Genomic DNA, 257,660 nt, shown 5'->3' with positions numbered 1-257,660 from the left:
TACAGTACTGGTGGGGACAGGTCTGTCACTGTATAACACTGGGGAACAGTACTGGTGGGGACAGGTCTGTCACTGTATACCACTGCGGTACAGTACTGGTGGGGCAGGTCTGTCACTGTAAAACACTGGAGTACAGTACTGGTGGGGACAGGTCTGTCACTGTCTAACACTGGGGTAAAGTACTGGTGGGGACAGGTCTGTCACTGTATAACACTGGCGTACAGTACTGGTGGGGACAAGTCTGTCATTGTATAACACTGGGGTACAGTACTGATGGGGTCACGTATGTCACTGTATAACACTGGGGTACAGTACTGGTGGTTACAGGTCTGTCACTGTATAACACTGGGGTAAAGTACCGGTGGGGACAGGTCTGTCACTGTGTATCACTGGGGTACAGTACTGGTGGGGACAGGTCTGCCACTTTATAACACTGGGGTACAGTACTGGTGGGTACAGGTCTGTCACTGTACAACACTGGGGTACAGTACTGGTGGGGACAGGTATGTCACTGTATAACACTGGGGTACAATACTGGTGGGGACAGGTCTGTCACTGTATAACACTGGGTTACAGTACTGGTGGGGACAGGTCTGTCACTGTATAACACTGGGGGACAGTACTGGTGGGGAGAGGTCTGTCACTGTATAACACTGTGGTACAGTACTGGTGGGGCAGGTCTGTCACTGTATAACGCTGGGGTACAGTACTGGTGAGGACAGGTCTGTCACTGTAGAACACTGGGGTACAGTCCTGGTGGGGACAGGTCTGTCACTGTGTAACACTGGGGTACAGTACTGGTGGGGACAGGTCTGTCACTGTATAACACTGGGGTACAGTACTGGTGGGGACAGGTCTGTCACTGAAGAACACTGGGGTACAGTACTGGTGGGGACAGGTCTGTCACTGTATAATACTGGGGAACAGTACTGGTGGGGACAGGTCTGTCACTGTATACCACTGCGGTACAGTACTGGTGGGGCAGGTCTGTCACTGTAAAACACTGGAGTACAGTACTGGTGGGGACAGGTCTGTCACTGTCTAACACTGGGGTAAAGTACTGGTGGGGACAGGTCTGTCACTGTATAACACTGGGGTACAGTACTGGTGAGGACAGGTCTGTCACTATCACACTGGGGTACAGTACTGGTGGGGACAGGTCTGTCACTGTATAACACTGGGATACAGTACTGGTGGGGACAGGTCTGTCACTGTCTAACACTGGGGTAAAGTACTGGTGGGGACAGGTCTGTCACTGTATAACACTGGGGTACAGTACTGGTGAGGACAGGTCTGTCACTATCACACTGGGGTACAGTACTGGTGGGGACAGGTCTGTCACTGTATAACACTGGGGTACAGGACTGGTAGGGACAGGTCTGTCACTGTATAACACTGGTGTACAGTACTGGTGGGGACAGGTCTGTCACTGTATAACACTGTGGTACAGTACTGGTGGGGCAGGTCTGTCACTGTGTAACGCTGGGGTACAGTGCTGGTGGGGACAGGTCTGTCACTGTAGAACACTGGGGTACGTACTGGTGGGGACAGGTCTGTCACTGTGTAACACTTGGGTACAGTACTGGTGGGGACAGGTCTGTTACTCTATAACACTGGGGTACAGTACTGGTGGGGACAGGTCTGTCACTGTATAACACTGGGGGACAGTACTGGTGGGGAGAGGTCTGTCACTGTATAACACTGTGGTACAGTACTGGTGGGGCAGGTCTGTCACTGTATAACGCTGGGGTACAGTACTGGTGAGGACAGGTCTGTCACTGTATAACACTGGGGTACAGTCCTGGTGGGGACAGGTCTGTCACTGTGCAACACTGGGGTACAGTACTGGTGGGGACAGGTCTGTCACTGAAGAACACTGGGGTAAAGTACTGGTGGGGACAGGTCTGTCACTGTATAACACTGGGGTACAGTACTGGTGGGGACAGGTCTGTCACTGTATAACACTGGGGTACAGTACTGATGGGGACAGGTCTGTCACTGTGTAACACTGGGGTACAGTACTGGTGGGGACAGGTCTGTCACTGTATAACACTAGGGTACAGTACTGGTGGGGACAGGTCTGTCACTGTATAACACTGGGGTACAGTACTGATGGGGACAGGTCTGTCACTGTGTAACACTGGGGTACAGTACTGATGGGGACAGGTCTGTCACTGTATAACACTGGGGTACAGTACTGGTGGGGACAGGTCTGTCACTGTATAACACTGGGGTACAGTACTGATGGGGACAGGTCTGTCACTGTGTCACACTGGGGTACAGTACTGGTGGGGACAGGTCTGTCACTGTATAACACTGGGGTACAGTACTGGTGGGGACAGGTCTGTCACTGTGTAACACTGGGGTACAGTACTGGTGGAGACAGGTCTGTCACTGTATAACACTGGGGTACAGTACTGGTGGGGACAGGTCTGTCACTGTGTAACACTGGGGTACAGTACTGGTGGGGACAGGTCTGTCACTGTATAACACTGGGGTACAGTACTGGTGGGGACAGGTCTGTCACTGTGTAACACTGGGGTACAGTACTGGTGGGGACAGGTCTGTCACTGTGTAACACTGGGGTACAGTACTGGTGGAGACAGGTCTGTCACTGTATAACACTGGGGTACAGTACTGGTGGGGACAGGTCTGTCACTGTGTAACACTGGGGTACAGTACTGGTGGGGACAGGTCTGTCACTGTGTAACACTGGGGTACAGTACTGGTGGGGACAGGTCTGTCACTGTATAACACTGGGGTACAGTACTGGTGGGGACAGGTCTGTCACTGTATAACACTGGGGTACAGTACTGGTGGGGACAGGTCTGTCACTGTATAACACTGAGGTACAGTACTGGTGGGGACAGGTCTGTCACTGTATAACACTAGGGTACAGTACTGGTGGGGACAGGTCTGTCACTGTGTAACACTGGGGTACAGTACTGGTGGAGACAGGTCTGTCACTGTATAACACTAGGGTACAGTACTGGTGGGGACAGGTCTGTCACTGTATAACACTGGGGTACAGTACTGGTGGGGACAGGTCTGTCACTGTATAACACTGGGGTACAGTACTGGTGGAGACAGGTCTGTCACTGTATAACACTAGGGTACAGTACTGGTGGGGACAGGTCTGTCACTGTATAACACTGGGGTACAGTACTGGTGGGGACAGGTCTGTCACTGTATAACACTGGGGTACAGTACTGGTGGAGACAGGTCTGTCACTGTATAACACTAGGGTACAGTACTGGTGGGGACAGGTCTGTCACTGAAGAACACTGGGGTACAGTACTGGTGGGGACAGGTCTGTCACTGTATAATACTGGGGAACAGTACTGGTGGGGACAGGTCTGTCACTGTATACCACTGCGGTACAGTACTGGTGGGGCAGGTCTGTCACTGTAAAACACTGGAGTACAGTACTGGTGGGGACAGGTCTGTCACTGTCTAACACTGGGGTAAAGTACTGGTGGGGACAGGTCTGTCACTGTATAACACTGGGGTACAGTACTGGTGAGGACAGGTCTGTCACTATCACACTGGGGTACAGTACTGGTGGGGACAGGTCTGTCACTGTATAACACTGGGATACAGTACTGGTGGGGACAGGTCTGTCACTGTCTAACACTGGGGTAAAGTACTGGTGGGGACAGGTCTGTCACTGTATAACACTGGGGTACAGTACTGGTGAGGACAGGTCTGTCACTATCACACTGGGGTACAGTACTGGTGGGGACAGGTCTGTCACTGTATAACACTGGGGTACAGGACTGGTAGGGACAGGTCTGTCACTGTATAACACTGGTGTACAGTACTGGTGGGGACAGGTCTGTCACTGTATAACACTGTGGTACAGTACTGGTGGGGCAGGTCTGTCACTGTGTAACGCTGGGGTACAGTGCTGGTGGGGACAGGTCTGTCACTGTAGAACACTGGGGTACGTACTGGTGGGGACAGGTCTGTCACTGTGTAACACTTGGGTACAGTACTGGTGGGGACAGGTCTGTTACTCTATAACACTGGGGTACAGTACTGGTGGGGACAGGTCTGTCACTGTATAACACTGGGGGACAGTACTGGTGGGGAGAGGTCTGTCACTGTATAACACTGTGGTACAGTACTGGTGGGGCAGGTCTGTCACTGTATAACGCTGGGGTACAGTACTGGTGAGGACAGGTCTGTCACTGTATAACACTGGGGTACAGTCCTGGTGGGGACAGGTCTGTCACTGTGCAACACTGGGGTACAGTACTGGTGGGGACAGGTCTGTCACTGAAGAACACTGGGGTAAAGTACTGGTGGGGACAGGTCTGTCACTGTATAACACTGGGGTACAGTACTGGTGGGGACAGGTCTGTCACTGTATAACACTGGGGTACAGTACTGATGGGGACAGGTCTGTCACTGTGTAACACTGGGGTACAGTACTGGTGGGGACAGGTCTGTCACTGTATAACACTAGGGTACAGTACTGGTGGGGACAGGTCTGTCACTGTATAACACTGGGGTACAGTACTGATGGGGACAGGTCTGTCACTGTGTAACACTGGGGTACAGTACTGATGGGGACAGGTCTGTCACTGTATAACACTGGGGTACAGTACTGGTGGGGACAGGTCTGTCACTGTATAACACTGGGGTACAGTACTGATGGGGACAGGTCTGTCACAGTGTCACACTGGGGTACAGTACTGGTGGGGACAGGTCTGTCACTGTATAACACTGGGGTACAGTACTGGTGGGGACAGGTCTGTCACTGTGTAACACTGGGGTACAGTACTGGTGGAGACAGGTCTGTCACTGTATAACACTGGGGTACAGTACTGGTGGGGACAGGTCTGTCACTGTGTAACACTGGGGTACAGTACTGGTGGGGACAGGTCTGTCACTGTATAACACTGGGGTACAGTACTGGTGGGGACAGGTCTGTCACTGTGTAACACTGGGGTACAGTACTGGTGGGGACAGGTCTGTCACTGTGTAACACTGGGGTACAGTACTGGTGGAGACAGGTCTGTCACTGTATAACACTGGGGTACAGTACTGGTGGGGACAGGTCTGTCACTGTGTAACACTGGGGTACAGTACTGGTGGGGACAGGTCTGTCACTGTGTAACACTGGGGTACAGTACTGGTGGGGACAGGTCTGTCACTGTATAACACTGGGGTACAGTACTGGTGGGGACAGGTCTGTCACTGTATAACACTGGGGTACAGTACTGGTGGGGACAGGTCTGTCACTGTATAACACTGAGGTACAGTACTGGTGGGGACAGGTCTGTCACTGTATAACACTAGGGTACAGTACTGGTGGGGACAGGTCTGTCACTGTATAACACTAGGGTACAGTACTGGTGGGGACAGGTCTGTCACTGTATAACACTAGGGTACAGTACTGGTGGGGACAGGTCTGTCACTGTATAACACTGGGGTACAGTACTGGTGGGGACAGGTCTGTCACTGTATAACACTGGGGTACAGTACTGGTGGAGACAGGTCTGTCACTGTATAACACTAGGGTACAGTACTGGTGGGGACAGGTCTGTCACTGTATAACACTGGGGTACAGTACTGGTGGGGACAGGTCTGTCACTGTATAACACTAGGGTACAGTACTGGTGGGGACAGGTCTGTCACTGTATAACACTAGGGTACAGTACTGGTGGGGACAGGTCTGTCATTGTATAACACTGGGGGTACAGTACTGGTGGGGACAGGACTGTCACTGTATAACACTGGGGTACAGTACTGATGGGGACAGGTCTGTCACTGTATAACACTAGGGTACAGTACTGATGGGGACAGGTCTGTCACTGTATAACACTGGGGTACAGTACTGGTGGGGACAGGTCTGTCACTGTATAACACTAGGGTACAGTACTGGTGGGGACAGGTCTGTCACTGTATAACACTAGGGTACAGTACTGGTGGGGACAGGTCTGTCATTGTATAACACTGGGGGTACAGTACTGGTGGGGACAGGACTGTCACTGTATAACACTGGGGTACAGTACTGATGGGGACAGGTCTGTCACTGTATAACACTAGGGTACAGTACTGATGGGGACAGGTCTGTCACTGTATAACACTGGGGTACAGTACTGATGGGGACAGGTCTGTCACTGTATAACACTGGGGTACAGTACTGGTGGGGACAGGTCTGTCACTGTATAACACTGGGGTACAGTACTGGTGGGGACAGGTCTGTCACTGTCTAACACTGGGGTACAGTACTGGTGGGGACAGGTCTGTCACTGTATAACACTAGGGTACAGTACTGGTGGAGACAGGTCTGTCACTGTATAACACTGGGGTACAGTACTGGTGGGGACAGGTCTGTCACTGTATAACACTAGGGTACAGTACTGGTGGGGACAGGTCTGTCACTGTATAACACTAGGGTACAGTACTGGTGGGGACAGGTCTGTCACTGTATAACACTGGGGTACAGTACTGGTGGGGACAGGTCTGTCACTGTATAACACTAGGGTACAGTACTGATGGGGACAGGTCTGTCACTGTGTAACACTGGGGTACAGTACTGGTGGGGACAGGACTGTCACTGTATAACACTGGGGTACAGTACCGGTGGGGACAGGTCTGTCACTGTATAACACTAGGGTACAGTACTGGTGGGGACAGGTCTGTCACTGTATAACACTAGGGTACAGTACTGGTGGGGACAGGACTGTCACTGTATAACACTGGGGTACAGTACTGGTGGGGACAGGTCTGTCACTGTATAACACTAGGGTACAGTACTGGTGGGGACAGGTCTGTCACTGTGTAACACTGGGGTACAGTACTGGTGGGGACAGGTCTGTCACTGTGTAACACTGGGGTACAGTACTGGTGGGGACAGGTCTGTCACTGTGTAACACTGGGGTACAGTACTGGTGGGGACAGGTCTGTCACTGTGTAACACTGGGGTACAGTACTGGTGGGGACAGGTCTGTCACTGTATAACACTAGGGTACAGTACTGGTGGGGACAGGTCTGTCACTGTATAACACTGGGGTACAGTACTGGTGGGGACAGGTCTGTCACTGTATAACACTGGGGTACAGTACTGGTGGGGACAGGTCTGTCACTGTATAACACTGGGATACAGTACTGGTGGGGACAGGTCTGTCACTGTATAACACTGGGATACAGTACTGGTGGGGACAGGTCTGTCACTGTATAACACTGGGGTACAGTACTGGTGGGGACAGGTCTGTCACTGTAACACTGGTGTACAGTACTGGTGGGGACAGGTCTGTCACTGTATAACACTAGGGTACAGTACTGGTGGGGACAGGTCTGTCACTGTATAACACTAGGGTACAGTACTGGTGGGGACAGGTCTGTCACTGTATAACACTAGGGTACAGTACTGGTGGGGACAGGTCTGTCACTGTATAACACTGGGGTACAGTAATGGTGGGGACAGGTCTGTCACTGTATAACACTGGGGTACAGTAATGGTGGGGACAGGTCTGTCACTGTATAACACTGGGGTACAGTAATGGTGGGGACAGGTCTGTCACTGTATAACACTAGGGTACAGTACTGGTGGGGACAGGTCTGTCACTGTATAACACTGGGGTACAGTACTGGTGGGGACAGGTCTGTCACTGTATAACACTGGGGTACAGTACTGGTGGGGACAGGTCTGTCACTGTATAACACTGGGGTACAGTACTGGTGGGGACAGGTCTGTCACTGTATAACACTAGGGTACAGTACTGGTGGGGACAGGTCTGTCACTGTATAACACTGGCGTACAGTACTGGTGGGGATGGGTCTGTCACTGTATAACACTGGGGTACAGTACTGGTGGGGACAGGTCTGTCACTGTATAACACTAGGGTACAGTACTGGTGGGGACAGGTCTGTCACTGTATAACACTGGCGTACAGTACTGGTGGGGATGGGTCTGTCACTGTATAACACTGGGGTACAGTACTGGTGGGGACAGGTCTGTCACTGTATAACACTAGGGTACAGTACTGGTGGGGACAGGTCTGTCACTGTATAACACTGGCGTACAGTACTGGTGGGGACAGGTCTGTCACTGTATAACACTAGGGTACAGTACTGGTGGGGACAGGTCTGTCACTGTATAACACTGGGGTACAGTACTGGGGGGGACAGGTCTGTCACTGTATAACACTAGGGTACAGTACTGGTGGGGACAGGTCTGTCACTGTATAACACTGGGGTACAGTACTGGTGGGGACAGGTCTGTCACTGTATAACACTGGGGTACAGTACTGGTGGGGACAGGTCTGTCACTGTATAACACTGGGGTACAGTACTGGTGGGGACAGGTCTGTCACTGTATAACACTGGGGTACAGTACTGGTGGGGACAGGTCTGTCACTGTATAACACTGGGGTACAGTACTGGTGGGGACAGGTCTGTCACTGTATAACACTGGGTACAGTACTGGTGGGGACAGGTCTGTCACTGTATAACACTGGGGTACAGTACTGGTGGGGACAGGTCTGTCACTGTGTAACACTGGGGTACAGTACTGGTGGGGACAGGTCTGTCACTGTATAACACTGGCGTACATTAGTGACGGGTGCTGTCCTGTGTACCCTCACCGTCCGCTGTGCTGTTTGACTGCCTATCCCTGCCTGATAATTAGAAAGTAGGGTCTCTTTTCTTCACAGGACCTTCCAACTTTTTTGAATTTGTGCTGGATTTCTGTCCAGTTATCATGAGGAGTCGTTTCCATCCCCCGCCCCCCCTGTTGATTTTGGGGTAAAGTGGTCTGTTGCGACAGTGTAGTGTAAAGTTGACATTGGTTCGTGCTCGTGGGCGATCGCTCAGTATTTGCACGTATCCCCTCGCTCTGTTGTCATCCTTTACTGATGTCCCCAGGGAGGACAGAGCTCCTAAGAGTTTCCACTGAAAATATTCACACTTCTCACGCCTGGCGTACTGTTTTCGGGTTGCTTTACTCTGCATCTCATTCAGCCTGCACCTGAAAAAAAATAGAACATGCTGAAAATACTCAGCGTCTGTGGAGAGTGGAACCCAGTTAATGTTTCAGCTTTGTGACCTTTCCTCAGAACTCCATTTTTTTTTAGATGGCCTTTTTCCCCCAGGCCCCTTTTATATTTTTCACGTCGAGGGGGCCTTTATTCCTCAGGCCCGCCTTTACATACATATTTACAGTTTTAAAAGAACTTTATTAAAACCAGATAAATAAACAAAAAACTCAAAATGCCATTCTCGGCGTCGACGATGCACTCCAGTCCCTGCGGTGCCCACCGGTCGCGGAAGGCCTCAAGCTGCTTCTCCAGGGACACCCGGGCGCGAACGTAACCGCGGAAGAGGGGCAGGCAAACGGGGAGGACGGACCCCCCGACGGCCCGCAACCTGGACCTGTGAATTGCCACCTTGGCCAGGCCCAGGAGCAGACCGACGAGGAGATCCTCTTCCCGGCCCAAGCCCCTCCGCACCGGGTGCCCAAAGATCAGGAGCGTGGGACTGAAGTGCAGCCAGAATTTGAGGAGCAGCCCCTTCAGATACTCAAATAGGGGCTGCAACCTCGCACACTCCGTATATACGTGGAACACGGACTCGTCCAGGCCGCAGAAAGTACAGGTGGCCTGGGAGTCCGTGAACCTACTTAAAAGCCTATTGCATGGGACTGCTCTGTGCAGCACCCTCCACCCCAGGTCCCTGATGTAAAGGGGGAAGACTCCCGCGTAGAGAGACCTCCATCGGGGTTTCCCCTCGCCGCCAGATGGCAACGCGGACCGCCAGGGCGTGTCCGGCCGGCTGACGAGGGCGAGGAAGTGAAGAGTGTGCAGGAGCAGCCCGTACAGGAAACCCCTCCGCGCCGATTGGAATGGCACGGAGGGCATTTCCGAGAGGCGGCTCGGGTTGTGTGGGACTGGCTCCCGAGGAGGGTTTCGCTCCGCACTCCCGAGCCCCCTCGCCACCCGCAGTGAGGGGCGTCCCGGGAGTTTTGGCTACTCCTCCGCCCGCCGGACTGTCCCTGGAGTCAGCCGCCCGGACAGCCGAGGCGCTCTCCTCCACCGGTGGGGGAGCGCCCTGACTGGAGGCGACCATGTTCCAGACTCGGAATAGATCCCGGTAAAAGACAGGCAACTTTCTCAGAGAGGCGCGGCTAACGGACTCCACCGGGAGCTGCTTGTCGTCTTGAAGGCAGTGACACTGGCGGAAAAAATACGTCGCCAGCGCACACCATCTGGGAGGACGCTCGACGTACAGGTATGTCTGCAGGGTCCGAAGGCGGAGAGTCACAGCCTGGGTGCGGACGCACACCAGCGACTGGCCGCCCTCCTTTTCGGGAGACTCAGGACCGCGGCAGAGACCCAGTGTTTCCTCTTGCCCCAGAAGAAATCGACAAGTTTCTCCTGGATCTTGGTGGCAAATACTGGGGGCGGGGCCAAAGTGACCAACCGGTACCACAGCATGGAGGCCACAGTTGGTTTATGACCAGCGCTCGGCCCCTGTAGGAAAGCACTTGGAGCAGTCCTGTCCAGCGCCCCAGCCGAGCGGTGACTTTCGCCTCCAACTCTTGCCAGTTTGCCGGCCAGGCTTCCTCAGCGGAGCTAAGGTGGACTCCCAGATAGAGGAGGTGCGTGGTGCTCCACGCAAAAGGTATCATCTCCTCCGGCAGGGAGTCCACCCGCCACTGACCCACCAGGAGTCCGGAACATTTCTCCCAATTGATCCTCGCGGAGGACGCGGCAGAAAAGGTCTGCTGGCAGTTGCGCATCCTCCGCAAGTCAACGGGATCTGTGATCGCGACGAGCACGTCGTCGGCGTAAGCCGAGAGGACGACCCGCATGGCCGGCTCGCGCAGAGCCAATCCCATCAACCTCCTGCGAAGCAGGCACAGGAAGGGCTCCACGCAGATGGTATACAATTGGCCGGACATGGGGCATCCCTGACGCACTCCTCTCCCAAAGCGAAGGGGTGCCGTCAAGGACCCGTTAACTTTGACTAGACACTCAGGGGCGGCGTATAAAAGTCGGACCCGGGCCACGAAATGCGGCTGGAGTCCGAAAGCGCGCAGAGTCCCGAAAAGGTATTCGTGATCCACCCTGTCGAACGCCTTCTCCTGATCGAGGGAGAGAAAGGCGACCGACTGACCAGTCCTCTGGGAAAGATGGATCAGGTCCCTGACCAGGTGGATGTTGTCCTGGATGGACCGGCCCGGGACTGTGTAGGACTGGTCGGGGTGGATCATGTGGGCCAGCACGGAGCCCAGGCGGGTAGACATAGCCCGGGCAAAGATCTTATAATCCGTGCTGAGGAGGGAGACCGGACGCCAGTTTTTAAGCAGGCGGAGATCGCCCCTCTTCGGCAGCAGGACGATGACCGCCCTGCGCCACGAGAGGGACATCTCCCCGGTCACCAGGCTTTCCCCCAGGACCTGTGCGTAATCGTCCCCCAGGACATCCCAGAACGCCCTGAGGAACTTCACGGTCAACCCATCCAGCCCTGGGGATTTGCCCCTTGAGAGCTGGTGGAGGGCGCCAGTCAGCTCCACCAACGTGAGCGGAGCCTCCAATCCTTCGGCGCCCTCTGGGCTGACCTGCGGCAGGTCCTCCCACAAAACTCTGCACGCATACTCGCTGGACGGATCCGGAGAGAACAACGCACTATAATAAGTTTGGACCAGGAGGCCCATTCCCTCCGGATCCGTAATGGAGGATCCGTCGTCGGCCAGCAGCTCAACGAGCTGCTTACGGACCCTCCGCCATTTTTCCAGCGAGTAGAAGAAGGGTGAGGCGCGGTCCAAATCTTCCAGGATCTGGATCCGCGACCTCACGTACGCGCCTCGGGACCCTATGAGCTGCAGGTCCCTCAGCGCGCCCTTCTTCTCTTTGTACGCCTGCCACAGGGCCGTGTCCACGACGGCATGACCGAGGCGGGACTCCAAGTCGAGCACCTCCCTCTCAAGGCGCCCGATCTCGGCTTCCCGCCTCTTGGTCGACCCCTTCGTGTACTCCTGACAGAAGACGCGGATGTGAGTCTTGCCCACATCCCACCATAGCTTCAAGGAGGGGAAGCCCCCCTGCTTCCTTCTCCAGTCGGTCCAGAATCGACAGAACGAGTCCCGAAATCGCTTGTCCTCCAGCAGCCGGTTGTTAAAGTGCCAGTACGCGGACCCCGCCCGCGTGCGGAGTGGAGTAAACTCCGCCCACACCAGGCGGTCCGAGCACAGCACCAGCCGCATGGAGGCCGCCGAGACGCGGGAGATGTACGCCTGCGAAATGTAGAGGCGGTCGATTCGGGACCCTCCTCCTCCAGACCTCCACGTGAAGGCGCTGGAGTCGGGATGGAGATTCTGCCAGATGTCCACCAAGTTAAGGGAGCTGATCAGTCCCCTCAACTTCTCCACCGACGCTTGGCCGCGCTGGGGACCGGAGCGATCCCCCACCTCGAGGGTGCAGTTAAAATCCCCCCTGAGGATGATGCACTCGCCGCTATCGATGGAGCTCAAGAGAGCAGACACTTCTTCAAAGAAGTGAGCTTGCAACGTGCCGGGCCTGGGCGCGTACACGTTCACAAAGTGGAGCGGCACGCTACCCAGGCGAACGGCGAGGTGGAGCAAGCGGCCCGGCACTAGCTCCTTGACCCCCAAGATCTCCGGTTGCAAAGGCGGGGCCAACAAGATCGCCACCCCACTAGAAATAGGGGTGAGGTGACTCATGTAGACCCCACCCTGCCACTCCAGGAGCCAGGTGGCTTCGTCTCCCGGAACGGTGTGGGTTTCCTGCAGAAAGCTCACCACGTATCTCCCTTCCCTAAGGACTGAGAAATTGTGAAATCTGCGGTGAGACCCCCTGCTGCCGTTGATGTTGAGGCTGGCTATGGTTATCTTCATGTCAAAGGTACTTAAAACCCGTCACCAACACCTCACTGTGAGGAGGGAGTGGAAGTGCACCTGGCCCTCCACTCCCCCAGCAACTCATTGAGGAACACATTAAAACGGCGCCTCTCAACCAGTTTCACGCCTGCGCGCTTGCCCGCTATCTTAAGGGCAGCACGGACGGACTGGATGATCAGCGCCAGATTCGACCAACGGTCGAGGGCCAGCTGAACCTTATTGCGGCAGCCCCTGCAAACCGCGTGGAAATCCCGGAGTTCCGCAGTGGGGATGAGAGGAGATTCGGTGGGAGGCACGAGGGACTCCACCATCTCACTGGCGATGGAATCAAGATCATCCTCCGTGCCCCGCACCGAATCCCCATCCTCCGGGTCGTCACCGCCAGTGGCCGACACATCCACCACACACTGTGGGGCGGACGTCCCGGCCGCGCCAGCTGGTTCTGCCTCCGTCACGATCCCACCCCCAGGATCGATGGCGGAGGAGTCCTCTCTGGGTTTTCCTGTGAAACTGGAGCCTGTGGGCGCCAGCAGTTCAGGACCCCCCTCCACCTCCGTCCCCAGGCCAATGAGTGGTCCAGGGGAGACAGAAGTTCCCGACTCCGGAAATCCAGCCGGAGCCGAGACCGGAGGCGGAGAGAGGAGGCCATCTCCCGCTCCGCCAGCACCCACAGGTCCAGCAGATGGGGCAGCATTCTCTGTTATAACTGGGTCGGGTGTCTCCTGGTTGGTGGTGGACTCCGGCTGGGAGGGCCGACCCTCTGGGGCCTCGCCCTCCCCTTCACTCAGGGCACCCGACCCAGTAGCAGTGGCAGAATGGGTGGCGTCCTCAGGCTCCCCCACCACAAGCAGGACCCCACTTACTCTTTCAGTAGGGGCCTCATGTACCGGGGCCTTCCCCTCCCCTCCATCCTGAGGAATAGGGAGCTCCTCCCCGGACTTTGTAGCCTTGGTGGTGGCGGTAGGGGAAACCTGGGGACCCGAAACAGGAGACAGCTCCCCTCCAACAGATGGGCCCTGCGCCTCAGGGCCCTGTGTTATTTCTGTGGAGGGGTGCCTTCTTCTCTTTCTCCCACTAGGGCGCAGAGGCTCAGAGACCTCCATGTCATCAGAGGCCTCCGCACCCTCCTTTTTAGTCACCCTGGGCCTGAGCCCAGCCCTGGGACAGGTGGATTCCATGAGAACGGGCTTTGGGCTGAGCTCAGACTCGGGTTGTTTCAATGTGTCCAGGGGACGCGCCTCTTGATGTTTCTTTTGCCTCCGTGTCTTCTTTCCACTCGGACGGACGCTCCCCTCCCCGCTGGAGGCTGTGAAAACCACAGCCTCCGGAACCGACTGAGCGGTGTCTGTTGGATGTGTGGGGGGAGTGTGAGGAGGTGCTGTGGAACGAAACAGCTGAGGTGGAGCTGGCGGCCGGGAGATTGGGGCAGTTCTTACGCCATGGGTCTAAGAGCTAAACCCACCCCAAATTGTGGGCTTGTACACCAAATATCAGCGATTCACTGAAAATATTGAATATGTATTAAAAACAAGCAAACAAACAACAGGTTAGTGGAGAGGCTGAGGTAATAGAGGAGAGGCAAAGGCAGGCTGGAAGGGATGACTTGCTTTCTGGAGGTGGTGCTCACAGTACACTTAAAACAGTCTTTGAACTTGGTCTTCTGGTTGGGGGAGTCGTCTTCACCTGGGTCAGCTGAAGCTGCCCAGGCACTATCTATCCCCTTCCGTCTGTTTAGCTGGGCAGCTTCAGCTGACCCAGGCTTGGCAATTGGGGTGGGGAGGGAGCTTTCCTGTGTGCTTGTGCAGCAGCACAGATTCCTGTTGAATTGGCAGCCCCACCCCTTGTTGTTCCAGCCACTTGTTCCTCCCCCAACAGTCCAAAGTAAATTACTGGTGTTCAGCACCCACCTCCAGACAAAGCCTTGTTTCCAAAAAATGTCTCTTTCTTCTCTTTAATGGAGATTGTTGTTGAAGTTTCACCTCTGCTTAGTTGTAGCTGCTCTCCCTTGCTCAGCGCAGCTCCTCTCTCCACCTCTGCAACCTCCAACTGTCAGCTGAGACTCGTTGCCGCAATTAGCAGTCATTCCCCAGTTTTTTGTTTTTCTTTTTTTTTCTTTCTAACCCCGTACTGTACCTGTCCTGGGGAGTGTTTGATGGGGACAGTGTAGAGGGGAGCTTTACTCTGTATCTAACACCCGTACTGTACCTGTCCTGGGGAGTGTTTGATGGGGACAGTGTAGAGGGAGCTTTACTCTGTATCTAACCCCCGTGCTGTACCTGTCCTGGGGAGTGTTTGATGGGGACAGTGTAGAGGGGAGCTTTACTCTGTATCTAACACCCGTGCTGTACCTGTCCTGGGGAGTGTTTGATGGGGACAGTGTAGAGGGAGCTTTACTCTGTATCTAACCCCCGTGCTGTACCTGTCCTGGGGAGTGTTTGATGGGGACAGTGTAGAGGGAGCTTTACTCTGTATCTAACCCCCGTGCTGTACCTGTCCTGGGGAGTGTTTGATGGGGGACAGTGTAGAGGGAGCTTTACTCTGTATCTAACCCCCGTACTGTACCTGTCCTGGGAGTGTTTGATGGGGACAGTGTAGAGGGAGCTTTACTCTGTATCTAACCCCCGTGCTGTACCTGTCCTGGGAGTGTTTGATGGGGACAGTGTAGAGGGAGCTTTACTCTGTATCTAACCCCCGTGCTGTACCTGTCCTGGGGAGTGTTTGATGGGGACAGTGTAGAGGGAGCTTTACTCTGTATCTAACCCCGTACTGTACCTGTCCTGGGGAGTGTTTGATGGGGACAGTGTAGAGGGAGCTCCCACGTGCTGAATGACCTGATTAGCGGTTGCAGTGATATTGTCCGGGGATAAATGTCGATTCCAGGACACGGGAGAGAACAGGGTCTCCGGTGTAATAAAGGCTGGGCAGTCCTGTGTCGACTTACAGGTTGGGCTGCAGTTAACGAAGCTCACTTCTCATTCCAGGAAGGCGCTGTTTTCCCCCACACACACACCACCACCCCCCCCACCCCCACCCCCCCCAACCCCCGGAGGTGCGTTCGACGTCGCTCGTCCAGGAGGAAAAGCGGGAGAAGTCGTGGCGTTTCCCGGCGAAACAGCCTGCGCTCCGCCTGACACCGCACTTCCTGCAGGTAAGGGTCCACCGCTAATTGTTACAATGTGTTTTCCACCATGTTTCTTAATGACGTGTATGAATGAATAGAGCATTGCGTGAGCAGTCTTGTGGTTGACGGATGGTTATGTGAGAAAGAATCTTGCATTTCTGCAGCGCCTTTCGCAACCTGAGGATGTCCCTCCCGAAGCGCGACCCACCCTACGAAAGCCGTTTGAGGTGTTGTCACTGCTGTAATGTAGGAGATGCAGCAGCCAGCTTGCAGAAGCAAAAATGAGGACATGACTGTTTGTTTGTGAGTGATGTTAGTTGAGAGATAAATATTGCCCCAGAGCAGTGAACTCCCCCACCGCCCTCCTGACCTGCTCACGCCCTCCCCTTCCAGTCGTGGCTGTGCGATCTTTTACATCCACTTGAGAGAGCGGTGAGTCTCGGGTTAAATATCTCATCGAAAGGAAGCACCTCCAACTTCGCAGCACTCCCTCATTAATGCCTCTCCGACAGTGCAGCACTCCCTCAGTACTGACCCTCCGACAGCGCGGCGCTCCCTCAGTACTGACCCTCCGACAGTGTGGCCCTCCCTCAGTACTGACCCTCCGTCAGTGCAGCACTCCCTCAGTACTGACCCTCCGACAGTGCGGCACTCCCTCAGTACTGACCCTCCGACAGTGCGGCACTCCCTCAGTACTGACCCTCCGACAGTGCGGCGCTCCCTCAGTACTGACCCTCCGACAGTGTGGTCCTCCCTCAGTACTGACCCTCCGTCAGTGCGGCGCTCCCTCAGTACTGACCCTCCGACAGTGTGGCACTCCCTCAGTACTGACCCTCCGACAGTGCGCCGCTCACTCAGTACTGACCCTCCGTCAGTGCGGCGCTCCCTCAGTACTGACCCTCCCACAGTGCGGCACACCCTCAGCACTGACCCTCCGTCAGTGCGGCGCTCCCTCAGTACTGACCCTCCGTCAGTGCGGCGCTCCCTCAGTACTGACCCTCCGACAGTGCGGCGCTCCCTCAGCACTGACCCTCCGTCAGTGCGGCGCTCCCTCAGTACTGACCCTCCGTCGGTGCGGCGCTCCCTCAGTACTGACCCTCCCACAGTGCGGCGCTCCCTCAGTACTGACCCTCCGACAGTGCGGCGCTCCCTCAGTACTGACCCTCTGACAGTGCGGCGCTCCCTCAGTACTGACCCTCCGACAGTGAGGCACTCCCTCAGTACTGACCCTCCGACAGTGTGGCCCTCCCTCAGTACTGACCCTCCGACAGTGTGGCCCTCCCTCAGTACTGACCCTCCGACAGTGTGGCCCTCCCTCAGTACTGACCCTCCGACTGTGTGGCCCTCCCTCAGTACTGACCCTCCGACAGTGCGGCGCTTCCTCAGTACTGACCCTCCCACAGTGCGGCACTCCCTCAGCACTGACCCTCCGTCAGTGCGGCGCTCCCTCAGTACTGACCCTCCGACAGTGTGGCACTCCCTCAGTACTGACCCTCCGACAGTGCGCCGCTCACTCAGTACTGACCCTCCGTCAGTGCGGCGCTCCCTCAGTACTGACCCTCCCACAGTGCGGCACTCCCTCAGCACTGACCCTCCGACAGTGCGGCGCTCCCTCAGTACTAACCCTCTGACAGTGCGGCTCTCCCTCAGTACTGACCCTCCGACAGTGCGGCGCTCCCTCAGTACTGACCCTCCGACAGTGCGGCGCTCCCTCAGTACTGACCCTCCGACAGTGCGGCGCTCCCTCAGTATTGACCCTCCGACAGTGCAGCACTCCCTCAGTACTGACCCTCCGACAGTGCGGCGCTCCCTCAGTACTGACCCTCCGACAGTGCGGAGCTCCCTCAGTACTGACCCTCCGACAGTGACGCGCTCCGTCAGTACTGACCCTCCGACAGTGCGGTGCTCCCTCAGTACTGACCCTCCGACAGTGCGGCACTCCCTCAGTACTGACCCTCCGACAGTGCGGTGCTCCCTCAGTACTGACCCTCCGACAGTGCGGTGCTCCCTCAGTACTGACCCTCCGACAGTGCGGCGCTCCCTTAGTACTGACCCTCCGACAGTGCGGCGCTCCCTCTGTACTGGACTTGAAGTGTCAGCTTGATTTCTATGCTCGAGTCTCAGGAGCAGGGCACCGTGAGGGGTTACTGTACTCTTCACCGTGCTGGCTGTTGTACAGGCGATGGGTTATTGTAAGTGTTGTACAAACGAGGGGTTACTGTACTGTCCGCCCTGCTGGGTGTTTTACAGGCGAGGGGTTATTGTACTGTAATGAAGATAAAAAATGCTGGAAATACTCTGCAGATCTGGCAGCATTTGTGGAGAGAGAAGCAGAGTTAACGTTTCAGGTCAGTGACCCTTCAGAACTGGCATTTTTAGAAATGTAAGAGGTTATTTTTTTATTTATTTAGAGATACAGCACTGAAACAGGCCCTTCGGCCCACCAAGTCTGTGCCGACCATCAACCACCCATTTATACTAATCCTACATTAATCTCATATTCCTACCACATCCCCACCTTCCCTCAATTCCCCTACCACCTACCTATACTAGGGGCAATTTATAATGGCCAATTTACCTGTCAACCTGCAAGTCTTTGGCATAAGCAAGTAAAGCGGGGGTGGGGCAAGAGATAACAAAGGAGAAGGTGTAGATAGGACAAGGTCACAGAATAGCTGACCAGAAGGTCATGGAGCAAAGGCAAACAATATGTCAATGGTGAGTTGAAAGACACAAAGCATTAGTACAGATAGGGTGTTAATGGACTGAAAATTGAACAGCTGCAAGTACAAACATGAAAAAAAAAACAGTGAGTAAGCAAACTGAACAAACTAAGATGAAATAAAATAAAATAAACACACAAAAATATAAAAAAAGGAAAAAGGAAAAAAACTAAAAATAAAAGTAAAATGCAGGGCCCGTCATTCTCTGAAATTATTGAATTCAATGTTCAGTCTGGCAGGCTGTAGTGTGCCTAATCGGTAAATGAGATGCTGTTCCTCGAGCTTGCGTTGATGTTCACTGGAACACTGCAGCAATCCCAGGACAGAGATGTGAGCATGAGAGCAGGGGGGAGTGTTGAAATGGCAAGCAAACGGAAGCTCGGGGCCCTGCTTGTGGACTGAGCGGAGATGTTCCGCAAAGCGGTCACCCAGTCTGCGTTTGGTCTCTCCAGTGTAGAGGAGATCACATTGTGAGCAGCGAATACAGTATACTACATTGAAAGAAGTACAAGTAAATCGCTGCTTCACCTGAAAGGAGTGTTTGGGGCCTGGGATAGTGAAGAGAGAGGAGGTAAATGGGCAGGTGTTACACCTCCTGCGATTGCAGGGGAAGGTACCATGGGAAGGGGACAAGGTGGTGGGGGTAATGGAGGAGTGGACCAGGGTGTCGCGGAGGGACCGATCCCTTCGGAATGCTGACATGGGGAAGGGAGGGGAAGATGTGTTTGGTAGTGGCATCACGCTGGAGGTGGCGGAAATGGCGGAGGATGATCCTTTGGATATGGAGGCTGATGGGGTGGAAAGCGAGGACAAGGGAAACCCTGTTGCGGTTCTGGGAGGGAGGGGAAGGGGTGAGGGTAGTGGTGCAGGAAATGGGCGGACACGGTTGAGGGCCCTGTCAACCACCGTGGGGGGGAATCCTCGGTTGAGGAAAAAGGAAGACATATCAGAAGAGCTGTTGTGGAAGGTAGCATCATCAGAGCAGATGTGTCGGAGATGGAGAAACTGGGATAATGGAATGGAGTCCTTACAGGAGGTAGGGTGTGAAGAAGTGTAGTCAAGGTAGCTGTGGGAGTCAGTGGGTTTATAATGGATATTAGTAGACATCCTATCACCAGAGATAGAGACAGTAGTCGAGGAAGGGAAGGGAAGTTTCGGAGATGGACCATGTAAAGGTGAGAGAAGGGTGGAAATTAGAAGCAAAGTTGATAAAGTTTTCCAGTTTGGGGCGGGAGCAGGAAACGACACCGATACAGTCATCAATGTACCGGAAAAAGAGTTGGGGGAGGGTCCTGAGTAGGACTGGAACAAGAAATGTTTGACATATCCAACAAAAAGACAGGCATAACTAGGGCCCATGCGGGTACCCATAGCAACACCTTTTACTTGGAGGAAGTAAGTGGAGATTGAAGGAGATGTTGTTCAATGTGAGAACAAGTTCAGCCAAGTGGAGGAGGGTGGTGGTGGATGGGGACTGGTTGGGCCTCTGCTCAAGGAAGAAGTAGAGATCCCTAAAACTGTCCTGGTGGGGGATGGAGGTGTAGAGAGATTGGACGTTCGTAGTGTACTGTACACCGTGCTGGATGCTGTACAAGCAAGGGGTTATTGTACTGTACACTGTGAAGAGTGTTGCACAGGCGAGGGGTTATTGTACTGTACACTGTGCTGGCTGTTGTACAAGCAAGGGGTTATTGTACTGTACACTGTGCTGGATGTTGTACAAGCAAGGGGTTATTGTACTGCACACCGTGCTGGATGTTGTACAGGCGAGGGGTTATTGTACTGTACACTGTGATGAGTGTTGTACAAGCAAGGGGTTATTGTACTGTACACTGTGCTGGCTGTTGTACAAGCAAGGGGTTATTGTACTGTACACTGTGCTGGATGTTGTACAAGCAAGGGGTTATTGTACTGCACACCGTGCTGGATGTTGTAGAGGCGAGGGGTTATTTTACTGTACACTGTGATGAGTGTTGTACAGGCGAGGGGTTATTGTATTGCACACCGTGCTGATTGTTGTACAGGCGAGGGGTTATTGTACTGTACACTGTGATGAGTGTTGTAGAGGTGAGGGGTTATTGTTCTGTACGTGGTGCTGAGTAGAGTACAGGCGTGGGGTTATTGTACTGTACATGGTGCAGAGTAGAGTACAGGTGAGGGGTTATTGTACTGTACATGGTGCAGAGTAGAGTATGGGGAGGGGTTATTGTACTGTACATGGTGCTGGGTAGACACAGGCGAGGGGTTGTTGTACTTTACATGGTGCTGCGCAGAGTACAGGCGAGGGGTTATTCTACTGTACATGGTGCTGAGTAGAGTACGGGTGAGGGGTTATTGTACTGTACATGGTTCTGAGTAGAGAACAGGCGAGGGGTTATTGTACTGTACATGGTGCTGAGTAGAGTACAGGCGAGGGGTTATTGTACTGCACATGGAGCTGAGAAGAGTACAGGCGAGGGGTTATTGTACTGTACATGGTGCTGAGTAGAGTACGGGGAGGGGTTATTTTAATGTACATGGTGCTGAGAAGAGTACAGGTGAGGGGTTATTGTACTGTACATGGTGCTGAGTAGAGTACAGGCGAGGGGTTATTGTACTGTACATGGTGCAGAGTAGAGTACAGGCGAGGGGTTATTGTACTGTACATGGTGCTGAGTAGATTACAGGCGAGGGGTTATTGTACTGGACATGGTGCTGGATAGAGTACGGGGAGGGGTTATTGTACTGTACATGGTGCTGGGTAAAGTACGGGGAGGGGTTATTGTACTGTACATGGTGCTGAGTAGATTACAGGCGAGGGGTTGTACTGTATATGGTGCAGGGTAGATTACAGGTGAGGGATTTTTGTACTGTGCATGGTTCTGAGTAGAGTACAGGTGAGGGGTTATTCTACTGTACATGGTGCTGAGTAGAGTACAGGCGAGGGGTTATTGTACTGCACATTGAGCTGAGAAGAGTACAGGCGAGGGGTTATTGTACTGTACATGGTGCTGAGTAGAGTATGGGGAGGGGTTATTGTAATGTACATGGTGCTGAGAAGAGTACAGGTGAGGGGTTATTGTACTGTACATGGTGCTGAGAAGAGTACAGGCGAGGGGTTATTGTACTGTACATGGTGCTGAGTAGAGTATGGGGAGGGGTTATTGTACTGTACATGGTGCTGAGAAGAGTACAGGCGAGGGGTTATTGTACTGTACATGGTGCTGAGTAGAGTATGGGGAGGGGTTATTGTACTGTACATGGTGCTGAGAAGAGTACAGGTGAGGGGTTATTGTTCTGTACATGGTGCTGAGTAGAGTCCAGGCGAGGTGTTATTGCACTGTACATGGTGCGGAGTAGAGTACAGGTGAGGGATTATTGTACTGTACATGGTGCTGAGTAGAGTCCAGGCGAGGTGTTATTGCACTGTACATGGTGCGGAGTAGAGTACAGGTGAGGGATTATTGTACTGTACATGGTGCTGAGTAGAGTCCAGGCGAGGTGTTATTGCACTGTACATGGTGCGGAGTAGAGTACAGGCGAGGGGTTATTGTACTGTACATGGTGCTGAGTAGATTACCGGTGAGGGGTTATTGTACTGTACATGGTGCTGAGTAGAGTATAGGCGAGGGGTTATTGTACAGTACATGGTGCAGAGTAGAGTACAGGCAAGGGGTTATTGTACTGTACATGGTGCAGCGTAGAGTACGGGGAGGGGTTATTGTACTGTAAATGGTGCAGAGTAGAGTACGGGGAGGGGTTATTGTACTGTACGTGGTGCAGCGTAGAGTACAGGGAGGGGTTATTGTACTGTGCATGGTGCTGGGTAGAGTACGGGGAGGGGTTATTGTACTGCACATGGTGTTGGGTAGAGTACCGGCGAGGGGTTATTGTACTGTACATGGTGCAGAGTAGAGTACAGGCGAGGGGTTATTGTACTTTACATGGTGCAGAGTAGAGTACAGGCCAGGGGTTATTGTACTGTACATGGTGCTGAGTAGATTGCAGCTAAGGGGTTATTGTACTGTACATGGTGCCGAGTAGAGTACATGCGAGGGGTTTTTGTACTGTACATGGTGCTGGGGAGAGTACGGGGAGGGGTTATTGTTCTGTACATGGTGCTGGGTAGAGTACGGGGAGGGGTTATTGAACTGTACATGGTGCTGGGTAGAGTACGGGGAGGGGTTATTGTACTGTACATGGTGCTGAGTAGAGTACAGGCGAGGGGTTTTTGTACTGTACATGGTGCAGAGTAGAGTACGGGGAGGGGTTATTGTACTGTACGTGGTGCAGCGTAGAGTACAGGGAGGGGTTATTGTACTGTAAATGGTGCTGGGTAAAGTACGGGGAGGGGTTATTGTACTGTACATGGTGCTGAGTAGATTACAGGCGAGGGGTTGTTGTACTGTACATGGTGCTGAGTAGATTACAGGCGAGGGGTTGTTGTACTGTATATGGTGCAGGGTAGATTACAGGTGAGGGATTTTTGTACTGTGCATGGTTCTGAGTAGAGTACAGGTGAGGGGTTATTCTACTGTACATGGTGCTGAGTAGAGGACAGGCGAGGGGTTATTGTACTGCACATTGAGCTGAGAAGAGTACAGGCGAGGGGTTATTGTACTGTACATGGTGCTGAGTAGAGTACGGGGAGGGGTTATTGTAATATACATGGTGCTGAGAAGAGTACAGGTGAGGGGTTATTGTACTGTACATGGTGCTGAGTAGAGTATAGGCGAGGGGTTATTGTACTGTACGTGGTGCAGCGTAGAGTACAGGGAGGGGTTATTGTACTGTACATGGTGCTGGGTAGAGTATGGGGAGGGGTTATTGTCCTGTACATGGTGCAGAGTAGAGTACAGGGAGGGGTTATTGTACTGTACATGGTGCAGAGTAGAGTACGGGGAGGGGTTATTGTACTGTACATGGTGCAGAGTAGAGTACAGGGAGGGGTTATTGTACTGTACGTGGTGCAGAGTAGAGTACGGGGAGGGGTTATTGTACTGTACGTGGTGCAGCGTAGAGTACAGGGAGGGGTTATTGTACTGTACATGGTGCAGAGTAGAGTACGGGGAGGGGTTATTGTACTGTACATGGTGCAGAGTAGAGTACAGGCGAGTGGTTATTGTACTGCACATGGTGCTGATTAGAGTACAGGCGAGGGGTTATTGTACTGTACATGGTGCTGAGTAGATTACAGGCGAGGGGTTATTGTACTGTACATGGTGCTGAGTAGAGTACAGGCGAGGGGTTTTTGTACTGTTCATGGTGCTGAGTAGAGTACAGGCGAGGGGTTATTCTACTGTATCTGGTGCAGAGTAGATTACAGGTGAGGGGTTATTATACTGTACATGGTGCTGAGTAGAGTACAGGCAAGGGGTTATTGTACTGTACATGGTGCAGAGTAGAGTACAGGCCAGGGGTTATTGTACTGTACATGGTGCTGAGTAGATTACAGGCGAGGGGTTATTGTACTGTACATGGTGCTGAGTAGAGTACAGGCGAGGGGTTTTTGTACTGTTCATGGTGCTGAGTAGAGTACAGGCGAGGGGTTATTCTACTGTATCTGGTGCAGAGTAGATTACAGGTGAGGGGTTATTATACTGTACATGGTGCTGAGTAGATTGCAGCTGAGGGGTTATTATACTGTACATGGTGCTGAGTAGATTGCAGCTGAGGGGTTATTGTACTGTACATGGTGCTGGGTAGAGTACATGCGAGGGGTTTTTGTACTGTACATGGTGCAGAGTAGAGTACATGCGAGGGGTTTTTGTACTGTACATGGTGCTGGAGAGAGTACGGGGAGGGGTTATTGTACTGTACATGGTGCTGGGTAGAGTACGGGGAGGGGTTATTGTACTGTACATGGTGCTGAGTAGAGTACAGGCGAGGGGTTTTTGTACTGTACATGGTGCAGAGTAGATTACAGGCGAGGGGTTGTTGTACTGTACATGGTGCTGAGTAGATTACAGGCGAGGGGTTGTTGTACTGTATATGGTGCAGGGTAGATTACAGGTGAGGGATTTTTGTACTGTGCATGGTTCTGAGTAGAGTACAGGTGAGGGGTTATTCTACTGTACATGGTGCTGAGTAGAGTACAGGCGAGGGGTTATTGTACTGCACATTGAGCTGAGAAGAGTACAGGCGAGGGGTTATTGTACTGTACATGGTGCTGAGTAGAGTACAGGCGAGGGGTTATTGTACTGCACATTGAGCTGAGAAGAGTACAGGCGAGGGGTTATTGTACTGTACATGGTGCTGAGTAGAGTACGGGGAGGGGATATTGTACTGTACATGGTTCTGAGTAGATTACAGGTGAGGGGTTATTGTACTGTACCTGGTGCTGAGTAGATTACAGGTGAGGGGTTATTGTACTGTACATGGTGCGGAGTAGAGTACAGGTGAGGGGTTATTGTACTGTACCTGGTGCTGAGTAGATTACAGGTGAGGGGTTATTGTACTGTACATGGTGCTGAGTAGAGTATAGGCGAGGGGTTATTGTACTGTACGTGGTGCAGCGTAGAGTACAGGGAGGGGTTATTGTACTGTACGTGGTGCTGAGTAGATTACAGGCGAGGGGTTATTGCACTGTACATGGTGCGGAGTAGAGTACAGGTGAGGGGTTATTGTACTGTACCTGGTGCTGAGTAGATTACAGGTGAGGGGTTATTGTACTGTACATGGTGCTGAGTAGAGTATAGGCGAGGGGTTATTGTACTGTACGTGGTGCAGCGTAGAGTACAGGGAGGGGTTATTGTACTGTACATGGTGCTGGGTAGAGTACGGGGAGGGGTTATTGTACTGTACATGGTGCAGAGTAGAGTACGGGGAGGGGTTATTGTACTGTACATGGTGCAGCGTAGAGTACAGGGAGGGGTTATTGTACTGTACATGGTGCTGGGTAGAGTACGGGGAGAGGTTATTGTACTGTACATGGTGCTGGGTAGATTATAGGCGAGCGGTTATTCTACTGTACATGGTGCTGAGTAGATTATAGGAGAGGGGTTATTGTACTGTGCATGGTGCTGGGTAGAGTACGGGGAGGGGTTATTGTACTGTACATGGTGTTGGGTAGAGTACGGGGAGGGGTTATTGTACTGTACATGGTGTTGGGTAGAGTACGGGGAGGGGTTATTGTACTGTACATGGTGCAGCGTAGAGTACAGGCGAGGGGTTATTGTACTGTACATGGTGCAGAGTAGAGTACAGGCCAGGGGTTATTGTACTGTCCATGGTGCTGGGTAGAGCCAGGGGAGTGGTTATTATACTGTACATGGTGCAGAGTTGAATACAGGCGAGTGGTTATTGTACTGCACATGGTGCTGAGTAGAGTATAGGCGAGGGGTTATTGTACTGTACATGGTGCAGAGTAGAGTACAGGCGAGGGGTTATTGTACTGTACATGGTGCAGTGTAGAGTACAGGCCAGGGGTTATTGTACTGTCCATGGTGCTGGGTAGAGCCAGGGGAGTGGTTATTATACTGTACATGGTGCAGAGTTGAATACAGGCGAGTGGTTATTGTACTGCACATGGTGCAGCGTAGAGTACAGGCGAGGGGTTATTGTACTGTACATGGTGCAGAGTAGAGTACAGGCCAGGGGTTATTGTACTGTCCATGGTGCTGGGTAGAGCCAGGGGAGTGGTTATTATACTGTACATGGTGCAGAGTTGAATACAGGCGAGGGGTTATTGTACTGTACATGGTGCTGAGTAGAGTATAGGCGAGGGGTTATTGTACTGTACATGGTGCAGTGTATTGTACGGGGAGGGGTTATTGTCCAGTACATGGTGCTGGCTAGAGTACAGGCGAGTGGTTATTGTACTATACATGGTGCTGAGTAGAGTACAGGCGGGGGGTTATTGTACTGTACATGGTGCTGAGTAGAGTACAGGCGAGAGGTTATTGTACTGTACGTGGTGCTGAGTAGATTACAGGCGAGGGGTTATTGTACTGTACATGGTGCTGAGTAGATTACAGGCGAGGGGTTATTGTACTGTACATGGTGCTGAGTAGAGTACAGGCGAGGGGTTATTGTACTGTACATGGTGCTGAGTAGAGTACAGGCGGGGGGTTATTGTACTGTACATGGTGCTGAGTAGAGTACAGGCGAGAGGTTATTGTACTGTACGTGGTGCTGAGTAGATTACAGGCGAGGGGTTATTGTACTGTACATGGTGCTGAGTAGATTACAGGCGAGGGGTTATTGTACTGTACATGGTGCTGAGTAGAGTACAGGCGAGGGGTTATTGTACTGTACATGGTGCTGAGTAGATTGCAGGCGAGGGGTTATTGTACTGTACATGGTGCTGAGTAGAGTACAGGCGAGGGGTTATTGTACTGTACATGGTGCTGGGTAGAGTACAGGCGAGGGGTTATTGTACTGTACATGGTGCAGAGTAGTGTACGGGGAGGGGTTATTGTCCAGTACATGGTGCTGGGTAGAGTACAGGCGAGGGGTTATTGTACTGTACCTGGTGCTGGCTAGAGTACAGGCGAGTGGTTATTGTACTGTACATGGTGCTGAGTAGAGTACAGGCGGGGGGTTATTGTACTGTACATGGTGCTGAGTAGAGTACAGGCGAGAGGTTATTGTACTGTACGTGGTGCTGAGTAGATTACAGGCGAGGGGTTATTGTACTGTACATGGTGCTGAGTAGATTACAGGCGAGGGGTTATTGTACTGTACATGGTGCTGAGTAGAGTACAGGCGAGGGGTTATTGTACTGTACATGGTGCTGAGTAGAGTACAGGCGGGGGGTTATTGTACTGTACATGGTGCTGAGTAGAGTACAGGCGAGAGGTTATTGTACTGTACGTGGTGCTGAGTAGATTACAGGCGAGGGGTTATTGTACTGTACATGGTGCTGAGTAGATTACAGGCGAGGGGTTATTGTACTGTACATGGTGCTGAGTAGAGTACAGGCGAGGGGTTTTTGTACTGTACATGGTGCTGAGTAGATTGCAGGCGAGGGGTTATTGTACTGTACATGGTGCTGAGTAGATTACAGGCGAGGGGTTATTGTACTGTACAAGGTGCAGAGTAGAGTACAGGCGAGGGGTTTTTGTACTGTTCATGGTGCTGAGTAGATTACAGGGAGGGGTTATTGTACTGTACATGGTGCAGAGTAGAGTACAGGCGAGGGGTTTTTGTACTGTTCATGGTGCTGAGTAGATTACAGGGAGGGGTTATTGTACTGTACATGGTGCTGAGTAGATTACAGGTCAGGGGTTATTGTACTGTACATGGTGCAGAGTAGAGTTCAGCTGAGGTGTTATTGTACTGTGCATGGTGCTGAGTAGAGTACGGGGAGGGGTTATTGTACTGTGCATGGTGCAGAGGAGAGTACAGGCGAGGGGTTATTGTACTGTACATGGTGCAGAGTAGAGTACGGGGAGGGGTTATCGTACTGTACATGGTGCAGAGGAGAGTACAGGCGAGGGGTTATTGTACAGTACATGGTGCTGAGTAGAGTACGGGGAGGGGTTTTTGTACTGTTCATGGTGCTGAGTAGATTACAGGCGAGGGGTTATTGTACTGTACATGGTGCAGCGTAGATTACAGGTCAGGGGTTATTGTACTGTACATGGTGCTGGGTGGAGTACAGGCGAGGGGTTATTGTACTGTACATGGTGCTGGGTAGATTACAGTGGAGGGGTTATTGTACTGTACATGGTGCAGAGGAGAGTACAGGCGAGGGGTTATTGTAGTTTACATGGTGCAGAGTAGAGTTCAGGTGAGGGGTTATTGTACTGAACATGGTGCTGTGTAGATTACAGGCGAGGGGTTATTGTACTGTACATTGTGCTGTGTAGATTACAGGTGAGGGGTGATTGTACTGTACATTGTGCTGTGTAGATTATAGGCGAGGCGTTATTGTACTGTACATGGTGCCGAGTAGAGTACATGCGAGGGGTTTTTGTACTGTACATTGTGCTGGGGAGAGTACAGGGAGGGGTTATTGTACTGTACATGGTGCAGAGTAGAGTACAGGGAGGGGTTATTGTACTGTACAAGGTGCTGGGTAGAGTACGGGGAGGGGTTATTGTACTGTACATGGTGCTGGGTCGAGTACGGGGAGGGGTTATTGTACTGTTCATGGTGCAGAGTAGAGTACAGGTCAGGGGTTATTGTACTGTACATGGTGCTGAGTAGAGTTCAGGCGAGGGGTTATTGTACTGTACATGGTGCTGAGTAGAGTACAGGTCAGGGGTTATTGTACTGTACATGGTGCTGAGTAAAGTACAGGTCAGGGGTTATTGTACTGTACATGGTGCTGAGTAGAGTTCAGGCGAGGGGTTATTGTAGTCTACATGGTGCAGAGTAGAGTACAGGTCAGGGGTTATTGTACTGTACATGGTGCTGAGTAGAGTTCAGGCGAGGGGTTATTGTACTGTACATGGTGCTGAGTAGAGTACAGGTCAGGGGTTATTGTACTGTACATGGTGCTGAGTAGAGTTCAGGTGAGGGGTTATTGTACTGTACATGGTGCAGAGTAGAGTTCAGGTGAGGGGCTTTTGTACTGTACGTGGTGCAGAGTAGAGTACAGGCGAGTGGTTATTGTACTGCACATGGTGCTGATTAGAGTACAGGCGAGGGGTTATTGTACTGTACATGGTGCAGAGTAGAGTACAGGCGAGTGGTTATTGTACTGCACATGGTGCTGATTAGAGTACAGGCGAGGGGTTATTGTACTGAACATGGTGCAGAGTAGATTACAGGCGAGGGGTTATTGTACTGTACATGGTGCAGAGTAGATTACAGGCGAGGGGTTATTGTACTGTACATGGTGCAGAGTAGAGTACAGGCGAGTGGTTATTGTACTGAACATGGTGCAGAGTAGATTACAGGCGAGGGGTTATTGTACTGTACATGGTGCAGAGTAGAGTACAGGCGAGTGGTTATTGTACTGCACATGGTGCTGATTGGAGTACAGGCGAGGGGTTATTGTACTGAACATGGTGCAGAGTAGATTACAGGCGAGGGGTTATTGTACTGTACATGGTGCAGAGTAGATTACAGGCGAGTGGTTATTGTACTGCACATGGTGCTGATTAGAGTACAGGCGAGGGGTTATTGTACTGTACATCGTGCTGGGTAGAGTACAGGCGAGGGGTTATTGTACTGTACATTGTGCTGGGTAGAGTACAGGCGAGGGGTTATTGGCCTGTATGTTGTCGAAGATTTGGTATTTCTGTTGTCATCGCCTGTCTGCCTTTAATGGTCGGATTGTACCACTTGCCAATCTGATAGGCATTCTTCTGGAAATACTTTCAAAATAAGTGGCAGGGCTATTTTTGGAGTCACTTGGTGCTCTCTGAATTGCTCAAGGTCATGTCCAGACATTTCAGACGATGAAGAAAGTTATGTGTGAACCATGTGACAGCTCGGCCTGATGGCCCACTTTTGAGTCTTGCAGGCGTGCTTTGACATCAGTGTGTGCTGACTCATTAGTCCCCTGCCGCATGTGGACGAACCTAACCAGTTAGATCAAAAAAAGATGATTCACTTGCAAAAGTATTTTGGAATATTTCCTAGAAATAAGCAGAAGTTAGGAAAAAAAAACAGCAGCCCGTCCGTTTCTGAAAAGTCTCTTCAGCTGACTTTGAAAGTGATCCCACATTTGATTCTGAGAAGATCATTCAGACCTTTCCAGCAGTGTCACAGTGAGTCAGAGGCTCGTGGGCAGCGTTGCCTCTCGGCCGTGTGGCGATCCGAAGGTTCCTGCGCAGGTTGCGGACGGGTCAGCCCTTTTAACCGATCACGTGATGCGCATACCCTTTAGGGCTGCAGCACACTTAAACGAATCACCCGTACGCTCCAAAAAAAAATTCCAGGGAGCGCAGGTCGAGGTTTCGAGCCCCCAGTCCAGAGACTTGAGCCCCGTAATCCCAGCCTGACACGACCCCTGGTGTCAGTACTGAGGGAGCGCCGCGCCGTCGGAGGGTCAGTACTGAGGGAGCGCCGCACTGTCGGAGGGTCAATACTGAGGGAGCGCTGCACTGTCGGAGGGTCAGTACTGGGGGAGTGCCGCACTGTCGGAGGGTCAATACTGAGGGAGCGCTGCACTGTCGGAGGGTCAGGACTGAGGGAGCGCCGCACTGTCGGAGGGTCAGTACTGAGGGAGCGCCGCACTGTCGGAGGGTCAGTACTGAGGGAGCGCCGCACTGTCGGAGGGTCAGTACTGAGGGAGTGCCGCCCTGTCGGAGGGTCAGTACTGAGGGAGCGCCGCACTGTCGGAGGGTCAGTACTGAGGGAGAGCCGCACTGTTGGAGGGTCAGTACCGAGGGAGTGTCGCACTGCCGGAGGGTCAGTGCTGAGGAAGCGCCGCACTGTCGGAGGGTCAGTACTGAGGGAGCGCCACACTGTCGGAGGGTCAGTACTGAGGGAGCGCCACACTGTCGGAGGGTCAGTACTGAGGGAGTGCCGCACTGTCGGAGGGTCAGTACTGAGGGAGCGCCGCACTGTCGGAGGGTCAGTACTGAGGGAGTGCCGCCCTGTCGGAGGGTCAGTACTGAGGGAGCGCCGCCCTGTCGGAGGGTCAGTACTGAGGGAGCGCCGCACTGTCGGAGGGTCAGTACTGAGGGAGTGCCGCCCTGTCGGAGGGTCAGTACTGAGGGAGCGCCGCACTGTCGGAGGGTCAGTACTGAGGGAGCTCCGCACTGTCGGAGGGACCGTCTTTCAGGAAGAGACGTTAAACCCGAGGCCCCCCATATGCCCCCTCAGGTGGATGTAAAAGAGCCCACGGCCACTATCGGAAGATGAATAGGACAGCGAGGGGGTGTGGGTGGTGGGAAGTTCTCCTCAGTGTCTTGGGGCCGATATCTATCCCTCGACAAACACCCAGCTGGATTTCCAGCATTTTCTGCTTCGATTTCAAATTTCCAACATCTGCAGCGTTTTGCTTTTGTAACACTCAACCGAGAATCTTTGGCCATTATTATGCCATACTGTGGGATCTTGCTGTGTGCCAATCGGCTGCCGTGTTGTCCCGTTCGCAGCGCTGACTGCACTGACTGCGCCGCACTTCGGGATGTATTGAGGTTGTGAAAGGCGCCGGGCGAATGCAGCACCTTGCCTCCTTTGTGCCGCGGGAGGCTCTGCTCATGACAACAGGAGCTGTTGGATAGCTGACGGCTGATTGCATGATCACAGGACCCTGCAGGAAGGTTCCTGACGTGTCACTGACAGAGCTGGTGCAGGGAGGATGTGGGGGCAGAACCTGACAGCTGAGTCGAGCCGCCCACGGAAACCACAGCGCAGACGGACCACTCAGCTGACAGAGCAGAGACAGGCGACAGCGTCCCCCTGTGCTCACTGACCTACTTTCTTTCCCTGACGAGCAATGCTTCGATTTTAAAATGTTTATCATTGTTTTCAAATCAACCCCAAGGCCTCAATTCCCATCCCTATCTCTGTAACCTCCTCCAGCCCCTACAACCCTCCCTATCTCTGTAACCTCCTCCAGCCCCTACAACCCTCCCTATCTCTGTAACCTCCTCCAGCCCCTACAACCTTCCCTATCTCTGTAACCTCCCCCAGCCTCTACAACCCTCCCTATCTCTGTAACCTCCTCCAGCCCCTACAACCTTCCCTATCTCTGTAACCTCCTCCAGCCCCTACAACCCTCCCTATCTCTGTAACCCCCTTCAGCTCCTACAACCCTCCCTATCTCTGTAACCTCCTCCAGCCTCTACAACCCTCCCTATCTCTGTAACCCCCTTCAGCTCCTACAACCCTCCCTATCTCTGTAACCTCCCCCAGCCCCTACAACCCTCCCTCTCTCTGTAACCTCCTCCAGCCCCTACAACCGTCCCTCTCTGTAACCTCCTCCAGCCCCTACAACCCTCCCTATCTCTGTAACCTCCCCCAGCCCCTACAACCCTCCCTATCTCTGTAACCTCCCCCAGCCCCTACAACCCTCCCTATCTCTGTAACCTCCTCCAGCTCCTACAACCCTCCCTATCTCTGTAACCTCCTCTAGTTCCTACAACCCTCCCTATCTCTGTAATCTCCTCCAGCCCCTACTACCCTCCGTATCTCTGTCACCTCCTCCAGTTGCTACAACCCTCCCTATCTCTGTAACCTGCTCCAGCCCCTTCAACCCTCCCTATCTCTGTAACCTCCTCCGGCCCCTACAACCCTCCCTATCTCTGTACCTCCTCCGGCCGCTACAACCCTCCCTATCTCTGTAACCTCCTCCAGCCCCTACAACCGTCCCTCTCTGTAACCTCCTCCAGCCCCTTCAACCCTCCCTATCTCAGTAATCTCCTCCAGCCCCTACAACCCTCCCTATCTCAGTAATCTCCTCCAGCCCCTACAACCGTCCCTCTCTGTAACCTCCTCCAGCCCCTACAACCCTCCCTATCTCTGTAACCTCCTCCAGCCCCTACAACCTTCCCTATCTCTGTAACCTCCTCCAGCCCCTACAACCGTCCCTATCTCTGTAACCTCCTCCAGCCTCTACAACCTTCCCTATCTCTGTAACCTCCTCCAGCCCCTACAACCCTCCCTATCTCTGTAATCTCCTCCAGCCCCTACAACCCTCCCTATCTCTGTAACCTCCTCCAGCCCCTTACAACACTCCCTATTCTGTAACCTCCTCCAGCCCCTACTACCCTCCCTATCTCTGTAACCTCCCCCAGCCCCTACAACCCTCCCTATCTCTGTAACCTCCTCCAGCCCCTTACAACACTCCCTATCTCTGTAACCTCCTCCAGCCCCTACTACCCTCCGTATCTCTGTCACCTCCTCCAGTTGCTACAACCCTCCCTATCTCTGTAACCTCCTCCAGCCCCTACAACCCTCCCTATCTCTGTAACCTCCTCCAGCACCTGCAACCCTCCCGATCTCTGTAACCTGCTCCAGCCCCTACAACCCTCCCTATCTCTGTAACCTCCTCCAGCCCCTACAACCCTCCCTATCTCTGTACCTCCTCCAGCCCCTACAACCGTCCCTCTCTGTAACCTCCTCCAGCCCCTACAACCCTCCCTATCTCAGTAATCTCCTCCAGCCCCTACAACCCTCCCTATCTCAGTAATCTCCTCCAGCCCCTACAACTCTCCCTATCTCTGTAACCTCCTCCAGCCCCTACAACCCTCCCTATCTCAGTAATCTCCTCCAGCCCCTACAACCCTCCCTATCTCAGTAATCTCCTCCAGCCCCTACAACTCTCCCTATCTCTGTAACCTCCTCCAGCCCCTACAACCTTCCATCTCTGTAACCTCCTCCAGCCCCTACAACCCTCCCTATCTCTGTAACCTCCCCCAGCCCCTACAACCCTCCCTATCTCTGTAACCTCCTCCGGCCCCTACAACCCTCCCTATCTCTGTAACCTCCTCCGGCCCCTACAACCCTCCCTATCTCTGTAACCTCCTGCGGCCCCTACAACCCTCCCTATCTCTGTAACCTCCTCCGGCCCCTACACCCCTCCCTATCTCAGTAACCCCCTCCAGCTATGAAGAGAGACTGGATAGGCTAGGGTTGTTTTCCTTCGAGCAGAGAAGGCTGAGGGGGGACTTAATTGAGGTGTACAAAATTATGAGGGGCATTGATAGGTTAGATAGGAAGAAACTTTTTCCCTTAGCAGAGGGGTCAATAACTAGGGGGCATAGATTTAAGGTAAGGGGCAGGAGGTTTAGAGGGGATCTGAGGGAAAATGTTTTCACCCAGAGGGTGGTTGGAATCTGGAACACACTGCCTGAAGGGGTGGTAGAGGCAGGAACCCTCACAACATTTAAGAAGTATTTAGATGAGCACTTGAAAGGCTATAGCATACAAGGCTACGGGCCAAGTGTGGGGAAATGGGATTAGAATAGTTAGATGCTTGATGGCCGGCACAGACACGATGGGCCGAAGGGCCTGTTTCTGTGCTTTGTAACTCGATGAGAAATGTTGTAGGTTAGCCTCCCGGGCTGATTGAGATACTGCTGCTTAACCAGTCACCGGGCCTTGTTGTTGATTCACAGGGATTACAAGGTGAGCCTCTGCTGCCTGAATGAAACGAGCCTCTGCATCCTCCCCTGCCCTGAGCAATGGGTTCAGCCTGCCCAGCCTGACCATCAGCGGAGTGCCGTCCAGCCCGGGCGGCTCCCTGGAGCAGCACCCTCACCACGGCCAGCACCGGCCCTCGCTGGCGGGCAGCCCCGGGGAGATGCCCAGAGCAACGGGAACTGTCCGCGTCTATCTGCCCAACAAGCAACGCACGGTGGTAAGTCATACTGCCCAGCCCGGGTCGGTTAGTTACAGAGTAAAGCTCCCTCTACACTGTCCCCATCAAACACTCCCAGGACAGGGACAGCACGGGGGTTAGATACAGAGTAAAGCTCCCTCTACACTGTCCCCATCAGACACTCCCAGGACAGGTACAGTACGGGGGTTAGATACAGAGTAAAGCTCCCTCTACACTGTCCCCATCAAACACTCCCCAGGACAGGTACAGCACGGGGGGTTAGATACAGAGTAAAGCTCCCTCTACACTGTCCCCATCAAACACTCCCAGGACAGGTACAGTACGGGGGTTAGATACAGAGTAAAGCTCCCTCTACACTGTCCCCCATCAAACACTCCCCAGGACAGGTACAGCACGGGGGGTTAGATACAGAGTAAAGCTCCCTCTACACTGTCCCCCATCAAACACTCCCCAGGACAGGTACAGCACGGGGGGTTAGATACAGAGTAAAGCTCCCTCTACACTGTCCCCCATCAAACACTCCCAGGACAGGTACAGCACGGGGGTTAGATACAGAGTAAAGCTCCCTCTACACTGTCCCCATCAGACACTCCCCAGGACAGGTACAGCACGGGGGTTAGATACAGAGTAAAGCTCCCTCTACACTGTCCCCATCAGACACTCCCCAGGACAGGTACAGCACGGGGGTTAGATACAGAGTAAAGCTCCCTCTACACTGTCCCCATCAAACACTCCCCAGGACAGGTACAGTACGGGGGTTAGATACAGAGTAAAGCTCCCTCTACACTGTCCCCATCAAACACTCCCCAGGACAGGTACAGTACGGGGGTTAGATACAGAGTAAAGCTCCCTCTACACTGTCCCCATCAAACACTCCCCAGGACAGGTACAGCACAGGGGTTAGATACAGAGTAAAGCTCCCTCTACACTGTCCCCATCAAACACTCCCAGGACAGGTACAGCACGGGGGTTAGATACAGAGTAAAGCTCCCTCTACACTGTCCCCATCAGACACTCCCCAGGACAGGTACAGCACGGGGGGTTAGATACAGAGTAAAGCTCCCTCTACACTGTCCCCCATCAAACACTCCCCAGGACAGGTACAGTACGGGGGTTAGATACAGAGTAAAGCTCCCTCTACACTGTCCCCATCAAACACTCCCAGGACAGGTACAGCACGGGGTTGGCTGCTGGCTAATTGGAGTATTGACTGCTGATTGCAGCAACGAGCCTCAGCTGAGAGTGCTGGTGGCAGTTGGAGGTTGCAGAGGTGGAGAGAGGAGCTGCACTGTGCAAGGGAGAGCAGCTACCAACAAGCAGAGGAAAACTGCAACAACAGTCTCCATTAAAGAGAAGAAAGGGACATTTTGTGGAAACAAGGCTTTGTCTGGAGGTGGGTGCTGAACACCAGTAATTTACTTTGGACTGTTGGGGGAGGAACAAGTGGCTGGAACAACAGGGGGTGGGGCTGCCAATTCAACAGGAGTCTGTGCTGCTGCAAAAGCACACAGGGAAGCTCCCTCCCCACCCCAATTGCCAAACCTGGGTCAGCTGAAGCTGCCCAGCTAAACAGACGGAAGGGGATAGATAGTGCCTGGGCAGCTTCAGCTGACCCAGGTGAAGACGACTCCCCCAACCAGAAGACCGGAAAACCAACTTCAAAGACTGTTTGTTTTAAGTGTACTGTGAGCACCACCTCCAGAAAGCAAGTCATCCCTTCCAGCCTGCCTTTGCCTCTCCTCTCTTACCTCAGCCTCTCCACTAACCTGTTGTTTGTTTGTTTGTCTTTTCAAATTTTTCTGTGAATCTGTTATTTAGTATGCAAGTCCACAATTTGGGGTGGGTTTAGCTCTTGGACCCATGGCAAGCCCTTCATCACCGGTGGCGGGGCCCTCTACTACCTACGCAGCTGCAGCTTCTGTGGCTGCCCACGTGGCCCCGTCACCCTTTAAATTATTGACATGCAGCCATGGGGTGAAGAGCTATCCCCACCCCAACATGTCTATTGAGGCCTGCGTTAAGGCAATGGCCGTGGTTGTCGGCCCCTCGGCCATTGTTGCGGCCTCAAAAATGTATGGGAAGGCTGTGTTCTTTTTGAAGACCGAGCGGGCGGTGTCCCTGGCCCTGAGTAAAGGGCTCACTGTGGGGGGGACCTTCCTGCCAGTGGACCCTCTGGGGGCCACTGCGCATCGGATAGTGTTGTCCAACGTCCCACCCTTCATTCCCAGTGAGCTCCTCCTCCCCCACCTACACCATCTGGGGGAGGTGAGGTCGGGGATCACCCCAGTCCGGCTTGGTCTTCGGGAGCACAGCCTCCAACATGTCTACTCCTTCCGCCGCCAGTTATTTATGCAGCTGGCGCGGGAGGAGGACACGGAGGGCCAATTTAATGTGGAGTTCCAGGGGACGGCCTACCGCGTCTTTTGGACCTCGGACGGGGCGCGGTGCCACGTCTGCAAGGGGGTGGGGCATGTTCGGAAGAACTGCCCCAACCTCCCGGCCGCCAGCTCCACCTCGGCGGCCCAGAGTGGTTCCACAGCACCTCCTCCCACTCCCCCCGCACATCCAACAGACACCGCTCAGTCGGTTCCGGAGGCTGTGGTTTTCACAGCCTCTGGCGGGGAGGGGAGCGTCCGTCCGAGCGGAAGGAAGACGCGGGGAAAAAAGAAACATCGTGAGGCGCGTCCCCTGGACACTTTGACTCAACCCGAGCCTGAGCTCAGCCCAAAGCCCATTCCCATGGAATCCACCTGTCCCAGGGCTGGGCTCAGGCCCAGGGTGACTAAAAAAGGAAAAAAGGGTGCGGAGGCGGAGGCCTCTGATGACATGGAGGTCTCTGAGTCTCCGCGCCCAAGTGCGAAAAAGAGGAGAAGGCACCCCTCCACAGAAATAACACAGGGCCCTGAGGTGCAGGGCCCATCTGTTGGAGGGGAGCTGCCTCCTGTTTCTGGTCCTCAGGTGCCCCCTACCGCCACCACCAAGGCTGCAAAGTCCGGGCAGGTGCTCCCTATTCCTCAGGATGGAGGAGAGGGGATGGCCCTGGTACGTGAGGCCCCTCCTGAAGGAGTAAGTGGGGCCCTGCTTGTGGTGGGGGAGCCTGGGGAAACCGCCCATTCCGCCACTGCTACTGGGTCGGGTGTCCTGAATGAAGGGGAGGGCGAGGCCCCAGAGGGTCGGGCCTCCCAGCCGGAGTCCACCACCAACCAGGAGACACCCGACCCAGTTATAACTGAGAATGCTGCCCCATCTGCTGGGCCTGTGGGTGCTGGCGGAGCGGGAGATGACCTCCTCTCGCCGCCTCCAGTCTCGGCTCCGGCTGGTTTCCCGGAGTCCGGAACTTCTGTCTCCCCTGGACCACTCATTGGCCTGGGGACGGAGGTGGAGGGGGGTCCTGAAGCGCTGGTGCCCACAGGCTCTAGTTTCACAATAGAACCCAGAGAGGACTCCTCCGCCATCGATCCTGGGGGTGGGATCGTGACGGAGGCGGGACCAGCTGGCGCGGCCGGGACGTCCGCCCCACAGAGTGTGGTGGATGTGTCGGCCGCTGGCGGTGACGACCCGGAGGAGGATGGGGATTCGGTGCGGGGCACGGAGGATGATCTTGATTCCATCGCCAGTGAGGTGGTGGAGTCCCTCGTGCCTCCCACCGAATCTCCTCTCATCCCCACGGCGGAACTCCGGGATTTCCTCGCGGCATGCAGAGGTTGCCGCAATAAAGTTCAGCTGGCCCTCGACCGTTGGTCGAATCTGGCGCTGATCATCCAGTCCGTCCGTGCCGCCCTTAAGATAGCGGGCAAGCGCGCGGACGTGAAACTGGTTGAGAGGCGCCGTTTTAATGTGTTCCTCAATGGGTTGCTGGGGGAGTGGAGGGCCAGGTGCACTTCCACTCCCTCCTCACAGTGAGGTGTTGGTGACGGGTTTTAAGTACCTTTGACATGAAGATAACCATAGCCAGCCTCAACATCAACGGCAGCAGAGGGGCTCACCGCAGATTTCACAATCTCTCAGTCCTTAGGGAAGGGAGATACGCGGTGAGCTTTCTGCAGGAAACCCACACCGTTCCGGGAGACGAAGCCACCTGGCTCCTGGAGTGGCAGGGTGGGGTCTACATGAGTCACCTCACCCCTATTTCTAGTGGGGTGGCTATCTTGTTGGCCCCGACTTTTCAGCCGGAGATCTTGGGGGTCAAGGAGCTAGTGCCGGGCCGCTTGCTCCACCTCGCCGTTCGCCTGGGTAGCGTGCCGCTCCACTTTGTGAACGTGTACGCGCCCAGGCCCGGCGCGTTCCAAGCGCGCTTCTTTGAAGAAGTGTCCGCTCTCTTGAGCTCCATCGATAGCGGCGAGTGCATCATCCTCGGGGGGGATTTTAACTGCACCCTCGAGGTGGGGGATCGCTCCGGTCCCCAGCGCGGCCAAGCGTCGGTGGAGAAGTTGAGGGGACTGATCAGCTCCCTTAACTTGGTGGACGTCTGGCGGAATCTCCATCCCGACTCCAGCGCCTTCACGTGGAGGTCTGGAGGAGGGGGGTCGCGAATCGACCGCCTCTACATTTCGCAGGCGTACGTCTCCCGCGTTTCAGCGGCCTCCATGCGGCTGGTGCCGTGCTCGGACCACCGCCTGGTGTGGGCGGAGTTTACTCCGCTCCGCACGCGGGCGGGGTCCGCGTACTGGCACTTTAACAACTGGCTGCTGGAGGACGTGCGATTTCGGGACTCGTTCTGTCGATTCTGGGCCGACTGGAGAAGGAAGCAGGGGGGCTTCCCCTCCTTGAGGCTATGGTGGGATGTGGGCAAGACTCACATCCGCGTCTTCTGTCAGGAGTATGCGAAGGGGTCGACCAAGAGGCGGGAAGCCGAGATCGGGCGCCTTGAGAGGGAGGTGCTCGACTTGGAATCCCGCCTCGGTCATGCCGTCGTGGACCCGGCCCTGTGGCAGGCGTACAAAGAGAAGAAGGGCGCGCTGAGGAACCTGCAGCTCATAGGGTCCCGAGGCGCGTACGTGAGGTCGCGGATCCAGATCCTGGAAGATTTGGACCGCGCCTCTCCCTTCTTCTACTCGCTGGAAAAATGGCGGGGGGTCCGTAAGCAGCTCGTTGAGCTGCTGGCCGACGACGGATCCTCCATCACGGATCCGGAGGGAATGGGCCTCCTGGTCCGGACGTATTACAGTGCGTTGTTCTCTCCGGATCCGTCCAGCGAGGATGCGCGCAGAGTTTTGTGGGAGGACCTGCCGCAGGTCAGCCCGGAGGGCGCCGAAGGATTGGAGGCTCCGCTCACGTTGGCGGAGCTGACTGGCGCCCTCCACCAGCTCTCGAGGGGCAAATCCCCAGGGCTGGATGGGTTGACCGTGGAGTTCCTCAGAGCGTTCTGGGACGTCCTGGGGGACGATTACGCGCGGGTCCTGGGGGAAAGCCTGGCGACCGGGGAGATGCCCCTCTCGTGGCGCAGGGCGGTCATCGTCCTGCTGCCGAAGAGGGGCGATCTCCGCCTGCTTAAAAACTGGCGTCCGGTCTCCCTCCTCAGCACGGATTATAAGATCTTTGCCCGTGCTATGTCTACCCGCCTGGGCTCCATGCTGGCCCACATGATCCACCCCGACCAGTCCTACACGGTCCCGGGCCGGTCCATCCAGGACAACATCCACCTGGTCCGGGACCTGATCCATCTTTCCCAGAGGACTGGTCAGTCGGTCGCCTTTCTCTCCCTCGATCAGGAGAAGGCGTTCGACAGGGTGGATCACGATTACCTTTTCGGGACTCTGCGCGCTTTCGGACTCGGGCCGCATTTCGTGGCCCGGGTCCGACTTTTATACGCCGCCGCAGAGTGTCTAATCAAGGTTAACGGGTCCTTGACGGCGCCCCTTCGATTTGGGAGAGGAGTGCGTCAGGGGTGCCCCATGTCCGGCCAATTGTATACCATCTGCGTGGAGCCCTTCCTGTGCCTGCTTCGCAGGAGGTTGACGGGATTGGCTCTGCGCGAGCCGGCCATGCGGGTCGTCCTCTCGGCTTACGCCGACGACGTGCTCCTCGCAATCACAGATCCCGTTGACTTGCGGAGGATGCGCGACTGCCAGCAGACCTTTTCTGCCGCGTCCTCCGCGAGGATCAATTGGGAGAAATGTTCCGGACTCCTGGTTGGTCAGTGGCGGGTGGACTCCCTGCCGGAGGAGATGACACCTTTTGCGTGGAGCACCACGCACCTCCTCTATCTGGGAGTCCACCTTAGTCCCGCTGAGGAAGCCTGGCCGGCAAACTGGCAGGAGTTGGAGGCAAAAGTCACCGCTCGGCTGGGGCGCTGGACAGGACTGCTCCGAGTGCTTTCCTACAGGGGCCGAGCGTTGGTCATAAACCAACTGGTGGCCTCCATGCTGTGGTACCGGTTGGTCACTTTGGCCCCGCCCCCTGTATTTGCCACCAAGATCCAGAAGAAACTCGTCGATTTCTTCTGGGGCAAGAGGAAACACTGGGTCTCTGCCGCGGTCCTGAGTCTCCCGATCGAGGAGGACGGTCAGTCGCTGGTGTGCGTCCGCACCCAGGCTGCGACTCTCCGCCTTCGGACCCTGCAGAGATACCTGTACGTCGAGCGTCCTCCCAGATGGTGTGCGCTGGCGACGTATTTTTTCCGCCAGTGTCACTGCCTTCAAGACGACACGCAGCTCCCGGTGGAGTCCGTTAGCCGCGCCTCTCTGAGGGAGTTGCCTGTCTTTTACCGGGATCTTTTCCGAGTCTGGAACATGGTCGCCTCCAGTCAGGGCGCTCCCCCGCCGGCGGAGGAGAGCGCCTCGGCTGTCCGGGCGGCTGACTCCGGGGACGGTCCGGCGGGCGGAGGAGTAGCCGAAACCCCCGGGACGCCCCTCACTGCGGGTGGCGAGGGGGCTCGGGAGTGCGGAGCGATCCCGGCCGAGCTGACCCCCGCTGGGCCGGAACTGCTCATTGGACCCAGGCCCCGAAACCCTCCTCGGGAGCCGGTCCCGCACAACCCGAGCCGCCTCTCGGGAATGCCCTCCGTGCCATTCCAATCGGCGCGGAGGGGTTTCCTGTACGGGCTGCTCCTGCACACTTTCCACTTCCTCGCCCTCGTTAGCCGGCCGGACACGCCCTGGCGGTCCGCGTTGCCAACTGGCGGCGAGGGGAAACCCCGATGGAGGTCTCTCTACGCGGGAGTCTTCCCCCTTTACATCGGGGACCTGGGGTGGAGGGTGCTGCACAGAGCAGTCCCGTGCAATAGGCTTTTAAGTAGGTTCACGGACTCCCAGGCCAGCTGTACTTTCTGCGGCCTGGACGAGTCCGTGTTCCACATTTATATGGAGTGTGCGAGGTTGCAGCCCCTATTTGAGTATCTGAAGGGGCTGCTCCTCAAATTCTGGCTGCACTTCAGTCCCACGCTCCTGATCTTTGGGCACCCGGTGCGGAGGGGCTTGGGCCGGGAGGAGGATCTCCTCGTCGGTCTGCTCCTGGGCCTGGCCAAGGTGGCAATTCACAGGTCCAGGTTGCGGGCCGTCGGGGGTTTCGTCCTCCCCGATTGCCTGCCCCTCTTCCGCGGTTACGTTCGCGCCCGGGTGTCCCTGGAAAAGGAGCATGCGGTGTCCGCCGGTACGCTTGAGGCCTTCCGCGACCGGTGGGCACCGCAGGGACTGGAGTGCATCGTCGACGCCGAGAATGGCATTTTAATTTGAGTTTTTGTTTATTTCTGTTTTTAATAAAGTTATTTTAAATATATAAGTGTGTATAAAAAGGGGGCCTGAGGAATAAAGGCCCCCTCGACATAAAAAAAAAAAAACGGGGGGTTAGATACAGAGTAAAGCTCCCTCTACACTGTCCCCCATCAAACACTCCCCAGGACAGGTACAGTACGGGGGTTAGATACAGAGTAAAGCTCCCTCTACACTGTCCCCATCAAACACTCCCCAGGACAGGTACAGTACGGGGGTTAGATACAGAGTAAAGCTCCCTCTACACTGTCCCCATCAAACACTCCCCAGGACAGGTACAGCACGGGGGTTAGATACAGAGTAAAGCTCCCTCTCCACTTCCTGTTAAACATTGCCAGGTTTTTGAGAGTTGTACTGTGTCTGACTTTGATCTCCTATCCTCTTAACTACCTGCTGTGCTTTTCACAGGTAAATGTTCGTGAGGGGATGACAGTGAACGACAGCTTGGACAAGGCACTGAAAGTCCGAGGTTTGTCCCAGAAATGCTGTGCGGTCTACAGATTCCTTGATGGGTGAGTTACTGACTGCGGCATTTCTGTCTTGAGTTTGTATTGAAGCTGGCAAATGGGGCTTATACACACCAGTGCTGTACACGGGGAGCATACACAGGCTGTACACGGGGCTTACTGTGGCTCCGGAGTGCGACACAGACGGCGCGGGGCGTTGCAGAGTCCCGTACACGGGGAGCTATATGGATGAGCAGGCGACTGTGCTGTGCTGGTTGTACAACGGGACAGTGCAGTGCGAGGCAGGCGAATCGGCAGGGGGGGGCCGTGTGTTGTCCTTGTAACCACTGACGCCTGTCTCTCTTCTTTCTCCCTTCAGCCACAAGAAGCTGACCGACTGGTCGACCGACATCACGCCCCTGGTGGGCGAGGAGCTCATGGTGGAGGTGCTTGATGAAGTCCCCTTGTCAATGCACAACTTTGTAAGTCCCGAGCTGATCGGCGTCCAGCTCCCCCACCCGTTGCGTTACCCGGCCATTCCCGAAATACCCAGTGGGTTCAACATCTCTTCCTGAAAGGTGGAACCTCCAAGAGTGCAGCCCTCCCTCAAAACTGACTCCCGGGGAGTGTTGAGCCTGGATTATGGGGCTCGAGCCTCTGGATTGCAGGTTGAACCCGCAGCCTTCTGACTCAGAGGCAAGAGCAAGGCTTTTGACACGGTCCCACACGGCGGACTGGTTTAAAAAAAAAAAAAAAAAGCCCATGGGATCCTGGGAAATGCAGCAAGGTGGATACAGAATTGACTCAGTGGCAGGAAACGAAGGGTAATTGTTGACGGGTGTTTTAGCGACTGGAGGGCGGTTTCCAGTGGCGTTCCGCAGGGCTCAGTACTGGTGCCCCTGCTTTTGGTGGTGCATGTGAACAATTTGGACGTAAATGTAGGGGGCACGATCAAGACGTTTGCAGACGACGCAAAGATTGGCCGTGTGGTCGAGAGCGAGGAGGGTAGCTGGAGGCTGCAGGAAGATATCGATTGAGCATAAAAGTGGCAAATGGAATTCAACCTGGAGAAGTGTGAGGTGATGCATTCAGGGAGGTCAAGCAAGGCAAAGGAATACACCATTAATGGGAAAATACTGAGAGGTGTCGAGGAAGTGAGCGACCTTGGAGCGAATGTCCACAGATCCCTGAAGGTAGCAGGACAGGTCGATAAGGTGGTTAAGAAGGCATATGGAATCCTTTCCTTTATTAGCCGAGGTATGGAATATAAGAGCAGGGAGGTTATGCTGGAACTGTATAACTCATTGGTTTGGCCACAGCTTGAGTACTGTGTGTAGTTCTGGTCACTTCATTACAGAAAGGATGTAATTGCACGAGAGAGGGTACAGAGGAGATTTACGGGGATGTTGCCAGGACTGGAAAAATGCAGCCGTGAGGAAAGATTGGATAGGCTGGGGTTGTTCTCCTTGGAACAGAGAAGGCTGAGGGGAGATCTGATTGAAATGTACAAAATTGTAAACTTGCCACCCCTCTCCCCCCCCCCCCCCCCCACCCCCCGCCAAGAAAAAAAAATAGCTCGGACCGACATGTGGCTCGTCACATTCATGGGACGTGGGTGTCCCTGGCCAGTACAAGTTGGCTTTGAGGAGGTGGCAGTGAGCCGGTACTGGAGTGTGAACCTGGATAATGGGAGTGTGTCTCTGGATTGCTGCAGTGGCCGCGTCCTCCACATCTTCCCCACGCCCCCCCCCCCCATTCCCGACACCCATCCGAGCAAATCCCTGCTGCATGTGTGACCCCGGACACGCGCTGAGCGTGAGCACACTCGGGCGGGGGGAACTGACAACAGAAGGTGGCTGAAAAGTCAAAAGCAGCGAGCACGAGTGATGGTGTAGAGGCAGACTGGGAGAGTTTAGTTTTAGAGATACAGCACTGAAACAGGCCCTTCAGCCCACTGAGTCTGTGCCGACCATCAACCACCCATTTATACTAATCCTACACTAATTCCATATTCCCATCACATCCCCACCTGTCCCTATATATTTCCCGACCACCGACCTATACTCGGGGCAATTTACAACGGCCAATTTACCGACCAACCTGCAGGTCTTTGGCTGTGGGAGGAAACCCGAGCACCCGGAGAAAACCCACGCAGACACAGGGAGAACTTGCAAACTCCGCACAGGCAGTACCCAGAATTGAACCCAGGTCGCTGGAGCTGTGAGGCTGCGGTGCTAACCACTGCGCCACTGTGCTGCCCAGGGTGTCGGGTTGAGCCCCAGACCCTCGGTAACGTCGAGGCCCGCCCCCTGCCCCGCACCGTGATCTGCTCCACTGTAACTCGCCGTGAACCGGCCGAATCTGCCGGGGACGTTGAATTAAGGAGAACGGTAAAATATTTACAGAGAGACTTCAAAGGAATTGGATATATATTTGAACGGGAAAACCTACTTTGAGGACAGTGGGGAAGGAGCAGGAATGCAGAGGGGCGAATTGGGTCACTCTTTCAATGAGGGACTGAATGGTGACTTTCTGAGCTGCATATAGGACTTCTTGTATTTCTGCATTTGGATCAGATGGGCTGGCAGGTGGCAAGTGAAGTTTAACACTGATATGGGGCATGTGTGTGTGTACGTAGGTACACGCAGTGGTGCTCTCATCTCAAGACACCCGGCTGGTTTGCAGTGTGTTGTGAAGGACCTCGGGGTGAGGCTCCAGGGCAGGCGGGGTAGCTGGTGTGTCCCCCCCCCCCACCCCCCGTCACCTCCCCCAGACCGGGCAGAGAAGCGGCGAGGCGGGAAGCGGATGGCGCAGTAACCTGGCTGGCGATTCCTCTCCTCCTGCAGGTCCGGAAGACGTTCTTCAACCTGGCGTTCTGCGACTTCTGCCTGAAGTTCCTGTTCCATGGCTTCCGCTGCCAGACCTGCGGCCACAAGTTCCACGAGCACTGCAGCAGTAAAGTGCCAACGGTGTGCTTGGACCTGGGCAAATAGTGAGTACGAAAGGGAGGGTCCAGGGTGGGGTGGAGCGGCGGAGGCTGGGGGATAGTGAGTACGCTGGTTGAGGGAGGTGGTTTTGGTTGAGGGGGGGGGGAGCGTGTGTGGTGATAGTGAGTACTGATCTAGCCCTGGTGTGATCTGATTCTCTACCGTTGGTTTGCAGCCCGGCTTCTCCCGGTCCCTATGAGGAGCACTCGCTCTCACCGATGCCCACAGCCCAGATGGACCAACTCCTGACCCCTCAGTCGTCCGGAAGGTGAGAACGCGTTGGATGTCTGTTTACTGTTAGAGAAACCGTCTGATATCCTTGCTGTAACTCGCAGTCGATTAGTTCGACACTGGATGGTGAGAAGAGTTCATGGAGCACAGCTGCCTACCTCTCTCTTCTGAGTCATGTGGCCGCGGGTTTGAACTCAATAGTCCAGGCTCCTCCTTTCCCCCCGGTGCCAGACCGACAAGAGTGCTGCACTATCGGAGGTACTGTCTTTCGGGTGAGATGTTAAACCCGTCAGTCACTGAGTTTTTTTTTTGAAGCGTGGCCTCTGTTGGAACGTGGGAGACATGGCGGCCAATTTGTGCACAGCAGGCTCCCACGAACCGCGACGTGATAATGACCCGGGAGCGTCGAGCCGAGGGTTATGTGCTCCAGGCTCGGAGAGAGCGACAGCTGACGCGTGCAGCCATCTTGGGGCTGCCCGGGAAGACAGGGAGCTGCGCGAGGGTGGGGGAGTGGTTCATGAAAAACCTGTGTGAACAAAGAACAGCACAGGAACAGGCCATTCGGCCCTCCAAGCCTGCGCCAATCTTGATGCCTGCCTAAACTAAAACCTTCTGCACTTCCGGGGCACGTATCCCTCTATTCCCATCCTATTCATGTATTTGTCAAGATGCCTCTTAAACGTCGCTATCGTACCTGCTTCCACCACCTCCCCTGGCAGCAGGTTCCAGGCACTCACCACCCTCTGTGTAAAGAACTTGCCTCGCACATCCCCCCTAATCTTTGCCCCTCTCACCTTAAACCTATCTCCCCTAGTAACTGACTCTTCCACCCTGGGAAAAAGCTTCTGACTATCCACTCTGTCCATGCCGCTCATAACTTTGTAAACCTCTATCATGTCACCCCTCCACCTCCATCGTTCAGGTGAAAACAATCCAAGTTTATCCAACCTCTCCTCATAGCTAATGCCCTCCAGACCAGGCAACATCCTGGTAAACCTTCTCTGTACCCTCTCCAAAGCCTCCATGTCCTACTGGTAGTGTGGCGACCAGAATTGCACGCAATATTCTAAATGTGGCCTAACTAAGGTTCTGTACAGCTGCAGCATAACCTGCCAATTTTTATACTCTATGCCCCGACCGATGAAGGCAAGCATGCCGTATGCCTTCTTCACTACCTTATCCACCTGCGTTGCCACTTTCAGTGACCTGTGGACCTGTACGCCCAGATCTCTCTGCCTATCAATACTCCTAAGGGTTCTGCCATTTACTGTATACTTCCCACCTGCATTAGACCTTCCAAAATGCATTACCTCACATTTGTCCGGATTAAACTCCATCTGCCATTTCTCCGCCCAAGTCTCCAACCGATCTATATCCTGCTGTATCCTCTGACAATCCTCATCACTATCCGCAACTCCACCAACCTTTGTGTCGTCCTCAAACTTAATAATCAGACCAGTTACATTTTCCTCCAAATCATTTATATATACTACAAAGAGCAACGGTCCCAGCACTGATCCCTGCGGAACACCACTAGTCACATCCCTCCATTCAGAAAAGCACCTTTCCACTGCTACCCTCTGTCTTCTGTGACAGAGCCAGTTCTGTATCCATCTTGCCAGCTCACCTCTGATCCCGTGTGACTTCACCTTTTGTACCATTCTGCCATGAGGGACCTTGTCAAAGGCTTTACTGAAGTCCATATAGACAACATCCACTGCCCTTCCTTCATCAATCATCTTTGTCACTTCCTCAAAAAACTCAATCAAATTAGTGAGACACGACCTCCCCTTCACAAAACCATGCTGTCTCTCGCTAATAAGTTCGTTTGTTTCCAAATGGGAGTAAATCCTGTCCCGAATAATCCTCTCTAATAATTTCCCTGCCACTGACGTAAGGCTCACCAGCCTATAATTTCCTGGATTATCCTTGCTACCCTTCTTAAACAAAGGAACAACATTGGCTATTCTCCAGTCCTCTGGGACCTCACCTGTAGCCAATGAGGATGCAAAGATTTCTGTCAAGGCCCCAGCAATTTCTTCCCTTGCCTCCCTCAGTATTCTAGGGTAGATCCCATCAGGCCCTGGGGACTTATCTACCTTAATGCTTTGCAAGACACCCAACACCTCCTCCTTTTTGATAATGAGATGACTGAGACTATCTACACTCCCTTCCCTAGGCTCATCATCCACCAAGTCCTTCTCTTTGGTGAATACTGATGCAAAGTACTCATTTAGCACCTCGCCCATTTCCTCTGGTTCCACACATAGATTCCCATCTCTGTCCTTGAGCGGGCCAACCCTTTCCCTGGTTACCCTCTTGCTCTTTATATATGTATAAAAAGCCTTGGGATTATCCTTAATCCTGTTTGACAATGACTTTTCATGACCCCTTTTAGCCCTCCTGACTCCTTGCTTAAGTTGTGTGCGAGCATTTGCAGAAACCGGGAGAGCGGGCGGAATGGGTGGAGGTGGGAGAGAGGGTGTGCAGGCGTTGCTGTGGATCTTCAGCTGACAGGGTGCATTGCAGGTCAGTGGAATTGATTACAGCCTTCTCACCGACGGGCCTGACACTAACCTGCTTCTCCTTCGCCTTGCAGGCTCACACCACCCGCCTTCACTTTCCCATGTCCCTGCCCACCTGCCGAAGGGCAGCTCCAGCGCCAACGTTCAACCTCCACGCCCAACGTGCACATGTCCAGCACCACAGCACCAGTCAACATGAGTGTCATAGAGGTGAGGGATTCACACGTTACGTGCAGAGACCCAATCAGCTGGAGGCACTGCCCAGCCTCAGACAGCCTTACAACAACCACTCAGGATAGAATATGGGAGCTCCATGACAGCAACTCCCTGTGTTACTGAGTATTGGGGTTTACTGGACAGTGAGACTCTGTGTTACTGAGTATGGGTGTTTATAGGACAGTGTGACTCTGTGTTACTGAGTATTGGGGTTTACAGGACAGTGAGACTCTGTGTTACTGAGTATGGGTGTTTATAGGACAGTGAGACTCTGTGTTACTGAGTATTGGGGTTTATAGGACAGTGAGACTCTGTGTTACTGAGTACTGGGGTTTATAGGACAGTGAGACTCTGTGTTACTGAGTATTGGGGTTTACAGGACAGTGACACTCTGTGTTGCTGAGTATTGGTGTTTACAGGACAGTGAGACTCTGTGTTACTGAGTATTGGTGTTTATAGGACAGTGAGACTCTGTGTTACTGAGTACTGGGGTTTATAGGACAGTGAGACTCTGTGTTACTGAGTATTGGTGTTTATAGGACAGTGAGACTCTGTGTTACTGAGTACTGGGGTTTATAGGACAGTGAGACTCTGTATTACTGAGTATTGGGGTTTACAGGACAGTGAGACTCTGTGTTACTGAGTATTGGGGTTTATAGGACAGTGAGACTCTGTTACTGAGTATTGGTGTTTACAGGACAGTGAGACTCTGTGTTACTGAGTATTGGGGTTTATAGGACAGTGAGACTCTGTGTTACTGAGTATTGGTGTTTATAGGACAGTGAGACTCTGTGTTACTGAGTATTGGTGTTTATAGGACAGTGAGACTCTGTGTTACTGAGTATTGGGGTTTACAGGACAGTGAGACTCTGTGTTACTGAGTATTGGGGTTTACAGGACAGTGACACTCTGTGTTGCTGAGTATTGGTGTTTACAGGACAGTGAGACTCTGTGTTACTGAGTATTGGTGTTTATAGGACAGTGAGACTCTGTGTTACTGAGTATTGGTGTTTACAGGACAGTGAGACTCTGTGTTACTGAGTATTGGTGTTTACAGGGCAGTGAGACTCTGTTACTGAGTATTGGGGTTTATAGGACAGTGAGACTCTGTGTTACTGAGTATTGGGATTTACAGGACAGTGAGACTCTGTGTTACTGAGTATTGGGATTTACAGGACAGTGAGACTCTGTGTTACTGAGTATTGGGGTTTACAGGACAGTGAGACTCTGTGTTACTGAGTATTGGTGTTTATAGGACAGGGAGACTGTGTGTTACTGCGTATTGGTGTTTATAGGACAGTGAGACTCTGTGTTACTGAGTATTGGGATTTACAGGACAGTGAGACTCTGTGTTACTGAGTATTGGGATTTACAGGACAGTGAGACTCTGTGTTACTGAGTATTGGGGTTTACAGGACAGTGAAACTCTGTGTTATTGAGTATTGGTGTTTATAGGACAGTGAGACTCTGTGTTACTGAGTATTGGGGTTTACAGGACAGTGAAACTCTGTGTTACTGAGTATTGGGGTTTACAGGACAGTGAAACTCTGTGTTACTGAGTATTGGGGTTTACAGGACAGTGAAACTCTGTGTTACTGAGTATTGGGGTTTACAGGACAGTGAAACTCTGTGTTATTGAGTATTGGTGTTTACAGGACAGTGAGACTCTGTGTTACTGAGTATTGGGATTTACAGGACAGTGAGACTCTGTGTTACTGAGTATTGGGATTTACAGGACAGTGAGACTCTGTGTTACTGAGTATTGGGGTTTATAGGACAGTGAGACTCTGTGTTACTGAGTATTGGGATTTACAGGACAGTGAGACTCTGTGTTACTGAGTATTGGGATTTACAGGACAGTGAGACTCTGTGTTACTGAGTATTGGGGTTTATAGGACAGTGAGACTCTGTGTTACTGAGTATTGGTGTTTATAGGACAGTGAGACTCTGTTACTGAGTATTGGTGTTTACAGGACAGTGAGACTCTGTGTTACTGAGTATTGGGGTTTATAGGACAGTGAGACTCTGTGTTACTGAGTATTGGGATTTACAGGACAGTGAGACTCTGTGTTACTGAGTATTGGTGTTTATAGGACAGTGAGACTCTGTTACTGAGTATTGGTGTTTACAGGACAGTGAGACTGTGTTACTGAGTATTGGGGTTTATAGGACAGTGAGACTCTGTGTTACTGAGTATTGGTGTTTACAGGACAGTGAGACTCTGTGTTACTGTGTATTGGGGTTTAAAGGACAGTGAGACTCTGTGTTACTGAGTATTGGTGTTTATAGGACAGTGAGACTCTGTGTTACTGAGTATTGGGGTTTACAGGACAGTGAGACTCTGTGTTACTGAGTATTGGTGTTTATAGGACAGTGAGACTCTGTGTTACTGAGTATTGGTGTCCATAGGACAGTGAGACTCTGTGTTACTGAGTATTGGTGTTTACAGGACAGTGAGACTCTGTGTTACTGAGTATGGGTGTTTATAGGACAGTGTGACTCTGTGTTACTGAGTATTGGGGTTTATAGGACAGTGAGACTCTGTGTTACTGAGTACTGGGGTTTATAGGACAGTGAGACTCTGTGTTACTGAGTATTGGGGTTTACAGGACAGTGACACTCTGTGTTGCTGAGTATTGGTGTTTACAGGACAGTGAGACTCTGTGTTACTGAGTATTGGTGTTTATAGGACAGTGAGACTCTGTGTTACTGAGTATTGGTGTTTACAGGACAGTGAGACTCTGTGTTACTGAGTATTGGTGTTTACAGGACAGTGAGACTCTGTGTTACTGAGTATGGGTGTTTATAGGACAGTGTGACTCTGTGTTACTGAGTATTGGGGTTTATAGGACAGTGAGACTCTGTGTTACTGAGTACTGGGGTTTATAGGACAGTGAGACTCTGTGTTACTGAGTATTGGGGTTTACAGGACAGTGACACTCTGTGTTGCTGAGTATTGGTGTTTACAGGACAGTGAGACTCTGTGTTACTGAGTATTGGTGTTTATAGGACAGTGAGACTCTGTGTTACTGAGTATTGGTGTTTACAGGACAGTGAGACTCTGTTACTGAGTATTGGGGTTTATAGGACAGTGAGACTCTGTGTTACTGAGTATTGGGATTTACAGGACAGTGAGACTCTGTGTTACTGAGTATTGGGATTTACAGGACAGTGAGACTCTGTGTTACTGAGTATTGGTGTTTATCGGACAGTGAGACTCTGTGTTACTGAGTATTGGGGTTTACAGGACAGTGAGACTCTGTGTTACTGAGTATTGGTGTTTATAGGACAGGGAGACTGTGTGTTACTGCGTATTGGTGTTTATAGGACAGTGAGACTCTGTGTTACTGAGTATTGGTGTTTATAGGACAGTGAGACTCTGTTACTGAGTATTGGTGTTTACAGGACAGTGAGACTCTGTGTTACTGAGTATTGGGGTTTAGAGGACAGTGAGACTCTGTGTTACTGAGTATTGGTGTTTATAGGACAGTGAGACTCTGTGTTACTGAGTATTGGTGTCTATAGGACAGTGAGACTCTGTGTTACTGAGTATTGGTGTTTACAGGACAGTGAGACTCTGTGTTACTGTGTATTGGGGTTTATAGGACAGTGAGACTCTGTGTTACTGAGTATTGGTGTTTATAGGACAGTGAGACTCTGTGTTACTGAGTATTGGGGTTTACAGGACAGTGAGACTCTGTGTTACTGAGTATTGGTGTTTCTTGGACAGTGAGACTCTGTGTTACTGAGTATTGGTGTCCATAGGACAGTGAGACTCTGTGTTACTGAGTATTGGTGTTTACAGGACAGTGAGACTCTGTGTTACTGAGTATTGGGGTTTATAGGACAGTGAGACTCTGTGTTACTGAGTATTGGTGTTTATAGGACAGTGAGACTCTGTGTTACTGAGTATTGGGGTTTACAGGACAGTGAGACTCTGTGTTACTGAGTATTGGTGTTTATAGGACAGTGAGACTCTGTGTTACGGAGTATTGGGGTTTACAGGACAGTGAGACTCTGTTTTACTGAGTATTGGGGTTTAAAGGACAGTGAGACTCTGTGTTACTGAGTATTGGGGTTTATAGGACAGTGAGACTCTGTGTTACTGAGTATTGGGATTTGCAGGACAGTGAGACTCTGTGTTACTGAGTATTGGGATTTACAGGACAGTGAGACTCTGTGTTACTGAGTATTGGGATTTACAGGACAGTGAGACTCTGTGTTACTGAGTATTGGGATTTACAGGACAGTGAGACTCTGTGTTACTGAGTATTGAGGTTTACAGGACAGTAAGACTCTGTGTTACTGAGTATTGGGATTTACAGGACACTGAGACTCTGTGTTACTGAGTATTGGGATTTACAGGACAGTGAGACTCTGTGTTACTGAGTATTGGGATTTACAGGACAGTGAGACTCTGTGTTACTGAGTATTGGGGTTTACAGGACAGTGAGACTCTGTGTTACTGAGTGTTGAGGTTTACAGGACAGTGAGGCTCTGTGTTACTGAGTATTGGGGTTTACAGGACAGTGAGATTCTGTGTTACTGAGTATTGGGGTTTACAGGACAGTGAGACTCTGTGTTACTGAGTATTGGTGTTTATAGGACAGTGAGACTCTGTGTTACTGAGTATTGGGATTTACAGGACAGTGAGGCTCTGTGTTACTGAGTATTGGGGTTTACAGGACAGTGAGACTCTGTGTTACTGAGTATTGAGGTTTACAGGACAGTGACACTCTGTGTTACTGAGTATTGGGGTTTACAGGACAGTGAGACTCTGTGTTACTGAGTATTGGTGTTTATAGGACAGTGAGACTCTGTGTTACTGAGTATTGGGATTTACAGGACAGTGAGACTCTGTGTTACTGAGTATTGAGGTTTACAGGACAGTGACACTCTGTGTTACTGAGTATTGGGGTTTAGAGGACAGTGAGACTCTGTGTTACTGAGTATTGGTGTTTATAGGACAGTGAGACTCTGTGTTACTGAGTATTGGTGTCTATAGGACAGTGAGACTCTGTGTTACTGAGTATTGGTGTTTACAGGACAGTGAGACTCTGTGTTACTGTGTATTGGGGTTTATAGGACAGTGAGACTCTGTGTTACTGAGTATTGGTGTTTATAGGACAGTGAGACTCTGTGTTACTGAGTATTGGGGTTTACAGGACAGTGAGACTCTGTGTTACTGAGTATTGGTGTTTCTTGGACAGTGAGACTCTGTGTTACTGAGTATTGGTGTCCATAGGACAGTGAGACTCTGTGTTACTGAGTATTGGTGTTTACAGGACAGTGAGACTCTGTGTTACTGAGTATTGGGGTTTATAGGACAGTGAGACTCTGTGTTACTGAGTATTGGTGTTTATAGGACAGTGAGACTCTGTGTTACTGAGTATTGGGGTTTACAGGACAGTGAGACTCTGTGTTACTGAGTATTGGTGTTTATAGGACAGTGAGACTCTGTGTTACGGAGTATTGGGGTTTACAGGACAGTGAGACTCTGTTTTACTGAGTATTGGGGTTTAAAGGACAGTGAGACTCTGTGTTACTGAGTATTGGGGTTTATAGGACAGTGAGACTCTGTGTTACTGAGTATTGGGATTTGCAGGACAGTGAGACTCTGTGTTACTGAGTATTGGGATTTACAGGACAGTGAGACTCTGTGTTACTGAGTATTGGGATTTACAGGACAGTGAGACTCTGTGTTACTGAGTATTGGGATTTACAGGACAGTGAGACTCTGTGTTACTGAGTATTGAGGTTTACAGGACAGTAAGACTCTGTGTTACTGAGTATTGGGATTTACAGGACACTGAGACTCTGTGTTACTGAGTATTGGGATTTACAGGACAGTGAGACTCTGTGTTACTGAGTATTGGGATTTACAGGACAGTGAGACTCTGTGTTACTGAGTATTGGGGTTTACAGGACAGTGAGACTCTGTGTTACTGAGTGTTGAGGTTTACAGGACAGTGAGGCTCTGTGTTACTGAGTATTGGGGTTTACAGGACAGTGAGACTCTGTGTTACTGAGTATTGGGGTTTACAGGACAGTGAGACTCTGTGTTACTGAGTGTTGAGGTTTACAGGACAGTGAGGCTCTGTGTTACTGAGTATTGGGATTTACAGGACAGTGAGACTCTGTGTTACTGAGTATTGGTGTTTATAGGACAGTGAGACTCTGTGTTACTGAGTATTGGGATTTACAGGACAGTGAGACTCTGTGTTACTGAGTATTGGGGTTTACAGGACAGTGAGACTCTGTGTTACTGAGTGTTGAGGTTTACAGGACAGTGAGGCTCTGTGTTACTGAGTATTGGGGTTTACAGGACAGTGAGACTCTGTGTTACTGAGTATTGGGATTTACAGGACAGTGAGATTCTGTGTTACTGAGTATTGGTGTTTATCGGACAGTGAGACTCTGTGTTACTGAGTATTGGGGTTTATAGGACAGTGAGACTCTGTGTTACTGAGTATTGGGGTTTACAGGACAGTGAGACTCTGTGTTACTGAGTATTGGTGTTTATAGGACAGTGAGACTCTGTGTTACTGAGTATTGGGATTTACAGGACAGTGAGACTCTGTGTTACTGAGTATTGAGGTTTACAGGACAGTGAGACTCTGTGTTACTGAGTATTGGTGTTTATAGGACAGTGAGATTCTGTGTTACTGAGTATTGGGGTTTACAGGACAGTGAGACTCTGTGTTACTGAGTATTGGTGTTTATAGGACAGTGAGACTCTGTGTTACTGAGTATTGGGGTTTACAGGACAGTGAGACTCTGTGTTACTGAGTATTGAGGTTTACAGGACAGTGACACTCTGTGTTACTGAGTATTGGGGTTTACAGGACAGTGAGACTCTGTGTTACTGAGTATTGGTGTTTATAGGACAGTGAGACTCTGTGTTACTGAGTATTGGGATTTACAGGACAGTGAGACTCTGTGTTACTGAGTATTGAGGTTTACAGGACAGTGACACTCTGTGTTACTGAGTATTGGTGTTTATAGGACAGTGAGACTCTGTGTTACTGAGTATTGGGGTTTACAGGACAGTGAGACTCTGTGTTACTGAGTATTGGTGTTTATAGGACAGTGAGACTCTGTGTTACTGAGTATTGGAATTTACAGGACAGTGAGACTCTGTGTTACTGAGTATTGAGGTTGACAGGACAGTGAGACTCTGTGTTACTGAGTATTGGGGTTTACAGGACAGTGAGACTCTGTGTTACTGAGTGTTGAGGTTTACAGGACAGTGAGGCTCTGTGTTACTGAGTATTGGGGTTTACAGGACAGTGAGACTCTGTGTTACTGAGTATTGGGATTTACAGGACAGTGAGATTCTGTGTTACTGAGGATTGGTGTTTATCGGACAGTGAGACTCTGTGTTACTGAGTATTGGGGTTTACAGGACAGTGAGACTCTGTGTTACTGAGTATTGGTGTTGACAGGACAGGGAGACTCTGTGTTACTGAGTATTGGTGTTTACAGGACAGTGAGACTCTGTGTTACTGAGTATTGGTGTTTATAGGACAGTGAGACTCTGTGTTCCTGAGTACTGGGGTTTACCGGACAGTGAGACTCTGTTACTGAGTATTGGTGTTTACAGGACAGTGAGACTCTGTTACTGAGTATTGGTGTTTACAGGACAGTGAGACTCTGTTACTGAGTATTGGGGTTAAGAGGACACTGAGACTCTGTGTTACTGAGTATTGGTGTTTACAGGACAGTGAGACTCTGTTACTGAGTATTGGTGTTTACAGGACAGTGAGACTCTGTGTTACTGAGGATTGGGATTTACAGGACAGTGAGACTCTGTGTTACTGAGTATTGGGGTTTACAGGACAGTGAGACTCAGTTACTGAGTATTGGTGTTCATAGGACAGTGAGACTCTGTGTTACTGAGTATTGGTGTTTCTAGGACAGTGAGACTCTGTGTTACTGAGTATTGGTGTTTACAGGACAGTGAGACTCTGTGTTACTGAGTATGGGTGTTTATAGGACAGTGAGACTCTGTGTTACTGAGTATTGGTGTTTATAGGACAGTGAGACTCTGTGTTACTGAGTATTGGTGTTTACAGGACAGTGAGACTCTGTGTTACTGAGTATTGGGGTTTATAGGACAGTGAGACTCTGTGTTACTGAGTATTGGGGTTTACCGGACAGTGAGACTCTGTGTTATTGAGTATTGGTGTTTATAGGACAGTGAGACTCTGTGTTACTGAGTATTGGGGTTTACCGGACAGTGAGACTCTGTGTTACTGAGTATTGGTGTTTACAGGACAGTGAGACTCTGTGTTATTGAGTATTGGTGTTTATAGGACAGTAAGACTCTGTTACTGAGTATTGGTGTTTACAGGACAGTGAGACTCTGTGTTACTGAGTATTGGTGTTTACAGGACAGTGAGACTCTGTGTTACTGAGTATTGGAGTTTATAGGACAGTGAGACTCTGTGTTACTGAGTATTGGGGTTTACAGGACAGTGAGACTCTGTGTTACTGAGTATTGGTGTTTATAGGACAGTGAGACTCTGTGTTACTGAGTATTGGTGTTTGTAGGACAGTGAGACTCTGTGTTACTGAGTATTGGTGTTTATAGGACAGTGAGACTCTGTGTTACTGAGTATTGGTGTTTACAGGACAGTGAGACTCTGTGTTACTGAGTATTGGAGTTTATAGGACAGTGAGACTCTGTGTTACTGAGTATTGGGGTTTACAGGACAGTGAGACTCTGTGTTACTGAGTATTGGTGTTTATAGGACAGTGAGACTCTGTGTTACTGAGTATTGGTGTTTGTAGGACAGTGAGACTCTGTGTTACTGAGTATTGGTGTTTGTAGGACAGTGAGACTCTGTGTTACTGAGTATTGGGGTTTATAGGACAGTGAGACTCTGTGTTACTGAGTATTGGGGTTTACCGGACAGTGAGACTCTGTGTTACTGAGTATTGGTGTTTACAGGACAGTGAGACTCTGTGTTATTGAGTATTGGTGTTTATAGGACAGTAAGACTCTGTTACTGAGTATTGGTGTTTACAGGACAGTGAGACTCTGTGTTACTGAGTATTGGTGTTTACAGGACAGTGAGACTCTGTGTTACTGAGTATTGGAGTTTATAGGACAGTGAGACTCTGTGTTACTGAGTATTGGGGTTTACAGTACAGTGAGACTCTGTGTTACTGAGTATTGGTGTTTATAGGACAGTGAGACTCTGTGTTACTGAGTATTGGTGTTTGTAGGACAGTGAGACTCTGTGTTACTGAGTTATTGGTGTTTATAGGACAGTGAGACTCTGTGTAACTGAGTATTGGGGTTTATAGGACAGTGAGACTCTGTGTTACTGAGTATTGGTGTTTACTGGACAGTGAGACTCTGTGTTACTGAGTATTGGTGTTGATAGGACAGTGAGACTCTGTGTTACTGAGTATTGGGGTTTGCAGGACAGTGAGACTCTGTGTTACTGAGTATTGGTGTTTATAGGACAGTGAGACTCTGTGTTACTGAGTATTGGTGTTTATAGGACAGTGAGACTCTGTGTTACTGAGTATTGGTGTTTCCAGGACAGTGAGACTCTGTGTTACTGCGTACTGGGGTTTATATACAGTGAGACTCTGTGTTACTGAGTATTGGTGTTTACAGGACAGTGAGACTCTGTGTTACTGAGTATTGGTGTTTATAGGACAGTGAGACTCTGTGTTACTGAGTATTGGGGTTTACAGGACAGTGAGACTCTGTGTTACTGAGTATTGGTGTTTATCGGACAGTGAGACTCTGTGTTACTGAGTATAGGTGTTTAGAGGACAGTGAGACTCTGTGTTACTGAGTATTGGGGTTTATAGGACAGTGAGACTCTGTGTTACTGAGTATTGGGGTTTATAGGACAGTGAGACTCTGTGTTACTGAGTATTGGTGTTTATAGGACAGTGAGACTCTGTGTTACTGAGTGTTGGTGTTTGCAGGACAGTGAGACTCTGTGTTACTGAGTATTGGTGTTTATAGGACAGTGAGACTCTGTTACTGAGTATTCGTGTTTATAGGACAGTGAGACTCTGTGTTACTGAGTATTGGTGTTCATAGGACAGTGAGACTCTGTGTTACTGAGTATTGGTGTTTATAGGACAGTGAGACTCTGTGTAACTGAGTATTGGGGTTTATAGGACAGTGAGACTCTGTGTTACTGAGTATTGGTGTTCATAGGACAGTGAGACTCTGTGTTACTGAGTATTGGTGTTTATAGGACAGTGAGACTCTGTGTTACTGAGTATTGGTGTTTATAGGACAGTGAGACTCTGTGTTACTGAGTATTGGTGTTTATAGGACAGTGAGACTCTGTGTTACTGAGTATTCGTGTTTATTGGACAGTGAGACTCTGTGTTACTGAGTATTGGTGTTCATAGGACAGTGAGACTCTGTGTTACTGAGTATTGGTGTTTATAGGACAGTGAGACTCTGTGTAACTGAGTATTGGGGTTTATAGGACAGTGAGACTCTGTGTTACTGAGTATTGGTGTTTATAGGACAGTGAGACTCTGTGTTACTGAGTATTGGTGTTTATAGGACAGTGAGACTCTGTGTTACTGAGTATTGGTGTTTATAGGACAGTGAGACTCTGTGTTACTGAGTATTGGTGTTTATAGGACAGTGAGACTCTGTGTTACTGAGTATTGGTGTTTACAGGACAGTGAGACTCTGTGTTACTGAGTATTGGTGTTTGTAGGACAGTGAGACTCTGTGTTACTGAGTATTGGTGTTTATCGGACAGTGAGACTCTGTGTTACTGAGTATTGGGGTTTACAGGACAGTGAGACTCTGTGTTACTGAGTATTGGTGTTTATCGGACAGTGAGACTCTGTGTTACTGAGTATTGGTGTTTACAGGACAGTGAGACTCTGTGTTACTGAGTATTGGTGTTTATAGGACAGTGAGACTCTGTGTTACTGAGTATTGGTGTTTATAGGACAGTGAGACTCTGTGTTACTGAGTATTGGGGTTTATAGGACAGTGAGACTCTGTTACTGAGTATTCGTGTTTATAGGACAGTGAGACTCTGTGTTACTGAGTATTGGTGTTTATAGGACAGTGAGACTCTGTGTTACTGAGTATTGGTGTTTATAGGACAGTGAGACTCTGTGTTACTGAGTATTGGTGTTTATAGGACAGTGAGACTCTGTGTTACTGAGTATTGGTGTTTATAGGACAGTGAGACTCTGTGTTACTGAGTATTGGTGTTTACAGGACAGTGAGACTCTGTGTTACTGAGTATTGGTGTTTGTAGGACAGTGGGACTCTGTGTTACTGAGTATTGGTGTTTACAGGACAGTGAGACTCTGTGTTACTGAGTATTGGGGTTTATAGTACAGTGAGACTCTGTGTTACTGAGTATTGGGGTTTACCGGACAGTGAGACTCTGTGTTACTGAGTATAGGTGTTTACAGGACAGTGAGACTCTGTGTTATTGAGTATTGGTGTTTATAGGACAGTAAGACTCTGTTACTGAGTATTGGTGTTTACAGGACAGTGAGACTCTGTGTTACTGGGTATTGGTGTTTACAGGACAGTGAGACTCTGTGTTAATGAGTATTGGGGTTCATAGGACAGTGAGACTCTGTGTTACTGAGTATTGGTGTTTATAGGACAGTGAGACTCTGTGTTACTGAGTATTGGTGTTTATCGGACAGTGAGACTCTGTGTTACTGAGTATTGGTGTTTATCGGACAGTGAGACTCTGTGTTCCTGAGTATTGGTGTTTATAGGACAGTGAGACTCTGTGTTACTGAGTATTGGTGTTTATAGGACAGTGAGACTCTGTGTTACTGAGTATTGGTGTTTATAGGACAGTGAGACTCTGTGTTACTGAGTATTGGTGTTTCCAGGACAGTGAGACTCTGTGTTCCTGAGTATTGGTGTTTATAGGACAGTGAGACTCTGTGTTACTGAGTATTGGTGTTTATCGGACAGTGAGACTCTGTGTTACTGAGTATTGGTGTTTATCGGACAGTGAGACTCTGTGTTCCTGAGTATTGGTGTTTATAGGACAGTGAGACTCTGTGTTACTGAGTATTGGTGTTTATAGGACAGTGAGACTCTGTGTTACTGAGTATTGGTGTTTATAGGACAGTGAGACTCTGTGTTACTGAGTATTGGTGTTTATAGGACAGTGAGACTCTGTGTTACTGAGTATTGGTGTTTATAGGACAGTGAGACTCTGTGTTACTGAGTATTGGTGTTTATCGGACAGTGAGACTCTGTGTTCCTGAGTATTGGTGTTTACAGGACAGTGAGACTCTGTGTTACTGAGTATTGGGGTTTATAGGACAGTGAGACTCTGTGTTACTGAGTATTGGTGTTTATAGGACAGTGAGTCTCTGTGTTACTGAGGATTGGAGTTCACAGGACAGTGAGACTCTGTGTTACTGAGTATTGGTGTTTACAGGACATTGAGACTCTGTGTTACTGAGTATTGGTGTTTATAGGACAGTGAGACTCTGTGTTACTGAGTATTGGTGTTTCCAGGACAGTGAGACTCTGTGTTCCTGAGTATTGGTGTTTACAGGACTGTGAGACTCTGTGTTACTGAGTATTGGTGTTTATAGGACAGTGAGACTCTGTGTTACTGAGTATTGGGGTTTACAGGACAGTGAGACTCTGTGTTACTGAGGATTGGGGTTTACAGGAGAGTAAGACTCTCTGTTACTGAGTATTGGTGTTTCCAGGACACTGAGACTCTGTGTTACTGAGTATTGGGGTTTCTCGGACAGTGAGACTCTGTGTTACTGAGTATAGGTGTTTAGAGGACAGTGAGACTCTGTGTTACTGAGTATTGAGGTTGACAGGACAGTGAGACTCTGTGTTACTGAGTATTGGTGTTTACTGGACAGTGAGACTCTGTGTTACTGAGTATTGGTGTTGATAGGACAGTGAGACTCTGTGTTACTGAGTATTGGGGTTTGCAGGACAGTGAGACTCTGTGTTACTGAGTATTGGTGTTTATAGGACAGTGAGACTCTGTGTTACTGAGTATTGGTGTTTATAGGACAGTGAGACTCTGTGTTACTGAGTATTGGTGTTTCCAGGACAGTGAGACTCTGTGTTACTGCGTACTGGGGTTTATATACAGTGAGACTCTGTGTTACTGAGTATTGGTGTTTACAGGACAGTGAGACTCTGTGTTACTGAGTATTGGTGTTTATAGGACAGTGAGACTCTGTGTTACTGAGTATTGGGGTTTACAGGACAGTGAGACTCTGTGTTACTGAGTATTGGTGTTTATCGGACAGTGAGACTCTGTGTTACTGAGTATAGGTGTTTAGAGGACAGTGAGACTCTGTGTTACTGAGTATTGGGGTTTATAGGACAGTGAGACTCTGTGTTACTGAGTATTGGGGTTTATAGGACAGTGAGACTCTGTGTTACTGAGTATTGGTGTTTATAGGACAGTGAGACTCTGTGTTACTGAGTGTTGGTGTTTGCAGGACAGTGAGACTCTGTGTTACTGAGTATTGGTGTTTATAGGACAGTGAGACTCTGTTACTGAGTATTCGTGTTTATAGGACAGTGAGACTCTGTGTTACTGAGTATTGGTGTTCATAGGACAGTGAGACTCTGTGTTACTGAGTATTGGTGTTTATAGGACAGTGAGACTCTGTGTAACTGAGTATTGGGGTTTATAGGACAGTGAGACTCTGTGTTACTGAGTATTGGTGTTCATAGGACAGTGAGACTCTGTGTTACTGAGTATTGGTGTTTATAGGACAGTGAGACTCTGTGTTACTGAGTATTGGTGTTTATAGGACAGTGAGACTCTGTGTTACTGAGTATTGGTGTTTATAGGACAGTGAGACTCTGTGTTACTGAGTATTCGTGTTTATTGGACAGTGAGACTCTGTGTTACTGAGTATTGGTGTTCATAGGACAGTGAGACTCTGTGTTACTGAGTATTGGTGTTTATAGGACAGTGAGACTCTGTGTAACTGAGTATTGGGGTTTATAGGACAGTGAGACTCTGTGTTACTGAGTATTGGTGTTTATAGGACAGTGAGACTCTGTGTTACTGAGTATTGGTGTTTATAGGACAGTGAGACTCTGTGTTACTGAGTATTGGTGTTTATAGGACAGTGAGACTCTGTGTTACTGAGTATTGGTGTTTATAGGACAGTGAGACTCTGTGTTACTGAGTATTGGTGTTTACAGGACAGTGAGACTCTGTGTTACTGAGTATTGGTGTTTGTAGGACAGTGAGACTCTGTGTTACTGAGTATTGGTGTTTATCGGACAGTGAGACTCTGTGTTACTGAGTATTGGGGTTTACAGGACAGTGAGACTCTGTGTTACTGAGTATTGGTGTTTATCGGACAGTGAGACTCTGTGTTACTGAGTATTGGTGTTTACAGGACAGTGAGACTCTGTGTTACTGAGTATTGGTGTTTATAGGACAGTGAGACTCTGTGTTACTGAGTATTGGTGTTTATAGGACAGTGAGACTCTGTGTTACTGAGTATTGGGGTTTATAGGACAGTGAGACTCTGTTACTGAGTATTCGTGTTTATAGGACAGTGAGACTCTGTGTTACTGAGTATTGGTGTTTATAGGACAGTGAGACTCTGTGTTACTGAGTATTGGTGTTTATAGGACAGTGAGACTCTGTGTTACTGAGTATTGGTGTTTATAGGACAGTGAGACTCTGTGTTACTGAGTATTGGTGTTTATAGGACAGTGAGACTCTGTGTTACTGAGTATTGGTGTTTACAGGACAGTGAGACTCTGTGTTACTGAGTATTGGTGTTTGTAGGACAGTGGGACTCTGTGTTACTGAGTATTGGTGTTTACAGGACAGTGAGACTCTGTGTTACTGAGTATTGGGGTTTATAGGACAGTGAGACTCTGTGTTACTGAGTATTGGGGTTTACCGGACAGTGAGACTCTGTGTTACTGAGTATAGGTGTTTACAGGACAGTGAGACTCTGTGTTATTGAGTATTGGTGTTTATAGGACAGTAAGACTCTGTTACTGAGTATTGGTGTTTACAGGACAGTGAGACTCTGTGTTACTGGGTATTGGTGTTTACAGGACAGTGAGACTCTGTGTTAATGAGTATTGGGGTTCATAGGACAGTGAGACTCTGTGTTACTGAGTATTGGTGTTTATAGGACAGTGAGACTCTGTGTTACTGAGTATTGGTGTTTATCGGACAGTGAGACTCTGTGTTACTGAGTATTGGTGTTTATCGGACAGTGAGACTCTGTGTTCCTGAGTATTGGTGTTTATAGGACAGTGAGACTCTGTGTTACTGAGTATTGGTGTTTATAGGACAGTGAGACTCTGTGTTACTGAGTATTGGTGTTTATAGGACAGTGAGACTCTGTGTTACTGAGTATTGGTGTTTCCAGGACAGTGAGACTCTGTGTTCCTGAGTATTGGTGTTTATAGGACAGTGAGACTCTGTGTTACTGAGTATTGGTGTTTATCGGACAGTGAGACTCTGTGTTACTGAGTATTGGTGTTTATCGGACAGTGAGACTCTGTGTTCCTGAGTATTGGTGTTTATAGGACAGTGAGACTCTGTGTTACTGAGTATTGGTGTTTATAGGACAGTGAGACTCTGTGTTACTGAGTATTGGTGTTTATAGGACAGTGAGACTCTGTGTTACTGAGTATTGGTGTTTACAGGACAGTGAGACTCTGTGTTACTGAGTATTGGTGTTTATAGGACAGTGAGACTCTGTGTTACTGAGTATTGGTGTTTATCGGACAGTGAGACTCTGTGTTCCTGAGTATTGGTGTTTACAGGACAGTGAGACTCTGTGTTACTGAGTATTGGGGTTTATAGGACAGTGAGACTCTGTGTTACTGAGTATTGGTGTTTATAGGACAGTGAGTCTCTGTGTTACTGAGGATTGGAGTTCACAGGACAGTGAGACTCTGTGTTACTGAGTATTGGTGTTTACAGGACATTGAGACTCTGTGTTACTGAGTATTGGTGTTTATAGGACAGTGAGACTCTGTGTTACTGAGTATTGGTGTTTCCAGGACAGTGAGACTCTGTGTTCCTGAGTATTGGTGTTTACAGGACTGTGAGACTCTGTGTTACTGAGTATTGGTGTTTATAGGACAGTGAGACTCTGTGTTACTGAGTATTGGGGTTTACAGGACAGTGAGACTCTGTGTTACTGAGGATTGGGGTTTACAGGAGAGTAAGACTCTCTGTTACTGAGTATTGGTGTTTCCAGGACACTGAGACTCTGTGTTACTGAGTATTGGGGTTTCTCGGACAGTGAGACTCTGTGTTACTGAGTATAGGTGTTTAGAGGACAGTGAGACTCTGTGTTACTGAGTATTGGGGTTTATAGGACAGTGAGACTCTGTGTTACTGAGTATTGGGGTTTATAGGACAGTGAGACTCTGTGTTACTGAGTATTGGTGTTTATAGGACAGTGAGACTCTGTGTTACTGAGTGTTGGTGTTTGCAGGACAGTGAGACTCTGTGTTACTGAGTATTGGTGTTTATAGGACAGTGAGACTCTGTTACTGAGTATTCGTGTTTATAGGACAGTGAGACTCTGTGTTACTGAGTATTGGTGTTCATAGGACAGTGAGACTCTGTGTTACTGAGTATTGGTGTTTATAGGACAGTGAGACTCTGTGTAACTGAGTATTGGGGTTTATAGGACAGTGAGACTCTGTGTTACTGAGTATTGGTGTTCATAGGACAGTGAGACTCTGTGTTACTGAGTATTGGTGTTTATAGGACAGTGAGACTCTGTGTTACTGAGTATTGGTGTTTATAGGACAGTGAGACTCTGTGTTACTGAGTATTGGTGTTTATAGGACAGTGAGACTCTGTGTTACTGAGTATTCGTGTTTATTGGACAGTGAGACTCTGTGTTACTGAGTATTGGTGTTCATAGGACAGTGAGACTCTGTGTTACTGAGTATTGGTGTTTATAGGACAGTGAGACTCTGTGTAACTGAGTATTGGGGTTTATAGGACAGTGAGACTCTGTGTTACTGAGTATTGGTGTTTATAGGACAGTGAGACTCTGTGTTACTGAGTATTGGTGTTTATAGGACAGTGAGACTCTGTGTTACTGAGTATTGGTGTTTATAGGACAGTGAGACTCTGTGTTACTGAGTATTGGTGTTTATAGGACAGTGAGATTCTGTGTTACTGAGTATTGGTGTTTACAGGACAGTGAGACTCTGTGTTACTGAGTATTGGTGTTTGTAGGACAGTGGGACTCTGTGTTACTGAGTATTGGTGTTTACAGGACAGTGAGACTCTGTGTTACTGAGTATTGGGGTTTATAGGACAGTGAGACTCTGTGTTACTGAGTATTGGGGTTTACCGGACAGTGAGACTCTGTGTTACTGAGTATAGGTGTTTACAGGACAGTGAGACTCTGTGTTATTGAGTATTGGTGTTTATAGGACAGTGAGACTCTGTGTTACTGAGTATTGGTGTTTACAGGACAGTGAGACTCTGTGTTACTGAGTATTGGGGTTCATAGGACAGTGAGACTCTGTGTTACTGAGTATTGGTGTTTACAGGACAGTGAGACTCTGTGTTACTGAGTATTGGTGTTTACAGGACAGTGAGACTCTGTGTTACTGAGTATTGGGGTTCATAGGACAGTGAGACTCTGTGTTACTGAGTATTGGGGTTCATAGGACAGTGAGACTCTGTGTTACTGAGTATTGGTGTTTACAGGACAGTGAGACTCTGTGTTACTGAGTATTGGTGTTTATAGGACAGTGAGACTCTGTGTTACTGAGTATTGGTGTTTATCGGACAGTGAGACTCTGTGTTACTGAGTATTGGTGTTTATAGGACAGTGAGACTCTGTGTTACTGAGTATTGGTGTTTATAGGACAGTGAGACTCTGTGTTACTGAGTATTGGTGTTTATCGGACAGTGAGACTCTGTGTTACTGAGTATTGGTGTTTATCGGACAGTGAGACTCTGTGTTACTGAGTATTGGTGTTTACAGGACAGTGAGACTCTGTGTTACTGAGTATTGGTGTTTATAGGACAGTGAGACTCTGTGTTACTGAGTATTGGGGTTTACAGGACAGTGAGACTCTCTGTTTTTGAGTATTGGTGTTTACAGGACAGTGAGACTCTGTGTTACTGAGTATTGGTGTTTATAGGACAGTGAGACTCTGTGTTACTGAGTATTGGGGTTTACCGGACAGTGAGACTCTGTGTTACTGAGTATTGGTGTTTATAGGACAGTGAGACTCTGTGTTACTGAGTATTGGTGTTTAGAGGACAGTGAGACTCTGTGTTACTGAGTATTGGTGTTTACAGGACAGTGAGACTCTGTGTTACTGAGTATTGGTGTTTATCGGACAGTGAGACTCTGTGTTACTGAGTATTGGTGTTTACAGGACAGTGAGACTCTGTGTTACTGAGTATTGGGGTTTACAGGACATTGAGACTCTGTGTTACTGAGTATTGGTGTTTATAGGACAGTGAGACTCTGTGTTACTGAGTATTGGTGTTTCCAGGACAGTGAGACTCTGTGTTCCTGAGTATTGGTGTTTATAGGACAGTGAGACTCTGTGTTACTGAGTATTGGTGTTTATCGGACAGTGAGACTCTGTGTTACTGAGTATTGGTGTTTATCGGACAGTGAGACTCTGTGTTCCTGAGTATTGGTGTTTATAGGACAGTGAGACTCTGTGTTACTGAGTATTGGTGTTTATAGGACAGTGAGACTCTGTGTTACTGAGTATTGGTGTTTATAGGACAGTGAGACTCTGTGTTACTGAGTATTGGTGTTTATAGGACAGTGAGACTCTGTGTTACTGAGTATTGGTGTTTATAGGACAGTGAGACTCTGTGTTACTGAGTATTGGTGTTTATCGGACAGTGAGACTCTGTGTTCCTGAGTATTGGTGTTTACAGGACAGTGAGACTCTGTGTTACTGAGTATTGGGGTTTATAGGACAGTGAGACTCTGTGTTACTGAGTATTGGTGTTTATAGGACAGTGAGTCTCTGTGTTACTGAGGATTGGGGTTCACAGGACAGTGAGACTCTGTGTTACTGAGTATTGGTGTTTACAGGACATTGAGACTCTGTGTTACTGAGTATTGGTGTTTATAGGACAGTGAGACTCTGTGTTACTGAGTATTGGTGTTTCCAGGACAGTGAGACTCTGTGTTCCTGAGTATTGGTGTTTACAGGACTGTGAGACTCTGTGTTACTGAGTATTGGTGTTTATAGGACAGTGAGACTCTGTGTTACTGAGTATTGGGGTTTACAGGACAGTGAGACTCTGTGTTACTGAGGATTGGGGTTTACAGGAGAGTAAGACTCTCTGTTACTGAGTATTGGTGTTTCCAGGACACTGAGACTCTGTGTTACTGAGTATTGGGGTTTCTCGGACAGTGAGACTCTGTGTTACTGAGTATAGGTGTTTAGAGGACAGTGAGACTCTGTGTTACTGAGTATTGGGGTTTATAGGACAGTGAGACTCTGTGTTACTGAGTATTGGGGTTTATAGGACAGTGAGACTCTGTGTTACTGAGTATTGGTGTTTATAGGACAGTGAGACTCTGTGTTACTGAGTGTTGGTGTTTGCAGGACAGTGAGACTCTGTGTTACTGAGTATTGGTGTTTATAGGACAGTGAGACTCTGTTACTGAGTATTCGTGTTTATAGGACAGTGAGACTCTGTGTTACTGAGTATTGGTGTTCATAGGACAGTGAGACTCTGTGTTACTGAGTATTGGTGTTTATAGGACAGTGAGACTCTGTGTAACTGAGTATTGGGGTTTATAGGACAGTGAGACTCTGTGTTACTGAGTATTGGTGTTCATAGGACAGTGAGACTCTGTGTTACTGAGTATTGGTGTTTATAGGACAGTGAGACTCTGTGTTACTGAGTATTGGTGTTTATAGGACAGTGAGACTCTGTGTTACTGAGTATTGGTGTTTATAGGACAGTGAGACTCTGTGTTACTGAGTATTCGTGTTTATTGGACAGTGAGACTCTGTGTTACTGAGTATTGGTGTTCATAGGACAGTGAGACTCTGTGTTACTGAGTATTGGTGTTTATAGGACAGTGAGACTCTGTGTAACTGAGTATTGGGGTTTATAGGACAGTGAGACTCTGTGTTACTGAGTATTGGTGTTTATAGGACAGTGAGACTCTGTGTTACTGAGTATTGGTGTTTATAGGACAGTGAGACTCTGTGTTACTGAGTATTGGTGTTTATAGGACAGTGAGACTCTGTGTTACTGAGTATTGGTGTTTATAGGACAGTGAGATTCTGTGTTACTGAGTATTGGTGTTTACAGGACAGTGAGACTCTGTGTTACTGAGTATTGGTGTTTGTAGGACAGTGGGACTCTGTGTTACTGAGTATTGGTGTTTACAGGACAGTGAGACTCTGTGTTACTGAGTATTGGGGTTTATAGGACAGTGAGACTCTGTGTTACTGAGTATTGGGGTTTACCGGACAGTGAGACTCTGTGTTACTGAGTATAGGTGTTTACAGGACAGTGAGACTCTGTGTTATTGAGTATTGGTGTTTATAGGACAGTGAGACTCTGTGTTACTGAGTATTGGTGTTTACAGGACAGTGAGACTCTGTGTTACTGAGTATTGGGGTTCATAGGACAGTGAGACTCTGTGTTACTGAGTATTGGTGTTTACAGGACAGTGAGACTCTGTGTTACTGAGTATTGGTGTTTACAGGACAGTGAGACTCTGTGTTACTGAGTATTGGGGTTCATAGGACAGTGAGACTCTGTGTTACTGAGTATTGGGGTTCATAGGACAGTGAGACTCTGTGTTACTGAGTATTGGTGTTTACAGGACAGTGAGACTCTGTGTTACTGAGTATTGGTGTTTATAGGACAGTGAGACTCTGTGTTACTGAGTATTGGTGTTTATCGGACAGTGAGACTCTGTGTTACTGAGTATTGGTGTTTATAGGACAGTGAGACTCTGTGTTACTGAGTATTGGTGTTTATAGGACAGTGAGACTCTGTGTTACTGAGTATTGGTGTTTATCGGACAGTGAGACTCTGTGTTACTGAGTATTGGTGTTTATAGGACAGTGAGACTCTGTGTTACTGAGTATTGGGGTTTATAGGACAGTGAGACTCTGTGTTACTGAGTATTGGTGTTTATCGGACAGTGAGACTCTGTGTTACTGAGTATTGGTGTTTATAGGACAGTGAGACTCTGTGTTACTGAGTATTGGTGTTTACAGGACAGTGAGACTCTGTGTTACTGAGTATTGGTGTTTATCGGACAGTGAGACTCTGTGTTACTGAGTATTGGTGTTTACAGGACAGTGAGACTCTGTGTTACTGAGTATTGGTGTTTATCGGACAGTGAGACTCTGTGTTACTGAGTATTGGTGTTTACAGGACAGTGAGACTCTGTGTTACTGAGTATTGGTGTTTATAGGACAGTGAGACTCTGTGTTACTGAGTATTGGTGTTTATAGGACAGTGAGACTCTGTGTTACTGAGTATTGGTGTTTATCGGACAGTGAGACTCTGTGTTACTGAGTATTGGTGTTTACAGGACAGTGAGACTCTGTGTTACTGAGTATTGGGGTTTATAGGACAGTGAGACTCTGTGTTACTGAGTATTGGGGTTTACCGGACAGTGAGACTCTGTGTTACTGAGTATTGGTGTTTACAGGACAGTGAGACTCTGTGTTTTTGAGTATTGGTGTTTATAGGACAGTGAGACTCTGTGTTACTGAGTATTGGGGTTTATAGGACAGTGAGACTCTGTGTTACTGAGTATTGGTGTTTATCGGACAGTGAGACTCTGTGTTACTGAGTATTGGTGTTTACAGGACAGTGAGACTCTGTGTTACTGAGTATTGGTGTTTATTGGACAGTGAGACTCTGTGTTACTGAGTATTGGGGTTTACAGGACAGTGAGACTCTGTGTTACTGAGTATTGGTGTTTATTGGACAGTGAGACTCTGTGTTACTGAGTATTGGGGTTTACAGGACAGTGAGACTCTGTGTTACTGAGTATTGGGGTTTATAGGACAGTGAGACTCTGTGTTACTGAGTATTGGGGTTTACCGGACAGTGAGACTCTGTGTTACTGAGTATTGGTGTTTACAGGACAGTGAGACTCTGTGTTTTTGAGTATTGGTGTTTATAGGACAGTAAGAATCTGTGTTACTGAGTATTGGTGTTTACAGGACAGTGAGACTCTGTGTTACTGAGTATTGGGGTTTGTAGGACAGTGGGACTCTGTGTTACTGAGTATTGGTGTTTACAAAACAGTGAGACTCTGTGTTACTGAGTATTGGGGTTTATAGGACAGTGAGACTCTGTGTTACTGAGTATTGGGGTTTACCGGACAGTGAGACTCTGTGTTACTGAGTATAGGTGTTTACAGGACAGTGAGACTCTGTGTTATTGAGTATTGGTGTTTATAGGACAGTAAGACTCTGTTACTGAGTATTGGTGTTTACAGGACAGTGAGACTCTGTGTTACTGAGTATTGGTGTTTACAGGACAGTGAGACTCTGTGTTACTGAGTATTGGGGTTCATAGGACAGTGAGACTCTGTGTTACTGAGTATTGGGGTTCATAGGACAGTGAGACTCTGTGTTACTGAGTATTGGTGTTTACAGGACAGTGAGACTCTGTGTTACTGAGTATTGGTGTTTATAGGACAGTGAGACTCTGTGTTACTGAGTATTGGTGTTTATAGGACAGTGAGACTCTGTGTTACTGAGTATTGGTGTTTATAGGACAGTGAGACTCTGTGTTACTGAGTATTGGTGTTTATAGGACAGTGAGACTCTGTGTTACTGAGTATTGGTGTTTATAGGACAGTGAGACTCTGTGTTACTGAGTATTGGTGTTTATAGGACAGTGAGACTCTGTGTTACTGAGTATTGGTGTTTATAGGACAGTGAGACTCTGTGTTACTGAGTATTGGTGTTTATAGGACAGTGAGACTCTGTGTTACTGAGTATTGGTGTTTACAGGACAGTGAGACTCTGTGTTACTGAGTATTGGTGTTTATAGGACAGTGAGACTCTGTGTTACTGAGTATTGGTGTTTATAGGACAGTGAGACTCTGTGTTACTGAGTATTGGTGTTTATCGGACAGTGAGACTCTGTGTTACTGAGTATTGGTGTTTACAGGACAGTGAGACTCTGTGTTACTGAGTATTGGGGTTTATAGGACAGTGAGACTCTGTGTTACTGAGTATTGGGGTTTACCGGACAGTGAGACTCTGTGTTACTGAGTATTGGTGTTTACAGGACAGTGAGACTCTGTGTTTTTGAGTATTGGTGTTTATAGGACAGTGAGACTCTGTGTTACTGAGTATTGGGGTTTATAGGACAGTGAGACTCTGTGTTACTGAGTATTGGTGTTTATAGGACAGTGAGACTCTGTGTTACTGAGTATTGGTGTTTATTGGACAGTGAGACTCTGTGTTACTGAGTGTTGGTGTTTGCAGGACAGTGAGACTCTGTGTTACTGAGTATTGGTGTTTATAGGACAGTGAGACTCTGTTACTGAGTATTCGTGTTTATAGGACAGTGAGACTCTGTGTTACTGAGTATTGGTGTTTATAGGACAGTGAGACTCTGTGTTACTGAGTATTGGTGTTTATAGGACAGTGAGACTCTGTGTTACTGAGTATTGGTGTTTATAGGACAGTGAGACTCTGTGTTACTGAGTATTGGTGTTTATAGGACAGTGAGACTCTGTGTTACTGAGTGTTGGTGTTTGCAGGACAGTGAGACTCTGTGTTACTGAGTATTGGTGTTTACAGGACAGTGAGACTCTGTGTTACTGAGTATTGGTGTTTATAGGACAGTGAGACTCTGTGTTACTGAGTATTGGTGTTTATAGGACAGTGAGACTCTGTGTTACTGAGTATTGGTGTTTATAGGACAGTGAGACTCTGTGTTACTGAGTATTGGTGTTTATAGGACAGTGAGACTCTGTGTTACTGAGTATTGGTGTTTATAGGACAGTGAGACTCTGTGTTACTGAGTATTGGTGTTTATAGGACAGTGAGACTCTGTGTTACTGAGTATTGGTGTTTATCGGACAGTGAGACTCTGTTACTGAGTATTGGTGTTTACAGGACAGTGAGACTCTGTGTTACTGAGTATTGGGGTTTATAGGACAGTGAGACTCTGTGTTACTGAGTATTGGTGTTTATAGGACAGTGAGACTCTGTGTTACTGAGTATTGGTGTTTACAGGACAGTGAGACTCTGTGTTTTTGAGTATTGGTGTTTATAGGACAGTGAGACTCTGTGTTACTGAGTATTGGTGTTTATAGGACAGTGAGACTCTGTGTTACTGAGTATTGGTGTTTATCGGACAGTGAGACTCTGTGTTACTGAGTATTGGGGTTTATAGGACAGTGAGACTCTGTGTTACTGAGTATTGGTGTTTATAGGACAGTGAGACTCTGTGTTACTGAGTATTGGTGTTTATAGGACAGTGAGACTCTGTGTTACTGAGTATTGGTGTTTATCGGACAGTGAGACTCTGTGTTACTGAGTATTGGTGTTTATCGGACAGTGAGACTCTGTGTTCCTGAGTATTGGTGTTTATAGGACAGTGAGACTCTGTGTTACTGAGTATTGGTGTTTATAGGACAGTGAGACTCTGTGTTACTGAGTATTGGTGTTTATAGGACAGTGAGACTCTGTGTTACTGAGTATTGGTGTTTATAGGACAGTGAGACTCTGTGTTACTGAGTATTGGTGTTTATCGGACAGTGAGACTCTGTGTTCCTGAGTATTGGTGTTTCCAGGACAGTGAGACTCTGTGTTCCTGAGTATTGGTGTTTACAGGACTGTGAGACTCTGTGTTACTGAGTATTGGTGTTTATAGGACAGTGAGACTCTGTGTTACTGAGTATTGGGGTTTACAGGACAGTGAGACTCTGTGTTACTGAGGATTGGGGTTTACAGGAGAGTAAGACTCTCTGTTACTGAGTATTGGTGTTTCCAGGACACTGAGACTCTGTGTTACTGAGTATTGGGGTTTCTCGGACAGTGAGACTCTGTGTTACTGAGTATAGGTGTTTAGAGGACAGTGAGACTCTGTGTTACTGAGTATTGGGGTTTATAGGACAGTGAGACTCTGTGTTACTGAGTATTGGGGTTTATAGGACAGTGAGACTCTGTGTTACTGAGTATTGGTGTTTATAGGACAGTGAGACTCTGTGTTACTGAGTGTTGGTGTTTGCAGGACAGTGAGACTCTGTGTTACTGAGTATTGGTGTTTATAGGACAGTGAGACTCTGTTACTGAGTATTCGTGTTTATAGGACAGTGAGACTCTGTGTTACTGAGTATTGGTGTTCATAGGACAGTGAGACTCTGTGTTACTGAGTATTGGTGTTTATAGGACAGTGAGACTCTGTGTTACTGAGTATTGGTGTTTATAGGACAGTGAGACTCTGTGTAACTGAGTATTGGGGTTTATAGGACAGTGAGACTCTGTGTTACTGAGTATTGGTGTTCATAGGACAGTGAGACTCTGTGTTACTGAGTATTGGTGTTTATAGGACAGTGAGACTCTGTGTTACTGAGTATTGGTGTTTATAGGACAGTGAGACTCTGTGTTACTGAGTATTGGTGTTTATAGGACAGTGAGACTCTGTGTTACTGAGTATTCGTGTTTATTGGACAGTGAGACTCTGTGTTACTGAGTATTGGTGTTCATAGGACAGTGAGACTCTGTGTTACTGAGTATTGGTGTTTATAGGACAGTGAGACTCTGTGTAACTGAGTATTGGGGTTTATAGGACAGTGAGACTCTGTGTTACTGAGTATTGGTGTTTATAGGACAGTGAGACTCTGTGTTACTGAGTATTGGTGTTTATAGGACAGTGAGACTCTGTGTTACTGAGTATTGGTGTTTATAGGACAGTGAGACTCTGTGTTACTGAGTATTGGTGTTTATAGGACAGTGAGATTCTGTGTTACTGAGTATTGGTGTTTACAGGACAGTGAGACTCTGTGTTACTGAGTATTGGTGTTTGTAGGACAGTGGGACTCTGTGTTACTGAGTATTGGTGTTTACAGGACAGTGAGACTCTGTGTTACTGAGTATTGGGGTTTATAGGACAGTGAGACTCTGTGTTACTGAGTATTGGGGTTTACCGGACAGTGAGACTCTGTGTTACTGAGTATAGGTGTTTACAGGACAGTGAGACTCTGTGTTATTGAGTATTGGTGTTTATAGGACAGTGAGACTCTGTGTTACTGAGTATTGGTGTTTACAGGACAGTGAGACTCTGTGTTACTGAGTATTGGGGTTCATAGGACAGTGAGACTCTGTGTTACTGAGTATTGGTGTTTACAGGACAGTGAGACTCTGTGTTACTGAGTATTGGTGTTTACAGGACAGTGAGACTCTGTGTTACTGAGTATTGGGGTTCATAGGACAGTGAGACTCTGTGTTACTGAGTATTGGGGTTCATAGGACAGTGAGACTCTGTGTTACTGAGTATTGGTGTTTACAGGACAGTGAGACTCTGTGTTTCTGAGTATTGGTGTTTATAGGACAGTGAGACTCTGTGTTACTGAGTATTGGTGTTTATCGGACAGTGAGACTCTGTGTTACTGAGTATTGGTGTTTATAGGACAGTGAGACTCTGTGTTACTGAGTATTGGTGTTTATAGGACAGTGAGACTCTGTGTTACTGAGTATTGGTGTTTATCGGACAGTGAGACTCTGTGTTACTGAGTATTGGTGTTTATAGGACAGTGAGACTCTGTGTTACTGAGTATTGGGGTTTATAGGACAGTGAGACTCTGTGTTACTGAGTATTGGTGTTTATCGGACAGTGAGACTCTGTGTTACTGAGTATTGGTGTTTATAGGACAGTGAGACTCTGTGTTACTGAGTATTGGTGTTTACAGGACAGTGAGACTCTGTGTTACTGAGCATTGGTGTTTATCGGACAGTGAGACTCTGTGTTACTGAGTATTGGTGTTTACAGGACAGTGAGACTCTGTGTTACTGAGTATTGGTGTTTATCGGACAGTGAGACTCTGTGTTACTGAGTATTGGTGTTTACAGGACAGTGAGACTCTGTGTTACTGAGTATTGGTGTTTATAGGACAGTGAGACTCTGTGTTACTGAGTATTGGTGTTTATAGGACAGTGAGACTCTGTGTTACTGAGTATTGGTGTTTATCGGACAGTGAGACTCTGTGTTACTGAGTATTGGTGTTTACAGGACAGTGAGACTCTGTGTTACTGAGTATTGGGGTTTATAGGACAGTGAGACTCTGTGTTACTGAGTATTGGGGTTTACCGGACAGTGAGACTCTGTGTTACTGAGTATTGGTGTTTACAGGACAGTGAGACTCTGTGTTTTTGAGTATTGGTGTTTATAGGACAGTGAGACTCTGTGTTACTGAGTATTGGGGTTTATCGGACAGTGAGACTCTGTGTTACTGAGTATTGGTGTTTATCGGACAGTGAGACTCTGTGTTACTGAGTATTGGTGTTTACAGGACAGTGAGACTCTGTGTTACTGAGTATTGGTGTTTATAGGACAGTGAGACTCTGTGTTACTGAGTATTGGGGTTTACCGGACAGTGAGACTCTGTGTTACTGAGTATTGGTGTTTACAGGACAGTGAGACTCTGTGTTTTTGAGTATTGGTGTTTATAGGACAGTAAGAATCTGTGTTACTGAGTATTGGTGTTTACAGGACAGTGAGACTCTGTGTTACTGAGTATTGGGGTTTGTAGGACAGTGGGACTCTGTGTTACTGAGTATTGGTGTTTACAGGACAGTGAGACTCTGTGTTACTGAGTATTGGGGTTTATAGGACAGTGAGACTCTGTGTTACTGAGTATTGGGGTTTACCGGACAGTGAGACTCTGTGTTACTGAGTATAGGTGTTTACAGGACAGTGAGACTCTGTGTTATTGAGTATTGGTGTTTATAGGACAGTAAGACTCTGTTACTGAGTATAGGTGTTTAGAGGACAGTGAGACTCTGTGTTACTGAGTATTGGGGTTTATAGGACAGTGAGACTCTGTGTTACTGAGTATTGGGGTTTATAGGACAGTGAGACTCTGTGTTACTGAGTATTGGTGTTTATAGGACAGTGAGACTCTGTGTTACTGAGTGTTGGTGTTTGCAGGACAGTGAGACTCTGTGTTACTGAGTATTGGTGTTTATAGGACAGTGAGACTCTGTTACTGAGTATTCGTGTTTATAGGACAGTGAGACTCTGTGTTACTGAGTATTGGTGTTCATAGGACAGTGAGACTCTGTGTTACTGAGTATTGGTGTTTATAGGACAGTGAGACTCTGTGTAACTGAGTATTGGGGTTTATAGGACAGTGAGACTCTGTGTTACTGAGTATTGGTGTTCATAGGACAGTGAGACTCTGTGTTACTGAGTATTGGTGTTTATAGGACAGTGAGACTCTGTGTTACTGAGTATTGGTGTTTATAGGACAGTGAGACTCTGTGTTACTGAGTATTGGTGTTTATAGGACAGTGAGACTCTGTGTTACTGAGTATTCGTGTTTATTGGACAGTGAGACTCTGTGTTACTGAGTATTGGTGTTCATAGGACAGTGAGACTCTGTGTTACTGAGTATTGGTGTTTATAGGACAGTGAGACTCTGTGTAACTGAGTATTGGGGTTTATAGGACAGTGAGACTCTGTGTTACTGAGTATTGGTGTTTATAGGACAGTGAGACTCTGTGTTACTGAGTATTGGTGTTTATAGGACAGTGAGACTCTGTGTTACTGAGTATTGGTGTTTATAGGACAGTGAGACTCTGTGTTACTGAGTATTGGTGTTTATAGGACAGTGAGATTCTGTGTTACTGAGTATTGGTGTTTACAGGACAGTGAGACTCTGTGTTACTGAGTATTGGTGTTTGTAGGACAGTGGGACTCTGTGTTACTGAGTATTGGTGTTTACAGGACAGTGAGACTCTGTGTTACTGAGTATTGGGGTTTATAGGACAGTGAGACTCTGTGTTACTGAGTATTGGGGTTTACCGGACAGTGAGACTCTGTGTTACTGAGTATAGGTGTTTACAGGACAGTGAGACTCTGTGTTATTGAGTATTGGTGTTTATAGGACAGTGAGACTCTGTGTTACTGAGTATTGGTGTTTACAGGACAGTGAGACTCTGTGTTACTGAGTATTGGGGTTCATAGGACAGTGAGACTCTGTGTTACTGAGTATTGGTGTTTACAGGACAGTGAGACTCTGTGTTACTGAGTATTGGTGTTTACAGGACAGTGAGACTCTGTGTTACTGAGTATTGGGGTTCATAGGACAGTGAGACTCTGTGTTACTGAGTATTGGGGTTCATAGGACAGTGAGACTCTGTGTTACTGAGTATTGGTGTTTACAGGACAGTGAGACTCTGTGTTTCTGAGTATTGGGGTTTATAGGACAGTGAGACTCTGTGTTACTGAGTATTGGTGTTTATCGGACAGTGAGACTCTGTGTTACTGAGTATTGGTGTTTATAGGACAGTGAGACTCTGTGTTACTGAGTATTGGTGTTTATAGGACAGTGAGACTCTGTGTTACTGAGTATTGGTGTTTATCGGACAGTGAGACTCTGTGTTACTGAGTATTGGTGTTTATAGGACAGTGAGACTCTGTGTTACTGAGTATTGGGGTTTATAGGACAGTGAGACTCTGTGTTACTGAGTATTGGTGTTTATCGGACAGTGAGACTCTGTGTTACTGAGTATTGGTGTTTATAGGACAGTGAGACTCTGTGTTACTGAGTATTGGTGTTTACAGGACAGTGAGACTCTGTGTTACTGAGTATTGGTGTTTATCGGACAGTGAGACTCTGTGTTACTGAGTATTGGTGTTTACAGGACAGTGAGACTCTGTGTTACTGAGTATTGGTGTTTATCGGACAGTGAGACTCTGTGTTACTGAGTATTGGTGTTTACAGGACAGTGAGACTCTGTGTTACTGAGTATTGGTGTTTATAGGACAGTGAGACTCTGTGTTACTGAGTATTGGTGTTTATAGGACAGTGAGACTCTGTGTTACTGAGTATTGGTGTTTATCGGACAGTGAGACTCTGTGTTACTGAGTATTGGTGTTTACAGGACAGTGAGACTCTGTGTTACTGAGTATTGGGGTTTATAGGACAGTGAGACTCTGTGTTACTGAGTATTGGGGTTTACCGGACAGTGAGACTCTGTGTTACTGAGTATTGGTGTTTACAGGACAGTGAGACTCTGTGTTTTTGAGTATTGGTGTTTATAGGACAGTGAGACTCTGTGTTACTGAGTATTGGGGTTTATCGGACAGTGAGACTCTGTGTTACTGAGTATTGGTGTTTATCGGACAGTGAGACTCTGTGTTACTGAGTATTGGTGTTTACAGGACAGTGAGACTCTGTGTTACTGAGTATTGGTGTTTATAGGACAGTGAGACTCTGTGTTACTGAGTATTGGGGTTTACCGGACAGTGAGACTCTGTGTTACTGAGTATTGGTGTTTACAGGACAGTGAGACTCTGTGTTTTTGAGTATTGGTGTTTATAGGACAGTAAGAATCTGTGTTACTGAGTATTGGTGTTTACAGGACAGTGAGACTCTGTGTTACTGAGTATTGGGGTTTGTAGGACAGTGGGACTCTGTGTTACTGAGTATTGGTGTTTACAGGACAGTGAGACTCTGTGTTACTGAGTATTGGGGTTTATAGGACAGTGAGACTCTGTGTTACTGAGTATTGGGGTTTACCGGACAGTGAGACTCTGTGTTACTGAGTATAGGTGTTTACAGGACAGTGAGACTCTGTGTTATTGAGTATTGGTGTTTATAGGACAGTAAGACTCTGTTACTGAGTATTGGTGTTTACAGGACAGTGAGACTCTGTGTTACTGAGTATTGGTGTTTACAGGACAGTGAGACTCTGTGTTACTGAGTATTGGGGTTCATAGGACAGTGAGACTCTGTGTTACTGAGTATTGGGGTTCATAGGACAGTGAGACTCTGTGTTACTGAGTATTGGTGTTTACAGGACAGTGAGACTCTGTGTTACTGAGTATTGGTGTTTATAGGACAGTGAGACTCTGTGTTACTGAGTATTGGTGTTTATAGGACAGTGAGACTCTGTGTTACTGAGTATTGGTGTTTATAGGACAGTGAGACTCTGTGTTACTGAGTATTGGTGTTTATAGGACAGTGAGACTCTGTGTTACTGAGTATTGGTGTTTATAGGACAGTGAGACTCTGTGTTACTGAGTATTGGTGTTTATAGGACAGTGAGACTCTGTGTTACTGAGTATTGGTGTTTATAGGACAGTGAGACTCTGTGTTACTGAGTATTGGTGTTTATAGGACAGTGAGACTCTGTGTTACTGAGTATTGGTGTTTACAGGACAGTGAGACTCTGTGTTACTGAGTATTGGTGTTTATAGGACAGTGAGACTCTGTGTTACTGAGTATTGGTGTTTATAGGACAGTGAGACTCTGTGTTACTGAGTATTGGTGTTTACAGGACAGTGAGACTCTGTGTTACTGAGTATTGGGGTTTATAGGACAGTGAGACTCTGTGTTACTGAGTATTGGGGTTTACCGGACAGTGAGACTCTGTGTTACTGAGTATTGGTGTTTACAGGACAGTGAGACTCTGTGTTTTTGAGTATTGGTGTTTATAGGACAGTGAGACTCTGTGTTACTGAGTATTGGGGTTTATAGGACAGTGAGACTCTGTGTTACTGAGTATTGGTGTTTATAGGACAGTGAGACTCTGTGTTACTGAGTATTGGTGTTTATAGGACAGTGAGACTCTGTGTTACTGAGTGTTGGTGTTTGCAGGACAGTGAGACTCTGTGTTACTGAGTATTGGTGTTTATAGGACAGTGAGACTCTGTTACTGAGTATTCGTGTTTATAGGACAGTGAGACTCTGTGTTACTGAGTATTGGTGTTTATAGGACAGTGAGACTCTGTGTTACTGAGTATTGGTGTTTATAGGACAGTGAGACTCTGTGTTACTGAGTATTGGTGTTTATAGGACAGTGAGACTCTGTGTTACTGAGTATTGGTGTTTATAGGACAGTGAGACTCTGTGTTACTGAGTGTTGGTGTTTGCAGGACAGTGAGACTCTGTGTTACTGAGTATTGGTGTTTACAGGACAGTGAGACTCTGTGTTACTGAGTATTGGTGTTTATAGGACAGTGAGACTCTGTGTTACTGAGTATTGGTGTTTATAGGACAGTGAGACTCTGTGTTACTGAGTATTGGTGTTTATAGGACAGTGAGACTCTGTGTTACTGAGTATTGGTGTTTATAGGACAGTGAGACTCTGTGTTACTGAGTATTGGTGTTTATAGGACAGTGAGACTCTGTGTTACTGAGTATTGGTGTTTATAGGACAGTGAGACTCTGTGTTACTGAGTATTGGTGTTTATAGGACAGTGAGACTCTGTGTTACTGAGTATTGGTGTTTATAGGACAGTGAGACTCTGTGTTACTGAGTATTGGTGTTTACAGGACAGTGAGACTCTGTGTTACTGAGTATTGGTGTTTATAGGACAGTGAGACTCTGTGTTACTGAGTATTAATGTTTATAGGACAGTGAGACTCTGTGTTACTGAGTATTGGTGTTTATAGGACAGTGAGACTCTGTGTTACTGAGTATTGGTGTTTATCGGACAGTGAGACTCTGTGTTACTGAGTATTGGTGTTTACAGGACAGTGAGACTCTGTGTTACTGAGTATTGGGGTTTATAGGACAGTGAGACTCTGTGTTACTGAGTATTGGGGTTTACCGGACAGTGAGACTCTGTGTTACTGAGTATTGGTGTTTACAGGACAGTGAGACTCTGTGTTTTTGAGTATTGGTGTTTATAGGACAGTGAGACTCTGTGTTACTGAGTATTGGGGTTTATAGGACAGTGAGACTCTGTGTTACTGAGTATTGGTGTTTATAGGACAGTGAGACTCTGTGTTACTGAGTATTGGTGTTTATAGGACAGTGAGACTCTGTGTTACTGAGTGTTGGTGTTTGCAGGACAGTGAGACTCTGTGTTACTGAGTATTGGTGTTTATAGGACAGTGAGACTCTGTTACTGAGTATTCGTGTTTATAGGACAGTGAGACTCTGTGTTACTGAGTATTGGTGTTTATAGGACAGTGAGACTCTGTGTTACTGAGTATTGGTGTTTATAGGACAGTGAGACTCTGTGTTACTGAGTATTGGTGTTTATAGGACAGTGAGACTCTGTGTTACTGAGTATTGGTGTTTATAGGACAGTGAGACTCTGTGTTACTGAGTATTGGTGTTTACAGGACAGTGAGACTCTGTGTTACTGAGTATTGGTGTTTGTAGGACAGTGGGACTCTGTGTTACTGAGTATTGGTGTTTACAGGACAGTGAGACTCTGTGTTACTGAGTATTGGGGTTTATAGGACAGTGAGACTCTGTGTTACTGAGTATTGGGGTTTACCGGACAGTGAGACTCTGTGTTACTGAGTATAGGTGTTTACAGGACAGTGAGACTCTGTGTTATTGAGTATTGGTGTTTATAGGACAGTAAGACTCTGTTACTGAGTATTGGTGTTTACAGGACAGTGAGACTCTGTGTTACTGAGTATTGGTGTTTACAGGACAGTGAGACTCTGTGTTACTGAGTATTGGGGTTCATAGGACAGTGAGACTCTGTGTTACTGAGTATTGGGGTTCATAGGACAGTGAGACTCTGTGTTACTGAGTATTGGTGTTTACAGGACAGTGAGACTCTGTGTTACTGAGTATTGGTGTTTATAGGACAGTGAGACTCTGTGTTACTGAGTATTGGTGTTTATAGGACAGTGAGACTCTGTGTTACTGAGTATTGGTGTTTATAGGACAGTGAGACTCTGTGTTACTGAGTATTGGTGTTTATCGGACAGTGAGACTCTGTGTTACTGAGTATTGGTGTTTACAGGACAGTGAGACTCTGTGTTACTGAGTATTGGTGTTTACAGGACAGTGAGACTCTGTGTTACTGAGTATTGGTGTTTACAGGACAGTGAGACTCTGTGTTACTGAGTATTGGTGTTTACAGGACAGTGAGACTCTGTGTTACTGAGTATTGGTGTTTATAGGACAGTGAGACTCTGTGTTCCTGAGTACTGGGGTTTACCGGACAGTGAGACTCTGTTACTGAGTATTGGTGTTTACAGGACAGTGAGACTCTGTGTTACTGAGTATTGGTGTTTACAGGACAGTGAGACTCTGTTACTGAGTATTGGTGTTTACAGGACAGTGAGACTCTGTGTTACTGAGTATTGGTGTTTACAGGACAGTGAGACTCTGTTACTGAGTATTGGGGTTAAGAGGACACTGAGACTCTGTGTTACTGAGTATTGGTGTTTACAGGACAGTGAGACTCTGTTACTGAGTATTGGTGTTTACAGGACAGTGAGACTCTGTGTTACTGAGGATTGGGATTTACAGGACAGTGAGACTCTGTGTTACTGAGTATTGGGGTTTACAGGACAGTGAGACTCAGTTACTGAGTATTGGTGTTCATAGGACAGTGAGACTCTGTGTTACTGAGTATTGGTGTTTCTAGGACAGTGAGACTCTGTGTTACTGAGTATTGGTGTTTACAGGACAGTGAGACTCTGTGTTACTGAGTATTGGGGTTTATAGGACAGTGAGACTCTGTGTTACTGAGTATTGGTGTTTCTAGGACAGTGAGACTCTGTGTTACTGAGTATTGGTGTTTACAGGACAGTGAGATTCTGTGTTACTGAGTATTGGTGTTTACAGGACAGTGAGACTCTGTTACTGAGTATTGGGGTTTATAGGACAGTGAGACTCTGTGTTACTGAGTATTGGGGTTTATAGGACAGTGAGACTCTGTGTTACTGAGTATTGGTGTTTATCGGACAGTGAGACTCTGTGTTACTGAGTATTGGTGTTTACAGGACAGTGAGACTCTGTGTTACTGAGTATTGGGGTTTATAGGACAGTGAGACTCTGTGTTACTGAGTATTGGGGTTTACCGGACAGTGAGACTCTGTGTTACTGAGTATTGGTGTTTACAGGACAGTGAGACTCTGTGTTATTGAGTATTGGTGTTTATAGGACAGTAAGACTCTGTTACTGAGTATTGGTGTTTACAGGACAGTGAGACTCTGTGTTACTGAGTATTGGTGTTTACAGGACAGTGAGACTCTGTGTTACTGAGTATTGGAGTTTATAGGACAGTGAGACTCTGTGTTACTGAGTATTGGGGTTTATAGGACAGTGAGACTCTGTGTTACTGAGTATTGGTGTTTGCAGGACAGTGAGACTCTGTGTTACTGCGTACTGGGGTTTATATACAGTGAGAGTCTGTGTTACTGAGTATTGGTGTTTACAGGACAGTGAGACTCTGTGTTACTGAGTATTGGTGTTTATAGGACAGTGAGACTCTGTGTTACTGACTATTGTGGTTTACAGGACAGTGAGACTCTGTGTTACTGAGTATTGGTGTTTATCGGACAGTGAGACTGTGTTACTGAGTATTGGGGTTTATAGGACAGTGAGACTCTGTGTTACTGAGTATTGGGGTTTACCGGACAGTGAGACTCTGTGTTACTGAGTATTGGTGTTTACAGGACAGTGAGACTCTGTGTTTTTGAGTATTGGTGTTTATAGGACAGTAAGACTCTGTGTTACTGAGTATTGGTGTTTACAGGACAGTGAGACTCTGTGTTATTGAGTATTGGGGTTTGTAGGACAGTGGGACTCTGTGTTACTGAGTATTGGTGTTTACAGGACAGTGAGACTCTGTGTTACTGAGTATTGGGGTTTATAGGGCAGTGAGACTCTGTGTTACTGAGTATTGGTGTTTACAGGACAGTGAGACTCTGTGTTACTGAGTATTGGTGTTTACAGGACAGTGAGACTCTGTGTTACTGAGTATTGGGGTTTATAGGACAGTGAGACTCTGTGTTACTGAGTATTGGGGTTTATAGGGCAGTGAGACTCTGTGTTACTGAGTATTGGGGTTTACCGGACAGTGAGACTCTGTGTTACTGAGTATAGGTGTTTACAGGACAGTGAGACTCTGTGTTACTGAGTATTGGTGTTTACAGGACAGTGAGACTCTGTTACTGAGTATTGGGGTTAAGAGGACACTGAGACTCTGTGTTACTGAGTATTGGTGTTTACAGGACAGTGAGACTCTGTTACTGAGTATTGGTGTTTACAGGACAGTGAGACTCTGTGTTACTGAGGATTGGGATTTACAGGACAGTGAGACTCTGTGTTACTGAGTATTGGGGTTTACAGGACAGTGAGACTCAGTTACTGAGTATTGGTGTTCATAGGACAGTGAGACTCTGTGTTACTGAGTATTGGTGTTTCTAGGACAGTGAGACTCTGTGTTACTGAGTATTGGTGTTTACAGGACAGTGAGACTCTGTGTTACTGAGTATTGGGGTTTATAGGACAGTGAGACTCTGTGTTACTGAGTATTGGTGTTTCTAGGACAGTGAGACTCTGTGTTACTGAGTATTGGTGTTTACAGGACAGTGAGATTCTGTGTTACTGAGTATTGGTGTTTACAGGACAGTGAGACTCTGTTACTGAGTATTGGGGTTAAGAGGACACTGAGACTCTGTGTTACTGAGTATTGGTGTTTACAGGACAGTGAGACTCTGTGTTACTGAGGATTGGGATTTACAGGACAGTGAGACTCTGTGTTACTGAGTATTGGGGTTTACAGGACAGTGAGACTCAGTTACTGAGTATTGGTGTTCATAGGACAGTGAGACTCTGTGTTACTGAGTATTGGTGTTTACAGGACAGTGAGACTCTGTGTTATTGAGTATTGGTGTTTACAGGACAGTGAGACTCTGTGTTACTGAGTATTGGTGTTTACAGGACAGTGAGACTCTGTGTTATTGAGTATTGGTGTTTACAGGACAGTGAGACTCTGTGTTACTGAGTATTGGTGTTTACAGGACAGTGAGACTCTGTGTTACTGAGTATTGGTGTTTACAGGACAGTGAGACTCTGTGTTATTGAGTATTGGTGTTTACAGGACAGTGAGACTCTGTGTTACTGAGGATTGGGATTTACAGGACAGTGAGACTCTGTGTTACTGAGTATTGGGGTTTACAGGACAGTGAGACTCAGTTACTGAGTATTGGTGTTCATAGGACAGTGAGACTCTGTGTTACTGAGTATTGGTGTTTCTAGGACAGTGAGACTCTGTGTTACTGAGTATTGGTGTTTCTAGGACAGTGAGACTGTGTGTTACTGAGTATTGGTGTTCATAGGACAGTGAGACTCTGTGTTACTGAGTATTGGTGTTTACAGGACAGTGAGACTCTGTGTTACTGAGTATTGGTGTTTACAGGACAGTGAGACTCTGTGTTATTGAGTATTGGTGTTTACAGGACAGTGAGACTCTGTGTTACTGAGGATTGGGATTTACAGGACAGTGAGACTCTGTGTTACTGAGTATTGGGGTTTACAGGACAGTGAGACTCAGTTACTGAGTATTGGTGTTCATAGGACAGTGAGACTCTGTGTTACTGAGTATTGGTGTTTCTAGGACAGTGAGACTCTGTGTTACTGAGTATTGGTGTTTACAGGACAGTGAGACTCTGTGTTACTGAGTATTGGGGTTTATAGGACAGTGAGACTCTGTGTTACTGAGTATTGGTGTTTCTAGGACAGTGAGACTCTGTGTTACTGAGTATTGGTGTTTACAGGACAGTGAGATTCTGTGTTACTGAGTATTGGTGTTTACAGGACAGTGAGACTCTGTTACTGAGTATTGGGGTTTATAGGACAGTGAGACTCTGTGTTACTGAGTATTGGGGTTTATAGGACAGTGAGACTCTGTGTTACTGAGTATTGGTGTTTATCGGACAGTGAGACTCTGTGTTACTGAGTATTGGTGTTTACAGGACAGTGAGACTCTGTGTTACTGAGTATTGGGGTTTATAGGACAGTGAGACTCTGTGTTACTGAGTATTGGGGTTTACCGGACAGTGAGACTCTGTGTTACTGAGTATTGGTGTTTACAGGACAGTGAGACTCTGTGTTATTGAGTATTGGTGTTTATAGGACAGTAAGACTCTGTTACTGAGTATTGGTGTTTACAGGACAGTGAGACTCTGTGTTACTGAGTATTGGTGTTTACAGGACAGTGAGACTCTGTGTTACTGAGTATTGGAGTTTATAGGACAGTGAGACTCTGTGTTACTGAGTATTGGGGTTTATAGGACAGTGAGACTCTGTGTTACTGAGTATTGGTGTTTCCAGGACAGTGAGACTCTGTGTTACTGCGTACTGGGGTTTATATACAGTGAGAGTCTGTGTTACTGAGTATTGGTGTTTACAGGACAGTGAGACTCTGTGTTACTGACTATTGGGGTTTACAGGACAGTGAGACTCTGTGTTACTGAGTATTGGTGTTTATCGGACAGTGAGACTGTGTTACTGAGTATTGGGGTTTATAGGACTGTGAGACTCTGTGTTACTGAGTATTGGGGTTTACCGGACAGTGAGACTCTGTGTTACTGAGTATTGGTGTTTACAGGACAGTGAGACTCTGTGTTTTTGAGTATTGGTGTTTATAGGACAGTAAGACTCTGTGTTACTGAGTATTGGTGTTTACAGGACAGTGAGACTCTGTGTTACTGAGTATTGGGGTTTGTAGGACAGTGGGACTCTGTGTTACTGAGTATTGGTGTTTACAGGACAGTGAGACTCTGTGTTACTGAGTATTGGGGTTTATAGGGCAGTGAGACTCTGTGTTACTGAGTATTGGGGTTTACCGGACAGTGAGACTCTGTGTTACTGAGTATAGGTGTTTACAGGACAGTGAGACTCTGTGTTATTGAGTATTGGTGTTTATAGGACAGTAAGACTCTGTTACTGAGTATTGGTGTTTACAGGACAGTGAGACTCTGTGTTACTGAGTATTGGTGTTTACAGGACAGTGAGACTCTGTGTTACTGAGTATTGGGGTTCATAGGACAGTGAGACTCTGTGTTACTGAGTATTGGGGTTCATAGGACAGTGAGACTCTGTGTTACTGAGTATTGGTGTTTACAGGACAGTGAGACTCTGTGTTACTGAGTATTGGTGTTTATAGGACAGTGAGACTCTGTGTTACTGAGTATTGGTGTTTATAGGACAGTGAGACTCTGTGTTACTGAGTATTGGTGTTTATCGGACAGTGAGACTCTGTGTTACTAAGTATTGGTGTTTACAGGACAGTGAGACTCTGTGTTACTGAGTATTGGGGTTTATAGGACAGTGAGACTCTGTGTTACTGAGTATTGGGGTTTACCGGACAGTGAGACTCTGTGTTACTGAGTATTGGTGTTTACAGGACAGTGAGACTCTGTGTTTTTGAGTATTGGTGTTTATAGGACAGTGAGACTCTGTGTTACTGAGTATTGGTGTTTATCGGACAGTGAGACTCTGTGTTACTGAGTATTATTGTTTACAGGACAGTGAGACTCTGTGTTACTGAGTATTGGGGTTTACCGGACAGTGAGACTCTGTGTTACTGAGTATTGGGGTTTATAGGACAGTGAGACTCTGTGTTACTGAGTATTGGGGTTTACCGGACAGTGAGACTCTGTGTTACTGAGTATTGGTGTTTACAGGACAGTGAGACTCTGTGTTTTTGAGTATTGGTGTTTATAGGACAGTAAGACTCTGTGTTACTGAGTATTGGTGTTTACAGGACAGTGAGACTCTGTGTTACTGAGTATTGGGGTTTATAGGACAGTGAGACTCTGTGTTACTGAGTATTGGTGTTTATAGGACAGTGAGACTCTGTGTTACTGAGTATTGGGGTTTACAGGACAGTGAGACTCTGTGTTACTGAGTATTGGTGTTTATAGGACAGTGAGACTCTGTGTTACTGAGTATTGGGATTTACAGGACAGTGAGACTCTGTGTTACTGAGTATTGGTGTTTATAGGACAGTGAGACTCTGTGTTACTGAGTATTGGGATTTACAGGACAGTGAGACTCTGTGTTACTGAGTATTGGGGTTTACAGGACAGTGAGACTCTGTGTTACTGAGTGTTGAGGTTTACAGGACAGTGAGGCTCTGTGTTACTGAGTATTGGGGTTTACAGGACAGTGAGACTCTGTGTTACTGAGTGTTGAGGTTTACAGGACAGTGAGGCTCTGTGTTACTGAGTATTGGGATTTACAGGACAGTGAGATTCTGTGTTACTGAGTATTGGTGTTTATCGGACAGTGAGACTCTGTGTTACTGAGTATTGGGGTTTATAGGACAGTGAGACTCTGTGTTACTGAGTATTGGGGTTTACAGGACAGTGAGACTCTGTGTTACTGAGTATTGGTGTTTATAGGACAGTGAGACTCTGTGTTACTGAGTATTGGGATTTACAGGACAGTGAGACTCTGTGTTACTGAGTATTGAGGTTTACAGGACAGTGAGACTCTGTGTTACTGAGTATTGAGGTTTACAGGACAGTGACACTCTGTGTTACTGAGTATTGGTGTTTATAGGACAGTGAGACTCTGTGTTACTGAGTATTGGGGTTTACAGGACAGTGAGACTCTGTGTTACTGAGTATTGAGGTTTACAGGACAGTGAGACTCTGTGTTACTGAGTATTGGGGTTTACAGGACAGTGAGACTCTGTGTTACTGAGTGTTGAGGTTTACAGGACAGTGAGGCTCTGTGTTACTGAGTATTGGGGTTTACAGGACAGTGAGACTCTGTGTTACTGAGTATTGGGATTTACAGGACAGTGAGATTCTGTGTTACTGAGTATTGGTGTTTATCGGACAGTGAGACTCTGTGTTACTGAGTATTGGGGTTTACAGGACAGTGAGACTCTGTGTTACTGAGTATTGGTGTTGACAGGACAGGGAGACTCTGTGTTACTGAGTATTGGTGTTTACAGGACAGTGAGACTCTGTGTTACTGAGTATTGGTGTTTATAGGACAGTGAGACTCTGTGTTCCTGAGTACTGGGGTTTACCGGACAGTGAGACTCTGTTACTGAGTATTGGTGTTTACAGGACAGTGAGACTCTGTGTTACTGAGTATTGGTGTTTACAGGACAGTGAGACTCTGTTACTGAGTATTGGTGTTTACAGGACAGTGAGACTCTGTGTTACTGAGTATTGGTGTTTACAGGACAGTGAGACTCTGTTACAGAGTATTGGTGTTTACAGGACAGTGAGACTCTGTGTTACTGAGTATTGGTGTTTATAGGACAGTGAGACTCTGTGTTCCTGAGTACTGGGGTTTACCGGACAGTGAGACTCTGTTACTGAGTATTGGTGTTTACAGGACAGTGAGACTCTGTGTTACTGAGTATTGGTGTTTACAGGACAGTGAGACTCTGTTACTGAGTATTGGTGTTTACAGGACAGTGAGACTCTGTGTTACTGAGTATTGGTGTTTACAGGACAGTGAGACTCTGTTACTGAGTATTGGGGTTAAGAGGACACTGAGACTCTGTGTTACTGAGTATTGGTGTTTACAGGACAGTGAGACTCTGTGTTACTGAGTATTGGTGTTTACAGGACAGTGAGACTCTGTGTTACTGAGGATTGGGATTTACAGGACAGTGAGACTCTGTGTTACTGAGTATTGGGGTTTACAGGACAGTGAGACTCAGTTACTGAGTATTGGTGTTCATAGGACAGTGAGACTCTGTGTTACTGAGTATTGGTGTTTCTAGGACAGTGAGACTCTGTGTTACTGAGTATTGGTGTTTACAGGACAGTGAGACTCTGTGTTACTGAGTATTGGGGTTTGTAGGACAGTGAGACTCTGTGTTACTGAGTATTGGTGTTTCTAGGACAGTGAGACTCTGTGTTACTGAGTATTGGTGTTTACAGGACAGTGAGACTCTGTGTTATTGAGTATTGGTGTTTATAGGACGGTAAGACTCTGTTACTGAGTATTGGTGTTTACAGGACAGTGAGACTCTGTGTTACTGAGTATTGGTGTTTACAGGACAGTGAGACTCTGTGTTACTGAGTATTGGAGTTTATAGGACAGTGAGACTCTGTGTTACTGAGTATTGGGGTTTATAGGACAGTGAGACTCTGTGTTACTGAGTATTGGTGTTTCCAGGACAGTGAGACTCTGTGTTACTGCGTACTGGGGTTTATATACAGTGAGAGTCTGTGTTACTGAGTATTGGTGTTTACAGGACAGTGAGACTCTGTGTTACTGAGTATTGGTGTTTATAGGACAGTGAGACTCTGTGTTACTGACTATTGGGGTTTACAGGACAGTGAGACTCTGTGTTACTGAGTATTGGTGTTTATCGGACAGTGAGACTGTGTTACTGAGTATTGGGGTTTATAGGACAGTGAGACTCTGTGTTACTGAGTATTGGTGTTTACAGGACAGTGAGACTCTGTGTTACTGAGTATTGGTGTTTATAGGACAGTGAGACTCTGTGATACTGAGTATTGGGGTTTACAGGACAGTGAGACTCTGTGTTACTGAGTATTGGTGTTTATAGGACAGTGAGATCTGTGTCACTGAGTATTGGTGTTTGCAGGACAGTGAGACTCTGTGTTACTGAGTATTGTGGTTTACAGGACAGTGAGACTCTGTGTTACTGAGTATTGGGTTTTACAGGACAGTGAGACTCTGTGTTACTGAGTATTGGGGTTTACAGGACAGTGAGACTCTGTTACTGAGTATTGGGTTTTGCAGGACAGTGAGACTCTGTGTTACTGAGTATTGGGGTTTACAGGACAGTGAATCTCTGTTACTGAGTGTTGGTGTTTGCAGGACAGTGAGACTCTGTGTTACTGAGTATTGGGGTTTATAGGACAGTGAGACACTGTGTTACTGAGTATTGGGGTTTATAGGACAGTGAGACTCTGTGTTACTGAGTATTGGTGTTTATAGGACAGTGAGACTCTGTGTTACTGAGTATTGGTGTTTATAGGACAGTGAGACTCTGTGTTACTGAGTATTCGTGTTCATAGGACAGTGAGACTCTGTGTTACTGAGTATTCGTGTTTATAGGACAGTGAGACTCTGTGTAACTGAGTATTGGGGTTTATAGGACAGTGAGACTCTGTGTTACTGAGTATTGGTGTTTATAGGACAGTGAGACTCTGTGTTACTGAGTATTGGTGTTTATAGGACAGTGAGACTCTGTGTTACTGAGGATTGGGATTTACAGGACAGTGAGACTCTGTGTTACTGAGTATTGGGGTTTACAGGACAGTGAGACTCAGTTACTGAGTATTGGTGTTCATAGGACAGTGAGACTCTGTGTTACTGAGTATTGGTGTTTCTAGGACAGTGAGACTCTGTGTTACTGAGTATTGGTGTTTACAGGACAGTGAGACTCTGTGTTACTGAGTATTGGGGTTTATAGGACAGTGAGACTCTGTGTTACTGAGTATTGGTGTTTCTAGGACAGTGAGACTCTGTGTTACTGAGTATTGGTGTTTACAGGACAGTGAGATTCTGTGTTACTGAGTATTGGTGTTTATAGGACAGTGAGACTCTGTGTTACTGAGTATTGGTGTTTATAGGACAGTGAGACTCTGTGTTACTGAGTATTGGTGTTTATAGGACAGTGAGACTCTGTGTTACTGAGTATTGGTGTTTATCGGACAGTGAGACTCTGTGTTACTGAGTATTGGTGTTTACAGGACAGTGAGACTCTGTGTTACTGAGTATTGGGGTTTATAGGACAGTGAGACTCTGTGTTACTGAGTATTGGGGTTTACCGGACAGTGAGACTCTGTGTTACTGAGTATTGGTGTTTACAGGACAGTGAGACTCTGTGTTATTGAGTATTGGTGTTTATAGGACAGTAAGACTCTGTTACTGAGTATTGGTGTTTACAGGACAGTGAGACTCTGTGTTACTGAGTATTGGTGTTTACAGGACAGTGAGACTCTGTGTTACTGAGTATTGGAGTTTATAGGACAGTGAGACTCTGTGTTACTGAGTATTGGGGTTTACAGGACAGTGAGACTCTGTGTTACTGAGTATTGGTGTTTATAGGACAGTGAGACTCTGTGTTACTGAGTATTGGTGTTTGTAGGACAGTGAGACTCTGTGTTACTGAGTATTGGTGTTTATAGGAAAGTGAGACTCTGTGTAAATGAGTATTGGGGTTTATAGGACAGTGAGACTCTGTGTTACTGAGTATTGGTGTTTACTGGACAGTGAGACTCTGTGTTACTGAGTATTGGTGTTGATAGGACAGTGAGACTCTGTGTTACTGAGTATTGGGGTTTGCAGGACAGTGAGACTCTGTGTTACTGAGTATTGGTGTTTATAGGACAGTGAGACTCTGTGTTACTGTGTATTGGTGTTTATAGGACAGTGAGACTCTGTGTTACTGAGTATTGGTGTTTCCAGGACAGTGAGACTCTGTGTTACTGCGTACTGGGGTTTATATACAGTGAGAGTCTGTGTTACTGAGTATTGGTGTTTACAGGACAGTGAGACTCTGTGTTACTGAGTATTGGTGTTTATAGGACAGTGAGACTCTGTGTTACTGAGTATTGGTATTTATCGGACAGTGAGACTGTGTTACTGAGTATTGGGGTTTATAGGACAGTGAGACTCTGTGTTACTGAGTATTGGTGTTTACAGGACAGTGAGACTCTGTGTTACTGAGTATTGGTGTTTATAGGACAGTGAGACTCTGTGTTACTGAGTATTGTGGTTTGCAGGACAGTGAGACTCTGTGTTACTGAGTATTGGTGTTTATAGGACAGTGAGACTCTGTGTTACTGAGTATTGGGGTTTACAGGACAGTGAGACTCTGTGTTACTGAGTATTGTGGTTTACAGGACAGTGAGACTCTGTGTTACTGAGTATTGGGTTTTACAGGACAGTGAGACTCTGTGTTACTGAGTATTGGGGTTTACAGGACAGTGAGACTCTGTTACTGAGTATTGGGTTTTGCAGGACAGTGAGACTCTGTGTTACTGAGTATTGGGGTTTACAGGACAGTGAATCTCTGTTACTGAGTGTTGGTGTTTGCAGGACAGTGAGACTCTGTGTTACAGAGTATTGGGGTTTATAGGACAGTGAGACACTGTGTTACTGAGTATTGGGGTTTATAGGACAGTGAGACTCTGTTACTGAGTATTGGGGTTTATAGGACAGTGAGACTCTGTTACTGAGTATTGGTGTTTATAGGACAGTGAGACTCTGTGTTACTGAGTATTGGGGTTTACCGGACAGTGAGACTCTGTGTTACTGAGTATTGGTGTTTACAGGACAGTGAGACTCTGTGTTTTTGAGTATTGGTGTTTATAGGACAGTAAGACTCTGTGTTACTGAGTATTGGTGTTTACAGGACAGTGAGACTCTGTGTTACTGAGTATTGGGGTTTGTAGGACAGTGGGACTCTGTGTTACTGAGTATTGGTGTTTACAGGACAGTGAGACTCTGTGTTACTGAGTATTGGGGTTTATAGGGCAGTGAGACTCTGTGTTACTGAGTATTGGTGTTTACAGGACAGTGAGACTCTGTGTTTTTGAGTATTGGTGTTTATAGGACAGTAAGACTCTGTGTTACTGAGTATTGGTGTTTACAGGACAGTGAGACTCTGTGTTACTGAGTATTGGGGTTTGTAGGACAGTGGGACTCTGTGTTACTGAGTATTGGTGTTTACAGGACAGTGAGACTCTGTGTTACTGAGTATTGGTGTTTATAGGACAGTGAGACTCTGTGTTACTGAGTATAGGTGTTTACAGGACAGTGAGACTCTGTGTTATTGAGTATTGGTGTTTATAGGACAGTAAGACTCTGTTACTGAGTATTGGTGTTTACAGGACAGTGAGACTCTGTGTTACTGAGTATTGGTGTTTACAGGACAGTGAGACTCTGTGTTACTGAGTATTGGGGTTCATAGGACAGTGAGACTCTGTGTTACTGAGTATTGGGGTTCATACGACAGTGAGACTCTGTGTTACTGAGTATTGGTGTTTACAGGACAGTGAGACTCTGTGTTACTGAGTATTGGTGTTTATAGGACAGTGAGACTCTGTGTTACTGAGGATTGGGATTTACAGGACAGTGAGACTCTGTGTTACTGAGTATTGGGGTTTACAGGACAGTGAGACTCAGTTACTGAGTATTGGTGTTCATAGGACAGTGAGACTCTGTGTTACTGAGTATTGGTGTTTCTAGGACAGTGAGACTCTGTGTTACTGAGTATTGGTGTTTACAGGACAGTGAGACTCTGTGTTACTGAGTATTGGGGTTTATAGGACAGTGAGACTCTGTGTTACTGAGTATTGGTGTTTCTAGGACAGTGAGACTCTGTGTTACTGAGTATTGGTGTTTACAGGACAGTGAGATTCTGTGTTACTGAGTATTGGTGTTTATAGGACAGTGAGACTCTGTGTTACTGAGTATTGGTGTTTATAGGACAGTGAGACTCTGTGTTACTGAGTATTGGTGTTTATCGGACAGTGAGACTCTGTGTTACTGAGTATTGGTGTTTATCGGACAGTGAGACTCTGTGTTACTGAGTATTGGTGTTTACAGGACAGTGAGACTCTGTGTTACTGAGTATTGGGGTTTATAGGACAGTGAGACTCTGTGTTACTGAGTATTGGGGTTTACCGGACAGTGAGACTCTGTGTTACTGAGTATTGGTGTTTACAGGACAGTGAGACTCTGTGTTATTGAGTATTGGTGTTTATAGGACAGTAAGACTCTGTTACTGAGTATTGGTGTTTACAGGACAGTGAGACTCTGTGTTACTGAGTATTGGTGTTTACAGGACAGTGAGACTCTGTGTTACTGAGTATTGGAGTTTATAGGACAGTGAGACTCTGTGTTACTGAGTATTGGGGTTTACAGGACAGTGAGACTCTGTGTTACTGAGTATTGGTGTTTATAGGACAGTGAGACTCTGTGTTACTGAGTATTGGTGTTTGTAGGACAGTGAGACTCTGTGTTACTGAGTATTGGTGTTTATAGGACAGTGAGACTCTGTTTAACTGAGTATTGGGGTTTATAGGACAGTGAGACTCTGTGTTACTGAGTATTGGTGTTTACTGGACAGTGAGACTCTGTGTTACTGAGTATTGGTGTTGATAGGACAGTGAGACTCTGTGTTACTGAGTATTGGGGTTTGCAGAACAGTGAGACTCTGTGTTACTGAGTATTGGCGTTTATAGGACAGTGAGACTCTGTGTTACTGTGTATTGGTGTTTATAGGACAGTGAGACTCTGTGTTACTGAGTATTGGTGTTTCCAGGACAGTGAGACTCTGTGTTACTGCGTACTGGGGTTTATATACAGTGAGAGTCTGTGTTACTGAGTATTGGTGTTTACAGGACAGTGAGACTCTGTGTTACTGAGTATTGGTGTTTATAGGACAGTGAGACTCTGTGTTACTGAGTATTGGTGTTTACAGGACAGTGAGACTCTGTGTTACTGAGTATTGGTGTTTATAGGACAGTGAGACTCTGTGTTACTGAGTATTGGGGTTTACCGGACAGTGAGACTCTGTGTTACTGAGTATAGGTGTTTACAGGACAGTGAGACTCTGTGTTATTGAGTATTGGTGTTTATAGGACAGTAAGACTCTGTTACTGAGTATTGGTGTTTACAGGACAGTGAGACTCTGTGTTACTGAGTATTGGTGTTTACAGGACAGTGAGACTCTGTGTTACTGAGTATTGGGGTTCATAGGACAGTGAGACTCTGTGTTACTGAGTATTGGGGTTCATACGACAGTGAGACTCTGTGTTACTGAGTATTGGTGTTTACAGGACAGTGAGACTCTGTGTTACTGAGTATTGGTGTTTATAGGACAGTGAGACTCTGTGTTACTGAGGATTGGGATTTACAGGACAGTGAGACTCTGTGTTACTGAGTATTGGGGTTTACAGGACAGTGAGACTCAGTTACTGAGTATTGGTGTTCATAGGACAGTGAGACTCTGTGTTACTGAGTATTGGTGTTTCTAGGACAGTGAGACTCTGTGTTACTGAGTATTGGTGTTTACAGGACAGTGAGACTCTGTGTTACTGAGTATTGGGGTTTATAGGACAGTGAGACTCTGTGTTACTGAGTATTGGTGTTTCTAGGACAGTGAGACTCTGTGTTACTGAGTATTGGTGTTTACAGGACAGTGAGATTCTGTGTTACTGAGTATTGGTGTTTATAGGACAGTGAGACTCTGTGTTACTGAGTATTGGTGTTTATAGGACAGTGAGACTCTGTGTTACTGAGTATTGGTGTTTATAGGACAGTGAGACTCTGTGTTACTGAGTATTGGTGTTTATCGGACAGTGAGACTCTGTGTTACTGAGTATTGGTGTTTACAGGACAGTGAGACTCTGTGTTACTGAGTATTGGGGTTTATAGGACAGTGAGACTCTGTGTTACTGAGTATTGGGGTTTACCGGACAGTGAGACTCTGTGTTACTGAGTATTGGTGTTTACAGGACAGTGAGACTCTGTGTTATTGAGTATTGGTGTTTATAGGACAGTAAGACTCTGTTACTGAGTATTGGTGTTTACAGGACAGTGAGACTCTGTGTTACTGAGTATTGGTGTTTACAGGACAGTGAGACTCTGTGTTACTGAGTATTGGAGTTTATAGGACAGTGAGACTCTGTGTTACTGAGTATTGGGGTTTACAGGACAGTGAGACTCTGTGTTACTGAGTATTGGTGTTTATAGGACAGTGAGACTCTGTGTTACTGAGTATTGGTGTTTGTAGGACAGTGAGACTCTGTGTTACTGAGTATTGGTGTTTATAGGACAGTGAGACTCTGTTTAACTGAGTATTGGGGTTTATAGGACAGTGAGACTCTGTGTTACTGAGTATTGGTGTTTACTGGACAGTGAGACTCTGTGTTACTGAGTATTGGTGTTGATAGGACAGTGAGACTCTGTGTTACTGAGTATTGGGGTTTGCAGGACAGTGAGACTCTGTGTTACTGAGTATTGGCGTTTATAGGACAGTGAGACTCTGTGTTACTGTGTATTGGTGTTTATAGGACAGTGAGACTCTGTGTTACTGAGTATTGGTGTTTCCAGGACAGTGAGACTCTGTGTTACTGCGTACTGGGGTTTATATACAGTGAGAGTCTGTGTTACTGAGTATTGGTGTTTACAGGACAGTGAGACTCTGTGTTACTGAGTATTGGTGTTTATAGGACAGTGAGACTCTGTGTTACTGAGTATTGGTGTTTACAGGACAGTGAGACTCTGTGTTACTGAGTATTGGGGTTTATAGGGCAGTGAGACTCTGTGTTACTGAGTATTGGGGTTTACCGGACAGTGAGACTCTGTGTTTTTGAGTATTGGTGTTTGTAGGACAGTGGGACTCTGTGTTACTGAGTATTGGTGTTTACAGGACAGTGAGACTCTGTGTTTTTGAGTATTGGTGTTTATAGGACAGTAAGACTCTGTGTTACTGAGTATTGGTGTTTACAGGACAGTGAGACTCTGTGTTACTGAGTATTGGGGTTTGTAGGACAGTGGGACTCTGTGTTACTGAGTATTGGTGTTTACAGGACAGTGAGACTCTGTGTTACTGAGTATTGGGGTTTATAGGGCAGTGAGACTCTGTGTTACTGAGTATTGGGGTTTACCGGACAGTGAGACTCTGTGTTACTGAGTATAGGTGTTTACAGGACAGTGAGACTCTGTGTTATTGAGTATTGGTGTTTATAGGACAGTAAGACTCTGTTACTGAGTATTGGTGTTTACAGGACAGTGAGACTCTGTGTTACTGAGTATTGGTGTTTACAGGACAGTGAGACTCTGTGTTACTGAGTATTGGGGTTCATAGGACAGTGAGACTCTGTGTTACTGAGTATTGGGGTTCATACGACAGTGAGACTCTGTGTTACTGAGTATTGGTGTTTACAGGACAGTGAGACTCTGTGTTACTGAGTATTGGTGTTTATAGGACAGTGAGACTCTGTGTTACTGAGGATTGGGATTTACAGGACAGTGAGACTCTGTGTTACTGAGTATTGGGGTTTACAGGACAGTGAGACTCAGTTACTGAGTATTGGTGTTCATAGGACAGTGAGACTCTGTGTTACTGAGTATTGGTGTTTCTAGGACAGTGAGACTCTGTGTTACTGAGTATTGGTGTTTACAGGACAGTGAGACTCTGTGTTACTGAGTATTGGGGTTTATAGGACAGTGAGACTCTGTGTTACTGAGTATTGGTGTTTCTAGGACAGTGAGACTCTGTGTTACTGAGTATTGGTGTTTACAGGACAGTGAGATTCTGTGTTACTGAGTATTGGTGTTTATAGGACAGTGAGACTCTGTGTTACTGAGTATTGGTGTTTATAGGACAGTGAGACTCTGTGTTACTGAGTATTGGTGTTTATAGGACAGTGAGACTCTGTGTTACTGAGTATTGGTGTTTATCGGACAGTGAGACTCTGTGTTACTGAGTATTGGTGTTTACAGGACAGTGAGACTCTGTGTTACTGAGTATTGGGGTTTATAGGACAGTGAGACTCTGTGTTACTGAGTATTGGGGTTTACCGGACAGTGAGACTCTGTGTTACTGAGTATTGGTGTTTACAGGACAGTGAGACTCTGTGTTATTGAGTATTGGTGTTTATAGGACAGTAAGACTCTGTTACTGAGTATTGGTGTTTACAGGACAGTGAGACTCTGTGTTACTGAGTATTGGTGTTTACAGGACAGTGAGACTCTGTGTTACTGAGTATTGGAGTTTATAGGACAGTGAGACTCTGTGTTACTGAGTATTGGGGTTTACAGGACAGTGAGACTCTGTGTTACTGAGTATTGGTGTTTATAGGACAGTGAGACTCTGTGTTACTGAGTATTGGTGTTTGTAGGACAGTGAGACTCTGTGTTACTGAGTATTGGTGTTTATAGGACAGTGAGACTCTGTTTAACTGAGTATTGGGGTTTATAGGACAGTGAGACTCTGTGTTACTGAGTATTGGTGTTTACTGGACAGTGAGACTCTGTGTTACTGAGTATTGGTGTTGATAGGACAGTGAGACTCTGTGTTACTGAGTATTGGGGTTTGCAGGACAGTGAGACTCTGTGTTACTGAGTATTGGCGTTTATAGGACAGTGAGACTCTGTGTTACTGTGTATTGGTGTTTATAGGACAGTGAGACTCTGTGTTACTGAGTATTGGTGTTTCCAGGACAGTGAGACTCTGTGTTACTGCGTACTGGGGTTTATATACAGTGAGAGTCTGTGTTACTGAGTATTGGTGTTTACAGGACAGTGAGACTCTGTGTTACTGAGTATTGGTGTTTATAGGACAGTGAGACTCTGTGTTACTGAGTATTGGTGTTTATCGGACAGTGAGACTGTGTTACTGAGTATTGGGGTTTATAGGACAGTGAGACTCTGTGTTACTGAGTATTGGTGTTTACAGGACAGTGAGACTCTGTGTTACTGAGTATTGGTGTTTATAGGACAGTGAGACTCTGTGTTACTGAGTATTGTGGTTTGCAGGACAGTGAGACTCTGTGTTACTGAGTATTGGGTTTTACAGGACAGTGAGACTCTGTGTTACTGAGTATTGTGGTTTGCAGGACAGTGAGACTCTGTGTTACTGAGTATTGGGTTTTACAGGACAGTGAGACTCTGTTACTGAGTATTGTGGTTTGCAGGACAGTGAGACTCTGTGTTACTGAGTATTGGGGTTTACAGGACAGTGAGACTCTGTTACTGAGTATTGGGTTTTGCAGGACAGTGAGACTCTGTGTTACTGAGTATTGGGGTTTACAGGACAGTGAATCTCTGTTACTGAGTGTTGGTGTTTGCAGGACAGTGAGACTCTGTGTTACAGAGTATTGGGGTTTATAGGACAGTGAGACACTGTGTTACTGAGTATTGGGGTTTATAGGACAGTGAGACTCTGTTACTGAGTATTGGGGTTTATAGGACAGTGAGACTCTGTTACTGAGTATTGGTGTTTATAGGACAGTGAGACTCTGTGTTACTGAGTATTGGGGTTTACCGGACAGTGAGACTCTGTGTTACTGAGTATTGGTGTTTACAGGACAGTGAGACTCTGTGTTTTTGAGTATTGGTGTTTATAGGACAGTAAGACTCTGTGTTACTGAGTATTGGTGTTTACAGGACAGTGAGACTCTGTGTTACTGAGTATTGGGGTTTGTAGGACAGTGGGACTCTGTGTTACTGAGTACTGGTGTTTACAGGACAGTGAGACTCTGTGTTACTGAGTATTGGGGTTTATAGGGCAGTGAGACTCTGTGTTACTGAGTATTGGGGTTTACCGGACAGTGAGACTCTGTGTTACTGAGTACAGGTGTTTACAGGACAGTGAGACTCTGTGTTATTGAGTATTGGTGTTTATAGGACAGTAAGACTCTGTTACTGAGTATTGGTGTTTACAGGACAGTGAGACTCTGTGTTACTGAGTATTGGTGTTTACAGGACAGTGAGACTCTGTGTTACTGAGTATTGGGGTTCATAGGACAGTGAGACTCTGTGTTACTGAGTATTGGTGTTTATAGGACAGTGAGACTCTGTGTTTTTGAGTATTGGTGTTTACAGGACAGTGAGACTCTGTGTTACTGAGTATTGGGGTTTACCGGACAGTGAGACTCTGTGTTACTGAGTATTGGTGTTTACAGGACAGTGAGACTCTGTGTTTTTGAGTATTGGTGTTTATAGGACAGTGAGACTCTGTGTTACTGAGTATTGGTGTTTATCGGACAGTGAGACTCTGTGTTACTGAGTATTGGTGTTTACAGGACAGTGAGACTCTGTGTTACTGAGTATTGGGTTTACCGGACAGTGAGACTCTGTGTTACTGAGTATTGGGGTTTATAGGACAGTGAGACTCTGTGTTACTGAGTATTGGGGTTTACCGGACAGTGAGACTCTGTGTTACTGAGTATTGGTGTTTACAGGACAGTGAGACTCTGTGTTTTTGAGTATTGGTGTTTATAGGACAGTAAGACTCTGTGTTACTGAGTATTGGTGTTTACAGGACAGTGAGACTCTGTGTTACTGAGTATTGGGGTTTATAGGACAGTGAGACTCTGTGTTACTGAGTATTGGTGTTTATAGGACAGTGAGACTCTGTGTTACTGAGTATTGGTGTTTACAGGACAGTGAGACTCTGTGTTACTGAGTATTGGGGTTTACCGGACAGTGAGACTCTGTGTTACTGAGTATTGGGGTTTATAGGACAGTGAGACTCTGTGTTACTGAGTATTGGGGTTTACCGGACAGTGAGACTCTGTGTTACTGAGTATTGGTGTTTACAGGACAGTGAGACTCTGTGTTTTTGAGTATTGGTGTTTATAGGACAGTAAGACTCTGTGTTACTGAGTATTGGTGTTTACAGGACAGTGAGACTCTGTGTTACTGAGTATTGGGGTTTATAGGACAGTGAGACTCTGTGTTACTGAGTATTGGTGTTTATAGGACAGTGAGACTCTGTGTTACTGAGTATTGGGGTTTACAGGACAGTGAGACTCTGTGTTACTGAGTATTGGTGTTTATAGGACAGTGAGACTCTGTGTTACTGAGTATTGGGGTTTACAGGACAGTGAGACTCTGTTTTACTGAGTATTGGGGTTTAAAGGACAGTGAGACTCTGTGTTACTGAGTATTGGGGTTTATAGGACAGTGAGACTCTGTGTTACTGAGTATTGGGATTTACAGGACAGTGAGACTCTGTGTTACTGAGTATTGGGATTTACAGGACAGTGAGACTCTGTGTTACTGAGTATTGGGATTTACAGGACAGTGAGACTCTGTGTTACTGAGTATTGGGGTTTACAGGACAGTGAGACTCTGTGTTACTGAGTGTTGAGGTTTACAGGACAGTGAGGCTCTGTGTTACTGAGTATTGGGATTTACAGGACAGTGAGACTCTGTGTTACTGAGTATTGGTGTTTATAGGACAGTGAGACTCTGTGTTACTGAGTATTGGGATTTACAGGACAGTGAGACTCTGTGTTACTGAGTATTGGGGTTTACAGGACAGTGAGACTCTGTGTTACTGAGTGTTGAGGTTTACAGGACAGTGAGGCTCTGTGTTACTGAGTATTGGGGTTTACAGGACAGTGAGACTCTGTGTTACTGAGTGTTGAGGTTTACAGGACAGTGAGGCTCTGTGTTACTGAGTATTGGGATTTACAGGACAGTGAGATTCTGTGTTACTGAGTATTGGTGTTTATCGGACAGTGAGACTCTGTGTTACTGAGTATTGGGGTTTATAGGACAGTGAGACTCTGTGTTACTGAGTATTGGGGTTTACAGGACAGTGAGACTCTGTGTTACTGAGTATTGGTGTTTATAGGACAGTGAGACTCTGTGTTACTGAGTATTGGGATTTACAGGACAGTGAGACTCTGTGTTACTGAGTATTGAGGTTTACAGGACAGTGAGACTCTGTGTTACTGAGTATTGGGGTTTACAGGACAGTGAGACTCTGTTACTGAGTATTGAGGTTTACAGGACAGTGACACTCTGTGTTACTGAGTATTGGGGTTTACAGGACAGTGAGACTCTGTGTTACTGAGTATTGGTGTTTACAGGACAGTGAGATTCTGTGTTACTGAGTATTGGTGTTTATCGGACAGTGAGACTCTGTGTTACTGAGTATTGGGGTTTACAGGACAGTGAGACTCTGTGTTACTGAGTATTGGTGTTGACAGGACAGGGAGACTCTGTGTTACTGAGTATTGGTGTTTACAGGACAGTGAGACTCTGTGTTACTGAGTATTGGTGTTTATAGGACAGTGAGACTCTGTGTTCCTGAGTACTGGGGTTTACCGGACAGTGAGACTCTGTTACTGAGTATTGGTGTTTACAGGACAGTGAGACTCTGTGTTACTGAGTATTGGTGTTTACAGGACAGTGAGACTCTGTTACTGAGTATTGGTGTTTACAGGACAGTGAGACTCTGTGTTACTGAGTATTGGTGTTTACAGGACAGTGAGACTCTGTTACTGAGTATTGGTGTTTACAGGACAGTGAGACTCTGTGTTACTGAGTATTGGTGTTTATAGGACAGTGAGACTCTGTGTTACTGAGTATTGGGGTTTACCGGACAGTGAGACTCTGTGTTACTGAGTATTGGTGTTTACAGGACAGTGAGACTCTGTGTTTTTGAGTATTGGTGTTTATAGGACAGTGAGACTCTGTGTTACTGAGTATTGGTGTTTACAGGACAGTGAGACTCTGTGTTACTGAGTATTGGGGTTTACCGGACAGTGAGACTCTGTGTTACTGAGTATTGGGGTTTATAGGACAGTGAGACTCTGTGTTACTGAGTATTGGGGTTTACCGGACAGTGAGACTCTGTGTTACTGAGTATTGGTGTTTACAGGACAGTGAGACTCTGTGTTTTTGAGTATTGGTGTTTATAGGACAGTAAGACTCTGTGTTACTGAGTATTGGTGTTTACAGGACAGTGAGACTCTGTGTTACTGAGTATTGGGGTTTATAGGACAGTGAGACTCTGTGTTACTGAGTATTGGTGTTTCTAGGACAGTGAGACTCTGTGTTACTGAGTATTGGTGTTTACAGGACAGTGAGATTCTGTGTTACTGAGTATTGGTGTTTATAGGACAGTGAGACTCTGTGTTACTGAGTATTGGGGTTTACAGGACAGTGAGACTCAGTTACTGAGTATTGGTGTTCATAGGACAGTGAGACTCTGTGTTACTGAGTATTGGTGTTTCTAGGACAGTGAGACTCTGTGTTACTGAGTATTGGTGTTTACAGGACAGTGAGACTCTGTGTTACTGAGTATTGGGGTTTATAGGACAGTGAGACTCTGTGTTACTGAGTATTGGTGTTTCTAGGACAGTGAGACTCTGTGTTACTGAGTATTGGTGTTTACAGGACAGTGAGATTCTGTGTTACTGAGTATTGGTGTTTATAGGACAGTGAGACTCTGTGTTACTGAGTATTGGTGTTTATAGGACAGTGAGACTCTGTGTTACTGAGTATTGGTGTTTATAGGACAGTGAGACTCTGTGTTACTGAGTATTGGTGTTTATCGGACAGTGAGACTCTGTGTTACTGAGTATTGGTGTTTACAGGACAGTGAGACTCTGTGTTACTGAGTATTGGGGTTTATAGGACAGTGAGACTCTGTGTTACTGAGTATTGGGGTTTACCGGACAGTGAGACTCTGTGTTACTGAGTATTGGTGTTTACAGGACAGTGAGACTCTGTGTTATTGAGTATTGGTGTTTATAGGACAGTAAGACTCTGTTACTGAGTATTGGTGTTTACAGGACAGTGAGACTCTGTGTTACTGAGTATTGGTGTTTACAGGACAGTGAGACTCTGTGTTACTGAGTATTGGAGTTTATAGGACAGTGAGACTCTGTGTTACTGAGTATTGGGGTTTACAGGACAGTGAGACTCTGTGTTACTGAGTATTGGTGTTTATAGGACAGTGAGACTCTGTGTTACTGAGTATTGGTGTTTGTAGGACAGTGAGACTCTGTGTTACTGAGTATTGGTGTTTATAGGACAGTGAGACTCTGTTTAACTGAGTATTGGGGTTTATAGGACAGTGAGACTCTGTGTTACTGAGTATTGGTGTTTACTGGACAGTGAGACTCTGTGTTACTGAGTATTGGTGTTGATAGGACAGTGAGACTCTGTGTTACTGAGTATTGGGGTTTGCAGGACAGTGAGACTCTGTGTTACTGAGTATTGGCGTTTATAGGACAGTGAGACTCTGTGTTACTGTGTATTGGTGTTTATAGGACAGTGAGACTCTGTGTTACTGAGTATTGGTGTTTCCAGGACAGTGAGACTCTGTGTTACTGCGTACTGGGGTTTATATACAGTGAGAGTCTGTGTTACTGAGTATTGGTGTTTACAGGACAGTGAGACTCTGTGTTACTGAGTATTGGTGTTTATAGGACAGTGAGACTCTGTGTTACTGAGTATTGGTGTTTATCGGACAGTGAGACTGTGTTACTGAGTATTGGGGTTTATAGGACAGTGAGACTCTGTGTTACTGAGTATTGGTGTTTACAGGACAGTGAGACTCTGTGTTACTGAGTATTGGTGTTTATAGGACAGTGAGACTCTGTGTTACTGAGTATTGTGGTTTGCAGGACAGTGAGACTCTGTGTTACTGAGTATTGGGTTTTACAGGACAGTGAGACTCTGTGTTACTGAGTATTGGGGTTTACAGGACAGTGAGACTCTGTTACTGAGTATTGGGTTTTGCAGGACAGTGAGACTCTGTGTTACTGAGTATTGGGGTTTACAGGACAGTGAATCTCTGTTACTGAGTGTTGGTGTTTGCAGGACAGTGAGACTCTGTGTTACAGAGTATTGGGGTTTATAGGACAGTGAGACACTGTGTTACTGAGTATTGGGGTTTATAGGACAGTGAGACTCTGTTACTGAGTATTGGGGTTTATAGGACAGTGAGACTCTGTTACTGAGTATTGGTGTTTATAGGACAGTGAGACTCTGTGTTACTGAGTATTGGGGTTTACCGGACAGTGAGACTCTGTGTTACTGAGTATTGGTGTTTACAGGACAGTGAGACTCTGTGTTTTTGAGTATTGGTGTTTATAGGACAGTAAGACTCTGTGTTACTGAGTATTGGTGTTTACAGGACAGTGAGACTCTGTGTTACTGAGTATTGGGGTTTGTAGGACAGTGGGACTCTGTGTTACTGAGTACTGGTGTTTACAGGACAGTGAGACTCTGTGTTACTGAGTATTGGGGTTTATAGGGCAGTGAGACTCTGTGTTACTGAGTATTGGGGTTTACCGGACAGTGAGACTCTGTGTTACTGAGTACAGGTGTTTACAGGACAGTGAGACTCTGTGTTATTGAGTATTGGTGTTTATAGGACAGTAAGACTCTGTTACTGAGTATTGGTGTTTACAGGACAGTGAGACTCTGTGTTACTGAGTATTGGTGTTTACAGGACAGTGAGACTCTGTGTTACTGAGTATTGGGGTTCATAGGACAGTGAGACTCTGTGTTACTGAGTATTGGTGTTTATAGGACAGTGAGACTCTGTGTTACTGAGTATTGGTGTTTATAGGACAGTGAGACTCTGTGTTACTGAGTATTGGTGTTTATCGGACAGTGAGACTCTGTGTTACTAAGTATTGGTGTTTACAGGACAGTGAGACTCTGTGTTACTGAGTATTGGGGTTTATAGGACAGTGAGACTCTGTGTTACTGAGTATTGGGGTTTACCGGACAGTGAGACTCTGTGTTACTGAGTATTGGTGTTTACAGGACAGTGAGACTCTGTGTTTTTGAGTATTGGTGTTTATAGGACAGTGAGACTCTGTGTTACTGAGTATTGGTGTTTATCGGACAGTGAGACTCTGTGTTACTGAGTATTGGTGTTTACAGGACAGTGAGACTCTGTGTTACTGAGTATTGGGGTTTACCGGACAGTGAGACTCTGTGTTACTGAGTATTGGGGTTTATAGGACAGTGAGACTCTGTGTTACTGAGTATTGGGGTTTACCGGACAGTGAGACTCTGTGTTACTGAGTATTGGTGTTTACAGGACAGTGAGACTCTGTGTTTTTGAGTATTGGTGTTTATAGGACAGTAAGACTCTGTGTTACTGAGTATTGGTGTTTACAGGACAGTGAGACTCTGTGTTACTGAGTATTGGGGTTTATAGGACAGTGAGACTCTGTGTTACTGAGTATTGGTGTTAATAGGACAGTGAGACTCTGTGTTACTGAGTATTGGTGTTTACAGGACAGTGAGACTCTGTGTTACTGAGTATTGGGGTTTACCGGACAGTGAGACTCTGTGTTACTGAGTATTGGGGTTTATAGGACAGTGAGACTCTGTGTTACTGAGTATTGGGGTTTACCGGACAGTGAGACTCTGTGTTACTGAGTATTGGTGTTTACAGGACAGTGAGACTCTGTGTTTTTGAGTATTGGTGTTTATAGGACAGTAAGACTCTGTGTTACTGAGTATTGGTGTTTACAGGACAGTGAGACTCTGTGTTACTGAGTATTGGGGTTTATAGGACAGTGAGACTCTGTGTTACTGAGTATTGGTGTTTATAGGACAGTGAGACTCTGTGTTACTGAGTATTGGGGTTTACAGGACAGTGAGACTCTGTGTTACTGAGTATTGGTGTTTATAGGACAGTGAGACTCTGTGTTACTGAGTATTGGGGTTTACAGGACAGTGAGACTCTGTTTTACTGAGTATTGGGGTTTAAAGGACAGTGAGACTCTGTGTTACTGAGTATTGGGGTTTATAGGACAGTGAGACTCTGTGTTACTGAGTATTGGGATTTACAGGACAGTGAGACTCTGTGTTACTGAGTATTGGGATTTACAGGACAGTGAGACTCTGTGTTACTGAGTATTGGGATTTACAGGACAGTGAGACTCTGTGTTACTGAGTATTGGGGTTTACAGGACAGTGAGACTCTGTGTTACTGAGTGTTGAGGTTTACAGGACAGTGAGGCTCTGTGTTACTGAGTATTGGGATTTACAGGACAGTGAGACTCTGTGTTACTGAGTATTGGTGTTTATAGGACAGTGAGACTCTGTGTTACTGAGTATTGGGATTTACAGGACAGTGAGACTCTGTGTTACTGAGTATTGGGGTTTACAGGACAGTGAGACTCTGTGTTACTGAGTGTTGAGGTTTACAGGACAGTGAGGCTCTGTGTTACTGAGTATTGGGGTTTACAGGACAGTGAGACTCTGTGTTACTGAGTGTTGAGGTTTACAGGACAGTGAGGCTCTGTGTTACTGAGTATTGGGATTTACAGGACAGTGAGATTCTGTGTTACTGAGTATTGGTGTTTATCGGACAGTGAGACTCTGTGTTACTGAGTATTGGGGTTTATAGGACAGTGAGACTCTGTGTTACTGAGTATTGGGGTTTACAGGACAGTGAGACTCTGTGTTACTGAGTATTGGTGTTTATAGGACAGTGAGACTCTGTGTTACTGAGTATTGGGATTTACAGGACAGTGAGACTCTGTGTTACTGAGTATTGAGGTTTACAGGACAGTGAGACTCTGTGTTACTGAGTATTGGGGTTTACAGGACAGTGAGACTCTGTGTTACTGAGTATTGAGGTTTACAGGACAGTGACACTCTGTGTTACTGAGTATTGGGGTTTACAGGACAGTGAGACTCTGTGTTACTGAGTATTGGTGTTTACAGGACAGTGAGATTCTGTGTTACTGAGTATTGGTGTTTATCGGACAGTGAGACTCTGTGTTACTGAGTATTGGGGTTTACAGGACAGTGAGACTCTGTGTTACTGAGTATTGGTGTTGACAGGACAGGGAGACTCTGTGTTACTGAGTATTGGTGTTTACAGGACAGTGAGACTCTGTGTTACTGAGTATTGGTGTTTATAGGACAGTGAGACTCTGTGTTCCTGAGTACTGGGGTTTACCGGACAGTGAGACTCTGTTACTGAGTATTGGTGTTTACAGGACAGTGAGACTCTGTGTTACTGAGTATTGGTGTTTACAGGACAGTGAGACTCTGTTACTGAGTATTGGTGTTTACAGGACAGTGAGACTCTGTGTTACTGAGTATTGGTGTTTACAGGACAGTGAGACTCTGTTACTGAGTATTGGTGTTTACAGGACAGTGAGACTCGTGTTACTGAGTATTGGTGTTTATAGGACAGTGAGACTCTGTGTTACTGAGTATTGGGGTTTACCGGACAGTGAGACTCTGTGTTACTGAGTATTGGTGTTTACAGGACAGTGAGACTCTGTGTTTTTGAGTATTGGTGTTTATAGGACAGTGAGACTCTGTGTTACTGAGTATTGGTGTTTACAGGACAGTGAGACTCTGTGTTACTGAGTATTGGGGTTTACCGGACAGTGAGACTCTGTGTTACTGAGTATTGGGGTTTATAGGACAGTGAGACTCTGTGTTACTGAGTATTGGGGTTTACCGGACAGTGAGACTCTGTGTTACTGAGTATTGGTGTTTACAGGACAGTGAGACTCTGTGTTTTTGAGTATTGGTGTTTATAGGACAGTAAGACTCTGTGTTACTGAGTATTGGTGTTTACAGGACAGTGAGACTCTGTGTTACTGAGTATTGGGGTTTATAGGACAGTGAGACTCTGTGTTACTGAGTATTGGGATTTACAGGACAGTGAGACTCTGTGTTACTGAGTATTGGTGTTTATAGGACAGTGAGACTCTGTGTTCCTGAGTACTGGGGTTTACCGGACAGTGAGACTCTGTTACTGAGTATTGGTGTTTACAGGACAGTGAGACTCTGTGTTACTGAGTATTGGTGTTTACAGGACAGTGAGACTCTGTTACTGAGTATTGGTGTTTACAGGACAGTGAGACTCTGTGTTACTGAGTATTGGTGTTTACAGGACAGTGAGACTCTGTTACTGAGTATTGGTGTTTACAGGACAGTGAGACTCTGTGTTACTGAGTATTGGTGTTTATAGGACAGTGAGACTCTGTGTTCCTGAGTACTGGGGTTTACCGGACAGTGAGACTCTGTCACTGAGTATTGGTGTTTACAGGACAGTGAGACTCTGTGTTACTGAGTATTGGTGTTTACAGGACAGTGAGACTCTGTTACTGAGTATTGGTGTTTACAGGACAGTGAGACTCTGTGTTACTGAGTATTGGTGTTTACAGGACAGTGAGACTCTGTTACTGAGTATTGTGGTTAAGAGGACACTGAGACTCTGTGTTACTGAGTATTGGTGTTTACAGGACAGTGAGACTCTGTTACTGAGTATTGGTGTTTACAGGACAGTGAGACTCTGTGTTACTGAGTATTGGTGTTTACAGGACAGTGAGACTCTGTGTTACTGAGTATTGGGGTTTATAGGACAGTGAGACTCTGTGTTACTGAGTATTGGTGTTTCTAGGACAGTGAGACTCTGTGTTACTGAGTATTGGTGTTTACAGGACAGTGAGATTCTGTGTTACTGAGTATTGGTGTTTACAGGACAGTGAGACTCTGTTACTGAGTATTGGGGTTTATAGGACAGTGAGACTCTGTGTTACTGAGTATTGGGGTTTATAGGACAGTGAGACTCTGTGTTACTGAGTATTGGTGTTTATCGGACAGTGAGACTCTGTGTTACTGAGTATTGGTGTTTACAGGACAGTGAGACTCTGTGTTACTGAGTATTGGGGTTTATAGGACAGTGAGACTCTGTGTTACTGAGTATTGGGGTTTACCGGACAGTGAGACTCTGTGTTACTGAGTATTGGTGTTTACAGGACAGTGAGACTCTGTGTTATTGAGTATTGGTGTTTATAGGACAGTAAGACTCTGTTACTGAGTATTGGTGTTTACAGGACAGTGAGACTCTGTGTTACTGAGTATTGGTGTTTACAGGACAGTGAGACTCTGTGTTACTGAGTATTGGAGTTTATAGGACAGTGAGACTCTGTGTTACTGAGTATTGGGGTTTATAGGACAGTGAGACTCTGTGTTACTGAGTATTGGTGTTTCCAGGACAGTGAGACTCTGTGTTACTGCGTACTGGGGTTTATATACAGTGAGAGTCTGTGTTACTGAGTATTGGTGTTTACAGGACAGTGAGACTCTGTGTTACTGAGTATTGGTGTTTATAGGACAGTGAGACTCTGTGTTACTGACTATTGGGGTTTACAGGACAGTGAGACTCTGTGTTACTGAGTATTGGTGTTTATCGGACAGTGAGACTGTGTTACTGAGTATTGGGGTTTATAGGACAGTGAGACTCTGTGTTACTGAGTATTGGTGTTTACAGGACAGTGAGACTCTGTGTTACTGAGTATTGGTGTTTATAGGACAGTGAGACTCTGTGTTACTGAGTATTGTGGTTTGCAGGACAGTGAGACTCTGTGTTCCTGAGTATTGGTGTTTATAGGACAGTGAGATCTGTGTTACTGAGTATTGGTGTTTGCAGGACAGTGAGACTCTGTGTTACTGAGTATTGTGGTTTACAGGACAGTGAGACTCTGTGTTACTGAGTATTGGGTTTTACAGGACAGTGAGACTCTGTGTTACTGAGTATTGGGGTTTACAGGACAGTGAGACTCTGTTACTGAGTATTGGGTTTTGCAGGACAGTGAGACTCTGTGTTACTGAGTATTGGGGTTTACAGGACAGTGAATCTCTGTTACTGAGTGTTGGTGTTTGCAGGACAGTGAGACTCTGTGTTACTGAGTATTGGGGTTTATAGGACAGTGAGACACTGTGTTACTGAGTATTGGGGTTTATAGGACAGTGAGACTCTGTGTTACTGAGTATTGGTGTTTATAGGACAGTGAGACTCTGTGTTACTGAGTATTGGTGTTTATAGGACAGTGAGACTCTGTGTTACTGAGTATTGGTGTTTATAGGACAGTGAGACTCTGTGTTACTGAGTATTCGTGTTTATTGGACAGTGAGACTCTGTGTTACTGAGTATTGGTGTTCATAGGACAGTGAGACTCTGTGTTACTGAGTATTGGTGTTTATAGGACAGTGAGACTCTATGCAACTGAGTATTGGGGTTTATAGGACAGTGAGACTCTGTGTTACTGAGTATTGGTGTTTATAGGACACTGAGACTCTGTGTTACTGAGTATTGGTGTTTATAGGACAGTGAGACTCTGTGTTACTGAGGATTGGGATTTACAGGACAGTGAGACTCTGTGTTACTGAGTATTGGGGTTTACAGGACAGTGAGACTCAGTTACTGAGTATTGGTGTTCATAGGACAGTGAGACTCTGTGTTACTGAGTATTGGTGTTTCTAGGACAGTGAGACTCTGTGTTACTGAGTATTGGTGTTTACAGGACAGTGAGACTCTGTGTTACTGAGTATTGGGGTTTATAGGACAGTGAGACTCTGTGTTACTGAGTATTGGTGTTTCTAGGACAGTGAGACTCTGTGTTACTGAGTATTGGTGTTTACAGGACAGTGAGATTCTGTGTTACTGAGTATTGGTGTTTATTGGACAGTGAGACTCTGTGTTACTGAGTATTGGTGTTTATAGGACAGTGAGACTCTGTGTTACTGAGTATTGGTGTTTATAGGACAGTGAGACTCTGTGTTACTGAGTATTGGTGTTTATCGGACAGTGAGACTCTGTGTTACTGAGTATTGGTGTTTACAGGACAGTGAGACTCTGTGTTACTGAGTATTGGGGTTTATAGGACAGTGAGACTCTGTGTTACTGAGTATTGGGGTTTACCGGACAGTGAGACTCTGTGTTACTGAGTATTGGTGTTTACAGGACAGTGAGACTCTGTGTTATTGAGTATTGGTGTTTATAGGACAGTAAGACTCTGTTACTGAGTATTGGTGTTTACAGGACAGTGAGACTCTGTGTTACTGAGTATTGGTGTTTACAGGACAGTGAGACTCTGTGTTACTGAGTATTGGAGTTTATAGGACAGTGAGACTCTGTGTTACTGAGTATTGGGGTTTACAGGACAGTGAGACTCTGTGTTACTGAGTATTGGTGTTTATAGGACAGTGAGACTCTGTGTTACTGAGTATTGGTGTTTGTAGGACAGTGAGACTCTGTGTTACTGAGTATTGGTGTTTATAGGACAGTGAGACTCTGTGTTACTGAGTATTGGTGTTTACTGGACAGTGAGACTCTGTGTTACTGAGTATTGGTGTTGATAGGACAGTGAGACTCTGTGTTACTGAGTATTGGGGTTTGCAGGACAGTGAGACTCTGTGTTACTGAGTATTGGTGTTTATAGGACAGTGAGACTCTGTGTTACTGTGTATTGGTGTTTATAGGACAGTGAGACTCTGTGTTACTGAGTATTGGTGTTTCCAGGACAGTGAGACTCTGTGTTACTGCGTACTGGGGTTTATATACAGTGAGAGTCTGTGTTACTGAGTATTGGTGTTTACAGGACAGTGAGACTCTGTGTTACTGAGTATTGGTGTTTATAGGACAGTGAGACTCTGTGTTACTGAGTATTGGTGTTTATCGGACAGTGAGACTGTGTTACTGAGTATTGGGGTTTATAGGACAGTGAGACTCTGTGTTACTGAGTATTGGTGTTTACAGGACAGTGAGACTCTGTGTTACTGAGTATTGGTGTTTATAGGACAGTGAGACTCTGTGTTACTGAGTATTGTGGTTTGCAGGACAGTGAGACTCTGTGTTACTGAGTATTGTTGTTTATAGGACAGTGAGACTCTGTGTTACTGAGTATTGGGGTTTACAGGACAGTGAGACTCTGTGTTACTGAGTATTGGTGTTTATAGGACAGTGAGATCTGTGTTACTGAGTATTGGTGTTTGCAGGACAGTGAGACTCTGTGTTACTGAGTATTGTGGTTTACAGGACAGTGAGACTCTGTGTTACTGAGTATTGGGTTTTACAGGACAGTGAGACTCTGTGTTACTGAGTATTGGGGTTTACAGGACAGTGAGACTCTGTTACTGAGTATTGGGTTTTGCAGGACAGTGAGACTCTGTGTTACTGAGTATTGGGGTTTACAGGACAGTGAATCTCTGTTACTGAGTGTTGGTGTTTGCAGGACAGTGAGATCTGTGTTACTGAGTATTGGTGTTTGCAGGACAGTGAGACACTGTGTTACTGAGTATTGGGGTTTATAGGACAGTGAGACTCTGTTACTGAGTATTGGGGTTTATAGGACAGTGAGACTCTGTTACTGAGTATTGGTGTTGAGAGGACAGTGAGACTCTGTGTTACTGAGTATTGGTGTTTATAGGACAGTGAGACTCTGTGTTACTGAGTATTGGTGTTTATAGGACAGTGAGACTCTGTGTTACTGAGTATTGGTGTTTATTGGACAGTGAGACTCTGTGTTACTGAGTATTGGTGTTCATAGGACAGTGAGACTCTGTGTTACTGAGTATTGGTGTTTATAGGACAGTGAGACTCTGTGTAACTGAGTATTGGGGTTTATAGGACAGTGAGACTCTGTGTTACTGAGTATTGGTGTTTATAGGACAGTGAGACTCTGTGTTACTGAGTATTGGTGTTTATAGGACAGTGAGACTCTGTGTTACTGAGTATTGGTGTTTATAGGACAGTGAGACTCTGTGTTACTGAGTATTGGTGTTTATAGGACAGTGAGACTCTGTGTTACTGAGTATTGGTGTTTACAGGACAGTGAGACTCTGTGTTACTGAGTATTGGTGTTTGTAGGACAGTGGGACTCTGTGTTACTGAGTATTGGTGTTTACAGGACAGTGAGACTCTGTGTTACTGAGTATTGGTGTTTACAGGACAGTGAGACTCTGTGTTACTGAGTATTGGTGTTTGTAGGACAGTGGGACTCTGTGTTACTGAGTATTGGTGTTTGTAGGACAGTGGGACTCTGTGTTACTGAGTATTGGTGTTTGTAGGACAGTGGGACTCTCTGTTACTGAGTATTGGTGTTTACAGGACAGTGAGACTCAGTGTTACTGAGTATTGGTGTTTGTAGGACAGTGGGACTCTGTGTTACTGAGTATTGGTGTTTACAGGACAGTGAGACTCTGTGTTACTGAGTATTGGTGTTTACAGGACAGTGAGACTCTGTGTTACTGAGTATTGGGGTTTACCGGACAGTGAGACTCTGTGTTACTGAGTATAGGTGTTTACAGGACAGTGAGACTCTGTGTTATTGAGTATTGGTGTTTATAGGACAGTAAGACTCTGTTACTGAGTATTGGTGTTTACAGGACAGTGAGACTCTGTGTTACTGAGTATTGGTGTTTACAGGACAGTGAGACTCTGTGTTACTGTGTATTGGGGTTCATAGGACAGTGAGACTCTGTGTTACTGAGTATTGGGGTTCATAGGACAGTGAGACTCTGTGTTACTGAGTATTGGTGTTTACAGGACAGTGAGACTCTGTGTTACTGAGTATTGGTGTTTATAGGACAGTGAGACTCTGTGTTACTGAGTATTGGTGTTTATAGGACAGTGAGACTCTGTGTTACTGAGTATTGGTGTTTATAGGACAGTGAGACTCTGTGTTACTGAGTATTGGTGTTTATCGGACAGTGAGACTCAGTGTTACTGAGTATTGGTGTTTACAGGACAGTGAGACTCTGTGTTACTGAGTATTGGTGTTTACAGGACAGTGAGACTCTGTGTTACTGAGTATTGGGGTTTATAGGACAGTGAGACTCTGTGTTACTGAGTATTGGGGTTTACCGGACAGTGAGACTCTGTGTTACTGAGTATTGGTGTTTATAGGACAGTGAGACTCTGTGTTACTGAGTATTGGTGTTTATAGGACAGTGAGACTCTGTGTTACTGAGTATTGGTGTTTATAGGACAGTGAGACTCTGTGTTACTGAGTATTGGTGTTTATCGGACAGTGAGACTCTGTGTTACTGAGTATTGGTGTTTACAGGACAGTGAGACTCTGTGTTACTGAGTATTGGGGTTTATAGGACAGTGAGACTCTGTGTTACTGAGTATTGGGGTTTACCGGACAGTGAGACTCTGTGTTACTGAGTATTGGTGTTTACAGGACAGTGAGACTCTGTGTTTTTGAGTATTGGTGTTTATAGGACAGTAAGACTCTGTTACTGAGTATTGGTGTTTACAGGACAGTGAGACTCTGTGTTACTGAGTATTGGTGTTTACAGGACAGTGAGACTCTGTGTTACTGAGTATTGGGGTTTACAGGACAGTGAGACTCTGTGTTACTGAGTATTGGTGTTTATAGGACAGTGAGACTCTGTGTTACTGAGTATTGGTGTTTGTAGGACAGTGAGACTCTGTGTTACTGAGTATTGGTGTTTATAGGACAGTGAGACTCTGTGTTACTGAGTATTGGTGGTTATAGGACAGTAAGACTCTGTTACTGAGTATTGGTGTTTACAGGACAGGGAGACTCTGTGTTACTGAGTATTGGTGTTTATAGGACAGTAAGACTCTGTGTTACTGAGTATTGGGATTTGCATGACAGTGAGACTCTGTGTTACTGAGTATTGGTGTTTATAGGACAGTGAGACTCTGTGTTACTGAGTATTGGGATTTGCAGGACAGTGAGACTCTGTGTTACTGAGTATTGGTGTTTATAGGACAGTGAGACTCTGTGTTACTGAGTATTGGGATTTGCAGGACAGTGAGACTCTGTGTTACTGAGTATTGGTGTTTATAGGACAGTGAGACTCTGTGTTACTGAGTATTGGGATTTGCAGGACAGTGAGACTCTGTGTTACTGAGTATTGGTGTTTATAGGACAGTGAGACTCTGTGTTACTGAGTATTGGGATTTGCAGGACAGTGAGACTCTGTGTTACTGAGTATTGGTGTTTATAGGACAGTGAGACTCTGTGTTACTGAGTATTGGGATTTGCAGGACAGTGAGACTCTGTGTTACTGAGTATTGGTGTTTATAGGACAGTGAGACTCTGTGTTACTGAGTATTGGTGTTTTTAGGACAGTGAGACTCTGTTACTGAGTATTGGTGTTTACAGGACAGTGAGACTCTGTGTTATTGAGTATTGGTGTTTATAGGACAGTAAGACTCTGTTACTGAGTATTGGTGTTTACAGGACAGTGAGACTCTGTGTTATTGAGTATTGGTGTTTATAGGACAGTAAGACTCTGTTACTGAGTATTGGTGTTTACAGGACAGTGAGACTCTGTGTTACTGAGTATTGGTGTTTACAGGACAGTGAGACTCTGTGTTACTGAGTATTGGGGTTCATAGGACAGTGAGACTCTGTGTTACTGAGTATTGGTGTTTACAGGACAGTGAGACTCTGTGTTACTGAGTATTGGTGTTTACAGGACAGTGAGACTCTGTGTTACTGAGTATTGGTGTTTATAGGACAGTGAGATTCTGTGTTACTGAGTATTGGTGTTTACAGGACAGTGAGACTCTGTGTTACTGAGTATTGGTGTTTATAGGACAGTGAGACTCTGTGTTACTGAGTATTGGTGTTTATAGGACAGTGAGACTCTGTGTTACTGAGTATTGGTGTTTATAGGACAGTGAGACTCTGTGTTACTGAGTATTGGTGTTTATAGGACAGTGAGACTCTGTGTTACTGAGTATTGGTGTTTATCGGACAGTGAGACTCTGTGTTACTGAGTATTGGTGTTTTTAGGACAGTGAGACTCTGTTACTGAGTATTGGTGTTTTTAGGACAGTGAGACTCTGTTACTGAGTATTGGTGTTTATAGGACAGTGAGACTCTGTGTTACTGAGTATTGGTGTTTATAGGACAGTGAGACTCTGTGTTACTGAGTATTGGTGTTTATAGGACAGTGAGACTCTGTGTTACTGAGTATTGGTGTTTATAGGACAGTGAGACTCTGTGTTATTGAGTATTGGTGTTTATAGGACAGTAAGACTCTGTTACTGAGTATTGGTGTTTACAGGACAGTGAGACTCTGTGTTACTGAGTATTGGTGTTTACAGGACAGTGAGACTCTGTGTTATTGAGTATTGGTGTTTATAGGACAGTAAGACTCTGTTACTGAGTATTGGTGTTTACAGGACAGTGAGACTCTGTGTTACTGAGTATTGGTGTTTACAGGACAGTGAGACTCTGTGTTACTGAGTATTGGGGTTCATAGGACAGTGAGACTCTGTGTTACTGAGTATTGGTGTTTTTAGGACAGTGAGACTCTGTTACTCAGTATTGGTGTTTACAGGACAGTGAGACTCTGTGTTATTGAGTATTGGTGTTTATAGGACAGTAAGACTCTGTTACTGAGTATTGGTGTTTACAGGACAGTGAGACTCTGTGTTACTGAGTATTGGTGTTTACAGGACAGTGAGACTCTGTGTTATTGAGTATTGGTGTTTATAGGACAGTAAGACTCTGTTACTGAGTATTGGTGTTTATAGGACAGTGAGACTCTGTGTTACTGAGTATTGGTGTTTATAGGACAGTGAGACTCTGTGTTACTGAGTATTGGTGTTTATCGGACAGTGAGACTCTGTGTTACTGAGTATAGGTGTTTACAGGACAGTGAGACTCTGTGTTTTTGAGTATTGGTGTTTATAGGACAGTAAGACTCTGTGTTACTGAGTATTGGTGTTTATAGGACAGTGAGACTCTGTGTTACTGAGTATTAGTGTTTATAGGACAGTGAGACTCTGTGTTACTGAGTATTGGTGTTTATAGGACAGTGAGACTCTGTGTTACTGAGTATTGGTGTTTACAGGACAGTGAGACTCTGTGTTATTGAGTATTGGTGTTTATAGGACAGTAAGACTCTGTTACTGAGTATTGGTGTTTACAGGACAGTGAGACTCTGTGTTACTGAGTATTGGTGTTTACAGGACAGTGAGACTCTGTGTTACTGAGTATTGGGGTTCATAGGACAGTGAGACTCTGTGTTACTGAGTATTGGTGTTTTTAGGACAGTGAGACTCTGTTACTGAGTATTGGTGTTTACAGGACAGTGAGACTCTGTGTTATTGAGTATTGGTGTTTATAGGACAGTAAGACTCTGTTACTGAGTATTGGTGTTTACAGGACAGTGAGACTCTGTGTTACTGAGTATTGGTGTTTACAGGACAGTGAGACTCTGTGTTATTGAGTATTGGTGTTTATAGGACAGTAAGACTCTGTTACTGAGTATTGGTGTTTACAGGACAGTGAGACTCTGTGTTACTGAGTATTGGTGTTTACAGGACAGTGAGACTCTGTGTTACTGAGTATTGGTGTTCATAGGACAGTGAGACTCTGTGTTACTGAGTATTGGTGTTTACAGGACAGTGAGACTCTGTGTTACTGAGTATTGGTGTTTATAGGACAGTGAGACTCTGTGTTGCTGAGTATTGGTGTTTATAGGACAGTGAGACTCTGTGTTACTGAGTATTGGTGTTTACAGGACAGTGAGACTCTGTGTTACTGAGTATTGGTGTTTACAGGACAGTGAGACTCTGTGTTACTGAGTATTGGGGTTTACAGGACAGTGAGACTCTGTGTTACTGAGTATTGGTGTTTATAGGACAGTGAGACTCTGTGTTACTGAGTATTGGGGTTTACAGGACAGTGAGACTCTGTGTTACTGAGTATTGGTGTTTATCGGACAGTGAGACTCTGTGTTACTGAGTATTGGGATTTGCAGGACAGTGAGACTCTGTGTTACTGAGTATTGGTGTTTGTAGGACAGTGAGACTCTGTGTTACTGAGTATTGGTGTTTACAGGACAGTGAGACTCTGTGTTATTGAGTATTGGTGTTTATAGGACAGTGAGACTCTGTTACTGAGTATTGGGGTTTACCGGACAGTGAGACTCTGTGTTACTGAGTATTGGTGTTTACAGGACAGTGAGACTCTGTGTTTTTGAGTATTGGTGTTTATAGGACAGTAAGACTCTGTTACTGAGTATTGGTGTTTACAGGACAGTGAGACTCTGTGTTACTGAGTATTGGTGTTTACAGGACAGTGAGACTCTGTGTTACTGAGTATTGGAGTTTATAGGACAGTAGACTCTGTGTTACTGAGTATTGGTGTTTATCGGACAGTGAGACTCTGTGTTACTGAGTATTGGTGTTTATAGGACAGTGAGACTCTGTGTTACTGAGTATTGGTGTTTATAGGACAGTGAGACTCTGTGTTACTGAGTATTGGGGTTTACAGGACAGTGAGACTCTGTGTTACTGAGTATTGGTGTTTATAGGACAGTGAGACTCTGTGTTACTGAGTATTGGTGTTTGTAGGACAGTGAGACTCTGTGTTACTGAGTATTGGTGTTTATAGGACAGTGAGACTCTGTGTTACTGAGTATTGGTGTTTTTAGGACAGTGAGACTCTGTTACTGAGTATTGGTGTTTACAGGACAGTGAGACTCTGTGTTATTGAGTATTGGTGTTTATAGGACAGTAAGACTCTGTTACTGAGTATTGGTGTTTACAGGACAGTGAGACTCTGTGTTACTGAGTATTGGTGTTTATAGGACAGTGAGACTCTGTGTTACTGAGTATTGGTGTTTTTAGGACAGTGAGACTCTGTTACTGAGTATTGGTGTTTACAGGACAGTGAGACTCTGTGTTATTGAGTATTGGTGTTTATAGGACAGTAAGACTCTGTTACTGAGTATTGGTGTTTACAGGACAGTGAGACTCTGTGTTACTGAGTATTGGTGTTTATAGGACAGTGAGACTCTGTGTTACTGAGTATTGGTGTTTACAGGACAGTGAGACTCTGTGTTACTGAGTATTGGGGTTCATAGGACAGTGAGACTCTGTGTTACTGAGTATTGGTGTTTATAGGACAGTGAGACTCTGTGTTACTGAGTATTGGTGTTTTTAGGACAGTGAGACTCTGTTACTGAGTATTGGTGTTTACAGGACAGTGAGACTCTGTGTTATTGAGTATTGGTGTTTATAGGACAGTAAGACTCTGTTACTGAGTATTGGTGTTTACAGGACAGTGAGACTCTGTGTTACTGAGTATTGGTGTTTATAGGACAGTGAGACTCTGTGTTACTGAGTATTGGTGTTTACAGGACAGTGAGACTCTGTGTTACTGAGTATTGGGGTTCATAGGACAGTGAGACTCTGTGTTACTGAGTATTGGTGTTTACAGGACAGTGAGACTCTGTGTTACTGAGTATTGGTGTTTATAGGACAGTGAGACTCTGTGTTACTGAGTATTGGTGTTTATAGGACAGTGAGACTCTGTGTTACTGAGCATTGGTGTTTACAGGACAGTGAGACTCTGTGTTACTGAGTATTGGTGTTTATAGGACAGTGAGACTCTGTGTTACTGAGTATTGGTGTTTATAGGACAGTGAGACTCTGTGTTACTGAGTATTGGTGTTTATAGGACAGTGAGACTCTGTGTTACTGAGTATTGGTGTTTATAGGACAGTGAGACTCTGTGTTACTGAGTATTGGTGTTTACAGGACAGTGAGACTCTGTGTTACTGAGTATTGGTGTTTATAGGACAGTGAGACTCTGTGTTACTGAGTATTGGTGTTTACAGGACAGTGAGACTCTGTGTTACTGAGTATTGGGGTTCATAGGACAGTGAGACTCTGTGTTACTGAGTATTGGTGTTTACAGGACAGTGAGACTCTGTGTTACTGAGTATTGGTGTTTATCGGACAGTGAGACTCTGTGTTACTGAGTATTGGTGTTTATAGGACAGTGAGACTCTGTGTTACTGAGTATTGGTGTTTGTAGGACAGTGAGACTCTGTGTTACTGAGTATTGGTGTTTACAGGACAGTGAGACTCTGTGTTACTGAGTATTGGGGTTTATAGGACAGTGAGACTCTGTGTTACTGAGTATTGGTGTTTACAGGACAGTGAGACTCTGTGTTACTGAGTATTGGTGTTTACAGGACAGTGAGACTCTGTGTTACTGATTATTGGAGTTTACAGGACAGTGAGACTCTGTGTTACTGAGTATTGGGGTTTACAGGACAGTGAGACTCTGTGTTACTGAGTATTGGTGTTTATAGGACAGTGAGACTCTGTGTTACTGAGTATTGGTGTTTGTAGGACAGTGAGACTCTGTGTTACTGAGTATTGGTGTTTATAGGACAGTGAGACTCTGTGTTACTGAGTATTGGTGTTTTTAGGACAGTGAGACTCTGTTACTGAGTATTGGTGTTTACAGGACAGTGAGACTCTGTGTTATTGAGTATTGGTGTTTATAGGACAGTAAGACTCTGTTACTGAGTATTGGTGTTTACAGGACAGTGAGACTCTGTGTTACTGAGTATTGGTGTTTACAGGACAGTGAGACTCTGTGTTACTGAGTATTGGTGTTTATAGGACAGTGAGACTCTGTGTTACTGAGTATTGGTGTTTATAGGACAGTGAGACTCTGTGTTACTGAGTATTGGTGTTTATAGGACAGTGAGACTTTGTGTTACTGAGTATTGGTGTTTATAGGACAGTGAGACTGTGTTACTGAGTATTGGTGTTTATAGGACAGTGAGACTCTGTGTTACTGAGTATTGGTGTTTACAGGACAGTGAGACTCTGTGTTACTGAGTATTGGTGTTTATAGGACAGTGAGACTCTGTGTTACTGAGTATTGGTGTTTACAGGACAGTGAGACTCTGTGTTACTGAGTATTGGGGTTCATAGGACAGTGAGACTCTGTGTTACTGAGTATTGGTGTTTACAGGACAGTGAGACTCTGTGTTACTGAGTATTGGTGTTTATAGGACAGTGAGACTCTGTGTTACTGAGTATTGGTGTTTATAGGACAGTGAGACTCTGTGTTACTGAGTATTGGTGTTTACAGGACAGTGAGACTCTGTGTTACTGAGCATTGGTGTTTACAGGACAGTGAGACTCTGTGTTACTGAGTATTGGTGTTTACAGGACAGTGAGACTCTGTGTTACTGAGTATTGGTGTTTATCGGACAGTGAGACTCTGTGTTACTGAGTATTGGTGTTTACAGGACAGTGAGACTCTGTGTTACTGAGTATTGGGGTTTATAGGACAGTGAGACTCTGTGTTACTGAGTATTGGTGTTTACAGGACAGTGAGACTCTGTGTTATTGAGTATTGGTGTTTATAGGACAGTAAGACTCTGTTACTGAGTATTGGTGTTTACAGGACAGTGAGACTCTGTGTTACTGAGTATTGGGGTTCATAGGACAGTGAGACTCTGTGTTACTGAGTATTGGTGTTTTTAGGACAGTGAGACTCTGTTACTGAGTATTGGTGTTTACAGGACAGTGAGACTCTGTGTTATTGAGTATTGGTGTTTATAGGACAGTAAGACTCTGTTACTGAGTATTGGTGTTTACAGGACAGTGAGACTCTGTGTTACTGAGTATTGGTGTTTACAGGACAGTGAGACTCTGTGTTATTGAGTATTGGTGTTTATAGGACAGTAAGACTCTGTTACTGAGTATTGGTGTTTACAGGACAGTGAGACTCTGTGTTACTGAGTATTGGTGTTTACAGGACAGTGAGACTCTGTTACTGAGTATTGGTGTTTATAGGACAGTGAGACTCTGTGTTACTGAGTATTGGTGTTTATAGGACAGTGAGACTCTGTGTTACTGAGTATTGGTGTTTACAGGACAGTGAGACTCTGTGTTACTGAGTATTGGTGTTTATAGGACAGTGAGACTCTGTGTTACTGAGTATTGGTGTTTATAGGACAGTGAGACTCTGTTACTGAGTATTGGTGTTTATCGGACAGTGAGACTCTGTGTTACTGAGTATTGGTGTTTACAGGACAGTGAGACTCTGTGTTACTGAGTATTGGGGTTTATAGGACAGTGAGACTCTGTGTTACTGAGTATTGGGGTTTACCGGACAGTGAGACTCTGTGTTACTGAGTATTGGTGTTTACAGGACAGTGAGACTCTGTGTTATTGAGTATTGGTGTTTGTAGGACAGTGAGACTCTGTGTTACTGAGTATTGGTGTTTACAGGACAGTGAGACTCTGTGTTACTGAGTATTGGAGTTTATAGGACAGTGAGACTCTGTGTTACTGAGTATTGGGGTTTACAGGACAGTGAGACTCTGTGTTACTGAGTATTGGTGTTTATAGGACAGTGAGACACTGTGTTACTGAGTATTGGTGTTTGTAGGACAGTGAGACTCTGTGTTACTGAGTAGTGGGATTTGCAGGACAGTGAGACTCTGTGTTACTGAGTATTGGTGTTTATAGGACAGTGAGACTCTGTGTTACTGAGTATTGGTGTTTTTAGGACAGTGAGACTCTGTTACTGAGTATTGGTGTTTACAGGACACTGAGACTCTGTGTTACTGAGTATTGGTGTTTATAGGACAGTGAGACTCTATGTTACTGAGTATTGGGGTTTACTGGACAGTGAGACTCTGTGTTACTGAATATTGGTGTTTATAGGACAGTGAGACTCTGTGTTACTGAGTATTGGTGTTTATAGGACAGTGAGACTCTATGTTACTGAGTATTGGGGTTTACTGGACAGTGAGACTCTATGTTACTGAGTATTGGCTTTTTCTGGACAGTGAGACTCTGTGTTACTGAGTATTGGGGTTTATAGGACAGTGAGACTCTGTGTTACTGAGTATTGGTGTTTATAGGACAGTGAGACTCTATGTTACTGAGTATTGGTGTTTATCGGACAGTGAGACTCTATGTTACTGAGTATTGGGGTTTTCTGGACAGTGAGACTCTATGTTACTGAGTATTGGGGTTTTCTGGACAGTGAGACTCTGTGTTACTGAGTATTGGGGTTTTCTGGACAGTGAGACTCTGTGTCACTGAGTATTGGGGTTTATAGGACAGTGAGACTCTGTGTTACTGAGTATTGGTGTTTATAGGACAGTGAGACTCTGTGTTACTGAGTATTGGTGTTTACAGGACAGTGAGACTCTGTTACTGAGTATTGGGTTTTACAGGACAGTGAGACTCTGTGTTACTGAGTATTGGGGTTTATAGGACAGTGAGACTCTATGTTACTGAGTATTGGGGTTTACTGGACAGTGAGGCACTGTGTTACTGAGTATTGGTGTTTATAGGACAGTGAGACTCTATGTTACTGAGTATTGGGGTTTTCTGGACAGTGAGACTCTGTGTTACTGAGTATTGGTGTTTATAGGACAGTGAGACTCTGTGTTACTGAGTATTGGTGTTTATAGGACAGTGAGACTCTATGTTACTGAGTATTGGTGTTTATAGGACAGTGAGACTCTATGTTACTGAGTATTGGGGTTTTCTGGACAGTGAGACTCTGTGTTACTGAGTATTGGGGTTTATAGGACAGTGAGACTCTGTGTTACTGAGTATTGGTGTTTATAGGACAGTGAGACTCTATGTTACTGAATATTGGTGTTTATCGGACAGTGAGACTCTATGTTACTGAGTATTGGGGTTTTCTGGACAGTGAGACTCTATGTTACTGAGTATTGGGCTTTTCTGGACAGTGAGACTCTGTGTTACTGAGTATTGGTGTTTACAGGACAGTGAGACTCTGTGTTACTGAGTATTGGGGTTTATAGGACAGTGAGACTCTGTTACTGAGTATTGGGGTTTACTGGACAGTGAGACTCTGTGTTACTGAGTATTGGGGTCTTCTGGACAGTGAGACTCTGTGTTCCTGAGTATTGGTGTTTATAGGACAGTGAGACTCTGTGTTACTGAGTATTGGTGTTTACAGGACAGTGAGACTCTGTGTTATTGAGTATTGGTGTTTATAGGACAGTGAGACTCTGTGTTACTGAGTATTGGGGTTTATAGGACAGTGAGACTCTGTGTTACTGAGTATTGGTGTTTATAGGACAGTGAGACTCTGTGTTACTGAGTATTGGGGTTTATAGGACAGTGAGACTCTGTGTTACTGAGTATTGGTGTTTACAGGACAGTGAGACTCTGTTACTGAGTATTGGTGTTTATAGGACAGTGAGACTCTGTGTTACTGAGTATTGGGGTTTACAGGACACTGAGACTCTGTCTTACTGAGTATTGGGTTTTACAGGACAGTGAGACTCTGTGTTACTGAGTATTGGGGTTTATAGGACACTGAGACTCTGTGTTACTGAGTATTGGGTTTTACAGGACAGTGAGACTCTGTTACTGAGTATTGGGGTTTCAAGGACAGTGTGACTCTGTGTTACTGAGTATTGGGGTTTATAGGACAGTGAGACTCTGTGTTACTGAGTATTGGTGTTTATAGGACAGTGAGACTCTGTGTTACTGAGTATTGGTGTTTCCAGGACAGTGAGACTCTCTGTTACTGAGTATTGGGTTTTACAGGACAGTGAGACTCTGTTACTGAGTATTGGGGTTTCAAGGACAGTGTGACTCTGTGTTACTGAGTATTGGTGTTTATAGGACAGTGAGACTCTGTGTTACTGAGTATTGGTGTTTATAGGACAGTGAGAATCTGTGTTACTGAGTATTGGCGTTTACAGGACAGTGAGACTCTCTGTTACTGAGGATTGGGGGTTACAGGACAGTGAGACTCTGTTTTACTGAGTATTGGTGTTTACAGGACACTGAGACTCTGTGTTACTGAGTATTGGTGTTTACAGGACAGTGAGACTCTGTGTTACTGAGTATTGGGGTTTATAGGACAGTGAGACTCTGTGTTACTGAGTATTAGGGTTTATAGGACAGTGAGACTCTGTGTTACTGAGTATAGGTATTTATAGGACAGTGAGACTCTGTGTTACTGAGTATTGGTGTTTGCAGGACAGTGAGACACTGTGGTACTGAGTATTGGTGTTTATAGGACAGTGAGACTCTGTGTTACTGAGTATTGGTGTTTATAGGACAGTGAGACTCTGTGTTACTGAGTATTGGGGTTTATAGGACAGTGAGACTCTGTGTTACTGAGTATTGGGGTTTATAGGACAGTGAGACTCTGTGTTATTGAGTATTGGTGTTTATAGGACAGTGAGACTCTGTGTTACTGAGTATTGGGGTTTATAGGACAGTGAGACTCTGTGTTACTGAGTATTGGTGTTTATAGGACAGTGAGACTCTGTGTTATTGAGTTTTGGTGTTTATCGGACAGTGAGACTCTGTGTTACTGAGTATTGGGGTTTAGAGGACAGTGAGACTCTGTGTTACTGAGTATTGGTGTTTATAGGACAGTGAGACTCTGTGTTACTGAGTATTGGTGTTTACAGGACAGTGAGACTCTGTTACTGAGTATTGGGTTTTACAGGACAGTGAGACTCTGTGTTACTGAGTATTGGGGTTTATAGGACAGTGAGACTCTATGTTACTGAGTATTGGGGTTTACTGGACAGTGAGGCACTGTGTTACTGAGTATTGGTGTTTATAGGACAGTGAGACTCTATGTTACTGAGTATTGGGGTTTTCTGGACAGTGAGACTCTGTGTTACTGAGTATTGGTGTTTATAGGACAGTGAGACTCTGTGTTACTGAGTATTGGTGTTTATAGGACAGTGAGACTCTATGTTACTGAGTATTGGTGTTTATAGGACAGTGAGACTCTATGTTACTGAGTATTGGGGTTTTCTGGACAGTGAGACTCTGTGTTACTGAGTATTGGGGTTTATAGGACAGTGAGACTCTGTGTTACTGAGTATTGGTGTTTATAGGACAGTGAGACTCTATGTTACTGAGTATTGGTGTTTATCGGACAGTGAGACTCTATGTTACTGAGTATTGGGGTTTTCTGGACAGTGAGACTCTATGTTACTGAGTATTGGGCTTTTCTGGACAGTGAGACTCTGTGTTACTGAGTATTGGTGTTTACAGGACAGTGAGACTCTGTGTTACTGAGTATTGGGGTTTATAGGACAGTGAGACTCTGTTACTGAGTATTGGGGTTTACTGGACAGTGAGACTCTGTGTTACTGAGTATTGGGGTCTTCTGGACAGTGAGACTCTGTGTTACTGAGTATTGGTGTTTATAGGACAGTGAGACTCTGTGTTATTGAGTTTTGGTGTTTATCGGACAGTGAGACTCTGTGTTACTGAGTATTGGGGTTTATAGGACAGTGAGACTCTGTGTTACTGAGTATTGGTGTTTATAGGACAGTGAGACTCTGTGTTACTGAGTATTGGTTTTTATAGGACAGTGAGACTCTGTGTTATTGAGTTTTGGTGTTTATCGGACAGTGAGACTCTGTGTTACTGAGTATTGGGGTTTATAGGACAGTGAGACTCTGTGTTACTGAGTATTGGGGTTCATAGGACAGTGAGACTCTGTGTTACTGAGTATTGGTGTTTACAGGACAGTGAGACTCTGTGTTACTGAGTATTGGTGTTTATAGGACAGTGAGACTCTGTGTTACTGAGTATTGGTGTTTACAGGACAGTGAGACTCTGTGTTACTGAGTATGGGTGTTTACAGGACAGTGAGACTCTGTGTTACTGAATATTGGGGTTCATCGGACAGTGAGACTCTGTGTTACTGAGTATTGGTGTTTACAGGACAGTGAGACTCTGTGTTACTGAGTATTGGTGTTTACAGGACAGTGAGACTCTGTGTTACTGAGTATTGGGGTTCATAGGACAGTGAGACTCTGTGTTACTGAGTATTGGTGTTTACAGGACAGTGAGACTCTGTGTTACTGAGTATTGGTGTTTATAGGACAGTGAGACTCTGTGTTACTGAGTATTGGTGTTTACAGGACAGTGAGACTCTGTGTTACTGAGTATTGGTGTTTATAGGACAGTGAGACTCTGTGTTACTGAGTATTGGTGTTTACAGGACAGTGAGACTCTGTGTTACTGAGTATTGGGGTTTATAGGACAGTGAGACTCTGTGTTACTGAGTATTGGTGTTTACAGGACAGTGAGACTCTGTGTTACTGAGTATTGGTGTTTATCGGACAGTGAGACTCTGTGTTACTGAGTATTGGTGTTTACAGGACAGTGAGACTCTGTGTTACTGAGTATTGGGGTTTATAGGACAGTGAGACTCTGTGTTACTGAGTATTGGTGTTTACAGGACAGTGAGACTCTGTGTTACTGAGTATTGGGGTTTACTGGACAGTGAGACTCTGTGTTACTGAGTATTGGTGTTTATAGGACAGTGAGACTCTGTGTTATTGAGTATTGGTGTTTATAGGACAGTAAGACTCTGTTACTGAGTATTGGTGTTTACAGGACAGTGAGACTCTGTGTTATTGAGTATTGGTGTTTATAGGACAGTAAGACTCTGTTACTGAGTATTGGTGTTTACAGGACAGTGAGACTCTGTGTTACTGAGTATTGGTGTTTACAGGACAGTGAGACTCTGTGTTACTGAGTATTGGGGTTCATAGGACAGTGAGACTCTGTGTTACTGAGTATTGGTGTTTTTAGGACAGTGAGACTCTGTTACTGAGTATTGGTGTTTACAGGACAGTGAGACTCTGTGTTATTGAGTATTGGTGTTTATAGGACAGTAAGACTCTGTTACTGAGTATTGGTGTTTACAGGACAGTGAGACTCTGTGTTACTGAGTATTGGTGTTTACAGGACAGTGAGACTCTGTGTTACTGAGTATTGGGGTTCATAGGACAGTGAGACTCTGTGTTACTGAGTATTGGTGTTTATAGGACAGTGAGACTCTGTGTTACTGAGTATTGGTGTTTATAGGACAGTGAGAATCTGTGTTACTGAGTATTGGCGTTTACAGGACAGTGAGACTCTCTGTTACTGAGGATTGGGGGTTACAGGACAGTGAGACTCTGTTTTACTGAGTATTGGTGTTTACAGGACACTGAGACTCTGTGTTACTGAGTATTGGTGTTTACAGGACAGTGAGACTCTGTGTTACTGAGTATTGGGGTTTATAGGACAGTGAGACTCTGTGTTACTGAGTATTAGGGTTTATAGGACAGTGAGACTCTGTGTTACTGAGTATAGGTATTTATAGGACAGTGAGACTCTGTGTTACTGAGTATTGGTGTTTGCAGGACAGTGAGACACTGTGGTACTGAGTATTGGTGTTTATAGGACAGTGAGACTCTGTGTTACTGAGTATTGGTGTTTATAGGACAGTGAGACTCTGTGTTACTGAGTATTGGGGTTTATAGGACAGTGAGACTCTGTGTTACTGAGTATTGGGGTTTATAGGACAGTGAGACTCTGTGTTATTGAGTATTGGTGTTTATAGGACAGTGAGACTCTGTGTTACTGAGTATTGGGGTTTATAGGACAGTGAGACTCTGTGTTACTGAGTATTGGTGTTTATAGGACAGTGAGACTCTGTGTTATTGAGTTTTGGTGTTTATCGGACAGTGAGACTCTGTGTTACTGAGTATTGGGGTTTATAGGACAGTGAGACTCTGTGTTACTGAGTATTGGTGTTTATAGGACAGTGAGACTCTGTGTTACTGAGTATTGGTGTTTATAGGACAGTGAGACTCTGTGTTATTGAGTTTTGGTGTTTATCGGACAGTGAGACTCTGTGTTACTGAGTATTGGGGTTTATAGGACAGTGAGACTCTGTGTTACTGAGTATTGGGGTTCATAGGACAGTGAGACTCTGTGTTACTGAGTATTGGTGTTTACAGGACAGTGAGACTCTGTGTTACTGAGTATTGGTGTTTACAGGACAGTGAGACTCTGTGTTACTGAGTATTGGTGTTTACAGGACAGTGAGACTCTGTGTTACTGAATATTGGGGTTCATCGGACAGTGAGACTCTGTGTTACTGAGTATTGGTGTTTACAGGACAGTGAGACTCTGTGTTACTGAGTATTGGTGTTTACAGGACAGTGAGACTCTGTGTTACTGAGTATTGGGGTTCATAGGACAGTGAGACTCTGTGTTACTGAGTATTGGTGTTTACAGGACAGTGAGACTCTGTGTTACTGAGTATTGGTGTTTATAGGACAGTGAGACTCTGTGTTACTGAGTATTGGTGTTTACAGGACAGTGAGACTCTGTGTTACTGAGTATTGGTGTTTATAGGACAGTGAGACTCTGTGTTACTGAGTATTGGTGTTTACAGGACAGTGAGACTCTGTGTTACTGAGTATTGGGGTTTATAGGACAGTGAGACTCTGTGTTACTGAGTATTGGTGTTTACAGGACAGTGAGACTCTGTGTTACTGAGTATTGGTGTTTATCGGACAGTGAGACTCTGTGTTACTGAGTATTGGTGTTTACAGGACAGTGAGACTCTGTGTTACTGAGTATTGGGGTTTATAGGACAGTGAGACTCTGTGTTACTGAGTATTGGTGTTTACAGGACAGTGAGACTCTGTGTTACTGAGTATTGGGGTTTACTGGACAGTGAGACTCTGTGTTACTGAGTATTGGTGTTTATAGGACAGTGAGACTCTGTGTTATTGAGTATTGGTGTTTATAGGACAGTAAGACTCTGTTACTGAGTATTGGTGTTTACAGGACAGTGAGACTCTGTGTTATTGAGTATTGGTGTTTATAGGACAGTAAGACTCTGTTACTGAGTATTGGTGTTTACAGGACAGTGAGACTCTGTGTTACTGAGTATTGGTGTTTACAGGACAGTGAGACTCTGTGTTACTGAGTATTGGGGTTCATAGGACAGTGAGACTCTGTGTTACTGAGTATTGGTGTTTTTAGGACAGTGAGACTCTGTTACTGAGTATTGGTGTTTACAGGACAGTGAGACTCTGTGTTATTGAGTATTGGTGTTTATAGGACAGTAAGACTCTGTTACTGAGTATTGGTGTTTACAGGACAGTGAGACTCTGTGTTACTGAGTATTGGTGTTTACAGGACAGTGAGACTCTGTGTTACTGAGTATTGGGGTTCATAGGACAGTGAGACTCTGTGTTACTGAGTATTGGTGTTTATAGGACAGTGAGACTCTGTGTTACTGAGTATTGGTGTTTATAGGACAGTGAGAATCTGTGTTACTGAGTATTGGCGTTTACAGGACAGTGAGACTCTCTGTTACTGAGGATTGGGGTTCATAGGACAGTGAGACTCTGTGTTACTGAGTATTGGGGTTTATAGGACAGTGAGACTCTGTGTTACTGAGTATTGGTGTTTATAGGACAGTGAGACTCTGTGTTACTGAGTATTGGTGTTTATAGGACAGTGAGACTCTGTGTTATTGAGTTTTGGTGTTTATCGGACAGTGAGACTCTGTGTTACTGAGTATTGGGGTTTATAGGACAGTGAGACTCTGTGTTACTGAGTATTGGGGTTCATAGGACAGTGAGACTCTGTGTTACTGAGTATTGGTGTTTACAGGACAGTGAGACTCTGTGTTACTGAGTATTGGTGTTTATAGGACAGTGAGACTCTGTGTTACTGAGTATTGGTGTTTACAGGACAGTGAGACTCTGTGTTACTGAGTATTGGTGTTTACAGGACAGTGAGACTCTGTGTTACTGAATATTGGGGTTCATCGGACAGTGAGACTCTGTGTTACTGAGTATTGGTGTTTACAGGACAGTGAGACTCTGTGTTACTGAGTATTGGTGTTTACAGGACAGTGAGACTCTGTGTTACTGAGTATTGGGGTTCATAGGACAGTGAGACTCTGTGTTACTGAGTATTGGTGTTTACAGGACAGTGAGACTCTGTGTTACTGAGTATTGGTGTTTATAGGACAGTGAGACTCTGTGTTACTGAGTATTGGTGTTTACAGGACAGTGAGACTCTGTGTTACTGAGTATTGGTGTTTATAGGACAGTGAGACTCTGTGTTACTGAGTATTGGTGTTTACAGGACAGTGAGACTCTGTGTTACTGAGTATTGGGGTTTATAGGACAGTGAGACTCTGTGTTACTGAGTATTGGTGTTTACAGGACAGTGAGACTCTGTGTTACTGAGTATTGGTGTTTATCGGACAGTGAGACTCTGTGTTACTGAGTATTGGTGTTTACAGGACAGTGAGACTCTGTGTTACTGAGTATTGGGGTTTATAGGACAGTGAGACTCTGTGTTACTGAGTATTGGTGTTTACAGGACAGTGAGACTCTGTGTTACTGAGTATTGGGGTTTACTGGACAGTGAGACTCTGTGTTACTGAGTATTGGTGTTTATAGGACAGTGAGACTCTGTGTTATTGAGTATTGGTGTTTATAGGACAGTAAGACTCTGTTACTGAGTATTGGTGTTTACAGGACAGTGAGACTCTGTGTTATTGAGTATTGGTGTTTATAGGACAGTAAGACTCTGTTACTGAGTATTGGTGTTTACAGGACAGTGAGACTCTGTGTTACTGAGTATTGGTGTTTACAGGACAGTGAGACTCTGTGTTACTGAGTATTGGGGTTCATAGGACAGTGAGACTCTGTGTTACTGAGTATTGGTGTTTACAGGACAGTGAGACTCTGTGTTAGTGAGTATTGGGGTTTACAGGACAGTGACACTCTGTGTTAGTGAGTATTGGGGTTTACAGGACAGTGAGACTCTGTGTTATTGAGTATTGGTGTTTATAGGACAGTGAGACTCTGTGTTACTGAGTATTGGTGTTTATAGGACAGTGAGACTCTGTGTTACTGAGTATTGGTGTTTATAGGACAGTGAGACTCTGTGTTACTGAGTATTGGTGTTTATAGGACAGTGAGACTCTGTGTTACTGAGTATTGGTGTTTATAGGACAGTGAGACTCTGTGTTACTGAGTATTGGTGTTTATAGGACAGTGAGACTCTGTGTTACTGAGTATTGGTGTTTATCGGACAGTGAGACTCTGTTACTGAGTATTGGTGTTTACAGGACAGTGAGACTCTGTGTTACTGAGTATTGGTGTTTACAGGACAGTGAGACTCTGTGTTACTGAGTATTGGGGTTCATAGGACAGTGAGACTCTGTGTTACTGAGTATTGGTGTTTTTAGGACAGTGAGACTCTGTTACTGAGTATTGGTGTTTACAGGACAGTGAGACTCTGTGTTATTGAGTATTGGTGTTTATAGGACAGTAAGACTCTGTTACTGAGTATTGGTGTTTACAGGACAGTGAGACTCTGTGTTATTGAGTATTGGTGTTTATAGGACAGTAAGACTCTGTTACTGAGTATTGGTGTTTACAGGACAGTGAGACTCTGTGTTACTGAGTATTGGGGTTCATAGGACAGTGAGACTCTGTGTTACTGAGTATTGGTGTTTTTAGGACAGTGAGACTCTGTTACTGAGTATTGGTGTTTACAGGACAGTGAGACTCTGTGTTATTGAGTATTGGTGTTTATAGGACAGTAAGACTCTGTTACTGAGTATTGGTGTTTACAGGACAGTGAGACTCTGTGTTACTGAGTATTGGTGTTTACAGGACAGTGAGACTCTGTGTTACTGAGTATTGGGGTTCATAGGACAGTGAGACTCTGTGTTACTGAGTATTGGTGTTTATAGGACAGTGAGACTCTGTGTTACTGAGTATTGGTGTTTATAGGACAGTGAGAATCTGTGTTACTGAGTATTGGCGTTTACAGGACAGTGAGACTCTCTGTTACTGAGGATTGGGGTTCATAGGACAGTGAGACTCTGTGTTACTGAGTATTGGGGTTTATAGGACAGTGAGACTCTGTGTTACTGAGTATTGGTGTTTATAGGACAGTGAGACTCTGTGTTACTGAGTATTGGTGTTTATAGGACAGTGAGACTCTGTGTTATTGAGTTTTGGTGTTTATCGGACAGTGAGACTCTGTGTTACTGAGTATTGGGGTTTATAGGACAGTGAGACTCTGTGTTACTGAGTATTGGGGTTCATAGGACAGTGAGACTCTGTGTTACTGAGTATTGGTGTTTACAGGACAGTGAGACTCTGTGTTACTGAGTATTGGTGTTTATAGGACAGTGAGACTCTGTGTTACTGAGTATTGGTGTTTACAGGACAGTGAGACTCTGTGTTACTGAGTATTGGTGTTTACAGGACAGTGAGACTCTGTGTTACTGAATATTGGGGTTCATCGGACAGTGAGACTCTGTGTTACTGAGTATTGGTGTTTACAGGACAGTGAGACTCTGTGTTACTGAGTATTGGTGTTTACAGGACAGTGAGACTCTGTGTTACTGAGTATTGGGGTTCATAGGACAGTGAGACTCTGTGTTACTGAGTATTGGTGTTTACAGGACAGTGAGACTCTGTGTTATTGAGTTTTGGTGTTTATCGGACAGTGAGACTCTGTGTTACTGAGTATTGGGGTTTATAGGACAGTGAGACTCTGTGTTACTGAGTATTGGTGTTTATAGGACAGTGAGACTCTGTGTTACTGAGTATTGGTGTTTACAGGACAGTGAGACTCTGTGTTACTGAGTATTGGTGTTTACAGGACAGTGAGACTCTGTGTTACTGAATATTGGGGTTCATCGGACAGTGAGACTCTGTGTTACTGAGTATTGGTGTTTACAGGACAGTGAGACTCTGTGTTACTGAGTATTGGTGTTTACAGGACAGTGAGACTCTGTGTTACTGAGTATTGGGGTTCATAGGACAGTGAGACTCTGTGTTACTGAGTATTGGTGTTTACAGGACAGTGAGACTCTGTGTTACTGAGTATTGGTGTTTATAGGACAGTGAGACTCTGTGTTACTGAGTATTGGTGTTTACAGGACAGTGAGACTCTGTGTTACTGAGTATTGGTGTTTATAGGACAGTGAGACTCTGTGTTACTGAGTATTGGTGTTTACAGGACAGTGAGACTCTGTGTTACTGAGTATTGGGGTTTATAGGACAGTGAGACTCTGTGTTACTGAGTATTGGTGTTTACAGGACAGTGAGACTCTGTGTTACTGAGTATTGGTGTTTATCGGACAGTGAGACTCTGTGTTACTGAGTATTGGTGTTTACAGGACAGTGAGACTCTGTGTTACTGAGTATTGGGGTTTATAGGACAGTGAGACTCTGTGTTACTGAGTATTGGTGTTTACAGGACAGTGAGACTCTGTGTTACTGAGTATTGGGGTTTACTGGACAGTGAGACTCTGTGTTACTGAGTATTGGTGTTTATAGGACAGTGAGACTCTGTGTTATTGAGTATTGGTGTTTATAGGACAGTAAGACTCTGTTACTGAGTATTGGTGTTTACAGGACAGTGAGACTCTGTGTTATTGAGTATTGGTGTTTATAGGACAGTAAGACTCTGTTACTGGGTATTGGTGTTTACAGGACAGTGAGACTCTGTGTTACTGAGTATTGGGGTTCATAGGACAGTGAGACTCTGTGTTACTGAGTATTGGTGTTTACAGGACAGTGAGACTCTGTGTTACTGAGTATTGGGGTTCATAGGACAGTGAGACTCTGTGTTACTGAGTATTGGTGTTTATAGCACAGTGAGACTCTGTGTTACTGAGTATTGGGGTTCATAGGACAGTGAGACTCTGTGTTACTGAGTATTGGTGTTTATAGGACAGTGAGACTCTGTGTTACTGAGTATTGGTGTTTATAGCACAGTGAGACTCTGTGTTACTGAGTATTGGGGTTCATAGGACAGTGAGACTCTGTGTTACTGAGTATTGGTGTTTATAGGACAGTGAGACTCTGTGTTACTGAGTATTGGTGTTTATAGGACACTGAGACTCTGTGTTACTGAGTATTGGTGTTTATAGCACAGTGAGACTCTGTGTTACTGAGTATTGGGGTTCATAGGACAGTGAGACTCTGTGTTACTGAGTATTGGTGTTTATAGGACAGTGAGACTCTGTGTTACTGAGTATTGGGGTTTATAGGACAGTGAGACTCTGTGTTACTGAGTATTGGGGTTCATAGGACAGTGAGACTCTGTGTTACTGAGTATTGGGGTTTATAGGACAGTGAGACTCTGTGTTACTGAGTATTGGGGTTCATAGGACACTGAGACTCTGTGTTACTGAGTATTGGTGTTTATAGGACAGTGAGACTCTGTGTTACTGAGTATTGGTGTTTATAGCACAGTGAGACTCTGTGTTACTGAGTATTGGGGTTCATAGGACAGTGAGACTCTGTGTTACTGAGTATTGGTGTTTATAGGACAGTGAGACTCTGTGTTACTGAGTATTGGTGTTTATAGGACAGTGAGACTCTGTGTTACTGAGTATTGGGGTTCATAGGACAGTGAGACTCTGTGTTACTGAGTATTGGTGTTTATAGGACAGTGAGAATCTGTGTTACTGAGTATTGGTGTTCATAGGACAGTGAGACTCTGTGTTACTGAGTATTGGTGTTTATAGGACAGTGAGACTCTGTGTTACTGAGTATTGGTGTTTATAGGACAGTGAGACTCTGTGTTACTGAGTATTGGTGTTTACAGGACAGTGAGACTCTGTGTTACTGAGTATTGGTGTTTACAGGACAGTGAGACTCTGTGTTACTGAGTATTGGGGTTTATAGGACAGTGAGACTCTGTGTTACTGAGTATTGGGGTTCATAGGACAGTGAGACTCTGTGTTACTGAGTATTGGTGTTTATAGGACAGTGAGACTCTGTGTTACTGAGTATTGGGGTTCATAGGACAGTGAGACTCTGTGTTACTGAGTATTGGTGTTTATAGGACAGTGAGACTCTGTGTTACTGAGTATTGGGGTTCATAGGACAGTGAGACTCTGTGTTACTGAGTATTGGTGTTTATAGGACAGTGAGACTCTGTGTTACTGAGTATTGGTGTTTACAGGACAGTGAGACTCTGTGTTACTGAGTATTGGTGCTTATAGGACAGTGAGACTCTGTGTTACTGAGTATTGGGGTTCATAGGACAGTGAGACTCTGTGTTACTGAGTATTGGTGTTTATAGGACAGTGAGACTCTGTGTTACTGAGTATTGGTGTTCATAGGACAGTGAGACTCTGTGTTACTGAGTATTGGTGTTTACAGGACAGTGAGACTCTGTGTTACTGAGTATTGGTGTTTACAGGACAGTGAGACTCTGTGTTACTGAGTATTGGGGTTTATAGGACAGTGAGACTCTGTGTTACTGAGTATTGGTGTTTACAGGACAGTGAGACTCTGTGTTACTGAGTATTGGTGTTTATCGGACAGTGAGACTCTGTGTTACTGAGTATTGGTGTTTACAGGACAGTGAGACTCTGTGTTACTGAGTATTGGTGTTTACTGGACAGTGAGACTCTGTGTTACTGAGTATTGGTGTTTATCGGACAGTGAGACTCTGTGTTACTGAGTATTGGGGTTTATAGGACAGTGAGACTCTGTGTTACTGAGTATTGGTGTTTACAGGACAGTGAGACTCTGTGTTACTGAGTATTGGTGTTTATCGGACAGTGAGACTCTGTGTTTCTGAGTATTGGGGTTTATCGGACAGTGAGACTCTGTGTTACTGAGTATTGGGGTTTATAGGACAGTGAGACTCTGTGTTACTGAGTATTGGTGTTTACAGGACAGTGAGACTCTGTGTTACTGAGTATTGGTGTTTACTGGACAGTGAGACTCTGTGTTACTGAGTATTGGTGTTTACTGGACAGTGAGACTCTGTGTTACTGAGTATTGGTGTTTATAGGACAGTGAGACTCTGTGTTATTGAGTATTGGTGTTTATAGGACAGTAAGACTCTGTTACTGAGTATTGGTGTTTACAGGACAGTGAGACTCTGTGTTACTGAGTATTGGTGTTTACAGGACAGTGAGACTCTGTGTTATTGAGTATTGGTGTTTATAGGACAGTAAGACTCTGTTACTGAGTATTGGTGTTTACAGGACAGTGAGACTCTGTGTTACTGAGTATTGGTGTTTATAGGACAGTGAGACTCTGTTTTACTGAGTATTGGGGTTCATAGGACAGTGAGACTCTGTGTTACTGAGTATTGGTGTTTTTAGGACAGTGAGACTCTGTTACTGAGTATTGGTGTTTACAGGACAGTGAGACTCTGTGTTATTGAGTATTGGTGTTTATAGGACAGTAAGACTCTGTTACTGAGTATTGGTGTTTACAGGACAGTGAGACTCTGTTACTGAGTATTGGTGTTTACAGGACAGTGAGACTCTGTGTTATTGAGTATTGGTGTTTATAGGACAGTAAGACTCTGTTACTGAGTATTGGTGTTTACAGGACAGTGAGACTCTGTGTTACTGAGTATTGGTGTTTATAGGACAGTGAGACTCTGTGTTACTGAGTATTGGTGTTTATAGGACAGTGAGACTCTGTGTTACTGAGTATTGGTGTTTACAGGACAGTGAGACTCTGTGTTACTGAGTATTGGTGTTTATAGGACAGTGAGACTCTGTGTTACTGAGTATTGGTGTTTATAGGACAGTGAGACTCTGTGTTACTGAGTATTGGTGTTTATCGGACAGTGAGACTCTGTGTTACTGAGTATTGGTGTTTACAGGACAGTGAGACTCTGTGTTACTGAGTATTGGGGTTTATAGGACAGTGAGACTCTGTGTTACTGAGTATTGGGGTTTACCGGACAGTGAGACTCTGTGTTACTGAGTATTGGTGTTTACAGGACAGTGAGACTCTGTGTTATTGAGTATTGGTGTTTATAGGACAGTGAGACTCTGTTACTGAGTATTGGTGTTTACAGGACAGTGAGACTCTGTGTTACTGAGTATTGGTGTTTACAGGACAGTGAGACTCTGTGTTACTGAGTATTGGAGTTTATAGGACAGTGAGACTCTGTGTTACTGAGTATTGGGGTTTACAGGACAGTGAGACTCTGTGTTACTGAGTATTGGTGTCTATAGGACAGTGAGACACTGTGTTACTGAGTATTGGTGTTTGTAGGACAGTGAGACTCTGTGTTACTGAGTATTGGGATTTGCAGGACAGTGAGACTCTGTGTTACTGAGTATTGGTGTTTATAGGACAGTGAGACTCTGTGTTACTGAGTATTGGTGTTTTTAGGACAGTGAGACTCTGTTACTGAGTATTGGTGTTTACAGGACACTGAGACTCTGTGTTACTGAGTATTGGTGTTTATGGGACAGTGAGACTCTATGTTACTGAGTATTGGGGTTTACTGGACGGTGAGACTCTGTGTTACTGAATATTGGTGTTTATAGGACAGTGAGACTCTGTGTTACTGAGTATTGGTGTTTATAGGACAGTGAGACTCTATGTTACTGAGTATTGGGGTTTACTGGACAGTGAGACTCTATGTTACTGAGTATTGGGGTTTTCTGGACAGTGAGACTCTGTGTTACTGAGTATTGGGGTTTATAGGACAGTGAGACTCTGTGTTACTGAGTATTGGTGTTTATAGGACAGTGAGACTCTATGTTACTGAGTATTGGTGTTTATCGGACAGTGAGACTCTATGTTACTGAGTATTGGGGTTTTCTGGACAGTGAGACTCTATGTTACTGAGTATTGGGGTTTTCTGGACAGTGAGACTCTGTGTTACTGAGTATTGGGGTTTTCTGGACAGTGAGACTCTGTGTCACTGAGTATTGGTGTTTACAGGACAGTGAGACTCTGTTCCTGAGTATTGGGGTTTACTGGACAGTGAGACTCTGTGTTACTGAGTATTGGGGTTTTCTGGACAGTGAGACTCTGTGTTACTGAGTATTGGTGTTTATAGGACAGTGAGACTCTGTGTTACTGAGTATTGGTGTTTACAGGACAGTGAGACACTGTGGTACTGAGTATTGGTGTTTATAGGACAGTGAGACTCTGTTACTGAGTATTGGGGTTTATAGGACAGTGAGACTCTGTGTTACTGAGTATTGGGGTTTACTGGACAGTGAGACTCTGTGTTACTGAGTATTGGGGTTTTCTGGACAGTGAGACTCTGTGTTACTGAGTATTGGTGTTTATAGGACAGTGAGACTCTGTGTTATTGAGTATTGGTGTTTATAGGACAGTGAGACTCTGTGTTACTGAGTATTGGGGTTTATAGGACAGTGAGACTCTGTGTTACTTAGTATTGGGGTTTATAGGACAGTGAGACTCTGTGTTACTGAGTATTGGGGTTTACAGGACACTCAGACTCTGTGTTACTGAGTATTGGGTTTTACAGGACAGTGAGACTCTGTGTTACTGAGTATTGGGGTTTATAGGACAGTGAGATTCTGTGTTACTGAGTATTGGTGTTTATAGGACAGTGAGACTCTGTGTTACTGAGTATTGGTGTTTATAGGACAGTGAGACTCTGTGTTACTGAGTATTGGTGTTTACAGGACAGTGAGACTCTGTTACTGAGTATTGGTGTTTACAGGACAGTGAGACTCTGTGTTACTGAGTATTGGGGTTTACAGGACACTGAGACTCTGTCTTACTGAGTATTGGGTTTTACAGGACAGTGAGACTCTGTGTTAGTGAGTATTGGGGTTTATAGGACAGTGAGAATCAGTGTTACTGAGTATTGGTGTTTAGAGGACAGTGAGACTCTGTGTTACTGAGTATTGGTGTTTATAGGACATTGAGACTCTGTGTTACTGAGTATTGGTGTTTACAGGACAGTGAGACTCTGTTACTGAGAATTGGGGTTTCAAGGACACTGAGACTCTGTGTTACTGAGTATTGGGTTTTACAGGACAGTGAGACTCTGTTACTGAGTATTGGGGTTTCAAGGACAGTGTGACTCTGTGTTACTGAGTATTGGGGTTTATAGGACAGTGAGACTCTGTGTTACTGAGTATTGGTGTTTATAGGACAGTCAGACTCTGTGTTACTGAGTATTGGTGTTTCCAGGACAGTGAGACTCTGTGTTCCTGAGTATTGGTGTTTATAGGACAGTGAGACTCTGTGTTACTGAGTATTGGTGTTTATAGGACAGTGAGACTCTGTTACTGAGTATTGGTGTTTACAGGACACTGAGACTCTGTGTTACTGAGTATTGGTGTTTATGGGACAGTGAGACTCTGTGTTACTGAGTATTGGGGTTTACTGGACAGTGAGACTCTGTGTTACTGAGTATTGGTGTTTGCAGGACAGTGAGACTCTGTGTTACTGAGTATTGGTGTTGAGAGGACAGTGACACTCTGTGTTACTGAGTATTGGTGTTCATAGGACAGTGAGACTCTGTGTTACTGAGTTTTGGTGTTTATAGGACAGTGAGACTCTGTGTTACTGAGTATTGGTGTTTATAGGACAGTGAGACTCTGTGTTACTGAGTATTGGGGTTTATAGGACAGTGAGACTCTGTGTTACTGAGTATTGGGGTTTACAGGACAGTGAGACTCTGTTACTGAGTATTGGTGTTTATAGGACAGTGAGACTCTGTGTTACTGAGTATTGGGGTTTACAGGACAGTGAGACTCTGTTACTGAGTATTGGTGTTTACAGGACAGTGAGACTCTGTGTTACTGAGTATTGGTGTTTGCAGGACAGTGAGACTCTGTGTTACTGAGTATTGGTGTTTATAGGACAGTGAGACTCTGTGTTACTGAGTATTAGGGTTTATCGGACAGTGAGACTCTGTGTTACTGAGTATTGGTGTTTACAGGACAGTGAGACTCTGTGTTACTGAGTATTAGGGTTTATCGGACAGTGAGACTCTGTGTTACTGAGTATTGGTGTTTACAGGACAGTGAGACTCTGTGTTACTGAGTATTGGTGTTTATAGGACAGTGAGACTCTGTGTTACTGAGTATTAGGGTTTATCGGACAGTGAGACTCTGTGTTACTGAGTATTGGGGTTTACAGGACAGTGAGACTCTGTGTTACTGAGTATTGGTGTTTATCGGACAGTGAGACTCTGTGTTACTGAGTATTGGTGTTTATAGGACAGTGAGACTCTGTGTTACTGAGTATTAGGGTTTATCGGACAGTGAGACTCTGTGTTACTGAGTATTGGGGTTTACAGGACAGTGAGACTCTGTGTTACTGAGTATTGGTGTTTACAGGACAGTGAGACTCTGTGTTACTGAGTATTAGGGTTTACAGGACAGTGAGACTCTGTGTTACTGAGTATTGGTGTTTATAGGACAGTGAGACTCTGTGTTACTGAGTATTAGGGTTTATCGGACAGTGAGACTCTGTGTTACTGAGTATTGGGGTTTACAGGACAGTGAGACTCTGTGTTACTGAGTATTGGTGTTTATCGGACAGTGAGACTCTGTGTTACTGAGTATTGGTGTTTATAGGACAGTGAGACTCTGTGTTACTGAGTATTAGGGTTTATCGGACAGTGAGACTCTGTGTTACTGAGTATTGGGGTTTACAGGACAGTGAGACTCTGTGTTACTGAGTATTGGTGTTTACAGGACAGTGAGACTCTGTGTTACTGAGTATTGGGGTTTATCGGACAGTGAGACTCTGTGTTACTGAGTATTGGTGTTTATTGGACAGTGAGACTCTGTGTTACTGAGTATTAGGGTTTATCGGACAGTGAGACTCTGTGTTACTGAGTATTGGGGTTTACAGGACAGTGAGACTCTGTGTTACTGAGTATTGGGATTTACAGGACAGTGAGACTCTGTGTTACTGAGTATTAGGGTTTATCGGACAGTGAGACTCTGTGTTACTGAGTATTAGGGTTTATAGGACAGTGAGACTCTGTGTTACTGAGTATTGGTGTTTATCGTACAGTGAGACTCTGTGTTACTGAGTATTGGTGTTTATAGGACAGTGAGACTCTGTGTTACTGAGTATTGGGGTTTACAGGACAGTGAGACTCTGTGTTACTGAGTATTAGGGTTTATCGGACAGTGAGACTCTGTGTTACTGAGTATTGGTGTTTATAGGACAGTGAGACTCTGTGTTACTGAGTATTGGTGTTTATAGGACAGTGAGACTCTGTGTTACTGAGTATTGGTGTTTATAGGACAGTGAGACTCTGTGTTACTGAGTATTGGTGTTTACAGGACAGTGAGACTCTGTGTTACTGAGTATTGGTGTTTATAGGACAGTGAGACTCTGTGTTACTGAGTATTGGTGTTTATCGTACAGTGAGACTCTGTTACTGAGTATTGGTGTTTACAGGACAGTGAGACTCTGTGTTACTGAGTATTGGTGTTTACAGGACAGTGAGACTCTGTGTTACTGAGTATTGGTGTTTATCGGACAGTGAGACTCTGTGTTACTGAGTATTAGGGTTTATCGGACAGTGAGACTCTGTGTTACTGAGTATTGGTGTTTACAGGACAGTGAGACTCTGTGTTACTGAGTATTAGGGTTTATCGGACAGTGAGACTCTGTGTTACTGAGTATTGGTGTTTACAGGACAGTGAGACTCTGTGTTACTGAGTATTGGTGTTTATAGGACAGTGAGACTCTGTGTTACTGAGTATTAGGGTTTATCGGACAGTGAGACTCTGTGTTACTGAGTATTGGGGTTTACAGGACAGTGAGACTCTGTGTTACTGAGTATTGGTGTTTATCGGACAGTGAGACTCTGTGTTACTGAGTATTGGTGTTTATAGGACAGTGAGACTCTGTGTTACTGAGTATTAGGGTTTATCGGACAGTGAGACTCTGTGTTACTGAGTATTGGGGTTTACAGGACAGTGAGACTCTGTGTTACTGAGTATTGGTGTTTACAGGACAGTGAGACTCTGTGTTACTGAGTATTAGGGTTTATCGGACAGTGAGACTCTGTGTTACTGAGTATTGGTGTTTATTGGACAGTGAGACTCTGTGTTACTGAGTATTAGGGTTTATCGGACAGTGAGACTCTGTGTTACTGAGTATTGGGGTTTACAGGACAGTGAGACTCTGTGTTACTGAGTATTGGGATTTACAGGACAGTGAGACTCTGTGTTACTGAGTATTAGGGTTTATCGGACAGTGAGACTCTGTGTTACTGAGTATTAGGGTTTATAGGACAGTGAGACTCTGTGTTACTGAGTATTGGTGTTTATCGTACAGTGAGACTCTGTGTTACTGAGTATTGGTGTTTATAGGACAGTGAGACTCTGTGTTACTGAGTATTGGGGTTTACAGGACAGTGAGACTCTGTTACTGAGTATTGGTGTTTATAGGACAGTGAGACTCTGTGTTACTGAGTATTGGGGTTTACAGGACAGTGAGACTCTGTTACTGAGTATTGGTGTTTACAGGACAGTGAGACTCTGTGTTACTGAGTATTGGTGTTTGCAGGACAGTGAGACTCTGTGTTACTGAGTATTGGTGTTTATAGGACAGTGAGACTCTGTGTTACTGAGTATTAGGGTTTATCGGACAGTGAGACTCTGTGTTACTGAGTATTGGTGTTTATCGGACAGTGAGACTCTGTGTTACTGAGTATTGGTGTTTATAGGACAGTGAGACTCTGTGTTACTGAGTATTGGGGTTTATAGGACAGTGAGACTCTGTGTTCCTGAGTATTCGTGTTTATAGGACAGTGAGACTCTGTGTTACTGAGTATTGGTGTTTATCGGACAGTGAGACTCTGTGTTACTGAGTATTGGTGTTTACAGGACAGTGAGAGTCTGTGTTACTGAGTATTGGTGTTTATAGGACAGTGAGACTCTGTGTCACTGAGTATTGGTGTTTACAGGACAGTTAGACTCTGTGTTACTGAGTATTGGTGTTTATAGGACAGTGAGACTCTGTGTTACTGAGTATTGGTGTTTATAGGACAGTGAGACTCTGTGTTACTGAGTATTGGTGTTTACAGGACAGTGAGAGTCTGTGTTACTGAGTATTGGTGTTTATAGGACAGTGAGACTCTGTGTCACTGAGTATTGGTGTTTACAGGACAGTTAGACTCTGTGTTACTGAGTATTGGTGTTTATAGGACACTGAGACTCTGTGTTACTGAGTATTGGTGTTTATAGGACAGTGAGACTCTGTGTTACTGAGTATTGGTGTTTATCGGACAGTGAGACTCTGTGTTACTGAGTATTGGTGTTTATAGGACAGTGAGACTCTGTGTTACTGAGTATTAGGGTTTATCGGACAGTGAGACTCTGTGTTACTGAGTATTGGGGTTTATAGGACAGTGAGACTCTGTGTTACTGAGTATTGGTGTTTCTCGGACAGTGAGACTCTGTGTTATTGAGTATTGGGGTTTATCGGACAGTGAGACTCTGTGTTACTGAGTATTGGTGTTTATCGGACAGTGAGACTCTGTGTTACTGAGTATTGGTGTTTATCGGACAGTGAGACTCTGTGTTATTGAGTATTGGGGTTTATCGGACAGTGAGACTCTGTGTTACTGAGTATTGGTGTTTACAGGACAGTGAGACTCTGTGTTACTGAGTATTGGTGTTTACAGGACAGTGAGACTCTGTGTTACTGAGTATTGGGGTTTATAGGACAGTGAGACTCTGTGTTTCTGAGTATTGGTGTTTACAGGACAGTGAGACTCTGTGTTTCTGAGTATTCGTGTTTACAGGACAGTGAGACTCTGTGTTACTGAGTATTGGGGTTTATAGGACAGTGAGACTCTGTGTTTCTGAGTATTGGTGTTTACAGGACAGTGAGACTCTGTGTTACTGAGTATTGGTGTTTATAGGACAGTGAGACTCTGTGTTACTGAGTATTGGTGTTTATCGGACAGTGAGACTCTGTGTTACTGAGTATTGGGGTTTATCGGACAGTGAGACTCTGTGTTACTGAGTATTGGTGTTTACAGGACAGTGAGACTCTGTGTTACTGAGTATTGGTGTTTATCGGACAGTGAGACTCTGTGTTACTGAGTATTGGGGTTTATAGGACAGTGAGACTCTGTGTTACTGAGTATTGGTGTTTATCGGACAGTGAGACTCTGTGTTACTGAGTATTGGGGTTTATCGGACAGTGAGACTCTGTGTTACTGAGTATTGGTGTTTACAGGACAGTGAGACTCTGTGTTACTGAGTATTGGTGTTTATCGGACAGTGAGACTCTGTGTTACTGAGTATTGGGGTTTATAGGACAGTGAGACTCTGTGTTACTGAGTATTGGTGTTTATAGAACAGTGAGACTCTGTGTTACTGAGTATTGGGGTTTATAGGACAGTGAGACTCTGTGTTTCTGAGTATTGGTGTTTACAGGACAGTGAGACTCTGTGTTACTGAGTATTGGTGTTTACAGGACAGTGAGACTCTGTGTTACTGAGTATTGGTGTTTATAGGACAGTGAGACTCTGTGTTACTGAGTATTGGTGTTTATCGGACAGTGAGACTCTGTGTTACTGAGTATTGGTGTTTATCGGACAGTGAGACTCTGTGTTACTGAGTATTGGTGTTTATAGGACAGTGAGACTCTGTGTTTCTGAGTATTGGTGTTTACAGGACAGTGAGACTCTGTGTTACTGAGTATTGGTGTTTATAGGACAGTGAGACTCTGTGTTACTGAGTATTGGTGTTTACAGGACAGTGAGACTCTGTGTTACTGAGTATTGGTGTTTACAGGACAGTGAGACTCTGTGTTACTGAGTATTGGTGTTTACAGGACAGTGAGACTCTGTGTTACTGAGTATTGGTGTTTATAGGACAGTGAGACTCTGTGTTACTGAGTATTGGTGTTTATAGGACAGTGAGACTCTGTGTTTCTGAGTATTGGTGTTTACAGGACAGTGAGACTCTGTGTTACTGAGTATTGGTGTTTATCGGACAGTGAGACTCTGTGTTACTGAGTATTGGTGTTTATAGGACAGTGAGACTCTGTGTTACTGAGTATTGGTGTTTATAGGACAGTGAGACTCTGTGTTACTGAGTATTGGTGTTTATAGGACAGTGAGACTCTGTGTTCCTGAGTATTGGTGTTTATAGGACAGTGAGACTCTGTGTTACTGAGTATTGGTGTTTATAGGACAGTGAGACTCTGTGTTACTGAGTATTGGTGTTTACAGGACAGTGAGACTCTGTGTTACTGAGTATTGGGGTTTATAGGACAGTGAGACTCTGTGTTTCTGAGTATTGGTGTTTACAGGACAGTGAGACTCTGTGTTACTGAGTATTGGTGTTTATAGGACAGTGAGACTCTGTGTTACTGAGTATTAGGGTTTATCGGACAGTGAGACTCTGTGTTACTGAGTATTGGTGTTTATAGGACAGTGAGACTCTGTGTTACTGAGTATTAGGGTTTATCGGACAGTGAGACTCTGTGTTACTGAGTATTGGTGTTTACAGGACAGTGAGACTCTGTGTTACTGAGTATTGGGGTTTATAGGACAGTGAGACTCTGTGTTACTGAGTATTCGTGTTTACAGGACAGTGAGACTCTGTGTTACTGAGTATTGGTGTTTATCGGACAGTGAGACTCTGTGTTACTGAGTATTGGTGTTTACAGGACAGTGAGACTCTGTGTTACTGAGTATTGGTGTTTATCGGACAGTGAGACTCTGTGTTACTGAGTATTGGTGTTTACAGGACAGTGAGACTCTGTGTTACTGAGTATTGGTGTTTATAGGACAGTGAGACTCTGTGTTACTGAGTATTGGTGTTTATAGGACAGTGAGACTCTGTGTTACTGAGTATTGGTGTTTATAGGACAGTGAGACTCTGTGTTACTGAGTATTGGTGTTTATAGGACAGTGAGACTCTGTGTTACTGAGTATTGGTGTTTATAGGACAGTGAGACTCTGTGTTACTGAGTATTGGTGTTTATCGGACAGTGAGACTCTGTGTTACTGAGTATTGGTGTTTACAGGACAGTGAGACTCTGTGTTACTGAGTATTGGGATTTATCGGACAGTGAGATTCTGTGTTACTGAGTATTGGTGTTTATCGGACAGTGTGACTCTGTGTTACTGAGTATTGGTGTTTACAGGACAGTGAGACTCTGTGTTACTGAGTATTGGTGTTTACAGGACAGTGAGACTCTGTGTTACTGAGTATTGGTGTTTACAGGACAGTGAGACTCTGTGTTACTGAGTATTGGTGTTTATCGTACAGTGAGACTCTGTGTTACTGAGTATTGGTGTTTCTCGGACAGTGAGACTCTGTGTTATTGAGTATTGGGGTTTATCGGACAGTGAGACTCTGTGTTACTGAGTATTGGTGTTTACAGGACAGTGAGACTCTGTGTTACTGAGTATTGGTGTTTACAGGACAGTGAGACTCTGTGTTACTGAGTATTGGTGTTTATCGTACAGTGAGACTCTGTGTTACTGAGTATTGGTGTTTATAGGACAGTGAGACTCTGTGTTACTGAGTATTGGTGTTTACAGGACAGTGAGACTCTGTGTTACTGAGTATTGGTGTTTACAGGACAGTGAGACTCTGTGTTACTGAGTATTGGTGTTTACAGGACAGTGAGACTCTGTGTTACTGAGTATTGGTGTTTATCGGACAGTGAGACTCTGTGTTACTGAGTATTGGTGTTTACAGGACAGTGAGACTCTGTGTTACTGAGTATTGGTGTTTACAGGACAGTGAGACTCTATGTTACTGAGTATTGGTGTTTACAGGACAGTGAGACTCTGTGTTATTGAGTATTGGGGTTTATCGGACAGTGAGACTCTGTGTTACTGAGTATTGGTGTTTATCGTACAGTGAGACTCTGTGTTACTGAGTATTGGTGTTTCTCGGACAGTGAGACTCTGTGTTATTGAGTATTGGGGTTTATCGGACAGTGAGACTCTGTGTTACTGAGTATTGGTGTTTACAGGACAGTGAGACTCTGTGTTACTGAGTATTGGTGTTTATCGGACAGTGAGACTCTGTGTTACTGAGTATTGGTGTTTACAGGACAGTGAGACTCTGTGTTACTGAGTATTGGTGTTTATCGGACAGTGAGACTCTGTGTTACTGAGTATTGGTGTTTACAGGACAGTGAGACTCTGTGTTACTGAGTATTGGTGTTTATAGGACAGTGAGACTCTGTGTTACTGAGTATTGGTGTTTACAGGACAGTGAGACTCTGTGTTACTGAGTATTGGTGTTTACAGGACAGTGAGACTCTGTGTTACTGAGTATTGGTGTTTATCGGACAGTGAGACTCTGTGTTACTGAGTATTGGTGTTTACAGGACAGTGAGACTCTGTGTTACTGAGTATTGGTGTTTACAGGACAGTGAGACTCTGTGTTACTGAGTATTGGTGTTTACAGGACAGTGAGACTCTGTGTTATTGAGTATTGGGGTTTATCGGACAGTGAGACTCTGTGTTACTGAGTATTGGTGTTTATCGTACAGTGAGACTCTGTGTTACTGAGTATTGGTGTTTCTCGGACAGTGAGACTCTGTGTTATTGAGTATTGGGGTTTATCGGACAGTGAGACTCTGTGTTACTGAGTATTGGTGTTTATCGGACAGTGAGACTCTGTGTTACTGAGTATTGGTGTTTATCGTACAGTGAGACTCTGTGTTACTGAGTATTGGTGTTTCTCGGACAGTGAGACTCTGTGTTATTGAGTATTGGGGTTTATCGGACAGTGAGACTCTGTGTTACTGAGTATTGGTGTTTCTCGGACAGTGAGACTCTGTGTTACTGAGTATTGGTGTTTATAGGACAGTGAGACTCTGTGTTACTGAGTATTGGGGTTTATAGGACAGTGAGACTCTGTGTTACTGAGTATTGGTGTTTCTCGGACAGTGAGACTCTGTGTTATTGAGTATTGGTGTTTCTCGGACAGTGAGACTCTGTGTTATTGAGTATTGGGGTTTATCGGACAGTGAGACTCTGTGTTACTGAGTATTGGTGTTTCTCGGACAGTGAGACTCTGTGTTACTGAGTATTGGTGTTTATAGGACAGTGAGACTCTGTGTTACTGAGTATTGGTGTTTATCGGACAGTGAGACTCTGTGTTACTGAGTATTGGTGTTTATCGTACAGTGAGACTCTGTGTTACTGAGTATTGGTGTTTCTCGGACAGTGAGACTCTGTGTTATTGAGTATTGGGGTTTATCGGACAGTGAGACTCTGTGTTACTGAGTATTGGTGTTTCTCGGACAGTGAGACTCTGTGTTACTGAGTATTGGTGTTTATAGGACAGTGAGACTCTGTGTTACTGAGTATTGGGGTTTATAGGACAGTGAGACTCTGTGTTACTGAGTATTGGTGTTTATCGGACAGTGAGACTCTGTGTTACTGAGTATTGGTGTTTATCGGACAGTGAGACTCTGTGTTATTGAGTATTGGGGTTTATCGGACAGTGAGACTCTGTGTTACTGAGTATTGGTGTTTACAGGACAGTGAGACTCTGTGTTACTGAGTATTGGTGTTTACAGGACAGTGAGACTCTGTGTTACTGAGTATTGGGGTTTATAGGACAGTGAGACTCTGTGTTTCTGAGTATTGGTGTTTACAGGACAGTGAGACTCTGTGTTACTGAGTATTGGGGTTTATAGGACAGTGAGACTCTGTGTTTCTGAGTATTGGTGTTTACAGGACAGTGAGACTCTGTGTTACTGAGTATTGGTGTTTATAGGACAGTGAGACTCTGTGTTACTGAGTATTGGTGTTTATCGGTCAGTGAGACTCTGTGTTACTGAGTATTGGGGTTTATCGGACAGTGAGACTCTGTGTTACTGAGTATTGGTGTTTACAGGACAGTGAGACTCTGTGTTACTGAGTATTGGTGTTTATCGGACAGTGAGACTCTGTGTTACTGAGTATTGGGGTTTATAGGACAGTGAGACTCTGTGTTACTGAGTATTGGTGTTTATCGGACAGTGAGACTCTGTGTTACTGAGTATTGGGGTTTATCGGACAGTGAGACTCTGTGTTACTGAGTATTGGTGTTTACAGGACAGTGAGACTCTGTGTTACTGAGTATTGGTGTTTACAGGACAGTGAGACTCTGTGTTACTGAGTATTGGTGTTTACAGGACAGTGAGACTCTGTGTTACTGAGTATTGGGGTTTATCGGACAGTGAGACTCTGTGTTACTGAGTATTGGTGTTTACAGGACAGTGTGACTCTGTGTTACTGAGTATTGGGGTTAATGGGACAGTGAGACTCTGTGTTACTGAGTATTGGTGTTTATCGGACAGTGAGACTCTGTGTTACTGAGTATTGGGGTTTGTAGGACAGTGAGACTCTGTGTTACTGAGTATTGGTGTTTATAGAACAGTGAGACTCTGTGTTACTGAGTATTGGGGTTTATAGGACAGTGAGACTCTGTGTTTCTGAGTATTGGTGTTTACAGGACAGTGAGACTCTGTGTTACTGAGTATTGGTGTTTACAGGACAGTGAGACTCTGTGTTACTGAGTATTGGTGTTGTTAGGACAGTGAGACTCTGTGTTACTGAGTATTGGTGTTTATCGGACAGTGAGACTCTGTGTTACTGAGTATTGGTGTTTATCGGACAGTGAGACTCTGTGTTACTGAGTATTGGTGTTTATAGGACAGTGAGACTCTGTGTTTCTGAGTATTGGTGTTTACAGGACAGTGAGACTCTGTGTTACTGAGTATTGGTGTTTATAGGACAGTGAGACTCTGTGTTACTGAGTATTGGTGTTTACAGGACAGTGAGACTCTGTGTTACTGAGTATTGGTGTTTACAGGACAGTGAGACTCTGTGTTACTGAGTATTGGTGTTTACAGGACAGTGAGACTCTGTGTTACTGAGTATTGGTGTTTATAGGACAGTGAGACTCTGTGTTACTGAGTATTGGTGTTTATAGGACAGTGAGACTCTGTGTTTCTGAGTATTGGTGTTTACAGGACAGTGAGACTCTGTGTTACTGAGTATTGGTGTTTATCGGACAGTGAGACTCTGTGTTACTGAGTATTGGTGTTTACAGGACAGTGAGACTCTGTGTTACTGAGTATTGGGGTTTATAGGACAGTGAGACTCTGTGTTTCTGAGTATTGGTGTTTACAGGACAGTGAGACTCTGTGTTACTGAGTATTGGTGTTTATAGGACAGTGAGACTCTGTGTTACTGAGTATTAGGGTTTATCGGACAGTGAGACTCTGTGTTACTGAGTATTGGTGTTTATAGGACAGTGAGACTCTGTGTTACTGAGTATTAGGGTTTATCGGACAGTGAGACTCTGTGTTACTGAGTATTGGTGTTTACAGGACAGTGAGACTCTGTGTTACTGAGTATTGGGGTTTATAGGACAGTGAGACTCTGTGTTACTGAGTATTCGTGTTTACAGGACAGTGAGACTCTGTGTTACTGAGTATTGGTGTTTATCGGACAGTGAGACTCTGTGTTACTGAGTATTGGTGTTTACAGGACAGTGAGACTCTGTGTTACTGAGTATTGGTGTTTATCGGACAGTGAGACTCTGTGTTACTGAGTATTGGTGTTTACAGGACAGTGAGACTCTGTGTTACTGAGTATTGGTGTTTATAGGACAGTGAGACTCTGTGTTACTGAGTATTGGTGTTTATAGGACAGTGAGACTCTGTGTTACTGAGTATTGGTGTTTATAGGACAGTGAGACTCTGTGTTACTGAGTATTGGTGTTTATAGGACAGTGAGACTCTGTGTTACTGAGTATTGGTGTTTATAGGACAGTGAGACTCTGTGTTACTTAATATTGGTGTTTATCGGACAGTGAGACTCTGTGTTACTGAGTATTGGGATTTACAGGACAGTGAGACTCTGTGTTACTGAGTATTGGTGTTTATAGGACAGTGAGACTCTGTGTTACTGAGTATTGGTGTTTATAGGACAGTGAGACTCTGTGTTACTGAGTATTGGTGTTTATAGGACAGTGAGACTCTGTGTTACTGAGTATTGGTGTTTATCGGAGAGTGAGACTCTGTGTTACTGAGTATTGGTGTTTATAGGACAGTGAGACTCTGTGTTACTGAGTATTGGTGTTTATAGGACAGTGAGACTCTGTGTTACTGAGTATTGGTGTTTATAGGACAGTGAGACTCTGTGTTACTGAGTATTGGTGTTTACAGGACAGTGAGACTCTGTGTTACTGAGTTTTGGGGTTTATAGGACAGAGACTCTGTGTTACTGAGTATTGGTGTTTATAGGACAGTGAGACTCTGTGTTACTGAGTATTGGTGTTTATAGGACAGTGAGACTCTGTGTTCCTGAGTATTGGTGTTTATAGGACAGTGAGACTCTGTGTTACTGAGTATTGGTGTTTATAGGACAGTGAGACTCTGTGTTACTGAGTATTGGTGTTTATAGGACAGAGACTCTGTGTTACTGAGTATTGGTGTTTATCGGACAGTGAGACTCTGTTGCTGAGTATTGGGGTTTACAGGACAGTGAGACTCTGTGTTACTGAGTATTGGTGTTTATCGGACAGTGAGACTCTGTGTTACTGAGTATTGGTGTTTATAGGACAGTGAGACTCTGTGTTACTGAGTATTGGTGTTTATAGGACAGTGAGACTCTGTGTTACTGAGTATTGGGGTTTATAGGACAGTGAGACTCTGTGTTACTGAGTATTGGTGTTTATAGGACAGTGAGACTCTGTGTTACTGAGTATTGGTGTTTATAGGACAGTGAGACTCTGTGTTACTGAGTTTTGGGGTTTATAGGACAGAGACTCTGTGTTACTGAGTATTGGTGTTTATAGGACAGTGAGACTCTGTTACTGAGTATTGGGGTTTACAGGACAGTGAGACTCTGTGTTACTGAGTATTGGTGTTTATCGGACAGTGAGACTCTGTTACTGAGTATTGGGGTTTACAGGACAGTGAGACTCTGTGTTACTGAGTATTGGTGTTTATCGGACAGTGAGACTCTGTGTTACTGAGTATTGGTGTTTATAGGACAGTGAGACTCTGTGTTACTGAGTTTTGGGCTTTATAGGACAGAGACTCTGTGTTACTGAGTATTGGTGTTTATAGGACAGTGAGACTCTGTTACTGAGTATTGGGGTTTACAGGACAGTGAGACTCTGTGTTACTGAGTATTGGTGTTTATCGGACAGTGAGACTCTGTGTTACTGAGTATTGGTGTTTATAGGACAGTGAGACTCTGTGTTACTGAGTTTTGGGGTTTATAGGACAGAGACTCTGTGTTACTGAGTATTGGTGTTTATAGGACAGTGAGACTCTGTTACTGAGTATTGGGGTTTACAGGACAGTGAGACTCTGTGTTACTGAGTATTGGTGTTTATCGGACAGTGAGACTCTGTGTTACTGAGTATTGGTGTTTATAGGACAGTGAGACTCTGTGTTACTGAGTTTTGGGGTTTATAGGACAGAGACTCTGTGTTACTGAGTATTGGTGTTTATCGGAGAGTGAGACTCTGTGTTACTGAGTATTGGTGTTTATAGGACAGTGAGACTCTGTGTTACTGAGTATTGGTGTTTATAGGACAGTGAGACTCTGTGTTACTGAGTATTGGTGTTTACAGGACAGTGAGACTCTGTGTTACTGAGTTTTGGGGTTTATAGGACAGAGACTCTGTGTTACTGAGTATTGGTGTTTATAGGACAGTGAGACTCTGTGTTACTGAGTATTGGTGTTTATAGGACAGTGAGACTCTGTGTTACTGAGTATTGGTGTTTATAGGACAGTGAGACTCTGTGTTACTGAGTATTGGTGTTTATAGGACAGTGAGACTCTGTGTTACTGAGTATTGGTGTTTATAGGACAGTGAGACTCTGTGTTACTGTGTATTGGTGTTTATCGGACAGTGAGACTCTGTTACTGAGTATTGGGGTTTACAGGACAGTGAGACTCTGTGTTACTGAGTATTGGTGTTTATCGGACAGTGAGACTCTGTGTTACTGAGTATTGGTGTTTATAGGACAGTGAGACTCTGTGTTACTGAGTATTGGTGTTTATAGGACAGTGAGACTCTGTGTTACTGAGTATTGGGGTTTATAGGACAGTGAGACTCTGTGTTACTGAGTATTGGTGTTTATAGGACAGTGAGACTCTGTGTTACTGAGTATTGGTGTTTATAGGACAGTGAGACTCTGTGTTACTGAGTTTTAGGGTTTATAGGACAGAGACTCTGTGTTACTGAGTATTGGTGTTTATAGGACAGTGAGACTCTGTTACTGAGTATTGGGGTTTACAGGACAGTGAGACTCTGTGTTACTGAGTATTGGTGTTTATCGGACAGTGAGACTCTGTTACTGAGTATTGGGGTTTACAGGACAGTGAGACTCTGTGTTACTGAGTATTGGTGTTTATCGGACAGTGAGACTCTGTGTTACTGAGTATTGGTGTTTATAGGACAGTGAGACTCTGTGTTACTGAGTTTTGGGGTTTATAGGACAGAGACTCTGTGTTACTGAGTATTGGTGTTTATAGGACAGTGAGACTCTGTTACTGAGTATTGGGGTTTACAGGACAGTGAGACTCTGTGTTACTGAGTATTGGTGTTTATCGGACAGTGAGACTCTGTGTTACTGAGTATTGGTGTTTATAGGACAGTGAGACTCTGTGTTACTGAGTATTGGTGTTTACAGGACAGTGAGGCTCTGTGTTACTGAGTATTGGTGTTTATAGGACAGTGAGACTCTGTGTTACTGAGTATTGGTGTTTATAGGACAGTGAGACTCTGTGTTACTGAGTATTGGTGTTTATAGGACAGTGAGACTCTGTGTTACTGAGTATTGGTGTTTATAGGACAGTGAGACTCTGTGTTACTGAGTATTGGTGTTTACAGGAAAGTGAGAGTCTGTGTTACTGAGTATTGGTGTTTATAGGACAGTGAGACTCTGTGTTACTGAGTTTTGGGGTTTATAGGACAGAGACTCTGTGTTACTGAGTATTGGTGTTTATAGGACAGTGAGACTCTGTGTTACTGAGTATTGGTGTTTATCGGACAGTGAGACTCTGTGTTACTGAGTATTGGTGTTTATAGGACAGTGAGACTCTGTGTTACTGAGTATTGGTGTTTATAGGACAGTGAGACTCTGTTACTGAGTATTGGGGTTTATAGGACAGTGAGACTCTGTGTTACTGAGTATTGGGGTTTATAGGACAGTGAGACTGTGTGTTACTTAGTATTGGTGTTTATAGGACAGTGACACTCTGTGTTACTGAGTATTGGTGTTTACAGGACAGTGAGACTCTGTGTTACTGAGTATTGGTGTTTATAGGACAGTGAGACTCTGTGTTACTGAGTATTGGTGTTTATAGGACAGTGAGACTCTGTGTTACTGAGTATTGGTGTTTATAGGACAGTGAGACTCTGTGTTACTTAATATTGGTGTTTATCGGACAGTGAGACTCTGTGTTACTTAGTATTGGTGTTTATAGGACAGTGACACTCTGTGTTACTGAGTATTGGTGTTTACAGGACAGTGAGACTCTGTGTTACTGAGTATTGGTGTTTATAGGACAGTGAGACTCTGTGTTACTGAGTATTGGTGTTTATCGGACAGTGAGACTCTGTGTTACTTAGTATTGGTGTTTATAGGACAGTGACACTCTGTGTTACTGAGTATTGGTGTTTACAGGACAGTGAGACTCTGTGTTACTGAGTATTGGTGTTTATAGGACAGTGAGACTCTGTGTTACTGAGTATTGGTGTTTATAGGACAGTGAGACTCTGTGTTACTGAGTATTGGTGTTTATAGGACAGTGAGACTCTGTGTTACTGAGTATTGGTGTTTATAGGACAGTGAGACTCTGTGTTACTGAGTTTTGGGGTTTATAGGACAGAGACTCTGTGTTACTGAGTATTGGTGTTTATAGGACAGTGAGACTCTGTGTTACTGAGTATTGGTGTTTATAGGACAGTGAGACTCTGTGTTACTGAGTATTGGTGTTTATCGGACAGTGAGACTCTGTGTTACTGAGTATTGGTGTTTATCGGACAGTGAGACTCTGTGTTACTGAGTATTGGTGTTTATAGGACAGTGAGACTCTGTGTTACTGAGTTTTGGGGTTTATAGGACAGAGACTCTGTGTTACTGAGTATTGGTGTTTATAGGACAGTGAGACTCTGTGTTACTGAGTATTGGTGTTTATCGGACAGTGAGACTCTGTGTTACTGAGTATTGGTGTTTATAGGACAGTGAGACTCTGTGTTACTGAGTTTTGGGGTTTATAGGACAGAGACTCTGTGTTACTGAGTATTGGTGTTTATAGGACAGTGAGACTCTGTGTTACTGAGTATTGGTGTTTATAGGACAGTGAGACTCTGTGTTACTGAGTTTTGGGGTTTATAGGACAGAGACTCTGTGTTACTGAGTATTGGTGTTTATAGGACAGTGAGACTCTGTGTTACTGAGTATTGGTGTTTATCGGACAGTGAGACTCTGTGTTACTGAGTATTGGTGTTTATCGGACAGTGAGACTCTGTGTTACTGAGTATTGGTGTTAATAGGACAGTGAGACTCTGTGTTACTGAGTTTTGGGGTTTATAGGACAGAGACTCTGTGTTACTGAGTATTGGTGTTTATAGGACAGTGAGACTCTGTGTTACTGAGTTTTGGGGTTTATAGGACAGTGAGACTCTGTGTTACTGAGTTTTGGGGTTTATAGGACAGAGACTCTGTGTTACTGAGTATTGGTGTTTATAGGACAGTGAGACTCTGTTACTGAGTATTGGTGTTTATAGGACAGTGAGACTCTGTGTTACTGAGTATTGGTGTTTATCGGACAGTGAGACTCTGTGTTACTGAGTATTGGTGTTTATAGGACAGTGAGACTCTGTGTTACTGAGTTTTGGGGTTTATAGGACAGAGACTCTGTGTTACTGAGTATTGGTGTTTATCGTACAGTGAGACTCTGTGTTACTGAGTATTGGTGTTTATCGTACAGTGAGACTCTGTGTTACTGAGTATTGGTGTTTATAGGACAGTGAGACTCTGTGTTACTGAGTATTGGTGTTTATAGGACAGTGAGACTCTATGTTACTGAGTATTGGTGTTTATCGGACAGTGAGACTCTGTGTTACTGAGTATTGGTGTTTATCGGACAGTGAGACTCTGTGTTACTGAGTATTGGTGTTTATCGGACAGTGAGACTCTGTGTTACTGAGTATTGGTGTTTACAGGACAGTGAGACTCGGTGTTACTGAGTATTGGTGTTTATCGGACAGTGAGACTCTGTGTTACTGAGTATTGGTGTTTATAGGACAGTGAGACTCTGTGTTACTGAGTATTGGTGTTTATAGGACAGTGAGACTCTGTGTTACTGAGTATTGGTGTTTATAGGACAGTGAGACTCTGTGTTACTGAGTATTGGTGTTTATAGGACAGTGAGACTCTGTGTTACTGAGTATTGGTGTTTATCGGACAGTGAGACTCTGTGTTACTGAGTATTGGTGTTTATAGGACAGTGAGACTCTGTGTTACTGAGTTTTGGGGTTTATAGGACAGAGACTCTGTGTTACTGAGTATTGGTGTTTATAGGACAGTGAGACTCTGTGTTACTGAGTATTGGTGTTTATAGGACAGTGAGACTCTGTGTTACTGAGTATTGGTGTTTACAGGACAGTGAGACTCTGTGTTACTGAGTATTGGTGTTTATAGGACAGTGAGACTCTGTGTTACTGAGTATTGGTGTTTATCGGACAGTGAGACTCTGTGTTACTTAATATTGGTGTTTATCGGACAGTGAGACTCTGTGTTACTGAGTATTGGTGTTTATCGGACAGTGAGACTCTGTGTTACTTAATATTGGTGTTTATCGGACAGTGAGACTCTGTGTTACTTAATATTGGTGTTTATCGGACAGTGAGACTCTGTGTTACTGAGTATTGGTGTTTATCGGACAGTGAGACTCTGTGTTACTGAGTATTGGTGTTTATAGGACAGTGAGACTCTGTGTTACTGAGTATTGGTGTTTATCGGACAGTGAGACTCTGTGTTACTGAGTATTGGTGTTTATCGGACAGTGAGACTCTGTGTTACTTAATATTGGTGTTTATCGGACAGTGAGACTCTGTGTTACTGAGTATTGGTGTTTATCGGACAGTGAGACTCTGTGTTACTGAGTATTGGTGTTTATCGGACAGTGAGACTCTGTGTTACTTAATATTGGTGTTTATCGGACAGTGAGACTCTGTGTTACTGAGTATTGGGATTTACAGGACAGTGAGACTCTGTGTTACTGAGTATTGGTGTTTATAGGACAGTGAGACTCTGTGTTACTGAGTATTGGTGTTTATAGGACAGTGAGACTCTGTGTTACTGAGTATTGGTGTTTATAGGACAGTGAGACTCTGTGTTACTGAGTATTGGTGTTTATAGGACAGTGAGACTCTGTGTTACTGAGTATTGGTGTTTATAGGACAGTGAGACTCTGTGTTACTGAGTATTGGTGTTTATAGGACAGTGAGACTCTGTGTTACTGAGTATTGGTGTTTATAGGACAGTGAGACTCTGTGTTACTGAGTATTGGTGTTTATAGGACAGTGAGACTCTGTGTTACTGAGTATTGGTGTTTATAGGACAGTGAGACTCTGTGTTACTGAGTATTGGTGTTTATAGGACAGTGAGACTCTGTGTTACTGAGTATTGGGGTTTATAGGACAGTGAGACTCTGTGTTACTGAGTATTCGTGTTTATAGGACAGTGAGACTCTGTGTTACTGAGTATTGGTGTTTATAGGACAGTGAGACTCTGTGTTACTGAGTATTGGTGTTTGCAGGACAGTGAGACTCTGTGTTACTGAGTATTCGTGTTTATAGGACAGTGAGACTCTGTGTGACTGAGTATTCGTGTTTATAGGACAGTGAGACTCTGTGTTACTGAGTATTGGGGTTTATAGGACAGTGAGACACTGTGGTACTGAGTATTGGTGTTTTTAGGACAGTGAGACTCTGTGTTACTGAGTATTCGTGTTTATAGGACAGTGAGACTCTGTGTTACTGAGTATTGGTGTTTATTGGACAGTGAGACTCTGTGTTACTGAGTATTGGTGTTTATCGGACAGTGAGACTCTGTGTTACTGAGTATTGGTGTTTCTAGGACAGTGAGACTCTGTGTGACTGAGTATTGGGGTTTATAGGACAGTGAGACTCTGTGTTACTGAGTATTGGGATTTATAGGACAGTGAGACTCTGTGTTACTGAGTATTGGTGTTTATAGGACAGTGAGACTCTGTGTTATTGAGTATTGGTGTTTATAGGACAGTGAGACTCTGTGTTACTGAGTATTGGTGTTTATAGGACAGTGAGACTCTGTGTTATTGAGTATTGGTGTTTATAGGACAATGAGACTCTGTGTCACTGAGTATTGGGGTTTATAGGACAGTGAGACTCTGTGTTACTGAGTATTGGTGTTTATAGGACAGTGAGACTCTGTGTTACTGAGTATTGGTGTTTACAGGACAGTGAGACTCTGTGTTACTGAGTATTGGTGTTTACAGGACATTGAGACTCTGTGTCACTGAGTATTGGTGTTTATAGGACAGTGAGACTCTGTTACTGAGTATTGGTGTTTACAGGACACTGAGACTCTGTGTTACTGAGTATTGGGGTTTACAGGACACTGAGACTCTGTGTAACTGAGTATTGGGTTTTACAGGACAGTGAGACTCTGTGTTACTGAGTATTGGGGTTTATAGGACAGTGAGACTCTGTGTTCCTGAGTATTGGTGTTTATAGGACAGTGAGACTCTGTGTTACTGAGTATTGGTGTTTACAGGACAGTGAGACTCTGTTACTGAGTATTGGGGTTTCAAGGACACTGAGACTCTGTGTTACTGAGTATTGGGTTTTACAGGACAGTGAGACTCTGTTACTGAGTATTGGGGTTTCAAGGGCAGTGTGACTCTGTGTTACTGAGTATTGGGGTTTATAGGACAGTGAGACTCTGTGTTACTGAGTATTGGTGTTTTTTGGACAGTGAGACTCTGTGTTCCTGAGTATTGGTGTTTATAGGACAGTGAGACTCTGTGTTACTGAGTATTGGGGTTTACAGGACAGTGAGAGTCTCTGTTACTGAGGATTGGGGTTTATAGGAGAGTGAGACTCTGTTTTACTGAGTATTGGTGTTTACAGGACACTGAGACTCTGTGTTACTGAGTATTGGTGTTTACAGTACAGTGAGACTCTGTGTTACTGAGTATTGGGGTTTATAGGACAGTGAGACTCTGTGTTACTGAGTAGTGGGGTTTATAGGACAGTGAGACTCTGTGTTACTGAGTATAGGTGTTTATTGGACAGTGAGACTCTGTGTTACTGAGTATTCGTGTTTATAGGACAGTGAGACTCTGTGTGACTGAGTATTCGTGTTTATAGGACAGTGAGACTCTGTGTTACTGAGTATTGGTGTTTATAGGACAGTGAGACTCTGTGTTACTGAGTATTGGTGTTTGCAGGACAGTGAGACTCTGTGTTACTGAGTATTCGTGTTTATAGGACAGTGAGACTCTGTGTGACTGAGTATTCGTGTTGAAGGACAGTGAGACTCTGTGTTACTGAGTATTGGGGTTTATAGGACAGTGAGACACTGTGGTACTGAGTATTGGTGTTTTTAGGACAGTGAGACTCTGTGTTACTGAGTATTGGTGTTTATAGGACAGTGAGACTCTGTGTTACTGAGTATTGGTGTTTATAGGACAGTGAGACTCTGTGTCACTGAGTATTGGGGTTTACTGGACAGTGAGACTCTGTGTTACTGAGTATTGGTGTTTATAGGACAGCGAGACTCTGTGTTACTGAGTATTGGTGTTTCCAGGACAGTGAGACTCTGTTACTGAGTATTGGGGTTTCAAGGACACTGAGACTCTGTGTTACTGAGTATTGGGTTTTACAGGACAGTGAGACTCTGTTACTGAGTATTGGGGTTTCAAGGACAGTGTGACTCTGTGTTACTGAGTATTGGGGTTAATGGGACAGTGAGACTCTGTGTTACTGAGTATTGGTGTTTATAGGACAGTGAGACTCTGTGTTACTGAGTATTGGTGTTTATAGGACAGTGAGACTCTGTGTTACTGAGTATTGGGGTTTATAGGACAGTGAGACTCTGTATTACTGAGTATTGGTGTTTACAGGACATTGAGACTCTGTGTTACTGAGTATTGGTGTTTACAGGACAGTGAGACTCTGTGTTACTGAGTATTGGGGTTTATAGGACAGTGAGACTCTGTGTTACTGAGTATTAGGGTTTATTGGACAGTGAGACTCTGTGTTACTGAGTATTGGGGTTCATAGGACAGTGAGACTCTGTGTTACTGAGTATTAGGGTTTATTGGACAGTGAGACTCTGTGTTACTGAGTATTGGGGTTTATAGGACAGTGAGACTCTGTGTTACTGAGTATTGGTGTTTATAGGACAGTGAGACTCTGTGTTATTGAGTATTGGTGTTTATAGGACAGTGAGACTCTGTGTCACTGAGTATTGGGGTTTATAGGACAGTGAGACTCTGTGTTACTGAGTATTGGTGTTTATAGGACAGTGAGACTCTGTGTTACTGAGTATTGGTGTTTCCAGGACAGTGAGACTCTGTTACTGAGTATTGGGGTTTCAAGGACACTGAGACTCTGTGTTACTGAGTATTGGGTTTTACAGGACAGTGAGACTCTGTGTTCCTGAGTATTGGTGTTTACAGGACATTGAGACTCTGTGTTACTGAGTATTGGTGTTGAGAGGACAGTGAGACTCTGTGTTACTGAGTATTGGTGTTTCCAGGACAGTGAGACTCTGTGTTCCTGAGTATTGGTGTTTATAGGACAGTGAGACTCTGTGTTACTGAGTATTGGTGTTTATAGGACAGTGAGTCTCTGTGTTACTGAGTATTGGGGTTTACAGGACACTGAGACTCTGTGTTACTGAGTATTGGGGTTTATAGGACAGTGAGACTCTGTGTTACTGAGTATTCGGGTTTATTGGACAGTGAGACTCTGTGTTACTGAGTATTGGGGTTTGTAGGACAGTGAGACTCTGTGTTACTGAGTATTGGTGTTTGCAGGACAGTGAGACACTGTGGTACTGAGTATTGGTGTTTATAGGACAGTGAGACTCTGTGTTACTGAGTATTGGTGTTTATAGGACAGTGAGACTCTGTGTTACTGAGTATTGGTGTTTATAGGACAGTGAGACTCAGTGTTACTGAGTATTGGTGTTTATTGGACAGTGAGACTCTGTTACTGAGTATTGGTGTTTACAGGACAGTGAGACTCTGTGTTACTGAGTATTGGGGTTTTCTGGACATTGAGACTCTGTGTTACTGAGTATTGGGGTTAATAGGACAGTGAGACTCTGTTTCTGAGTATTGGTGTTTGCAGGACAGTGAGACTCTGTGTTACTGAGTATTGGTGTTTACTGGACAGTGAGACTCTGTGTTACTGAGTATTGGGGTTTTCTGGACAGTGAGACTCTGTGTTACTGAGTATTGGGGTTAATAGGACAGTGAGACTCTGTTTCTGAGTATTGGTGTTTGCAGGACAGTGAGACTCTGTGTTACTGAGTATTGGTGTTTACTGGACAGTGAGATTCTGTGTTACTGAGTATTGGTGTTTATAGGACAGTGAGACTCTGTGTTACTGAGTATTGGGGTTTACAGGACAGTGAGATTCTGTGTTACTGAGTATTGGGGTTTATAGGACAGTGAGACTCTGTGTTACTGAGTATTGGTGTTTATAGGACAGTGAGATTCTGTGTTACTGAGTATTGGTGTTTATAGGACAGTGAGACTCTGTGTTACTGAGTATTGGTTTTTATAGGACAGTGTGACTCTGTGTTACTGAGTATTGGGGTTTACAGGACAGTGTGACTCTGTGTTACTGAGTATTGGTGTTTACAGGACAGTGAGACTCTGTGTTACTGAGTATTGGTGTTTACAGGACAGTGAGACTCTGTGTTACTGAGTATTGGTGTTTCTAGGACAGTGAGACTCTGTGTTACTGAGTATTGGAGTTGATCGGACAGTGAGACTCTGTGTTACTGAGTATTGGTGTTTATAGGACAGTGAGACTCTGTGTTACTGAGTATTGGTGTTTATAGGACAGTGAGACTCTGTGTTACTGAGTATTGGTGTTTATCGGACAGTGAGACTCTGTGTTACTGAGTGTTGGTGTTTACAGGACATTGAGACTCTGTGTTACTGAGTATTGGTGTTTATAGGACAGTGAGACTCTGTGTTACTGAGTGTTGGTGTTTACAGGACAGTGAGACTCTGTGTTACTGAGTATTGGTGTTTATCGGACAGTGAGACTCTGTGTTACTGAGTATTGGGGTTTATAGGACAGTGAGACTCTGTGTTACTGAGTATTGGTGTTTACTGGACAGTGAGACTCTGTGTTACTGAGTATTGGTGTTTATCGGACAGTGAGACTCTGTGTTACTGAGTATTGGTGTTTATCGGACAGTGAGACTCTGTGTTACTGAGTATTGGTGTTTACAGGACAGTGAGACTCTGTGTTACTGAGTATTGGTGTTTATAGGACAGTGAGACTCTGTGTTACTGAGTATTGGTGTTTACAGGACAGTGAGACTCTGTGTTACTGAGTATTGGTGTTTATAGGACAGTGAGACTCTGTGTTACTGAGTATTGGTGTTTACAGGACAGTGAGACTCTGTGTTACTGAGTATTGGTGTTTACAGGACAGTGAGACTCTGTGTTACTGAGTATTGGTGTTTATAGGACAGTGAGACTCTGTGTTACTGAGTATTGGTGTTTATAGGACAGTGAGACTCTGTTCCTGAGTATTGGTGTTTATAGGACAGTGAGACTCTGTGTTACTGAGTATTGGTGTTTATAGGACAGTGAGACTCTGTGTTACTGAGTATTGGGGTTTACAGGACAGTGAGACTCTGTGTTACTGAGTATTGGTGTTTATAGGACATTGACACTCTGTGTTACTGAGTATTGGTGTTTATAGGACAGTGAGACTCTGTGTTACTGAGTATTGGGATTTATAGGACAGTGAGACTCTGTGTTACTGAGTATTGGTGTTTATAGGACAGTGAGACTCTGTGTTATTGAGTATTGGTGTTTATAGGACAGTGAGACTCTGTGTTACTGAGTATTGGTGTTTATAGGACAGTGAGACTCTGTGTTATTGAGTATTGGTGTTTATAGGACAGTGAGACTCTGTGTCACTGAGTATTGGGGTTTATAGGACAGTGAGACTCTGTGTTACTGAGTATTGGGGTTTATAGGACAGTGAGACTCTATGTTACTGAGTATTGGTGTTTACAGGACAGTGAGACTCTGTGTTACTGAGTATTGGTGTTTACAGGACAGTGAGACTCTGTGTTACTGAGTATTGGTGTTTATAGGACAGTGAGACTCTGTGTTACTGAGTATTGGTGTTTATAGGACAGTGAGACTCTGTGTTACTGAGGATTGGGGTTTACAGGACAGTGAGACTCTGTGTTCCTGAGTATTGGTGTTTACAGGACATTGAGACTCTGTGTTACTGAGTATTGGTGTTTATAGGACAGTGAGACTCTGTGTTACTGAGTATTGGTGTTTCCAGGACAGTGAGACTCTGTGTTACTGAGGATTGGGGTTTACAGGACAGTGAGACTCTGTATTACTGAGTATTGGTGTTTACAGGACATTGAGACTCTGTGTTACTGAGTATTGGTGTTTACAGGACAGTGAGACTCTGTGTTACTGAGTATTGGGGTTTATAGGACAGTGAGACTCTGTGTTACTGAGTATTAGGGTTTATTGGACAGTGAGACTCTGTGTTACTGAGTATTGGGGTTCATAGGACAGTGAGACTCTGTGTTACTGAGTATTAGGGTTTATTGGACAGTGAGACTCTGTGTTCCTGAGTATTGGTGTTTATAGGACAGTGAGACTCTGTGTTACTGAGTATTGGTGTTTATAGGACAGTGAGTCTCTGTGTTACTGAGTATTGGGGTTTACAGGACACTGAGACTCTGTGTTACTGAGTATTGGGGTTTATAGGACAGTGAGACTCTGTGTTACTGAGTATTCGGGTTTATTGGACAGTGAGACTCTGTGTTACTGAGTATTGGGGTTTGTAGGACAGTGAGACTCTGTGTTACTGAGTATTGGTGTTTGCAGGACAGTGAGACACTGTGGTACTGAGTATTGGTGTTTATAGGACAGTGAGACTCTGTGTTACTGAGTATTGGTGTTTATAGGACAGTGAGACTCAGTGTTACTGAGTATTGGTGTTTATTGGACAGTGAGACTCTGTGTGACTGAGTATTGGGGTTTACTGGACAGTGAGACTCTGTTACTGAGTATTGGTGTTTACAGGACAGTGAGACTCTGTGTTACTGAGTATTGGGGTTTTCTGGACAGTGAGACTCTGTGTTACTGAGTATTGGGGTTAATAGGACAGTGAGACTCTGTTTCTGAGTATTGGTGTTTATAGGACAGTGAGACTCTGTGTTACTGAGTATTGGTGTTTATAGGACAGTGAGACTCAGTGTTACTGAGTATTGGTGTTTATTGGACAGTGAGACTCTGTGTGACTGAGTATTGGGGTTTACTGGACAGTGAGACTCTGTTACTGAGTATTGGTGTTTACAGGACAGTGAGACTCTGTGTTACTGAGTATTGGGGTTTTCTGGACAGTGAGACTCTGTGTTACTGAGTATTGGGGTTTATAGGACAGTGAGACTCTATGTTACTGAGTATTGGTGTTTACAGGACAGTGAGACTCTGTGTTACTGAGTATTGGTGTTTACAGGACAGTGAGACTCTGTGTTACTGAGTATTGGTGTTTATAGGACAGTGAGACTCTGTGTTACTGAGTATTGGTGTTTATAGGACAGTGAGACTCTGTGTTACTGAGGATTGGGGTTTACAGGACAGTGAGACTCTGTGTTCCTGAGTATTAGGGTTTATCGGACAGTGAGACTCTGTGTTACTGAGTATTGGTGTTTATAGGACAGTGAGACTCTGTGTTACTGAGTATTGGTGTTTATAGGACAGTGAGACTCTGTGTTACTGAGTATTGGTGTTTATCGGACAGTGAGACTCTGTGTTACTGAGTATTGGTGTTTATAGGACAGTGAGACTCTGTGTTACTGAGTGTTGGTGTTTACAGGACATTGAGACTCTGTGTTACTGAGTATTGGTGTTTATAGGACAGTGAGACTCTGTGTTACTGAGTGTTGGTGTTTACAGGACAGTGAGACTCTGTGTTACTGAGTATTGGTGTTTATCGGACAGTGAGACTCTGTGTTACTGAGTATTGGTGTTTATAGGACAGTGAGACTCTGTGTTACTGAGTATTAGGGTTTATTGGACAGTGAGACTCTGTGTTCCTGAGTATTGGTGTTTATAGGACAGTGAGACTCTGTGTTACTGAGTATTGGTGTTTATAGGACAGTGAGTCTCTGTGTTACTGAGTATTGGGGTTTACAGGACACTGAGACTCTGTGTTACTGAGTATTGGGGTTTATAGGACAGTGAGACTCTGTGTTACTGAGTATTCGGGTTTATTGGACAGTGAGACTCTGTGTTACTGAGTATTGGGGTTTGTAGGACAGTGAGACTCTGTGTTACTGAGTATTGGTGTTTGCAGGACAGTGAGACACTGTGGTACTGAGTATTGGTGTTTATAGGACAGTGAGACTCTGTGTTACTGAGTATTGGTGTTTATAGGACAGTGAGACTCAGTGTTACTGAGTATTGGTGTTTATTGGACAGTGAGACTCTGTGTGACTGAGTATTGGGGTTTACTGGACAGTGAGACTCTGTTACTGAGTATTGGTGTTTACAGGACAGTGAGACTCTGTGTTACTGAGTATTGGGGTTTTCTGGACAGTGAGACTCTGTGTTACTGAGTATTGGGGTTAATAGGACAGTGAGACTCTGTTTCTGAGTATTGGTGTTTGCAGGACAGTGAGACTCTGTGTTACTGAGTATTGGTGTTTACTGGACAGTGAGATTCTGTGTTACTGAGTATTGGTGTTTATAGGACAGTGAGACTCTGTGTTACTGAGTATTGGGGTTTACAGGACAGTGAGATTCTGTGTTACTGAGTATTGGGGTTTATAGGACAGTGAGACTCTGTGTTACTGAGTATTGGGGTTTACAGGACAGTGAGATTCTGTGTTACTGAGTATTGGTGTTTATAGGACAGTGAGACTCTGTGTTACTGAGTATTGGTTTTTATAGGACAGTGTGACTCTGTGTTACTGAGTATTGGGGTTTACAGGACAGTGTGACTCTGTGTTACTGAGTATTGGTGTTTACAGGACAGTGAGACTCTGTGTTACTGAGTATTGGTGTTTACAGGACAGTGAGACTCTGTGTTACTGAGTATTGGTGTTTCTAGGACAGTGAGACTCTGTGTTACTGAGTATTGGAGTTGATCGGACAGTGAGACTCTGTGTTACTGAGTATTGGTGTTTATAGGACAGTGAGACTCTGTGTTACTGAGTATTGGTGTTTATAGGACAGTGAGACTCTGTGTTACTGAGTGTTGGTGTTTACAGGACAGTGAGACTCTGTGTTACTGAGTATTGGTGTTTATAGGACAGTGAGACTCTGTGTTACTGAGTATTGGTGTTTACAGGACAGTGAGACTCTGTGTTACTGAGTATTGGTGTTTATCGGACAGTGAGACTCTGTGTTACTGAGTATTGGTGTTTACAGGACAGTGAGACTCTGTGTTACTGAGTATTGGTGTTTATAGGACAGTGAGACTCTGTGTTACTGAGTATTGGTGTTTACAGGACAGTGAGACTCTGTGTTACTGAGTATTGGTGTTTATAGGACAGTGAGACTCTGTGTTACTGAGTATTGGTGTTTACAGGACAGTGAGACTCTGTGTTACTGAGTATTGGTGTTTACAGGACAGTGAGACTCTGTGTTACTGAGTATTGGTGTTTATAGGACAGTGAGACTCTGTGTTACTGAGTATTGGTGTTTATAGGACAGTGAGACTCTGTGTTCCTGAGTATTGGTGTTTATAGGACAGTGAGACTCTGTGTTACTGAGTATTGGTGTTTATAGGACAGTGAGACTCTGTGTTACTGAGTATTGGGGTTTACAGGACAGTGAGACTCTGTGTTACTGAGTATTGGTGTTTATAGGACATTGACACTCTGTGTTACTGAGTATTGGTGTTTATAGGACAGTGAGACTCTGTGTTACTGAGTATTGGGATTTATAGGACAGTGAGACTCTGTGTTACTGAGTATTGGTGTTTATAGGACAGTGAGACTCTGTGTTATTGAGTATTGGTGTTTATAGGACAGTGAGACTCTGTGTTACTGAGTATTGGTGTTTATAGGACAGTGAGACTCTGTGTTATTGAGTATTGGTGTTTATAGGACAGTGAGACTCTGTGTCACTGAGTATTGGGGTTTATAGGACAGTGAGACTCTATGTTACTGAGTATTGGTGTTTATAGGACAGTGAGACTCTGTGTTACTGAGGATTGGGGTTTACAGGACAGTGAGACTCTGTGTTCCTGAGTATTGGTGTTTACAGGACATTGAGACTCTGTGTTACTGAGTATTGGTGTTTATAGGACAGTGAGACTCTGTGTTACTGAGTATTGGTGTTTCCAGGACAGTGAGACTCTGTGTTACTGAGTATTGGTGTTTATAGGACAGTGAGACTCTGTGTTACTGAGTATTGGTGTTTATAGGACAGTGAGACTCTGTGTTACTGAGTATTGGGGTTTACAGGACAGTGAGACTCTGTGTTACTGAGGATTGGGGTTTACAGGACAGTGAGACTCTGTATTACTGAGTATTGGTGTTTACAGGACATTGAGACTCTGTGTTACTGAGTATTGGTGTTTACAGGACAGTGAGACTCTGTGTTACTGAGTATTGGGGTTTATAGGACAGTGAGACTCTGTGTTACTGAGTATTAGGGTTTATTGGACAGTGAGACTCTGTGTTACTGAGTATTGGGGTTCATAGGACAGTGAGACTCTGTGTTACTGAGTATTAGGGTTTATTGGACAGTGAGACTCTGTGTTACTGAGTATTGGTGTTTATAGGACAGTGAGACTCTGTGTTCCTGAGTATTGGTGTTTATAGGACAGTGAGACTCTGTGTTACTGAGTATTGGTGTTTATAGGACAGTGAGACTCTGTGTTACTGAGTATTGGGGTTTACAGGACAGTGAGACTCTGTGTTACTGAGTATTGGTGTTTATAGGACATTGACACTCTGTGTTACTGAGTATTGGTGTTTATAGGACAGTGAGACTCTGTGTTACTGAGTATTGGGATTTATAGGACAGTGAGACTCTGTGTTACTGAGTATTGGTGTTTATAGGACAGTGAGACTCTGTGTTATTGAGTATTGGTGTTTATAGGACAGTGAGACTCTGTGTTACTGAGTATTGGTGTTTATAGGACAGTGAGACTCTGTGTTATTGAGTATTGGTGTTTATAGGACAGTGAGACTCTGTGTCACTGAGTATTGGGGTTTATAGGACAGTGAGACTCTATGTTACTGAGTATTGGTGTTTATAGGACAGTGAGACTCTGTGTTACTGAGGATTGGGGTTTACAGGACAGTGAGACTCTGTGTTCCTCAGTATTGGTGTTTACAGGACATTGAGACTCTGTGTTACTGAGTATTGGTGTTTATAGGACAGTGAGACTCTGTGTTACTGAGTATTGGTGTTTCCAGGACAGTGAGACTCTGTGTTACTGAGTATTGGTGTTTATAGGACAGTGAGACTCTGTGTTACTGAGTATTGGTGTTTATAGGACAGTGAGACTCTGTGTTACTGAGTATTGGGGTTTACAGGACAGTGAGACTCTGTGTTACTGAGGATTGGGGTTTACAGGACAGTGAGACTCTGTATTACTGAGTATTGGTGTTTACAGGACATTGAGACTCTGTGTTACTGAGTATTGGTGTTTACAGGACAGTGAGACTCTGTGTTACTGAGTATTGGGGTTTATAGGACAGTGAGACTCTGTGTTACTGAGTATTAGGGTTTATTGGACAGTGAGACTCTGTGTTACTGAGTATTGGTGTTTACAGGACAGTGAGACTCTGTGTTACTGAGTATTGGGGTTTACAGGACAGTGAGACTCTGTGTTACTGAGTATTGGTGTTTATCGGACAGTGAGACTCTGTGTTACTGAGTATTGGTGTTTATAGGACAGTGACACTCTGTGTTACTGAGTATTGGTGTTTACAGGACAGTGAGACTCTGTGTTACTGAGTATTGGGGTTTACAGGACAGTGAGACTCTGTGTTACTGAGTATTGGTGTTTATAGGACAGTGAGACTCTGTGTTACTGAGTATTGGGGTTTATAGGACAGTGAGACTCTGTGTTACTGAGTATTGGTGTTTATAGGACAGTGACACTCTGTGTTACTGAGTATTGGTGTTTATCGGACAGTGAGACTCTGTGTTACTGAGTATTGGTGTTTATAGGACAGTGACACTCTGTGTTACTGAGTATTGGTGTTTACAGGACAGTGAGACTCTGTGTTACTGAGTATTGGGGTTTACAGGACAGTGAGACTCTGTGTTACTGAGTATTGGTGTTTATAGGACAGTGAGACTCTGTGTTACTGAGTATTGGGGTTTATAGGACAGTGAGACTCTGTGTTACTGAGTATTGGGGTTTATAGGACAGTGAGACTCTGTGTTACTGAGTATTGGTGTTTATAGGACAGTGACACTCTGTGTTACTGAGTATTGGTGTTTATCGGACAGTGAGACTCTGTGTTACTGAGTATTGGTGTTTACAGGACAGTGAGACTCTGTGTTACTGAGTATTGGTGTTTACAGGACAGTGAGACTCTGTGTTACTGAGTATTGGTGTTTATAGGACAGTGAGACTCTGTGTTACTGAGTATTGGGGTTAATAGGACAGTGAGACTCTGTGTTACTGAGTATTGGTGTTTATAGGACAGTGAGACTTTGTTACTGAGTATTGGGGTTTATAGGACAGTGAGACTCTGTGTTACTGAGTATTGGTGTTTACAGGACAGTGAGACTCTGTGTTACTGAGTATTGGTGTTTATAGGACAGTGAGACTCTGTGTTACTGAGTATTGGTGTTTATAGGACAGTGAGACTCTGTGTTACTGAGTATTGGGGTTTACTGGACAGTGAGACTCTGTGTTACTGAGTATTGGGATTTACAGGACAGTGAGACTCTGTGTTACTGAGTATTGGTGTTTATCGGACAGTGAGACTCTGTGTTACTGAGTATTGGTGTTTCTAGGACAGTGAGACTCTGTGTTACTGAGTATTGGTGTTTATAGGACAGTGAGACTCTGTGTTACTGAGTATTGGTGTTTATCGGACAGTGAGACTCTGTGTTACTGAGTATTGGTGTTTATAGGACAGTGAGACTCTGTGTTACTGAGTATTGGTGTTTATAGGACAGTGAGACTCTGTGTTACTGAGTATTGGTGTTTATAGGACAGTGAGACTCTGTGTTACTGAGTATTGGTGTTTATAGGACAGTGAGACTCTGTGTTACTGAGTATTGGTGTTTATAGGACAGTGAGACTCTGTGTTACTGAGTATTGGTGTTTATAGGACAGTGAGACTCTGTGTTACTGAGTATTGGTGTTTATAGGACAGTGAGACTCTGTGTTACTGAGTATTGGTGTTTATAGGACAGTGAGACTCTGTGTTACTGAGTATTGGTGTTTATAGGACAGTGAGACTCTGTGTTACTGAGTATTGGTGTTTATAGGACAGTGAGACTCTGTGTTACTGAGTATTGGTGTTTATAGGACAGTGAGACTCTGTGTTACTGAGTATTGGTGTTTATAGGACAGTGAGACTCTGTGTTACTGAGTATTGGTGTTTATAGGACAGTGAGACTCTGTTACTGAGTATTGGTGTTTATCGGACAGTGAGACTCTGTGTTACTGAGTATTGGTGTTTATAGGACAGTGAGACTCTGTGTTACTGAGTATTGGTGTTTATAGGACAGTGAGACTCTGTGTTACTGAGTATTGGTGTTTATAGGACAGTGAGACTCTGTGTTACTGAGTATTGGTGTTTATCGGACAGTGAGACTCTGTGTTACTGAGTATTGGTGTTTATAGGACAGTGAGACTCTGTGTTACTGAGTTTTGGGGTTTATAGGACAGAGACTCTGTGTTACTGAGTATTGGTGTTTATAGGACAGTGAGACTCTGTGTTACTGAGTATTGGTGTTTATAGGACAGTGAGACTCTGTGTTACTGAGTATTGGTGTTTACAGGACAGTGAGACTCTGTGTTACTGAGTATTGGTGTTTATAGGACAGAGACTCTGTGTTACTGAGTATTGGTGTTTATAGGACAGTGAGACTCTGTGTTACTGAGTATTGGTGTTTATCGGACAGTGAGACTCTGTGTTACTGAGTATTGGTGTTTATAGGACAGTGAGACTCTGTGTTACTGAGTATTGGTGTTTATAGGACAGTGAGACTCTCTGTTACTGAGTATTGGTGTTTATAGGACAGTGAGACTCTGTGTTACTGAGTATTGGTGTTTATAGGACAGTGAGACTCTCTGTTACTGAGTATTGGTGTTTATAGGACAGTGAGACTCTGTGTTACTGAGTATTGGGGTTTATAGGACAGTGAGACTCTCTGTTACTGAGTATTGGTGTTTATAGGACAGTGAGACTCTGTGTTACTGAGTATTGGGGTTTATAGGACAGTGAGACTCTCTGTTACTGAGTATTGGTGTTTATCGGACAGTGAGACTCTGTGTTACTGAGTATTGGTGTTTATAGGACAGTGAGACTCTGTGTTACTGAGTATTGGGGTTTATAGGACAGTGAGACTCTGTGTTACTGAGTATTGGTGTTTACCGGACAGTGAGACTCTGTGTTACTGAGTATTGGGGTTTTCAGGACAGTGAGACTCTCTGTTACTGAGTATTGGTGTTTATAGGACAGTGAGACTCTGTGTTACTGAGTATTGGGGTTTATAGGACAGTGAGACTCTCTGTTACTGAGTATTGGTGTTTCTCGGACAGTGAGACTCTGTGTTACTGAGTATTGGGGTTTATAGGACAGTGAGACTCTGTGTTACTGAGTATTGGGGTTTATAGGACAGTGAGACTCTGTGTTACTGAGTATTGGGGTTTACAGGACAGTGAGACTCTCTGTTACTGAGTATTGGTGTTTATAGGACAGTGAGACTCTGTGTTACTGAGTATTGGGGTTTATAGGACAGTGAGACTCTGTGTTACTGAGTATTGGTGTTTACCGGACAGTGAGACTCTGTGTTACTGAGTATTGGGGTTTATAGGACAGTGAGACTCTGTGTTACTGACTATTGGGGTTTACAGGACAGTGAGACTCTGTGTTACTGAGTATTGGTGTTTATCGGACAGTGAGACTCTGTGTTACTGAGTATTGGGGTTTATAGGACAGTGAGACTCTGTGTTACTGAGTATTGGTGTTTATCGGACAGTGACACTCTGTGTTACTGAGTATTGGTGTTTATAGGACAGTGAGACTCTGTGTTACTGAGTATTGGTGTTTATAGGACAGTGAGACTCTGTGTTACTGAGTATTGGTGTTTATCGGACAGTGAGACTCTGTGTTACTGAGTATTGGTGTTTATAGGACAGTGAGACTCTGTGTTACTGAGTATTGGTGTTTATAGGACAGTGAGACTCTGTGTTACTGAGTATTGGTGTTTATAGGACAGTGAGACTCTGTGTTACTGAGTATTGGTGTTTATCGGACAGTGAGACTCTGTGTTACTGAGTATTGGTGTTTATAGGACAGTGAGACTCTGTGTTACTGAGTATTGGTGTTTATAGGACAGTGAGACTCTGTGTTACTGAGTATTGGTGTTTATAGGACAGTGAGACTCTGTGTTACTGAGTATTGGTGTTTATCGGACAGTGACACTCTGTGTTACTGAGTATTGGTGTTTATAGGACAGTGAGACTCTGTGTTACTGAGTATTGGTGTTTATCGGACAGTGAGACTCTGTGTTACTGAGTATTGGTGTTTATAGGACAGTGAGACTCTGTGTTACTGAGTATTGGTGTTTATCGGACAGTGAGACTCTGTGTTACTGAGTATTGGTGTTTATCGGACAGTGACACTCTGTGTTACTGAGTATTGGTGTTTACAGGACAGTGAGACTCTGTGTTACTGAGTATTGGTGTTTATCGGACAGTGAGACTCTGTGTTACTGAGTATTGGTGTTTATCGGACAGTGACACTCTGTGTTACTGAGTATTGGTGTTTTCAGGACAGTGAGACTCTGTGTTACTGAGTATTGGGGTTTATAGGACAGTGAGACTCTGTGTTACTGAGTATTGGTGTTTATCGGACAGTGAGACTCTGTGTTACTGAGTATTGGTGTTTATAGGACAGTGAGACTCTGTGTTACTGAATATTTGGGTTTATAGGACAGTGAGACTCTGTGTTACTGAATATTTGGGTTTATAGGACAGTGAGACTCTGTGTTACTGAGTATTGGTGTTTATCGGACAGTGACACTCTGTGTTACTGAGTATTGGTGTTTATCGGACAGTGACACTCTGTGTTACTGAGTATTGGTGTTTTCAGGACAGTGAGACTCTGTGTTACTGAGTATTGGGGTTTATAGGACAGTGAGACTCTGTGTTACTGAGTATTGGTGTTTATCGGACAGTGAGACTCTGTGTTACTGAGTATTGGTGTTTATAGGACAGTGAGACTCTGTGTTACTGAATATTTGGGTTTATAGGACAGTGAGACTCTGTGTTACTGAATATTTGGGTTTATAGGACAGTGAGACTCTGTGTTACTGAGTATTGGTGTTTACAGGACAGTGAGACTCTGTGTTACTGAGTATTGGTGTTTACAGGACAGTGAGACTCTGTTACTGAGTATTGGTGTTTACAGGACAGTGTGACTCTGTGTTACTGAGTATTGGTGTTTACAGGACAGTGAGACTCTGTGTTACTGAGTATTGGTGTTTATAGGACAGTGAGACTCTGTGTTACTGAGTATTGGTGTTTATAGGACAGTGAGACTCTGTGTTACTGAGTATTGGTGTTTACAGGACAGTGAGACTCTGTGTTACTGAGTATTGGTGTTTACAGGACAGTGAGACTCTGTGTTACTGAGTATTGGTGTTTATAGGACAGTGAGACTCTGTGTTACTGAGTATTGGTGTTTATAGGACAGTGAGACTCTGTGTTACTGAGTATTGGTGTTTATAGGACAGTGAGACTCTGTGTTACTGAGTATTGGTGTTTATAGGACAGTGAGACTCTGTGTTACTGAGTATTGGTGTTTATAGGACAGTGAGACTCTGTGTTACTGAGTATTGGTGTTTATAGGACAGTGAGACTCTGTGTTACTGAGTATTGGTGTTTATAGGACAGTGAGACTCTGTGTTACTGAGTATTGGTGTTTATCGGACAGTGAGACTCTGTGTTACTGAGTATTGGTGTTTACAGGACAGTGAGACTCTGTGTTACTGAGTATTGGTGTTTATCGGACAGTGAGACTCTGTGTTACTGAGTATTGGTGTTTATAGGACAGTGAGACTCTGTGTTACTGAGTATTGGTGTTTATAGGACAGTGAGACTCTGTGTTACTGAGTATTGGTGTTTATAGGACAGTGAGACTCTGTGTTACTGAGTATTGGTGTTTATAGGACAGTGAGACTCTGTGTTACTGAGTATTGGTGTTTATAGGACAGTGAGACTCTGTGTTACTGAGTATTGGTGTTTATAGGACAGTGAGACTCTGTGTTACTGAGTATTGGTGTTTATAGGACAGTGAGACTCTGTGTTACTGAGTATTGGTGTTTACAGGACAGTGAGACTCTGCGTTACTGAGTATTGGTGTTTTCAGGACAGTGAGACTCTGTGTTACTGAGTATTGGTGTTTATAGGACAGTGAGACTCTGTGTTACTGAGTATTGGTGTTTATAGGACAGTGAGACTCTGTGTTACTGAGTATTGGTGTTTATCGGACAGTGAGACTCTGTGTTACTGAGTATTGGTGTTTACAGGACAGTGAGACTCTGTGTTACTGAGTATTGGTGTTTATCGGACAGTGAGACTCTGTGTTACTGAGTATTGGTGTTTACAGGACAGTGAGACTCTGTGTTACTGAGTATTGGTGTTTATAGGACAGTGAGACTCTGTGTTACTGAGTATTGGTGTTTACAGGACAGTGAGACTCTGTGTTACTGAGTATTGGTGTTTACAGGACAGTGAGACTCTGTGTTACTGAGTATTGGGGTTTATAGGACAGTGAGAGTCTGTGTTACTGAGTATTGGGGTTTATAGGACAGTGAGACTCTGTGTTACTGAGTATTGATGTTTACAGGACAGTGAGACTCTGTGTTACTGAGTATTGGTGTTTATAGGACAGTGAGACTCTGTGTTACTGAGTATTGGTGTTTATCGGACAGTGAGACTCTGTGTTACTGAGTATTGGGGTTTATAGGACAGTGAGACTCTGTGTTACTGAGTATTGGGGTTTATAGGACAGTGAGACTCTGTGTTACTGAGTATTGGTGTTTATCGGACAGTGAGACTCTGTGTTACTGAGTATTGGTGTTTACAGGACAGTGAGACTCTGTGTTACTGAGTATTGGGGTTTATAGGACAGTGAGACTCTGTGTTACTGAGTATTGGTGTTTACAGGACAGTGAGACTCTGTGTTACTGAGTATTGGTGTTCACAGGACAGTGAGACTCTGTTACTGAGTATTGGTGTTTACAGGACAGTGAGACTCTGTGTTACTGAGTATTGGGGTTTATAGGACAGTGAGACTCTGTGTTACTGAGTATTGGGGTTTACAGGACAGTGAGACTCTGTTACTGAGTATTGGTGTTTACAGGACAGTGAGACTCTGTGTTACTGAGTATTGGGGTTTATAGGACAGTGAGACTCTGTGTTACTGAGTATTGGTGTTTACAGGACAGTGAGACTCTGTGTTACTGAGTATTGGTGTTTACAGGACAGTGAGACTCTGTTACTGAGTATTGGTGTTTACAGGACAGTGAGACTCTGTGTTACTGAGTATTGGGGTTTATAGGACAGTGAGACTCTGTGTTACTGAGTATTGGGGTTTACAGGACAGTGAGACTCTGTTACTGAGTATTGGTGTTTACAGGACAGTGAGACTCTGTGTTACTGAGTATTGGTGTTTATAGGACAGTGAGACTCTGTGTTACTGAGTATTGGTGTTTATAGGACAGTGAGACTCTGTGTTACTGAGTATTGGTGTTTATAGGACAGTGAGACTCTGTGTTACTGAGTATTGGTGTTTATAGGACAGTGAGACTCTGTGTTACTGAGTATTGGTGTTTATCGGACAGTGAGACTCTGTGTTACTGAGTATTGGTGTTTACAGGACAGTGAGACTCTGTGTTACTGAGTATTGGTGTTTATCGGACAGTGAGACTCTGTGTTACTGAGTATTGGTGTTTATAGGACAGTGAGACTCTGTGTTACTGAGTATTGGTGTTTATAGGACAGTGAGACTCTGTGTTACTGAGTATTGGGGTTTATAGGACAGTGAGACTCTGTGTTACTGAGTATTGGGGTTTATAGGACAGTGAGACTCTGTGTTACTGAGTATTGGTGTTTATAGGACAGTGAGACTCTGTGTTACTGAGTATTGGTGTTTATAGGACAGTGAGACTCTGTGTTACTGAGTATTGGTGTTTACAGGACAGTGAGACTCTGTATTACTGAGTATTGGTGTTTTCAGGACAGTGAGACTCTGTGTTACTGAGTATTGGTGTTTATCGGACAGTGAGACTCTGTGTTACTGAGTATTGGTGTTTACAGGACAGTGAGACTCTGTGTTACTGAGTATTGGTGTTTATCGGACAGTGAGACTCTGTGTTACTGAGTATTGGTGTTTATAGGACAGTGAGACTCTGTGTTACTGAGTATTGGTGTTTATAGGACAGTGAGACTCTGTGTTACTGAGTATTGGTGTTTATAGGACAGTGAGACTCTGTGTTACTGAGTATTGGTGTTTATAGGACAGTGAGACTCTGTGTTACTGAGTATTGGTGTTTATAGGACAGTGAGACTCTGTGTTACTGAGTATTGGTGTTTATAGGACAGTGAGACTCTGTGTTACTGAGTATTGGTGTTTATCGGACAGTGAGACTCTGTGTTACTGAGTATTGGTGTTTACAGGACAGTGAGACTCTGTGTTACTGAGTATTGGTGTTTATCGGACAGTGAGACTCTGTGTTACTGAGTATTGGTGTTTACAGGACAGTGAGACTCTGTGTTACTGAGTATTGGTGTTTATAGGACAGTGAGACTCTGTGTTACTGAGTATTGGTGTTTACAGGACAGTGAGACTCTGTGTTACTGAGTATTGGTGTTTACAGGACAGTGAGACTCTGTGTTACTGAGTATTGGTGTTTATAGGACAGTGAGAGTCTGTGTTACTGAGTATTGGGGTTTATAGGACAGTGAGACTCTGTGTTACTGAGTATTGATGTTTACAGGACAGTGAGACTCTGTGTTACTGAGTATTGGTGTTTATAGGACAGTGAGACTCTGTGTTACTGAGTATTGGTGTTTATCGGACAGTGAGACTCTGTGTTACTGAGTATTGGGGTTTATAGGACAGTGAGACTCTGTGTTACTGAGTATTGGTGTTTATCGGACAGTGAGACTCTGTGTTACTGAGTATTGGTGTTTACAGGACAGTGAGACTCTGTGTTACTGAGTATTGGGGTTTATAGGACAGTGAGACTCTGTGTTACTGAGTATTGGTGTTTACAGGACAGTGAGACTCTGTGTTACTGAGTATTGGTGTTTACAGGACAGTGAGACTCTGTTACTGAGTATTGGTGTTTACAGGACAGTGAGACTCTGTGTTACTGAGTATTGGGGTTTATAGGACAGTGAGACTCTGTGTTACTGAGTATTGGGGTTTACAGGACAGTGAGACTCTGTTACTGAGTATTGGTGTTTACAGGACAGTGAGACTCTGTGTTACTGAGTATTGGTGTTTATAGGACAGTGAGACTCTGTGTTACTGAGTATTGGGGTTAATAGGACAGTGAGACTCTGTGTTACTGAGTATTGGTGTTTATAGGACAGTGAGACTTTGTTACTGAGTATTGGGGTTTATAGGACAGTGAGACTCTGTGTTACTGAGTATTGGTGTTTACAGGACAGTGAGACTCTGTGTTACTGAGTATTGGTGTTTATAGGACAGTGAGACTCTGTGTTACTGAGTATTGGTGTTTATAGGACAGTGAGACTCTGTGTTACTGAGTATTGGGGTTTACTGGACAGTGAGACTCTGTGTTACTGAGTATTGGGATTTACAGGACAGTGAGACTCTGTGTTACTGAGTATTGGTGTTTATCGGACAGTGAGACTCTGTGTTACTGAGTATTGGTGTTTCTAGGACAGTGAGACTCTGTGTTACTGAGTATTGGTGTTTATAGGACAGTGAGACTCTGTGTTACTGAGTATTGGTGTTTATCGGACAGTGAGACTCTGTGTTACTGAGTATTGGTGTTTACAGGACAGTGAGACTCTGTGTTACTGAGTATTGGTGTTTGCAGGACAGTGAGACTCTGTGTTACTGAGTATTGGTGTTTGCAGGACAGTGAGACTCTGTGTTACTGAGTATTGGTGTTTATCGGACAGTGAGACTCTGTGTTACTGAGTATTGGTGTTTATCGGACAGTGAGACTCTGTGTTCCTGAGTATTGGTGTTTGCAGGACAGTGAGACTCTGTGTTACTGAGTATTGGTGTTTACAGGACAGTGAGACTCTGTGTTACTGAGTATTGGTGTTTGCAGGACAGTGAGACTCTGTGTTACTGAGTATTGGTGTTTACAGGACAGTGAGACTCTGTTACTGAGTATTGGTGTTTGCAGGACAGTGAGACTCTGTGTTACTGAGTATTGGTGTTTGCAGGACAGTGAGACTCTGTGTTACTGAGTATTGGGGTTTATAGGACAGTGAGACTCTGTGTTACTGAGTATTGGTGTTTATAGGACAGTGAGACTCTGTGTTACTGAGTATTGGTGTTTACAGGACAGTGAGACTCTGTGTTACTGAGTATTGGGGTTTATCGGACAGTGAGACTCTGTGTTACTGAGTATTGGTGTTTATCGGACAGTGAGACTCTGTGTTACTGAGTATTGGTGTTTATAGGACAGTGAGACTCTGTGTGACTGAGTATTGGGGTTTATAGGACAGTGAGACTCTGTGTTACTGAGTATTGGGAGTTATAGGACAGTGAGACTCTGTGTTACTGAGTATTGGTGTTTATAGGACAGTGAGACTCTGTGTTATTGAGTATTGGTGTTTATAGGAAAGTGAGACTCTGTGTTACTGAGTATTGGTGTTTATAGGACAGTGAGACTCTGTGTTACTGAGTATTGGTGTTTATAGGACAGTGAGACTCTGTGTTATTGAGTATTGGTGTTTATAGGACAGTGAGACTCTGTGTTATTGAGTATTGGTGTTTATAGGACAGTGAGACTCTGTGTTACTGGGTATTGGTGTTTATAGGACAGTGAGACTCTGTGTTACTGAGTATTGGGGTTTCAAGGACACTGAGACTCTGTGTTACTGAGTATTGGGTTTTACAGGACAGTGAGACTCTGTTACTGAGTATTGGGGTATCAAGGACAGTGTGACTCTGTGTTACTGAGTATTGGGGTTAATGGGACAGTGAGACTCTGTGTTACTGAGTATTGGTGTTTATAGGACAGTGAGACTCTGTGTTACTGAGTATTGGTGTTTATCGGACAGTGAGACTCTGTGTTACTGAGTATTGGTGTTTATAGGACAGTGAGACTCTGTGTTACTGAGTATTGGTGTTTATAGGACAGTGAGACTCTGTGTTACTGAGTATTGGTGTTTACAGGACAGTGAGACTCTGTGTTACTGAGTATTGGTGTTTATTGGACAGTGAGACTCTGTGTTACTGAGTATTGGTGTTTACAGGACAGTGAGACTCTGTGTTACTGAGTATTGGGGTTTATAGGACAGTGAGACTCTGTTACTGAGTATTGGTGTTTACAGGACAGTGAGACTCTGTGTTACTGAGTATTGGTGTTTATGGGACAGTGAGACTCTGTGTTACTGAGTATTGGGGTTAATAGGACAGTGAGACTCTATGTTACTGAGTATTGGTGTTTATTGGACAGTGAGACTCTGTGTTACTGAGTATTGGTGTTTATAGGACAGTGAGACTCTGTGTCACTGAGTATTGGTGTTTACAGGACAGTGAGACTCTGTGTTACTGAGTATTGGTGTTTATAGGACAGTGAGACTCTGTGTTACTGAGTATTGGTGTTTATAGGACAGTGAGACTCTGTTACTGAGTATTGGGGTTTATAGGACAGTGAGACTCTGTTACTGAGTATTGGTGTTTACAGGACAGTGAGACTCTGTGTTACTGAGTATTGGTGTTTATGGGACAGTGAGACTCTGTGTTACTGAGTATTGGGGTTAATAGGACAGTGAGACTCTATGTTACTGAGTATTGGTGTTTATTGGACAGTGAGACTCTGTGTTACTGAGTATTGGGGTTTATAGGACAGTGAGACTCTGTGTTACTGAGTATTGGTGTTTACAGGACAGTGAGACTCTGTGTTACTGAGTATTGGTGTTTATAGGACAGTGAGACTCTGTGTTACTGAGTATTGGGGTTTACAGGACAGTGAGACTCTGTTACTGAGTATTGGTGTTTACAGGACAGTGAGACTCTGTGTTACTGAGTATTGGGGTTAACAGGACAGTGAGACTGTGTTACTGAGTATTGGTGTTTACAGGACAGTGAGACTCTGTGTTACTGAGTATTGGGGTTTATAGGACAGTGAGACTCTGTGTTACTGAGTATTGGGGTTTAAAGGACAGTGAGACTCTGTGTTACTGAGTATTGGTGTTTACAGGACAGTGAGACTCTGTGTTACTGAGTATTGGTGTTTATAGGACAGTGAGACTCTGTGTTACTGATTATTGGTGTTTATAGGACAGTGAGACTCTGTGTTACTGAGTATTGGTGTTTATAGGACAGTGAGACTCTGTGTTACTGAGTATTGGTGTTTATAGGACAGTGAGACTCTGTGTTACTGAGTATTGGTGTTTATAGGACAGTGAGACTCTGTGTTACTGAGTATTGGTGTTTATAGGACAGTGAGACTCTGTGTTACTGAGTATTGGTGTTTATAGGACAGTGAGACTCTGTGTTACTGAGTATTGGTGTTTACAGGACAGTGAGACTCTGTGTTACTGAGTATTGGGGTTTCCAGGACAGTGAGATTCTGTGTTACTGAGTATTGGTGTTTATCGGACAGTGAGACTCTGTGTTACTGAGTATTGGGGTTTACAGGACAGTGAGATTCTGTGTTACTGAGTATTGGTGTTTACAGGACAGTGAGACTCTGTGTTACTGAGTATTGGTGTTTATCGGACAGTGAGACTCTGTGTTACTGAGTATTGGTGTTTACAGGACAGTTAGACTCTGTGTTACTGAGTATTAGGGTTTATAGGACAGTGAGACTGTGTTACTGAGTATTGGTGTTTATTGGACAGTGAGACTCTGTGTTAGTGAGTATTGGGGTTTACAGGACAGTGAGACTCTGTGTTACTGAGTATTGGTGTTTACAGGACAGTGAGACTCTGTGTTACTGAGTATTGGTGTTTATAGGACAGTGAGACTCTGTGTTACTGAGTATTGGTGTTTATAGGACAGTGAGACTCTGTGTTACTGAGTATTAGGGTTTATAGGACAGTGAGACTGTGTTACTGAGTATTGGTGTTTATTGGACAGTGAGACTCTGTGTTACTGAGTATTGGTGTTTATAGGACAGTGAGACTCTGTGTTACTGAGTATTGGTGTTTATAGGACAGTGAGACTCTGTGTTACTGAGTATTGGTGTTTATCCTACAGTGAGACTCTGTGTTACTGAGTATTGGTGTTTATCGGACAGTGAGACTCTGTGTTACTGAGTATTAGGGTTTATAGGACAGTGAGACTCTGTGTTAGTGAGTATTGGGGTTTATAGGACAGTGAGACTGTGTTACTGAGTATTGGTGTTTATTGGACAGTGAGACTCTGTGTTAGTGAGTATTGGGGTTTACAGGACAGTGAGACTCTGTGTCACTGAGTATTGGTGTTTATCGGACAGTGAGACTCTGTGTTACTGAGTATTGGTGTTTATCGGACAGTGAGACTCTGTGTTACTGAGTATTGGTGTTTATAGGACAGTGAGACTCTGTGTTACTGAGTATTGGTGTTTACAGGACAGTGAGACTCTGTGTTACTGAGTATTGGTGTTTACAGGACAGTGAGACTCTGTGTTACTGAGTATTGGTGTTTACAGGACAGTGAGACTCTGTGTTACTGGGTATTGGTGTTTATCGGACAGTGAGACTCTGTGTTACTGAGTATTGGTGTTTACAGGACAGTGAGACTCTGTGTTACTGAGTATTGGTGTTTACAGGACAGTGAGACTCTGTGTTACTGAGTATTGGTGTTTACAGGACAGTGAGACTCTGTGTTACTGAGTATTGGTGTTTACAGGACAGTGAGACTCTGTGTTACTGAGTATTGGTGTTTATTGGACAGTGAGACTCTGTGTTACTGAGTATTGGTGTTTACAGGACAGTGAGACTCTGTGTTACTGAGAATTGGTGTTTACAGGACAGTGAGACTCTGTGTGACTGAGTATTGGGATTTACAGGACAGTGAGACTCTGTGTTAATGAGTATTGGTGTTTACAGGACAGTGAGACTCTGTTACTGAGTATTAGGGTTTACAGGACAGTGAGACTCTGTGTTACTGAGTATTGGTGTTTACAGGACAGTGAGACTCTGTGTTACTGAGTATTGGTGTTTATCGGACAGTGAGACTCTGTGTTACTGAGTATTGGTGTTTATAGGACAGTGAGACTCTGTGTTACTGAGTATTGGTGTTTATAGGACAGTGTGACTCTGTGTTACTGAGTATTGGTGTTTATCGGACAGTGAGACTCTGTGTTACTGAGTATTGGTGTTTATAGGACAGTGAGACTCTGTGTTACTGAGTATTGGTGTTTATCGGACAGTGAGACTCTGTGTTACTGAGTATTGGTGTTTACAGGACAGTGAGACTCTGTGTTACTGAGTATTGGTGTTTGCAGGACAGTGAGACTCTGTGTTACTGAGTATTGGTGTTTGCAGGACAGTGAGACTCTGTGTTACTGAGTATTGGGGTTTACAGGACAGTGAGACTCTGTGTTACTGAGTATTGGTGTTTATCGGACAGTGAGACTCTGTGTTACTGAGTATTGGTGTTTATCGGACAGTGAGACTCTGTGTGACTGAGTATTGGGGTTTATAGGACAGTGAGACTCTGTGTTACTGAGTATTGGTGTTTATAGGACAGTGAGACTCTGTGTTACTGAGTATTGGGATTTATAGGACAGTGAGACTCTGTGTTACTGAGTATTGGTGTTTATAGGACAGTGAGACTCTGTGTTATTGAGTATTGGTGTTTATAGGACAGTGAGACTCTGTGTTACTGAGTATTGGGATTTATAGGACAGTGAGACTCTGTGTTACTGAGTATTGGTGTTTATAGGACAGTGAGACTCTGTGTTACTGAGTATTGGGATTTATAGGACAGTGAGACTCTGTGTTACTGAGTATTGGTGTTTATAGGACAGTGAGACTCTGTGTTATTGAGTATTGGTGTTTATAGGACAGTGAGACTCTGTGTTACTGAGTATTGGGGTTTACAGGACAGTGAGACTCTGTGTCACTGAGTATTGGTGTTTATCGGACAGTGAGACTCTGTGTTACTGAGTATTGGTGTTTATCGGACAGTGAGACTCTGTGTTACTGAGTATTGGTGTTTATAGGACAGTGAGACTCTGTGTTACTGAGTATTGGTGTTTACAGGACAGTGAGACTCTGTGTTACTGAGTATTGGTGTTTACAGGACAGTGAGACTCTGTGTTACTGAGTATTGGTGTTTACAGGACAGTGAGACTCTGTGTTACTGGGTATTGGTGTTTATCGGACAGTGAGACTCTGTGTTACTGAGTATTGGTGTTTACAGGACAGTGAGACTCTGTGTTACTGAGTATTGGTGTTTACAGGACAGTGAGACTCTGTGTTACTGAGTATTGGTGTTTACAGGACAGTGAGACTCTGTGTTACTGAGTATTGGTGTTTACAGGACAGTGAGACTCTGTGTTACTGAGTATTGGTGTTTATCGGACAGTGAGACTCTGTGTTACTGAGTATTGGTGTTTACAGGACAGTGAGACTCTGTGTTACTGAGAATTGGTGTTTACAGGACAGTGAGACTCTGTGTGACTGAGTATTGGGATTTACAGGACAGTGAGACTCTGTGTTAATGAGTATTGGTGTTTACAGGACAGTGAGACTCTGTGTTACTGAGTATTAGGGTTTACAGGACAGTGAGACTCTGTGTTACTGAGTATTGGTGTTTACAGGACAGTGAGACTCTGTGTTACTGAGTATTGGTGTTTATCGGACAGTGAGACTCTGTGTTACTGAGTATTGGTGTTTATAGGACAGTGAGACTCTGTGTTACTGAGTATTGGTGTTTATAGGACAGTGTGACTCTGTGTTACTGAGTATTGGTGTTTATCGGACAGTGAGACTCTGTGTTACTGAGTATTGGTGTTTATAGGACAGTGAGACTCTGTGTTACTGAGTATTGGTGTTTATCGGACAGTGAGACTCTGTGTTACTGAGTATTGGTGTTTACAGGACAGTGAGACTCTGTGTTACTGAGTATTGGTGTTTGCAGGACAGTGAGACTCTGTGTTACTGAGTATTGGTGTTTGCAGGACAGTGAGACTCTGTGTTACTGAGTATTGGGGTTTACAGGACAGTGAGACTCTGTGTTACTGAGTATTGGTGTTTATAGGACAGTGAGACTCTGTGTTACTGAGTATTGGTGTTTATCGGACAGTGAGACTCTGTGTGACTGAGTATTGGGGTTTATAGGACAGTGAGACTCTGTGTTACTGAGTATTGGTGTTTATAGGACAGTGAGACTCTGTGTTACTGAGTATTGGGATTTATAGGACAGTGAGACTCTGTGTTACTGAGTATTGGTGTTTATAGGACAGTGAGACTCTGTGTTATTGAGTATTGGTGTTTATAGGACAGTGAGACTCTGTGTTACTGAGTATTGGGATTTATAGGACAGTGAGACTCTGTTACTGAGTATTGGTGTTTATAGGACAGTGAGACTCTGTGTTACTGAGTATTGGGATTTATAGGACAGTGAGACTCTGTGTTACTGAGTATTGGTGTTTATAGGACAGTGAGACTCTGTGTTATTGAGTATTGGTGTTTATAGGACAGTGAGACTCTGTGTTACTGAGTATTGGTGTTTATAGGACAGTGAGACTCTGTGTTATTGAGTATTGGTGTTTACAGGACAGTGAGACTCTGTGTCACTGAGTATTGGTGTTTATAGGACAGTGAGACTCTGTGTTACTGGGTATTGCTGTTTATAGGACAGTGAGACTCTGTGTTACTGAGTCTTGGTGTTTATAGGACAGTGAGACTCTGTGTTACTGAGTATTGGTGTTTACAGGACAGTGAGACTCTGTGTTACTGAGTATTGGTGTTTACAGGACAGTGAGACTCTGTGTTACTGAGTATTGGTGTTTACAGGACAGTGAGACTCTGTGTTACTGAGTATTGGTGTTTATGGGACAGTGAGACTCTGTGTTACTGAGTATTGGGGTTAATAGGACAGTGAGACTCTATGTTACTGAGTATTGGTTTTTATAGGACAGTGAGACTCTGTTTCTGAGTATTGGTGTTTGCAGGACAGTGAGACTCTGTGTTACTGAGTATTGGTGTTTACTGGACAGTGAGATTCTGTGTTACTGAGTATTGGTGTTTATCGGACAGTGAGACTCTGTGTTACTGAGTATTGGGGTTTACAGGACAGTGAGACTCTGTGTTACTGAGTATTGGTGTTTATCGGACAGTGAGACTCTGTGTTACTGAGTATTGGGATTTCTAGGACAGTGAGACTCTGTGTTACTGAGTATTGATGTTTACAGGACAGTGAGACTCTGTGTTACTGAGTATTGGTGTTTACAGGACAGTGAGACTCTGTGTTAATGAGTATTGGTGTTTACAGGACAGTGAGACTCTGTTACTGAGTATTAGGGTTTACAGGACAGTGAGACTCTGTGTTACTGAGTATTGGTGTTTACAGGACAGTGAGACTCTGTGTTACTGAGTATTGGTGTTTATCGGACAGTGAGACTCTGTGTTACTGAGTATTGGTGTTTATAGGACAGTGAGACTCTGTGTTACTGAGTATTGGTGTTTATAGGACAGTGTGACTCTGTGTTACTGAGTATTGGTGTTTATCGGACAGTGAGACTCTGTGTTACTGAGTATTGGTGTTTATAGGACAGTGAGACTCTGTGTTACTGAGTATTGGTGTTTATCGGACAGTGAGACTCTGTGTTACTGAGTATTGGTGTTTACAGGACAGTGAGACTCTGTGTTACTGAGTATTGGTGTTTGCAGGACAGTGAGACTCTGTGTTACTGAGTATTGGTGTTTGCAGGACAGTGAGACTCTGTGTTACTGAGTATTGGGGTTTACAGGACAGTGAGACTCTGTGTTACTGAGTATTGGTGTTTATAGGACAGTGAGACTCTGTGTTACTGAGTATTGGTGTTTATCGGACAGTGAGACTCTGTGTGACTGAGTATTGGGGTTTATAGGACAGTGAGACTCTGTGTTACTGAGTATTGGTGTTTATAGGACAGTGAGACTCTGTGTTACTGAGTATTGGGATTTATAGGACAGTGAGACTCTGTGTTACTGAGTATTGGTGTTTATAGGACAGTGAGACTCTGTGTTATTGAGTATTGGTGTTTATAGGACAGTGAGACTCTGTGTTACTGAGTATTGGGATTTATAGGACAGTGAGACTCTGTGTTACTGAGTATTGGTGTTTATAGGACAGTGAGACTCTGTGTTACTGAGTATTGGGATTTATAGGACAGTGAGACTCTGTGTTACTGAGTATTGGTGTTTATAGGACAGTGAGACTCTGTGTTATTGAGTATTGGTGTTTATAGGACAGTGAGACTCTGTGTTACTGAGTATTGGGGTTTACAGGACAGTGAGACTCTGTGTCACTGAGTATTGGTGTTTATCGGACAGTGAGACTCTGTGTTACTGAGTATTGGTGTTTATCGGACAGTGAGACTCTGTGTTACTGAGTATTGGTGTTTATAGGACAGTGAGACTCTGTGTTACTGAGTATTGGTGTTTGCAGGACAGTGAGACTCTGTGTTACTGAGTATTGGTGTTTATAGGACAGTGAGACTCTGTGTTACTGAGTATTGGTGTTTACAGGACAGTGAGACTCTGTGTTACTGAGTATTGGTGTTTACAGGACAGTGAGACTCTGTGTTACTGGGTATTGGTGTTTATCGGACAGTGAGACTCTGTGTTACTGAGTATTGGTGTTTACAGGACAGTGAGACTCTGTGTTACTGAGTATTGGTGTTTACAGGACAGTGAGACTCTGTGTTACTGAGTATTGGTGTTTACAGGACAGTGAGACTCTGTGTTACTGAGTATTGGTGTTTACAGGACAGTGAGACTCTGTGTTACTGAGTATTGGTGTTTATCGGACAGTGAGACTCTGTGTTACTGAGTATTGGTGTTTACAGGACAGTGAGACTCTGTGTTACTGAGAATTGGTGTTTACAGGACAGTGAGACTCTGTGTGACTGAGTATTGGGATTTACAGGACAGTGAGACTCTGTGTTAATGAGTATTGGTGTTTACAGGACAGTGAGACTCTGTGTTACTGAGTATTAGGGTTTACAGGACAGTGAGACTCTGTGTTACTGAGTATTGGTGTTTACAGGACAGTGAGACTCTGTGTTACTGAGTATTGGTGTTTATCGGACAGTGAGACTCTGTGTTACTGAGTATTGGTGTTTATAGGACAGTGAGACTCTGTGTTACTGAGTATTGGTGTTTATAGGACAGTGTGACTCTGTGTTACTGAGTATTGGTGTTTATCGGACAGTGAGACTCTGTGTTACTGAGTATTGGTGTTTATAGGACAGTGAGACTCTGTGTTACTGAGTATTGGTGTTTATCGGACAGTGAGACTCTGTGTTACTGAGTATTGGTGTTTACAGGACAGTGAGACTCTGTGTTACTGAGTATTGGTGTTTGCAGGACAGTGAGACTCTGTGTTACTGAGTATTGGTGTTTGCAGGACAGTGAGACTCTGTGTTACTGAGTATTGGGGTTTACAGGACAGTGAGACTCTGTGTTACTGAGTATTGGTGTTTATAGGACAGTGAGACTCTGTGTTACTGAGTATTGGTGTTTATCGGACAGTGAGACTCTGTGTGACTGAGTATTGGGGTTTATAGGACAGTGAGACTCTGTGTTACTGAGTATTGGTGTTTATAGGACAGTGAGACTCTGTGTTACTGAGTATTGGGATTTATAGGACAGTGAGACTCTGTGTTACTGAGTATTGGTGTTTATAGGACAGTGAGACTCTGTGTTATTGAGTATTGGTGTTTATAGGACAGTGAGACTCTGTGTTACTGAGTATTGGGATTTATAGGACAGTGAGACTCTGTTACTGAGTATTGGTGTTTATAGGACAGTGAGACTCTGTGTTACTGAGTATTGGGATTTATAGGACAGTGAGACTCTGTGTTACTGAGTATTGGTGTTTATAGGACAGTGAGACTCTGTGTTATTGAGTATTGGTGTTTATAGGACAGTGAGACTCTGTGTTACTGAGTATTGGTGTTTATAGGACAGTGAGACTCTGTGTTATTGAGTATTGGTGTTTACAGGACAGTGAGACTCTGTGTCACTGAGTATTGGTGTTTATAGGACAGTGAGACTCTGTGTTACTGGGTATTGCTGTTTATAGGACAGTGAGACTCTGTGTTACTGAGTCTTGGTGTTTATAGGACAGTGAGACTCTGTGTTACTGAGTATTGGTGTTTACAGGACAGTGAGACTCTGTGTTACTGAGTATTGGTGTTTACAGGACAGTGAGACTCTGTGTTACTGAGTATTGGTGTTTACAGGACAGTGAGACTCTGTGTTACTGAGTATTGGTGTTTATGGGACAGTGAGACTCTGTGTTACTGAGTATTGGGGTTAATAGGACAGTGAGACTCTATGTTACTGAGTATTGGTTTTTATAGGACAGTGAGACTCTGTTTCTGAGTATTGGTGTTTGCAGGACAGTGAGACTCTGTGTTACTGAGTATTGGTGTTTACTGGACAGTGAGATTCTGTGTTACTGAGTATTGGTGTTTATCGGACAGTGAGACTCTGTTACTGAGTATTGGGGTTTACAGGACAGTGAGACTCTGTGTTACTGAGTATTGGTGTTTATCGGACAGTGAGACTCTGTGTTACTGAGTATTGGGATTTCTAGGACAGTGAGACTCTGTGTTACTGAGTATTGATGTTTACAGGACAGTGAGACTCTGTGTTACTGAGTATTGGTGTTTATAGGACAGTGAGACTCTGTGTTACTGAGTATTGGTGTTTACAGGACAGTGAGACTCTGTGTTACTGAGTATTGGTGTTTATAGGACAGTGAGACTCTGTGTTACTGAGTATTGGTGTTTCTCGGACAGTGAGACTCTGTGTTACTGAGTATTGGTGTTTATAGGACAGTGAGACTCTGTGTTACTGAGTATTGGTGTTTATAGGACAGTGAGACTCTGTGTTACTGAGTATTGGTGTTTATAGGACAGTGAGACTCTGTGTTACTGAGTATTGGTGTTTATAGGACAGTGAGACTCTGCTCCATCCATCAATATCGGCGACTACGCTCTAAAAGTGGTTCAAGAGTTCACCTACCTAGGCTCAACTATCACCAGTAACCTGTCCCTCGATGCAGAAATCAACAAGCGCATGGGAAAGGCGTCCGCTGCTATGTCCAGACTGGCCAAGAGGGTGTGGGAAAATGGCGCACTGACATGGAACACAGAAGTCACTGTAGAGTCCTTGATTGTAGGTAGATCTTGCTTTTCATTGGGGCCCAGTATTCTTCTTAAACGTTTTTCGCTGTAGGAGACTTTTCTCTCTTGGGGTTCATGTGTCTTCAGTGGATTCAGAGGCTTGTGAGAAAAAGATGGGAGCAGACAGGAGCAATCAGCTTTCTGCCCAAACTGTTTGCACAAATTCAAAAAACTCAGGTTGCCCAGCAGGTTAGCCACGTGACTAGCTGGTTTGATCATGTCCATTTGTGCATTCAGCCACCTTAGCAGTCAACCTGGAATGCAAGCTCTCTCATGTTGAACATCCAGTGATCAAAAGTCCATTGTGGGTTGAATATGTGAGGGGAAATGTCTTTCCAGCTAAGGGTTCATTGTGGGTTGAATGTGTCAGGGAATGGCTGCTTTGTCCTTCCAAACACTGTCTGTTAATATGCAAAATGTCTTTCCAGCCAAGATCTGGCAACTTTTTTTTGACGCACCTGGCACACATACAGCAGCGGAACAGAAACTGCCATGACAATTAGTAAATTAGGAAAGTTTGACTACTGGGAAATGGTGTAGAGCACCTATGGAACCGTGGGAGAGCACCTATGGTATCGCGTCTACATGTTCTGTGATAGCTCGAGGTGTAATACTATGCGTTCTACTAATTATAATGAGTGGTTAAGGTTAATGCTCAGGAAATTGGGTCACCAGGCTAATACTTATTTTTATTCTTTCATGGGATGTGAGTGTCACTGGCAAGGCCAGCATTTGTTGCCCATACCTAATTGCCCTTGGGAAGCAGGTGGTGAGCCACCTTCTTGAACCACTGCAGTCCATCTGGTGCAGGTAGTCGCACAGTGCTATTAGGAAGGGAGTTCCAGAATTTTAATTCAGCGACAGTGAAGGAATGGTGTTTTGGCTTGGAGGGGAACTTGCAGGTGGTGATGTTCCCATGCCTCTGCTCCCCTTGTCCTTCTAGGTGGTAGAGGTCACAGGTTTGAAAGGTGCTGGCGAAGGAGCCTTGGTGAGTTGCTGCAGTACATTTTGTATAGGGTACACACTGCTACCACTGTACATCGGTGGTGGAAGCAGTGAATGTCTAATATGGTGGATAGGGTACCGATCAAGCGGACTGCTTTGTCCTGGATGGTGTCAAGCTTCTTGAGTGTTGTTGGAGCTGCACTCATCCAGGAAAGTGGAGAGTATTCCATCACACTCCTGACTTGTGCCTTGTAGATGGTGGACAGGATTTGGGGAGACAGGAAGTGAGTTACTCACCTCAGAATTCCCAGTCTCTGATCTGATCTTGCAGCCACAGTACTTATATGGCTGGTTCAGTTCAATTTCGGGTCAATGGCAACTCCCAGGATGTTGATAGTGGGGGATTCAGCGACGGTAATGCCATTGAATGTCAAGGAGCGATGGTTAGATTCTCTCTTGTTGGAGATCGTCATTGCCTGGCGCAAATGTTACTTGTTAATTATCAGCCCAGACCTGAATGTTGTCCAGTTCTTGCTGCATATGCTTTAGTATCTGAAGAGTTGTAAGTGGTACTGAACATTATGCAATCATCAGCAAACATCCCTACTTCTGACCTTCTGATGGAGGGAAGGTCATTGATGAAGCAGCTGAAGATGGTTGGGCCTAGGGCACTGCCCTAAGGAACTCCTGCAGTGATGTCCTGGAGGTGAGATGATTTGACTTCCAACAACCACAACCATCTTCCTTTGTGCTAAGTATGATTCCAACCAGTGGAGAGTTTTCCCCCCTGATTCCCATTGACTTCAATTTGTCTAGGGCTCCTTGATGCCACACTCAGTCAAATGCTGCCTTGATGCCAAGGGCAGTCACTCCCACCTCCCCTCTTGAGTTCAGCTCTTTTGTCCATGTTTGGACCAAGGCCGTAATGAGGTCAGGAGCCAAGTGGTGCTGGCAGAAGCCAAGCTGAGCATCAGTGAGCAGGTTATTGCTGATTAAGTGCCACTTAATAGCACTGCCGAAGACACGTTCCATCACTTTGCTGATGAACGAGAGGAGGCTGATGGGATGTTAATTGGCCAGATTAGATTTGTCCTGCTTTTTGTGTAAAGGACCTTCTTGGGCAATTTTCCACATTATTGGGTAGATGCCAGTGTTGTAGCTGTACTAGAACAGCTTGGCTGGTGATATGGCTAGTTCTGGAGCACAAGTCTTCAGTACTGCTGCCGGGATGTTGTCAAGGCCCATAATCTTTGCAGTATCCAGTGCTTTGAGCCGTCTCTTGATATCACGTGGAGTGAATCAAATTGGCTGAAGATTGGCATCTGTGATGCAGGGAACCTCAGGAGGAGTCTGAGATAAACCATCCACTTGGCACTTCTGGCTGAAGCTGGTTGCAAATGCTTCAGCCTCTTCTTTTGCACTAATGTGCTGGGCTCCCCCCATCAGTGAGGATCAGGATATTTATGGAACCTCCTCCTCCTGTTAATTGTTTAATCATCCACCACCATTCACAACTGGATGTGGCAGGACTGCAGAGCTTTGATTTGATCCACTGGTTGTGGGATTGCTTAGCTGTGTCTATTGCATGCTGCTTCTGCTATTTGGCATGCAAGTAGTCCTTGTGTTGTAGCTTCATCAGGTTGACATCTCATTTTTAAGTATGACTGGTGCTGCTCCTGGCATGCCCTCCTGCACTCTTCATTGAACTAGGGTTGATTCCTTGGCTTGATGGCAGTAGTAGAGTGAGGGATATGCCAGGCTATGAGGTTACACATTGTGATTGAATACAATTCTGCTACTGATGATGACCCAAAGTACCTCATGGATGCCTAGAGCACCTCATGGATGCCTAGTTTTGAGTTGCTAGATCTGTTCTGAATCTATCCTAATGGTTTGAGAATTCACAGGAGCATTATCAAACAAATTTTGACACCAAGCTACATGAGATACTAATGACCGAAATTTGGTCGAAGTGCTAGGTTTTAAGGAACATACGAAAGGAGGCGGGGGAGGCGGAGAAGATTACAGAAGAAATTCCAGATTTTAGGACCTAGGCAGCTAAAGGCACAGCCTCCAATGGTGATTTAACATTGGGGATGCATCGGAGACCAGATTTGGAGGAGTGCAGAAATCTCATGATGGTTGGAGGAGATTACAGAAAAGTAGGGGTGGGGGGCAGGGTGTGAGGCAAGATCATGCAGGGATTTGAAAACAAGAAAGCGAACTTTAAATCTGAGGCATTAGCAGGTCGGGAGCCAGTCAGCAAGCACAGAGGCGATGGGTGAATGGGACTTAGTGCATACAGTAGGCTAGGGTGCACTGTTACTTCTACTCCAATATCTGGATTCAAATTTAACGCAGACTTCATGCCGGTTCTTTCATGGGAGAATACCCTGTTGATTCTTGTCTGATGTCAGTGACGTCACAGGAAAACTGTGACCTGATTGGCTGGTAGGGAATCTGCACTGAATTTGAAAATAAAACATTGATTAAAATTGATTAAAACCCCAATTAACTAATTAATTAATAAGTAGAGGAGGAACTAAACCGGAGGGAGGAGATTACTGTATTTAGCATTTAATATTTATAGTAGAAATCTAGCGCTAGGGACCATATAGTTAATTGTAACTTAATTTAGTAAGGATTTAATAAGTATTTAAGTATTTATTTTAAATTAACTTATGAATTATTGCTAGAAATGTCGTTTCAAGCGTTTCACCTGTGAGATGTGGGAGGTCCGTGACGCTTCCAGCGTTCCGGACGACTACATCTGCAAGAGGTGTACCCAGTTGCAGCTCCTCACAGACCACATGGATCGGTTGGAGCAGCAATTGGATGCTCATAGGAGCATGCAGGTGGCAGAAAGCATCGTAGACAGGAGTTTTAGAGAGGTGGTTACACTTAGGAGCATGCAGGTGGCAGAAAGTATCATAGACAGGAGTTTTAGAGAGGTGGTTACACCCAAGGTGCAGGCACATAGATGGGTGACCGCTAGAAGGGGCAGGCACTCAGTGCAGGAATCCCCTGTGGCTGTCCCCCTCTCTAACAAGTATATTGTTTTGGGTACTCCTGGAGGGGGGGGGGGGAGTGGGGGGGTGGCCTATCAGGGGAAAACAACAGCAGCAGCCAGAGCAGTGGCAGCACGGCTGGCATTGTTGTTCAGGGAGGGACAAAGTGCAGAAGAGCAATAGTGATAGGGGACTCTATAGTCAGGGGCACAGATAGGTGCTTCTGTGGACGTGAAAGAGACTCCAGGATGGTATGTTGCCTCTCTGGTGCCAGGGTCAAGGATGCCTCTGAACGGACAGGGGACATTCTGAAGGGGGAGGGTGAGCAGCCAGAGGTTGTGGTACACATTGGTATTAACGACATAGGCAGGAAGAGTGACAAGGTCCTGCAGGGGGAGTTCAGCGAGTTAGGTAGAAAGTTTAAAAAAAAACAGGACCTCTAGGGTTGTAATCTCGGGATTACTCCCTGTGCCACGTGCCAGTGAGGTTAGAAATAAGAGGATAGTGCAGCTAAACACGTGGCTGAACAGCGCTGGTGTAGGAGGGAGGGTTTCAAATATCTGGATCATTGGGATGTCGTCCGGGACAGGTGGGACCTGTACAAGAAGGACGGGATGCATCTAAACTGGAGGGGCACAAATATCCTGGCTGCGAGGTTTGCTAGCGTCACTCAGGAGGGTTTAAACTAGTGTGGCAGGGGGGTGGGAACCAGAGCAAAGAACAGTACAGCACAGGAACAGGCCATTCGGCCCTCCAAGCCTGCGCCGATCTTGATGCCTGCCTAAACTAACACCTTCTGCACTTCCGGGGCCCATATCCCTCTATTCCCTTCCTATTCATGTATTTGTCAAGATGTCTCTTAAACGTCACTATCGTATCTGCTTCCACCACCTCCCCTGGCAGCAGGTTCCAGGCACTCACCACCCTCTGTAAAAAACTTGCCTCGCACATCCCCTCTAAACTTTGCCCCTCTCACCTTAAACCGATGTCCCCTAGTAACTGACTCTTCCACCCTGGGAAAAAACTTCTGAGTATCCACTCTGTCCATGCCGCTCATAACAGTAGGAGAGCAGGTGAAATAACTGAGGGGGAGCTAGTAAATCAGGCCAGTAAGACTAAGAGGAAGAGCAGGCAGGGAGATGTTGCTGAGCACAGCGGGACTGGTGTTCTGAAATACATTTGTTTCAATGCGAGAAGTATAACAGGTAAGGCAGATCAACTTAGAGCTTGGATTAGTACTTGGAACTATGATGTTGTTGCTATTACAGAGACGTGGTTGAGGGAAGGACAGGATTGGCAGCTAACTGTTCTGGGATTTAGAAGCTTCAGGCGGGATAGAGGGGGATGTAAAAGGGGTGGGGGAGTTGCATTAGTGGTTTAGGAGGATATCACAGCTGTACTGCGGGAGACTTAGTAGTTGGCAGGAAAAAAGACAGAGGCGCAAGGGGAGAGCCAACTGTGCAACAGCCCCGACAAACAAATTTCTCTGCAGCACCTGTGGAAGAGCCTGTCACTCTAGAATTCGCCTTTATAGCCACTCCAGGTGCTGCTTCACAAACCACTGACCACCTCCAGGCGCGTATCCATTGTCTATCGAGATAAGGAGGCCAAAGAAGTACTGCGGGAGGACACCTCGGAGGGCTCATGCAGCAAGGCAATATGGGTAGAGCTCAGGAATAGGAAGGGTGCAGTCATGATGTTGGGGGTTTACTACAGGCCTCCCAACAGCCAGCGGGAGATAGAGGAACAGATATGTAGACAGATTTTGGAAAGATGTAAAAGCAACAGGGTTGTTGTGGTGGGTGATTTTAACTTCCCCTATCTTAACTGGGACTCACTTAGTGCTAGGGGCTTGGATGGGGCAGAATTTGTAAGGAGCATCCAGGAGGGCTTCTTGAAACAATATGTAGATAGTCCAACTAGGGAAGGGGCCAGACTGGACCTGGTATTGGGGAATGAGCCCGGCCAGGTGGTCGAAGTCTCAGTAGGGGAGCATTTCGGGAGCAGTGACCATAATTCCGTAAGTTTTAAGGTACTTGTGGATAAAGATAAGAGTAGTCCTCGGGTGAACGTACTAAATTGGGGGAAGGCTAATTATAACATTAAGAGGCAGGAACTGAAGAATTTAGATTGGGGGTGGCTGTTTGAGGGTAAATCAACATCTGACATGTGGGAGTCTTTCAAACGTCAGTTGATTAGAATCCAGGACCAGCATGTTCCTGTGAGGAAGAAGGTTAAGTTTGGCAAGTTTCGGGAACCTTGGATAACGAGGGATATTGCGAGCCTCGTCAAAAAGAAAAAGGAAGCATTCGTAAGGGCTAGAAGGCTGGGAACGGACAAAGCCCTTGAGGAATATAAAGAAAGTAGGAAGGAACTTAAGCAAAGAGTCAGGAGGGCTAAAAGGGGTCATGAAAAGTCATTGGCAAACAGGATTAAGGAGAATCCCAAGGCTTTTTATATGTATATAAAGAGCAAGAGGGTAGCCAGGGAAAGGGTTGGCCCACTCAAGGTCAGAGGAGGGAATCTATGTGTGGAGCCAGAGGAAATGGGCGAGGTACTAAATGAGTACTTTGCATCACCAAAGAGGAGGACTTGGTGGATGATGAGTCTGGGATCTACCCCAGAATACTGAGGGAGGCAAGGGAGGAAATTGCTGGGGCCTTGACAGAAATCTTTGCATCCTCATTGGCTACAGGTGAGGTCCCAGAGGACTGGAGAATAGCCAATGTTGTTCCTTTGTTTAAGAAGGGTAGCAAGGATAATCCAGGAAATTATAGGCCGGTGAGCCTTAAGTCAGAGGTAGGGAAATTATTAGAGAGGATTCTTCGGGACAGGATTTACTCCCATTTGGAAACAAATGGACTTATTAGCTAGAGGCAGCATGGTTTTGCGAAGGGGAGGTCGTGTCTCACTAACTTGATCTAGTGTTTTGAGGAAGTGACGAAGTTGATTGATGAAGGAAGGGCAGTGGATGTTGTCTACATGGACTTTAGTAAAGCCTTTGACAAGGTCCCTCATGGTAGACTGGTACAAAAGGTGAAGTCACATGGGTTCAGAGATGAGCTGGCAAGATGGATACAGAACTGGCTCGGTCAGAGAACACAGAGAGTAGCAATGGAAGGGTGCTTTTCTGAATGGAGGGATGTGACTAGTGGTGTTCCTCAGGGATCAGTGCTGGGACCTTTGCGCTTTGTAGTATATATAAATGATTTGGAGGAAAATGTAGCTGGTCTGATTAGTAAGTTTGCGGATGACACAAAGGTTGGTGGAGTTGTGGATAATGATGAGGATTGTCAGAGGATACAGCAGGATATAGAGCAGTTGGAGACTTGGGCGGAGAAATGACAGATGGAGTTTAATCCGGACAAATGTGAGGTAATGCATTTTGGAAGGTCTAATGCAGGTGTGACCACCTCTAGGCGCTTACCCATTGTCTCTCGAGACAAGGAGGCCAAAGAAAGAAAGAATGCAGGTGGGAAGTATACAGTAAATGGCAGAACCCTTCGGAGTATTGACAGGCAGAGAGATCTGGGCGTACAGGTCCACAGGTCACTGAAAGTGGCAACGCAGGTGGATAAGGTAGTCAAGGCGGCATACAGCATGCTTGCCTTCATCGGTCGGGGCACAGAGTCTTAAAATTGGCAAGTCATGCTGCAGCTGTACAGGACCTTAGTTAGGCCACACTTGGAATATTGCATGCAATTCTGGTCACTACACTACCAGAAGGACGGTGGAGGCTTTGGAGAGGGTACATAATGCTCTGCTCCTCTTACCCCTTCCCTTCTGAGCAACAGGGACAGACTCTGCGCCAGAGACCTGTATCCCATTGCCTACCCCTGGTAAGTCGTCTCCCCCAACAGTATCCAAAACGGTATACCTGTTGTTCACCAATGCCCTGTATAACTGAAGCATAACATCCTTACTTTTATTTTCAATTCTTCTCATCATAAAGGATAGCATTCCATTAGCCTTCTTTATTCATTGCTGCAGTTTTGGTCACCTTATTTAAGGAAGGATATGAATGCGTTGGAGGTGGTTCAGAGGAGGTTTACTAGATTGATACCTGGAATGAGCGGGTTGTCTTTTGAGTAAAAGTTGGACAGACTGGGCTTGTTTTCACTGGAGTTTAGAAGAGTGAGTGGAGACTTGATTGAAGTACATAAGATCAAGAATGGTCTTGACAAGGTGGATGTGGAAAGGATGTTTCCTCTTGTGGGTGAGTCCATAACGAGGGGGCACCATTTTAAAATTTGGATTGCCCTTTTAAGACAGAGATGAGGAGAAATTTTTTCTCTGAGGGTTGTGCGACTTTGGAGCACTCTACCTCAGAAGGTGGTGGAGGCAGGGTCATTGAATAATTTTAAGGTGGGGGTAGATAGATTCTTGTTAGGCAAGGGAATCAAAGGTTATCGTGGGTAGATGGGAGTGTGGAATTCCAGACACACACACATCAGCCATGATCTTCTTGAAAGGCGGAGCAGGCTAGAGGGGTCGAATGGCCTACTTCTCATAATTCGTGTTCGTATGTTTGTATCATGGGATATCTCTCCCTGCTGCACAAACTCCTTAGCATTAAATGTGGCCATTTCTTTTGTTCCTAGCACTGTAGAGGAAAACAGAAGAGTACAAGAAAACCTGTTTGTTTACCCTTCCACAATTTAGAGGTCAATTTTCCCTCCCGTTTTCCAAATTTCCCGTTTGTCTGGCAGTTCAGATCCCAGACAAGCCCCCAATTGGTTACGGCCACCTGGTGAGGGTGGTTTGCACTGTTCAACTCCCACCTGACTGCAGCAAGTATTTTTTGGTTATGAGGGTATAACCCTAACTTGTTTTATTTGTCAAATGAACAGCTGCCTTGTGGGCGTCTCGGGAGAGACCACGGCTAAGGGAGTAAACCCTAACAGAAAATCCGGAGTGGAACCCCGTAGGCGGTCATGTGTCACCTTTGGCATGTTTCCGGCAGTTCCTGCAGCCATACCGGTGCCAAACGTCGTGCTCTGCACTCCTTTGGACCCCACCAGAAAGGCCGAGAGGGGGGTTTTGACGCTTGGGCAACTCTCAACCTCCATACATTCGCCCAGGCATGCGCCATGGAGAGGTCACTCCATAGTTGCCTCACAGCGACTGACACCACTGACCACCTCTAGGCGCTTACCCATTGTCTCTCGAGACAAGGAGGCCAAAGAAGAAGAGACTCTGTGTTACTGAGTATTGGTGTTTATAGGACAGTGAGACTCTGTGTTACTGAGTATTGGGGTTTACAGGACAGTGAGACTCTGTGTTCCTGAGTATTGGTGTTTATAGGACAGTGAGACTCTGTGTTACTGAGTATTGGTGTTTATAGGACAGTGAGACTCTGTGTTACTGAGTATTGGGGTTTACAGGACAGTGAGACTCTGTGTTCCTGAGTATTGGTGTTTATAGGACAGTGAGACTCTGTGTTACTGAGTATTGGGGTTTACAGGACAGTGAGATTCTGTGTTACTGAGTATTGGTGTTTATCGGACAGTGAGACTCTGTGTTACTGAGTATTGGTGTTTACAGGACAGTGAGACTCTGTGTTACTGAGAATTGGTGTTTACAGGACAGTGAGACTCTGTGTGACTGAGTATTGGGATTTACAGGACAGTGAGACTCTGTGTTAATGAGTATTGGTGTTTACAGGACAGTGAGACTCTGTGTTACTGAGTATTAGGGTTTACAGGACAGTGAGACTCTGTGTTACTGAGTATTGGTGTTTACAGGACAGTGAGACTCTGTGTTACTGAGTATTGGTGTTTATCGGACAGTGAGACTCTGTGTTACTGAGTATTGGTGTTTATAGGACAGTGAGACTCTGTGTTACTGAGTATTGGTGTTTATAGGACAGTGTGACTCTGTGTTACTGAGTATTGGTGTTTATCGGACAGTGAGACTCTGTGTTACTGAGTATTGGTGTTTATAGGACAGTGAGACTCTGTGTTACTGAGTATTGGTGTTTATCGTACAGTGAGACTCTGTGTTACTGAGTATTGGTGTTTATAGGACAGTGAGACTCTGTGTTACTGAGTATTGGTGTTTATCGGACAGTGAGACTCTGTGTTACTGAGTATTGGTGTTTACAGGACAGTGAGACTCTGTGTTACTGAGTATTGGTGTTTGCAGGACAGTGAGACTCTGTGTTACTGAGTATTGGTGTTTGCAGGACAGTGAGACTCTGTGTTACTGAGTATTGGGGTTTACAGGACAGTGAGACTCTGTGTTACTGAGTATTGGTGTTTATAGGACAGTGAGACTCTGTGTTACTGAGTATTGGTGTTTATCGGACAGTGAGACTCTGTGTGACTGAGTATTGGGGTTTATAGGACAGTGAGACTCTGTGTTACTGAGTATTGGTGTTTATAGGACAGTGAGACTCTGTGTTACTGAGTATTGGTGTTTATGGGACAGTGAGACTCTGTGTTACTGAGTATTGGGGTTAATAGGACAGTGAGACTCTATGTTTCTGAGTATTGGTGTTTGCAGGACAGTGAGACTCTGTGTTTCTGAGTATTGGTGTTTGCAGGACAGTGAGACTCTGTGTTACTGAGTATTGGTGTTTATAGGACAGTGAGACTCTGTGTTACTGAGTATTGGTGTTTATAGGACAGTGAGACTCTGTTACTGAGTATTGGGGTTTATCGGACAGTGAGACTCTGTGTTACTGAGTATTGGTGTTTATAGGACAGTGAGACTCTGTGTTACTGAGAATTGGTGTTTACAGGACAGTGAGACTCTGTGTTACTGAGTATTGGGGTTTATAGGACAGTGAGACTCTGTGTTACTGAGTATTGGTGTTTACATGACAGTGAGACTCTGTGTTACTGAGTATTGGTGTTTATAGGACAGTGAGACTCTGTTACTGAGTATTGGTGTTTACAGGACAGTGAGACTCTGTGTTACTGAGTATTGGTGTTTACAGGACAGTGAGACTCTGTGTTACTGAGTATTGGTGTTTACAGGACAGTGAGACTCTGTGTTACTGAGTATTGGTGTTTATCGGACAGTGAGACTCTGTGTTACTGAGTATTGGTGTTTACAGGACAGTGAGACTCTGTGTTACTGAGTATTGGTGTTTATAGGACAGTGAGACTCTGTGTTACTGAGTATTGGTGTTTATAGGACGGTGAGACTCTGTGTTACTGAGTATTGGTGTTTATAGGACGGTGAGACTCTGTGTTACTGAGTATTGGTGTTTATAGGACAGTGAGACTCTGTGTTACTGAGTATTGGTGTTTATAGGACAGTGAGACTCTGTGTTACTGAGTATTGGGATTTATAGGACAGTGAGACTCTGTGTTACTGAGTATTGGTGTTTTTAGGACAGTGAGACTCTGTGTTACTGAGTCTTGGTGTTTCCAGGACAGTGAGACTCTGTTACTGAGTATTGGGGTTTACAGGACAGTGAGACTCTGTGTTATTGAGTATTGGTGTTTACAGGACAGTGAGACTCTGTGTTACTGGGTATTGGTGTTTATCGGACAGTGAGACTCTGTGTTACTGAGTATTGGTGTTTACAGGACAGTGAGACTCTGTGTTACTGAGTATTGGTGTTTCCAGGACAGTGAGACTCTGTGTTACTGAGTATTGGTGTTTACAGGACAGTGAGACTCTGTGTTACTGAGTATTGGTGTTTATCGGACAGTGAGACTCTGTGTTACTGAGTATTGGTGTTTACAGGACAGTGAGACTCTGTGTTACTGAGAATTGGTGTTTACAGGACAGTGAGACTCTGTGTTACTGAGTATTGGGGTTTATAGGACAGTGAGACTCTGTGTTACTGAGTATTGGTGTTTACAGGACAGTGAGACTCTGTGTTACTGAGTATTGGTGTTTATAGGACAGTGAGACTCTGTGTTACTGAGTATTGGTGTTTATAGGACAGTGAGACTCTGTGTTACTGAGTATTGGGGTTTATAGGACAGTGAGACTCTGTGTTACTGAGTATTGGTGTTTAGAGGACAGTGAGACTCTGTGTTACTGAGTATTGGTGTTTATAGGACAGTGAGACTCTGTGTTACTGAGTATTGGTGTTTATAGGACAGTGAGACTCTGTGTTACTGAGTATTGGTGTTTATAGGACAGTGAGACTCTGTGTTACTGAGTATTGGGGTTTACTGGACAGTGAGACTCTGTGTTACTGAGTATTGGGATTTACAGGACAGTGAGACTCTGTGTTAATGAGTATTGGTGTTTATCGGACAGTGAGACTCTGTGTTACTGAGTATTGGTGTTTACAGGACAGTGAGACTCTGTGTTACTGAGTATTGGGGTTTACAGGACAGTGAGACTCTGTGTTACTGAGTATTGGTGTTTACAGGACAGTGAGACTCTGTGTTACTGAGTATTGGTGTTTATAGGACAGTGAGACTCTGTGTTACTGAGTATTGGTGTTTATAGGACAGTGAGACTCTGTGTTACTGAGTATTGGGGTTTACAGGACAGTGAGACTCTGTGTTACTGAGTATTGGTGTTTATAGGACAGTGTGACTCTGTGTTACTGAGTATTGGTGTTTATCGGACAGTGAGACTCTGTGTTACTGAGTATTGGGGTTTACAGGACAGTGAGACTCTGTGTTACTGAGTATTGGTGTTTATAGGACAGTGAGACTCTGTGTTACTGAGTATTGGTGTTTATCGTACAGTGAGACTCTGTGTTACTGAGTATTGGTGTTTATAGGACAGTGAGACTCTGTGTTACTGAGTATTGGTGTTTATCGGACAGTGAGACTCTGTGTTACTGAGTATTAGGGTTTATAGGACAGTGAGACTCTGTGTTACTGAGTATTGGTGTTTATTGGACAGTGAGACTCTGTGTTACTGAGTATTGGGGTTTACAGGACAGTGAGACTCTGTGTTACTGAGTATTGGTGTTTATCGGACAGTGAGACTCTGTGTTACTGAGTATTGGTGTTTATCGGACAGTGAGACTCTGTGTTACTGAGTATTGGTGTTTATAGGACAGTGAGACTCTGTGTTACTGAGTATTGGTGTTTACAGGACAGTGAGACTCTGTGTTACTGAGTATTGGTGTTTACAGGACAGTGAGACTCTGTGTTACTGAGTATTGGTGTTTACAGGACAGTGAGACTCTGTGTTACTGAGAATTGGTGTTTACAGGACAGTGAGACTCTGTGTTACTGAGTATTGGGGTTTACAGGACAGTGAGACTCTGTGTTACTGAGTATTGGTGTTTATAGGACAGTGAGACTCTGTGTTACTGAGTATTGGTGTTTATCGTACAGTGAGACTCTGTGTTACTGAGTATTGGTGTTTATAGGACAGTGAGACTCTGTGTTACTGAGTATTGGTGTTTATCGGACAGTGAGACTCTGTGTTACTGAGTATTAGGGTTTATAGGACAGTGAGACTCTGTGTTACTGAGTATTGGTGTTTATTGGACAGTGAGACTCTGTGTTACTGAGTATTGGGGTTTACAGGACAGTGAGACTCTGTGTTACTGAGTATTGGTGTTTATCGGACAGTGAGACTCTGTGTTACTGAGTATTGGTGTTTATCGGACAGTGAGACTCTGTGTTACTGAGTATTGGTGTTTATAGGACAGTGAGACTCTGTGTTACTGAGTATTGGTGTTTACAGGACAGTGAGACTCTGTGTTACTGAGTATTGGTGTTTACAGGACAGTGAGACTCTGTGTTACTGAGTATTGGTGTTTACAGGACAGTGAGACTCTGTGTTACTGAGAATTGGTGTTTACAGGACAGTGAGACTCTGTGTTACTGAGTATTGGTGTTTACAGGACAGTGAGACTCTGTGTTACTGAGTATTGGTGTTTATAGGACAGTGAGACTCTGTGTTACTGAGTATTGGTGTTTATAGGACAGTGAGACTCTGTGTTACTGAGTATTGGTGTTTATAGGACAGTGAGACTCTGTGTTACTGAGTATTGGTGTTTATAGGACAGTGAGACTCTGTGTTACTGAGTATTGGTGTTTAGAGGACAGTGAGACTCTGTGTTACTGAGTATTGGTGTTTATAGGACAGTGAGACTCTGTGTTACTGAGTATTGGTGTTTATAGGACAGTGAGACTCTGTTACTGAGTATTGGTGTTTATAGGACAGTGAGACTCTGTGTTACTGAGTATTGGTGTTTATAGGACAGTGAGACTCTGTTACTGAGTATTGGTGTTTATAGGACAGTGAGACTCTGTTACTGAGAATTGGTGTTTATAGGACAGTGAGACTCTGTGTTATTGAGTATTGGTGTTTATAGGACAGTGAGACTCTGTGTTACTGAGTATTGGTGTTTATAGGACAGTGAGACTCTCTGTTATTGAGTATTGGTGTTTATAGGACAGTGAGACTCTGTGTTACTGAGTATTGGTGTTTATAGGACAGTGAGACTCTGTGTTATTGAGTATTGGTGTTTATAGGACAGTGAGACTCTGTTACTGAGTATTGGTGTTTATAGGACAGTGAGACTCTGTGTTATTGAGTATTGGGGTTTATAGGACAGTGAGACTCTGTGTTACTGAGTATTATGATTTATAGGACAGTGAGACTCTGTGTGACTGAGTATTGGGGTTTATAGGACAGTGAGACTCTGTGTTACTGAGTATTGGGATTTATAGGACAGTGAGACTCTGTGTTACTGAGTATTGGTGTTTTTAGGACAGTGAGACTCTGTGTTATTGAGTATTGGTGTTTATAGGACAGTGAGACTCTGTGTTACTGAGTATTGGTGTTTATAGGACAGTGAGACTCTGTGTTACTGAGTATTGGTGTTTATAGGACAGTGAGACTCTGTGTTACTGAGTATTGGGATTTATAGGACAGTGAGACTCTGTGTTACTGAGTATTGGTGTTTATAGACAGTGAGACTCTGTGTCACTGAGTATTGGTGTTTATAGGACAGTGAGACTCTGTGTTACTGAGTATTGGGATTTATAGGACAGTGAGACTCTGTGTTACTGAGTATTGGTGTTTATAGGACAGTGAGACTCTGTGTTATTGAGTATTGGTGTTTATAGGACAGTGAGACTCTGTGTTACTGAGTATTGGTGTTTATAGGACAGTGAGACTCTGTGTTATTGAGTATTGGTGTTTATAGGACAGTGAGACTCTGTGTTACTGAGTATTGGTGTTTATAGGACAGTGAGACTCTGTGTTACTGAGTATTGGTGTTTATAGGACAGTGAGACTCTGTGTTATTGAGTATTGGTGTTTATAGGACAGTGAGACTCTGTGTTACTGAGTATTGGTGTTTATAGGACAGTGAGACTCTGTGTTACTGAGTATTGGTGTTTATCGGACAGTGAGACTCTGTGTTATTGAGTATTGGTGTTTATAGGACAGTGAGACTCTGTGTTACTGAGTATTGGTGTTTATAGGACAGTGAGACTCTGTGTTATTGAGTATTGGTGTTTATAGGACAGTGAGACTCTGTGTTACTGAGTATTGGTGTTTATAGGACAGTGAGACTCTGTGTTATTGAGTATTGGTGTTTATAGGACAGTGAGACTCTGTGTTACTGAGTATTGGTGTTTATAGGACAGTGAGACTCTGTGTTATTGAGTATTGGTGTTTATAGGACAGTGAGACTCTGTGTTACTGAGTATTGGTGTTTATAGGACAGTGAGACTCTGTGTTATTGAGTATTGGTGTTTATAGGACAGTGAGACTCTGTGTTATTGAGTATTGGTGTTTATAGGACAGTGAGACTCTGTGTTACTGAGTATTGGTGTTTATAGGACAGTGAGACTCTGTGTTACTGAGTATTGGTGTTTACAGGACAGTGAGACTCTGTGTTACTGGGTATTGGTGTTTATCGGACAGTGAGACTCTGTGTTACTGAGTATTGGTGTTTACAGGACAGTGAGACTCTGTGTTACTGAGTATTGGTGTTTCCAGGACAGTGAGACTCTGTGTTCCTGAGTATTGGTGTTTACAGGACAGTGAGACTCTGTGTTACTGAGTATTGGTGTTTACAGGACAGTGAGACTCTGTGTTACTGAGTATTGGTGTTTATCGGACAGTGAGACTCTGTGTTACTGAGTATTGGTGTTTACAGGACAGTGAGACTCTGTGTTACTGAGAATTGGTGTTTACAGGACAGTGAGACTCTGTGTTACTGAGTATTGGGGTTTATAGGACAGTGAGACTCTGTGTTACTGAGTATTGGTGTTTATAGGACAGTGAGACTCTGTGTTACTGAGTATTGGTGTTTATAGGACAGTGAGACTCTGTGTTACTGAGTATTGGTGTTTATAGGACAGTGAGACTCTGTGTTACTGAGTATTGGTGTTTATAGGACAGTGAGACTCTGTGTTACTGAGTATTGGGATTTATAGGACAGTGAGACTCTGTGTCACTGAGTATTGGTGTTTTTAGGACAGTGAGACTCTGTGTTACTGAGTCTTGGTGTTTCCAGGACAGTGAGACTCTGTTACTGAGTATTGGGGTTTACAGGACAGTGAGACTCTGTGTTATTGAGTATTGGTGTTTACAGGACAGTGAGACTCTGTGTTACTGGGTATTGGTGTTTATCGGACAGTGAGACTCTGTGTTACTGAGTATTGGTGTTTACAGGACAGTGAGACTCTGTGTTACTGAGTATTGGTGTTTCCAGGACAGTGAGACTCTGTGTTACTGAGTATTGGTGTTTACAGGACAGTGAGACTCTGTGTTACTGAGTATTGGTGTTTATCGGACAGTGAGACTCTGTGTTACTGAGTATTGGTGTTTACAGGACAGTGAGACTCTGTGTTACTGAGAATTGGTGTTTACAGGACAGTGAGACTCTGTGTTACTGAGTATTGGGGTTTATAGGACAGTGAGACTCTGTGTTACTGAGTATTGGTGTTTACAGGACAGTGAGACTCTGTGTTACTGAGTATTGGTGTTTATAGGACAGTGAGACTCTGTGTTACTGAGTATTGGTGTTTATAGGACAGTGAGACTCTGTGTTACTGAGTATTGGGGTTTATAGGACAGTGAGACTCTGTGTTACTGAGTATTGGTGTTTATAGGACAGTGAGACTCTGTGTTACTGAGTATTGGGGTTTACTGGACAGTGAGACTCTGTGTTACTGAGTATTGGGATTTACAGGACAGTGAGACTCTGTGTTAATGAGTATTGGTGTTTATCGGACAGTGAGACTCTGTGTTACTGAGTATTGGTGTTTACAGGACAGTGAGACTCTGTGTTACTGAGTATTGGGGTTTACAGGACAGTGAGACTCTGTGTTACTGAGTATTGGTGTTTACAGGACAGTGAGACTCTGTGTTACTGAGTATTGGTGTTTATAGGACAGTGAGACTCTGTGTTACTGAGTATTGGTGTTTATAGGACAGTGAGACTCTGTGTTACTGAGTATTGGGGTTTACAGGACAGTGAGACTCTGTTACTGAGTATTGGTGTTTATAGGACAGTGTGACTCTGTGTTACTGAGTATTGGTGTTTATCGGACAGTGAGACTCTGTGTTACTGAGTATTGGGGTTTACAGGACAGTGAGACTCTGTGTTACTGAGTATTGGTGTTTATAGGACAGTGAGACTCTGTGTTACTGAGTATTGGTGTTTATCGTACAGTGAGACTCTGTGTTACTGAGTATTGGTGTTTATAGGACAGTGAGACTCTGTGTTACTGAGTATTGGTGTTTATCGGACAGTGAGACTCTGTGTTACTGAGTATTAGGGTTTATAGGACAGTGAGACTCTGTGTTACTGAGTATTGGTGTTTATTGGACAGTGAGACTCTGTGTTACTGAGTATTGGGGTTTACAGGACAGTGAGACTCTGTGTTACTGAGTATTGGTGTTTATCGGACAGTGAGACTCTGTGTTACTGAGTATTGGTGTTTATCGGACAGTGAGACTCTGTGTTACTGAGTATTGGTGTTTATAGGACAGTGAGACTCTGTGTTACTGAGTATTGGTGTTTACAGGACAGTGAGACTCTGTGTTACTGAGTATTGGTGTTTACAGGACAGTGAGACTCTGTGTTACTGAGTATTGGTGTTTACAGGACAGTGAGACTCTGTGTTACTGGGTATTGGTGTTTATCGGACAGTGAGACTCTGTGTTACTGAGTATTGGTGTTTCCAGGACAGTGAGACTCTGTGTTACTGAGTATTGGTGTTTACAGGACAGTGAGACTCTGTGTTACTGAGTATTGGTGTTTATCGGACAGTGAGACTCTGTGTTACTGAGTATTGGTGTTTACAGGACAGTGAGACTCTGTGTTACTGAGTATTGGTGTTTATCGGACAGTGAGACTCTGTGTTACTGAGTATTGGTGTTTACAGGACAGTGAGACTCTGTGTTACTGAGAATTGGTGTTTACAGGACAGTGAGACTCTGTGTTACTGAGTATTGGGGTTTATAGGACAGTGAGACTCTGTGTTACTGAGTATTGGTGTTTACATGACAGTGAGACTCTGTGTTACTGAGTATTGGTGTTTATAGGACAGTGAGACTCTGTTACTGAGTATTGGTGTTTACAGGACAGTGAGACTCTGTGTTACTGAGTATTGGTGTTTATAGGACAGTGAGACTCTGTGTTACTGAGTATTGGTGTTTATAGGACAGTGAGACTCTGTGTTACTGAGTATTGGTGTTTATAGGACAGTGAGACTCTGTGTTACTGAGTATTGGTGTTTAGAGGACAGTGAGACTCTGTGTTACTGAGTATTGGTGTTTATAGGACAGTGAGACTCTGTGTTACTGAGTATTGGTGTTTATAGGACAGTGAGACTCTGTTACTGAGTATTGGTGTTTATAGGACAGTGAGACTCTGTGTTACTGAGTATTGGTGTTTATAGGACAGTGAGACTCTGTTACTGAGTATTGGGGTTTACAGGACAGTGAGACTCTGTGTTACTGAGAATTGGTGTTTACAGGACAGTGAGACTCTGTGTTACTGAGTATTGGGGTTTATAGGACAGTGAGACTCTGTGTTACTGAGTATTGGTGTTTACAGGACAGTGAGACTCTGTGTTACTGAGTATTGGTGTTTATAGGACAGTGAGACTCTGTGTTACTGAGTATTGGTGTTTATAGGACAGTGAGACTCTGTGTTACTGAGTATTGGTGTTTATAGGACAGTGAGACTCTGTGTTACTGAGTATTGGTGTTTATAGGACAGTGAGACTCTGTGTTACTGAGTATAGGTGTTTATAGGACAGTGAGACTCTGTGTTACTGAGTATTGGTGTTTATAGGACAGTGAGACTCTGTGTTATTGAGTATTGGTGTTTATAGGACAGTGAGACTCTGTTTTACTGAGTATTGGTGTTTATAGGACAGTGAGACTCTGTGTTATTGAGTATTGGTGTTTATAGGACAGTGAGACTCTGTGTTACTGAGTATTGGTGTTTATAGGACAGTGAGACTCTGTGTTATTGAGTATTGGTGTTTATAGGACAGTGAGACTCTGTGTTACTGAGTATTGGTGTTTATAGGACAGTGAGACTCTGTGTTATTGAGTATTGGTGTTTATAGGACAGTGAGACTCTGTGTTACTGAGTATTGGTGTTTATAGGACAGTGAGACTCTGTGTTATTGAGTATTGGTGTTTATAGGACAGTGAGACTCTGTGTTACTGAGTATTGGTGTTTATAGGACAGTGAGACTCTGTGTTACTGAGTATTGGTGTTTATAGGACAGTGAGACTCTGTTACTGAGTATTGGTGTTTATAGGACAGTGAGACTCTGTGTTATTGAGTATTGGTGTTTATCGGACAGTGAGACTCTGTGTTACTGAGTATTGGGATTTATAGGACAGTGAGACTCTGTGTTACTGAGTATTGGTGTTTATAGGACAGTGAGACTCTGTGTTACTGAGTATTGGTGTTTATAGGACAGTGAGACTCTGTGTTACTGAGTATTGGGATTTATAGGACAGTGAGACTCTGTGTTACTGAGTATTGGTGTTTATAGGACAGTGAGACTCTGTGTCACTGAGTATTGGTGTTTATAGGACAGTGAGACTCTGTGTTACTGAGTATTATAATTTATAGGACAGTGAGACTCTGTGTGACTGAGTATTGGGGTTTATAGGACAGTGAGACTCTGTGTTACTGAGTATTGGGATTTATAGGACAGTGAGACTCTGTGTTACTGAGTATTGGTGTTTTTAGGACAGTGAGACTCTGTGTTATTGAGTATTGGTGTTTATAGGACAGTGAGACTCTGTGTTACTGAGTATTGGTGTTTATAGGACAGTGAGACTCTGTGTTACTGAGTATTGGTGTTTATAGGACAGTGAGACTCTGTGTTACTGAGTATTGGTGTTTATAGGACAGTGAGACTCTGTGTTACTGAGTATTGGGATTTATAGGACAGTGAGACTCTGTGTTACTGAGTATTGGTGTTTATAGGACAGTGAGACTCTGTGTCACTGAGTATTGGTGTTTATAGGACAGTGAGACTCTGTGTTACTGAGTATTGGGATTTATAGGACAGTGAGACTCTGTGTTACTGAGTATTGGTGTTTATAGGACAGTGAGACTCTGTGTTATTGAGTATTGGTGTTTATAGGACAGTGAGACTCTGTGTTACTGAGTATTGGTGTTTATAGGACAGTGAGACTCTGTGTTATTGAGTATTGGTGTTTATAGGACAGTGAGACTCTGTGTTACTGAGTATTGGTGTTTATAGGACAGTGAGACTCTGTGTTACTGAGTATTGGTGTTTATAGGACAGTGAGACTCTGTGTTATTGAGTATTGGTGTTTATAGGACAGTGAGACTCTGTGTTACTGAGTATAGGTGTTTATAGGACAGTGAGACTCTGTGTTACTGAGTATTGGTGTTTATAGGACAGTGAGACTCTGTGTTATTGAGTATTGGTGTTTATAGGACAGTGAGACTCTGTGTTACTGAGTATTGGTGTTTATAGGACAGTGAGACTCTGTGTTATTGAGTATTGGTGTTTATAGGACAGTGAGACTCTGTGTTACTGAGTATTGGTGTTTATAGGACAGTGAGACTCTGTGTTATTGAGTATTGGTGTTTATAGGACAGTGAGACTCTGTGTTACTGAGTATTGGTGTTTATAGGACAGTGAGACTCTGTGTTATTGAGTATTGGTGTTTATAGGACAGTGAGACTCTGTTACTGAGTATTGGTGTTTAAAGGACAGTGAGATTCTGTGTTACTGAGTATTGGTGTTTATAGGACAGTGAGACTCTGTGTTACTGAGTATTGGTGTTTATAGGACAGTGAGACTCTGTGTTATTGAGTATTGGTGTTTATAGGACAGTGAGACTCTGTGTTACTGAGTATTGGTGTTTATAGGACAGTGAGACACTGTGTTATTGAGTATTGGTGTTTATAGGACAGTGAGACTCTGTGTTATTGAGTATTGGTGTTTATAGGACAGTGAGACTCTGTGTTACTGAGTATTGGTGTTTATAGGACAGTGAGACTCTGTGTTACTGAGTATTGGGATTTATAGGACAGTGAGACTCTGTGTTACTGAGTATTGGTGTTTATAGGACAGTGAGACTCTGTGTTACTGAGTATTGGTGTTTATAGGACAGTGAGACTCTGTGTTATTGAGTATTGGTGTTTATAGGACAGTGAGACTCTGTGTTACTGAGTATTGGTGTTTATAGGACAGTGAGACTCTGTGTTGCTGAGTATTGGGATTTATAGGACAGTGAGACTCTGTGTTACTGAGTATTGGTGTTTTTAGGACAGTGAGACTCTGTGTCACTGAGTATTGGTGTTTATAGGACAGTGAGACTCTGTGTTACTGAGTATTGGTGTTTATAGGACAGTGAGACTCTGTGTTACTGAGTATTATAATTTATAGGACAGTGAGACTCTGTGTGACTGAGTATTGGGGTTTATAGGACAGTGAGACTCTGTGTTACTGAGTATTGGGATTTATAGGACAGTGAGACTCTGTGTTACTGAGTATTGGTGTTTTTAGGACAGTGAGACTCTGTGTTATTGAGTATTGGTGTTTATAGGACAGTGAGACTCTGTGTTACTGAGTATTGGTGTTTATAGGACAGTGAGACTCTGTGTTACTGAGTATTGGTGTTTATAGGACAGTGAGACTCTGTGTTACTGAGTATTGGTGTTTATAGGACAGTGAGACTCTGTGTTACTGAGTATTGGGATTTATAGGACAGTGAGACTCTGTGTTACTGAGTATTGGTGTTTATAGGACAGTGAGACTCTGTGTCACTGAGTATTGGTGTTTATAGGACAGTGAGACTCTGTGTTACTGAGTATTGGGATTTATAGGACAGTGAGACTCTGTGTTACTGAGTATTGGTGTTTATAGGACAGTGAGACTCTGTGTTATTGAGTATTGGTGTTTATAGGACAGTGAGACTCTGTGTTACTGAGTATTGGTGTTTATAGGACAGTGAGACTCTGTGTTATTGAGTATTGGTGTTTATAGGACAGTGAGACTCTGTGTTACTGAGTATTGGTGTTTATAGGACAGTGAGACTCTGTGTTACTGAGTATTGGTGTTTATAGGACAGTGAGACTCTGTGTTATTGAGTATTGGTGTTTATAGGACAGTGAGACTCTGTGTTACTGAGTATAGGTGTTTATAGGACAGTGAGACTCTGTGTTACTGAGTATTGGTGTTTATAGGACAGTGAGACTCTGTGTTATTGAGTATTGGTGTTTATAGGACAGTGAGACTCTGTGTTACTGAGTATTGGTGTTTATAGGACAGTGAGACTCTGTGTTATTGAGTATTGGTGTTTATAGGACAGTGAGACTCTGTGTTACTGAGTATTGGTGTTTATAGGACAGTGAGACTCTGTGTTATTGAGTATTGGTGTTTATAGGACAGTGAGACTCTGTGTTACTGAGTATTGGTGTTTATAGGACAGTGAGACTCTGTGTTATTGAGTATTGGTGTTTATAGGACAGTGAGACTCTGTTACTGAGTATTGGTGTTTAAAGGACAGTGAGATTCTGTGTTACTGAGTATTGGTGTTTATAGGACAGTGAGACTCTGTGTTACTGAGTATTGGTGTTTATAGGACAGTGAGACTCTGTGTTATTGAGTATTGGTGTTTATAGGACAGTGAGACTCTGTGTTACTGAGTATTGGTGTTTATAGGACAGTGAGACTCTGTGTTACTGAGTATTGGTGTTTATAGGACAGTGAGACTCTGTGTTACTGAGTATTGGGATTTATAGGACAGTGAGACTCTGTGTTACTGAGTATTGGTGTTTATAGGACAGTGAGACTCTGTGTTACTGAGTATTGGGATTTATAGGACAGTGAGACTCTGTGTTACTGAGTATTGGGATTTATAGGACAGTGAGACTCTGTGTTACTGAGTATTGGTGTTTATAGGACAGTGAGACACTGTGTTATTGAGTATTGGTGTTTATAGGACAGTGAGACTCTGTGTTATTGAGTATTGGTGTTTATAGGACAGTGAGACTCTGTGTTACTGAGTATTGGTGTTTATAGGACAGTGAGACTCTGTGTTACTGAGTATTGGGATTTATAGGACAGTGAGACTCTGTGTTACTGAGTATTGGTGTTTATAGGACAGTGAGACTCTGTGTTACTGAGTATTGGTGTTTATAGGACAGTGAGACTCTGTGTTATTGAGTATTGGTGTTTATAGGACAGTGAGACTCTGTGTTACTGAGTATTGGTGTTTATAGGACAGTGAGACTCTGTGTTGCTGAGTATTGGGATTTATAGGACAGTGAGACTCTGTGTTACTGAGTATTGGTGTTTTTAGGACAGTGAGACTCTGTGTCACTGAGTATTGGTGTTTATAGGACAGTGAGACTCTGTGTTACTGAGTATTGGGATTTATAGGACAGTGAGACTCTGTGTTACTGAGTATTGGTGTTTATAGGACAGTGAGACTCTGTGTTATTGAGTATTGGTGTTTATAGGACAGTGAGACTCTGTGTTACTGAGTATTGGTGTTTATAGGACAGTGAGACTCTGTGTTATTGAGTATTGTTGTTTATAGGACAGTGAGACTCTGTGTTACTGAGTATTGGTGTTTATAGGACAGTGAGACTCTGTGTTACTGAGTATTGGTGTTTATAGGACAGTGAGACTCTGTGTTATTGAGTATTGGTGTTTATAGGACAGTGAGACTCTGTGTTACTGAGTATTGGTGTTTATAGGACAGTGAGACTCTGTTTTACTGAGTATTGGTGTTTATAGGACAGTGAGACTCTGTGTTATTGAGTATTGGTGTTTATAGGACAGTGAGACTCTGTGTTACTGAGTATTGGTGTTTATAGGACAGTGAGACTCTCTGTTATTGAGTATTGGTGTTTATAGGACAGTGAGACTCTGTGTTACTGAGTATTGGTGTTTATAGGACAGTGAGACTCTGTGTTATTGAGTATTGGTGTTTATAGGACAGTGAGACTCTGTTACTGAGTATTGGTGTTTATAGGACAGTGAGACTCTGTGTTATTGAGTATTGGGGTTTATAGGACAGTGAGACTCTGTGTTACTGAGTATTATGATTTATAGGACAGTGAGACTCTGTGTGACTGAGTATTGGGGTTTATAGGACAGTGAGACTCTGTGTTACTGAGTATTGGGATTTATAGGACAGTGAGACTCTGTGTTACTGAGTATTGGTGTTTTTAGGACAGTGAGACTCTGTGTTATTGAGTATTGGTGTTTATAGGACAGTGAGACTCTGTGTTACTGAGTATTGGTGTTTATAGGACAGTGAGACTCTGTGTTACTGAGTATTGGTGTTTATAGGACAGTGAGACTCTGTGTTACTGAGTATTGGGATTTATAGGACAGTGAGACTCTGTGTTACTGAGTATTGGTGTTTATAGACAGTGAGACTCTGTGTCACTGAGTATTGGTGTTTATAGGACAGTGAGACTCTGTGTTACTGAGTATTGGGATTTATAGGACAGTGAGACTCTGTGTTACTGAGTATTGGTGTTTATAGGACAGTGAGACTCTGTGTTATTGAGTATTGGTGTTTATAGGACAGTGAGACTCTGTGTTACTGAGTATTGGTGTTTATAGGACAGTGAGACTCTGTGTTATTGAGTATTGGTGTTTATAGGACAGTGAGACTCTGTGTTACTGAGTATTGGTGTTTATAGGACAGTGAGACTCTGTGTTACTGAGTATTGGTGTTTATAGGACAGTGAGACTCTGTGTTATTGAGTATTGGTGTTTATAGGACAGTGAGACTCTGTGTTACTGAGTATTGGTGTTTATAGGACAGTGAGACTCTGTGTTACTGAGTATTGGTGTTTATCGGACAGTGAGACTCTGTGTTATTGAGTATTGGTGTTTATAGGACAGTGAGACTCTGTGTTACTGAGTATTGGTGTTTATAGGACAGTGAGACTCTGTGTTATTGAGTATTGGTGTTTATAGGACAGTGAGACTCTGTGTTACTGAGTATTGGTGTTTATAGGACAGTGAGACTCTGTGTTACTGAGTATTGGTGTTTAAAGGACAGTGAGACTCTGTGTTATTGAGTATTGGTGTTTATAGGACAGTGAGACTCTGTGTTACTGAGTATTGGTGTTTATAGGACAGTGAGACTCTGTGTTATTGAGTATTGGTGTTTATAGGACAGTGAGACTCTGTGTTATTGAGTATTGGTGTTTATAGGACAGTGAGACTCTGTGTTACTGAGTATTGGTGTTTATAGGACAGTGAGACTCTGTGTTACTGAGTATTGGGATTTATAGGACAGTGAGACTCTGAGTTACTGAGTATTGGTGTTTATAGGACAGTGAGCCTCTGTGTTACTGAGTATTGGTGTTTATAGGACAGTGAGACTCTGTGTTATTGAGTATTGGTGTTTATAGGACAGTGAGACTCTCTGTTATTGAGTATTGGTGTTTATAGGACAGTGAGACTCTGTGTTACTGAGTATTGGTGTTTATAGGACAGTGAGACTCTGTGTTATTGAGTATTGGTGTTTATAGGACAGTGAGACTCTGTTACTGAGTATTGGTGTTTATAGGACAGTGAGACTCTGTGTTACTGAGTATTGGTGTTTATAGGACAGTGAGACTCTGTGTTATTGAGTATTGGTGTTTATAGGACAGTGAGACTCTGTGTTACTGAGTATTGGTGTTTATAGGACAGTGAGACTCTGTGTTGCTGAGTATTGGGATTTATAGGACAGTGAGACTCTGTGTTACTGAGTATTGGTGTTTTTAGGACAGTGAGACTCTGTGTCACTGAGTATTGGTGTTTATAGGACAGTGAGACTCTGTGTTACTGAGTATTGGGATTTATAGGACAGTGAGACTCTGTGTTACTGAGTATTGGTGTTTATAGGACAGTGAGACTCTGTGTTATTGAGTATTGGTGTTTATAGGACAGTGAGACTCTGTGTTACTGAGTATTGGTGTTTATAGGACAGTGAGACTCTGTGTTATTGAGTATTGTTGTTTATAGGACAGTGAGACTCTGTGTTACTGAGTATTGGTGTTTATAGGACAGTGAGACTCTGTGTTACTGAGTATTGGTGTTTATAGGACAGTGAGACTCTGTGTTATTGAGTATTGGTGTTTATAGGACAGTGAGACTCTGTGTTACTGAGTATTGGTGTTTATAGGACAGTGAGACTCTGTTTTACTGAGTATTGGTGTTTATAGGACAGTGAGACTCTGTGTTATTGAGTATTGGTGTTTATAGGACAGTGAGACTCTGTGTTACTGAGTATTGGTGTTTATAGGACAGTGAGACTCTCTGTTATTGAGTATTGGTGTTTATAGGACAGTGAGACTCTGTGTTACTGAGTATTGGTGTTTATAGGACAGTGAGACTCTGTGTTATTGAGTATTGGTGTTTATAGGACAGTGAGACTCTGTTACTGAGTATTGGTGTTTATAGGACAGTGAGACTCTGTGTTATTGAGTATTGGGGTTTATAGGACAGTGAGACTCTGTGTTACTGAGTATTATGATTTATAGGACAGTGAGACTCTGTGTGACTGAGTATTGGGGTTTATAGGACAGTGAGACTCTGTGTTACTGAGTATTGGGATTTATAGGACAGTGAGACTCTGTGTTACTGAGTATTGGTGTTTTTAGGACAGTGAGACTCTGTGTTATTGAGTATTGGTGTTTATAGGACAGTGAGACTCTGTGTTACTGAGTATTGGTGTTTATAGGACAGTGAGACTCTGTGTTACTGAGTATTGGTGTTTATAGGACAGTGAGACTCTGTGTTACTGAGTATTGGGATTTATAGGACAGTGAGACTCTGTGTTACTGAGTATTGGTGTTTATAGACAGTGAGACTCTGTGTCACTGAGTATTGGTGTTTATAGGACAGTGAGACTCTGTGTTACTGAGTATTGGGATTTATAGGACAGTGAGACTCTGTGTTACTGAGTATTGGTGTTTATAGGACAGTGAGACTCTGTGTTATTGAGTATTGGTGTTTATAGGACAGTGAGACTCTGTGTTACTGAGTATTGGTGTTTATAGGACAGTGAGACTCTGTGTTATTGAGTATTGGTGTTTATAGGACAGTGAGACTCTGTGTTACTGAGTATTGGTGTTTATAGGACAGTGAGACTCTGTGTTACTGAGTATTGGTGTTTATAGGACAGTGAGACTCTGTGTTATTGAGTATTGGTGTTTATAGGACAGTGAGACTCTGTGTTACTGAGTATTGGTGTTTATAGGACAGTGAGACTCTGTGTTACTGAGTATTGGTGTTTATCGGACAGTGAGACTCTGTGTTATTGAGTATTGGTGTTTATAGGACAGTGAGACTCTGTGTTACTGAGTATTGGTGTTTATAGGACAGTGAGACTCTGTGTTATTGAGTATTGGTGTTTATAGGACAGTGAGACTCTGTGTTACTGAGTATTGGTGTTTATAGGACAGTGAGACTCTGTGTTATTGAGTATTGGTGTTTATAGGACAGTGAGACTCTGTGTTACTGAGTATTGGTGTTTATAGGACAGTGAGACTCTGTGTTATTGAGTATTGGTGTTTATAGGACAGTGAGACTCTGTGTTACTGAGTATTGGTGTTTATAGGACAGTGAGACTCTGTGTTATTGAGTATTGGTGTTTATAGGACAGTGAGACTCTGTGTTATTGAGTATTGGTGTTTATAGGACAGTGAGACTCTGTGTTACTGAGTATTGGTGTTTATAGGACAGTGAGACTCTGTGTTACTGAGTATTGGGATTTATAGGACAGTGAGACTCTGAGTTACTGAGTATTGGTGTTTATAGGACAGTGAGCCTCTGTGTTACTGAGTATTGGTGTTTATAGGACAGTGAGACTCTGTGTTATTGAGTATTGGTGTTTATAGGACAGTGAGACTCTCTGTTATTGAGTATTGGTGTTTATAGGACAGTGAGACTCTGTGTTACTGAGTATTGGTGTTTATAGGACAGTGAGACTCTGTGTTATTGAGTATTGGTGTTTATAGGACAGTGAGACTCTGTTACTGAGTATTGGTGTTTATAGGACAGTGAGACTCTGTGTTATTGAGTATTGGGGTTTATAGGACAGTGAGACTCTGTGTTACTGAGTATTATGATTTATAGGACAGTAAGACTCTGTGTGACTGAGTATTGGGGTTTATAGGACAGTGAGACTCTGTGTTACTGAGTATTGGGATTTATAGGACAGTGAGACTCTGTGTTACTGAGTATTGGTGTTTTTAGGACAGTGAGACTCTGTGTTATTGAGTATTGGTGTTTATAGGACAGTGAGACTCTGTGTTACTGAGTATTGGTGTTTATAGGACAGTGAGACTCTGTGTTACTGAGTATTGGTGTTTATAGGACAGTGAGACTCTGTGTTACTGAGTATTGGGATTTATAGGACAGTGAGACTCTGTGTTACTGAGTATTGGTGTTTATAGACAGTGAGACTCTGTGTCACTGAGTATTGGTGTTTATAGGACAGTGAGACTCTGTGTTACTGAGTATTGGGATTTATAGGACAGTGAGACTCTGTGTTACTGAGTATTGGTGTTTATAGGACAGTGAGACTCTGTGTTATTGAGTATTGGTGTTTATAGGACAGTGAGACTCTGTGTTACTGAGTATTGGTGTTTATAGGACAGTGAGACTCTGTGTTATTGAGTATTGGTGTTTATAGGACAGTGAGACTCTGTGTTACTGAGTATTGGTGTTTATAGGACAGTGAGACTCTGTGTTACTGAGTATTGGTGTTTATAGGACAGTGAGACTCTGTGTTATTGAGTATTGGTGTTTATAGGACAGTGAGACTCTGTGTTACTGAGTATTGGTGTTTATAGGACAGTGAGACTCTGTGTTACTGAGTATTGGTGTTTATCGGACAGTGAGACTCTGTGTTATTGAGTATTGGTGTTTATAGGACAGTGAGACTCTGTGTTACTGAGTATTGGTGTTTATAGGACAGTGAGACTCTGTGTTATTGAGTATTGGTGTTTATAGGACAGTGAGACTCTGTGTTATTGACTATTGGTGTTTATAGGACAGTGAGACTCTGTGTTACTGAGTATTGGTGTTTATAGGACAGTGAGACTCTGTGTTACTGAGTATTGGGATTTATAGGACAGTGAGACTCTGAGTTACTGAGTATTGGTGTTTATAGGACAGTGAGCCTCTGTGTTACTGAGTATTGGTGTTTATAGGACAGTGAGACTCTGTGTTATTGAGTATTGGTGTTTATAGGACAGTGAGACTCTGTGTTACTGAGTATTGGTGTTTATAGGACAGTGAGACTCTGTGTTACTGAGTATTGGGATTTATAGGACAGTGAGACTCTGTGTTACTGAGTATTGGTGTTTTTAGGACAGTGAGACTCTGTGTCACTGAGTATTGGTGTTTATAGGACAGTGAGACTCTGTGTTACTTAGTATTGGGATTTATAGGACAGTGAGACTCTGTGTTACTGAGTATTGGTGTTTATAGGACAGTGAGACTCTGTGTTATTGAGTATTGGTGTTTATAGGACAGTGAGACTCTGTGTTACTGAGTATTGGTGTTTATAGGACAGTGAGACTCTGTGTTATTGAGTATTGGTGTTTATAGGACAGTGAGACTCTGTGTTACTGAGTATTGGTGTTTATAGGACAGTGAGACTCTGTGTTACTGAGTATTGGTGTTTATAGGACAGTGAGACTCTGTGTTATTGAGTATTGGTGTTTATAGGACAGTGAGACTCTGTGTCACTGAGTATTGGTGTTTATAGGACAGTGAGACTCTGTGTTACTGAGTATTGGGATTTATAGGACAGTGAGACTCTGTGTTACTGAGTATTGGTGTTTATAGGACAGTGAGACTCTGTGTTATTGAGTATTGGTGTTTATAGGACAGTGAGACTCTGTGTTACTGAGTATTGGTGTTTATAGGACAGTGAGACTCTGTGTTATTGAGTATTGGTGTTTATAGGACAGTGAGACTCTGTGTTACTGAGTATTGGTGTTTATAGGACAGTGAGACTCTGTGTTACTGAGTATTGGTGTTTATAGGACAGTGAGAGTCTGTGTTATTGAGTATTGGTGTTTATAGGACAGTGAGACTCTGTGTTACTGAGTATAGGTGTTTATAGGACAGTGAGACTCTGTGTTACTGAGTATTGGTGTTTATAGGACAGTGAGACTCTGTGTTATTGAGTATTGGTGTTTATAGGACAGTGAGACTCTGTTTTACTGAGTATTGGTGTTTATAGGACAGTGAGACTCTGTGTTATTGAGTATTGGTGTTTATAGGACAGTGAGACTCTGTGTTACTGAGTATTGGTGTTTATAGGACAGTGAGACTCTGTGTTATTGAGTATTGGTGTTTATAGGACAGTGAGACTCTGTGTTACTGAGTATTGGTGTTTATAGGACAGTGAGACTCTGTGTTATTGAGTATTGGTGTTTATAGGACAGTGAGACTCTGTGTTACTGAGTATTGGTGTTTATAGGACAGTGAGACTCTGTGTTATTGAGTATTGGTGTTTATAGGACAGTGAGACTCTGTGTTACTGAGTATTGGTGTTTATAGGACAGTGAGACTCTGTGTTACTGAGTATTGGTGTTTATAGGACAGTGAGACTCTGTTACTGAGTATTGGTGTTTATAGGACAGTGAGACTCTGTGTTATTGAGTATTGGTGTTTATCGGACAGTGAGACTCTGTGTTACTGAGTATTGGGATTTATAGGACAGTGAGACTCTGTGTTACTGAGTATTGGTGTTTATAGGACAGTGAGACTCTGTGTTACTGAGTATTGGTGTTTATAGGACAGTGAGACTCTGTGTTACTGAGTATTGGGATTTATAGGACAGTGAGACTCTGTGTTACTGAGTATTGGTGTTTATAGGACAGTGAGACTCTGTGTCACTGAGTATTGGTGTTTATAGGACAGTGAGACTCTGTGTTACTGAGTATTATAATTTATAGGACAGTGAGACTCTGTGTGACTGAGTATTGGGGTTTATAGGACAGTGAGACTCTGTGTTACTGAGTATTGGGATTTATAGGACAGTGAGACTCTGTGTTACTGAGTATTGGTGTTTTTAGGACAGTGAGACTCTGTGTTATTGAGTATTGGTGTTTATAGGACAGTGAGACTCTGTGTTACTGAGTATTGGGGTTTATAGGACAGTGAGACTCTGTGTTACTGAGTATTGGTGTTTATAGGACAGTGAGACTCTGTGTTACTGAGTATTGGTGTTTATAGGACAGTGAGACTCTGTGTTACTGAGTATTGGTGTTTATAGGACAGTGAGACTCTGTGTTACTGAGTATTGGTGTTTATAGGACAGTGAGACTCTGTGTTACTGAGTATTGGTGTTTATAGGACAGTGAGACTCTGTGTTACTGAGTATTGGGATTTATAGGACAGTGAGACTCTGTGTTACTGAGTATTGGTGTTTATAGGACAGTGAGACTCTGTGTCACTGAGTATTGGTGTTTATAGGACAGTGAGACTCTGTGTTACTGAGTATTGGGATTTATAGGACAGTGAGACTCTGTGTTACTGAGTATTGGTGTTTATAGGACAGTGAGACTCTGTGTTATTGAGTATTGGTGTTTATAGGACAGTGAGACTCTGTGTTACTGAGTATTGGTGTTTATAGGACAGTGAGACTCTGTGTTATTGAGTATTGGTGTTTATAGGACAGTGAGACTCTGTGTTACTGAGTATTGGTGTTTATAGGACAGTGAGACTCTGTGTTACTGAGTATTGGTGTTTATAGGACAGTGAGACTCTGTGTTATTGAGTATTGGTGTTTATAGGACAGTGAGACTCTGTGTTACTGAGTATAGGTGTTTATAGGACAGTGAGACTCTGTGTTACTGAGTATTGGTGTTTATAGGACAGTGAGACTCTGTGTTATTGAGTATTGGTGTTTATAGGACAGTGAGACTCTGTGTTACTGAGTATTGGTGTTTATAGGACAGTGAGACTCTGTGTTATTGAGTATTGGTGTTTATAGGACAGTGAGACTCTGTGTTACTGAGTATTGGTGTTTATAGGACAGTGAGACTCTGTGTTATTGAGTATTGGTGTTTATAGGACAGTGAGACTCTGTGTTACTGAGTATTGGTGTTTATAGGACAGTGAGACTCTGTGTTATTGAGTATTGGTGTTTATAGGACAGTGAGACTCTGTGTTACTGAGTATTGGTGTTTATAGGACAGTGAGACACTGTGTTATTGAGTATTGGTGTTTATAGGACAGTGAGACTCTGTGTTATTGAGTATTGGTGTTTATAGGACAGTGAGACTCTGTGTTACTGAGTATTGGTGTTTATAGGACAGTGAGACTCTGTGTTACTGAGTATTGGGATTTATAGGACAGTGAGACTCTGTGTTACTGAGTATTGGTGTTTATAGGACAGTGAGACTCTGTTACTGAGTATTGGTGTTTATAGGACAGTGAGACTCTGTGTTATTGAGTATTGGTGTTTATAGGACAGTGAGACTCTGTGTTACTGAGTATTGGTGTTTATAGGACAGTGAGACTCTGTGTTGCTGAGTATTGGGATTTATAGGACAGTGAGACTCTGTGTTACTGAGTATTGGTGTTTTTAGGACAGTGAGACTCTGTGTCACTGAGTATTGGTGTTTATAGGACAGTGAGACTCTGAGTTACTGAGTATTGGGATTTATAGGACAGTGAGACTCTGTGTTACTGAGTATTGGTGTTTATAGGACAGTGAGACTCTGTGTTATTGAGTATTGGTGTTTATAGGACAGTGAGACTCTGTGTTACTGAGTATTGGTGTTTATAGGACAGTGAGACTCTGTGTTATTGAGTATTGTTGTTTATAGGACAGTGAGACTCTGTGTTACTGAGTATTGGTGTTTATAGGACAGTGAGACTCTGTGTTACTGAGTATTGGTGTTTATAGGACAGTGAGACTCTGTGTTATTGAGTATTGGTGTTTATAGGACAGTGAGACTCTGTGTTACTGAGTATTGGTGTTTATAGGACAGTGAGACTCTGTTTTACTGAGTATTGGTGTTTATAGGACAGTGAGACTCTGTGTTATTGAGTATTGGTGTTTATAGGACAGTGAGACTCTGTGTTACTGAGTATTGGTGTTTATAGGACAGTGAGACTCTCTGTTATTGAGTATTGGTGTTTATAGGACAGTGAGACTCTGTGTTACTGAGTATTGGTGTTTATAGGACAGTGAGACTCTGTGTTATTGAGTATTGGTGTTTATAGGACAGTGAGACTCTGTTACTGAGTATTGGTGTTTATAGGACAGTGAGACTCTGTGTTATTGAGTATTGGGGTTTATAGGACAGTGAGACTCTGTGTTACTGAGTATTATGATTTATAGGACAGTGAGACTCTGTGTGACTGAGTATTGGGGTTTATAGGACAGTGAGACTCTGTGTTACTGAGTATTGGGATTTATAGGACAGTGAGACTCTGTGTTACTGAGTATTGGTGTTTTTAGGACAGTGAGACTCTGTGTTATTGAGTATTGGTGTTTATAGGACAGTGAGACTCTGTGTTACTGAGTATTGGTGTTTATAGGACAGTGAGACTCTGTGTTACTGAGTATTGGTGTTTATAGGACAGTGAGACTCTGTGTTACTGAGTATTGGGATTTATAGGACAGTGAGACTCTGTGTTACTGAGTATTGGTGTTTATAGACAGTGAGACTCTGTGTCACTGAGTATTGGTGTTTATAGGACAGTGAGACTCTGTGTTACTGAGTATTGGGATTTATAGGACAGTGAGACTCTGTGTTACTGAGTATTGGTGTTTATAGGACAGTGAGACTCTGTGTTATTGAGTATTGGTGTTTATAGGACAGTGAGACTCTGTGTTACTGAGTATTGGTGTTTATAGGACAGTGAGACTCTGTGTTATTGAGTATTGGTGTTTATAGGACAGTGAGACTCTGTGTTACTGAGTATTGGTGTTTATAGGACAGTGAGACTCTGTGTTACTGAGTATTGGTGTTTATAGGACAGTGAGACTCTGTGTTATTGAGTATTGGTGTTTATAGGACAGTGAGACTCTGTGTTACTGAGTATTGGTGTTTATAGGACAGTGAGACTCTGTGTTACTGAGTATTGGTGTTTATCGGACAGTGAGACTCTGTGTTATTGAGTATTGGTGTTTATAGGACAGTGAGACTCTGTGTTACTGAGTATTGGTGTTTATAGGACAGTGAGACTCTGTGTTATTGAGTATTGGTGTTTATAGGACAGTGAGACTCTGTGTTACTGAGTATTGGTGTTTATAGGACAGTGAGACTCTGTGTTATTGAGTATTGGTGTTTATAGGACAGTGAGACTCTGTGTTACTGAGTATTGGTGTTTATAGGACAGTGAGACTCTGTGTTATTGAGTATTGGTGTTTATAGGACAGTGAGACTCTGTGTTACTGAGTATTGGTGTTTATAGGACAGTGAGACTCTGTGTTATTGAGTATTGGTGTTTATAGGACAGTGAGACTCTGTGTTACTGAGTATTGGTGTTTATAGGACAGTGAGACTCTGTGTTATTGAGTATTGGTGTTTATAGGACAGTGAGACTCTGTGTTACTGAGTATTGGTGTTTATAGGACAGTGAGACTCTGTGTTATTGAGTATTGGTGTTTATAGGACAGTGAGACTCTGTGTTATTGAGTATTGGTGTTTATAGGACAGTGAGACTCTGTGTTACTGAGTATTGGTGTTTATAGGACAGTGAGACTCTGTGTTACTGAGTATTGGGATTTATAGGACAGTGAGACTCTGAGTTACTGAGTATTGGTGTTTATAGGACAGTGAGCCTCTGTGTTACTGAGTATTGGTGTTTATAGGACAGTGAGACTCTGTGTTATTGAGTATTGGTGTTTATAGGACAGTGAGACTCTCTGTTATTGAGTATTGGTGTTTATAGGACAGTGAGACTCTGTGTTACTGAGTATTGGTGTTTATAGGACAGTGAGACTCTGTGTTATTGAGTATTGGTGTTTATAGGACAGTGAGACTCTGTTACTGAGTATTGGTGTTTATAGGACAGTGAGACTCTGTGTTATTGAGTATTGGGGTTTATAGGACAGTGAGACTCTGTGTTACTGAGTATTATGATTTATAGGACAGTGAGACTCTGTGTGACTGAGTATTGGGGTTTATAGGACAGTGAGACTCTGTGTTACTGTGTATTGGGATTTATAGGACAGTGAGACTCTGTGTTACTGAGTATTGGTGTTTTTAGGACAGTGAGACTCTGTGTTATTGAGTATTGGTGTTTATAGGACAGTGAGACTCTGTGTTACTGAGTATTGGTGTTTATAGGACAGTGAGACTCTGTGTTACTGAGTATTGGTGTTTATAGGACAGTGAGACTCTGTGTTACTGAGTATTGGGATTTATAGGACAGTGAGACTCTGTGTTACTGAGTATTGGTGTTTATAGACAGTGAGACTCTGTGTCACTGAGTATTGGTGTTTATAGGACAGTGAGACTCTGTGTTACTGAGTATTGGGATTTATAGGACAGTGAGACTCTGTGTTACTGAGTATTGGTGTTTATAGGACAGTGAGACTCTGTGTTATTGAGTATTGGTGTTTATAGGACAGTGAGACTCTGTGTTACTGAGTATTGGTGTTTATAGGACAGTGAGACTCTGTGTTATTGAGTATTGGTGTTTATAGGACAGTGAGACTCTGTGTTACTGAGTATTGGTGTTTATAGGACAGTGAGAATCTGTGTTACTGAGTATTGGTGTTTATAGGACAGTGAGACTCTGTGTTATTGAGTATTGGTGTTTATAGGACAGTGAGACTCTGTGTTACTGAGTATTGGTGTTTATAGGACAGTGAGACTCTGTGTTACTGAGTATTGGTGTTTATCGGACAGTGAGACTCTGTGTTATTGAGTATTGGTGTTTATAGGACAGTGAGACTCTGTGTTACTGAGTATTGGTGTTTATAGGACAGTGAGACTCTGTGTTATTGAGTATTGGTGTTTATAGGACAGTGAGACTCTGTGTTACTGAGTATTGGTGTTTATAGGACAGTGAGACTCTGTGTTATTGAGTATTGGTGTTTATAGGACAGTGAGACTCTGTGTTACTGAGTATTGGTGTTTATAGGACAGTGAGACTCTGTGTTATTGAGTATTGGTGTTTATAGGACAGTGAGCCTCTGTGTTACTGAGTATTGGTGTTTATAGGACAGTGAGACTCTGTGTTATTGAGTATTGGTGTTTATAGGACAGTGAGACTCTGTGTTACTGAGTATTGGGATTTATAGGACAGTGAGACTCTGTGTTACTGAGTATTGGTGTTTATAGGACAGTGAGACTCTGTGTTACTGAGTATTGGTGTTTATAGGACAGTGAGACTCTGTTATTGAGTATTGGTGTTTATAGGACAGTGAGACTCTGTGTTACTGAGTATTGGTGTTTATAGGACAGTGAGACTCTGTGTTACTGAGTATTGGTGTTTATAGGACAGTGAGACTCTGTGTTATTGAGTATTGGTGTTTATAGGACAGTGAGACTCTGTGTTATTGAGTATTGGTGTTTATAGGACAGTGAGACTCTGTGTTACTGAGTATTGGTGTTTATAGGACAGTGAGACTCTGTGTTACTGAGTATTGGGATTTATAGGACAGTGAGACTCTGTGTTACTGAGTATTGGTGTTTATAGGACAGTGAGACTCTGTGTTACTGAGTATTGGTGTTTATAGGACAGTGAGACTCTGTGTTATTGAGTATTGGTGTTTATAGGACAGTGAGACTCTGTGTTACTGAGTATTGGTGTTTATAGGACAGTGAGACTCTGTGTTGCTGAGTATTGGGATTTATAGGACAGTGAGACTCTGTGTTACTGAGTATTGGTGTTTTTAGGACAGTGAGACTCTGTGTCACTGAGTATTGGTGTTTATAGGACAGTGAGACTCTGTGTTACTGAGTATTGGGATTTATAGGACAGTGAGACTCTGTGTTACTGAGTATTGGTGTTTATAGGACAGTGAGACTCTGTGTTATTGAGTATTGGTGTTTATAGGACAGTGAGACTCTGTGTTACTGAGTATTGGTGTTTATAGGACAGTGAGACTCTGTGTTATTGAGTATTGTTGTTTATAGGACAGTGAGACTCTGTGTTACTGAGTATTGGTGTTTATAGGACAGTGAGACTCTGTGTTACTGAGTATTGGTGTTTATAGGACAGTGAGACTCTGTGTTATTGAGTATTGGTGTTTATAGGACAGTGAGACTCTGTGTTACTGAGTATTGGTGTTTATAGGACAGTGAGACTCTGTTTTACTGAGTATTGGTGTTTATAGGACAGTGAGACTCTGTGTTATTGAGTATTGGTGTTTATAGGACAGTGAGACTCTGTGTTACTGAGTATTGGTGTTTATAGGACAGTGAGACTCTCTGTTATTGAGTATTGGTGTTTATAGGACAGTGAGACTCTGTGTTACTGAGTATTGGTGTTTATAGGACAGTGAGACTCTGTGTTATTGAGTATTGGTGTTTATAGGACAGTGAGACTCTGTTACTGAGTATTGGTGTTTATAGGACAGTGAGACTCTGTGTTATTGAGTATTGGGGTTTATAGGACAGTGAGACTCTGTGTTACTGAGTATTATGATTTATAGGACAGTGAGACTCTGTGTGACTGAGTATTGGGGTTTATAGGACAGTGAGACTCTGTGTTACTGAGTATTGGGATTTATAGGACAGTGAGACTCTGTGTTACTGAGTATTGGTGTTTTTAGGACAGTGAGACTCTGTGTTATTGAGTATTGGTGTTTATAGGACAGTGAGACTCTGTGTTACTGAGTATTGGTGTTTATAGGACAGTGAGACTCTGTGTTACTGAGTATTGGTGTTTATAGGACAGTGAGACACTGTGTTACTGAGTATTGGGATTTATAGGACAGTGAGACTCTGTGTTACTGAGTATTGGTGTTTATAGACAGTGAGACTCTGTGTCACTGAGTATTGGTGTTTATAGGACAGTGAGACTCTGTGTTACTGAGTATTGGGATTTATAGGACAGTGAGACTCTGTGTTACTGAGTATTGGTGTTTATAGGACAGTGAGACTCTGTGTTATTGAGTATTGGTGTTTATAGGACAGTGAGACTCTGTGTTACTGAGTATTGGTGTTTATAGGACAGTGAGACTCTGTGTTATTGAGTATTGGTGTTTATAGGACAGTGAGACTCTGTGTTACTGAGTATTGGTGTTTATAGGACAGTGAGACTCTGTGTTACTGAGTATTGGTGTTTATAGGACAGTGAGACTCTGTGTTATTGAGTATTGGTGTTTATAGGACAGTGAGACTCTGTGTTACTGAGTATTGGTGTTTATAGGACAGTGAGACTCTGTGTTACTGAGTATTGGTGTTTATCGGACAGTGAGACTCTGTGTTATTGAGTATTGGTGTTTATAGGACAGTGAGACTCTGTGTTACTGAGTATTGGTGTTTATAGGACAGTGAGACTCTGTGTTACTGAGTATTGGGATTTATAGGACAGTGGGACTCTGAGTTACTGAGTATTGGTGTTTATAGGACAGTGAGCCTCTGTGTTACTGAGTATTGGTGTTGAAAGGACAGTGAGACTCTGTGTTATTGAGTATTGGTGTTTATAGGACAGTGAGACTCTGTGTTACTGAGTATTGGGATTTATAGGACAGTGAGACTCTGTGTTACTGAGTATTGGTGTTTATAGGACAGTGAGACTCTGTGTTACTGAGTATTGGTGTTTATAGGACAGTGAGACTCTGTGTTATTGAGTATTGGTGTTTATAGGACAGTGAGACTCTGTGTTACTGAGTATTGGTGTTTATAGGACAGTGAGACTCTGTGTTGCTGAGTATTGGGATTTATAGGACAGTGAGACTCTGTGTTACTGAGTATTGGTGTTTTTAGGACAGTGAGACTCTGTGTCACTGAGTATTGGTGTTTATAGGACAGTGAGACTCTGTGTTACTGAGTATTGGGATTTATAGGACAGTGAGACTCTGTGTTACTGAGTATTGGTGTTTATAGGACAGTGAGACTCTGTGTTATTGAGTATTGGTGTTTATAGGACAGTGAGACTCTGTGTTACTGAGTATTGGTGTTTATAGGACAGTGAGACTCTGTGTTATTGAGTATTGTTGTTTATAGTACAGTGAGACTCTGTGTTACTGAGTATTGGTGTTTATAGGACAGTGAGACTCTGTGTTACTGAGTATTGGTGTTTATAGGACAGTGAGACTCTGTGTTATTGAGTATTGGTGTTTATAGGACAGTGAGACTCTGTGTTACTGAGTATTGGTGTTTATAGGACAGTGAGACTCTGTTTTACTGAGTATTGGTGTTTATAGGACAGTGAGACTCTGTGTTATTGAGTATTGGTGTTTATAGGACAGTGAGACTCTGTGTTACTGAGTATTGGTGTTTATAGGACAGTGAGACTCTCTGTTATTGAGTATTGGTGTTTATAGGACAGTGAGACTCTGTGTTACTGAGTATTGGTGTTTATAGGACAGTGAGACTCTGTGTTATTGAGTATTGGTGTTTATAGGACAGTGAGACTCTGTTACTGAGTATTGGTGTTTATAGGACAGTGAGACTCTGTGTTATTGAGTATTGGGGTTTATAGGACAGTGAGACTCTGTGTTACTGAGTATTATGATTTATAGGACAGTGAGACTCTGTGTGACTGAGTATTGGGGTTTATAGGACAGTGAGACTCTGTGTTACTGAGTATTGGGATTTATAGGACAGTGAGACTCTGTGTTACTGAGTATTGGTGTTTTTAGGACAGTGAGACTCTGTGTTATTGAGTATTGGTGTTTATAGGACAGTGAGACTCTGTGTTACTGAGTATTGGTGTTTATAGGACAGTGAGACTCTGTGTTACTGAGTATTGGTGTTTATAGGACAGTGAGACTCTGTGTTACTGAGTATTGGGATTTATAGGACAGTGAGACTCTGTGTTACTGAGTATTGGTGTTTATAGACAGTGAGACTCTGTGTCACTGAGTATTGGTGTTTATAGGACAGTGAGACTCTGTGTTACTGAGTATTGGGATTTATAGGACAGTGAGACTCTGTGTTACTGAGTATTGGTGTTTATAGGACAGTGAGACTCTGTGTTATTGAGTATTGGTGTTTATAGGACAGTGAGACTCTGTGTTACTGAGTATTGGTGTTTATAGGACAGTGAGACTCTGTGTTATTGAGTATTGGTGTTTATAGGACAGTGAGACTCTGTGTTACTGAGTATTGGTGTTTATAGGACAGTGAGACTCTGTGTTACTGAGTATTGGTGTTTATAGGACAGTGAGACTCTGTGTTATTGAGTATTGGTGTTTATAGGACAGTGAGACTCTGTGTTACTGAGTATTGGTGTTTATAGGACAGTGAGACTCTGTGTTACTGAGTATTGGTGTTTATCGGACAGTGAGACTCTGTGTTATTGAGTATTGGTGTTTATAGGACAGTGAGACTCTGTGTTACTGAGTATTGGTGTTTATAGGACAGTGAGACTCTGTGTTATTGAGTATTGGTGTTTATAGGACAGTGAGACTCTGTGTTACTGAGTATTGGTGTTTATAGGACAGTGAGACTCTGTGTTATTGAGTATTGGTGTTTATAGGACAGTGAGACTCTGTGTTACTGAGTATTGGTGTTTATAGGACAGTGAGACTCTGTGTTATTGAGTATTGGTGTTTATAGGACAGTGAGACTCTGTGTTACTGAGTATTGGTGTTTATAGGACAGTGAGACTCTGTGTTATTGAGTATTGGTGTTTATAGGACAGTGAGACTCTGTGTTATTGAGTATTGGTGTTTATAGGACAGTGAGACTCTGTGTTACTGAGTATTGGTGTTTATAGGACAGTGAGACTCTGTGTTACTGAGTATTGGGATTTATAGGACAGTGAGACTCTGAGTTACTGAGTATTGGTGTTTATAGGACAGTGAGCCTCTGTGTTACTGAGTATTGGTGTTTATAGGACAGTGAGACTCTGTGTTATTGAGTATTGGTGTTTATAGGACAGTGAGACTCTGTGTTACTGAGTATTGGTGTTTATAGGACAGTGAGACTCTGTGTTACTGAGTATTGGGATTTATAGGACAGTGAGACTCTGTGTTACTGAGTATTGGTGTTTTTAGGACAGTGAGACTCTGTGTCACTGAATATTGGTGTTTATAGGACAGTGAGACTCTGTGTTACTTAGTATTGGGATTTATAGGACAGTGAGACTCTGTGTTACTGAGTATTGGTGTTTATAGGACAGTGAGACTCTGTGTTATTGAGTATTGGTGTTTATAGGACAGTGAGACTCTGTGTTACTGAGTATTGGTGTTTATAGGACAGTGAGACTCTGTGTTATTGAGTATTGGTGTTTATAGGACAGTGAGACTCTGTGTTACTGAGTATTGGTGTTTATAGGACAGTGAGACTCTGTGTTACTGAGTATTGGTGTTTATAGGACAGTGAGACTCTGTGTTATTGAGTATTGGTGTTTATAGGACAGTGAGACTCTGTGTTATTGAGTATTGGTGTTTATAGGACAGTGAGACTCTGTGTTACTGAGTATTGGTGTTTATAGGACAGTGAGACTCTGTGTTATTGAGTATTGGTGTTTATAGGACAGTGAGACTCTGTGTTATTGAGTATTGGTGTTTATAGGACAGTGAGACTCTGTGTTACTGAGTATTGGTGTTTATAGGACAGTGAGACTCTGTTTTACTGAGTATTGGTGTTTATAGGACAGTGAGACTCTGTGTTATTGAGTATTGGTGTTTATAGGACAGTGAGACTCTGTGTTACTGAGTATTGGTGTTTATAGGACAGTGAGACTCTGTGTTATTGAGTATTGGTGTTTATAGGACAGTGAAACTCTGTGTTACTGAGTATTGGTGTTTATAGGACAGTGAGACTCTGTGTTATTGAGTATTGGTGTTTATAGGACAGTGAGACTCTGTGTTATTGAGTATTGGTGTTTATAGGACAGTGAGACTCTGTGTTACTGAGTATTGGTGTTTATAGGACAGTGAGACTCTGTGTTACTGAGTATTGGTGTTTATAGGACAGTGAGACTCTGTTACTGAGTATTGGTGTTTATAGGACAGTGAGACTCTGTGTTATTGAGTATTGGTGTTTATAGGACAGTGAGACTCTGTGTTACTGAGTATTGGTGTTTATAGGACAGTGAGACTCTGTGTTATTGAGTATTGGTGTTTATAGGACAGTGAGACTCTGTGTTACTGAGTATTGGTGTTTATAGGACAGTGAGACTCTGTGTTATTGAGTATTGGTGTTTATCGGACAGTGAGACTCTGTGTTACTGAGTATTGGTGTTTATAGGACAGTGAGACTCTGTGTTATTGAGTATTGGTGTTTATAGGACAGTGAGACTCTGTGTTATTGAGTATTGGTGTTTATAGGACAGTGAGACTCTGTGTTACTGAGTATTGGTGTTTATAGGACAGTGAGACTCTGTGTTACTGAGTATTGGTGTTTATAGGACAGTGAGACTCTGTGTTACTGAGTATTGGTGTTTATAGGACAGTGAGACTCTGTGTTACTGAGTATTGGTGTTTATAGGACAGTGAGACTCTGTGTTATTGAGTATTGGTGTTTATAGGACAGTGAGACTCTGTGTTACTGAGTATTGGTGTTTATAGGACAGTGAGACTCTGTGTTACTGAGTATTGGGATTTATAGGACAGTGAGACTCTGAGTTACTGAGTATTGGTGTTTATAGGACAGTGAGCCTCTGTGTTACTGAGTATTGGTGTTGAAAGGACAGTGAGACTCTGTGTTATTGAGTATTGGTGTTTATAGGACAGTGAGACTCTGTGTTACTGAGTATTGGGATTTATAGGACAGTGAGACTCTGTGTTACTGAGTATTGGTGTTTATAGGACAGTGAGACTCTGTGTTACTGAGTATTGGTGTTTATAGGACAGTGAGACTCTGTGTTATTGAGTATTGGTGTTTATAGGACAGTGAGACTCTGTGTTACTGAGTATTGGTGTTTATAGGACAGTGAGACTCTGTGTTGCTGAGTATTGGGATTTATAGGACAGTGAGACTCTGTGTTACTGAGTATTGGTGTTTTTAGGACAGTGAGACTCTGTGTCACTGAGTATTGGTGTTTATAGGACAGTGAGACTCTGTGTTACTGAGTATTGGGATTTATAGGACAGTGAGACTCTGTGTTACTGAGTATTGGTGTTTATAGGACAGTGAGACTCTGTGTTATTGAGTATTGGTGTTTATAGGACAGTGAGACTCTGTGTTACTGAGTATTGGTGTTTATAGGACAGTGAGACTCTGTGTTATTGAGTATTGTTGTTTATAGTACAGTGAGACTCTGTGTTACTGAGTATTGGTGTTTATAGGACAGTGAGACTCTGTGTTACTGAGTATTGGTGTTTATAGGACAGTGAGACTCTGTGTTATTGAGTATTGGTGTTTATAGGACAGTGAGACTCTGTGTTACTGAGTATTGGTGTTTATAGGACAGTGAGACTCTGTTTTACTGAGTATTGGTGTTTATAGGACAGTGAGACTCTGTGTTATTGAGTATTGGTGTTTATAGGACAGTGAGACTCTGTGTTACTGAGTATTGGTGTTTATAGGACAGTGAGACTCTCTGTTATTGAGTATTGGTGTTTATAGGACAGTGAGACTCTGTGTTACTGAGTATTGGTGTTTATAGGACAGTGAGACTCTGTGTTATTGAGTATTGGTGTTTATAGGACAGTGAGACTCTGTTACTGAGTATTGGTGTTTATAGGACAGTGAGACTCTGTGTTATTGAGTATTGGGGTTTATAGGACAGTGAGACTCTGTGTTACTGAGTATTATGATTTATAGGACAGTGAGACTCTGTGTGACTGAGTATTGGGGTTTATAGGACAGTGAGACTCTGTGTTACTGAGTATTGGGATTTATAGGACAGTGAGACTCTGTGTTACTGAGTATTGGTGTTTTTAGGACAGTGAGACTCTGTGTTATTGAGTATTGGTGTTTATAGGACAGTGAGACTCTGTGTTACTGAGTATTGGTGTTTATAGGACAGTGAGACTCTGTGTTACTGAGTATTGGTGTTTATAGGACAGTGAGACTCTGTGTTACTGAGTATTGGGATTTATAGGACAGTGAGACTCTGTGTTACTGAGTATTGGTGTTTATAGACAGTGAGACTCTGTGTCACTGAGTATTGGTGTTTATAGGACAGTGAGACTCTGTGTTACTGAGTATTGGGATTTATAGGACAGTGAGACTCTGTGTTACTGAGTATTGGTGTTTATAGGACAGTGAGACTCTGTGTTATTGAGTATTGGTGTTTATAGGACAGTGAGACTCTGTGTTACTGAGTATTGGTGTTTATAGGACAGTGAGACTCTGTGTTATTGAGTATTGGTGTTTATAGGACAGTGAGACTCTGTGTTACTGAGTATTGGTGTTTATAGGACAGTGAGACTCTGTGTTACTGAGTATTGGTGTTTATAGGACAGTGAGACTCTGTGTTATTGAGTATTGGTGTTTATAGGACAGTGAGACTCTGTGTTACTGAGTATTGGTGTTTATAGGACAGTGAGACTCTGTGTTACTGAGTATTGGTGTTTATCGGACAGTGAGACTCTGTGTTATTGAGTATTGGTGTTTATAGGACAGTGAGACTCTGTGTTACTGAGTATTGGTGTTTATAGGACAGTGAGACTCTGTGTTATTGAGTATTGGTGTTTATAGGACAGTGAGACTCTGTGTTACTGAGTATTGGTGTTTATAGGACAGTGAGACTCTGTGTTATTGAGTATTGGTGTTTATAGGACAGTGAGACTCTGTGTTACTGAGTATTGGTGTTTATAGGACAGTGAGACTCTGTGTTATTGAGTATTGGTGTTTATAGGACAGTGAGACTCTGTGTTACTGAGTATTGGTGTTTATAGGACAGTGAGACTCTGTGTTATTGAGTATTGGTGTTTATAGGACAGTGAGACTCTGTGTTATTGAGTATTGGTGTTTATAGGACAGTGAGACTCTGTGTTACTGAGTATTGGTGTTTATAGGACAGTGAGACTCTGTGTTACTGAGTATTGGGATTTATAGGACAGTGAGACTCTGAGTTACTGAGTATTGGTGTTTATAGGACAGTGAGCCTCTGTGTTACTGAGTATTGGTGTTTATAGGACAGTGAGACTCTGTGTTATTGAGTATTGGTGTTTATAGGACAGTGAGACTCTGTGTTACTGAGTATTGGTGTTTATAGGACAGTGAGACTCTGTGTTACTGAGTATTGGGATTTATAGGACAGTGAGACTCTGTGTTACTGAGTATTGGTGTTTTTAGGACAGTGAGACTCTGTGTCACTGAATATTGGTGTTTATAGGACAGTGAGACTCTGTGTTACTTAGTATTGGGATTTATAGGACAGTGAGACTCTGTGTTACTGAGTATTGGTGTTTATAGGACAGTGAGACTCTGTGTTATTGAGTATTGGTGTTTATAGGACAGTGAGACTCTGTGTTACTGAGTATTGGTGTTTATAGGACAGTGAGACTCTGTGTTATTGAGTATTGGTGTTTATAGGACAGTGAGACTCTGTGTTACTGAGTATTGGTGTTTATAGGACAGTGAAACTCTGTGTTACTGAGTATTGGTGTTTATAGGACAGTGAGACTCTGTGTTATTGAGTATTGGTGTTTATAGGACAGTGAGACTCTGTGTTATTGAGTATTGGTGTTTATAGGACAGTGAGACTCTGTGTTACTGAGTATTGGTGTTTATAGGACAGTGAGACTCTGTGTTATTGAGTATTGGTGTTTATAGGACAGTGAGACTCTGTGTTACTGAGTATTGGTGTTTATAGGACAGTGAGACTCTGTGTTATTGAGTATTGGTGTTTATAGGACAGTGAGACTCTGTGTTACTGAGTATTGGTGTTTATAGGACAGTGAGACTCTGTGTTACTGAGTATTGGTGTTTATAGGACAGTGAGACTCTGTTACTGAGTATTGGTGTTTATAGGACAGTGAGACTCTGTGTTATTGAGTATTGGTGTTTATAGGACAGTGAGACTCTGTGTTACTGAGTATTGGTGTTTATAGGACAGTGAGACTCTGTGTTATTGAGTATTGGTGTTTATAGGACAGTGAGACTCTGTGTTACTGAGTATTGGTGTTTATAGGACAGTGAGACTCTGTGTTATTGAGTATTGGTGTTTATAGGACAGTGAGACTCTGTGTTATTGAGTATTGGTGTTTATAGGACAGTGAGACTCTGTGTTACTGAGTATTGGTGTTTATAGGACAGTGAGACTCTGTGTTACTGAGTATTGGGATTTATAGGACAGTGAGACTCTGTGTTACTGAGTATTGGTGTTTATAGGACAGTGAGACTCTGTGTTACTGAGTATTGGTGTTTATAGGACAGTGAGACTCTGTGTTACTGAGTATTGGTGTTTATAGGACAGTGAGACTCTGTGTTATTGAGTATTGGTGTTTATAGGACAGTGAGACTCTGTGTTACTGAGTATTGGTGTTTTCGGACAGTGAGACTCTGTGTTACTGAGTATTGGGATTTATAGGACAGTGAGACTCTGTTACTGAGTATTGGTGTTTTTAGGACAGTGAGACTCTGTGTTATTGAGTATTGGTGTTTATAGGACAGTGAGACTCTGTGTTACTGAGTATTGGTGTTTATAGGACAGTGAGACTCTGTGTTATTGAGTATTGGTGTTTATAGGACAGTGAGACTCTGTGTTACTGGGTATTGGTGTTTATCGGACAGTGAGACTCTGTGTTACTGAGTCTTGGTGTTTCCAGGACAGTGAGACTCTGTTACTGAGTATTGGGGTTTACAGGACAGTGAGACTCTGTGTTACTGAGTATTGGGATTTATAGGACAGTGAGACTCTGTGTTATTGAGTATTGGTGTTTATAGGACAGTGAGACTCTGTGTTATTGAGTATTGGTGTTTATAGGACAGTGAGACTCTGTGTTACTGAGTATTGGTGTTTATAGGACAGTGAGACTCTGTGTTATTGAGTATTGGTGTTTATAGGACAGTGAGACTCTGTGTTACTGAGTATTGGTGTTTATAGGACAGTGAGACTCTGTGTTACTGAGTATTGGTGTTTATAGGACAGTGAGACTCTGTGTTATTGAGTATTGGTGTTTATAGGACAGTGAGACTCTGTGTTACTGAGTATTGGTGTTTATAGGACAGTGAGACTCTGTTTTACTGAGTATTGGTGTTTATAGGACAGTGAGACTCTGTGTTATTGAGTATTGGTGTTTATAGGACAGTGAGACTCTGTGTTACTGAGTATTGGTGTTTATAGGACAGTGAGACTCTCTGTTATTGAGTATTGGTGTTTATAGGACAGTGAGACTCTGTGTTACTGAGTATTGGTGTTTATAGGACAGTGAGACTCTGTGTTATTGAGTATTGGTGTTTATAGGACAGTGAGACTCTGTTACTGAGTATTGGTGTTTATAGGACAGTGAGACTCTGTGTTATTGAGTATTGTGGTTTATAGGACAGTGAGACTCTGTGTTACTGAGTATTATGATTTATAGGACAGTGAGACTCTGTGTGACTGAGTATTGGGGTTTATAGGACAGTGAGACTCTGTGTTACTGAGTATTGGGATTTATAGGACAGTGAGACTCTGTGTTACTGAGTATTGGTGTTTTTAGGACAGTGAGACTCTGTGTTATTGAGTATTGGTGTTTATAGGACAGTGAGACTCTGTGTTACTGAGTATTGGTGTTTATAGGACAGTGAGACTCTGTGTTACTGAGTATTGGTGTTTATAGGACAGTGAGACTCTGTGTTACTGAGTATTGGGATTTATAGGACAGTGAGACTCTGTGTTACTGAGTATTGGTGTTTATAGACAGTGAGACTCTGTGTCACTGAGTATTGGTGTTTATAGGACAGTGAGACTCTGTGTTACTGAGTATTGGGATTTATAGGACAGTGAGACTCTGTGTTACTGAGTATTGGTGTTTATAGGACAGTGAGACTCTGTGTTATTGAGTATTGGTGTTTATAGGATAGTGAGACTCTGTGTTACTGAGTATTGGTGTTTATAGGACAGTGAGACTCTGTGTTATTGAGTATTGGTGTTTATAGGACAGTGAGACTCTGTGTTACTGAGTATTGGTGTTTATAGGACAGTGAGACTCTGTTACTGAGTATTGGTGTTTATAGGACAGTGAGACTCTGTGTTATTGAGTATTGGTGTTTATAGGACAGTGAGACTCTGTGTTACTGAGTATTGGTGTTTATAGGACAGTGAGACTCTGTGTTACTGAGTATTGGTGTTTATCGGACAGTGAGACTCTGTGTTATTGAGTATTGGTGTTTATAGGACAGTGAGACTCTGTGTTACTGAGTATTGGTGTTTATAGGACAGTGAGACTCTGTGTTATTGAGTATTGGTGTTTATAGGACAGTGAGACTCTGTGTTACTGAGTATTGGTGTTTATAGGACAGTGAGACTCTGTGTTATTGAGTATTGGTGTTTATAGGACAGTGAGACTCTGTGTTACTGAGTATTGGTGTTTATAGGACAGTGAGACTCTGTGTTATTGAGTATTGGTGTTTATAGGACAGTGAGACTCTGTGTTACTGAGTATTGGTGTTTATAGGACAGTGAGACTCTGTGTTATTGAGTATTGGTGTTTATAGGACAGTGAGACTCTGTGTTATTGAGTATTGGTGTTTATAGGACAGTGAGACTCTGTGTTACTGAGTATTGGTGTTTATAGGACAGTGAGACTCTGTGTTACTGAGTATTGGGATTTATAGGACAGTGAGACTCTGAGTTACTGAGTATTGGTGTTTATAGGACAGTGAGCCTCTGTGTTACTGAGTATTGGTGTTTATAGGGCAGTGAGACTCTGTGTTATTGAGTATTGGTGTTTATAGGACAGTGAGACTCTGTGTTACTGAGTATTGGTGTTTATAGGACAGTGAGACTCTGTGTTACTGAGTATTGGGATTTATAGGACAGTGAGACTCTGTGTTACTGAGTATTGGTGTTTTTAGGACAGTGAGACTCTGTGTCACTGAGTATTGGTGTTTATAGGACAGTGAGACTCTGTGTTACTGAGTATTGGGATTTATAGGACAGTGAGACTCTGTGTTACTGAGTATTGGTGTTTATAGGACAGTGAGACTCTGTGTTATTGAGTATTGGTGTTTATAGGACAGTGAGACTCTGTGTTACTGAGTATTGGTGTTTATAGGACAGTGAGACTCTGTGTTATTGAGTATTGGTGTTTATAGGACAGTGAGACTCTGTGTTACTGAGTATTGGTGTTTATAGGACAGTGAGACTCTGTGTTACTGAGTATTGGTGTTTATAGGACAGTGAGACTCTGTGTTATTGAGTATTGGTGTTTATAGGACAGTGAGACTCTGTGTTATTGAGTATTGGTGTTTATAGGACAGTGAGACTCTGTGTTACTGAGTATTGGTGTTTATAGGACAGTGAGACTCTGTGTTACTGAGTATTGGTGTTTATAGGACAGTGAGACTCTGTGTTACTGAGTATTGGTGTTTACAGGACAGTGAGACTCTGTGTTACTGAGAATTGGTGTTTACAGGACAGTGAGACTCTGTGTTACTGAGAATTGGTGTTTATAGGACAGTGAGACTCTGTGTTACTGAGTATTGGTGTTTACAGGACAGTGAGACTCTGTGTTACTGAGTATTGGTGTTTATAGGACAGTGAGACTCTGTGTTACTGAGTATTGGTGTTTATAGGACAGTGAGACTCTGTGTTACTGAGTATTGGGGTTTATAGGACAGTGAGACTCTGTGTTACTGAGTATTGGTGTTTAGAGGACAGTGAGACTCTGTGTTACTGAGTATTGGTGTTTATAGGACAGTGAGACTCTGTGTTACTGAGTATTGGTGTTTATAGGACAGTGAGACTCTGTGTTACTGAGTATTGGTGTTTATAGGACAGTGAGACTCTGTGTTACTGAGTATTGGGGTTTACTGGACAGTGAGACTCTGTGTTACTGAGTATTGGGATTTACAGGACAGTGAGACTCTGTGTTAATGAGTATTGGTGTTTATCGGACAGTGAGACTCTGTGTTACTGAGTATTGGTGTTTACAGGACAGTGAGACTCTGTGTTACTGAGTATTGGGGTTTACAGGACACTGAGACTCTGTGTTACTGAGTATTGGTGTTTACAGGACAGTGAGACTCTGTGTTACTGAGTATTGGTGTTTATAGGACAGTGAGACTCTGTGTTACTGAGTATTGGTGTTTATAGGACAGTGAGACTCTGTGTTACTGAGTATTGGGGTTTACAGGACAGTGAGACTCTGTGTTACTGAGTATTGGTGTTTATAGGACAGTGTGACTCTGTGTTACTGAGTATTGGTGTTTATCGGACAGTGAGACTCTGTGTTACTGAGTATTGGGGTTTATAGGACAGTGAGACTCTGTGTTATTGAGTATTGGTGTTTATAGGACAGTGAGACTCTGTGTTACTGAGTATTGGTGTTTATAGGACAGTGAGACTCTGTGTTATTGAGTATTGGTGTTTATAGGACAGTGAGACTCTGTGTTATTGAGTATTGGTGTTTATAGGACAGTGTGACTCTGTGTTACTGAGTATTGGTGTTAATCGGACAGTGAGACTCTGTGTTACTGAGTATTGGTGTTTATAGGACAGTGAGACTCTGTGTTGTTGAGTATTGGTGTTTATAGGACAGTGAGACTCTGTGTTACTGAGTATTGGTGTTTATAGGACAGTTGGACTCTGTGTTATTGAGTATTGGTGTTTATAGGACAGTGAGACTCTGTGTTATTGAGTATTGGTGTTTATAGGACAGTGAGACTCTGTGTTACTGAGTATTGGTGTTTATAGGACAGTGAGACTCTGTGTTACTGAGTATTGGGATTTATAGGACAGTGAGACTCTGTGTTACTGAGTATTGGTGTTTATAGGACAGTGAGACTCTGTGTTACTGAGTATTGGTGTTTATAGGACAGTGAGACTCTGTGTTACTGAGTATTGGTGTTTATAGGACAGTGAGACTCTGTGTTATTGAGTATTGGTGTTTATAGGACAGTGAGACTCTGTGTTACTGAGTATTGGTGTTTATAGGACAGTGAGACTCTGTGTTACTGAGTATTGGGATTTATAGGACAGTGAGACTCTGTGTTACTGAGTATTGGTGTTTTTAGGACAGTGAGACTCTGTGTTATTGAGTATTGGTGTTTATAGGACAGTGAGACTCTGTGTTACTGAGTATTGGTGTTTATAGGACAGTGAGACTCTGTGTTATTGAGTATTGGTGTTTATAGGACAGTGAGACTCTGTGTTATTGAGTATTGGTGTTTATAGGACAGTGAGACTCTGTGTCACTGAGTATTGTTGTTTATAGGACAGTGAGACTCTGTGTTACTGGGTATTGGTGTTTATCGGACAGTGAGACTCTGTGTTACTGAGTCTTGGTGTTTCCAGGACAGTGAGACTCTGTTACTGAGTATTGGGGTTTACAGGACAGTGAGACTCTGTGTTATTGAGTATTGGTGTTTACAGGACAGTGAGACTCTGTGTTACTGGGTATTGGTGTTTATCGGACAGTGAGACTCTGTGTTACTGAGTATTGGTGTTTACAGGACAGTGAGACTCTGTGTTACTGAGTATTGGTGTTTCCAGGACAGTGAGACTCTGTGTTCCTGAGTATTGGTGTTTACAGGACAGTGAGACTCTGTGTTACTGAGTATTGGTGTTTACAGGACAGTGAGACTCTGTGTTACTGAGTATTGGTGTTTATCGGACAGTGAGACTCTGTGTTACTGAGTATTGGTGTTTACAGGACAGTGAGACTCTGTGTTACTGAGAATTGGTGTTTACAGGACAGTGAGACTCTGTGTTACTGAGTATTGGTGTTTATAGGACAGTGAGACTCTGTGTTACTGAGTATTGGTGTTTATAGGACAGTGAGACTCTGTGTTACTGAGTATTGGTGTTTATAGGACAGTGAGACTCTGTGTTACTGAGTATTGGTGTTTATAGGACAGTGAGACTCTGTGTTACTGAGTATTGGTGTTTATAGGACAGTGAGACTCTGTGTTACTGAGTATTGGTGTTTATAGGACAGTGAGACTCTGTGTTACTGAGTATTGGTGTTTATAGGACAGTGAGACTCTGTGTTACTGAGTATTGGTGTTTATAGGACAGTGAGACTCTGTGTTACTGAGTATTGGTGTTTATAGGACAGTGAGACTCTGTGTTACTGAGTATTGGTGTTTATAGGACAGTGAGACTCTGTGTTACTGAGTATTGGGATTTATAGGACAGTGAGACTCTGTGTTATTGAGTATTGGTGTTTACAGGACAGTGAGACTCTGTTACTGAGTATTGGGGTTTACAGGACAGTGAGACTCTGTGTTATTGAGTATTGGTGTTTACAGGACAGTGAGACTCTGTTACTGAGTATTGGGGTTTACAGGACAGTGAGACTCTGTGTTATTGAGTATTGGTGTTTACAGGACAGTGAGACTCTGTTACTGAGTATTGGTGTTTACAGGACAGTGAGACTCTGTGTTACTGGGTATTGGTGTTTATCGGACAGTGAGACTCTGTGTTACTGAGTATTGGTGTTTCCAGGACAGTGAGACTCTGTGTTACTGAGTATTGGTGTTTACAGGACAGTGAGACTCTGTGTTACTGAGTATTGGTGTTTATCGGACAGTGAGACTCTGTGTTACTGAGTATTGGTGTTTACAGGACAGTGACACTCTGTGTTACTGAGAATTGGTGTTTACAGGACAGTGAGACTCTGTGTTACTGAGTATTGGGGTTTATAGGACAGTGAGACTCTGTGTTACTGAGTATTGGTGTTTACAGGACAGTGAGACTCTGTGTTACTGAGTATTGGTGTTTACAGGACAGTGAGACTCTGTGTTACTGAGTATTGGTGTTTATAGGACAGTGAGACTCTGTGTTACTGAGTATTGGTGTTTATAGGACAGTGAGACTCTGTGTTACTGAGTATTGGGGTTTATAGGACAGTGAGACTCTGTGTTACTGAGTATTGGTGTTTAGAGGACAGTGAGACTCTGTGTTACTGAGTATTGGTGTTTATAGGACAGTGAGACTCTGTGTTACTGAGTATTGGTGTTTATAGGACAGTGAGACTCTGTGTTACTGAGTATTGGTGTTTATAGGACAGTGAGACTCTGTGTTACTGAGTATTGGGGTTTACTGGACAGTGAGACTCTGTGTTACTGAGTATTGGGATTTACAGGACAGTGAGACTCTGTGTTACTGAGTATTGGTGTTTATAGGACAGTGAGACTCTGTGTTACTGAGTATTGGTGTTTATAGGACAGTGAGACTCTGTGTTACTGAGTATTGGGGTTTACAGGACAGTGAGACTCTGTGTTACTGAGTATTGGTGTTTATAGGACAGTGTGACTCTGTGTTACTGAGTATTGGTGTTTATCGGACAGTGAGACTCTGTGTTACTGAGTATTGGGGTTTACAGGACAGTGAGACTCTGTGTTACTGAGTATTGGTGTTTATAGGACAGTGAGACTCTGTGTTACTGAGTATTGGTGTTTATCGTACAGTGAGACTCTGTGTTACTGAGTATTGGTGTTTATAGGACAGTGAGACTCTGTGTTACTGAGTATTGGTGTTTATCGGACAGTGAGACTCTGTGTTACTGAGTATTGGTGTTTACAGGACAGTGAGACTCTGTGTTACTGAGTATTGGTGTTTGCAGGACAGTGAGACTCTGTGTTACTGAGTATTGGTGTTTGCAGGACAGTGAGACTCTGTTACTGAGTATTGGGGTTTACAGGACAGTGAGACTCTGTGTTCCTGAGTATTGGGGTTTATCGGACAGTGAGACTCTGTGTTACTGAGTATTGGTGTTTATCGGACAGTGAGACTCTGTGTTACTGAGTATTGGTGTTTATAGGACAGTGAGACTCTGTGTTACTGAGTATTGGTGTTTATCGGACAGTGAGACTCTGTGTTACTGAGTATTGGTGTTTATAGGACAGTGAGACTCTGTGTGACTGAGTATTGGGGTTTATAGGACAGTGAGACTCTGTGTTACTGAGTATTGGGATTTATAGGACAGTGAGACTCTGTGTTACTGAGTATTGGTGTTTTTAGGACAGTGAGACTCTGTGTTATTGAGTATTGGTGTTTATAGGACAGTGAGACTCTGTGTTATTGAGTATTGGTGTTTATAGGACAGTGAGACTCTGTGTTACTGAGTATTGGTGTTTATAGGACAGTGAGACTCTGTGTTACTGAGTATTGGTGTTTATAGGACAGTGAGACTCTGTGTTATTGAGTATTGGTGTTTATAGGACAGTGAGACTCTGTGTTACTGAGTATTGGTGTTTATAGGACAGTGAGACTCTGTGTTATTGAGTATTGGTGTTTATAGGACAGTGAGACTCTGTGTTATTGAGTATTGGTGTTTATAGGACAGTGAGACTCTGTGTTACTGAGTATTGGTGTTTATAGGACAGTGAGACTCTGTTTTACTGAGTATTGGTGTTTATAGGACAGTGAGACTCTGTGTTATTGAGTATTGGTGTTTATAGGACAGTGAGACTCTGTGTTACTGAGTATTGGTGTTTATAGGACAGTGAGACTCTGTGTTATTGAGTATTGGTGTTTATAGGACAGTGAGACTCTGTGTTACTGAGTATTGGTGTTTATAGGACAGTGAGACTCTGTGTTATTGAGTATTGGTGTTTATAGGACAGTGAGACTCTGTGTTACTTAGTATTGGTGTTTATAGGACAGTGAGACTCTGTGTTATTGAGTATTGGTGTTTATTGGACAGTGAGACTCTGTGTTACTGAGTATTGGTGTTTATAGGACAGTGAGACTCTGTGTTACTGAGTATTGGTGTTTATAGGACAGTGAGACTCTGTGTTACTGAGTATTGGTGTTTATAGGACAGTGAGACTCTGTGTTATTGAGTATTGGTGTTTATAGGACATTGAGACTCTGTGTTACTGAGTATTGGTGTTTATAGGACAGTGAGACTCTGTGTTATTGAGTATTGGTGTTTATAGGACAGTGAGACTCTGTGTTACTGAGTATTGGTGTTTATAGGACAGTGAGACTCTGTGTTATTGAGTATTGGTGTTTATAGGACAGTGAGACTCTGTGTTACTGAGTATTGGTGTTTATAGGACAGTGAGACTCTGTGTTATTGAGTATTGGTGTTTATAGGACAGTGAGACTCTGTGTTATTGAGTATTGGTGTTTATAGGACAGTGAGACTCTGTGTTACTGAGTATTGGTGTTTATAGGACAGTGAGACTCTGTGTTATTGAGTATTGGTGTTTATAGGACAGTGAGACTCTGTGTTACTGAGTATTGGTGTTTATAGGACAGTGAGACTCTGTGTTACTGAGTATTGGTGTTTATAGGACAGTGAGACTCTGTGTTACTGAGTATTGGTGTTTATAGGACAGTGAGACTCTGTGTTATTGAGTATTGGTGTTTATAGGACATTGAGACTCTGTGTTACTGAGTATTGGGATTTATAGGACAGTGAGACTCTGTGTTAATGAGTATTGGTGTTTATAGGACAGTGAGACTCTGTGTTACTGAGTATTGGTGTTTACAGGACAGTGAGACTCTGTGTTACTGAGTATTGGTGTTTACAGGACAGTGAGACTCTGTGTTACTGGGTATTGGTGTTTATCGGACAGTGAGACTCTGTGTTACTGAGTCTTGGTGTTTTTAGGACAGTGAGACTCTGTGTTACTGAGTCTTGGTGTTTCCAGGACAGTGAGACTCTGTTACTGAGTATTGGGGTTTACAGGACAGTGAGACTCTGTGTTATTGAGTATTGGTGTTTACAGGACAGTGAGACTCTGTGTTACTGGGTATTGGTGTTTATCGGACAGTGAGACTCTGTGTTACTGAGTATTGGTGTTTACAGGACAGTGAGACTCTGTGTTACTGAGTATTGGTGTTTCCAGGACAGTGAGACTCTGTGTTACTGAGTATTGGTGTTTACAGGACAGTGAGACTCTGTGTTACTGAGTATTGGTGTTTATCGGACAGTGAGACTCTGTGTTACTGAGTATTGGTGTTTACAGGACAGTGAGACTCTGTGTTACTGAGAATTGGTGTTTACAGGACAGTGAGACTCTGTGTTACTGAGTATTGGGGTTTATAGGACAGTGAGACTCTGTGTTACTGAGTATTGGTGTTTACAGGACAGTGAGACTCTGTGTTACTGAGTATTGGTGTTTATAGGACAGTGAGACTCTGTGTTACTGAGTATTGGTGTTTATAGGACAGTGAGACTCTGTGTTGCTGAGTATTGGGGTTTATAGGACAGTGAGACTCTGTGTTACTGAGTATTGGTGTTTAGAGGACAGTGAGACTCTGTGTTACTGAGTATTGGTGTTTATAGGACAGTGAGACTCTGTGTTACTGAGTATTGGTGTTTATAGGACAGTGAGACTCTGTGTTACTGAGTATTGGTGTTTATAGGACAGTGAGACTCTGTGTTACTGAGTATTGGGGTTTACTGGACAGTGAGACTCTGTGTTACTGAGTATTGGGATTTACAGGACAGTGAGACTCTGTGTTAATGAGTATTGGTGTTTATCGGACAGTGAGACTCTGTGTTACTGAGTATTGGTGTTTACAGGACAGTGAGACTCTGTGTTACTGAGTATTGGGGTTTACAGGACAGTGAGACTCTGTGTTACTGAGTATTGGTGTTTACAGGACAGTGATACTCTGTGTTACTGAGTATTGGTGTTTATAGGACAGTGAGACTCTGTGTTACTGAGTATTGGTGTTTATAGGACAGTGAGACTCTGTGTTACTGAGTATTGGGGTTTACAGGACAGTGAGACTCTGTGTTACTGAGTATTGGTGTTTATAGGACAGTGTGACTCTGTGTTACTGAGTATTGGTGTTTATCGGACAGTGAGACTCTGTGTTACTGAGTATTGGGGTTTACAGGACAGTGAGACTCTGTGTTACTGAGTATTGGTGTTTATAGGACAGTGAGACTCTGTGTTACTGAGTATTGGTGTTTATCGTACAGTGAGACTCTGTGTTACTGCGTATTGGTGTTTATAGGACAGTGAGACTCTGTGTTACTGAGTATTGGTGTTTATCGGACAGTGAGACTCTGTGTTACTGAGTATTGGTGTTTACAGGACAGTGAGACTCTGTGTTACTGAGTATTGGTGTTTGCAGGACAGTGAGACTCTGTGTTACTGAGTATTGGTGTTTGCAGGACAGTGAGACTCTGTGTGACTGAGTATTGGGGTTTATAGGACAGTGAGACTCTGTGTTACTGAGTATTGGGATTTATAGGACAGTGAGACTCTGTGTTACTGAGTATTGGTGTTTTTAGGACAGTGAGACTCTGTGTTATTGAGTATTGGTGTTTATAGGACAGTGAGACTCTGTGTTATTGAGTATTGGTGTTTATAGGACAGTGAGACTCTGTGTTACTGAGTATTGGTGTTTATAGGACAGTGAGACTCTGTGTTACTGAGTATTGGTGTTTATAGGACAGTGAGACTCTGTGTTATTGAGTATTGGTGTTTATAGGACAGTGAGACTCTGTGTTACTGAGTATTGGTGTTTATAGGACAGTGAGACTCTGTGTTATTGAGTATTGGTGTTTATAGGACAGTGAGACTCTGTGTTATTGAGTATTGGTGTTTATAGGACAGTGAGACTCTGTGTTACTGAGTATTGGTGTTTATAGGACAGTGAGACTCTGTTTTACTGAGTATTGGTGTTTATAGGACAGTGAGACTCTGTGTTATTGAGTATTGGTGTTTATAGGACAGTGAGACTCTGTGTTACTGAGTATTGGTGTTTATAGGACAGTGAGACTCTGTGTTATTGAGTATTGGTGTTTATAGGACAGTGAGACTCTGTGTTACTGAGTATTGGTGTTTATAGGACAGTGAGACTCTGTGTTATTGAGTATTGGTGTTTATAGGACAGTGAGACTCTGTGTTACTGAGTATTGGTGTTTATAGGACAGTGAGACTCTGTGTTATTGAGTATTGGTGTTTATAGGACAGTGAGACTCTGTGTTACTGAGTATTGGTGTTTATAGGACAGTGAGACTCTGTGTTACTGAGTATTGGTGTTTATAGGACAGTGAGACTCTGTGTTACTGAGTATTGGTGTTTATAGGACAGTGAGACTCTGTGTTATTGAGTATTGGTGTTTATAGGACATTGAGACTCTGTGTTACTGAGTATTGGTGTTTATAGGACAGTGAGACTCTGTGTTATTGAGTATTGGTGTTTATAGGACAGTGAGACTCTGTGTTACTGAGTATTGGTGTTTATAGGACAGTGAGACTCTGTGTTATTGAGTATTGGTGTTTATAGGACAGTGAGACTCTGTGTTACTGAGTATTGGTGTTTATAGGACAGTGAGACTCTGTGTTATTGAGTATTGGTGTTTATAGGACAGTGAGACTCTGTGTTATTGAGTATTGGTGTTTATAGGACAGTGAGACTCTGTGTTACTGAGTATTGGTGTTTATAGGACAGTGAGACTCTGTGTTATTGAGTATTGGTGTTTATAGGACAGTGAGACTCTGTGTTACTGAGTATTGGTGTTTATAGGACAGTGAGACTCTGTGTTACTGAGTATTGGTGTTTATAGGACAGTGAGACTCTGTGTTACTGAGTATTGGTGTTTATAGGACAGTGAGACTCTGTGTTATTGAGTATTGGTGTTTATAGGACATTGAGACTCTGTGTTACTGAGTATTGGGATTTATAGGACAGTGAGACTCTGTGTTAATGAGTATTGGTGTTTATAGGACAGTGAGACTCTGTGTTACTGAGTATTGGTGTTTACAGGACAGTGAGACTCTGTGTTACTGAGTATTGGTGTTTACAGGACAGTGAGACTCTGTGTTACTGGGTATTGGTGTTTATCGGACAGTGAGACTCTGTGTTACTGAGTATTGGTGTTTACAGGACAGTGAGACTCTGTGTTACTGAGTATTGGTGTTTCCAGGACAGTGAGACTCTGTGTTACTGAGTATTGGTGTTTATAGGACAGTGAGACTCTGTGTTACTGAGTATTGGGATTTATAGGACAGTGAGACTCTGTGTTACTGAGTATTGGTGTTTATAGGACAGTGAGACTCTGTGTCACTGAGTATTGGTGTTTATAGGACAGTGAGACTCTGTGTTACTGAGTATTGGGATTTATAGGACAGTGAGACTCTGTGTTACTGAGTATTGGTGTTTATAGGACAGTGAGACTCTGTGTTATTGAGTATTGGTGTTTATAGGACAGTGAGACTCTGTGTTACTGAGTATTGGTGTTTATAGGACAGTGAGACTCTGTGTTATTGAGTATTGGTGTTTATAGGACAGTGAGACTCTGTGTTACTGAGTATTGGTGTTTATAGGACAGTGAGACTCTGTGTTACTGAGTATTGGTGTTTATAGGACAGTGAGACTCTGTGTTATTGAGTATTGGTGTTTATAGGACAGTGAGACTCTGTGTTATTGAGTATTGGTGTTTATAGGACAGTGAGACTCTGTGTTACTGAGTATTGGTGTTTATAGGACAGTGAGACTCTGTGTTATTGAGTATTGGTGTTTATAGGACAGTGAGACTCTGTGTTATTGAGTATTGGTGTTTATAGGACAGTGAGACTCTGTGTTACTGAGTATTGGTGTTTATAGGACAGTGAGACTCTGTTTTACTGAGTATTGGTGTTTATAGGACAGTGAGACTCTGTGTTATTGAGTATTGGTGTTTATAGGACAGTGAGACTCTGTGTTACTGAGTATTGGTGTTTATAGGACAGTGAGACTCTGTGTTATTGAGTATTGGTGTTTATAGGACAGTGAGACTCTGTGTTACTGAGTATTGGTGTTTATAGGACAGTGAGACTCTGTGTTATTGAGTATTGGTGTTTATAGGACAGTGAGACTCTGTGTTACTGAGTATTGGTGTTTATAGGACAGTGAGACTCTGTGTTATTGAGTATTGGTGTTTATAGGACAGTGAGACTCTGTGTTACTGAGTATTGGTGTTTATAGGACAGTGAGACTCTGTGTTACTGAGTATTGGTGTTTATAGGACAGTGAGACTCTGTGTTACTGAGTATTGGTGTTTATAGGACAGTGAGACTCTGTGTTATTGAGTATTGGTGTTTATAGGACAGTGAGACTCTGTTACTGAGTATTGGTGTTTATAGGACAGTGAGACTCTGTGTTATTGAGTATTGGTGTTTATAGGACAGTGAGACTCTGTGTTACTGAGTATTGGTGTTTATAGGACAGTGAGACTCTGTGTTATTGAGTATTGGTGTTTATAGGACAGTGAGACTCTGTGTTACTGAGTATTGGTGTTTATAGGACAGTGAGACTCTGTGTTATTGAGTATTGGTGTTTATAGGACAGTGAGACTCTGTGTTATTGAGTATTGGTGTTTATAGGACAGTGAGACTCTGTGTTACTGAGTATTGGTGTTTATAGGACAGTGAGAGTCTGTGTTACTGAGTATTGGGATTTATAGGACAGTGAGACTCTGTGTTACTGAGTATTGGTGTTTATAGGACAGTGAGACTCTGTGTTACTGAGTATTGGTGTTTATAGGACAGTGAGACTCTGTGTTACTAAGTATTGGTGTTTATAGGACAGTGAGACTCTGTGTTATTGAGTATTGGTGTTTACAGGACAGTGAGACTCTGTGTTACTGGGTATTGGTGTTTATCGGACAGTGAGACTCTGTGTTACTGAGTATTGGTGTTTACAGGACAGTGAGACTCTGTGTTACTGAGTATTGGTGTTTACAGGACAGTGAGACTCTGTGTTACTGGGTATTGGTGTTTATCGGACAGTGAGACTCTGTGTTACTGAGTATTGGTGTTTACAGGACAGTGAGACTCTGTGTTACTGAGTATTGGTGTTTCCAGGACAGTGAGACTCTGTGTTCCTGAGTATTGGTGTTTACAGGACAGTGAGACTCTGTGTTACTGAGTATTGGTGTTTACAGGACAGTGAGACTCTGTGTTACTGAGTATTGGTGTTTATCGGACAGTGAGACTCTGTGTTACTGAGTATTGGTGTTTACAGGACATTGAGACTCTGTGTTACTGAGAATTGGTGTTTACAGGACAGTGAGACTCTGTGTTACTGAGTATTGGGGTTTATAGGACAGTGAGACTCTGTGTTACTGAGTATTGGTGTTTATAGGACAGTGAGACTCTGTGTTACTGAGTATTGGTGTTTATAGGACAGTGAGACTCTGTGTTACTGAGTATTGGTGTTTATAGGACAGTGAGACTCTGTGTTACTGAGTATTGGTGTTTATAGGACAGTGAGACTCTGTGTTACTGAGTATTGGGATTTATAGGACAGTGAGACTCTGTGTTACTGAGTATTGGTGTTTTTAGGACAGTGAGACTCTGTGTTACTGAGTCTTGGTGTTTCCAGGACAGTGAGACTCTGTTACTGAGTATTGGGGTTTACAGGACAGTGAGACTCTGTGTTATTGAGTATTGGTGTTTACAGGACAGTGAGACTCTGTGTTACTGGGTATTGGTGTTTATCGGACAGTGAGACTCTGTGTTACTGAGTATTGGTGTTTGCAGGACAGTGAGACTCTGTGTTACTGAGTATTGGGGTTTACAGGACAGTGAGACTCTGTGTTACTGAGTATTGGTGTTTATAGGACAGTGAGACTCTGTGTTACTGAGTATTGGTGTTTATCGGACAGTGAGACTCTGTGTTACTGAGTATTGGTGTTTATAGGACAGTGAGACTCTGTGTTATTGAGTATTGGTGTTTATAGGACATTGAGACTCTGTGTTACTGAGTATTGGGATTTTTGGACAGTGAGACTCTGTGTTACTGAGTATTGGTGTTTATAGGACAGTGAGACTCTGTGTTATTGAGTATTGGTGTTTATAGGACAGTGAGACTCTGTGTTATTGAGTATTGGTGTTTATAGGACAGTGAGACTCTGTGTCACTGAGTATTGTTGTTTATAGGACAGTGAGACTCTGTTACTGAGTATTGGGGTTTACAGGACAGTGAGACTCTGTGTTATTGAGTATTGGTGTTTACAGGACAGTGAGACTCTGTGTTACTGAGTCTTGGTGTTTCCAGGACAGTGAGACTCTGTTACTGAGTATTGGGGTTTACAGGACAGTGAGACTCTGTGTTATTGAGTATTGGTGTTTACAGGACAGTGAGACTCTGTGTTACTGGGTATTGGTGTTTATCGGACAGTGAGACTCTGTGTTACTGAGTATTGGTGTTTACAGGACAGTGAGACTCTGTGTTACTGAGTATTGGTGTTTCCAGGACAGTGAGACTCTGTGTTACTGAGTATTGGTGTTTACAGGACAGTGAGACTCTGTGTTACTGAGTATTGGTGTTTATCGGACAGTGAGACTCTGTGTTACTGAGTATTGGTGTTTACAGGACAGTGAGACTCTGTGTTACTGAGAATTGGTGTTTACAGGACAGTGAGACTCTGTGTTACTGAGTATTGGGGTTTATAGGACAGTGAGACTCTGTGTTACTGAGTATTGGTGTTTACAGGACAGTGAGACTCTGTGTTACTGAGTATTGGTGTTTATAGGACAGTGAGACTCTGTGTTACTGAGTATTGGTGTTTATAGGACAGTGAGACTCTGTGTTACTGAGTATTGGGGTTTATAGGACAGTGAGACTCTGTGTTACTGAGTATTGGTGTTTAGAGGACAGTGAGACTCTGTGTTACTGAGTATTGGTGTTTATAGGACAGTGAGACTCTGTGTTACTGAGTATTGGTGTTTAGAGGACAGTGAGACTCTGTGTTACTGAGTATTGGTGTTTATAGGACAGTGAGACTCTGTGTTACTGAGTATTGGTGTTTACAGGACAGTGAGACTCTGTGTTACTGAGTATTGGGGTTTACAGGACAGTGAGACTCTGTGTTATTGAGTATTGGTGTTTACAGGACAGTGAGACTCTGTTACTGAGTATTGGGGTTTACAGGACAGTGAGACTCTGTGTTATTGAGTATTGGTGTTTACAGGACAGTGAGACTCTGTGTTACTGGGTATTGGTGTTTATCGGACAGTGAGACTCTGTGTTACTGAGTATTGGTGTTTACAGGACAGTGAGACTCTGTGTTACTGAGTATTGGTGTTTCCAGGACAGTGAGACTCTGTGTTACTGAGAATTGGTGTTTACAGGACAGTGAGACTCTGTGTTACTGAGTATTGGGGTTTATAGGACAGTGAGACTCTGTGTTACTGAGTATTGGTGTTTATAGGACAGTGAGACTCTGTGTTACTGAGTATTGGTGTTTATAGGACAGTGAGACTCTGTGTTACTGAGTATTGGTGTTTATAGGACAGTGAGACTCTGTGTTACTGAGTATTGGTGTTTATAGGACAGTGAGACTCTGTGTTACTGAGTATTGGGATTTATAGGACAGTGAGACTCTGTGTTACTGAGTATTGGTGTTTTTAGGACAGTGAGACTCTGTGTTACTGAGTCTTGGTGTTTCCAGGACAGTGAGACTCTGTTACTGAGTATTGGGGTTTACAGGACAGTGAGACTCTGTGTTATTGAGTATTGGTGTTTACAGGACAGTGAGACTCTGTGTTACTGGGTATTGGTGTTTATCGGACAGTGAGACTCTGTGTTACTGAGTATTGGTGTTTACTGGACAGTGAGACTCTGTGTTACTGAGTATTGGTGTTTCCAGGACAGTGAGACTCTGTGTTACTGAGTATTGGTGTTTACAGGACAGTGAGACTCTGTGTTACTGAGTATTGGTGTTTACAGGATAGTGAGACTCTGTGTTACTGAGTATTGGTGTTTATCGGACAGTGAGACTCTGTGTTACTGAGTATTGGTGTTTACAGGACAGTGAGACTCTGTGTTACTGAGAATTGGTGTTTACAGGACAGTGAGACTCTGTGTTACTGTGTATTGGGGTTTATAGGACAGTGAGACTCTGTGTTACTGAGTATTGGTGTTTACAGGACAGTGAGACTCTGTGTTACTGAGTATTGGTGTTTATAGGACAGTGAGACTCTGTGTTACTGAGTATTGGTGTTTATCGGACAGTGAGACTCTGTGTTACTGAGTATTGGGGTTTATCGGACAGTGAGACTCTGTGTTACTGAGTATTGGGGTTTATAGGACAGTGAGACTCTGTGTTACTGTGTATTGGTGTTTATAGGACAGTGAGACTCTGTGTGACTGAGTATTGGGGTTTATAGGACAGTGAGACTCTGTTACTGAGTATTGGGATTTATAGGACAGTGAGACTCTGTGTTACTGAGTATTGGTGTTTATAGGACAGTGAGACTCTGTTTTACTGAGTATTGGTGTTTATAGGACAGTGAGACTCTGTGTTACTGAGTATTGGTGTTTATAGGACAGTGAGACTCTGTGTTATTGAGTATTGGTGTTTATAGGACAGTGAGACTCTGTGTTACTGAGTATTGGTGTTTATAGGACAGTGAGACTCTGTGTTACTGAGTATTGGTGTTTATAGGACAGTGAGACTCTGTGTTACTGAGTATTGGTGTTTATAGGACAGTGAGACTCTGTGTTACTGAGTATTGGTGTTTATAGGACAGTGAGACTCTGTGTTACTGAGTATTGGTGTTTATCGGACAGTGAGACTCTGTGTTACTGAGTATTGGGGTTTACAGGACAGTGAGACTCTGTGTTACTGAGTATTGGTGTTTATAGGACAGTGAGACTCTGTGTTA

The 257,660-nt window shown here is 44.1% G+C and overlaps 1 protein-coding gene across 1 annotated transcript; it reads left to right on the top strand.

Annotated features, from left to right (window-relative positions):
- Nucleotides 1-15,916: 15,916 nt before the first annotated feature.
- On the top strand, nt 15,917-194,508 carry LOC137361877 (serine/threonine-protein kinase A-Raf-like). The gene is made up of 7 exons (XM_068026479.1): nt 15,917-16,019; nt 43,001-43,104; nt 43,418-43,520; nt 45,885-46,030; nt 46,201-46,293; nt 48,856-48,991; nt 194,407-194,508. The coding sequence occupies exons 2-7, from the start codon at nt 43,019-43,021 to the stop codon at nt 194,506-194,508; spliced, it is 666 nt and encodes a 221-aa protein (XP_067882580.1). The 5' UTR covers nt 15,917-16,019; nt 43,001-43,018.
- Nucleotides 194,509-257,660: the final 63,152 nt, after the last annotated feature.

This window comes from Heterodontus francisci, unplaced genomic scaffold (assembly GCF_036365525.1).
Source record: "Heterodontus francisci isolate sHetFra1 unplaced genomic scaffold, sHetFra1.hap1 HAP1_SCAFFOLD_617, whole genome shotgun sequence".
NCBI lineage: Eukaryota > Metazoa > Chordata > Chondrichthyes > Heterodontiformes > Heterodontidae > Heterodontus > Heterodontus francisci.
The sequence above is the reverse complement of the archived record's forward strand: the minus strand, read 5'-3'. Positions and strand labels throughout refer to the sequence as shown.

Excerpts from the sequence above, each read along its gene's own strand:
- LOC137361877 (XM_068026479.1), top strand. The coding sequence starts at position 43,019 with ATGACAGTGAACGACAGCTTGGACAAGGCACTGAAAGTCCGAGGTTTG. Across the intron at positions 43,521-45,884 it reads CCTTGTCAATGCACAACTTT|GTCCGGAAGACGTTCTTCAA; the intron begins GTAAGTCCCGAG and ends CTCCTCCTGCAG. Across the intron at positions 48,992-194,406 it reads TCAACATGAGTGTCATAGAG|CTCTTTTGTCCATGTTTGGA; the intron begins GTGAGGGATTCA and ends TCTTGAGTTCAG.